Below are 288,358 nucleotides of genomic sequence, written 5' to 3'. Positions count from 1 at the left end.
ATGCAGCCACAGAAGAGGTTTCGGTCTTGCTGGAAACCTCTGAGGCCTCATCAATCTTCTTGCCAAATACCGTCTCCATGATGCAGGCATTGAACTGGAATACAAAATGGAAGATTAGTTTTTGTCTATGTGAGCAGAGATATTATTTAACACACGTGTGGTGTCCATCTCACCTGTTTGTTCATGAAGGCGTAGATTAGAGGATTGTATACGCAGGAGCTCTTTGAGAAGAAAGCTGGGATGGCTACCAGGCGGTAATCTTTGTTTGATTCATCAGCATTGGCGAACCACATAGCAGTTGCGGCATAGGGGGCATAGCAAAGCACAAAAGAGCCAACCATTACAATAACCATCCTGGACACTTCCTTCTCGGCCTTCTGGGTAGAGGCTGACTCAGCTTGCTGGGCTGCAACCTGTGGATAAATATTGAAACATTTCCAGCGTTTCATTTTATAGCTTTTGACATATCCATGTTTATTTTGATGAAGTACACACACACACACACACACACACACACATTTATATATATATATATATATATATATATACATTAAATGATTTAAAAATATCTGATTGGAAAAGTCATGGAAAATTCTGTTATTAATAAATGCCTAATAGCTCATGTGAAAGTCATTGTAATTTCTAATGCTTTGAAGAAATTAAATGAAATGAAATTTCCATGAAGAAAAAAATTTAACATTTTGTAAAAATTACATTTCTTTTTTTCTGCATTGCTTTAATGCTAGAACATAATTGAGCCTGATTTAAGCATGGCCAGAAGTTAAAATCAGAAGCAAATTAATTAATTAAATAATCATTAGATGCTTATTAATATATTAATCATACATAAACCACAAATATTCCCTGAATATATGCAATAAAAAAATAAATGTTCATAAAAATCTACACATTTATATCTATTTCTGTCTACAAGAGTTTATAAAAAGCAATGAGTTGGAACACTCACAGCACGCAGTGCTCCCAGGAGCTGCGAGTAAGAGAAGATGATGATGGTCATTGGCATGATGAAGCAGGTGACGATGAGGAAGTAAGTGTAGCTCTCTGAATTGAACTCCTCGCTTTTTGTGTACCAGTCAGGTCCGCAGGCGGTACCGAGACCCTCGGGAATGTATCTGTACATTCAAATGTAAATTAAAATCAATCCTTAAAATTATGAGTGTGTGTTTCCAAATATTTCACCAAGAAAATTTCTTTCACCTGCTCCATCCCCAGAATGGAGGAGTGGCACAGGCGGTACCGATGACCCACGTGAACACCACAGCACCGACGGCCTGGCTTTGTCCGAACTTGAAGCCTCCAAAGGGTTTGCAGATGACCACGTATCTCTCGAAAGCCAGAACAGCAAGGGACCATCCCGTCACAAGACCTGCGAGAACAAGACAAGCATCAGCACACCAATCTGAATGTATTGTCTATGCGGTTCAAACTCATAGACTCTGCCTCTTACCCGCAATAGCTCCCATTGCTGCTTCCAACGCGCATAACGTATAACCGAGGAAGTAATAACCTCTAAGAGCGCAGACGAATACTTGGCTTACAGAGAAAGTGTCGAAAATGAAGCCTGCTAGGGAGATGTTCACCAGGATGTAGTTAAGAGGCTGTCGAAGCTTCTTGTACTTCATTGTAACGAAGAGGACGACGGCGTTCAGAGGTGTGCCCACGAAAAATACGAAGCCCATGAAAGCTGCCTGCAGGTAGAAAGCCCACTTGGGGGCCAGGTGGTACTGTGGGCCCTCGAAGGGGCTGACTTTGGAAAGGTTCCCGAACTGAACGCCCCACGCGTCCATGGTTGCGCCGTTAGAGGCCTTGTTCTAGCACGGTGTCCTGGTGAAGTCAATGTGCAGCCTGACTGAACGAATGCGGACAGGATAGCCTTTTATAAAATCCTCAAAGTCTTGCCTGGTGTGAAAAGTTGGGGATGACAAGGAAGATCATCCTCCGGGTGATCTTCCGGACATGTTGCCGGGATTATCCGCCCTGTCCATGCGAATTACACTCAACACTCTCCGGAATCTCTAAGCACATGATTAGGCAACACGTCTTGTTCTATATATGTTTTAGGTTGAATTACAGCACAAACAACAGCAGTATCGTGTATTCAACATTTATAAGAAAATTCTAAACGACAATTCATACTCAGCAATATTATCTTGAGCTTTCAATAAACTTGGACTGAACTGAGTTGGATAATGACAGTGTTGTCTTCTGTAGAGCTGCTTTAGCCTAAGCGTAATTGAATTTGCTTCATAATTGATGAACTTTGCAACGTCCACACTGTTATTTAACTGAACTGAATCAACATTGAACTTGCTTGAGCTGAATAATGACACTAATGTCTTCTGTAGAGCTGCTTTATAGCTGAATTAAACTTGTTAAACTGAATCAGCAGTGAACTGACTTGAACATTATTGTCTTCCGTAGAGCTGCTTTATAGTTGATTTGAGTTTGTATTTGTTTGTCAACTTTGCATTGACACTGTTATTGAATTCAATTGAATCAAAACTGAACTTAATTGAGCTGAATAATGTTGTTTTCTTTAGAGCTGCTTTAAAGCTGAAATAGAATTTGGTTCATAATTGATGAATTTTGCAAAATATGCACTGTTGTTTCCCTGTTTATTATACTTTTAAGCTGCTTTGTAACAATCTAAATTGTATAACTATATAACTAAATGCCCAATATCCCAATATTCCCAATATCTTTAGAGGTTTCAGGTTTGTAATGAATCAAAGGAATCATTTGTTGACCACATGTATTCATTACTTCAATGAGCTTTTTGTTTCTGCCTTAAATTAAGACATTGTCTAAATTAATACATTGTTAGCTAACTGCGTGATTTGTATATGTACATTTCTGAAATGCATAACTTGGACACAGTCGCCTCTGATAACAGATCACTCTAAATTATAAAGTAGACATGGATTTTCTGTAAAGCTGTTTTGAAACGATATGTATTGTGAAAAGCGCTATACAAATAAGTGTGAATTGAATTAAATTGAATTGAAATTCTCTTGGTACAGTATAAAACACTGTACTATATGCCTCAACTAACTTTGAGGTTGCTTTGTTATGGTCTTTTGAGAAATGTGAAGATTATACGCATTGTATATATTTCCTGCATAATTTTAAGACACTTTACTTAAATGGGTTTTAAGCATTTTCTCTGTACTAAAAACACTGTCCTAAATCACTTGATCCTGATAGATTGATTTGGGTGCACTAAATCACATTAAAGGTAATATATCAGATAACTTAAAGTATTTGACCTAGTTTTTTTTTAGGCCAAACAAGCTTATTAGCTTGGCTTCTATTTCATGAGCAGCAGCATAAGCAGGCGAAAGGCAAACCAGACTCTTAAGGTCCCCAAGCACAAGGATGAGCCGTAATCTGGAAACCAGATTTACCTAAACCAATCCCTAAAAATCCCCACAAACCGCACTGATGTCACAGAGGGATTACATCCAAACTGGCAGTTTATCTTGTTAGCTGAGACTTAGATTGTGGGTAAATTTTGATAATCTGGGGAGAGATAAAGAGTGTTAAACTGTAAATCCGGCCTCTTTTTATACACCTCACTTCAATTCCTTCATTTCTCCTTTGAGACTCTTCTCTTCCCCTCTTTGTCATTTCTTTTCTCAGGTAAGTATTGTCTTATAGGTTGGGAGCGTTTTACAATGTGAATTTTGTCAATTATCCATTATAGCTAATGAAATGTAGCATGTAACCTGAGAAATTAGAAACCTGAAGTATGCCTATTTTAGATTTGTTAGTTTAAATTGAGTTCTTTACTTGCACAGATGAAATTAAAATCTAAAATTTGCAGTTACTTCTTTAATGTTTAATTGATTATTTACAGGTCTTTATTTTTTAACTGTCTGGAAGAAATATGTTTTCTGTTTATATATGTAGATGTACAATCTTTAATATTTATATATTCGGTTCATACAAACATAACAGTATCAATAACATGCATGTTTGACAATTATATTCAGTTTATATTGTATTGTGCTACTTTTTATATCTTCTAAAATTCAAAATAAGACTGCTTGTAGTCACTTAAATATTAAATGATCCAATTCAAGAAAGTCAGATGCCATCCAGTGACCCGGGGTTGTATTGTAACCAAGCTATGTATCTGAGTTGCATGGGTATGATACGACCTGGGTTACAGGAAGGTGATGGACATCATTACAGAGATGAACTATGTAATGTACCTTTATCAATAGCATATCAATAAATGATTACGGAATCTAATGCATATGTTTACATTCATTGGATGTGTGTGAATAAAGTGGAAGATGTATTTGTTAAAAACTGAAATATAAATTAATGTGTATTTGAAGTGATCTTTATGGAATTGTGCTGTTCAGAAGATCTTTTCATTTTATTCTGCTACTCCAATTTGTGAGAGATAGATGTGCATGAGAGAAAAAGAGAAATATAGAGAAGAAAGAGACATGGTAGGACTGAAAGGCTTGTCTGGAAAGCAAATATGATCAGATACTTATGATTATTATTTTTTGTCAAATTACACATGTATGATGTCAAAAATGTAAATGTTAAATGATACATCTCTGTGATAAATTTAGTAAAAGTTAATTGTATTATTTTTGTAAATGCTAAACTTTTCCATTATCTCATAGAGAGAACCCTATTAAAACTTTAAAGAACAGAACAAAATGGGCAAAAAAAGAAAATCATTGATTACTCCTCACACAGTAAAAAAGTATAATTATTATAATTATATATTATATTATTTAAGCAAATGGTCATTCGCCCAAAACAGCGTCATTTGTGCCTAATATTTTCATTAATTTAACATACCATTCAGAGATTACAACTCACTTTGAAGAGATCAGGTTCAAAGTACCACCCAGGGCTGTTGAGGTCCACCATAATGGGATGTGCCCCTCAACTCCCCAATATTCATATTTTTGTTCAGCAAATAGGCTAGACATTTTACAAGGACTGATTCTTAAACTATGTGCAACTTGTACAGCACAAAAGTAGCCAAACGGTAAGGTAAATAAAGGCAGTCTTAATAATGTACAAAACTATCAAACTATTGTTTAACAAATAACATATTTAATTAATAAAGTGTAAATTACTATATACTATAGATAATTACAACAGTGAAACACACAAATGAGGGACTTTTATGAGTTGTTTCTTTTTGGTGAATCAACATCCTGTGCGAACAGTGTCAACTCAACTACTGAACTGAAAGTAATTCATTTGGTCATCATGTCTGACTTGAAATGAACCAAGAGCTAATGTGTTATACAGCGGTTGGACAATGAAACTGAAACACCTGGTTTTAGACCACAATAATTAATTAGGGCCTCCTTTTGCCGCCAACCAGCATCAATACATCTTGGGAATGAAAGATGCAAGTCCTTCACAGTGGCCAGAGGGATTTTGAGCCATTCCTCTTCCAGAACAGTGGCTGTCACTATGTGATGCTGCTGGAGGAAAACGTTTTCTGACTTGCTCCTCTAAAATACCCCAAAGTAGCTTAAAAATATTTAGATCTGGCGCAGGCCATGGGAGATGTTCAACTTCACTTTCATATTATTCAAACCATCCTTTCACAAGTCTTGCTGTGTGTATTGGTGCTTTATCATGCTGATATACGGCCCCTCCTTCAGGGTACAATGTTTGAACCATTAGGTGCACATGATCCTCCAGAATGGTTCAGTAGACTTTGGCAGTGATGCGTCTATAAAGCAAGGTAGGGAATGTTATGATGCAGGCCAAACCATCAATGATCCACCCTGTAGTTCACTCTGGGCATGCAACAATCTGGGTGTTAAGCCTCTTTGGGACTTATCCACCCCGTAACTCCAATGGTGCCCAGAGAACAAAACATGTTTCACATTGCCCACAGCCCAAGATTTGCACAGTTAGCACCAATGAAACGACATTTGGCTTTGGCACAAGTGACCAAAGGTTTGGATAGCAGCCCAACCATGAATATTGACAGTGGAGCTCCCGACGAACAGTATTGGTGGAAACAGGAGAGTCGAGGTGCGCATTTAATTCTGCAGTGAGTTGGGCAGCGGTGGTTTTGTGTTTTTTTAATGCAATCCAGGTTAGTATACCTGGACATCCTTTTTAGGCAGCTTCCTCTTTCTTCGACAGTAGGCCTACTTCTGTTAGATATGTTTCTTCCTACGTGGTAGTATGTCGACATTACCCTGGATACCATAGCCCTCGATACACCACAAAGACTTGCTGTCCTGGTCACAGATGAGCCAGCAAGACATGCACAAACAATTGGTCCACTTTTGAACTCTTATGTCTCCCATTAGGCTATGTTGTGTGGATTGCAGTAGCCTATTTTATGTACAGCTGTGCTATTGCTCTGCTAATTCAACCAGCACAGTCTGCTCTTACTATTGGAATGTAAAATCAGTGAAGATTGGCCACCAGGCCACGTATAAATTGGCGTGCAAACTTCAACATTATAATGGCCAGAGTTTCAGTTTCATTGTCCAACCTTTTTGTCTTAAGACTTAACTTATTCGACATAAATCAGATAAGTCACTGACTGCTTTTCATATAAAGTGCTGTAAAGGTGTTGTGGTAATCATTGGTATTTTACTGAATAAATAAAAATATAAACCTTACCTTTTTATATTTAATGCAATATATACTAATTAAACATGTTTTCTGAAATAATAAATTCTGGTTTGTTAGTTCTGCTCTGTTGGAATCAGAAACGATCCCACAATTTAACCATAATCGATTCCTGACGAATCCCATTTGGAACATTTATTGCTCCGTCACTGTTTCATGAGAATGTATGTCACACTCACAGTGGGTGTGTCTACAATGAAATTATCGCCGTAGAATGAATACCTACTAATATGCTAAATTCACAAACATTAAAACACATTCAAATCTGTGGTATTCTTCGTCATAAGTGGATATATTTCTAAAATCTGTCCGAGGAGCGCGTTGTTATTATAAAATCGCTCTGGTCTGGACTAATTAATAGTTCCTGTGCCTCGGTTTCTACACGGACTTGTTTGACAGGAGCGCCCTGTGTCTGCTTGAGATGGCGGCCAGATCGGAGAACGCGAGGGCCGAATAAACAGTAAACCTGCGCGTCTACTACCTTCCGAGAAGCGCAAGCCGTGTCATTTATCCCATATCTACATCCTCTAGAAACAGAAGAGCGCCATGGAAGGCGGGAAACCCACCCTGCCGCTGGTTTACCAGGCCGTGCAGGCGCTGTATCACGACCCGGACCCTGCCGGCAAGGAGCGCGCCTCGGTCTGGCTGGGAGAGCTGCAGAGATCGGTGCGTTCATTAGCGGGCCTACTGCGCCACAGCACCATCACTCACTAATTAACATTTACAATATGCTATCCATTACAAACCGTGTCCATTTAGACCGAAATTAAGCTTTCTAAAACGTCAACATTTGCTATGTTTGGAAGTGGAGGTGGTCACATGTGTTTGGGCTCTTGTGGGGGTTTATTTGTATCCATTGCTAAATCCATCTAGCTTGTCTGTGGTTGGATGGTCGAGTTATGGGTGGATTTAGGCAGCAAGTTTAGCGGAAATTCATATTTTAAACATAAATACTTGCGGAAATCGAATTTATCACATAGACTGCCCTGTTAGAAAGCTGGTAGTTGCGTTTTGAAACATGGTAGCGAGTTTATAGCTGTGCATTAACTTAGCTGGTTGACCATGTTCTAGAAACCAGATTGACCACCTCATTAACAGGAATGAAAATTTTCATTAAAATTAAAAATTTCTTTCTTTTTTTGCTGGTCCAAGATGCTTTACCATCTTGTGCCAGCTAAATACCAGCTACCATGTTCTAAAACACGGTTTACTGGCAAGGTAGGTTGAATTCAAAATGAATTGGCTATCTATTCTAGAGCATTTCTGTGCATCATAAGACATAGGCTGGTTTACATATTAATGTTATAACATCAATACTACGATTGTAAGTCCGGTATATATGCATTTATGCCATCTCTATTCAGCATTAAACACCACTAGTTTTCCGTTTCACCCTTTCTGCTTTGGGTTACTGGTTCTCAGCAAACTGTAATATAGATGATATGGATGGTGTTAAAATTACAAACCACAAACCAGTGGGTGAGATTTTGCAAGACATGTGTTGCTTTTTTGCAGAAGAAAATTGTACAAGACTAAATTACCTCATAATTCTGTAAGAATCAACTTCTCCTGCAATATGTGGCACAATATTATGATGTCAGTATGAATTGCATGGCTTCACCTTGACACTTAGAGGGATAGTTCATCCATAAAAAATTGTCATTATTACTCGCCCTCATGTCATTCCAAACCCGTAAGACTTTATCTTCTGGAACACAAATGAAGATCTTATTGATGAAATGTGAGTGATTTCTGTCCCTCCATTGACAGCTACAGTTCATAAAGAGATCGCAAAACTAATTCATATGAATTGAGCTGTTTAGTCAATTTTATTTCAAGAGACTTGATCGTCTTATATGATATACAGATTTAATTCACATATAAACATTGGTAAGCGAACAATCAGACCCTCAACCGAACCTGCTTGATTCACAAGATCAAACCTCATTGGTTCTTGCGGAAGCTCAAATGTGCTGAGAAACACACAATAATGAACCTCATTGATTCTCGCACGACAAGCGAACATGCTTGAGCTTCCGTTTACCACAAGTTGGTGAATGTTTATATGTGAATAAAAGCCTAAATTAAATCTGTTCATTATATAAAGCGATCATTCTCTTCAGAAAATTGATTAAACTGATCAATTCATAAGGATTAGTTTTATGATCTCTTTATGAACATTTTGAAGCGTCAAAGCGTCAATTTACCATTTACCATTACCATTTACAAAGCTCTCAGATTTCATCAAAAAGATCATTTGTGTTCCGAAGATGTACGAAAGTCTTACGGGTTTGTGACGACATGAGGGTGAGTAATTAATGACAGAATTTTAATTTTTGGGTAAACTATCACTAAGTTTATTGTCCTGCTCCTCACACATGCTGATCTACCAAGACAGTCTCTTCCGGTTGGTTACACATAATGAATTCCTGGTTCCTGATGTTTCGATTTATTTGCATTAGTAATGTGTATCTTGTTGTGACACATCTGATGTTTAAGTTTCGCTTTTACTTGTTTATGCAAAATACAACTGGTCTGACTTGATACTCAGTGGTCATAGTACTAACAAGAGAGTGGGCTGGCTGATATAATGCTGATCATATATGTAAAATGAGTTATTACAGGTTATTCAAGGCTATTGATGTAAAGTAATCATTTCTAGCACTATTTAGTCATTAAAAATCCTAAAACAGAAATTATGCATTGATCGTCTCATAATGGACAAATCATCAATGTTATTGGCACCTCCTCACTGAAGTTGTTTTTCTGTGCTGAACCTTTCAGATGTACGCGTGGGAGATCTCAGATCAGCTCCTGCAGCTGAAGCAGGACGTGGAATCGTGTTACTTCGCAGCCCAGACGATGAAGATGAAGATCCAGACGGCGTTCTACGAGCTTCCCCCAGAGACCCACACTGCACTGAGAGATTCACTCCTGACTCACATCCAGAACCTCAAAGACCTGTCTCCCATCATCGTCACACAGGTAATGTCCCAGCGTCTGTCGGTCCAGGGGTCGTGTCTGCTAAACATACTTGATTTGTGTCCTGTGATTGCTGAATCAAAATGCAAGTCCTTATGACCTTAAACATCTGCTGTTAATGATTGTATATTGAACATGCAGTGTGAGGTGTTGATGGGGACCGTCGATCACGACCACATTGCAGTGTTACATATTGAGAGCTGTTAAGAAAGTGACGCTGATGCTCTAATGTCATTCTCTCTCCCAGCTTGCATTGGCAATCGCAGATCTGGCTCTTCAGATGGCCTCGTGGAAAGGCTGTGTTCACACCCTCATAGAAAAGTAAGAATCTTCTACAGACCTCTACAGAGTCAGAATTAGGTTTGCTTGGCTGTAAAATTAACTTAATAGCATTGATTGTAATCACCTGATGCACAAATAATCCAAATGGTCTTAGTTAATATGAGCTCCATAAAGGTGTAATAAGAATTGTTTAAAATAGTTGTTCATTGTCACACCTTGAAATTTTATCATCTACCCAATGCTTGATTTTACTCCTTCCAGGTACAGTAATGATGTGTCCTCTATGCCTTTCCTGATTGAGATACTCACGGTTTTGCCGGAGGAGGTGCATAGCCGCTCTCTGAGGATCGGAGCTAATCGACGGACAGAGATCATTGAAGATCTGGCCTACTACTCTACCACAGTGGTCACTCTTCTGGTGCAGACATTATTCTATCTACAAAGCAGTTTCTATCATTTATTGTCCTCTTCCCAACCTAAACAAGATGCCTTACCTGTCTGTACATAGCCAAATGGTAATGGTGCTGATGCAAGTGATGTGAATCACCATCATATTATGTCATCATCCCTCCAGTATGGCTGTTAGCAAATTGCAGGACTCAACTATTTACTTTTTTAAATTTGCAGTAATACAATTGGAGGGAATACAAACATTTCTTCTTTAGGCCCTTCATATGTTGCTTTTACTTTATTTTCCTTTAATAATGCCTACCCATTGTTCTGTGCTATCATTTCCTCCATGCAAATCATTTTAACGATTTAGATGTTGCATAAGCATTTAAATCAGGGGTGTCCCAACTTGGTCCTGCAGAGTTTAGATATAACTTGCCTCAAAACACCTGCCTGGAAGTTTCCAATATGCCTATCGAGACCTTGATTTTCTAGTTCAGGTGTGTTAAATTAGGGTTGGAGCTAAACTCTGCTGGACAGTGGCCCTCCAGGAGCAGGATTGGACACTCCTGATTTAAATGCATGGTTTTTGATTCTAAACTAAGCTTGGCTAATATTGTTGCATTTCCATGATCAGGTGTCATGTGCGGAGAAGTCCGGACATAATGAGAAGATGCTTATCAAGATATTCCGATGTTTGGGGAGTTGGTTTAATTTAGGAGTGCTGGACAACAACTTCATGGCCAACAATCAACTGCTGATGATTCTCTTCCAAGTGCTGGTGAGATCCGCAAATGGAATCTGATATTCAGTTTCTTTCTCCCTTTCTCTTATATTTAAAAAACTTTTTTCCCCCTCTTTATTGCAGCAGAGGGATGAGACGTCTACAAACCTGCACGAGGCGGCGTCAGACTGTGTGTGTTCAGCGCTGTACGCAATTGAGAACGTGGCCATAAACATGCCCCTGGCCATGCAGCTCTTCCAGGGAGTCCTCACCCTAGAAACGGCCTACCACATGGCCGTAGCCCGAGAGGACCTCGACAAGTATGTATGGCATTGTTTATGATCCATGTATGCAGATCATGCAGACCTCTAATACAATGGCTCTGTTCCCATACCCAGTGAGCTGCATGCTGCTTACATAGATGTCTTATGAGGCAGCGTTTTGAGTCACATGGTATCATAAGTGACTATTTGAACGGTGTTCATGAATAGCTAAAACAAATGACGCAAAGCCTACTGGAGACTCAACTCACAATTGATTTCAATAGAGTTGATGTTAGCATGTTACTAAATGGAGGACTCTACTTAATTGATTTGAGTATAGTTTGACATTAACATGTTGCTATGCTAAAAACTTGGAAATAAACTGGAGAGTGGACTCACAATTGATTTCAATACAGTTTGATGTTAGCATGTTAAGCTAAAAGCTCCAATTGTGCAATACTTAAGATGCGAGCCTCGAATCAGTCGATTCCAATAGCTTTTGCTAGTTGCTATGCTAAAATTTCAAATCGTGTCTTAAATTAATCTGGAAACTTAACTAACAGTTAATTTAAGTAGAGCTTGGTGTTAGCTTGGCTTTAAGCTAAAAGCTTAAATTGCGCAGTGCACTAAACGGAGGACTCTGCTGAATTGATTTTAATATAGTTTGACATTAACATGTTGCAATGCTAAAAGTTCAGATTCGCACAATACTTGATTTATATATATATATATATATATATATATATATATAAGTTTGACGTTAGCAGGTTGATATGCTAAAATCTCAAATTGCTAAATTCCTTAAATGGGAAACTCAACTCAGTTGATTTCAAAAGTTTGATGTTAGCATTTTGCTATGCTAAAAGTTCAAATTGCACAATACTTGAAACCAAAGACCTGACTTGGAATTTGATTTCAGTAGTTTTATGTTAGCATGTTACTATGCTAAAAGCTCAAACTACGCAATACTCTAAACATGAAAATACATAGCACACAAAAATTGTGTGAATTAGTATGAAAAAGTAAAACTTTTTTTAATCAATATTATTTGGTATTAAGGAAATATATTAATAAAAAACATTTAAAGATTGATTTTTTTTCCATTTAAACAATGCATTAATAGCTTTCCTTCTCATTGAAAGAAACCTCACTAAGCCTTATAATTTTGTCAAAATAATGTAATATTAAAAGCAGCGTATTCATGCTCCTGAAGTAGGAAGCTCACTTTTGGTATGGTTTTGGATCTTGTTTGCATTTTTCTACCACAGGGTGCTAAATTACTGCCGAATCTTTACTGAATTGTGCGAGACGTTTTTGGAGATGACAGTAAGGACTCCTGGCCAGGGCATGGGAGATCTACGCACGTTAGAGATGCTGCTTATTTGTGCTGGACATCCCCAGTATGAGGTGAGTGTGAAGGCTGACAAGTATTCAATCGTCTGCACCCATAATGACAGGTGAGCATGTATATGTGTCCTTCAACAGGTGGTTGAGATCTCGTTCAACTTCTGGTACCGTCTGGGAGAGCATCTTTACAAAATGAACGATCCAGCGCTGCACAGAGTGTTCAGGCCGTTCATACAGAGGCTACTTCACAGTCTCGCCCGCCACTGCCAACTTGACCCAGATCATGTGAGCATTCTTCTCTTTCCACATGTCTCGCTTGCTTCTTCACAGGAAAGATGCAAATCATTAATTAGCCAGGTTTCCATCCAAAAAAAGGTTTAGTGCATCTAAATGTTTACCTATATAGCTGATAGAAATGCTAATTATCGGTAATTTTTTGCAAATGTTGACAATCTTTTTCCGTTTAACTTTAGCACATAAATTCTAGATCGATACTTCAAATGTTGTGAAAAATTAATTTGGAAACACTTTTTGCTGAGAAAAAGGGCTTTAACGCAAATAAATGTGGTTTCACTTGCCTATACATTACAGCATCCACGTTTGTGCCGTTGCTCCCCCTAAAGAACCGTTTCTCTGTAGTTCAAAGGCGCATTAAAACTTTGGCTAACCTGTGTGTGTGTGTGTGTGTGTGTGTGTGTGTGTGTGTGTGTGTGTGTGTGTGTGTGTGTGTGTGTGTGTATGTGTATATATATATATATATATATATATATATAATATGTGTTTACAAATTCAGAATAGGCAGTTGTTGTTTCCATTTTAAAAAATAAGACCAATAATAAGCATTATTTTCAATCTACAGTTAATCAGAAAAATGATACAAAACTGCACCTGTTTTTGAATAGTCTTTATAACGAAGTACAGAAAAAACACAACACTTGTTAATAAAAATAATTGTATGTATACATATACAATTTAATAATGTATAATACATTTTTTCAAATGGATGAGGGAAATATACGCCTTGAAAATCTCTGCTGCTCATCAAAAATAAAAATCTGTCAGATTCTGGCCTGCACGATTAGGGGAATGTCATATTGCGATTATTGTGGTCAATATTGTGATTGCTATATATAACACAAATGGTTTCATGAGTCAACTTGCTTGGTCCTCAAGGAAAAGGCACACACAGATTAGTGATAATGCTGAAATGTGTATTTCTCAACACAAACTACCAGCAACAACTAAATGCACAGTGTTAACAAAATTAAATAATGACATCTTTGCATTACTGCAAGCTTGTTATTGTCTGAATAGTACAATAGCATAAAAAAAACAATAAATAAGAACATTTGTATGCTTATGGAAATAAGATACTTTGAACATTCTGTCCAGACAAACAGGGACATTTAAGCAGGATGTGACATATGCTTTGTATAAACTCAGTCTGTGGATCATTTTTGGTGTAAGTGATTTGTGATTGTCTAAACGTTTGGTAACTAAACAGAATTTTGTTAAGTTTAGTGACATGTTACAATGTTTACATGGTACAATGACTGGTAGGCTACGGTTTTTATTATTGCTTGACGCGAATTTCACGATTTCAATTCAAATCTTGTGATTTGATTCCGATTCAATATCGATTCATTTGGATAAATATTAGGTACAATAGAGAATATTTTTCCTCAAGAAAAAAAAAACTCAACTAATGTTGTATACATAAAGAGCCCTGTCAGCTGTTATTATTATTATTATTATTATGAAAGGTTAAAAATAACAACACAAATGAAATATGTGGTTTTAGTAGGCTGTAATAACATTGTTACAATATTATAATGATATAAGTAAAAATATAATACATTTTTAATAATGTGTGCACACATATTTAGCAAAATACTCCTCTCTATATATAATTTCTCTAGCCAACCAACATGCTATCAAGTGGCTTTCCTGAGGTAATTATAACGGTGTGTGACATTGTTCTCCAGCTGTTTTATTGACCTCTTTCCGCGGTTGAAAAACACTGATTGATCGATCGATATTATGTATGAGACATAAACATTTCGGTAAGTTGTAGCTACTGTATCTTTCAACACACCTATTGTTCATTTGTGTTTATTGACTAGTAAAGAGTAAGAGATGTTCGGTTCACGACCACGATCTGTCACGTCACATTTACAAGCGCCAAACGCTATTGTTTCAATTTTGTTATAAAATTGACAGAATTTGAGAGCTGAGAATTTGTTTCCTATCAAAAATAAACTTCTTCGGTCTAGTCTGTCAGTGTCCTCTTTGCTTCGCGATTTTTGTTTCTCTGCGTGAGAAAATGGATTTGTGGCGTGTGATTGCGTGAGTCTAACACTGAATGAGTGAGAGTTAGCAGCTCTGCTCAGTGTCGGTTATCTTATAGCCAAAAAATCGCGATATAACAGGTAGATTTTTTTTTTTTTGCTCTACATCATCTTCACCTGTGTTCTCTGCGCTGCACACCGGAAAAAGGTCACGACGTGACCATACGCGCCACACGTGCCCCTGCCTAAACTGTAATTGACTGGTCATCTTTTTATTAGACATATAGAAAATGGGCAAACGGCTCTCAAAGAGAATGGGTTGTCATGTCCACACATGCATTTATTTATTTAATAAAATCGCAGCAATTTGCATCATATAATCACATAGGCTTGACATCGCGATTGCGATATTAATCGTGCAGCATTATGTCAAACGAATGAAGGCTGTTTGAGTTTCCAAAGCTGACAAAAAGAAAAGTTAAATATATTTTTTTAGCTTTAGAATAAAACTTTTTTTAGGGATGACGTCATTACGTGCACCATATTATCGGTAAAAGGCCTATTAGATGGAAACAAGCTGGAGACAATGGTTTCGCAATCTTTTTTTAACGCATATTCCAGTGGATGGAAACTTGGCTGTTGATGGCTCCTATCATGTGCTATAAAAATGAATGAGGTTCACGATTTCCAGCTATTTTTTACTTCATTTCTTATTTTGTGTTTCCTGTACAGGAGGGAGTCCCAGAGGACACAGATGATTTTGGGGAGTTCAGGATGAGAGTGTCTGATCTTGTGAAAGATGTGATTTTCCTAGTCGGCTCCATGGAGTGTTTCTCACAGGTAGAATTTATAGTTTCAAGAATAGAAACATGAAGTGAAAATGATTTGAGGGAAAGAACCCAAAGTGATTGCATAATTTAGCATGGTTTCCTGAGAAACAAGAGGGAATATTTAATCAAAGTTACCTATTCTTTTTATAAACACTTTGTGTCCTCTCGTCAGCTGTATTCGACTCTGAGGGAGGGAAACCCCCCATGGGAAGTAACTGAGGCCGTTCTGTTTATCATGGCTTCCATAGCTAAGAGTGTCGATCCGTAAGTATCACTTTCAGTCATGACTCAGCAGCATCATTTTCCTGCGCCTGGTGTAGTCCTTAAAGCACAAGCGTTGAGTAATATATTGGCAGATTATATATATTTCAAAATCTTATTTTCCTTTGTTTTAAAGCTAAAATGGTACTAAGTGAAGCGACACGATAAAATAAATTCTTGTCATTTGTAGGGCTAGGAATTGAATTGATACAGATTTGCTGATTAATTTAGATCCTGATTCACAAGCTCTTTATTTGATAAGATAAGAAGATAAATAACTTGTCTGAGTTATTCTTCTAAAGAATCAGCTCCGTCTTTTGTTTCAGTAATCAGGCTACACTGGTTGTGCTGTTTTTTTTTTTTTTTTTTTGATAAATTTTTAAAGAACAGTTCCTTATGAGTCATTTGTTCATGAGTCATTTGTTCCTTAAGATTCACAAAATTTTCTTATGAGCCGGTTCTATTAAGTTAAATGTTTGTTTTTACGTGCATCCCTTGAAGACAACTCACTAGAATTTGCGTTAATTTGCAGGATCGTTCAAATGAAGATTGCAATTAATCATTAAATCTGTTTTCTTAGCCAGCCCTAGTCATATGTCCAAAACACTTTTTCAAACTGGTTATTCTGTAGAACATGAAGCTTAATGCTAGTGTTTGTAATGCCAAAATGTCTCCCTCTGCTCGTTCCTAGTGAAAACAATCCCACCCTAACGGAGGTGCTGGAGCAGATAGTATTGCTTCCCGAGACCGTCCATCTTGCTGTCCGCTACACCAGCATTGAGCTGGTTGGAGAAATGAGCGAAGTGATCGACCGGAACCCTTGCATGTTAGGTGACTGTCACAAAAGAGTCCAGTTGATCTTCATCTGCAGGATGTTTTGTTTTTCTCTGTGTGTTCATGATGTATGTATTGGGTTGGCAGATCCTGTTTTGAACTTCCTGATGAAGGGTTTGCGGGAGAAGCCGTTGGCCTCTGTGGCAGCTAAAGCCATTCACAACATCTGCTCGGTGTGTCGAGACCACATGGCGCAGCACTTCCAGGGCCTGCTGGACATCGCCCGCTCTCTCGACTCCTTTGCCCTGTCGACGGATGCTGCCGTTGGCCTGCTGAAAGGTGAGGTGCCCTTTTACACTTCAAAGATATTAATTGTAGTTTTTTTTTGTGTTATTCCTTGATTGTTAGCTGGTGTTCCACACGGTTCACTTTTAAGTAGCGTTCTACGCTTTCCTGTTGGTCTTAGTCATGCCCTTGTTGTATGGCTGGTTTTGTTTAAGTGGTGTGATTGGTTTACTTCAGGTACGGCGCTGGTGTTGGCCCGACTCCCCCTGGAGAAGATTGCGGAGTGTCTGAGCGATTTGTGTGCAGTTCAGGTCATGGCACTGAAGAAGGTTAGATGCTCGTGACACTGGTCTGTATGTCTACTGTCTTTTTAACTCAATCAAGTAATGTGTTGTCTTTGTGTCCAGCTTCTGGCTCAGGACTCCAGCAGTGGGAAGTCATCAGACCCCACCGTGTGGCTGGACAGACTGGCTGTTATCTTCAGGTTAGACCCAACCTTTCCACCAATGCGCTTTATGCCAGAGCTCACTGTTTGTAAAATGTTTTATTGGATTGTGACTACTTCTAGGCCTCTGAGAAAACCGTTGTTTCCTACTAACACTCTTGAAAATGATTTTAAGGTTTCTAGTGGTTTAATCTATTAATTAGCTGTACATGGATTTGTTTCTGTTATTGACTGATGATTTGTTTGTTTGATTGATTGGTTTTTCGTTTTTGTTTATTTATTAGTTTACTTTTACTATTAATTTTAATATTTAAACCTGGATTTTGCCATGAAAAATTAAGCCATAGAAGCTGTCATGGTGTTAAAAACAAACAAAAATAATCCTTGTATCATGGCTTTGAGACTTCAGAAAATGATAAAAATCGAGTGTAGAATTTGCTGCAGATAATTGGTTAATATAAAGTGTAGATGTCAAAGGATATTAAATGGTACGGCATCTGAATTCGACACAATATTTTCTTGATCTTAATTTGCACAATTTATCCGTGCATCGATGTTATTGTGAAGAAAAGTCTTTCATTAGCATTAATGAATAAAAATCCATTGTTTCCCTGTAAAAGTTATTTTTCAATAAGTTAAATGTGTTGTGAAAGCAGTTTTTTAAATTTTTTATTATTATTTTTCTCCATTAGACACACAAACCCCATAGTAGAGAATGGACAAACACACCCCTGCCAGAAAGTCATTCAAGAGGTACCCTTACATGTGCGTTAACTGACACATTATTTAAGTCTGTTTTTAAAGTAGTTTCTTTCTGATCCTCATCTCTGTTCTTTGTTGTAGATCTGGCCAGTGTTGTCAGAGACGTTGAATGCCCATCAGGGTGATAACCGGATAGTGGAGCGCTGCTGCCGCTGCTTGAGATTTGCAGTGCGTTGCGTTGGCAAAGGCTCTGCTTCTCTATTACAGCCACTCGTTACTCAGGTGTGTTTGTGCCCTAAAAATAAATGTTCTTTGATCTGTATCTGTGTTTTTGGAATATAGAGCTGGTGTAGGTCTTAAAGATGTTTTTTTTGTGTGTTTTAGATGGTGAGCGTGTACCAGGTGTACCCTCACTCCTGTTTTCTGTACCTGGGCAGTATTCTAGTGGACGAGTATGGCATGGAGGAAGGATGTAGACAAGGCCTTTTGGATATGCTACAGGTAACGCATACAAACATACTCCAGTCTAACAACCTATAAGCCAGGGACAAACCAAGCAAAAGTGATGAAAGCGAGCAAAGAAGTCATGACGGCACAGACAGAATGCTGTTCTTATTTTACGTCTTGTGCTGCGATGATGATTAAATCAGTGTTACACTCTTGCAGGCTCTCTGTATGCCGACTTTCCAGCTGTTAGAACAGCCTAATGGACTGCGCAATCACCCGGACACAGTGGATGATCTTTTTAGACTCGCCACAAGGTACCAGTTTTGTGTTTTTGTACTTCTGCGGAAGTGTTAGGAAAAACAAGCTACTTGAAATGATAAAACAAGCTCAAAATAAGTGACTTGTCACACCAAAATAATGTACTTTAAGATATGCACCCATTTTCTCTCATTATTTCAGGTTTGTCCAGCGCAGTCCGGTCACGCTACTGAGCAGCAATATTATCATCCACATCATCCAGTGTGCCATCGCTGCCACCACCCTGGACCATCGAGATGCCAACTGCAGCGTTATGAAGTTCATCAGAGACCTTATTCACACAGGGGTCTCCAATGACGTAAGTGGCACTGTTGAACCAATCGAAAGACCTTGTATATTACGTTGTCGTTCCTGTTCATCCATTGCACATAACTGATTTTCCTCTCTTTCAGCATGAGGATGACTTTGAGGTGCGAAAGCGTCTGATTGGCCAGGCGATGGAGCAGCATGGGCAGCAGCTAGTGACTCAGCTGATCAACACCTGCTGTTTCTGCCTGCCGCCTTACACTCTGCCTGATGTGGCGGAGGTACTCTGGGAGATCATGCTCTTTGATCGGCCGGTATGTTTTCAACCTCTTTGAACACGCACCGCTTTTTGAACGTTGCTCAAATACAGATTCATATTTACATTTAATTTGGCAGCTTCGTTTATGTAAAGCGACTTGCATTGCATTAAAGCAGACAGGAGGTCTTGTATTTAAATTTTAAAGTTTTTTTCAAAATTATTATTTATTATTTTTTACATTTTATTTAAATTTTGTTATTTAGTCTAATTTTAATTGTATCAGTGCTTTTCTCATCACCTTGAATAAAATTTGTGGCTGAATTGCATCTTATTTTAATTCCTTAATTTCCTTTTCCTTTAATTTTATTATTATTTTATGTTGTGATAACCACAAGATGTTTTTCTACTTTTTTAAAGACTTTTTAAATGTTTATTTGTGTCTAGACGTTTTGTCGCTGGCTGGAAACCGCACTGAAGGGTCTTCCAAAAGAAACAGCAGGAGGCGCTGTATCAGTCACACACAAGCAGCTCACAGACTTCCATAAGCAGGTCACAAGGTGAGTTTGTCTGTGCCTGCCGTCACCTGAGCCTTCGTTAACAGCACTGGCATTAGAATAATTTCATTACACTCCCGAAAGAAATTGGCCTGTTCCCTAATTAAAAAGTGCTTTTGTCCACAATGCAAAGTAGTCTAGTGCTCATCAGTGTTGATTACAGGCAGCATTTGTCTTTTGAGGTATTGCAAGCTGGTGCACATTCAGTTTTCCTTGCGATTAGCTCGGCACGGCAAGCCTAAACAAGTACCCATAACCAGTCGTCCAGGAGGGTGAAGTATCTCATACTTCAGCAAGTCTTGACCTGAGAAACAAGGAGCCTCCCAGCGTGGTGTCATGTACAGATGCCAAATACATATTCTGACAGCACAGAATGAGTCACAGCCTTTCTTGGAAACTCCAAACCACGCCAGACTGATGCAGTGCCGTTGCATTGCTCGCCCATCCTGTCGGCGCGTGTTTGTACTGTGATTTAGTAATAATAGGCCAACTTATTGTTCAGTAGTTTGTTAAATTGATGCTAATTTGTTCTCTCTACCCCAGTGCAGAGGAATGTAAACAGGTTTGTTGGGCTATAAGAGAGTTTACAAGGCTGTACCGATAGCTGTCTTTTACCTGCTGATGCTGCAAGACCAGGTGAGAGAATCATATTAAAACAAAAATGTGTCTCTTGTGCAACAGGAAAATATTTTTCAGGAAATGATGGATAAATCTGTCTCCTTGTGTAACAGGGATTTTTTTTTCAGGAAATAAAATATATTTACTTATCTAAATAATAATTAAATCAATTAATTTAAATGAGATGTAATGAATTTTTTGCTCTTTTATTTTAAAACAAGAAAAATCTAACTTAGAAATATCTCATTCTTACGTTTGTAATTTTTTTAAAACTACATTTTAAATGAACATATACTCAAGCCTGGATTTCTCCTCTCAAATCCAATCTATATTTTTTTTCACACAATCAGACAAAAAAATATATTTTACATCACAAAGACTGGAAAAGTCTTGTAAATGATAAAGATATTATAAAATTCTCTTTTCCTCTGCAGGTCAGATTTTTTTGTTTTGCTAACATTTGGAGGAAGTGGCAAAGGGAGCCATGATGACCACTGTTGATAAACTAAAGGGAACTCTTGCATGAAGGATTTGTGGGACTTGGCACCATGGGAGAGCCAACCAATTGGATTGGAGCTTTGGAGTGGCAGGGTTTCAGGAAAAGCAAATTGCCTTGTGGGTGTCTCAAGACCGCAGCCCCATCCCTCCCTTTTACCCCTCCAAGTACACCGATGCCAGCTACAGCGAGAGAGGGGTTTCGGAAGGGACATCGTCGTCTTGAGAGGGGGTGGGCCATCGAATGGACATTGAAACGTATACACCCATTTCAACGTCTGCATCAGTCGGATTTTTGGGGATCCATCAAAAAACAAAAACAAAAAAAAAACAAATAAGGATGTGCCTGGTTGCAAATCATAATGCATCGTTAAAAAAAAAGACTTGTACGTTTTTAAAAACAAAATGGAGATTTATTTTCATGGACGTGTGTTTAGAGATCAAGACATGGCTTTGCTGCCAGTGCCATACAAATGATTACCAAACTAAAGATTGTCACAGCAGCAGCCTGCGCCTGTGGGACATTTGCAAAGGGGAGAATCTTGGGAGAGTTGGTGTCACCCTTGATCTTTTTAAAGTTGGCTGGGATTTTATCCGTACAGGTTATGCTGTAAATTATGGAGGGGACTGACTGGCAGGTGTTTTTTTTTTTTTGTTCTTTCACTATGTTGGCATATCTCAAGAGACTCTGAGATCATCTTAGGAGCATGACCGGCTGATTGGGCGAAATAAAATCCAACATTGTGAGGAACAAACTAATCTTTGTCTCGAGTATCTTTTCCGATGCACTTGTGTGTTTGAGAACTGATTTACACTTTTTCTGCAGCTCTAGGAACCTGTTTGACCAGGTTTCATTTTAAGAAAGTTACATGGGTCCTTTAGGTCTTGTTTTCGGAGTCACAGAGTAAATTGAACCCTCTTCTATTGTTTAGGCCCTACAATCATGCGTCTCTCACAATTGCACGTGTTAACCATCAGGTCACTCCTCCCGCGTCCCATTTGCTGAATGAGCGTATGTAGTCAAGTACGTAGTCATATCCGTTCAAGTCCGACAGGTTCATGTTACTGGCACGGACCTTATAGGATGATGTCAGGAGATGTTATCCGCCTGCTCGTAATGTTTGCAAGGAACTTGCATAAAATGAGTCTTAAATCTATGAGTTACAGCTTATTTAAGGTTTTAAGGTTGTACTAACGTCGAGTAGACGCTGAAATGTTCATTGGGTGAATCATACAGTGGTAACCTTATCATGCCAGCAACCATTTAAAATACTGCAATGGTATTTATTGAAATCTAACATTTTAAAAGACAAGTTAACCAAGACATACAAAAAAACATGGGGGAAAAAATGTCAAGAGGTCTGGTCACCTATATATATATATTCTAGTGTTCAAAGGTGCCGAAAGGACCTCCAATTTTGAGCAAGCAATGAACGATTGTGAAGGTAATGGAAACATGGGTTCCTCTTTTAGTTAATGGATGTTCTGAGGCCAGGTGGGGTGTGTGTTTTGAGACTGCAACAGTCTATGGAGCTCTTTGAACTGCTCCACCGTCTGGTCTTTCAAGTCGGGGTTGGAGATCTGCAACCGAATGCTGTCTGTAGACCACGAAAGCTCGCCTGAAAACATCTCGGTAAGGATTCTTGCAACAACTGGAACCACCTAGGAAAAAAATGACAGCGTAAACCTTCAATAAGAGCAGATGCTTTTTTTGGTGAAAATTACATTTATTCATTTAGCTGACGCTTTTATCCAAAGCGACTTACAATTGCTATATTTCAGATGTCGCACGCCTCTGGAGCAACTAGGGGTTAAGTGTCTTGCTCAGGGACACATTGGTGTCTAACAGTGGATTCGAACCCGGGTCTCTCACACCAAAGGCATGTGTCTTATCCACTGCGCCATCACCACCCCAAAATTGATATAGCAATCTATGCTAGGTTTGACAGTTAAATTATAGTCATAGTTGTGCTTCTTGTTGATTGGCTAATAGACACTATATAATAACAGCTATGACAATGTTGATAGTCTTAAATACACTAAAATAACAGCTATGATGTGAAACATCTGTGCTATATTGTGAAAACAATGCTCCAGTCCTGGATGCTGATAGGGTAAAATGCAATATGTATAAACACCTATGATGTGAAACATCTGTTCACCTAGTTAGAGCTATGCTATATTATAAATACAATGCCGTACGTCATTGCTAACAACTCAATTTGGCAATACAGCACGAACACCTTGTATACCTTCCTGCATAAAGAAATGACTAGCATCTTCACACTCCAAATGAAACCAACAAACATAGATTTCATCTTCATACCTGGACAATGATGAGCTTTTTCTCCTTGGGCTTTCTGTCTGGCCAGTCCTCACCGAAGCAGAAGTAGATCTCAAAGGGTGGTGGAGTTGGTGCCTCCCCTTTCTGATACAAAATGAGATCTGAGAAAAAATAACACTGAATTATCACAAATCAAATCAACGATTCAAATCAATGATTTCTGGTGGTCAAATGCATTTTTGGTCCCTCTTGTGAAGTTCATGCATGAGTTTGGAAGTGATTTTTACATATACTGCATTAAGTTCTCTTTTTCACTTCCCACCAAAGACAGGAAACTTCTTTAGCACAAGTGCAACAAAATAAAGAGCAAAGGGTGTTGAATTTGCAGTTTATGTATTTTGTCAATCTTGTGCTGCCAAAGAGAATGAATGTGTTTTGTCGCCTCAGTGTTACATGCATCAAGGTTTATAGTGTCAATATTCTAAATTAATAATTTATTCTGATCAATATTACTTCCACTATGATTCTTCCAAACTCTGAAACTTGAAGCTCAAATAAAATCCAGAGGTTGCCAATTGTAACATGGGGTTGGAATTAATATATGCTCAATTGTTTGTTATTGCTGTAAAGCAGTCACAATAAATATAACATCATGATAACTGAAATCCAAAACTGGTTCCTCGTACCCTGAAGGAAGTTGTTCAGACTGAAGACCCTTATCTTCATCTCTCTTTCCATTGGATTGGGCGGCCCCTGCTCAGGCACACCTGGCCCAGACCAGAACACTTTACACTGGCACAACCTGATGGCATAGATATCTTGTCCCCTGATCTCCAAAATCAGCCCTCGGTCCATCACATCCAGCAGATGATCGGTGTAGAACCTCTGCTTTTCGTTCGGGATCTCAGCGGTTCCTGGAAACAGCACCTGCTGAAGCGTGACTGGACCGAACAGCTCCACCTGCTCTGGTGTGGGTGCCAGGTTACCGTAGTAAAGTCTACAACCCTGAGGGTTACTGACAGTCAAAGAACCAGCTGTCCGACCCCTATATTGGAACTTGATATCCAGATCAGTTACTAGAAGAGAAAAAGAGAATGACCATTTTATCATCATTCACTTCTTGGTTTTCTCTTGGAATACAAAAAGACGTTTAGAAGAATGTTGATGCTGCTCTTTTCCATACAATAAAAATGAATTGCAATAAAGAGCAAATAAAATACAAAGGGAATTGTAAAAGTGGTCCGTCTTACTTCCAAGTCTTTTGGAGCCATATGTAAGGTTTGTGTGAGAAACAAATAAAAAATATTAAAGGTATAGCGGAGGATCTTTCGGAATCTTAGAGAAGACCCGCCCTCTCCAATTTTTTAAAAAATGCACATGCGCAACACTCTATTTGCTCCCGAGATGGAACGCCTATTAAACGTGTTGAGTGACCGAGGACTCAAGACATGATATGCAATGGAGAAGTAGCTTGTTGCATTTGTGTATTAAATACTATGGTGAACACATTGTAATTATCGAAAATGAACAAAAAAGGTTTTCACACATAATATCACACATAATACACCTGAAAGTGCGCATGCGCAGAAGGGACGAGCACGTACGACGGCCTTACGTAAACATATCACCAGAATGATTGACACTTAGGTGGACCAATAGTATAGGCTACCCACCCGGAAAAAGAAAATCCTCCGCTATACCTTTAATATTAAAAAATATTTAAATGAATCACTGATCATTTTCTTAACAGCTCACAAATTTAACAAACCTTTTTGTATCTAGCGTATCAAGAAGTGTTAGGCCAGGTCTGACATCAATGCTTTCAGATGTCAATGATGCTAAACATCGTAACAAATCATGATGTGCCAAAATTGAAAATGCACATAATTAAATAGCAATGACTTTTTTGTAATTGTGGTCACCATTAACTTACATTGTATGGAAAAGAGCAGCATGAACATCCAGCCTAACATTCTCCTTTTGTGGTCTTTTAGAACGACTTGATGGTATATGATGACAGACCTTTCATTTTTGGATGAAGTATTTCTTAAAAAAAAGATTCTCAATCTAACAAATTAAATTTTGATAATACAGCCAAGGTGTGCACCGTATGTTGTGCCTCTATGCACGCTCTTGCAAAGTCATTTAACATCAGCATTACTCGAAATAAGAGGGTGGGACTAGACTTTTTCTGAGATTTAGGTATGTCTTCATCATAAATTGCAACATTAATCCAGAATAACAAGGCATTAGAGGCTTACAGGGCAACATGTGTGGACTGCTCAGCAGCTCTGAGATGCAGGGATGAACCTGGTTCTCCGCTTGAGATGGCACCTCTTGCATCGGGGTGTCCACTATGGTTGGAGGGCCAACAGAATGAGAGACTACATCCTGAAGAACAGGAGGCGGAATGACTCCAGACCCCATTTCCATACCATTCGAGAGTCCTCCGCCATGAATGGGATATGATCCCTGCTCAATTTTGATTGCACTGTGATTGGAAAATTCAGGAGGTCCTGTGCCGGGCTGGGCAAGATGAGTGGTCATAGGAGCACCTCCGTTGGGGTTATTATGGATAATTTCTCCTAATAGGTTCATTTGAGGGTTATGGTGGGCAGTATTATAGCCATCGCCAATAGAAGATGTGAACGGAACGTCAACTCTAGTAGGGTATGCCGAGTAGCTGGAAGGGTCTATCGGAAAAAATAATATTTTTTAGTTTTAGATTTATATCGCAATTTTTTTCCGAATGACATCTACATTGAAGAAATCTTACCAATGGAGAGTTTGACAAAGTTTTGCAGCTGAAATGAAAAAAAAAAAATTTGTTCAATTACAATATGAAGAAAATAGCAAAAATCATGTTGATTTTACAATTTATTTATTCCAACAGTTATTCATCCACGCTCCATGCTCTTCAGCACTTACCTCCTCTTCCTCTTCCTCTCCAGCATCTAAAAACAAACAAAAGAAGAGATGATTTATTGGCTCATCCATTTTTTTATCCCTCACTGACTAGGCATGTGTTCCGGGTCTTTACCTCCATTGACTGACTGGTCGCACACCTCATAGATCTTATAAGGCTGGACAGGGGTGTCCTTAGTGCCATCATAGTGGAGTCCGAACTCTCGGCTTTTGTTAAGTGCACAGCGGAGGTTAGCCTTCCATTTTGCTGGATCTGGCTCATCTACTCCTTCCTGGTACTTGCCTGTTTCCAGAGCCCAAGCCTGCAGAGCAAAATGAGTGAATGAAGGCATGCTTATGGGAAATGTCTAGACATGTCTTGTCCCTTTCTTTTTATTAAATAGACAATGGCCTGGTTTCACAGACAGAGCTTAGATTAGGCCTTGGTTAAATTAGGATATTTAAGTAGCTTTTATAAATGTGCCTTAAAAATACATTACTGGTATGCATCTTGAAACAAAACACTGGCACTGACATAATTTTAAGATAGGTCAGTGCAAGCTGCTTTCAGTTAAAGGGATAGTTCACCCAAAAATGAAAATTCTGTCAGTATTTACTCCCCCTCATGTTGTTCCAACCCCGTAAGACCTTCGTTCATCTTCGGAACACGAATTAAGATATTTTTGATGAAATCTGAGAGCTGGATCACTCCTCCATAGGCTTCAAAAGGATTGAAACTCGCCGGCCTCGAAAAGTTATTAAAGACATCGTTAAAATAGTCCAAGTGACTACAGTGGCTCAATCTTAAATTTATCAAACGACGTGAATACTTTTTGTCCGCAAAAACAAACAAAAATAATGACTTTATTTCAACTATTCATTTTCTTCTCTGTTGGCCTCTAGTCAGTTAACTTAGTATGATTGCGTAGAGCTACGTCATACATAGGCTCACTATTGGCCGACGCTGGTCATGTGGGTGATGCGTGTGACGTACAACAACAGAAGCTCTACGCTTTTACACTAGTGAACTGAAATGAGGCCCACAGAGAAGGAAATGAATAGTTGAAATAAAGTCGTTATTTTAGTTTTTTTGCGCACAAAAAGTATTCTCGTCGTTTGATAAACTTAAGATTGAGCCACTGTAGTCACTTGGACTATTTTAACGATGTCTGTAATAACTTTTTGGGGCCTGCAAGTTCAATCCCTCAAGAAGCCTATGGAGGAGGTTGGAGGAGTGACCCAGCTCTCAGATTTCATAAAACATATCTTAATTCGTGTTCCGAAGATGAACGAAGGTCTTACGGGGTTGGAACAACATGAGGGTGAGTAAATACTGACAGAATTTTCATTTTTGGGTGAACAACCCTTTAAAACAGCTCAAACATGTATTTTAGTCTGGGACTAGGCTTAAAAATTGTCTGTAAAACCAGGCAAATGGGTCTTAAGTTAAGTTACAGTCCATTATGAGTGTAATGAGGGGTGGGGCATTCCTATTCTAGCATTTGATTGGGCAAAATCTGCATTGTGCAGGATGAGTCAACAATATTTTGGTCTGTTTCCAGAAAGACTAAATTTGTTGATTTTAAAGTATATCCCTGCTAATTGTGGAGTTTGTGCATACACAATGCATAAAGACGCAACAAAACTGTCAAAAAAACAACTCTAATTTTGCTTTCACAGGTTCTTTAACCTCAAGGTTCTAAACTTTTCATGACTTCCTCTTAAAATCTTGCTGCAGTTGAGTCAAGTGGAATTGAAACTCAATTTTTAGTTCTCAAAAAGGTTGGTTGCAAAAGTACTGAAAAATCTTTGAACTAGAACTCGTAAATACAGACATTTAATGGTTCAATGTTTCAATTTTCAAAAGCATGTAAGGACAGCGGTTCACTTTTCAATCATTTTCTGTTATTGCGAGTAATAAATTCTGAAAAGTTAAACTAGTAGGCTTTCAGTATATTGAAACTCTAAAGCAGCCCAAAATTTCCCCCTAGTTCTAACTTTAGAACAGATTAAGGGTTGTGACAAAGAATGTTACATCAGCATCCAGATGACAATCTTGGCCAATTGTTGAATTGAAGCTCATATTATGGGTAAATGTACTATTGCAACATCCACAGAAAGGGTTATAAACAGCATGGGTGATGCCAAAACCATATGATTCACCTTAAATATAGTGTTCTCCTCTTCCAGGGTAGGCATATGACGGGTGGCGTGTCTCCATGGGATCCGGAACAGTCTGCGCTCTTGATTGAGCCAGTGCAGCCCTGGATATTTCCCACTGTTAATCTGGTGGAGTGAGAAATGTTTACTTTACTAATGTAGAACTTGCTCAGGATGTCAAGATTTCAAATGATATTCCTTCTATTATTCCCTCCATTTTAGATGCTGATATCTGGAAGTACTGGATGGGTGAAAGCAAGATGGCAGCCAGGCACTGATACCTTTCCAATCGGTTTGATGCATTGGTGATGAGGTAAAGATTATATCAAGTGTTTGAAACAGGGGTATGGTACATCCCCAGTGTGGTTTTATGAATCTCTTTGTTGGTTTGGAAATATGGTTAAAACACTGACCAATTTTTTCATTTACTAAACTCACAAATTTGAAAGCATACAGTGACCAGAGACTTTTAAGTAAAAAAACAACAACAACAAAAATCTCCATTTTGGTGGGGTTTAGCAAAAAACTGAATTTGTTTTTAAGCAAAAATGTAAAAAAAAAAATCTCTTAACGCAGCGAATTCAGAGTGTTATGAACTCTGTGTGGGTGTTATGAATCTCAATTGCGTGGATTCCTATTGACTTTTCTGGATTTCACAATTCTGCAATGCACACCTTTAAAACAAATTATAGGTGTCAAAGTAGTCTATCCAACTTTTGCACTATATTCTGTTTCTGATGTCATCTGAGGAAAAGACAAATTTAAGTTGTTATCCACTGAAAAGAACATACCCTCTGCTGTAGAACTCATATCATTTGTGTGTCATGACTGGTCATCTGACGTGAGAATAAAATTTGCAAATGGCATAATAAGAGTAATTAGGACTACTTTCATGGTGCTTTTTGTTCATGTACAGCGCTTTACCTGGTCATCGTTCGCTTTAATTGTATTAAAAGAGAATCTGCTTTTTATGTTCCACATGAGAAAGTCATTCAGGTTTGGAATGACATGAGGGTAAGTAAATGATGCCAGGATTATAATTTTTGGGGGAACGATCTCTTTAAAATCCATCATCAAAAAGGTTACAATGTGATTAATAGATCACAATTCACCTGTGCCAGCAGCCATGGCTTCAGACGAATCCTCCGTGGTTGACCACTCATGGTGCTGGAAAACGAGGGGTCGGAAGTGGTGGTAATGTGAACACTTATTTTGGTCAGCAATTATAGCACTGGGGCAAAAAAAAGAAGGAAAAAAAAGGACTAGTTACATTGTTGACTGATGATTTAGTCTGGAAGTTGGCAACTATCAGAGAAGAACATAATTAAAAGTTGAATCTGCAAAGTTGGCACAACCAAAGAGATGCTGACAAATGGATAAGCTGAAAAAACATCTTATACAACAACAAAAAAATTAGGGCAATTTTAGGGCAATAAGTCGAATAAATCTTTAGCACAAAAGCAGCACAATGACAAATGTGAAAAGACGCGAGCCTTCAGGCCCCTGCCAAGTCCTCAAATCGCTGCTATAAAAGCAGGTGCTCGTGGGAAAACAGAAAGCATGTGGGATATGGGTATTTAGTTTTTTAAAAGCTCAGTAGCGGGGAGGTCATGTTACCTCTGTAAATAAACGTCAAACATGACTGAGCACAATAACAGCCAAGATCGAACACCACCATTGGCACAGTCCGCTTTTTTTTTAAAGTTGGGGGAGGGGGGGGTGCATGGGGGGTCAAGGCCAAGGCCAAGGTGCTGATGTAATAGCTGTGTATCTGACTTATGCAGAAATGAAAAAGAGGCAGTAAAACTTTTAAGGCAATTTCTTATTAAACACACTAACAGTCATGAGACTTCTTGTGAGCTTTTTCAATGAGTGTTATGGTGTCTTGATATTGCACTCCCACAAAGGAAGTTATAAATACTACTAAATTCATTTATTATGAATTGATGAGGAACAATTGTTAACCAAATGCTAAGAGTAATTTTGATTTGGTGTAGGATAGAGAAGTAGATGAAGTTCCTAAATAAAGAAAATCTGTTCAGTGTTTTCCAGTTAAGTTCCTTTAACTCTCTATTGCACGGTTATCTCTATAGGTAACAAACCCAGTTCTCTACTTTTCGAGCATATAATAGGGTTAATAATGAAGGTCCCCCAAAAAGCTATTTTTTATTTATTTTTCATCCATAAAAAAATTAAGGAACTATATATAGTCAAATAAATTATTTTTATGTTATGAGATATTGCTAAAAGCAACGTGTGTCGAGTTAAATTAAAAGTTAAATTAATAGAGACAATGCTATTAAGATACGGTCAGCAGTTAAAGCACTTTTGTTTAGAATTCACCCACTTTCTTTTCAGATATTTAAATTAAAAATAAATGTAACTTATTATTTAATTTATTTTCATTGTCATGTCATTTCCTTCCTAAAATAATAAATATTTCCTTTTTAATTTATTTATTTTAAATTAAATAAATAAAAATATAGCATATTTTCTGTTTTTAGATTTTAGTAATGAGGTCAAATGCATGCAAATAAAACTTTAAATAGCTTTGGTTTCAAAGTACAAGCAAAAGATAAGGGTTAGATATTGACTGATATTATGCTTTTCAAATGAGTAACATGCAAACATACACACAAACGATACACATCGCCAATTACTCGAGAAACCACAATGTGGCCAAAAACGCCAATTTAATTCCCACCTGTCCAAATATAACATGCGCCCAGAACTTCTTAAACCACATTTTATACGACAAACCCCACCCAGAATCAACGATCTGTAAATTTAGCAAATGTTGAACAAACCTAAAATCACTTAGCCTACCTGCAGTGAAAAGTATCCAAACTTTGAATCGGACTCAGTTCAGCGATTACCTGGCGGGCTCATATAAATCAGGTGAGGTTCAGATCCGCGTCGGTTCGTCCTCTCGGCTCCAGCAGATCAAGTGTCCGTGGACTGACTGATCCCTGCTCTCCAGGAGGACTCTCTCCTATCCATGTTGGGTTTTTTTTACAAGCATGAGACGACAGAAACGTATTTGCAGAAGTAGAACAGGTACCACCCTTCCGGATGACAGGGGCCAATGTAAACGGAAGTGGTGCGTGTTTCATTTTCCATACATGCCCTGTGACCCTGTGTTGTAGTGTTTATCATTTCACAACAAGAAAATGCCATAGGTCATATCATTAGGCAAAATAAGAGAGGTAAAAACTAGTTGTATTACACTGCTGAGTGCTGTTTTGAAGTCGGTATCCCATTAGTGCAGAATTTATGAACTAAACATTCACTAAATATGCCAAATGACAAAAATACAAAAATGCTCATTTAATAAGACTGTTCGTAGGTTATATTAAGTGTTGTTTAGACTTTAAACTGCAATGCGTTTATTTGTTCACTAGGTGGGTTCTGTGACTGTGTTGGTATTTGAGACGTCATGTGACCAAAGGGAACGAAAGGGAGTGACAGAGGGTTGTTATTGTTTTATTTAGGCTATTCCTTTCTTTATTTATTATTTTAATTTTTTTGCTTGAACTATTTATTTCATATATTATAGTGTATATTATTTTTTTGTATTTGTTGTAGTCTACCTTTGTTCAATTTGTACATTACTACTATATATATATATATATATATATATATATATATATATATATATATATATAACACATTTTGGAATTATAGGCCTAATATTAACTTTTCAGTGCATATATTGGGTGTTTATAAAATACACCCTTTTAGGATGGGGTCCTTGGCATCTAAAATATTAAAAAATATTACAGTACATATTACAAAAATCTTATTCATGTAGTGATGGCTTAGATATGTATATTGTTAAAGGAACTATAAGTTGCATTAGTGGACCATTAAAATATATAATTAATTTGTCTTTTAAAACAGGTTTCTTTCCAGATAAAAGGAAGGTGGCAAAATTTATTCCACTTTTTAAATCTGGTGATTGGCATAGTCTCACAAATTATAGGCCTATATCTTTGCTTTCTCAATTTTCAAAAGATTTTTGTTAAAAAATTTGATTATTTTCTTGAAAAACATTCTTTGATACATGATAATCAGTTTGGGTTTCGAAGCACCCGCTCAACAGCTATGGCTTTGATGAAAATCACAGAAGACATCACTACAGAATTGGAGACTAAAAATCACACAGTTGGTGTTTTTAATGACCTTAAAAAGGACTTCGACACTCTTGATCATGTATATTGATATCTAAATTGCAGACATATGGAATTAGAGGTGTAGCATTAAACTGGATTATTAGTTTTTTTTAAAAATGGACAACAATATGTAGAGTATATAGGCCATGAATCTAAGTTGGAAATAATACAGTGAGGAGTCCCTCAAGGCTCTGTGCTGGGGCCTAAATTATTTACATTATATATTAATGATCTCTGTGATGAATCAAAGATTTTAAGTTTTGTTCTTTTTGCGGACGATACTAATTTTTTTGTATCGGGGAAGAACATAAAAATATTAATGAATACTATTGAACAAGAATTGGTCCTACTTCAGAAATGGTTTAATAAAAATAAACCGTCTTTAAATTTAAGTAAAACAAAATTTATGTTGTTTACAAATCAAAAATGCCCTGAAAATGTTTGTTTGACTTTAAATGGAATAACTATTGAGAGAGTGTCAGAATTTAGGTTTTTAGGAGTACTCATTGATGAAATATTTAAATGGAAGTCACACATAGCTTATGTAAAAAATTAAATTTGTAAAAACATTCCCATTTTGAGTAAAGGAAAGTTTATGTTAAATTATAAGGCAATGAGAATCCTATATTGTTCCTTTATTTTGCCATATATGATGTATTCTTTGGAGATATGGGGTAATTCTTATTTTACTAATTTAATGCACTTATTTATTTTGCAAAAAAGGGCCATAATAAGAATTAATGGAGTTGCTCCAAGAGAACATACTACAGGACTGTTTCTGGAATAAGGTCTACTTAAATTGAAGGATTTGGTTGCTTTACAAACTTTATTAGTTGTTCATAAAGCAAAACACTGCCTGTTACCGCATGGACTGCAAACACTTTTACTGTAAATACTGAGACAAGTAGGAGAAATAATGAACAACATTTAAACAACCTTTTGCTGGAAATACACTCAAACAAATGTGTGTTTCAGTTTCTGGTGTGAAAAGATGGAATTTTCTAGAAAATGATCTAAAATGTTGTTCAAACACTCTACAATTTAAATACAAGGATAAACAGAGGATAGCCTACTTAATTTATATAAAGATGAATGTGAAAATTGATAAAATTATAACAACAATGATGGTCTCGTTGTTGTTTTTGTTGCTAGAGTTGTCATCATTGCATGATTGTTGTTTTTGTTTGTTTAGTGTTGTCTAAGCAGAATTAATAAAAAATAAACAAAATTTTAAAAAAAGAGAGAAAAATGTGGTGAGGCCATCTAATTTGTAATTTTTTTTATTATAAGAATGGGGTAGGAGTTTATAAGATTTTTTTTCTTCATCCTACTCCTGTTCTTCTTGTCATGGAATGTACCTTTGTTGTGTTTGTTGGACTTGATAAATTGCTTTTGTGGCATTTCGTGTTGCATTACCATGAAAAGAGAATAAATAAATGAAATGAAATGAAAAAACACCTGCATTAGACTAGCATAGACTACCATGTGAGCTTGGTATACTTTTTTTGTTTTGTTTTTATTAAGACTAAACGGCATTTTAATTCGTTTTTTATTATTAATAATGTGCTTGCAGTTTTATGAGTTCGTGTTAATGAAAAGACTGCATTGAAAAATTTGGTTTAAAATTAATTCCAAGAGTATTTAAACGAAATAAGGAGAAATAAAAGAAAAAAGTTAATAAGTGATTCATACCGAGTTTGCGCAATGACGTTGTGCGTGACCTGCGTTTCCAGGGGAACGTGACTTGTTAGGACTCTGGTGTGCAGGTGGAAGTATTCAGTCGCTTTGTTATATTAAATAAATATTTACATATTTTTTTCTAACAATTTTCTTTTGATCTTAAAACGATCGTAGACTAAGGCGTTTGTTTTTTAATCCGGTACATTGTCATTTTAAACTTTACTAGTATTGTTGTTGTGATAGAAATCAGGTCAAATTCGTTGATGTGGACCAGGTTTAAAACTGAAAAGCTTTTTTTTTGTACATTTAATGTTGTTGTATGAATGCTGAAAAGTTTTTTTTTTTAAAATTCGCCTTTTTATTTGGTTTTCATTGTTTTGAGAATAACTGAAATAACAAGCACACACAGGTTTGCTAGCAACTTCAAAAGTTTGGATCTCCAAATGATGGTCCACAGTCAAGAGGTTCAGAACCTTCTGGGACCTCTTTCACTACTCTGCCACATCAATGGTGACAGGACGACAGGTTAGTACTTTCTTCACAAACTTTCACTAGTTAATTCATTCTTGAAGTTTTGACATCAATATTACAGTATTGCTGATTTACAATGTCATCTTCAGACAGGTCTAAGGTCAGATCAGAGTATTCAGCTTATAAGAAGGATAAAAGCATTCCTACCTCTTTGACACAGTTGTGCAAACAGCTGGAGGAGATAATCATCCAGAAGTCACAACATTACTCCATCTGCCATGAAGACAGAGAGTCTCTGGTCAGTCTCAAACAGATATTCAAATATTCATCATCTGAAGTATTTTGCACCGTACAGTAGGCCCTATTGCAGATGAATTTTTTATCAGATTGGATTCTCCTAATCCACCAAAAGCATCATATGCCAATTTTTGACAATTAAATAGAGAATTAGAGGGACTTTTCATAATGTGTAGGTCAAAATTATACATTTGTGCATTTGATTTTCTCTTTATGTTTATTGCTGTTCTTTATTAGATGTATGATATGTTATATTTTTATGATTGTAATTATATTATTTCTCATGCATATAAAATATATAGAGAAAATAAAGAAAATAAAAGATGTTGAGTTGTACAGTTAGAGTTTATGCTGTCAATCTCAAACTTAAAATACCCCCAGAAGTATAAATTATTTTTGAAATAAGGTTACGTGATATATCCCTTTTGCTTTTGACCTTCAGACTGCAGTGTTGACCTCTGAGCTGGGTCTGATCTGGCAGAACCTGAAAACCCCGTCTGTGGACACCACCCTGTCCCAGGAAGAGAAAGTGCAGCTGAACTGCCAGATCTTCAGTGAAGTGCTGCACATCTGTGAGCAGCTGTTTCTTCACTACCTGCAGGTGACGAAAACTCTACAGAGGCGAGGTGTCTTCAGTGACTGTGCTAATCGTACAAGGGTGGCAGCTCAGCTCGCTATGGACTGTACCAGACTGTGAGAGCTACTCTTATAATCTAAATTACAGAGACTTTAGCAGGCGTTGATGCCATAAAATAGCGCATTTGATGACATATAGTGTGGCATTGCTTATTCACTGTAGATTGTGACTGTTTCTATTTACAGCTTGAATGTTCGCTCCATAAGATGCAGGATTGTCACAGGAATCAAGGCTGCACGGAGAGCCAGAACAAGTGTTGTTACACAGAACAAGACACTACAAACATGGTCTGATAGCATGGAGAGGTCCATGACGGGCAAGCCACAGGAAAAAGCTGTGGAGGATGACCTCAAGGAGGTTCGTTTGTGTGCATGCGTGTTGTAAAGAAAGATGGTATGGTCAAATTAATACGTTTCTATGTGTCCAGATTCAGGAGAAAATCGGGGAGCTGGATCTGCAACATGTGTATGATCTCCTGCCCTGCCAAATGAAGCCAAGCTTCTATAAGACAGACACACGGTGTACGGCAAGATACACAGATACGTTTAGGGATAGTTTACTCACCCTCATGTTGTTCCAAACCTGCAATTTTGTTTTGGTCGATTGACAGATAGATAGATAGATAGATAGATAGATAGATAGATAGATAGATAGATAGATAGATAGATAGATAGATAGATAGATAGATAGATAGATAGATAGATAGATAGATAGATAGATACATAAAGGACACTGTAATTTGTGCATGTGTCCAGGTTCCACAGCTCGCGTGGCCAGTATACCGACACAAGAGGAGGACCAGAGTCCCAGTCAAAACTGGTTGTTCCGAATGAAGGTGACCAGTATTTTACAAGCAATTGCACTGCACAAATTCCATAGTACAACTTTTCAAACTTTCAACTTTTTCCTCCCTCTCAGGGATGTCATTCCATGCCTGACCTACAGAGGGAGACACTGCTAGAGGAGCTGGAGATAAAGCTGCCCAAACGGCCTCCATCTCCATTGGTCCTACTGTCCACAGATCCTCCCTCCAGCTTGGAGAAACGCATCAGTCCTGGGGAGGATCTGAGGAGGTTGGGCTGTTACGAAATAACCATACAACATATAAATCACAGGGTCTATGTGCATAAGTAATCGGAACTGAAACTGCATTTGTGTATATGTTTTTTTTTTTTTTTTTTTTAGATTATTAAAAGAAAGCGATTACAAGGATGACAGTATTTGTGAGACAGATCTGTGCCCACTTATAGAAGCCATGATCTGTTATAATTCTAGCAGACTCCAAGGGCTCAAACAAAGACTACAGGTACAGAAATAAACTCACCGCGGCCATAATCGTGTGCAGTATACCTGAGCCATCTGCAAATGTGATTTACACTTGTTTCATGGACATTTCTTCCTAGAAAATGATGGAGGAAGAAGAGGAAACAAAGAAGCACAAAGTTCTTGTGGAGAAACCTTCACACACACAAGGAGACTTGGCCATAGTGGCGGTTTCACCTCACACCATTGTGCGCACAGCTGCAGCCAGAGCGTCCGATAGGGTTTTCCCAGAGACCATCAAACTGTACCCACCAGTCTATAATGACCTCAATAAAGAGGTGCTACTCATATCACAGCAGTGTTATTTTAGTATTTTATATATACTGTACATATCCCTCCTACATTGTAGCTACGACCTCTAATTTGGCATATATAGGACTTACCTGTATAATCATTCTAAACCTCTAGATCGATTCAGCATCGGTTACTCAGATGGATCGGAACTTGGTTGGAGAAAATATAGAAATAAGCAAAGTCTATGACGAGTTATCCAAAAGTATTTCAACAAAGTATTTCAACTTTGATGAGGTAAGCTGAGTTAGAGTTTGTGGACTCAAATGTAGATATTTTGTTGGTGAAATCACAACATCCTCATATCATGAAGTTGATAATATTAAAAGCAGCTTTCTATATTTAAAGGACCCCAGGATTGAGCCTGCTCTGACAAATGCCACATGCTGCCCAAAAAGAGTAATGGATGACAAACTAATCAACTCATCACTCAGGAAGCCCAGCCCATACAGCATATCCCACAGGTGTTCTCTTCTTCCTTATTATTTGTGGTTTTGTGGTTATTTGGTACCCCGAAATGATATAAAATCTATTTAACGGCATAAATGTAGAGAGAGAATAAAGAGGTCTGAGAACAGAAAGAGGCCTGTGGATGCGACTGCACGAGCGTACAGAGCTTGGTTTCAGTGGTGGAGGTGTCAACTATCAGTGGATGATTATCTTAACTACATTTCCAACCAGGTAAGTTTATAATAGCAGTGTGTTTATAAACGATGCAGGATCAATTGTGGATTTGAACAGTGCTTGTGTTATTTTGAAGGACTCTGATTATCTGTCAGTGCTGTTTCACCTGTATGACAGTGATGATGATGATGATGAAGAGGCAGAGAGACACAAGCTGGCTCAGCTGCAGAGAGACAAGAGGAGAAGGTCTTGTATTAACAGCTGCCATTCATTTCTAGTTCTTTACTCTGAGAATGACACATGATGACTTGCGGTTGTCTCGTCCATGAGACAACACTTCTAATACTGAGAATGTGACTGTCATCAAATGGTTAATCACAAATGTTTTGCCTGTCCCATTTATTTTATTCCTATAATTAAATCAAAGTTAGCCTGTAGATTTAGCTTCTAATTCTTATCTGACCGTCATCTCTTCCAGAAGGAAGCAGGAAAGGATCAGTTCACTTTGGAGACGGAAACAGGAATTTGTTCCTGGATTCTGGAACATCAACACCATAAAGATGGGAGGACTGGGGAGGGAACCAGAACTGGATGGCATGTTATTGTTTTCTAAAAAAAAAATATTGGTACATTTAAGAACATGCATTATTTAGTGTCCAAAAAGGAATGAGTGACGAAATACAGGTGCTGGTCATATAATTAGAATATCATCAAAAAGTAGTTTTATTTCAGTAATTCCATTCAAAAAGTGAAATTTTGATATTATATTCATTCATTACACACAGACTGATACATATCAAATGTTTATTTAATTTAATTGTGATGATTAAAACTGACAACTAATGAAAATCGCAAATTCAGTATCTCTGAAAATTAGAATATTACTTAAAGGGAAAATGTGTAGTTTTTTAGGTATTTTATTATCTAAAATCAATATTTTTATTCATAAATATGTCCTCAATGGTGTACAAATACCTATGCCAATTATCTGACTTATCTTCGTAAACGAAGAATTTGTTATCTTAATATACATGTGATGGGTAGGTCCACGGAGGTGTCCATGTCGTGCATTGCACTGTTATTATTCATACTGTAACATCCGTTTGTTCGTTGTGTCAAGTTGCAGTTTGTTTGAAATAACAAACCTGTTCCCCCGAAGGAAAACTCGACGAAGTGCTATTAGAAAACATCCTGTCATAGCTTTTTGGTACATAACAGCTACCGTAGATGCAACACGCATTTGAAAAAGCGAGGCGCTGGAGAGCACAATTCGTTTGAATGCAAAATACAATTTCACTGCTAGATGGGAGAAATTCCTACACAATGTCCCTTTAAGACCAATACAAAAAAAGGATTTTTAGAAATGTTGGCCAACTGAAAAGTATGAACATGAAAAGTATGAGCATGTACAGCACTCATTAGTTGGGGCTCCTTTTGCCTGAATTACTGCAGCAATGTGGCGTGGCATGGAGTCGATCAGTCTGGCACTGCTCAGGTGTTATGAGAGCCCAGGTTGCTCTGATAGTGGCCTTCAGCTCTTCTGCATTGTTGGGTCTGGCGTATCGCATCTTCCTCTTCACAATACCCCATAGTTTTTCTATAGGGTTAAGGTCAGGCGAGTGGGATACCATGGTCCTTAAACCAGGTACTGGTAGCTCTGGCACTGTGTGCAGGTGCCAAGTCCTGTTGGAAAATTAAATCTGCATCTCCATAAAGTTGGTCAGCAGCAGGAAGCATGAAGTGCTCTAAAACTTCCTGGTAGACGGCTGCGTTGACCTTGGACCTCAGAAAACACAGTGGACCAACACCAGCAGATGACATGGCACCCCAAACCATCACTGACTGTGGAAACTTTACACTGGACTTCAAGCAACATGGATTCTGTGCCTCTCCTCTCTTCCTCCAGACTCTGGGACCTTGATTTCCAAAGGAAATGCAAAATTTACTTTCATCAGAGAACATAACTTTGGAACACTCAGCAGCAGTCCAGTCCTTTTTGTCTTTAGCCCAGGCGAGACGTTTCTGACGCTGTGTCTTGTTCAAGAGTGGCTTGAAACAAGGAATGCGCCAGCTGAAACCCATGTCTTGCATACGTCTGTGTGTGGTGGTTCTTGAAGCACTGACTCCAGCTGCAGTCCACTCTTTGTGAATCTCCCCCACATTTTTGAATGGGTTTTGTTTCACAATCCTCTCCAGGGTGCGGTTATCCCTATTGCTCGTACACTTTTTTACCACATCTTTTCCTTCCCTTCGCCTCTCTATTAATGTGCTTGGACACAGAGCTCTGTGAACAGCCAGCCTCTTTAGCAATAACCTTTTGTGTCTTGCGTCCTTGTGCAAGATGTCAATGGTCGTCTTTTGGACAGCTGTCAAGTCAGCAGTCTTCCCCATGATTGTGTAGCCTACGAAACTAGACTGAGAGACCATATAAAAGCCTTTGCAGGTGTTTTTGAGTTAATTAGCTGATTCGAGTGTGGCACCAGGTGTCTTCAATATTGAACCTTTTCACAATATTCTAATTTTCTGAGATACTGGATTTTTTCATAGTTGTCAGTTATAATCATCAAAATTAAAAGGAATGAACCCTTGAAATAAATCAGTCTGTGAGTAATAAATGAATATAATATCCAAATTTCACTTTTTGAATGGAATTCAAGAAATAAATCAACTTTTTGATGATATTCTAATTATATGACCAGCACCTGTATACCTGTGTTTCAGAGAGACATCCAGAAGAGGAAATACAAGATGCAGTGAGTTCATGTTCTCTATCACCTATCATCACCTCCATCTCTATCATCCTTCGTCTATCACGTCATGTTAGTGTTTTTTTAGGACAGATTTCTGTATAGCAGAAATAAATTTGAAACACACAGTTGTAGCTCAAATAATCACTTTTTTGAATGACAGACAGACCGACAGACAAGCTGATAGATAGATAGATAGATAGATAGATAGATAGATAGATAGATAGATAGATAGATAGATAGATAGATAGATAGATAGATAGATAGATAGATAGATAGACAAGCAGTGAGATAGACAGGCTGATACTTAGACAAACAGAGAGAGAGAGAAACAGAGAGATAGACAGACTGATAGATAAACAAACAGAGAGATAGACAAACAGAGAGATAGAGAAACAGAGAGATAGACAGACTGATATATAAACAAACAGAGAGATAGACAAACAGAGAGATAGAGAAACAGAGAGATAGACAGGCTGATAGATAAACAAACAGAGAGATAGAGAAACAGAGATAGACAGGCTGATAGATAGATAGATCGATAGATAGACTGGCAGACAGAGAAGTAGATAGATAGATAGATAGATAGATAGATAGATAGATAGATAGATAGATAGATAGATAGATAGACAGACAGATAGGCTGATAGATAGACAGATAGATAGATAGATAGATAGATAGATAGATAGATAGATAGATAGATAGATAGATAGATAGATAGATAGATAGATAGATAGATAGGGAAAGACAGACAAGCTGATAGATAGATAGACAGACAGACAGATTGATAGATTGATTGATTGAATGATCGATTGAATGATTGATGTTCTTCAGTCTGTGGGAGGAGAGGAAGGTGAAGGTCCAGCTGCTGGTCTGCTGGATGAAGAACAGATGCAGGTCAGGTTGGAAAGGGTCTGGAACGCCCTGCGTCTGCCAGAAGGACAGCGACTAGACATGGCCATCAAATACAGCTCCCATGAGTACAGGAACCATCTGCAGGAGGTAGAGATCATGAGAATAAACTCGCCCGGCTTTCCATCATGATCATCAAGGTTTTTATGCTGACACATGGATTTATTTGTGCTATCAGGCAATTGCTGCATGGGAGGAGGCTGCTCGTTTGATACAGAAGAGGGAGCTCTTGCTCTGCAGGTTGGAGGACTTTGAGAGGGAGGCATCAGACCCCAACAGATTTTTCCAGCGAGGTACATCACATCAGATGCACAGAATAATGAATTTTGACCCTTGAAATTTGCTTTTGGGATGGCGTATTGCCTGCATGGCTTTATATTTCGAGAAATTATTATAAAAGAATGAATCTAATACAGATTCATTGTGAATACACAGGTTATCATGGTTCATCTATCGCTAGAATGGAGGAGGCAAGTCAAAGGGAGAATCTCAACTCTCAGATTTCAGTTGTAGACCAAGAACTGTCCAAGACTATGGGCCACATCACAACCCGTTTCAATGACAGCATCAGCTATGAGGTGAGTGCATCAAGGCACGTAATTGGTTATCTGCACCAGAAGCTGCTCGTCCTGTTGTTCATCCTTGTCACTGATTTGGTTCTCACAGGGTCGGCCGTACAGGGAGAAGATGCGCTGGGACCGAACTGAGATGCTGTACTGGCTGCAGCAGGAGAGAAGGGTCCATACACTGGAGATGTTTGTAGAAGGTCGGACGACTCTGCCTGTAAGGCTTCCTCCTCTAAACCAATGCCAGAAGCTTCACTCAGGCAGCCATCAAACTCTCCACGAACAACCTCCACCAGACTGCCAGAGAAATGGCAGATTTTAGCAACACTGTGAATTAAAAAAAAAAAAACACTCATGTAAGCCAAATACTAGCAAATAAAGCAAGATCTGTTAATTTGTATAGAGCTGTTTTTACTTTATTGCTTTATTTAGTATATTCTTGTTAGTTGCTGAAGAAATTTCAGACTCTGAAAATAAGTGTGCTTAAGAGTTTCCCATTAAAAATTTTATTATTTATTTTATATATTATATGTATTACACACCAGTGTTATTTTAGTATCTCTGAGATACTGTTATTGTTTTTATTAATATTTTGAATTAGTTTTCATTTTTATATTTTTTATTTTAATGTATTAGTAATTTTGTTTGTGTTTTTGTCTTTTTTTATTAGTTGTTTAATATGTTGTTTAATATGTTTAATAGGAAATATGCTGCCCAAAAATTTTATCTTGCAACTCATACATCAGAATAGTAACAGATATCATGTGCTATTTTACTATTTAAAATGCAAAAATCACTTTTTTACGTAACTAAACATTTCTGTTTATAAAGTTTCTAATTTCATGATTGGGGGTGATATTTACTTTTTGTAGGGTATGTTGTTTCACTTATTACCAGTAGTTGGCAGTGCGCTCTTTCCCTTTTGTTTGCGTTGATCCTGTCAACAGAGAAGAAGAGGAGGATTCACCGCTCTCTGATTGGCTGTGTGCGCATCACGTCATCTGTTCTGTTTCTAAACGTTTCCTGTCGAATTTTCCATTTGGGATTCATACATCTCTGTTTTCAAAATATTTCTGAACGAAATGACAGCGAATAATAGCCATTCGCCGGGTATGTAATTTTATTTGTATGATTAATATGTAAAATTCCCTCTTAATAGAGCAGAGTTAACGTTATTTATTTTACAGTCTTAGCTGATCATAACAACACCAATGGTCCAATGAACAGCCTCTTAAAAAAGTAAACATATCTCTATATTATCATGTAGAGATAATGTAACAAACATTATTACTTTGATAAAAGTAAATTACATTTTGCGCTTCAATAATTAGGTCTTAACTGGCAAAAACAGCATTTTATGGTTGATATGACTATGAGGCACTTTAGTTAGAGAGGTTTGTTATTGATATAATGCAAAACACCTGTAACGTTACATACAGTATTGCAGCTTATAAAAGAACAGTTGAATCATTTTAATTGATTTCCATAGAAAGATATTGTTTGTAAACAGCACTACAGAGTTATAATGAAAGAATTTGACGTTTTAAAAGTCAACAGTGTTTATAAGCAGTCTATTGCTCTCAATGACATCCATCAGCCACTTTTCCCTGAACCTCGTTTGTCCCGGAATATGTTTGAACCTGTTGGTTTCAACGAGGAAGTGAACGTCCACAGGCAGTGTATCTGGTTTGAATTTGGAGATTTCTATGATGAAATACACGCTTGCTGTGGCTGTGGGGATCGGGGTACTTCGAGTCGGGATGCTCCATTTGGCTCCGTACTGGTATTGCTTTTTAAACTCCAGCTCTGTTTCCTGCAGAAACGTCAGACTGTAGAGCCAGCCGGGCTGCTGAATCTCCCATGTGTCCATGTATTGCCTGATCTGCTGCTCTCCGATCTCGATTGAAAAGTCTTTGCATGAGATCCAGTCGATATTTTTGATTTTATTCTCACATTGTACGATATTTGCGCTGTCCATCTCCATAGCTGTCAGTGTTTCTGTCATGTTGACGTCAGTTTCCATGGTGATGACAGACAGGGGACGGGTGTTCCATTAACTCCGCGACGTAATGATTTTCATTGTTCACCGTTTGTTGTTGTTGTTGTTGTTGTTGTGCTTTTCAAACCTATATGGTTTCTGTAGAAAAAAAAAGGTAACACTTTATTTTAAGGTGACGTAGTTACACTTTACTACATGCACTTACAATAGTAATAACAGTAAATTACCAGCAGGGTTTGAAATTAACTTTTTCACTCACCGGCCAAATTAACTAATACATTTTTAAGTTACCAGCCATTCAGAACTTCTACTAGCCAAACATAAATAAATAAACCAGATTAGCTACGTCACAGCTTGTGTCTGTGTGTGTGTATACACACACACATAATATATAACCCTAAACCAAAAACCAAACTCTATAGTATGTACATAGTTAATTAATATTACTCAGTACTTATTTGAGTAAGTACAATGTAACTACGTCACCTTACAATAAAGTGTAACTGAAAAGAAAACATGAATAATGAAATGGATACTCTTTTCATGTAGTTACAATAAGTGGAGTTTTCAAACTTCAAAAAGGACACAAAAGTGGTCCATATTATACATGCACTATATTTAAAGTTTTCAAGTCAAACCATAGTTTGTGTTTTTTTAGCTAATTTCTATGCAGTTGCAAGGATGTTCTGTGTGGTTTCTTACTTTTTATGATATTAGAAATTATTAACTTAATAATAACAAATGACAATCTTTCACTTTACAGGTCGCCTTTAAAATGACGAAAGCTGCTACTCTTATAAGTAAGCACAGAGTAAGCACAGATGTGAAATGGCTAAAGCTTTGATTGAGCTCTGCATGGCTCAGTAGCTTTGATGCCAAATCCACACAAGTGTGTTTTCTCAAGGAATATCCCAGAATTCCCTCGAGTAACCTCGCCGCATGTCGCGCATCAGAAGCACACTGGACACCGTTACCAAGGCCGTGAGCGGAACGGTGAACACCGACCTCTTCTCCAAGATCATTCGGCTCAAACCCGGTGCCACCCTGGCCAAAACTATAGAAGTTAAAGTGGAAAGTGCCGAGGCAGAGGCTGGTGCTGTCATGACTGTGGCGGCACCTGATCCGCCCAGGGAGATTGAAGTAAAAAAAGACATGGAACCTCCTAAAGAAGCCCCAAAATCTAGTAATCTGTCGAACAGCACAGGAAACACATCCAGCGGGGTTGCAAAACAAACACTGCAACGTTTCCAGCCCGCTGCGTTCACAACCAACATGGATGAAACATACAGTCACCTGGCTGAACATGTCAATGCCTACTTTGGAAGCGACACACGAGATGACAAACGATCACAACTGGATACAGGAGACACAACACCTTCGACATCTCAGATCCAACCTAGCGCTCTTCCCAAAGTTAGCAAGGATCGTATTCTTATGGCAGCACCTGTGTCCCATAGATCCACACCAGAAAAGCCCCCTGGTCCATCTGCCATTGACAAGGATGGCTCCATTCCAAATCCACAAGCCCCTTCTGCTCCAGCTCAGGACGAGGGCGTTTCAGCCGTCCCCATATCGCCAAGGAAAGGCATCAGTCATTACCTGTCCTACCCTAGGCCAAGCGTCCAGGCTTTTGTAGGTAACTACATCACTCCTCTCGTTCCAAAGTTTAGAACGGACTCAAAGGGTGGCACGGCAGAGAAGGACAAACCCTCTGGAATCGAAGTGGCCGTGTCTCAGGATGCAAAGAGTGCAGAAAGCAAGGAGAAGAAAGAGGCAGAGGAGAAAGCAAAGAAACTGATGTCTCAGAGGGAGAAGGTAGAATAATATCCCTGTAAATATAATAGAATAGACTTAACTGAGTTCTTTTTTTTTAGCGAAAGCTTAGAGTTTCAAAAAACTTGTACATTTATTTCAGTCTGGTCAGCGGAATAGTATTGGGGTAGAATCTATCAATCAAATATAAAATATTGGATAAATTAAGCTTGTTTTTAGAACCACACACAATTTTAGTAATATATGTTTAAAATACATATATTACCCAAATTGTTAGTGTATTTATATATACACATATACATACATATAATTCATGTATGTACAACAGCAGCTGAATGAATCTGTGTGCAATTCATTCTTATATAAATTGTCACATTTGATTGCATGCTGTTTTAGTAAGAATGGATTTTTTTGATTTACACGCAAATTGCCTATGCAAAATATATCAATTTTCCCATTGATTATAATGTTTAAAGATCAAAAGTGACTGTTCTGTGTGTTGTATGTAGATTATAGCACGTGTTAGTGTGGATAACCGAACCAGAGCACTGGTCAAGAGTCTTCAGCGAGTCACTGATGTGAAGATCACCATCAGCCGGGTGGAGGAACTGAGCTTCCACCTGCTGGAGTTTCCTGAGACCAGAGGAGTGGCAGTCTCTGTAAGTGTGTCCAAAACATGTCTGTGAGGAGGACTACTTTATTTTTCTACATTGTAAACTCAATCAATTTCCTCCTTTCTCTCGCTTTGTTCAGGAGAAGATCATCACTTGTCTGTTGCGTTTGAGGCAGGCACGAGATGTCAAGCTGCAGGCTGCAGTGAGACAGGCTCTGGCCCTGGTGGGCTACAATGACCCGGTGAAAGGCAGAGGGATACGTGTTCTCTCCATTGACGGAGGAGGCACCAGGTGACAGACAGATGATAGTTGGGGGAAAAAAAAATGATTAACCTAAAGTTAACAGATTGTGAAAGGACTTTTAAGATAAAAGTAGGTCAGCCCAAATGTACCTAAAAGTAGGTCATCCAAAAATAGAACTGACACAATTTTGCAATCCCTTTAGATGTTGTCTGTCATCCTAGGCTAATTTTCATGTTTTAAATTTGTCACAATTTTACCTAGAATAAAAAAATAAAATAAACAATATAAATAAAACTAAAATAAACAAAGTGACAGCAGTGGGTCATGATAAGTAAAACAAATTCAATAATTATAGATCTATAGACATAAATTAATAATAGTAACACTTTACAATAATTGTTAACATTAGTTAAATACATTAGTTAACATGAACTTACAATTCTGCGTTCATGAATTAACATGAACTGTGTAACAATTCATGTAAAGCGCTTTGAGCACCCGAAAAGCGCTGTATAAATGTAACAAATTATTATTATATTATTATTATTAATAATTCTACAGCATTTGTTAATCTTAGCTAATGTTAATCTCAAAAATTATGAATACATTTTAAAGATCATAAGTTGTTTCTTTTAACATTATTCAACACACTGTGAACTAACCGGAATATTAACATTCTTAAACATAAAGGTTAATAAATGCTGTAAAAATATTTTTACTCATTGTTAGTTCATTTTAGTTAATACTTTAACTAATGTTAACAAAAGAGACCTTATTCTAAAGTGTTACCGATATAATTATCAATTAAAGACCTTATGAAATATTTAAATTGAATAATTAAGTAGTGATAAAACTTAAAAATATAAATAAATTGTGACCAGTTATAGGATTTGAACTATAACTGAACATATTTGCATACATTTCCCTCTAAATGTTAATCCTAAAGTGTAAAAAAAAAGTATTGTGCATGATTTTATCCATCAACTACTCTTAAACTTTTGATTTGCTTCGGTGAATCGATCCTTTAGTTTCATGTTATAAGATTTATGAACATTTTTATACTGTATGTACAGTGACGTGTGCAGGCCTGTAATTTGATGTCATTGTTTTGTAGGGGTTTGGTTGCATTACAGGCTTTGTACAGGCTGGAGAGTTTGACAGGGAAGCCCATCTATCAGCTCTTTGACTACATATGTGGAGTTAGTACAGGTATATTATTAAAATTACTTGCAAAATGTCTACAAGGTATAGGAGTGAATAATCTTCTTCTATGTCTTCAAAATCTTCTATGATTTTTCTTAGGGGCAATTCTGGCTTTTATGCTGGGTGTGTTCCAGATCCCTCTGGATGAGTGTGAGGAACTCTATCGGAAGTTGGGATCTGATGTCTTTAAACAAAACCTGATTGTGGGCACAGTGAAAATGGGCTGGAGTCACGCGTACTATGACAGCCAGATTTGGGAGGAGATCCTCAAGTAAGACAATGAAGTGAACAAGCCTATTTTATTTTATTTTATTTTATTTAGTCCAACAATATTTTGAAGCTGAGATAGAAATAAAAAAATAATAGAGGTAAAGACGAGACACATAAAGTAAAAGCAAAAATAAATAGCAATAAATAAAATCCTTAAATTCATTCTATCTCATTTGCTGTTTACATTTAATGTATTATTTTAGTTTTGCCTTTTATTCACCACAGAGAGAGAATGGGGAATGGACTAATGATAGAGACTTCCAAGAACCCTAAATGCCCAAAGGTGGGTTTCAAAATATATATTTGTAACAGAAATTCAATTCTCATCTTTTCACTGTTTGGATAAATCAATCAATGCTTCCACTAGGTGTCGGCAGTGAGCACTTTAGTGAACAGAGGCCTGCCGCTGAAGGCGTATGTCTTCAGGAATTATAACTTCCTGCCTGGGGTTCGCTCACACTACCTGGGTGGCTGTCAGCATAAAATGTGGCAGGCCATTCGAGCCTCCTCCGCTGCTCCAGGCTACTTCCAGGAATGTGTACTAGGAAATGACCTCCACCAGGTAAACCACACAAAGTCTGGTCTGCATCATCTACTACATTCTATCTGCTCTTGCTATCAACTTATCCTTATATTATGTTCATGAGTTCTCTGACTGTTGACGTTATCCTCGGTCAGACATCTTGCACTATTGAAAATCATTACAAACCCTTTTAGGTTGTTGTCATGAAGAAGAAGGAAAAGCAAACTCTGCACATAAGGTTCATAGACTCAGACTATTTCCTGTGCTGTCTCATCAGTGAGACTGCATTGAGACTCATTAGTTTGCTTGAGTGCCGTCACTTAGGGCACTTCAGTTCGGCTGCCTTAAAGTGGCTCTCAGATTGTTGTTTGAAAAGATCCCTGTCAGAGGGTTTATTTAGACTCCTCCGATCTCTGATCCACTTCTCTCTGAATCATTACACAAAGGAAGATACCTATAACAATAAAGATAGAGTTTTAAAAATCGTTCTAAACTGAAAAGTCCACAACTAAAACGATAACGACACAGAGGAACGATACGGTTGGAATCACTTTTGGAAAGATTTTTTTTCCAGCTGATGAAAGATAAAAACATTTACATCCTATCAGAATCAGCCCTGCTTTAAAGAACTTTAGCCTTTAAAGCGGCAGGCGACAAAACTGCAGCATGCTTATCATAAACATAACTATATTGCGTGTTTGTGTGGACACTAATATAGTTACCGTTATAGTTATCTTTAAAGTTATTGTTCTTGATGTAAATGTGATTGTGGCTGTGTATTTACAATATGCATCAAGATACACACTGTAATACAGAAGAGATACACAAGCAAGATTTGTTCAGGAAAGTTTATTATTTTTAATAGTTCATGATCTGAATATGTTTCTGCACTACACTGGCGTAGCTGTCAGGTCTTTTTGCCTGTCTGCTTGTCTTCATCCAGCTCAAACTGGCACGGTGCCACGGCTGCCACACTGAACACACCCTCACAGCCTGGGTTTCATCAGCCTAAATGTCTCTCCGCTAAGCGGCAGACATTAATGTTGAATCGTAGCCCTCAGCGGTGCCTGTTGCGCCATCAGGAAGGCGTCATTCTGTCCGTCTGCCTATTGACACCCACCAAGTTCACATACTGCTTTTCACAATGTCCCTGTGTTCCCAAATAGGCAAGTAAAGCAATTGGTCACAGAGCTCAATGAATGCCCAGATTCATTCACAGTCTGATGAGATCTGTGGTCAATAGGAAGATGAGCCTGTTAGTATATAGAAATGGTGGTATAAAACGGCATTTTTTTAATCTGTTCATTTATTCAAAGTACATTTAAAATGAGTTTTAATTTAATTTTAAAATTTGTTGGGGCATAAACTAAAAAAATGTCCTGATATGTCACATGAGTAAATTACATGATTTTTTTACATGAAAAAAAATATCTATTTAGTTATTCAAAATACAGTTCATTTCTGATATTTATATATATTTTTATATATTGATATTATTAATTCAACAAATTTAGATATTGTTGATGGGCATTAAGTAAAAATTATGTCACATAGGTATTTTTTTCTGTTGATTAATATATTTACATTTTTAATCTATTAATTTATTTTAAAAATACACTAAAAATACAGTTCATTTCTGAATTGATATTCATTTGAATAATTTTTAGGTTAAGTGAAAAATGGAAGAAAAAAAAGCATTATTAAAAAGAATTAAATTCAAATCATTTGGCATAGTCTTTTGTCATTTTATTCATATAATCTATTTTTTCATTAATTTTATATAAAGATTATAGTATTTTAACAAAGTTTTCTTAACTTCTTATTAATATATATATATAAAAAAATGTTTTCACCAAATCAAAGTCATGTTGTCCAACCAGAAATGATAAAATCTTTTATTTGCCCATTATTTACACTCCATTGACCCACGTGTTGTTTTCATGCGTCCATCAGAAATAATCCTCATTTTGTGGTCAAATGTTCTTTGGGGAACAATAGATGAGAAATTTTGAGTGACGTTGTCCTCAGGTAAGGCCTAATTTACTGTTGAACAAGATGAGCATGAACTATTTTTAGATCTTCGTCTAATAGTCTGTGTAGATGAATCCAATTTTTTGGCCTGAGGGCCAACCAAACCCACTTAATGCACATTCATTAGGTCAATCTTCCCATGATTCCTCATTCAAAGCCGCTGTGATGTGTTTTGATGTATGCTTTTGCAGTGTGGGATGAATGTGTTCTTATTAAAATGCAAATGTAGTAGAGGCTCTTGGCTCTAAACCCTGTTGCCAACAGAGCACTCGATGCCCGGACTCCGAATGCCACCAGTGGAAAAGCTTCTCTCTCTCTCTCTCTCTCTCTCTCTCTCTCTCTCTCTCTCTCTCTCTCTCTCTCTCTCTCTCTCTCTCTCTCTCTCTCTCTCTCTCTCTCTCTCTCTCTCTCTCTCTCTCTCTCTCTCTCTCTCTCTCTCTCTCTCTCTCGCTCTCTCTCTCTCTCTCTCGCTCTCTCTCTCTCTCGCTCTGAATAGCACTTCAGTTTCTTCTCAACATGCCAGGCCTGTTCTCTGTTATGCAAACTCTTCTCAAGGTCTTTCATCCATCAAACAAGAAGCCAGTCCTCGTCTGTTTGTTTGTTTTTCTTTTTTATTTGATTGATCAATTGATCAATTCATTCATTAAAGGAAAAAGTTCACCCAAAAATGACAATTCTGCCATAATTTACTCACCCTCATTGAGGAAATAGGATTTTATTTCTCATGTGGAACACAAAATGAGAAGTTTTATTTTTCATGTTTTAACATTTATTTTATTTTAAGTAAGAAAAAAGTTTATGGTTATAGTTTTGTTAACTATAATAACCCTGTAACAAACTGGATGGTGACCATCAGCTGTCAATCTGATGGAAAGGACCATAAAAGTAGTCCATATGACCCATGCATTATATTCCAAGTCTTCTAAAACAATATGATAGCTTTCTGAGAGTAATAGAGTGAAACTTAAGCTTGACAGCCATTGTGTGTTTTCAATGTGTGGAAAAGAGCAGCTTAGACATTTTGCTAAGCATCTTATTTTGTGTTCCACATACGAAAGAAAGGCATACAGGCTTTAAATGCCTTGAGGGTAAGTAAATAATGACATTTTTCATTTTTTGGTGAAATATCCCATTTATTAGCTTTTGATTGATTGATTTGTTGATGTATACTTTGTTAGCTTTGGATTCGGAAAGCGGAGTGTAGTTCACTGATATGCATCAGTATCCGTGTCACTAAAATGTTGGGCATACTAGAAAAATAAAGGTTGTTTTCTCTGATGTGCTCCTTAAAGGAGACATTGAAACAGAGAAGGATGATGCCAAGTAAATGGATTTCAAATGCCTCAGGTAAAATGAACACATCTACCCACGTCTTCTACAGAGGAAAGATCTTTCATCCATTATACTCAACAGTGATGATTCCCTTAATCATATCAGCTGGAAATGCAAATTCACCTCTTTTATGCCGTACATCTAGTGTTTCAAAGAATAACCTAGATTTCCACAAAGAAGCCTTGCTTTTGGACAAGAATAGATGCAGTTATTATGCAGAACCTCACGATTTCTTTTAAATAGTATATTTTAGGTTCTCCAATTTTAGTTGAGATAGAGCACACAAGAATCTATTCTTGCTTTCGAGAATGTCTGATATGATAAAATGTGGTTAATGTTTTTGATTTTATCCAGGACGGTGGTCTCTTGATCAACAACCCTACTGCTCTGGCCATCCATGAGAGCAAGTGTTTGTGGCCCAACACCCCTGTGCAGTGTGTGGTGTCTCTGGGAACAGGCCGATACGAAACCATCGCCAAGACCAGCTCAAGCACTTACACCAGCCTAAAGACCAAACTCACCAACGTCATCAGCAGCGCCACAGACACTGAAGGTGAGACGATAGGGTCACATGATCCGGGATACATTTGTCTGCAGTCAGTGCGTTGTTCTGTGCTGTGTGTAGCACCTAGGGCTCTGCATATTCCTCTGAAGGATCCCAAAGTTATAAATTAGCAGCTCTCAGTCCGATTTTAACAGTTTATACAACTATACAACAGTGTAATGAAAACTGTATTATGACTTTATTTAAGACATGTATTATGCCCTTTTACAAAGTCTTAATTTTGTTTTGGGGGTCTACTAGAATAGGTTTTCATGCTCGAATGTTCAAAAAACATCTTATTTTTCCACATATTTGACATTATTGCAGCACCTCTCTTCCCAGTCTGTCTGTAACACTCTGTTCAGTTATTTTCTCTATGAAGCCTCTTCTTTCCGAAAAGCACAATGTGGTCTGATCAGTCGACCATTTTGAGTGTGTTTCATAAATGTCACGTCCCTTACCATAACCGTGAGTTACTAACTCTCATTAACATTAACACATTACTAACGCAACTCAACTCAACCAGCCCTCGCCCGTTTTTTTTCCGTATGCCTTGACTTATTTAAATGAGGGATATTGTGATGAGTATGTTCCCGGAAGAAAACTCAAGACTACAATCAAGCCGTTTCAGGGAGTTCAGAAACAGTGCGCACTGATATAGAGGATAACTCCCTTTGAAGTGGACTTTATGCTTTGTATCTTTGCAGACCTTTTCATGCTCAAACAGCAACATTACACACTAAAGAAAGTTGAAAATGTCAAAAAGCATAATATGTTCTCTTTAAATGATGAAACATTGCAATTGTTACAGTTGTTTGTCACTCACTATATAAACTACTAATGTATTTAAACCTTCTTTTTGTATTGTAGAGGTCCACACAATGCTGGATGCCCTCCTTCCCCCGAACACCTACTTTCGTTTGAACCCTTACATGAGTGAGGATGTCCCGTTGGATGAGAACAGGCAGGACAGGCTGGACTTCTTGCTGGCTGAGGGTCGCATCTACCTGGAGCGTAACGAGAATAAGTTAAGGAAAGTGGCTAGTGTTCTCACTCAAGAAAAGGGCGTCGTTCAAAAGCTAGCAGAATGGGCACAACTTAAAGCTGACATGTACGATGGATTTCCCTTCCGCTCCAAACTCTGAAACTCTAAACCAAACTTGCACAACCACTGACCTTTTCTGTTGTCTCTCTAATGTATAACAATGAAAACTGTACATTGCAATGGAATTAAGTGTTTTATTGCCATATAATTTAAAATCAGGATTCAGGACTGTTGTCTCATATCGAGCACATATGAAGACTGAATAGGTTCATTATAGTTCTGATTTTACGCCTCTGTTGTGGGTCTTGTTTGAAACAAAGAGCCTCGCAGGCATGTTACCAGCAACACTGACTAGCTATTACTTGCATGTGCTGCTTGTTGTTTGTTGGGATGTACTAATGTCAATTTGATCCATTAATTTACAATAGGATAAAACTGTTAAGTGTCTCCTCAAGAAAATCCTTAGTTGTTTATCCTGCACAACAGTGCAGGTAGAGTTGACTGAACTAACAGTACTGTAGTTAGCATGAGGCGAGCTGCTGATGCACAGACCCAAGTGTGTTCAAATAAATTTCAGCTAAACTTTATCATTTTTTTATTCAAAGTGAAATGTTCGTAATTATCAACCTTTATGTCAGACCGCAAGAGGAACCAACAGCACTGTCTGATGTTTTAAAGAGTTTGCACAGAATGTTTTGAAAGCACTCAATGCAATTGTATTATTGCTGAATATGGCTCTTAATCTTACATTGGTTTTTGTGGAAATACTAATGAAGTGATGCTTGATTTAGTGTTTGAATGCCTTGGCTGCTTTCGGGTATACATCTTTATTTGCTTCTTTGTGCACTTGGCAGGAAAACATTTTACATAATTTATTGGTTTTGTTCAGATTGAGTGTATAATATGTAAAATATCATTAATCCTTGAATGTGTTAAGTAAAATTATGACAGTGTTGTAGATTCAATTTTAACAGCTTGATTCTGAAATACAATTTTTCCTAATAACACCTTTAAAACTATTAATCCGTCGTGGTTATGAAGAGAAATAAAGGTTTTTAAACCTCAATTTATTTCAGTTTCAGTTTTTCCTTCTCAGATATGAGATGTTATCTTATTATTTTAGATAACTATTTTTTGTTCCTCTTAATATTGATAAAGAGTGCTGATCATTGGGAATCTAACATTTACTTGAGGTGAAAGCTAGGTAAATATGAACCACAATCATTTTATTCCATTTGTAATTAATCTGGCAGTATTTAATTGATTTTTCCAATTGCAAAATTGATTTATGTTTGTCTGTTGTTCCACACTGTTGGCACATTAGCTGGTATTTTAGCAGCCTGTCAAGCCTGAAGTCAAACATATAGATGTTCTATATATTTCAAATTGTATAGCCCAATGAGAAATATTAACATTTATAGACTGACGAGCCTCTGAAAATTAGCCACCTTTATACAATAAAGGTCAGTGAGGTTGGTTATCTCCTCATAAGACCTCAGTTATGTAGACTAACCTGAAGTGAGGAATGTGTCTTATTCATGGAAATGTTCAATGATGTGTCAAATCCCACAGGTGAGTGTGAGGAGAGACTATATTTGATGGAAATATGCTCAAATCCGCAGTTCAGTGCTACTGGGAGCTGCCGTGTACACGTGAGACAGCGGACTGCACTGAAATTCCTTCTTTATTTAACAGTTTCTAATCTATATTGTTTCAAGTCCAGTTTTGTTACGTTACGCAATCACTGCAGTTTTTGTCGTAATCCATAAGCACAGAGATGCTAGAGCTGAGAAGGTCACTGGTTGTTACTTCCATCGATCAAGGAGCTTTAGAGCAGATAGGACCATGTCTGATTCAACTCTTGCATCACCTCCTCCCAGAATCCCCTTAGCCAGGCAATGGAAGACCAGACTAGAGCATTCTGACACCTCAAGTGTAAACTAGATGTCCCTAAAATTATTCCAGTGATATACTCCAGTGCAATATTATTATTTTCTGTTGATCTAAGAGGTGGAGCTTAACTTAATTAGGTTTAAGGATAAGGTTAGGGTTTGGGTGTTTTCCGATTAGGGCGAGAGAGCTGGATGTCAAGCTTCACTCGTTGGCTATACAGTGATCAGCCTCTCAAAAATTCCCTTGCTGGAAAAAGAACAGACGGTATAAGCAACTACCGGTTGGTTCTGGTACAATTGTTTCTAGATGATATATGTTTTCAAAGCCATCTGCAAACCAATGTAGGAAGTGGGACGTATAAACAAAGCCAGTCTGCATTACCTCAGAGAGACGTGAAATACGATTGTATTGAGAGTGCACTTTAGGTAGCCTATCAGACGTTCTCGTTTAAAATTTTGGTTAGAATTTAGTTTCCATGTCTTATATTTTCAATCCCTCTACATGCTAGTCTATTTTGGTTATTCTTTAGTTCAGTAAACATACTACTTCCATAATTTTTTACACTTATGTCACCATTTGTCATCTGTTGTGTCTTGTAGCGCTTAATTCCTTGTTCCCTGCATTACAAATGTGCCAGGACTCTTGAGAACAATAACGGTCCCGTGTACAGTAAGTAGATAGGCCTACATCTATTCACGTTTTAAGACGTGGCTGCCTGCATGGGTTTCAGACTGTTCGACTAACATGCTCATTTTCACTTGCATTGCCAAACCACTGAGCTATCATAAATCAGATGTCCTGCACTGAGGGGGGAAAAAACATCACAAAGCAACTTTATCCATCTGCACAAAGCACAAGGTTAAATATGGCTTTGACAAAGTAGGCTAATGTAGATAAATGTGTGTGGACTGATAATTGTAGATTTGAGGTTGTTTGTACCTTAATGACATGGAGAAAAGAAAAAAAAACAGTTTAAAACACCCACACGCACATAAATGGTTTGGTGTTTGTGTGTGTAGATTTGAGTTGAATTGGTTGTTTTCCATGATTGTAGGCTACTTTTAATGACATGGGGGAAAAAACGGTGTTAAAACACACACAAACCCCAAACGTATGTTTGTGTGCGTGCGTGTGTGTTTTAACAATGTTTTTTATGGATACATTTGTTTGTTAAGCCTTTACTGTACTACATTTCGATCAATTCAGTCAGTCATTAATAAAAGTAGCAATGCGTTTCTTTCAAAAACAAACAAACTTTTGAATCATTCTTTTTACGTTAAGAATTTACAGAGCTTGCTCTCCCTGTATCACAGAGTTTAGTAGTAGGCTAGTGGTGTGTGTGTATCTGTGTGTTATCCGCTGATTAGTCTCTCGTGTCGCTGCAGCTGCGCCTGCACTGAGCGTGCGCGTGACGGCGCTGCGCGTTTGACAGCAGCAGGAGCGCTCGAGGAGAAAGAGAAGCTGCGGCGCGCGCCCACTACACACCAAACCTACATCAATCCCATGAAACCGGACGGGTCGAGGATTCATTGCTGAAGTCGGTGAGTTTTACGTTTCATTGTCTTGAATGCAGCGTTATTCTCTCAGAGTTTCTGTCGAGACGCTTTTCGTAAGGAGAATGCGCAGTAGGTGCAGTATTTGAGTCGATGAGGAGCATCCAGTCGTTCTTCTCCCATGGCAACCGATGATGATGCGGATTTTCACGGCAATATGGCAGGGCTCACAAAGAAACGTTTCTTTGAAATACCACGAAACTTGTCCGTTTAATCCGAACGGCGTTTAAAGATTTTATTGTGTGTCGTGTTGTAGGCTATTGACACGATAAACGGCCCATAATGAAAGTCTATGTTTCATTGAAATCTTGCCCGGCCACCAGCAGGTGTTCCCATCATTCTCAGGCTTCACCCTCAATATTTGTTCATAATTGCGCATTTCTAAAATGTAAATATTTGAATTGGATATTTATTCCTTTTCATTTACGAACTAGATGGACCTGCTGACTGTCATTTCATGAAGACAAAAAAAAAAAAAACGTTTACAGCCATAGGAAACTGCACAAAAGACAACGGGAACAAGGCTCTTCCTTTCGTTATTGCATCTTCCTTTCATGTCTTTGTTTCTTAAAAAAAAGAAAAAAAGAAATCCAGACTTTTAAAACGTTTATGTAGACACTTTCAATTAATAGGGTGCAAATGGGCCTAAACCCTATAAAAATGTAGGCCTACATCGTTTTTATTTTTATTTTACACAATTATTTTTATTTTAGCAAATTGTAAAAGGCTATACTTAACCGAAATGTTTTCAAACGAAATATTATTTAAGCTGTTTATTTATATTCATGGGTTTTCTAACTTTTGCAACCCTGTTACCAAAATCTGGGACCTGGGACTATTTTATATTAAATAAATTAATCTAAAATGAAATAAATCTAAATGTAATAGGAAAACATTAATAAAAAATAAATAAATAAACTATGGCTGCAACATTTAGCTAAAATTAAACTATTATCCACCTAGTTTGGTACCAAATGTTGGTCGCTGTTTCCCATAAATTAAATCAAAATTATTGTCTGATCATTATGCTGTAAAAATACTGAATATTTAATATATTTTAATATATTTAAGCATGAAGAAAGATTAAAATATTGAAAACCTACAAATGGACAATGCAAAAAGGCTACACTTGTTCATTTCTGTCAAGTGAGGAAACACAGGCATTGGTCGGTGTTTTTATTGGGCCTCAGGTGAAAATTAATGCAGCATTATGCTAAACGTGCCATAATGTAGTGTGTTGTGTTTATGAGGTTACAGGCTGTTGCATGTCAAAAGTGATTTAATTAGGATTGGTGATAAGATTTAGAGTTATTTTTAAATTACTCTTTATGACATTGACTATATTTGACGTTCACACTTCGAAAACCTCTTCATTGTGTGTGCTATAAGTCACTGAAGTGCTATTTCTTTTTGACGTTCAGCTTCATAGGTGACCTGCAGGCAGTCTAACATCGATAAACTGAATGATGATTAATGAATGAGAAAATATGGGACATTTGCTTTCATGTCCCTGGCAATGGGATATTCATGTGCATAACAGCTGTTACTTTGTGTGCTGCAAAGCCACAAGTCTCTTAGTGAGATGGGAATTAGTTTCCCATTTAGCTTTTCATAGCAATTTTTAATTAGCATTTGTATAGGGCTGTAACGACAGAAATGAGTCTGTGCGAGAACGAATGCCTGGGTAATGCAGTTGAAAGAGATATCAGAGCTGAAGACAGGAGCAGGAAGCCATTTGTGGAGCAGGACAGGTTCTTTATGTTTAAGGGTGTAAATATTTTTATTTTATTTTTTATTATTTTTAAATTGAATTTGATTTATGATTCTATACTAGCTCTGAAATTGTTAATTTGGCATGACTTGATTGTTTTGGTGCAATTTATTATTATTTACATTCTTTGTCATTGCTCCATGAAATGCTCTGGAAGTAGATAGGATATCTGAATTTGGTGGATTTTTACAGATAGTTTAAGAATGTGTTTTGAATAAAAAAATGAACTTTCATATTCTAATGCCCATTAATTTGTCCGGTCGATGCATGTTTAGATCTAAATCATGCTCAGTCCATGAAATTATATTCTGCAGAGAGTCCAGGTGGAACCACATCAAACATTTTTTTTTTGGATGGGAATAAATAGCAGTGCTAATGAAGCACAACAGACACCAGGTATGTGCCACCAAGCCAGCTGTGCTTCCTCATGGACCTTTACCTTCTCATGCACTCTCATCTTTGCCTTACCATCTGGAATGAAATGACTGGATAATAATGCAAAGAGAGGATTACAGGGAGGGAAATAAATAGCTTTTGCTGTGGTTTTGGAGTGTTTGTTTGTGACTCAGTAAGTTCAGACTGGATATTTACATGCACATTGCACCAGCTGCCATTGGCATGGCAGGCTAGACATTTGCATGCTCATAATTGCTCTGCAAATATGCCACATGTACCTTGTGTCCTGATTTTAATGCATCGTAGATTCTGAGCCTGATTTAAACGCTGTGAACTTGTGTAATTCTATCTTGCATACTAAGTGTGGTAGATTAGTGAACAATCGTCTTTGTGACATGGGATTGTCAGCAGAAATATAACAGGTGTTTTGCTATAGGTTTCAGTTGCTTCTATTTCCTTTCAAATCAGTCTAGCATTGGGATTACAGATTTATTTAGAATGGCCACAACATCTCTGTTCACATGCCTGTCTATATTTGTTATCTTTAAAAAAAACATAAACTGACTTTGAACTATTACTTTCTTGTGTTTGATAAACGATTAGTGGAGATTAAGGTCAAACATGTCAGAAGATGGACAGCATGTTCGTCATCATGTGATTGTGCCTCTCTCTTTCAGCTGGTGATTTGTGTTTATAAGATGTGGTTACATTAGCGAAATTCTGGTGAAATTTTGCGGTTTAATAGTGTAGCAATGTATAAAGCACAGCTCAAAGAGGTCAAGCTTTCTGTTGGACCAAGCGGCAAATTTATGAGAAGAACTTGAATCTGTTGCGCAAAGAGTTGGAAAATCTTTTACCTTCCCGTGTAGGATTTACAGGTGTTGGATATACTTTGAAACAATTTTCATAAATAAAATTCGTAAATAATTACAAATAAATGACAAGTAGGCCTAACATATTTAATTATACATGACATTTTTAAGCAAAGACTGAAATAGTATTTTCTTGTAAAATGAACTATAATTTTTGTTTTATTTAGGCTACTACTTCGGAAAAACACTGTTAACAGTGTATTTGATTGAAAAATTAAGAAGAAAATGAGTAGGCTAGATACACAACTTATTGATGGGACCCCATCAGAGCATGAATAATATTTCCTAAATATGTTCTCTATAAGGAATAATTATTGAATTCTGATGGGTTGTGACTGATTTTGCTCCTTCAGAATCGTTGGTCTAACTAAATAAATGCTGTGATCAGCAATATTACATGACAGACTGCGTAGTGACACGTTTCTCTTAGTAGAAGTGATTTATTCCATGTGCTGTATGATGAATGTGTGCCATTTTAGTCAATGCAGAAGCTGAATGCTTCTGATTGAATTACATTATAAAGCAAAAGCATTTTAATTTGGATGGTGAAAACCACAAGTAATATGTAGCATGCGTTTGCCTCATATATATGGAGTACTTCTATGTTGTGCTGATTAAAATATAAGCTCTTTCAGCTCCATCTGTCTGAATACGTCTCTTATGAAGTATGAGCTGAGATAAATGCACTGCAAAAAATGCATTGGATAAATGTTTAAATTTGACCTATATTTATGTAATGTGAGACTATACTATTTTTGATAACACTTTATTTTACAGTGTCCTTGTTACACGTTACATGTAGTTTAATTACTACACTGAAAAAATATTTTCATTCATCCAATTAAAAAATTTTAGGGTAATGGTTCACATCTATATTTTATTACTTGATCCAATGAAAAATAAATAACTTACCCTAACCAATATTTTCTATGTCTATGAAAACTATTTTATATAACTTGGTACAAAGTAAATTTTTCATGTTGAAGAAAGTCAATTAATTTAAATTCCTTTTTTTGATCTAAACAAAAATATATAGATTTAATCAAAACAAAACTTCTCATTTAAGAAATATGTATTAGAAATTATTTATTTTCTCCAATCAAACATATATAGATTTTAATTAAACAATTATGTATCATTTTTAAAAATAAAGGTTAACAGAAATTATTAATTTTAAACAAACAAAAAGATATGGATTTAATAAAACACGTTTCCCATCAAGGAACATTGCTTAATATTTGATCTGATCCAAAATCTAATAAATAAAAAAAGACAAATTATTACATTGCATAAAGATTTATTAACTTATTTCCACACATTCACAATTTCAGTGCTCAAGTGTCATATTTTAGCTTCAAGGGCTGGCAAACATTGACCTTAGAAAACAACAGCCTTATCAGCTTTAACCGAGAACAATGCAGTGAATTAGGGAAATGCAAGAATTTCTCAGTTTCACCACTACCAGAAATGCAGCTGTGATAAGTATTTCACTATCTCTGCTACAAATGATATCCAACTGTAAAAAAAAACAACACATCGTGTCAGACATTGGAATGGAAGTACAGAGTTGTTGCTATACACCGCTATAATACTGAATTTCTGGATATATTCAAATGTCAGTTTCAATGTCTTGGGATATTCCAGATTGAAGGCATAAAGAAGGCTCAGGGGAATGGCAACAGCATTTGCGACAGGGCAAGCCGCTCAGAACCTCTTGTCCCTCTAGATTAGAATGATGCCAATGTTTGTAGGTACACCTTTTGCATCTCTGATGACAAAGATTGACATGGCTTCTTGCTGAAGAAATTGTTCAGCCTCTTTCTTTTCTGATACCTGGAAAAAATTTAGGAAGAAAAAAAAAGAGAAAGAAAGAATAAGGAATCGATACAGGTTGGGTTTCCCCCCAGAATAAAGGTTAACAACAGAGCCCAAACTATTAGAAGACATTCAGATGCTATTTTTTATTTGGATAACAAAAAAATAACTCAAACCAAATTGAATGCAAACACAAATGCACAAAATTGTATAATTAGCATCTACTTCTAACTAATTATAAAATTAGGTATGTTTTTACTCCAATTCATTTTTGAAATATAAATATAACAAACTTACCAGCGCAAGGGACTCTGGTTTTAGTGGAAAGGTATTGTATCTCTATTTGAACTTTGCTTACAGACGGTTTTCAGACATATAACTTATTTGAACATAGTTTGATGGCTAATTTTGAAGTTGACCGCCTTAGCTAGAATTTTCGCATCGCTAAATTAATCTAGTCTTACCAGGAAATCCTTGATGAGGTCCTTCATTGCTTCTCCCATGTAGAAAATAAGACATTTTAGTGCAATCTCCCTCTTTACAGCAATGTCAGTATCCTGCATCAAGTAAATATAGTAAAAATATAAAATGAAACTGGTTAAGTCGATCCATGCATTTACTGTGAGTCTGTCAAAGTTTGCTCTAAGTGATGTTGCTGACGGCTTATTCTTATTCTAATTTACTATGGGTAAATTGTCCGCCATTAGACGTGTCTCCAAGCGCCATTACAAGGCCATAGGGCCATAACGTTACTTTTTTTAAAATCTCAGCTTAACCTAGTGTTTTGACACTTAAGTACAAGTCATCTACATTAACAGACAAAGTTAAAATATTAAGCATTTATTTTCATTATCAACTGAATTCGGAAGTATGTTACTAACCTTGAAAAACGTATTAATGAATGACTGTTGCGTCATGGCTTTAACGTTACTGCCCCCCTGTGTCCTCTGGCTAGTACTATTTTTTTTGAAAACCAACCGACATCGCCCGAATTTAAAATATAAAAAAAGTTTGCCAATGGAGCAATATTAGACATAAATAAATGTATTTCGTCAGTCATAACTGCGTTTGCCATACATTAAGCCAGTCCCTTAACATGTAGCTTATTCACTTAACGTTAAGTTAGTTGATCAGGTTACGTTAACGGTTTTAACATTATTTTTATGGCTGACTCGAGATAACGTTCGGTTCAATGCTTATGCCTGGTTCAGATTACACGATTTTAGCCCGATTTTGGCACGATCCGTTTGACGTAGGGTGTCGTGGGGATTCGTAAACGACAACGGGCGTCTGGACGCAAGATTCGATCGTATCATCTCGTATAGTGTGTCATAGTGGGCGACAACCTACGTCGCGTCTGCGATGCTTTACGACATCACGACAAAAAGACTAGTATGTTAATTTTTTTAACGGTCGTCAACGACGGGTTCCGTCACATGTATGAGGTTGACCAATAGGAGCACAGAAGCTTTTCCGTACACAGCTTTCAAAAATGGCGAAACGAAAGAGAGACGATGGTGCTACTAGGTGGAGTAATGACATGGAGGAAAGGTTCGTGGAGCTGTGACAACAGTACTCCTGCCTATATGATGTGTCATCGAGGGAGTGCGCGTGTGATTATGTATGTTTGTGTATGAGTGAGTGAGTGCGTGCGTGTGTGTGTGTGAGTGAGTGAGTGAGTGTGTGCCTGATTGAGTCTCTGTGTGTGTGTGTGTGTGTGTGTGTGTGTGTGTGTGTGTGTGTGTGTGTGTGTGTGTGTGTGTGTAATCTGTTATCGTTGTGGCAAGCTAGCGACATTATTACTTGTACTACTGGCTAAAAGTAAAAATAAGAAAACAATATTTTACCTCAAGTTCTCTTTGGAGGATTGACAGCCCATACTGTCCTCTTCGAGCAATCCAAGAACGTTTCCATTGTCGGGTTTTCTTTTTTTTTTTAACGTTTTTCTGAACACAGGACAGCCGCACCGCTTCATCCATTGCTTGTTTCGCCTTCTCGATGACATCACGCGCGTCATTAAAGACGGCACGTGATGACTGGTCAGGAAGCAACGTGTAGTCTGACATGTTTCTTGTCCACGACACGACAAGATTTTAGGAGTCAAAATCGCGTAGTCTGACACAGTGACTATCGTAACAGACAAAAAAATCGTGTAATCTGAACCAGGCGACGCTCACGTTAATTAAAGTTACCAAAAGGCACGGATTTTCTTTTAACCTATGTTCCCTTTTGAAATCGGTCAGGCATTAATTAACGTCGACATATTGTGTAAACTCAGCTAGCTAACACCAAGTTAACATTTTCAAACGAAGTTACATAGGCCTATTATCTAACGTTACCAGATAACGTCAGTGCGCCATGTCTGGCATAAAATTAACAGGCTACTAAATACAACAGCACATTTAAATGGTTGTTTGTTTCACTTACCAGAGTTTTTCTGCGATGTAACTTGATTCTCAGAGTCTGGTCTGGTGCAGAAATGTGATCCACGGAGCGACCGCCGAATTGAAGAGCGGTTTGGTGACTGTCACTGCTTGGTCGAGATTTGTGTTTAATGCGCATGCGCTGGCCAGTGTGTAACCTTGAAATTGTACATTCGTCGAAACAAATTTTTCTTATTTAAGATCTTAATGAAAAATATTTATATTTAACAATGTTTTGAACTAATAAAATATAACTTAAAAAATAAAACAAATAATAGTAAACTGAATTGAAAGAAAAATTATTAATTGAACGAAGTACTGCTTGAAAACCTATATAATTAAACTGTAACAAGGACACCTTAAAATAAAGTGTAACCCTATTTTTTATTTTTATAATCAGATTTATTTATTTTATAATCAATTTTTACATCTTTTCTTCAGTTTTTTTTTTGAGCGGCTGTTTACACAACACTGTTTTCAACTAAAAACTGAAAATGCAAACGTTTGAAAACGGATGTCAAATTGGAAATTTGAAAAACGTGGATTTGTGAAAACGGTGACGTCATGACTCATGCATATTGCGTGTTCAATGTTTAGTGTTTCTTTACAAAGTGACATCGCCAACTACTGGCCTGGCTGAAGAATACAACATTTGTAGTCGTTTTTGCAGACCCGTGGGGACGGGGATTGCTTTGACAATGGTGTCGTCTGTACATGAAAAATGGAATACTTGTCTGTTTTTAGTACATTGTTGTTGTGTAAACATACCCTTAATTCAATTGTCCTCTTTCAATCCATTGACTTTTACACTAACCACAAATACAAGCTCTTGCAGAGGAGGAAATGTGCTCCGTTTGAGGTTTGCTATAGAGTTCAAATCTAGGACTGTTTATAGGAAAGGAATGTTATCTTTTATGTGTAACCATTATGGAAGCTGATATGAAGGACACAGTGAGTTCAGCCTAAGTACATTATGGGGTAAAAAGGCAAATCTGCTTATAAATGCTAGGAATTTATGAATTGCTAAAAAATTGCTAACAGATGAATTGGACAACAATGTCCCTAGCAAGTAACAATTGTCTCACTTATATCATGAGGACTGACGTGCTCTCTGCCCCATAATGCAGTGCTTTCTCAGTCCAGTGATTGGATGAGTCATTATTCTCTGCCTGGCTATGTAGTGAAGCGCTGATAATGTCATCTGCTAATTCAGTGACTGAAAGCAGAAGCTGGTCATTTTTCAGGATGAGGTTGGTTAGCGCCCTGTCCTCTCGTGCACCAAGAGAGTGTCTCTTTACATAACAGAGTTATTGGAAAAAACGAATGAATTGTGGATCATTTCCTGAGATGGTTTTCAGGTCCATTTATGATGAAGTACATTTTATATACTGGTGTTTCAGTGAATGTGCACACGCTCTCACCCCTGCTAAAGAAGAAAATAATCATTTATGATATACCTGATCTCTTATTTTCCCACGGGTCTCAGTGTCTGTGCCTGTCTTTAATTAAATTATGCCTCAGTAAATTTTTCACAACAGTTCAAGATGTAATTCTTTGGTTTTACAGTATAATCATTAGGAGTGGGTTTCTAGAATATACCTAGCTATACAATAGTATGTTGATATCTGGGTCAGCACATGGTACTATTATGATTTTTTTTTATTTTTGTGTGTGTGTGTCTGTGTGTGTGTGTGTGTGTGTGTGTGTGTGTGTGTGTGTGTGTGTGTGTGTGTGTGTGTGTGTGTGTGTGTGTGTGTGTGTGTGTGTGTGTGTGTGTGTGTGTGTGTGTATAAATGAAATCTGTAAATGTAACTATAAAATGTAAATATATTGAAATATATTTTTCCCCCAACCATAGTTGTAATATGTGACCCTGGATCACAAAACCAGTCTTAAGTAGCATGGGTATATTTGTGGGAATAGCCAACAATACATTGTATGGGTCAAAATTATCAATTTTTCTTTTATGCCAAAAATCATTAGGATATTAAGTAAAGATATTATGTTCCATGAAGATATTTTGTAAATTTCCTACCGTAAATGTATAAAACATTTATTTTTCTGAATGAATGCAGCACAATCGCGAACATAAATGGACAACTTTAAAGGCGATTTTCTCAATGTTTAAATTTTTTTGCACCCTCAGATTCCATATTTTCAAATCGTTGTATCTCTGCCAAATATTGTTCTATCCTAACAAACCATACATCAATGGAAAGCTTATTTATTCAGCTTCCATGCCATGCATACAGCTCAATTTAAAAAAAATGACCCATATGACTGCTTTTGTCATCCAGGGTCACATATTATGAACCTCAGTATATGTATTTATATATTTATAAATATTTATGTATTTCACTGAAAGCCACAACTGGAATAAATTACATTTTGAAATACATTAAATTAACCATTGATATAAATTGTAACTAGGCCTATATAATGTAAATATTAAGAAGTTGTTGTTGTCAAATCAACTTCAGTAAGAAGTAGCAAACCTTTTCACTTTTCAGACCCTGGTTCTCTGTGTTTCAGCGTCAACAGATCAGTGTCATCTCAAGAACGTGCGTTTAGTTGCAAAACGTCTAACGTCCGACCAACCTAACCACGGAGAAATGTGAAATATTTAAATTGGCATGGAATCATTGTGCTTTAACCCTGCTGATTTATGGGTATTTGAGAGCTGTGGTCTGTGGTCTGCTTGCTGCTTTGGAGAGATTTGTGTTGATTTTATGACTTGGTGTAAATAACTCGGAGGTCATGGCGCCCACAAGCCCTGTGAAATTTCGCTCCTGTGGGACAGGTTTCTGTTCTTGTCCTCCTGGCCTCCTTCTTGAACCCTGTATCCTCCCTTGTACCAAAAAAACACACTCCAAACACTCCTGTATGCTTTGATGGGGGTTTAATGTTGATCTAATGTGAGTCACAAGCATGTTTTTGCCTTTAAAAGTTTTCCAAAAAGCCTTGGCAGCTGGTTTCTGTCTATAGCATGTCTGTGAATCACAATGGAGCCCTAAAATAATCCAACTTCCTGCTTTGAAGACCTCAAACTCCCCAGCGCACCGAGACTCACTCCAGACAGACTTCTGCAGACTTTAATGATGTTTAGAGCTTCATATCTGAGTCCCTTGTCATCTGTGAAAAGTCATTCACACGAGTTATATCATATGAAGGAGTAGATTATTTTCTGCCAGTTATGTAAGTGCATTGATATTTGGAGTTCTGGAAATATGGATAGATTAAATTTAACATATTAAGCTGTCTTTGGTGTTTTCTTCAGTGGTGCAAGGTTTATGACGTGAACGGGTGAAAGTAGGATTTGTATTTTCTAAAAACATACCTTTAAAAATATATTCTATTGTGTCTCCCAGTTTTGCCCCACTTTTATTGGAGAAAACCAAACCACCAACAATGACTAAGAAAGAACATTCTAGTAGTAGGCATCATGTGTCTGGTATTGTCAGATACTGACTTGTTTTTAGAGGATTCAGTTTTCGAGAGGAATAGATTCTTAATTATTTCTAATCATGTCTACCATTATGCAGATTTGACTGTAAAAATTAAGATATTTGTTTATAACTTGTACAACTTTACTTCCTTAAATCACTCTTAGCAGACTTTATCTTCATGTCTGTCCTCATTCACATTCACACTGAAACTGATACATTGTTCCCCTCTCTCTGTCTCTCTTTTCCTCTTTAACTTTATTTTTAATTAGTTAGGAGTTAATTGAGCCTGACTGATGGGACTGTGAGTGTACATTGTTAAATAATGATAAACAGAAACGCTGCTTTTAAAAACAAAGTTTCTATACTGAAACTATACTGAACGGCTTTTTACTTTGTGTCCCCAAATTAATTGCAGTTTATTGTCTATAAATAACGGCAGTTCCTTGTGTACATTGTGTTTTATGAGCTCCCTGTTACTTCCACTGAATCCAGATTGACAGGGTCTGGCGGTTGTTCAGTCTGACTGAAGAACAGAATGAACGTTTGAATAGAGCGGTGAAAGACTGAGGCTTGAATTGACTGAACCCACCGCTGTGCGGGCGATCAATGCAGTACAGTTATATTGAATAACAGTGTCAATCCTGACATATGATTTATGAGGTATAAATATCGAAAAACACGTGCATGTGGGCCCTCCTACGTACAGTATGACAAAAATGTTCACTTGACTTCAGACTGTAACATTTCTTTGGCTTTTATGTTTTTGGTCTGACAGTATTAGGGCTCAATGTGTTTGTGAGGAACATTTGAAGCATACAAATCTTTATGAATCCTTCTAAAATGTTGTGTTTATTAACTTGAAGGGACATGGTGGTGGAAAAAAAATGAGATGGGAGGAAATGTAACGAGTCAATGCTTTTGAGTTCTCCCACAAATGTTTTGTATTCCCCCAAGAAACTTTGCATTCAAAGTGTTTTGCGTTCCCCAAGAAACTTTGGGTTCGCTTGCAAACCGTTTGAGTTTCTCCGGGGAACACGAATGTTTTTGCAGGAGAACGCAAAAGCATTGAAATATTTTTGTTATTATGTCCAAGACTTTTTATTTTGTACAGATTAACTTGGTACTTGATAGGGTTTGATTTAGAGCATGTAACATTCCGTGGTTGTGTTATAGGCAGTAGATCGGATCGGATCGGATCGGATCAGGATTAGAAAAATGCTCAGATTTGAGCATCACAAATCAATACAGCAAAATGGCAAAGTGCAGGACACTGTTGCTTGGTTTAATAAAAATGTTAATGTCAGCCAACAAACAAATAGCTATTTAATCATTGTTTTAGCCTACTGTTAGTGCAATCTTTTTAAAATGTTCCAAGTATTTAATACAGTAATGTAATATCGGTTATCATTTAAGTCATAACTGCAAATCTTGATCGATATTAAAAAGTTGACTTCAGGTTTGGCTCCATTCTGGTTTAAATTTACACTTTTCATGAACCATTACATTCCCAACAGATCAGAACAAGTCTGGCCTTTCCCCCTCATTAAATATTCTGTTTCATTTAGATACACTTAACATTAAAGTAGTTTGTCTGTAGCTGTTTGTCTGTTCATAAATGTTTATAGCTTATACATAAACAAGCTTATGTTTATTGTTTCATAGCTTGAAAGGGAATTGAAAAGCTGTTTTGAAAGTTTTGTCAAGCTGATGCGTATCATTGTATATTTGTAAATATACCCATGTATATTTTCCATCAATTAATGTTTTTAATTGATGTTATTAAGGTAAAGGGAGAGAGAGTGATAAAAAAAAGGCACAATGAGACCTCTGTCCATGTTGGTGACTCTGCATGATAATAGGGTAGTTCGACAACGCCAGTGGCATAAACATTTAATAATTGATCACAGTTTAGAGTTTAGACTACTCATTTTGTCTGGCAGCTACATAATCTGTTTAATTCATTAGTCAGGTACAGAATATGCTAGAACTGACAACTAGTTCTAGGCAACTCTGAAGTTCCTGAATTGAGTCTTTGGCTTGGTCTTGCTCTCAGTTTGAATAGCACTTCACTTCCTACTTCACATGCCAAGCCTGTAATCTGTTATGCATACGACCTTCAAGGGCTCTAGAGCATCAGAGCAGAAGTCAACAATCTACTGTTTGTTTATTCACTTTTTTTTTAACAAAGTAAGACTAGTTCTTGTCTTTCGTTGGAATACTGTGAAGCATTAGCTTGATGTAATTTCTGTCCCTAGAGAGGGTAAGTGCTAAAGAATTACTTTTGTTTCCATTTGCATTCACTTTTAGGCTTTTGTTACATTTAATTTTCACATTATTTTTATGGAAGTCTGTTTTTGCCTCAGAGTTAAAATAAAATAAAAAAATAATATATATATATATATATATATAGAATTTTGAAAATGTAAGAAATACTTTTTAGTCACAATTGTTGATAGTATTATGAGAAATTAAGTAGAATTTGTGAGAAATTATGTACACAGTTATGAGAAATAAAGTCACAATTGACATAATGTTGCAGTTGCGGTAAATAAAGTCACAAAACAAACTTTCCTTGTTTCCCTAAATATGGAGACATGAAAAGTTTTATTTAGTGTTTTTTTTCTTTATCATACACCGACGTGTTGTTTTCAGAATGCATTTCAAGTTTTTCCTTTAACTATTTAAAAAGATTAAGATAATCAAATAGAAGGAAAATTGTATCTTTATCTGGCTTATGCATCTGTGTGTCCATGAAATCAATGTGAAGGCATGTCAGAGCAGCTCCACAATGCGCTGCACTGCACTTGATTTATAACACTGTCCACATGACAAACGTGAATTTAAATGCAGTTCACTCATGGTTTAATAAAACCACTTTGTATAATAGGAATCAAGAATAATGTTGCATGTGCGCTCTGTTGTGTCTTTGCTGCCAGAGGCATTAGATTCACAGACGTGTACATGGAAATGACATTTCTGCCTGCTCAAGCCTGACTGGATACAAATACGGCCAAATAGGGCTCTAATATGCTGCTCTGTTGTGGACAATCGCTTTTGTCATTTGGTCAGGTAGAGGCCAGATATAGCTGACTGTTTCAAATTGTTTTTTTTTATATGCAAACCTGTGTGGAGGTGTTTATTTTAATAGCGCTTATGCTGTGACCTTAATGTCTGCTTAGCACATAGTGTAACTCATTTTTCTAGGAAACATTGTCATTTTATCTATTCAATTATCTGGCAGGTAGCAGTGTGAAAGTGTGATCCTGCAATAATGGGGTCAATAATGGAATCATATTATTCAGGACCTCCACACTCTAACAGTGTGGAATCAAGGTATGTTCATTAAATCTCTTCACTGCAGGACTGAGCTAAAACATTACAAATGCAATTACATTTTCAGAATTAGGGGACTTAGAGTTATTTCATGATGGATAGGAATGTATAAGATCTGTTTTGCGCCTCGTCAGTTTGATATCAGGTGGGAATATGGTGAATTGGATTTCCGAAACTACAACTGTATGTGTTTTCATTTGGAAAGTGTAGGCATATTTAGTTTTTTTTTCTTCTGAAATAGGCTACATCGTTGGGATGTTTCTTGTTGAATGTTAAAATGGCATTAAGATGAGATTTTCGCAATGTTTTTTTATGTATTTGAATGTATGTAAATCTATACAGGTCCTTCTCAAAAAATTAGCATATTGTGATAAAGTTCATTATTTTCCATAATGTAATGATAAAAATTAAACTTTCATATATTTTAGATTCATTGCACACCAACTGAAATATTTCAGGTCTTTTATTGTTTTAATACTGATGATTTTGGCATACAGCTCATGAAAACCCAAAATTCCTGTCTCAAAAAATTAGCATATCATGAAAAGGGTCTCTAAACAAGCTATTAACCTAATCATCTGAATCAACTAATTAACTCTAAACACCTGCAAAAGATTCCTGAGGCTTTTAAAAACTCCCAGCCTGTTTCATTACTCAAAACCGCAATCATGGGTAAGACTGCCGACCTGACTGCTGTCCAGAAGGCCATCATTGACACCCTCAAGCAAGAGGGTAAGACACATAAAGAAATTTCTGAACAAATAGGCTGTTCCCAGAGTGCTGTATCAAGGCACCTCAGTGGGAAGTCTGTGGGAAGGAAAAAGTGTGGCAAAAAACGCTGCACAACAAGAAGAGGTGACCGGACCCTGAGGAAGATTGTGGAGAAGGACCGATTCCAGACCTTGGGGGACCTGCGGAAGCAGTGGACTGAGTCTGGAGTAGAAACATCCAGAGCCACCGTGCACAGGCGTGTGCAGGAAATGGGCTACAGGTGCCGCATTCCCCAGGTCAAGCCACTTTTGAACCAGAAACAGCGGCAGAAGCGCCTGACCTAGGCTACAGAGAAGCAGCACTGGACTGTTGCTCAGTTTTGCATGTCATTCGGAAATCAAGGTGCAAGAGTCTGGAGGAAGACTGGGGAGAAGGAAATGCCAAAATGCCTGAAGTCCAGTGTCAAGTACCCACAGTCAGTGATGGTCTGGGGTGCCATGTCAGCTGCTGGTGTTGGTCCACTGTGTTTTATCAAGGGCAGGGTCAATGCAGCTAGCCTACAGGAGATTTTGGAGCACTTCATGCTTCCATCTGCTGAAAAGCTTTATGGAGATGAAGATTTCATTTTTCAGCACGACCTGGCACCTGCTCACAGTGCCAAAACCACTGGTAAAGGGTTTACTGACCATGGTATTACTGTGCTCAATTGGCCTGCCAACTCTCCTGACCTGAACCCCATAGAGAATCTGTGGGATAGTGTGAAGAGAAAGTTGAGAGACGCAAGACCCAACACTCTGGATGAGCTTAAGGCCGCTATCGAAGCATCCTGGGCCTCCATAACACCTCAGCAGTGCCACAGGCTGATTGCCTCCATGCCACGCCGCATTGAAGCAGTCATTTCTGCAAAAGGATTCCCGACCAAGTATTGACTATTGAGTGCATAACTGAACTTAATTATTTGAAGGTTGACTTTTTTTTTGTATTAAAAACACTTCTTTTATTGGTCGGATGAAATATGCTAATTTTTTGAGACAGGAATTTTGGGTTTTCATGAGCTGTATGCCAAAATCATCAGTATTAAAACAATAAAAGACCTGAAATATTTCAGTTGGTGTGCAATGAATCTAAAATATATGAAAGTTTAATTTTTATCATTACATTGTGGAAAATAATGAACTTTATCACAATATGCAAATTTTTTGCGAAGGACCTGTATATGTAAACAGTAGTAAAACATAATTTATTTATATTATATTATATTATATTATTTTATTGTATTATGTTATCACATACTGAAAGTGACATATAACCGTAATGATTCCTGTCTGTGTTTCCCTTGTCTTGTGTGAACTTTAGTTATTTCTTGTTCTGTGTCATGTTTTGTAGTCCTTGTAGTTTTTCTAGTTTATTAGTATTCCCAGTAGTTTCTGATTAACCACGCCCTCTTGTTATCTTGTTTAACTTGTTAGTCTCTGTATTTAAACCCTGTGTCTTGTTACAGTGTTTGTGGGTTCATGATGTTGTTAGATGTTGGTTTTGTCGTTCTCTATGGCTGAGTTTTTGAGTCTGTCTAGTCTTTTGTTAATTTAATAAAAGTACTACTGCTGCATTTGAATCCTGCTTCCTTCTACTATATGTTCCAACCTGCCACGTGACAGATGAACCCACCACTAACGTGGATCCAGCAGCAATGACCTCCAGGAATCCAGTAGCACGGATTATGTGTCTCCGTCAGGGAGACTGGCCCATTGAGGAGTATGGACAGGATTTTATCGATCTGGCAAATGTTACTCCTATTGACCCTCCGTGCCTCATTATATTTTTTAGAGGGGGACTATCAGAGCCACTTGGGTCAACCATGCCACTGCACCCTCCTCACTGCACTTTAGGATTTTATATTGGCTTGGCCCTGCAACTGAGTGACGTCACGTCACGTCTGCCGATCCAGAGACTGTTCACGTCACGTCTGCCGATCCACAGACTTTTCACGTCACGTCTGCCGATCCAGAGACTGTTCACGTCACGTCTGCCGATCCACAGACTTTTCACGTCACGGCTGCCGATCCAGAGACTGTTCACGTCACGTCTGCCGATCCAGAGACTGTTCACGTCACGTCTGCCGATCCAGAGACTGTTCACGTCACTTCTGCCGATCCAGAGACTGTTCACGTCACTTCTGCCGACCCAGAGACTGTTCACGTCACTTCTGCCGACCCAGAGACTGTTCACGTCACTTCTGCCGATCAAGAGACTGTTCACGTCACTTCTGCCGATCCAGAGACTGTTCACGTCACTTCTGCCGATCCAGAGACTGTTCACGTCACGTCTGCCGATCCAGAGACTGTTCACGTCACGTCTGCCGATCCAGAGACTGTTCACGTCACGTCTGCCGATCCAGAGACTGTTCACGTCACTTCTGCCGATCCAGAGACTGTTCACGTCACTTCTGCCGATCCAGAGACTGTTCACGTCACTTCTGCCGATCCAGAGACTGTTCACGTCACTTCTGCCGATCCAGAGACTGTTCACGTCACTTCTGCCGATCAAGAGACTGTTCACGTCACTTCTGCCGATCCAGAGACTGTTCACGTCACTTCTGCCGATCCAGAGACTGTTCACGTCACGTCTGCCGATCCAGAAACCGTTCACGTCACGTCTGCCGATCCAGAGCATGTTCACGTCACGTCTGCCGATCCAGAGACTGTTCACGTCACTTCTGCCGATCCAGAGACTGTTCACGTCAATTCTACTGATCCAGAGACTGTTCACGTTACTTCCGCCAAGCCAGTGTCTTCGGACAAGATGGCCGTCGCCCAGCCAGTGTCTCCGGACAATATGGCTCCCGCTGAGCCGGAGTCTGTTCCTAAGCCGGTTTCTGTTCCTGAGCCAGTGTCTGTTCCTGCCCATGATCCCATGGATGCCCCCAAGGAACATTTTTTTTGGGGGGGGGCAATAAGGCCCTGCCGTGGTCGGCCGAAGGTTTCGTCTCCTCCCAGGCCTCCTGAACCGTCTGCTCCAACCTGGCCGCCTGAAGGGTCGTCTCCGCCCTGGCCGCCTGAAGGGTCGTCTACGCCCTGGCCGTCTGAAGGGTCTTCACCGCCATGGCCGCCCGACCGGTCTTCACCGCCGTGGCCGCCCGACCGTTCTTCACCGCCGTGGCCGCCCGAAGGGTCTTCTCCGCCGTGGCCGCCCGAAGGGTCTTCTCCGCCGTGGCCGCCCAAAGGGTCTTCTCCGCCATGGGCGCCAGAGGGAAAGTCTCCACCCTGGTCGCCCCCGATAGACTGACGTCTCCGCCCTGGTCGCCCGATGGGTCGCCTGCTCCGCCCTGGTCGCCTGCACTGCCTGCTCCATCCTGGTCGCCTGCACAGCCTGCTCCGCCCTGGTCGCCTGCACAGCCTGCTCCATCCTGGTCGCCTGCACAGCCTGCTCCGCCCTGGTCGCCTGCACAGCCTGCTCCATCCTGGTCGCCTGCACAGCCTGCTCCGCCCTGGTTGCCTGCACAGCCTGCTCCGCCCTGGTCGCCTGCAAAGCCTGCTCCGTCCTGGTAGCCTGCTCCGCCATGGCCTCTCGTCCTGTCGCAGTCTCCAGGCAGTCTGGCCCTCCATCCCACCCCGGGATCCGCCTCCGACCCACCACCCTCCTGGACTATTGTTTTCTGAGGAGTGTCTGGAATCCACTCCTTAAGTGGGGGGCTATGTAATGATTCCTGTCTGTGTTTCCCTTGTCTTGTGGGAACTTAAGTTATTTCCTGTTCTGTCATGTTTTGTAGTCCTTGTAGTTTTTCTAGTTTATTAGTATCCCCATGTGTTTCTGATTAACCACGCCCTCTTGTTATCTTGTTTAGCTTGTTAGTCTCTGTATTTAAACCCTGTGTCTTGTTACAGTGTTTGTGGGTTCATGATGTTGTTAGATGTTGGTTGTGTCGTTCTCTATGTCTGAGTGTTTAAGTCTGTCTAGTCTTTAGTTTATTTAATAAAAGTACTACTGCTGTATTTGGATCCTGCTTCCTTCTACTGTATGTTCCAACCTGCCACGTGACAGAAATATTTAACTTTAGGGGTTATTTTAATTTTATGATTTTTTTTGTGTTATTCTATTAATGTATCATTTTATGTATAATGTTTAAATAAAAGCTTTAGTAGTTATTTTTAATTATTTATATTATTTTATTATATTGTGTTTTATATTCTGAAAATGACAGTGTTCAAATATAAACTTTGGTGGTGATTTATTTATTTTATTTATAAGTGACCAGAATGTCACTTTGGATGCTCAGTGAATAGGGATATTTACATTTACATTTATTCATTTAGCTGACGCTTTTATCCAAAGCGACTTACAATTGCTATATTTCAGAGGTCGCATGCCTCTGGAGCAATTAGGGGTTAAGTGTCTTGCTCAGGGACACATTGGTGTCACACAGTGGATTCGAACCCGGGTCTCTCACACCAAAGGCATGTGTCTTATCCACTGCGCCATCACCACGCCCACAGGGCTAGAGTGTCCGGTGTGATTCACAAGCCTCAGGGAGTTACTATGAGGAGATTTCTCAATCAGCTGAGTTACTGGCTTAAGGGGAAATCTGTTCCCTCTAGTGTGCCTAATAATAGCCATCAAACGAGCCGTTCCTGACCCTCTCCTCTCTCATCCATCAGATGTATAGCTCCTCACAGAGTAAAATACAGCCCCATAGTTCCCCATCCCTCCCGCTCTCTTTTTTCATTACCACCAGCATGTCGTGTTTTCTTTTAAAGAGTACGTACTAAGAATACGTTTCTCATTAGCTTTCTCTCGGCCGACTCTCCCTCTGTGTCTGCTTCTTTGCTTTGGTTTGTTCTTTCCGTGCTCGCTCATTGTATGTTGCACAAGATTAATTTCTCTCCGGAGTGCCGGCTTAATGTCTGGTGGGTCGGGGTCGCTGTGGTTGCCCCGCCGTCGCTGGGCCCTCGTTGCTGCGGTGGGTTTCCATGGAGATGATGTTGTGTGATCGTCGTGGCTTGTAAGGGAGCTTGAAAAAGAGACTGAGTTATGTTCTGAGATCAGAGCTGATTCCTGCCATCATTGTTCATTGCATGTTTTATAAAGGGTTATCTAGATTACAGAACAAATAAAGATCAGCGTGGTAATGAGCACTTTGTGTGGAAAATATTGCTAATGCATGCTGACCTTATCAGAGAGGGCTGAATGCCGTTTTATTGACTGTTTCACTGAGAACTATGGCCTTTATATAAACAGGCAGATCAATAAAATGGAAGGCACATAAGTCATCAGCGGGTAAAATGAATTGAGAGAGCTTTCATACACCATTCACCCGAATAAGCGGTTAAAACAGAAGACATCTGGCTTGAAAAAGTGCTAAAATAATTTTAATGTTGTGGCCGAAAATGTATAAATAGCCATTGCGAAATCTCTATACTATTTTCTGTAAATAAATATAAAAATAAATTAAATAGAAATAAAAAATAATTAATATAATTATTTTGTGTGTGTATATATATATATATATATATATATATATATATATATATATATATATATATATATATAGCCTATCTTTATAGCCTATAAAAAGTTGCACCACTGCTTTTGTTGCATATACAGGTAGATGATTCCAATAGATTTTACGACTGTGAGTGGAACCCTACTGCCGTCCCATCTCTCTCTTGGCATGTGGCCTTTGCTCAAACCACATCATTAACATAAAAATCAAATAAAACTGTCTTATTGCACTGTGTGGATCCCCCCTCTCCAGGGGGCATCATGCCAACAGTTCTAGTTCACTTCCTCCATCTCTCTTTTGTTTCTCTTTCTCCCTCATAATACCAATGCAATGCTTTCTATTTCAGATAAACTTTCTGTTCATCAAAAAATCATGATTTTTTTTGTTCTGTTTTAAACATTGATAATAATAATAATAATAGTAATAATAATAATAATAAATGTTTCCTGAGCAGCAAATCAGTATAGAATGATTTCTGAAGGATCATGTGACACTGAAGACTGTGGTGCTGAAAATTCAGCTTTGCCATCACAAAAATATATATATATATTTTTTTTACTGTATTTTGGTATTACAAAGTGGTAATATATTCTCTCTCTCTCTCTCTCTCTCTCTCTCTCTCTCTCTCTCTCTCTCTCTCTCTCTCTCTCTCTCTCTCATTCATATATATATATATATATATATATATAAAAAAAAATTCATCCAAAATACAGTAAAAACAGTAATATGTTAGTATTATATAAATATATATTTTAATTTTATGTAAAATATAAAATGTATTATAAAAATAGACAATGCAAATATATGGCCCTACACAAGATCAAGTGGATTATGAACTTAAAAAGCTAAAAAAGAAAATCGGATCTTTTGTTTCTTTTCTAGTCCTGTTGGGAGTCTGGTGGGAATTGTGTCCGTGTATTGTCCGCTAGTGTGGATAACTGTGTCCTCAGAGCTGAAGTGGAAATGACAGAGTTCAGTGGCGACTTGTCTCTGTGCTGAAAGCCCAGCTGGTGTGTGCTAAATCTGCTGTGTGAAAAGGCCTCTCCATGCCCTTTTGTGCAGCTCTCTAGCTCTCGGTCTATTCGGCGTGTGTGTGTGTGTGTGTGTGTGTGGGACCCCAGTCTGACTGATGTTAACACTCAGACTGGGTAAATTAAAGCTGAGAGCTGGGGAAAGTAATCAGAGCTTTTCTCTTTGTTCATATTTATTGTAGACTGTATCTACATCCTCACTCATATAGGCTACTCTAAAAGCCACAGTATGCCAACATGGACCCTTCATTGTTGGATAAGATAGCTTACTTTTAGGTTACTGCGATATAACTGTTAATGGTAGAAAAAATACACAACAACACAGAGAGGTACTAGTACTATCTGGTATTTGTCACTTCAGTTTACATTTTTTAAATCTTTTCAGGGCCATTGATTTTAAAAAATACATTAATTCAGTTTAAAATAAAAACTTTTTTCTATATTGTATGCAGTTATCAAATTAAATTAACTTTATTTAATTGCCTACACAGACACGGACACACTTGTGACTGCATATCAGTTGATTTGAGTTGCTACGTTGCTTGGCAACCACTATCAGCCTACAGTTAGTCTAATGAACTATATTCCTTGCTGGCAGAATTGTTTATTATGATTAGCCTATTATTGTAATGGTTTATTATAAGTATTTTTTTAAATCTTATACTGTGGTTGCTTTTCGTCATCACTGCGTTTTATTCTTATTGATGATAAGATGTTATCTGTAGGCATTGAGAAGTATGGGTTGCGAATGTGAATCATGTTGACTTAATGTAAACCGCTGCTCTGAACCTTTAAAATGACCATTATATGTCATTATGTCAACATTGAAGACCGTTTCATGTGCTCAGAGGGCTGTAAAATCATGTCTAGCTATATTAGGATGAATGTCTTGGTTGCCATTGAGCTCTGGATTTGTAATTTGGCTTTTATGGTAGATAATAAAGTCTAAATGTGTTTATCTTATCCCAGTATTGAGATTGGTTTCCTGTTAGTTCAGAAAAGCTGATCTGAAATCAGTGCTGAATCTTTCCCCACAGGCTCCTAAGTCAGTGATCGAGACTTTTGTTGGTTAAGTGTTGAAGCTCTGCACAGCTTTTGTATTTGACAGTCATTTCTCACCATTAGGGGTTAATTGGGATCTTCAGAACATCTGCGATTCTGTTCCTTTTAAAGGAAACATTCAAGCAAACACTTGAAAGAACAAACAGACCTGCCAAATGAGCCTGACATGTTTTGAGACCTCTTTGAATGTACATATATCACTTTTCCTGCACTATATATCTTTTTCTCCATATCTTTCTGTCTCTGCTTCTCTTTTTTCACCCTCTCCATCCTTCAGTCCCTACGGATGCTTTCGGTTTGCTCCAGGAAATGATTTAACCCCCTTTGTACGGTGACAAAGGGGTGTGTTAATCTCACCGAGTTATGAGGCAAGCACATGGGGGTGGATGCCAGGGAGAGTCGAGCAGTCGTGTGTGTGTGTGTGTGTGTGAGGCAGATGTCAGAGCGTTCACCGGCCACACACATGCTACACGAGCCACAGAGAATGGTTAGAGAGATAGGCACTTGATACACACCGTAATCAGGAAAGGACTGCTGTGGACTCGCTACAGTATCAAGGTCTGGCTGTTAAAAAATTGTTTTGTGTTGTTGTTTTTTACCCAGAATAACACTTTTTTAGTTTGTTGTTTGGTTTGTTCTCAGTGATTTGATTGTGTGTTTTTATAGTTTTCATTAGGGTATTTTCTCTCACCCTGTGGGTCAAAGTTATACCTTCAGGGTGAACTATTTCCTTTCACCTCTTTGACTCAGGTTCTGTGACTATAGTCATCAGAACAAACAGCATTTGTCCATTGCACGGTACACACCTGGTATCACCTTTCCTGTGAAAACCAGTCAGATTTGTCTGTGTGTGCTGCTGATTTGTTTATTCTGAAGTCATTGCAAACAAGGTGTTATGGCAACATATATGTTTATGATGGGAGGCACCTGTCTGTGGTATGTTTAATATAGTATAGATAGATAGATAGATAGATAGATAGATAGATAGATAGATAGATAGATAGATAGATAGATAGATAGATAGATATTTAACAATCAGTATACAAAATATTTAAATGTGTGGATGAATGGATGTATAAATGTTTAAACAAGTGGATGAATTTATGAAAAAATGGATGGATAAAGGGTTGAATTAATGGATGGATGGATGGATGGATGGCTGGATGGAAGAAAAAAGAAATGGATGGATAAATGGCTGAATGGATGGATGAATTCTGGAAAAATATAAATGGATGGATTAAAAAAATAAACAGATGGATCAATTGGATATTTATGGATGGGTAGATGGATAAATTAATGAATAGATGTATGGATGAAAAAAGGAATGCATGATTGATAAATGATTGGATGGATAAATGGATTGATGGATAACTGAATGATGGGAATTTGGGAAGTGGATAAATAGAAGGGTGGATAAAAAGAAATGGATGTTTGAATAAAGAATTAGATGTATGGATGAAAAAAAATGGATGGATGGATGAAAAAGAAAAGATGATATATATATATATATATATAGATTGATAGATAGATCAAGGTTTTGATAATCCAGATAATGATGATACATTTTTATATCTGTCTCTCAACATTAGATAGATATTGTATTCTCTCAGAAACTCTTTCATCTCTCTCACTCTCTCTCTCTCTCTCTCTCTCTCTCTCTCTGTCTATCGTGCCGGCATGCAGCCCGTCTCCATGACAACACCTCAGGTCAGCTCTAAGAGGTGGGAGGTAGTTGGTGTGAATTTTTGTCGTCGTTTTATTTATCTCTCTCTCTCTCTCTTTGTCTCTCTCTCTCAGTCTCTTTCTGATCTCTGTGAGACAGCAGCTGTGTGTGACAGCTTCACTAGAGGCTGGAGGTTTCCTCAGTTTGCTTTAAATTGGAGAAAACAATGCAGTAAAGCGACGCAGTTCTCCCTCACAGCGTCTTTGTGGCCCATCTCCCATCAAAAGATGGAGGGGGGAAGCTGTGTCAGTGGCCGTGTTTCTGGTAATGTGGAATGAATGCGTGCGTCTCGAGGGAGAACTCTAATGTATGCACGACTATGAACCAGCACGTGTGATGTAGAGGTGCCAAGGGGGGTGTCGATGAAAGCAGGTCTCTCTGTCAGTCTTTCTGCTGATCTACAGCATGGCTTTGTGTTTGCACAGGAGCAATAATGTTTAGAAATCCCAGTGGGGCATGAAATAACACATTTTGTGTGTGTTTTTTTTATTCACTTTTTGGTGCATCTGTGATCCAGCAAGTCTTTTGTCCTTTAGTCACAATGTCCCTCAGTCGTTTGACACGTTCCTCAGTCATTTGCTTTGTCATATCAGAGTTCTTCTTCTTTCTTTTTTTTACAGTGTCCACACCATTCTGAGCTGTTGTCGTCTGGTTGGAACGAGTGGATCCACTCTTTCATATAGTCTAAACGGGTAAGATGTGGCTCACGGGATTCTTTTTTCATTTAATTTCATGCTATTTAATTTTTCACTGACTTTTTGATGTACTCTTTGTAATTCAGTGGCTGTTTCCAGACAAAGAGGCAGAGTAGAGACATGAAAAGAAAAAAGATGAAAAAGAATGATTAAGAACTGATAAGTTTGGATTCGTGACATGTATCCCTACTCTCTTCACCAACTAAAAACTGTTACTAAAAGCAAAAGAAATGAGCATATTTTGACCGCTTACACACGCTGCTGTGTGCTGACAGATTTTTACCATGTTGAAAGCTGTGAAATGTGTCTGATCGCTCTCATACTCTGTTGTTTGTTGTTTCAAATATAAAAGGACCCAAAAGTATCATATAAAAGTGAACTTTTGAGTTCATACTGTATGATAACTTGAACCACTGTAACTGAATCATTAGGTTATTTGAACTAAGGAACAAATCATTCTTGAACAAATCATTCTGACGGGCATTTGAGCTGGATCAGTTGATTGAAAACATCTGAAAATAACTATTTGTTTATGAATCAGGCATCACTTCTTGCCAAGCTAGCATGGATGCCAACTTTCGATCTGTTCCTCCGTTTTAACACAGTCATGATTTACTTTTAATAATAGTTTTGGTGTTTATGGGTCATTTTGTCAGTGCCAGTTCGTTGTAATCTGCATTCCACAGAAGAAAGTAAGTCAAATGGATTCGGTTTGGGACATTTTTTTTGTGTGTGAACTATTTTCAACTTTCATTTTTAGGGATCTAAAAACCAAAATAATAAATAAATTCAGATGCAAGGTAGTAGCTAAAAGTGTGAAGTACACAAAAACACATAGTACACATTGTAGGGAAAAAAACTTGAAAGTGCTGATCTATTAATGTGCTGAAGCTGCATATGCTGCTCTGTCATCCAAAGTGTTCGATTTGGCCTCTGAGGGCACAAACCTGCCTGTCAGCAGTGTTAGGCAACAATGTGAGACACTTCCGCCAAAAAAGCCATTGGATCAGTTAAGCCTTATATAATCTAATCTGTTTTAATTCAGTGAAACATGATGAATATGTAGAATAAATAATGACAATCTGTAGATCAGATATGAGCACATCTTTACCTCAGTGTAAATTGCAAACTTTTACATGCCATATTTTGATTGCGTTCTGTTGAAATTATCCAGAATCCTTCATATTCTTGCCATGACTAATGTATTAAAAACACACACTGCTTGACTTCTTGCTAGGAATGCAGTTGATAGTGGTTCAGAGGAGTTGCATGCGATTGGTTAAATACATGGAGCATTTTACATGCATTTTACTATGATTAAAACTGTCTTTTTTCTTGAAATGAATGAACTTGAACGTGATCTTTCCCTAATGATGATCCCTGCTGTGCGTAGACATTACTTGGAGCGTCTAGCCCCGTTAGAGCGGATATACAGACGCGTTCTCTAGAGCTCAGCTGTGTTTTGTAGAAAAGAGCAGATAGAAATAGACATGTGCATGAGCATGATGCTGCTGGGCAGTTGTTTTTATGTCGTATAATGCTGTCAACATTTTTTGTTTGTTTGTTTGTGTGGACTGAGACACATTTTATGATATTTGCTTGGTGATTCTTCAATCTGACTTAAAAATATTAGTTGACCCAAAAATGAACATTCTGTCATTTACGCACCCTCAAGTCATGTGAAACTTGAATGACTTACAGTACTTTCTTCATTGGAACACAAAAAAAGGGTTGTGCATGAATAAATAAATGAAGAGATGCAATAAACGAAGAGGTGTCTTATCGATCAAAAGTTCAGTATGGAGTACCACAAGGCTCAGTACTAGGAAAGTTTCTGTTTCTGTTAGATATTATTAGGAAACATTGCATTAGTTTTCACTGTTATACTGATGATACTCAGCGCTATATTTCTTCACGCCATGACGAAACTTACCAATTCACAAAATTAACAGAATAGCTGATATAAAAAACTGGTTGACTAGTAATTTACTACTACTAAATTCTGAAAAAACAGAGATTCTAATTATTGGACAAAAAACTTCCTCACCTAATAACCGCCCATAATAGCATTACAACGAAGACTTGACAGAACAGCCATCAAGTGTTAGACAGTATTCTGTCTAACACTTGATGGCTGTTCTGTCAAGTCTTCGTTGTAATGCTATTATGGGCGGTTGCCCTGCACGCTTAATAAACAAATTACAGCTGGTCCAAAACGCAGCAGCTAGAGTTCTTACCAGAACCAGGAAGTATGACCATATCAGCCCAGTTCTGTCAACACTGCATTGGCTCCCTATTAAACATTGTAGGCTATACATTTTAAAATATTGCTGATTACTTACAAAGCACTAAATGCTCCCCAGTACTTAAGCAAGCTCTTAACGCATTTGTGGCGAGCAGGACGAGGCCGAGGGCTGTGGGAGTATGGCACGAGGCCGGTGGCGTGATTACTAATGAGCGCCACCTGCGCGACGCACCGGTCTCATATCGGGAGCGGAAGCATAAAATGAGGAGCGACGACAGTGAACTTGTGTTGTGTTTGTTTAGTTATATGTGACAGCAGTCTTCCGTGAGGGGCTGCTGTCTTTTACTTTCATTTTGTATTTGTTTTTGTTTTTTACATTAAAGCTTGTTGAATGTAAAAAAAAGAAAAAAAAAAGGAAAAGATAGCAGCCCCTCACGGAAGACTGCTGTCACATATGACAAAACAAATACAACACAAGTCAGGGCCCGGCCTCTCTCTACCTCCACTGTCGACAGTTGGAACTGTCTTCCTAACGTTGTCCAGGAAGCAGACACAGTCTGTCAGTTCAAATCTAGACTAAAAACACATCTCTTTGACCTAGCATACACATAACACAATCAACTTCTATGATTCAATGTTAGGCTGCATACCGTAAAACTTCAAATAATAGTTTTACGGTAGATTAAGTCAGCCGGAACCGGGAACACTTCCCATAAATCCTGATGTACTTGTTACATCATAAGAAGGATGGCGTCTACGCTAATATTAGTCTCTCTGTTTATCCCGAGGTTTACAGCACTCCGCCGGATCCAGGCCGTATCCGGATCTGATGAAGGACCTGCGCCCAGACATGACGACAACGCAGTCCTGAAGTGTCAACTAGTCTCTCCCCTGTGAAGGCCTCCTTCCCTTCCCTTTACCTATGTACAGATAAAACGTTGTCGGGATAATTTCGGTTCACGTGGCTACACGGAAGCAATAAATAATTCTGTATTATACATTTTAAGGCCCGACAAGTAGTTTGTTGAGGGTTGGTTTGTAAAGAAGGACTATACACCTGCGCAAATATATATTCAAACGGGTTTGCGTTTTTGAGGTTTGTGCAGGGATAACCTTTTTTTTTTCAAAAAAATGTTAAGGCCTGCACCTTGGCACCTATTTTAGGGTTTGCATTCTTGAGCCAACGGTGGCTTGTTAGCGGCCCCTAAGTTAATAACTAATGATCTTTGCAGCGGAAGTGAATAAATCAATCAAAACTAACTTTAGCTGGACAATAACTTTATTCTAGAGCTGCTGTAAAGCCAAAACAATCTGTACTGTTACTGTAATTTTCTATTTCCTATTACAATCTATATTGTTAAAAGCACTATATAAATGAAGGTGACTTGACTTGACTTGACTTAAGCATCATCAAAAGAGTCAATTTGACTAGTGCAGAATATTCCATGTATTATATATATATATATATATATATATATATATATATATATATATATATATATATATATGTGTATGTGTATGTGTATGTGTGTGTGAACTATCCCTTTAGATTTACATATTTGAACTCTGGCTTTATGACTACAGCTAAATGTATTGCCTGACAATTCTGTTCCTGCTCCACAAAAGGATTAGATGACATGACAAGTATTACATCATAGCACATTTTGAACTGTGTAATGGCAGTGATATCGGCACATACTGTAAAAGCTCCTGTTCACCCACATACAGCATGTGGACAGATGACCACAGTTTATCTGAGCGTTGAACAGATGGAACAGAGAGAGCAGTGTGCCAACCCATCCTTTCCTCCTGTATTCTCTAAAATAAACTGTGAAAAGAGATACCATAGAACATAGCGTAGAAATAGAATAGTGAATGAATGAATGAAATAAAGGATGAATTTTAATTATAAATGTATTATTCAGAAATAAAGTATGATATAATATAAACAACAACAGAATTGGTACTATATTGGTAACATATTTTTTAAATTCATACTTAAAACAAATGAATTAATAACAACTTGTTCTCTGTCCTTTCCTCCTGTATTCTGAAGTTTATGCACTTAGACATTTATGCATTATTTATCTGTACAATTGTAATTCACTCATTCATTCATTCATTCATTCATTCATTCATAATAAATGTTTGCATAATATTTAAATTAAGGTATGATCAGGTGTGCACATAACTTTTTTGGTCTGGTTCTCAAGGGAGCACCTGGAGATGATGTTTGTTACTCAGACTTTTACATGGCACACTTATCCTACAAGCTGCCTAAATGGAAAATAACACTATTTGATCACTGTAGAAATTAGATATAGGTTAATCTTTGTTAACGCTGTATTTTTTTAATTGTATTAAATTATACAGACAACAGCAGAAATATTAGGCTGCTGTCACTTTGCTGTCACTTTGGTCCGCACGAATGCACGGACCAAATATACTGACCGTTTTCTTTCTCAACTTTTCACTTATGGAAAGTGAATTCTTATGAAAACTTAGTGAAAATTTGCAGAGACGGGTATTTTGACATATTTGTTGTGTGTATGTGTCCTTTCAAGTTCAAGTAAATGCGATTCGTTGCACCCCTAATTATGAACACACTTATCATCATGATTGCTATCTTACCAGAGATGTAGAAAAATCCTACTCCAGTAAGTAAACATGTCCCTGTCCTCAAAAATGTTGGTGCTCAAAAGCACTTCTCTCCGCGTTTTCTGCTGCGCATTGTTTATTTTTACCACGCATGTTACCAGTTATGTGCAACCCTGGGTATGATGTATTTTAAACAAAGATAGAAAATATACTATTTTGGTAACTTATTTTTAAAGAATTTTCATTTTATAAAACTAAATTTTAAATATGAACCACCATAGCAACAATAATTCACATTCAGACCATGCTGGAACTATAGAAATGCTTCTTTCACTACTTTAACCTCTGTCATCTGTCTAGATTCATCATGTCTGGTCATTGAGATACCCCTCACACTCATTGTGTTTTTCCAGAATACAAATAAGTCTGGTTTACAGTATTGTGGCCTCTCTTAGAAGATAGTTGCTCGACCAACTATCTCAGACATGTCTATCAGACACACTATCTGAGACATTTGAGAGCTTCTTTACAATCAGTGTTGAATAAAACATAACGTCCCCCTGTTACACATGCGCTCAGGGAAAAGCACTGCAGAAATGAAGTCAGTAGACTGAAGTTATGACTCACAGCGTTCAGAAACCATTGAGTCATTTCTGGACATTCCCGGCTGCTTTTTAAATAATTAATGCTTTGTAGTAGTTTCTGAAGGATTGACAAAGAAGTACTCTGTCTTCAGTATATTTTAGTCTGACATTCTTTTTAACATTATAGAGAGTTTATTTTTTATTTTTTATTTTATTTTGCAACCGAGGCGGGTAATTTAACCCTAGTTAGGTAATTTTAGACGTTGTGTGCTCCACATTATCCTGAGCTTTGTGATAACAATGCAAGTGATTTGTGTTTACCTGTTGGAGAAACTTGAAAAACAGGCCCTCACAGGAAGCATTTATTACTCTGGAGTCTAGACTATATTTCCCACATAAAATCCTGTGATTTTGATTGAAGTGGCCCTTGGTCTAACAGATGTGGTTTTGTAAATGTATTGTGAATCCTAATTCAAAATCTGTGATCAGCTATTTAAATTATTTTACTCATACAATTATGAGTGAAGTGTACTGTCAGTTCTGTTTCAAAATGTGAGATCTGCTCACATTTTATGCAACATTTTTATTTATTTTACTCTGTAACACATCACAAGTATGAGTTAAAAGCAATGTGAAACCCATGCACCTTTACATCTGAGATCTACGTAGATTTTCCCAAGTTTTTCCATTGTTATTTTAGAGTGTGTTTTTTTTATCTGAAGTGAATAGTTCTGCTCAGAGTGGTTCGGGTTTCACTGTATTTTCAGCCTAACTGAACTATAAACAGCATAAAGCAACAATGCAGTTCGTGACTTGCCAGACAGGAGCTTGCTGACAATCAGCAACTTCCCAAAGCTCTGGAGAGAAAGAAAGCTCTATCGTTCTGCTGACACTGCAAGAACAAGTGACCCTTTAGCTGTGGATAAACTCACACCACCACTGTTAAATGAAGTTAGCTCATTTATTTAGATAGTAACGCTATGCTAAACCCTGGCAGTGAACTACTAAAACAATGCTGCGCTGTGGTTTAGCATTGTATTGCTTCCGAAAACGTCATTAGTTGGTTTTTGAACATAGCAACAAGGTAATAGCAGACAAACTGCCTACGGAGCAGTTCAATAAGAACAGTTAAACGTTTGTGAGCTTATAGCCTACTGTGTGACTGACGGCTAATTTTGACTTTTAAAAGACACATTTGTTTGTTGTGTCATACAGTGTTAACATCTGAAATGAAATGCATGCTGTGAAACCAGCTCCGTTTGTTCAGACAGATAATTAAATCAATTTTCTTGACTCATTGATTGTTTTGCAAAATGAGTCAAAGCAATGTTTTCCATAAACTGTTTGAGTAAACAGGGATTTGATTGGCCCAGAGGTACTTCATGAATTAAAATACAAAACAAAACAGCATTATTATCTAGAGAACACGCATGAGCAGGTAAACTAAAGTTAGCCCTTTAAAAACGGCAACAGCTTTTAGCATAAAGCTGCTGTATCATCTGTTTTTCCACTGTTTTATCTAATTCCCTTCAGACTTTGGTGTGAAAAGAGACATTTAATCATGTCCCCTCTCGTTTGGCCCGAAGGCATCCTGTGCTAAAGTAAAGAGCGGTTCATTCTTTTCAGTCTCCAATGACAGAGGAGAGCTGTTGAGAGGGCTTCTCTCAGTAGTGTCCTCTCCTTGGATTTACATTAAAAAGATGGATGGTTTTGGCTGCGTTTTGTGTGTCTTATAATAGGCATGTGTGTGTAATAAGTGTGTTGCCATGGACACGGAGTGATCGTTAAATTAGCAGCCCGGTTCGGTCTCTTGACTCAGGTCTTCTTCAGAATGAAGGAGCTGTTGAGAAGAACTTGTACTATCAGAGGAATAAGTTTCCCATGTACTCTTTCTGAGAGTGCATTCTCCGGATGGCTGTGAACTATTAAAAGAGAGAGCTTACAAATACAGTACTTAACCTTGCCAATTAAATTGCTTTTAAAAGGGTGACTTGAAAAAAAATTATACAATTTTGTTTTTCCTGAGATCAACTTATTATGATAGTTGAGGTTTCTGTTTTGAGTTCTGAAAAGTTTTAAAGGGGTACTTCACCACTGGCAAAATGGGCTTTCAAAAAACTTGGCTGCCTATGCAGTAGAAAGTCAAAAACATTTAGGAAATTTTGTGCTACCAGACTAGAGAAAACAAACAAAAAAGGCTGTAGGAAAACGTCAACATCCATAATGCACTGGGCATGTTGCCGTCCAAGCCAACCCCCTCCAGTTTGCTATGGATACGCTTGACCAGAGTTAAATACTGCCTTGGTTTAGTAGGAAATACTTCTTAAGAAACTTTTAGTCATAATAGTGTCGACGTGTTTTGTTTCCGGGTGCAAGAATTCATAAAGTAAATGTTTAGCAGTGAATTACTTTCGGCTTCCATTGAAGCATCCAGCGTGTTGTAGGCAGAGGCTAAAGGATGCAAAGAATCGTAAATATAGAGAGAACACTGCAATGGAAAATCTGAAAAACCTCTTTGTTTTGTAGTTAACATTTCAAAGTGGATGACTACGAACACCGTGTTTTAGACCACACCGAGGGGGAAAACTGAAATAAACTGCGGTTCTGTCAGTTCAGTATAAAGCAAAACACTGTCGTATACAGGTAAGAAAGCTTTTGCCATAGTCTTCCATGTTTACCATAACGCTGTTTAAAGAGTAGACAAAGTACAATACAATGTACAGTGATAAACCTACCCTTACAATAACTGTTTTGTTATTTAACCCTCTGTTAATCCGACTGTCTGTGGGGATACAAAAATGCGGAAGTTTAATTTGTAGTTTTCACGGAAACAAACTACACGACTTTCGTTGACCAATAAACGTGAATTTCTCGGTCCAGGTAACAAGTAAACATTGTTCATTTACATACTACCGACATTGTACCAAAACAAAGAGGGTTGAAAATCAGCAAAGTTATACTTTTAATTTGCGACCCAACCACCCAACACATTACTTAAATTATGTATAAGTAAACAGGGATTGTTAATTTGATAAACTGAATAGACTCAAGTTACTATTATAAGAGCTAACATTATTATATTATATAGTATTTTCTCTTTTTTTCATTTTTTTGTGCTTTGCTTTGTTGTTTTGTTGTTTTGTTTTGCTTTGATGAACCATTGACTTTGAGTGTTTATGTCAGTCCATCCAGTTTTTATATTTCTAAAGTCAAAGAAATAATTAATCAGACAACTTTTGATGTTGTCTTCTAAATTGCATCTTTAGGCTTTTTGGAGGTCATAAAATAATATTATTGTTAAAAATATATACATGTGAGGGGGTTTATGGTATTTGTGTGGATTGGGCTATAAGATTTCCTATTACAGTATGTCTGCAATGTTGAATAAGTTTCACTTTTCATGAAGTCTCACTAATCATATTGGTCTCAGTTTATTTTGTGTCTCATTCTCATGGTAATAGTCAGGCCTTCTCAGTACACACAGTCTGAAAGACCCTCCCCAACACGAGATGGACATTCTGTCGATGGTTCTCACACTTCTGTGGCCTTGTACACGGGAGAGATGAAAGTTTCATTAAAGGGACTCATGTAATTACAGTATTCTGACTTCAAACTAGACATTTCAAAAGAAAAAGCAAACATTATTTACTATGGTATGGTAACGGAACAAAGGTTTGTTTAAAAGGTAGTTTAAATAGCTAGAAACAAACTCAAATACGAAAAAGACAGTTTGACAACAATGACTTCTGATCTCCCTCCTTGTGAAATAGAATAACCACTTGTCTAACACAAACAACAAGTGAGCCAAACCAACAAAAGGCAGCAGTAGGATGTGGTCAAAACAAACCCATATGAATTGAAGTCCTTTTGACTGTACGGTATGGTCTCTGTTCACTTTTTTACAGTAGAAGGCCATTCATATGTAAATTATGTCATTCATTTGCATATATTCTTCTTAATTTATGCTGGGATTATGCTGAGATGAATAATAAAATAGACTGGTTTTGGAGAAGCCTGTGGCAAAATTTATCAGTCTGAAAGTGAATTTGCATAATGACTCATAGATAATAACTCAAGTTATGTGAATGGCTCTAAATATAAAATATTTAGACATTTATAGAAAATTGCTGATAAAAAGATCTTTTGATCTGGCTTTTTAGGGCATATGATACATATTCCCTTTAGTTTGTTTATCTTGTTTGCTCATCCAGGGTGGTCTTCGTCCAATAAAGAAGCCATTAGCCAAGTTGATCCAGAAAAGGGGCCTCAGAAGCCCCACTGCCCTAGATTGAGATCCATCAATTAGGACAGAAGGACAGATGCCTGTGCCTTTAGTCCTTCATCCAGCCAATCAGAGAGTGATTAGATCAGATTACATGTGCTGTATCTCTCCTCCATCTCTATTGATTCTGTTATGATATGAATGAGTCAGCACAGTATCTAAATCAGTTTTCTTTCTGTTCTGTGAGACCCAATGTTACCAAAGCATCCCTCTGAGCTATTTTAAAGTCTACTTAAGCCAACGGGCCAGGGCTACAAGCCACCGTTTAAAATAATTAAAAATGATTAATATGTTGCCGTCTATCTCGTGAAATTTCTCATGCTCCAGTCTACCCCCAATCACCCCCCCCCCCCCCCCCCCCCACACACACACACACACAATCACACACCACCACCACCTTAAAAAAATCTGAGAGCTATTATGAAAATATATGTAAAAATGAAGAGATGTGAGTGAATTTTTCATTAGTTTGTCTTGATTCAGTTTATTTTACCAGATTGTTAATAGCCTGAATTCGGGAACAACATCTGTTGGTTAATTCATTCATACATAAATCATGAATTGCCAGAGAAAAAGTGTTGAACATTTAATGATTAGAAACAATGTTGTTTGTGCTATGTGTGACCACAGGAGTCATATGACAAAGATATTGACTCTAGGGTGCTCGACTACGCCACCTGGGGCCTTTCACTCCAAGATGTACCTTAGCTAGACCTCCAACACCTTGATTTAGACAAGAGGGCACTCACACACAGATACTTAAGTAATGACAGAGACGTAGTATTTCAATATAAAGGTACAAAAATATTTGTTAACAAATAATTCAGTAAAAAACAGTCGAGGGTTTGTTTCTCATAATAGTGTGAGACGATACAGATTAGGCCCCCTAGGCCAGCCAGAGGGAGGTAGTGGCTGCCGCCAGATATATCAAAACACAAACAATAATGGCTTCAATAGGTCGTCTGTTTGGAAGAGGTTACCTGTCCTGGAAAAGGAGTGAGACCGACACAGCACCCGTACTGCTGGTTATGTTGCCTATTCCACAAACACACACCCGCACACACACACACACTCATAGGCACAGATACTATAAAAACAAAGTGATCACTGCAAATCGTGAGGTGCACATTACTACAAATACTGTGTGCGATGCGTGAAGAGGAGGACTCAAATCCGGTGACCTACTCCACAAAACAGCTTCAACACTCTGGTTGGATCGGGAAGAGGAAAAGCTAGATGTTAGCATTACCACAGCAAAATAATGGGGCAGCCAATATCACACCTATGGCTGACATACGACAAAATAGAAGAGGGAAAATAAAATAACAAAAATCAACCAAGCTCGCCTATGTTTAGGCCAGATCAGACAGGAAAAACAAAATAACAAAAATGAAAACAAAATAAGGCAAAAGCTACAGTTACATTAAATTTACAGAAGGCAAAGCAGCAGTGACAATCTTTCTGCAGAGAGAAACAACCACAATTAAAATCCATTACATACAATAAATATAACCTAAACCAGTATCAATCAATGATACGTGATACAGGTACAATAACCAACATTTCCTTTTACCTCTAAGGATACAACTTTCCACATAAACGGAAATGGGGCTCCACAGTTACCTCCCCCGCATGCAAACTTACATGAAAATCACACACAAGCATCGTTTACATACAAAATAGCCCATCATGCATTCAGGTTATTGGTTAGTCACATCCCAAGGGCTTACAATGAAACATGGTCATATTATAATAGATCAATTTAAAACAAACATACATATACCAACACATTACCTAAAGAACATTATTACTGTGAGCCATACAGCCAATGTTACCTCAACTCGCATTCCAATAGGCAATGACAGAGCGCGCGTACATAGTGTTTTCCAGCCAAGACCTTCGGTAGATCAACAATATGCTACCCGGAAGAGTCTGGTACATCGTCACACATCTTTCATAGGCGACAGCACAGCAAACACAGTGTAAAGAGGACGTACGCAGCGAGGGATTACTCAGTTTTCCACCTGATGTGCCGGTTTTATACCAAGTGCTATTGAGACTAATGAATAACTAGCCGCTTACAAATATGCAAATTTGTAATTCAGAAAGACTATACACGACTGCACATCTCTACCATATGACAACACAGACATGAATCTAGACTTTGTCTCTATGGCCCTGTTTACAGTTGGTATTAAGATGCATTTTGGTCGATCAGATCACAAGTGGACGACGCTTAATACAGGTGTAAACGGGGTCTGCAATGTTGAATAACTTCACCCTTTCACTTTTCATGAAGTCTCACTAATCATATTGGTCTGAATTGAGCTTGTCCACTTTCGACCGCTTCCAGAAGTAGTCGAAAAGGATAGGACTGCTTTCATAGTATAAACGCTCATGTGGTCGAATGCATTCGAACAACCAGAAAACATTATGGGTAGCGCACTAGCCAGACGGGATTTAAACTTTGTCGGCTGAAGAATCAAGTTGGTTTTGTAGACGAAAAACGTACCAAGCACAATGTTTTCTCACTATACTTGATTTCTAACATGCACTGACTGTGTTCAGTGTGCTCTACTATTTGTGATCCGATCAACCAAACGGTATAATACTCTCATTTTAAAAGGCACAGATGACATTGCTTACTAGTTTTTTTTTCACCCATTCTTATGTTTGAGAATAGCTAAAGGTCAAGCTGATTGCATGGCAACAGGAAATGTGATTGACAGTTTCCATTTACGACATTGTCATTGTCACTCTCTCCACTGCAATTGACCGGTTCAGGTTTTTCCAAAGGTCGCTTGAGCACATACTGTCACCATAGCAGCCATCAGACATGCTGTGTACATTGTCTGAAATACTGAAAATGTGCTAAATCTAGGGAGTCTTGCCTCTTTCTTCAGCCAAAAAAAGTGCTAAAGGTCTTTGAGTTTCTTTATTCACTTCTGTCATTAATTTTTTTGACTGTATTCAGTGAGCACTGGTTGCATTTTTAAATACTTTCATATCCAAACTTTTTTGTTTTGTTTTGTGTCAAGACCCACCACACTTTATAACAATAAATAACAATAGATTTGTTATTAAAATTAGATTTCTCATATGGCATCTTAAAGAGTTTTTGTAGGCCTTTTAGATCATGAATTACTAATAAAGTTAATATTTTTAATTTTCCTATCCATAAATTTTTTCTAATGTCACCAGCCTAAATGAGACTGTTAAATCAGGGTCTCCTAAAGACTTGTCTTAACCTGAAGAGCATTACATTTTTAAACTATATTTTAATCCGTGTCCAAGCAACTGGCCACTATTGTAGATTTATCACCACAAGTGTATCTAGGTAACCAGTCCTGAATCACAGAGAAATGTGATATAGATATATTCCGGATTGTGGCATAAGTGATGCTCACGGTGCTTGTGGATATCCAGAAGAACCTGTCTCTGTCTTGAATGTCTGAAACCTTCACCTTGAGATATATTTTTTGATCTTCAGAATCATGCTCTCTCTCTCTCTCTCTCTCTCTCTCTCTCTCTCTCTCTCTCTCTCTCTCTCTCCCTCTCTCTCTCTCTCTCTCTCTCTCTCTCTCTTGCTGTATGACTCCGTCAAGGTTTCTGAGCTCATGAATTATGCAAAGCAGAGCCCATTTCCCTGACACAGCCTGCTACACAGCAGAATCACTCAGATAGCACTCTCTCTACCTACCGGCAGGATCAACCAATGCTACTGTAGTTCACTTCTCTGACACATTATACTCCTCCTTCCTCACTGAAAACTTTTTACTTGGGTTTATATCGCAAAAACATTGCAGTCAGTCATCCACCATAATCATGATGTGTTTTACATGTGTGTACACATGTTTATGCCACATAAAAGGTTGGGAAACACATCATTGATGTTATAGCTTGTAAGTGTCTCAAACAGCTTTGTTTTGTTTATATTGTAAATGTAAATTTTTATTTTCCTATCCACACATTTATTTTATTTTTGGTTCTGTTTTCTAAAGAGCATTGTACTTTTAACCATCTGAAAGAATGTGCTTCATAAAATTCTATTCAGTGCATGAAGAGAGCATAACGATAAAACAAAAGGATTTCTGGAGCAGGAAAGGTATTTGTCCTTTTTTTGGGTGGGGGGTGGGGTTGGGGTCTCTTTACCCTCCTCTGAGGAACCAGACAGCAGGCTGTGTAATTTTGTGCTTCAGCCATGTGTATTGACATCCATATGCCAGTGCTGAGGGTGTGCTGCCATCACAGCGTCCCAGTCTCTTCTAGCTGAGTGCCCTCACATGTCTCTGTGTATGTCAGGATGATCTGAGCCCACGCGAGCTGTCCAGAAAGCACGGAATCCCTAATAAAGATCTTGCCATCTGTTTGTGCTTTTAGTAGCATAAAAGGTCATTGTTTTTACATCTATTTTCTCTTTCAGAGTCGCTGGCTAGTCTTGGATGCCCCTGTACTGTATGTTTGAATGGTCACATTGAGTGCAAATTACAAGGCCCAGTTGCTTTGACCTGGAGGGGAAGGATTTTCATGTAACGCACCCTGCCATGGATAGGAAGAGGAGTTGCATGCTCTGTGAAGGAGCTGTTATGCTGCTGCTGCTGCTGGGTCACATGACCACTGGATTAGAAGTGCCTCTTGATCGTGAGTATTGCACAGCGACCAAAATTGAATCTAATGTGATGTAATAATGACAGCAGTGCACAAAAAAGCTGCCTAACCTATTTTAAAATGAGTTCACTAAGTCAAGATGTGTGATTGACATAAAGATCTTCTGTCATTTTTAGACAAAATTAGAAAAAAAAAATCAAATTCACCATTAAAAGATCCTACAAGTTTCATAGCTTAAAACTTCCTCCTCATTATAAACAAAGTATAGCTCCAAAAATAGCTTGTTTGAATATTTGTGATGTCACATGGATTTTCATTTGCATATGACTGCCTCCAGAGCAAGACATTGATGAATAGTTATACATCATGAAATTATAGACCACGCCCACTTGCATTCAGTTGCTTAACAGCTGACATTTGCCTACACTGTATGTGAGCATCGCATCGCGTCACGTCAAAAACAGATCAAACCCATTATAATCACTGACGCTGTCAACACAGGATACAGTATACATATGTGCATTCAGTTTCTGAAATACTCCATGCACTTGAAACTGTCGACAACAGGACAAATGGAAGAGTGAAAGAACGTTCGCTAAACATGTCCAGTTTAAATAGCTCTTTTGCTTCTCTGTACAGACTTCAGAAGGATCGCAACATCAGAAACAAGTGGATGGTTTATTTTAATTGCGTCCCAGATCGTATGTTTGTTCAGAGCATTTTGTTTTATAAACGAGGTACAGTGTAATGTTGGAGAGTTCGCAAATAAACTTTTTTTAACAGATGAAGCGGTTAGCTTTGTTGGATCTGACAACCGCTGCATAACAAAATGCGATTTCATAAAGCTTTGTCTGTTAATGACGATTTTCTATGCATAATATTTTCAAAACACTTACACACGTGCAATCATAACAGTGGCCGTTTACTGACAAGCCCTTAAGGAGCTGACCATTAAAAACGGATCATTTCAGACAGAGGGTCAAAAAAAAAATGTGTGAACCTCAAGGAACATATTAAAATAATAATAAATAAATCCATGTCATGACCCCTTTAAAGATTTTCAATCCAAATTCATTTAAACATACAAAAAAAGTTAAATCCTCGCAGTGTTTCTCTTTTCTCAGCTGCTGCTCTCTAGAGATGCGCTTCACGTTTACATACTGACAGTGTGTTAAATCAGCATCACTACTGTGTAAGCAGAATATACAAGGACTTTTAGAGTGCATTGGTCACTCTTTCTCCCTCCATCTTTCTATTTCTATCACTCTGTTGCTGTGATATCAACTACATGAATGCATAAGATACACTACCGTTCAAAAGTTTGGGGGTCAGAATGATTTTTTTTAGCTTTTTTTCAGCAAAGATCCATTAAATTGACATGTATAATGTTACAAAATATTGCATAGGTAAAGAGTGAAGCATCTTTTTAATGATAAAGTAGTTTATCGTTACAGATTTCAACTCCATCACATTGTTCAGTACAGAACGTTTCTTATTTTACAATTCTTGGAGTCTTTAATACATGAACCACTCTTGTCAGGGTGTTAAAGCCAATGAATCATCGACAAACAATCAGCATCCATCCAACTGCATTAGGAGAATGAAACGGCATGGAAGTTGCATGATGGGTAATGAGTGCCCAACACACCTCCGGAAGTTTCCCTGAGGGAACATAATTTTGTTTGATCTTATCTTCTCTCTTCTTCTCTTACACTAATTTGAACTCTTTTACTCTCTGCTTATGTATTTCCTGATTCATTTGGACAAAAAAGCTAAAGTTCTGGAGGGATGTAAGTCTGGGCACTTTTGCTGTGAAATTTGTTGTGAATTAGGTCTACTGTAAATGTCTTTTGCTTTCTTCCGCTTGAAGTGTTTATGATTTTGATATGCATAGTATACTAACTTGTATTTTGTATTAAACATTAAGTGATCCAACTATAAAGCTATATGTAAATTATAGCTATGATCTGCCATGCCAACAAGAACTTTCATGAGAGTTTGTGTTGCATGCTGCATGCTCTTTGGTTGTTTGTCTCTCTGGGTTCTGTTACATTGATGAACTAAAGCTGGCCACATTTATATTTTTAGATGTTTTCTTGCAGAATCAGTTTCTGCATAGGTGGTGCATCTGTGCGGGTTTGTGTCAAGGTGTGTGTGTGTGTTTCTGTGTGTGGGAAATAGAGATGCTTGTCTTCACACTGGTTTCTGTGCTTCAGTGCCTCAGCCTCCCACAATAACTCATCAGTCCCCCAAGGATTACATCATCGACCCTCGCGAGAACATCATTATCCACTGCGAAGCGAAAGGAAAGCCTCATCCCAGGTGGGTGTCACTTTGAATCACCATGGTTACCGTTACTGCAGATTCCGCTGCTGTGGACTGATGCTTAACACCTACTAAACTCTTCTTTAAACATTATGCAGGTCTTTGAATGGTGGATATTTTGTCATCATTTAGTTATTTGTTATTTTATTTATTTTAAGGAAGTATTAGGCTGAAAGTCCAAGCTGCTCTTTTCCATACAACCAAATGCGGATAATGATTTACACTGCCAAACACCTTAAAGGATACAAAAGCATCATACAATTATCTTTCAGTGACTTTTGTGTGCTAAAATGAAAGTCTTTTGAAGTCATACAGTAGTTTAATGCGAAGAACAGACTGAAATATAACTGGTTATTTGCAATTATCTGTGAATAACAGCTTAAATTTTGGACTCTTTCTCACACAAAGCTATCTTATAGCTTTAGGAAACTTGAAATATTGCACAAAGGTCATATTGACCTCTTTTATAATGCTTTATTTATCCTTTTTTCCTTGAGCTTGACAATGTAAATCACTAACAAGTTTTTTTGTATTGAAAAAGGCAGCTTGGACATTCTGCTAAATATCTCCTTTATGTTTCACGTAAAAAAGAAAATAATAATAAAGATCTGAATGATGTGTGACAGTGTAAACTTTTTGATTTTTTTTTTTTTTCATTTTTGGGTGAACTGTTCCTTTATGCAAACAACTTGATTAACTTGACAAGTGAGGAACGATTAATGTTGTTATAAATAAAAATATTGATTGTAAAGTCACTGTGCATGTTTTCCTAATGGATTTTCTGTTTTCACTCTAGCTTTTCATGGACACGTAACGGCACTCATTTCGATGTGGAAAAGGATTCGAAGGTTATTATGAAGCCCAGCTCCGGCACTCTGGTCATTGACATCAGCGGAGAGAAGACCGAGGCATACGAGGGCGTGTATCAGTGCATCGCCCGCAACGAGCACGGCTCTGCCTTGTCCAATAACATCGTCATCCGTCAGTCAAGTAAGACAGGCACAGATAAAATTGACACAGGAATGTTTTTTTTATATTTTTTTATTCGTCTCCTGTCAGCTTTTTTTTTAATTGAGGCTCCAATTCTGTTTCATAGGGTCCCCCTTGTGGTCAAAAGAGAAAAATGAACCAATCATTGTACAGAGGGGAATGTCTTTAGTACTGCAGTGCAGACCCCCAGCTGGCCTGCCTCCTCCAATCATCTTCTGGATGGATAACAGTAAGACAGTATCACTTATATTCACATGCTGTTATGACAATAACACAACACACCACACACGGCTGTCTAGCACATCCTAGTGTAAGCAGCCACTGAAATGTCATTTGGTTATGTTTTCATACACTTTACATGGCAACCAAAGTATGTAAATTCGCTGCTCTGTTTCGGAGCTTTAGCTCATTGTTATTTCATGGTCCTTCTTTTATTGGCAAATGGTGTTTAAAATGACTTGCTTCTATCTGCTCTCGTACTACTTGATATGGGTGGCAAAAGGCCAAAAATCAAATACAAACAACATGTGTCTACTCCGTTTTGTCAGATTTCCAAAGACTTCCCCAAAACAGTCGTGTGTCGCAGGCTTTAAATGGAGACCTATATTTCTCCAATGTGCTCATGGAAGACTCCAGAAACGACTACATCTGCTATGCCCGCTTCCCGCACACTCAGACTATCCAACAGAAACAGCCTATCACAGTCAACGTGCTGGACAGTAAGTGTTTTTTGTCCCTGATTTCTCTTCCAAACATTGTAAATCAGGTTTTGTAATAGAAGCAACACTGCCTTTTTATGTTGAATTAAGCTTGCACAATATATACAGAATCAGATTTTACATGCTGTATATACAAAATCACAATTCTTTTGTTATTATTAGGGCTGTAAGTCTATGAAAATATTTAATTAATTATATAATGTGCCAATTCATTTGTCAAATTAGTCGCTTCTACTGCCCTAAGAAAGTGAAGTAAAGTGAAGATAATTCCTTGATTTTTTATTTTATTTTTAGAATTTTATTTTTAAATACCTCCTCAGCTTTTTCCAAACCCGTAAATGTCAAAACATTGCATGCTCATTATTTTCTGTTGTATTCCAGTTGAAGCTATGAATGACACTGTGTTGGCAGCTTTTTTGAATGGCTCAGATATTTGGGGTGGTGAGTGCTAGCAGAACTTCTCCAAGTGAACCCAGCCTTCAACCCTCCCATCACTTGTGTTTCTGCCTAACCAGGAATAGCTCATTACCTAATATATCACTTATAACCAGAAATATAACCCACCTCTGTAGAATCCCAACCCTGACCTCAAACAACCTAATCTCTATGAAGGTCTCACTCTGTACCGCACTTGGCATTAATATTCATTTCATTTCATCTTTTTTAATGAAAACTCAGATTTAGTCAGATTTAACTGACAAAAGGACTGAAGCCAACACTACAGGAGTTGACTATCATGGGAATGACTGGAAATTTGAAACAATTAATTTTTGCATTGTATATTGCAACAAACATTTCCAAGATGACTGTATATGAATGGTAATCAGTCCTTTTTCTTTGTTTTTAATTGTCTAATTAACATTTAGGCAGTGTCTGCAGTATCTTCTACTGGTCAGTTGTTCACTAAACTTTCTCCTTTCTTTTAATCGAACTGAATAAATGTATCAGTGTTGCATAGCACATTCTATACAACACTATATAAAGTTCTGTAAAAAATCTCACGAAAACATTGTTCACCTATTATATTTTCATTTAGATCCTTCCATTCTCTTTTAAAGGCCATGCATGTCCATCCAAAAGAAGCAATGGAAGGATAAAATTCTTGTCATTCCAATATGAGGTTCACTTGATCAAAGACATCAGGGCGATTAAGTCACAAGGCTTTCAGGGAACTTATGGAGTATCAAAATAAGTGTATTTTCAAACTTTTTCATTATATAGCATCAAATTTGATCAGCAATATGCTATTTGTACACCTCCAGTTTTATCTGGCTTGTTCATGTGTAGAATATTTTCCCCTCACATAAGTCCTGGGTAATAACCGGCTGGTTACAAGACTTGTCTTTCTGATTGTGACCAATCCCTGTTATAGACACTCCATCTGGGGAGCGAGCGCCCACTTTCATGCACCCACCAGGAGCGCACAGTACCACCATGGTCCTGAAAGGAGACACGCTGGAGCTGGAATGCCTCGCTGATGGCCTGTAAGTAACAGGAAGTGGATAAATGGGTATATCTTGGGTCGAAGAGTATCTAATGTTTTGCTTCCATGTCCATTTGTTCTTCTAATCGAGGTCAGATTGTATTAAAGGTTTTGCTTATTTGACTAACAGTTCAAAAGGTTTTGTTGTGTTTTTCAGTCCAACACCAGAAATCACCTGGACTAAGGTGGTCGGGGAGCTGCCAAGAAGCCGTTTTTCATTTTACAGTTTCCAGAAAACTCTGAAGATAACTGAGGTGACAGAAGCGGATGGGGGAGATTATCGCTGTTTAGCCAAGAATCGCCTGGGGAGCAACCATCACACCATCACTGTAGTGGTCAGAGGTCTGTCCCAGGACGTCTTTTCATCTGTCACATCTCAAAAATCCTGTTTAGTCACATCATTCACTGACCCCTGGACACCATCCTGAACCATTCATGGACTTGAGCTGATTTAAAAGACCCTTTGTGTTTCCTGTGGTTCAGAAAATAACCCCTGGTTTGCCAAATATCCAAAAATATTGGTTACTATTTGTTTTGTAACATAGCATTGACTAATTGTAATCTGTGGCACAGGAAAATAACATTCTAAATTTAAATTTAAATTTTTTGTCTATTTGACTTTGAACTCTCTCCCTCCATCGCCACAGCGGCTCCTTTTTGGATCAGTGCCCCTCAGAACCTCATCCTGGCCCCGAAAGAAAACGGAATGCTCACCTGCCGGGTGGGTGGCAACCCTCAACCCAAGGTCACATGGTCTGTCAACGGAATTCCCATTGAAAGTATGTCACCCACGCACATAACCACTTTCTGTGAGCTTTTGTCAAAAATGTTTAGCTTTTTCAGTATCTATATCAGTATACTATTTTCAACGTGTAACAAAATTTATATTGAAATGTAAAAAGTTCTGATTTATTCTAGTTAAACAGTTTGTTCGTACAGTACTGTACATGTAAATAAACTCATCCAACCGAACCTGCGCATTATAGGGTCAAGTTCATCGGTTGCACATTCTTTTTTTAGCATAATATTTTGTTAATGCTGCTTTTCACCCCTATCGCTTTCATACGTTTTTAATAACATTTTTGATTTGTATTATATCTGTTAAAGTTGGATGCTTTCACCCTAATTCTTTCTGTTGTTTTTGTACCAATGGAAAATATTGCTCTGATTAAATAATAAATGAAATCATCTAATATACAGACATAAAGGTATTTCTCCCTTCAGATGTAGTAAGCTACTTTTTGTTAGTAGCTTGCAGCATAGCTTTTTTGAAAAGAATGTCTTGATTATAGTTTTACTATGATTATAAATTATAATGTTATTTCTTGATAGACTCACATAACGACCCCAGTCGGAAAATCAAAGATGAAGAAATCATCCTCAGTGATGTTCAGACAGGCTCAAGTGCTGTTTACCAGTGCAACGCCTCCAATGAGTACGGTTACCTGCTGACCAATGCCTTTGTCAGTGTCCTGGGTTAGTTCTATGCATTTCTATTCTATTCTATTCTATTCTATTCTATTCTATTCTATTCTATTCTATTCTATTCTATTCTATATTTTTCAAATGTTTTGTTAAATATATTCTATTATGTTTCAGCTGAACCTCCAAGGGTGCTGACTCCTCCAAATCATGTGTACTCAGTCATCACTAACAGAAGGGCTCTATTAGACTGTGCTTCGTTTGGCTCGCCCCTCCCAAAGATCACATGGTGAGTTTTTTTTATTGTTATTTAGCATTCATTTTCATTCTTTTTAGGGTTGTCTTTAATGTCCAGAAAAGTGTTTACTGTGATGTCAATGCTGCATGCTGATTATGTGTCTGTGATCCCCAGGTTTAAAGACAGTCAGACCGTACTGGATGGCGATTCGTACATCATTCATAAAAACGGTACCTTAGAGATCAGTGTGGCTCAGTCACTAAACAGTGGCAAATACACCTGCATGGCCTCAAACAATCTTGGAAACAGAGAGAATCACGTTTACCTGGAAGTGAAAGGCGAGTGAAAGCTAAATTGAATTTGTCCAGCTTAAATCAGCGTATTTGTAATATGTTGAATGAAGGAAATAATAATAGACTAGACTAAAGGAAGTAGTAAGATGGGACATGTTGTTTCTCTATTTCCACAGAGCCTACACAGATCCTCAAACAGCCTGGGTATAAAGTGGTCCAAAGAAACAGCATGGCTGTGTTTGAGTGTAAGGTCAAACATGACCCCACTCTCTTTCCCTCCATGATATGGCTCAAAGACAACGAAGAGCTTCCTGACGATACTCGGTATGACCTGCAGTTATGATGCTGGAAACATTCCTCTGAGATTTTGGCCCATATTGACATGATAATATAATGTAATGTACCTATAATGTAAAGCATAATTTAGTCTGAGAAAAGTGAAAACCTTAAAAGTCCTGAAAGGTGTGTTTAAATGCTTTGAAAGGTGGCATGTATATGCTAGTTTTTGACTAACAGGTGTGTATGTGTGTAGATTTGAGGTGGGCTCTGATAGTCTGACTATACATGATGTGACAGAGGAGGATGAGGGCACCTACACCTGCATCAGAAACACCACCTTGGACCAAGATTCAGCCAGAGCCACACTCACAGTTGTCGGTACGCTCAGTTTATACATCACTTTTAAAAACTGTACAATATACAATTTGGCTTCCTTTTGTTAATACAGATTATATGAGTGCTGTTGAAGAGTTGAAATTGTATTTTGTTTGTATAATTAACTTTTGACTTCCTCAAAACTGCTTTCCTTGTCAGAGGCCACACCAACACCATCTATAGTACTGGGTAAAGCTAACTTCTTTAAGTTCCCAAACAGGTCCCAAACCCATTTTACACATTTGTATTTTTTTTTTTTTGGGTTTGTTTGGTTATCCCTCTTCATCTCCCTAATATGTGCTTATGAATGTGTTTTGTGGATTTTGCCCATTAATAAATAAACTGTTAAAGACAATTTTGATTTTTTTGATGTTTACAAATGAGGCAGCTCACTAAACTTAAAATAAAGACCTGCATGGTTTCAGCTTTACCTACAAACTCTCATGGCAATTCATGACTATTTTACATTTTCACAAATTAGTGCTGAATTTGTATAAATTCCCTCTGTGTCCCACTGAGGGTTTGGTTTAGGGGTGGACCTTCATGCTTAGATATATTTCGTACGATTCAAATCTTACAAATTTATATGAATTTTCCAAAATGTAAAATTAGTTTTGTTTTCTAATGAGATCTGTTTGGCTGTGCCTTGTAATCATGTCTTTAACAGGATGTGAGATTTCAGACTGTGGCATTTTTTTAAGTTTTGTGGTCACTTTTTGTTATTTTATTTTGGCTTGTGTTGCATGTTTCTAATGTCTGGTGAACGTCAGCTGGATCGAGTTTTGTGTCTCATAATATCTGTTTTTTCAGAGAAACCAGACCCGCCCATAGACCTGGAGCTGACGGACCAACGAGAGCGCAGTGTTCGGCTTACATGGACCCCTGGCGATGAACACAATAGCCCTATTAAATGTGAGTTAAAAACTGAACTTTGTTTGATTCCTTGTGTCAAATCAAATAGGGATGCACATATTATATCAACAGCTTCTGATCCATATTTCCCTGGTTACCTCAGTATTCCTGATCCAATATGAAGATTCGCTCCACGAGCCTGGAGTTTGGCACAATATGACCAGCGTTTCTGGAACCAGTACCACAGCCCAACTGGATCTGTCCCCATATGTTTATTACTCTTTCAGGGTTCTGGCACTCAATGGCGTGAATCTGAGTGAACCCAGCGCGCCGTCCAGACAGTACCGGACCAACCCTGCACGTGAGTGACCTTATTAGGAAGTAGATTGCTTTAAGATATTTAAACTTCCTTATATTTGTATGGCTCAAAGTCTGATTATGATCCTCACAGAGCCTGACATGAATCCATCAGACGTTAAAGTCATTGGAACGTCACCCGACAGTATGACAATAACTTGGACGGTAAAACTCTTTTGATGTGATTTGATTCAATACAGTATCTACTAATTTATCTTTTTTAATATAGTTTCTAGTCTATAGTGACTTCTAAAAGTATTTGGACACTATTAAAGATGTAGTTGAATAGATGATGAAATGTCAAAGCGTTTGGTAAACCTGTTTTTTTTTTTTTTTTTATGTCTGGTGAGCAGGAGCTGACCGGGCTGGAGTCGAACGGTCCAGGACTAAAATACAAGGTTAGCTGGAGTATGAAAGATGCGGATCGTTGGACGTCATTCGATCTGGCCAATGTCTCACAATACATGGTGACAGGAACCCCCACTTTTGCACTCTATGAAGTCACCGTACAGGCGGTCAATGACTACGGGTCTGGCCCCAGACCAGAGGTGGTGCTTGGATACTCAGGAGAGGACTGTGAGTGAGCTGCAAAAAGCACTCAAATTTATTTCCATTCATATTGTTTTAATTGTTATGTAATATATTATTAAATAATATGTAATGACACATTATTTTGTATAACATTTCTATTTACAAAATGTAAATATATAATGTTCTGTCATGTCAACTCTCGGAGAGATTGGCATGGTAATGGTAATGCATATGGCAATGTTACTGTATTTGGTCTTGGCAGAATATATCTGCTACACTGCTGAAGAGCAAGTACCGAGACTTACTACTGTCAATACATTCACAGACATTTCTGTGAGCATGTAAGATGTGCTGCTGCTGCACATGTTAACGTAAATGAAATAACCCCCGAAGCAGATCTATATAGGTGTAGCTGGGGAAGGTGGAGGGTTTTTGAAAGTGAGCTGCAGACTCTTAATGGCAACACAACTGGTATTTGCAACAGCAACCAATAAGCTGCTCTATGTAGATGACGATGCGATCGCTGCCAAATAAGTTAAGGACCTATCAGCCTGCGCCATCTTGAGTTTCATGCCCAAACTTGGCATTTATTTTATATATTATATTATATCATATTATATTATTGTGCAATGCTATTATAATGTGGGCCAAAATCAATGACAGGATGACATGTATCCAGTCCCAGAATGCACTATGATAAAATCACTGAAAGTTTACATCAGAGATGGTGGACAGAGTCTGGAAAATGTTGATTACTGAGAAGTAGTTGCATTCCAAATTTTAATTTAAAAAAACGCATTCAATATTTTTATGAACAGCATGTCTTTTGTCATCTCAGCACCATCTGCGGCCCCAGAGAATGTACAAGTTTCAGTTCAGAATGGGACAGTTGCTGAAGTTCGCTGGGACGCTGTTCCTCTTTCAACAGTCCAAGGTCGACTGAAGGGGTATAAGGTACTTACTGAAAACTTGAAATACATTTACGTTAAATATTCTATATTGAGCTGCAAACAGTCTAATGTGTCATACATTTTGTAGGTGAGTTATTGGAAGATGAGAAGCTTACATAAGCAAGACTTTGAGCATGAAAGGCCACAGGTGCTCATCTTCAACGGGAACGAGACAGAGGGTCGCCTGTCCGGCCTTAATCCCTACAGCCAGTACGCCTTCAACATTAGAGCCTTCAATGGAAAAGGAGACGGACCCACCAGCTCCAATAAGCAATTTGAAACACCAGAGGGAGGTACAGTAGTATATACTTACTTTTACTTTTATACTATATGTACTCATTTGTCAAAATATGGAATATTATTGTAATTTAAATGAGTTTAAATTATATAAATTGTGTGGGGGGGGGGGTTTTAGTTCCCGGGCCTCCTAAACATTTAAAAGTCAGAAATCTGAACATGGACTCACTGATTGTGGAATGGGCACCACCTCTGGAAGATAACGGCCACCTGACTGGATACTTGCTCAAATACCAGTCTAGTAGGTCTAAACTCACAGCATATTGGATGGGAATCTGTTGCTGATTTATGAAAAGATACAGATTGCTTATGCTTTTCACCCTTTCTGTTTTAACTCTCTGCTTGTAGTCAATACGACTGATGAACTTGGGCCTCTCAAAGAGCTGCTTCTACTAGCAAACGAGACCAGCATCACTCTGGACAACCTCAAGTACAGCACGCGCTACAAGTTCTATCTGAATGCCATGACTGTCAAGGGCTCTGGCCCCACCATCACAGAAGAGGCTGTCACGATCATGGACGAAGGTGAGGGCTAGATTTGTGACTGATTTTACAATATAATATTTTTAGCATTTGATGCAAGGATCCAGATGCAGTATTTTATTCTCATCGGTGGCTTCGTATAAATTGCAAGCAGAATAAAACGTATACAAAGGTTTGTTTCAACTGAGGAATCCAGTCCTCAGATTCCTGAATCTGAGTGATCTAGTTGTCATTCCATGTTCCATGACGACAGTTTTAATACTTTCAGTGCGCCTTATTTATTCATTTGTTTGTTTGTTTGCAAGGCAATATTAGCCACTTATTTAAATCCTATTCACTTTAGTCTGTGATCATGTTTTTTATCAGTATTTTAAGCATACAGCTTTGCTAAATATATACTATTTGTATTAATTTTTTAGCCACTTTGGTAAGAAAAACAAACTTAATTCTTACTTCCAATATCTTATGTCAATATCTGTTTTGTTTGAAAAATATTTAGATTACCACTGGAAAAGACAAAATGCGGATTAAGTTTAATTTATTAAACTGATTGAACATTAATTAAAAACATTTTTAATACATATATTTTTTCCCCCTTTTTTTTCTATTTTGTTCTGTGAAACTAAAAGTTGCTTTAGATCTTTGCCTTAAATGTGTTATGGTGCTCTGGCCTGTTGAGTTCCATGATTAAAACTTCTTTGTTTTTGGGTTTGTTTGAATTGAATAAAAATGTACCTTTCAACAGCATCATATTTTGTGATTTACACATTTGGAAACATTCTATTTTTAAATGATTGGTCGTCAGGTGGCCACTACTTATATCCACTCTACTTTTGTCTTCTTTTGTCTCTGTCTCTCTGTTTTCTTTGAAGCGTTAATTCGGCATCCCGCAGTAAAGGCGGGTAAAGGTAACACCAGTATCAGGCTGATGAGAACGCATGCTGGTCAAGCATCAGCTATGAGACTAGAAAGCCACTGTAGCACTGAAAGGAGATAGATACATATGCATGAACTTCCTCAGGCCAAAAAGCTTTACACCTGACCTGGCCTGCTCCATATGTCATGGAGAGTCATGTTACCAAGAAATGCAAATTCCATCCCACTGCTTTCATTAGGGCTTAACTAGAACATCTGTTGTTAAAGGAATAGTTCACTCAAAAATAAATGCTGTTGCATTAATACTTGAACACCAGTTTTTTTTTTCTCTGTGGAACACAAAAGGATCATTTTTGATGAATCTTCATGAAGCTATTTTCCATATGACAACAGTTGTATAGAATTGTGACCAAGTCTCTTAAACTCAAAAAAAAAAAAAAAAGTGTTATTCACTCATCTTTCCACCCAGTGAACTGTTGTGACTGAATCAGTCAGTGAGTCCGGTGAACTCGAGAACCGGATCAGTGAATGAATCGTTCTTCTGAGTCACTTCTTTTCAATGATGATGAAGTTCACAAATTGAACTAAATTATTAGTTCATGAATTGAAATGATTCATAAATTGTACTGAATCATCTTATTGACTCGGATGTTAACAACTCACTGTATGGGATGATTATCAGTGAATACGGACTTAAATTTGGGTTCTTTCGTCACAGCAAATCTACAGTATCGTCTATCATCTACAGAAGACTAACTATTGCACACAAGTCATATGGTCTACTGTTATTGGCCTTTTTTGTCGGTTAACAGATTTTCGTAATAGAAAATCATTTTAAAATCAAAGGCTGAGGAAAAAATGCCAGAAGTTTCATTTTGGGCTGAAGTATCCCTTTAACTAGTTTAGACAAGGACTTGAGATGTTTTTCAGTATAGAGTAATGTTTGATTGTATGACAAACCCAAATCTGGCTGCCTTGATCTCAGGGTCCTCTCTCCAGCTCTCATTGCACCAGTAAACTGCACGTTCCTGCATGCTGTTAACTCAGATCTGCATTTCTCTTTCGCTGCCTTGTTTTCTCTCTCTCTAATGTTTTGTTTCATGTTGTGTGTTTCACTATTCTCTGTATTCTTCCAGGATCAGCCCCCCCTTCTCCACCACCAACCCCCTCTGTCACTCAATCTTTGCAGCCCCCGTTTCACAAGGGTACAAACACTCCTGTCCCGTCACCTTCTCTCGTTCCTCGATTGTTAATTCTTGTATGATACTGTGTTGAACAGGAAACTGTTGACAATATACTGTTTAATACCTCACAAGGTGTCGGATACAGTTTCACTCACGATCTATAATAAAAAGGAAAGTGATGACAGTCATCCCTTTAACTAGTGTAGATTCAAAAGTTTGGGGTCTGCAGTTTATTTATTTATTCTATCAAGGACATATTATATTAATCAAAAGTGGCATTTATTGAAACATTAAAATGGAAAGGTTATTTTAAATTGTAATCATATTTCACAACATTACTGTTTTACTGTATTTTTGACATCTTTCAAAAACAAAATAAAAAATCTCACCCACCCCAAACTTTTGAACGATTGTACGAGTAATTGAAAAAAATTATGTCTAGTAGCCCCAAAAAGAACACTTAAAATGTGAATTTTATTGTATTAGATATCAAATATCAAAACTAGTAAATTATGCTAAAGATTTGATCAGAACTACCTTCTATATTAAGTCCACACATTTTTTTGGGGCCGCAAGACATCGAAATATATAGGATTTTTCTGGCAACTTCTTCATAATCTCTAAATTCTTACATCAATTGTACTTTTCCTTGTTTGATCAGTGCCACCTGCTGCTCGGATGTTTGGGAGCGTGAACTCCTCAGTGGAGGAGGGCCATGCTGTAATAAGCTGGGAAAACTCTTTGCCGGATAGGAATGTTTATGTGGAATATGTTGTTGCTAACAGTAAGACTTTCCTCCTTAAAATTTCACTACTGCAGTGCGTATCTATATAGTCTCAGTATAATTCATAGTCAAAGTTCATAGATCGAGTTATTTTCTACTATTTATCGTCTAATATCAGAATAAACATAGTTTTGATCGATTTCTGTACTTTTAATAACTCAACATTTTATTATGCTTTAAAACAACATAAATACATAAAAATAAATAAATAAAGAAAACATTTTTTTTCTGTTTTTCTGATTATAATTACAAGTGACTTAGAGTAGTTGACCCAAAAATTCTGTCATCATTTACTCATCCTCAAGTTGTTCCAAGCCTGTCTGAATTTATGTCTTCTGCTGAACACAAAAGAAGATATTTTGGAGAATATCGGAAACCAAGCAGTTGATGGGCCCTATTGACTTCCATAACAATTTTTTCTATACTATGGAAGTCAATGGGGTCCATCCACTGTTTGGTTACTCATATTCTTCAAAATATCTTATTTTGTGTTCAGCAGAAGAAAAAAAATTCATACAGGTTTGGAACATCTTGAGGGTGAGTACATGATGACAATATGATTTTGAACAATTCCTTTAAAGAACAAATTCTACTGAAACATTCAAATAATTAAATATACTTTTTTTGTAGTAATTGGTTTTGCAATAATCTCTCCCCTGCCGTCGGTCCTTCTCTCCAGGTAATGAACCCTGGAAAACTGAGTTTGTAAATGGCACTCGGACATATCAGATTAGAGGACTAAAGCCGGGGATGCCTTATAGTGTTCGGTTGGTAGCCAAAGACCACTCAGACGCAACGGTCCACAGTACAGAGGTTCTGGTGATTACAGTTCCAGGTGAGGAGAGCATGTCTGTAGACCACCAGAATCCACCTCACCTGTCACTCACCCGTGAAGCCCCGCCCAGTCTCAGTTCCAGACATCACCTGTAGTTTTGGTTTGGAATATTAACAAATTACACATGCTTGGAGTCCAGGCAGGTTTATGGAAATGTAGATGCATGCCAGAATTGTCCATCTTTTCTTCCTTCCTTCTTTCTTTCTTATCTTCCTTTTTTTTTTACATCCTACAGAGGTCTTCAGAGGATTTTAAATGCACAATGCACTTCCTCAAATCCATGTTGGTCATTTCTTGTTAGCGTCATACAAATGAGACTTCTGCTTTTGCTGTGATTTAGATGTTCAACCCATGTTCATTTCTGTTTTACTGTTGATAACACTATTTTTTTTATTTTGGGGGGATGACATTTGACAGATAAATTAACCATAACATTTCAAATGAAATTAAACTGAGAATTGGTTCATTTTGTATCTGCTTCCTGTCTCTTTTGTTTGTGCATGTGCAGCCATGACCAGCAAGCAGGTTGACATTGCTACGCAGGGCTGGTTTATCGGGCTGATGTGTGCCATTGCTTTACTGATCCTGGTGCTCCTCATCGTTTGCTTCATAAAGAGGAACAAAGGAGGCAAATATCCGGGTAAGTGAATGTACAAAATTGATGCGAGATATTTAAGCACATCCATGTAGTACAAATACTGAATCTAAAACCTCTAAGACCACTAATATGCGACAAGATTCTACTGACAAATACGTGAACTTGTGGCTTTGACCACGTGAACTATTTTGAACGAAAATCCAAACTTTAATGCCATGGAACTTGTTGATTTTCCAATCACATAGTGAAAGAAAAAGAAGATGCCCATCAAGACCCCGAGATCCAGCCCATGAAAGAGGATGATGGGACATTTGGGGAGTATAGGTGAGGAGAACTACTACAGTTATTTATTTCACTACAGACAGAAATCATAAGAACTAAATGTTTAAATTGGACTGGTGTTTTTGTTGTGGTTTCACGACTCATTGAAAACAAACTTCTCTTGCTCAGGGATTCAGACTGTAATTTTTTCATTCCTGTGAGATGAATGTAAACATCTGTGCCCCTCCACAAACAGCTTGAGGAAAGCAGAAGCAACCCTTTTTATATATTATTACAATCCTTAACCAAAGCTATGTACTATGTGACTGTATACAATTATTTTACACATTTTTATTTAATTTCTTCATTTTACATTTTTATTTATTTAGCACATTTTAAATGTCAAATCAATTGCCTTCCTGATTTACATTAATGCTGGATTTATTTCTGTGATTTTGTTTTGTGTCATCAATACTATGTATGGTCATTGATGATATTTATTATTCTTTTTAATTTATTATTTTGTATTTGTGTGAATTTCTAGTAATATGTCTGGTCGTATTGTCATATTGCTGTTACAATGCAGTAGATATGATTGGAACTGACTGATGAATTGGTCTCAGCTTAAAGTAGCTAATTCAGGGCATAAATTCAAATATTTGAAATAAATATTATATATTAAATGTTAATGAATAAATATTAAATTATAAAATTATAGACAATGGACCCTTAAATCATTCAAATTCAATTTCAGCTTCTGAATATCCCAAATCAGAATTGCAATTGAAGTCATCTGTCATGTTCGTTTTTTGTCTTTGTATTAACATTCCATGTCCTGTTCATGAAGTCCATCATTTGTTGTGTGTATAATGTCACTGCATACGTTTGTCTTTATTGCAAAGTAATAACCTCATTGTCAAACATGCCAGTCTGTCTCATTTGTTCCTCTTGTGTGTTTTGATATTGGGGGGAGTTCAGGTCTTTAGAAAGGTAAGAGGGGCTTTGCAAATCTTGCATGCATAAATTCCCCCATTATTCATCTCTTAGTTACAGTAGATCATTAAATGAATAGCTGTAAATCTCATGGACAAGCTAAATCCAACCTTAACAAAAATATTAAGTCTGAAAAAATGTATTTGTACTTTTTGATTGCTTATTGTGATTTTACTTCATTTATATTATTATTTTACTGCATTTGTTCAGAAATCCTCAATGGTCATTTTCTGTTTTTTTTTTTTTTTAATTTTTTTAAGAGAAGTGGTTTATGCATTATGATGAATGTGCCCTAACTTACCCTTTCAAATGCACGTTATGACCAGTTATTACCATCTACTACCTCCCGGATGTAGGAGAGACGCATTTATGGACTGTCGTGAAAATACCTGCACTAAACAGCATGTTGGAAATGGACAATCTCCAATATCTAGTTTTAAATTGTGCTGTTTGTAATATCCTCCCCTCCCCCTTGTCTCTGCTCTTTACATCAGTGATACGGAGGATCACAAGCCCCTAAAGGGCAGCCGGACCCCATCCAATGGCACGGTCAAGAAGGACGACAGTGACGACAGCCTGGTAGATTACGGCGAGGGAGGAGACGGCCAGTTCAACGAGGACGGCTCATTCATCGGACAGTACAGTGGGAAGAAGGAAAAAGACACGGCGGAGGGCAACGAAAGTTCGGAAGCTCCTTCCCCGGTCAATGCCATGAACTCCTTTGTGTGACTACCTGGATACCCCTCGTGACCTTTGACCCATCCAACACCCCTTCCCCTTGTCACACCATCTTATGGAGAACTTTCTCTATTGCACTGTGACCCCCTGACATCACACAGAAAAACAAATAAAACAAACTCCCCTAATGTAAGACAGTGAGATATTATGCAAAATGCAAGCAGAGGGCCAGTCCTAGCTTCACTGCGATTGGTCAGAGTGAACATCACATGACTTAATAAGCATATTATCTTATTGCAAGTATACATATATATTAATATATGTGTATAGGAATATATAAATTGATATATATAAGAAACTATTTTATTAACATGGCCCTATTTATTGTCAGATGGCATTATATCACACCATCTTGTACCCTGGACACGCATGGAATCAGTTATTGACATCATGCCTTCTGCGAATTAGCATTAAGGTGTGGTCACATTTACTGTTGTTAACTGAATTTTCACAGGTGAAAACCAGTCATTTCACTAGGAATTTGGGAATTTTGCGTAAGGGAGAAAGATTTCGCCACATATTAACAATATTCAATGGACCTTTATGCATGTGAATTCCGCCAGAATTTCGCTAATGTGACCGCACCTTTAGCCAGCTTTGTGGAGACAGTGAACCTCGTCTGACTGTATTGATGCCACTTTTGCTTCACAGCTAATGCCTGTTACGTTCTGTCGTCAGTGTTAAAATCGGTATAATGCACATTTCAGGCACCAATGTCTTTGTGGGCATTGTTGTGAAGTATGTAATACGTGTAAAAGCTGTTCTTAGGCGTCTTTTTGGCAGACAGAAGTTTCGAATAAATGAAAAAATCACAGAAATTAAAAACTGGTTATCAGGGATGAGGTAGCATGTTTTTGACACACAAGCACGCAGACGTGGTTTTGTCCTTTTTCAGTTCTTTTGTGGTTTATTTTGCACCCTTATATTTATTCACGGCGAACCTCTTTCGATGTTTCATCCCTGACGAAAAGTCAGTGACCGACTTAAGAAGTTAAGGTTCACTTCACCCAGGATGGTTTTTGTGAAGGAAAGCCCCCCCAGTCAGCCATATAGCCACCCGTAGCCCCGTGTTGGGCGCCAGAATTCACACCGCCCTTGGTGTGGTTTTACAGTATGGGATGCAGTGAAGGCCCCTCAGCACGGTTCCGTAGTGCCTTGGTAGAAATCATTATTCTATAATCAAAAAACGAGTCCTTCTCATCGCTTTGAGTCCTTTTATATCAGTACTGCAAGTGATACCGAAGTCCAGGGCTGACTGAAGACCGCAAGACTTCAGGAAATGATGGCACATACTCAGCTGCCACAGAAATCACCTCAAATTGGGGTGAGGGGCATCTCATTCCCCTTATTGACAGCTAAAAATACTGCCACTTTTCTGTAATGAGTGAACTGCTGTTGATTGGTCAGATCTGACACATTGATGGCAACTCATAAAGGTGATGGAAACATCCGACTGTGGTATTTACAGTAGCCTGTCCTTAGAAAAATCTCAACATATGCGACACCAGTAGGTAGAAATATACACACTCACATGTAACTGTTTTTTAAACCATGTTATTGCATGTTATGAAGTATTACAAGCTGTCGAGTGGAGTGAAATCAGGGCTTCACTGAACACACGGTCGGCAGTGGTGCTGCCGTCAAATATGGCTGGAGTATGTGCGGTTTATGCAGACATGCATATGTACGTGTGTGTGATGGCTGTGTGTGTTTGAGGATGTCTGCGCACTGTATATATGGGGCGAGTCTCTGTTTTTTGGCAAGGCCCTAGATTTTCATGATTTAGCTTGTCATAACTTGCATCAAGTTTTTTAGTTTGTAATTGTCTGCTTTTTAATGTATAGATATGACATTTGCTTTGTAAATATCCAGCCAAAATGATTTTGGACTCATGAAAGAATGCAGGGGAAAGCTGCTGAGATATCCTATAGCCCATCACGCAAAATCCCAGGATGTTCTAGAGGGACTGTCCCAGCAATGTATGTACTGTAAGTCACTTTGGGTGAAAAAAGAAACCCAGTTGAAAAGTGACGACACCCCCATTTCCTAAAACCCTTGAGTGAGAAAAACAGGGATCAACCGATGATTGAGTATACGTACTGTAAGGTAGCACTGCATTAAACCGCACAGTGTTCCACCTGAATTCACACACACACATCAGCTCTTATTCTTTTAATGGCACTGTTGTTTTCTTTTCTATTTGGCCAGCTAGGTTCTGACATTTTTCTGTCTAGGAAAAATAAGAGAAGAAATGGACGCATCCCCAAAGAAGGAGGCCGGATTGCACTGCTGTGGGTGCAGAATCTTTTGATGTGTTTATGTCGGAGGGGGCAAGGACGGATGAAACGTAGTGTGTGAAATAATATTCTGATTAATGTTAAAGCTACATGAAATTAAAGCATGAAAGGCTGTGAAATGGTTTACTCTATATAATATAATCTCAAAACAAAAAAAAAATATTTTGTATATAAAAGAATTAAAATAAATGTTGGTTTCCGGATTTCACTACCATCTGTCTGTTTTTGATTTTATTCCTTGTACACAACAATTATCTTAATCAAAGCACATTTATTCACAGTTACAAAACTGTAACTTTTCAACAAAAAAAAAATTGCTAAAAGTTTTTTTGCATGCCGAAGTGATTTTTGAAGTCAAAGCTAAAGCCTTTTCTCATTTTGTATTTTTTTTTGTAAACATTCTTTACTAAAAAAAATTCTTTTGATTTAAATAATATTAAACTTTCTCATGGCTGTTTTATTATTAATTTATTCATTATATTTTATTCATAATATATATAAGTTTTTTTACTGTTAATATTGTGCATGAAAATGTGGATAATGCATTTTAGTATAAGCTAATTTGTGTATATATTTTTTATTTAAATGAAAATTGACCTCCAATGACCCAACTTAGCACCTGCCGCAGGTGGGGCAAGTTCAATTATGTTATTGACTGAGAAAAAATGTCATGTTTCTATGGCCTAACATTATAGCAGAAAAACCCACAATATATAATTAGGTACATTAGTAAATAGGACAACTTAAGCAAAAAGTATAGCTCAACTTACCCCACTGTCCCCTAAATTTTACATTGCACATTCAGGTTTTATGTGTCTGCCCTGGAGAGTAAAATAGCCTCAAGCCTTTTGGCCTCTTTATCCGATTGGATTGATTCTCTTTGATTTGAATTGTGTGTGTGTGTGTGTGTGTGTGTGTGTGTGTGTGTGTGTGTGTGTGTGTGTGTGTGTGTGTGTGTGTGTGTGTGTGTGTGTGTGTGTGTGTGTGTGTGTGTGTGTGGCATAACGTTCCTCCCTGCAGTGATGTTACTCCGTATAAACAACTAAAATCTATTTCTCTCCCTCCCCCTGAGTGTAAGAATTTAATCCAGTGGATTTGAACAGATGTGTGTGGATAAGCCTCTTAAATCACCAAATATCGTAGTCCATACATTCTGAATCATTCGCAAATGCCTTAAAAATACCTTGACCATCAGTTTGAGACCCACTGCAGCAGCACATGGACTCCGAGAGCATCAGTCCTGTCATGCGCAGTTTCCGCTCTCATCCAATAGCAGGCTTGCATCTGGCTTGCATGCGCGGGCCATGTGTCTGTGTGTCTCCCCGCTGGTCTGCGGGACGATGCGGTGGTTCTGATCCAGCTCTGTGGGTTTGACGAAGGATTTAACACATTCTTCCGGGTAAGTTTGCTGCTGATATAATTATATGTATAGGGTATTCTGGTGAAAATATGATCTGTCTGTGACCTTCAGGAGTTCTAGTCTGCATGCTAAAGTCTGGATGGAGGTGTTCCGCGCAGTTTGGGAATACCGCAATGCAGAAGAACAGGGTGGATGAGTCTGGTGGATGTCATCCGTTTAACATTAAAAATACATAAAACAAATAAACAAAATGCATAATAAAATAATAATAGCCTAAATATTAAAATTACATTACAAATGAAAACAAACCAAATTAATAAATACAGGATGTGGATTCATACAAATTATTGCAAAATTATTTATTTTTTAAAATACTGATATATTTTCGAATTGTTCTGCTGAAACAAGCTGTGATACGAGTTAATTACATATTGTATTTACTTGTGTAAAGTTTAAACGGGACAGAAGTTAGTCCTCGGTTTCCTGGTAACATTAAAGATAGATTGTAATGACAGTGTTATGTCGGAGGGCGGCGCCAAATAGTTATCATCCGTTATCATCCATGACGCAGTTATTAGATTTATTAGGGCTTGAATATACTTTAATAATACGTTGGCATTATCATTCATTCATAATTCACTGCATAATAGTTTTGCGAAAAATAGTGAGGGAAGGGGAAGTGACATCACGCATGATTTGTATTGCTCTGTTAAATTAGACTGTAAAGCATTCAATTGTGTTTAAAGATATTTTGGAATCAGGAAGCTGCTAGATTTTTTTACTGCCACTCCGTTAGAATGAGTTTACAAGCATGCACTGACCTAAATCCCAGTGTGCAGGACAAGAGCAGACAGCAGATCAGAGGATGCAATGAGATTAGAAGAGATTGGTGAAAATACCATGGATAGAAGTAGACAACATGTGCATAAATTGCAACCACAAGGACAGTCTTTTACGAGTATTTTATGGCCAAACATGCAGACAGACAAGTACATGCTCAAGGATGAAATTGCATGTGCGTGAGAGTTGCCGTTTCTTGAGATGCATAATGAATGGACACGTCTTGCAAGGCAGACAAAAAAATTCCTTTCTAACCTTCTGCAAGGGTTAATGTTTAAAAGTGCAGCAACATCAGATAAAGAGATGCTTGCATGCGTTATCAAGGAGATTGCATTATCATTCTTAGAACTCACTGCATTAGTCTACAATATGCATGTATAGCCTACTAGGTCTCAGACTTACCTTTGCTTCATGTGTTCATTTGCGCTTATGTGTAGGCTATGTGATATAGATGAGGGAGTTTGCTGATTCACAGTTATGTTGGTAGGCTGTGATAAATTGCTTATATTTCCATTTTGGACTCAATCTATGGCATCAGAGCAAGACAGCTACACAGAGCACTTCACCCTCCTCACACACTCTCTCTTTTTCTCCTTCTCTTTCTCAGGTCTGGGTTTTAACTGTTAGATCTACAAGATGGTGACCACAGCCATGTTTCTGTGTGTTCTCTCTTACTTCTTCTTAATGGCCGGTGAGGAACTGAGTGTGTGTTTGTGTGTGTTTACTTGGCTAAATTTTAGCAACAGAATTATCCCAATAATTTATCCAAAATGTATTTATAGGAATGTCTTCAAAAGTAGAAAATGACATTAAACCAGATATAATGTGTATTTTTATCTCTGAACATCTAAAAAAAAAAACGTTTTCACATAGAGTTTCGGTTAAGATTATTCCGTAGTCATGAGAATGAACTTTATGTAAAATCAACAAGTTTTTTATTTATTTTTTATGTAGGCCTACTCTTTAAATTTTGCCAATATGCAAAATGCAGTCAATAATCCCCATGAGGAAAACCGCTTAATAAACATACCAAATATGTATGTATATTGTGTGATTCACCTGAATTTGTACAAAATTAATTACATGTAAAAATTACATCTATAGTACGGATAGTCTCCATTGCTGTCCAAGTAAATGAAGTCGAATTAAAATCATGTTGATTTGTTTTCTTCCCACTCCAGCTGCAATTAAACCCAGGATATTTGAACCCAGAATTTTTGACAGTAAGTCTTTAACTTTCACTTACAAGTCCGGCAAACATTAGTATAAACATAGCATGAAGTGTTGATGTTTTTGCCACATTGTTGCTAGTTAGGTCTAGGTTAGCTTTTTGTAGATTGAGTGTAATGCTGGCTCATGTCATGTCCATCAGAGGAGGCCACAGGCTTTGGCCCTATATTTGAGGAGGAGCCTCTAGACACTGTGTACGCAGAGGATTCACCAGAGAACAAAATCTCCATGAATTGCAGAGTGCGGGCCAACCCACCGGCCATCATCAAGTAATGTTTTCTTTCCTGATCCCGAGTTTTGTTTGTCATGACCTCTGTCTGTATGGGAAAATCCCTATTGCAGAGATGTGTTTATCACTTGCAAGAAGAATCTTTGAGAAAAAGGTCATTAACGAAAGCCTGTATTTCACAGATGGTGGTTAAACAACTGGGAGATTAAACTAATGGAACAGCCTGATGAGCACTTTAGCCTGGTGGGAGGAAACCTGCTCATCACCAACCCAGAAAAGAGCAAGCATGCTGGGAAATATGTGTGTGTGGCCAATAACGTCTACGGCACCGTCATCAGCAAAGAGGCCTCCGTCAAATTTGGATGTATGTGACGGACAGGACTTGTTATGTTTGTAAAGGCTGTGAACTGTTACCAGATTTCTCTTTTGTCATATCCTCTCCTCAGTTCATTTTTTTTATTTTTCGGGCTGCAGACCTGAACCAGTTTCCTACAGATGAGAGAGAACCGGTGAATGTTAAAGAGGGACAGGGGGCCGTCCTGCTGTGTTCTCCTCCCTCTCGATATCCAAGTAAGACCTGATCCCTTCTTAGAAGTTCCCTAGTAGATTTATACAACCACCATGATACAGTAAAACAACAACAACAAAAAACATTTGTGAATCTATGCTAACATTTATGTTGCAAGGTTTTCACATAAATCACATAGTAAAAAAGAAGTGCTACAAAAAAAGATGATTAATGTCCACTTGCCTTCCAGCAACTCAAATCTTATTTCTATCAATTGTTTTGTTTGTCTCCCAGGTGAAGTGATGTTCCGCTGGATCTATAACGACTTCCCCAACTTCATCCTCCCAGACCAGAGGCGTTTCGTGTCTCAGACCACTGGGAATCTGTACATCGCTAAAGTTGAGGCATCAGACGTCGGGAATTATTCTTGTTTTGTTTCAAGTCCCACCATCGGCAAGAGTGTTTTCAGCATGCCGATTCCTCTGATTCCACAAATAGAGAGTGAGTGCTTTCTCATTACCCACAATACCAAGGTGTTACTCATAATTGCCTTACTGAGAGCACTGTTGTTTCTAAAGGTCAATTATGACCTAGCTTTTCATCTCTGCCCATTACACAGAGGAGGTGAAGCGATATCCTGCAGATATCCGTGTGAAATTTCCCAAGACTTATGCTTTGGTGGCACAGAACATCACTCTGGAGTGCTTTGCCCTTGGAAAGTGAGTCAACAAATGCAGATGCTGTTCATATAGTCTGAACGCTGATACCATGGTACTTTCATATTAAATTACAATGGGTCTGAAGGAATGCATCATAGTATTAACAGTATTTCAAAGAATATCATTATATAATCATGGTACATGTCCTAAAAACATGGTAATACCATAGTACTTTGTTACTTGCACAATAGCATTAGATTTGTTCTTCGCTCGTTTTAGGGTTGTTTCTAACCATATAAACTCAATCTTTATACCTTTCAGTCCTCTCCCACATATCCGCTGGAGGAAATTAGATGCTGATCTCCCGCCCAACTATGAGGTCAGCATGAATGGAGCTTTACTGCACCTGCTTAATGTTCAGTACGAGGATGAGGGCAGCTACGAGTGTGAGACGCTCAACGTTAAGGGAATGGACTGGTATCGACAGTGGCTCTATGTGGAGGGTAACACAAACTCAAAATTCAACAGACTCTGGTTTAGTTCTGTTTTATGTATTTGTTGGATAAACATGTCTTTTATTAACTACAGAAAGTATTATATTATATTATATTATATTATTGCCACATTGATGAATCACGATTAATTGCATCCAACAAAAGTTTTTATATATATACGTGTATGTGTATATATATATATATATGTGTGTGTGTGTGTGTGTGTGTGTGTGTGTGTGTGTGTGTGTTAGATGCAATTAATCGATTTTTAATCGATTTGACAAAATGAATATTATATTATTTATATTGTAAAGTGCTGTCAAAACGATTAATCGCATCTAACAAAAGTTTGTAAATACACACGTGTGTGTGTGTGTGTGTGTTTGTGTGTGTGTGTGTGAGTGTTTGTGTGTGTGTATATATATATATATACACATTACATATGTTAGATGCGATTAATTGTGATTAATCGATTTGACAGAACTAATTTTATATTATATTATATTACATTCTATTATTATTATAAAGTGCTGTCAAAAAAAATCACATCTAACAAAATGTTGTAAAGATATAACTATATATATGTGTGTGTGTGTGTGTGTGTGTGTGTGTGTGTGTGTGTGTGTGTGTGTGTGTGTGTGTGTGTGTGTGTGTGTGTGTGTGTGTGTGTGTGTGTGTGTGTGTGTGTGTGTGTGTGTATGTATGTGTATATATGTCATATATGTTAGATGCGATTAATTGTGATTAATCGATTTTTAATCGATTTGACAGAACTAATTATATTATATTATATTGTTTCCCCAGGTGCTCCAGAGTGGGCTGAGCACATCAATGACACAGAGAAAGATGTTGGTAGTGAGCTCACTCTCAGATGTGTTGCCGTGGGGAAGCCCCAGCCATGGATACGCTGGCTGAAGGATGGCTATTCGGTTAATACCCTGTTTTATTTGCTGTGGAAAACCCATATAAGAACTTTGAGTTTTTCACTATGTTTTATGTCAAGTAAGCCTGTGTTCTGCTACATTTTTTTCTGATCTCCAGTACGGCAAAGGGGAGCTGAAGTTCTCCAGCCTCACGTTTGAGGATTCAGGCATGTACCAGTGCATTGCTGAGAATGAATGGGGGACCATCTATGCCAGCGCAGAGCTTCGGGTCGTCTGTGAGCTTTTAAATACTTCTTTACTGTCATGCTTCTGAAGTAGTAGTTTACATTGAAAAATAGAAAGAGCTGCACTTTTCTGAAGGGTTATTTAAAAAAGGCACGTAACTATTTTTGAAGGTTGAGTGTCTCCAATGGTCTCTTCACAGCCTGTGCACCAACATTCATTTATAATCCAGTGAAAAAGGTTCTGCTAGGGGCTGAAAATGGACGTGTGGTCATAGAGTGCAAACCCCGTGCTGCTCCAAAACCCAAGTTCATCTGGAAACGAGGCTCAGAGTTACTGACCAACTCTTCAAGGTTAGTCAGTCCATGTTAAATACATGCATTGACTTACAGGTAAATCATAGTGTTATGGTGATGATAGAAGCTTAGCCACAGTTATGATCAGCATCATCTCTTTTCATCCTTATTTTTCAGGATGTTAATTTGGGATGATGGAAGTCTGGAGATTCTGAATGCAACAAAAAGTGATGAGGGCTCGTACACCTGTTACGCTGAGAATGACCGCGGCAAATCCAACAGCACAGGGACCCTAACTATTACCGGTCAGACAAAATTCAAATCTCCTCACCTACACTAATTTTTATTTTATTTTATAATGTCATTTCATTTCATTTTATTGTTTTATTGTATTATTTTGTTTCATTTCATTTTATTTTATTGTTTTATTTTATGAATTAAGGAAAAACTATGCCCACCTAAATGCAGTCTTGAGTGTAGTTATTTAATTTGATTTATATAATAATTAATGAATTAACGATAGAATTTTAACATAATTTTCTGAAATTAATTTCGATTATCTTATAAATATAATTATTATGGGCTGAATAGTGCATATAGATAGTTGATGCATTTTATTTACTCTTTTATCAACATAAAGATTTTAGGTTAAAATTTATGTAAATCTATTAGTATTTATCATTGGATTTTTTGACTGGTCACTTTTGTAAATATTCCTTTTATATGTTTTTCACTATTATCGATATTCCATATAGCCTCTCAATTAATATGAAGTGTATGCATTTGCATCTATTTAATTTTCTCAGAGGCCACCAAGATTACTGAGGCTCCATCAGACACTGAGGCAGTTGTTGGTGACAGTAGAGTTCTCCAGTGCTCCGCATCATATGACCCCAGCCTGGACATCACCTTCATCTGGACTGTCGATTCCTACGTCATCAACTTCTACACAGACTTTGAACACTACGAGCAGCTCATGGTGAGCAGAGGCAAGAATCCCAGGAGTTCTGTTGATGGGAAATACAGGAGGACATTCATTGTTTGTGTGTGTGTTTTTGCAGGGTCATGAGCACAGTGGAGACCTGCTGATCAAGAATATTCAGGTGAGGCATGCAGGACACTATACCTGCACAGCTCAGACTATAGTGGACAACGCCACCGCGGAAGCTGAAGTTTTCGTCAAAGGTTAGTGATTTCAACTGCATGTGTCCTAGCTTATAATATGTGCATATGATTAAAAACTTGAAGATAAATGTTAAAGAGGACCTATTGTTCTTTTCTACATTTTCAACTTTCTTTAGTGTATAATGTTGCTGTTTAAGCATGAAAAGTTCTGCAAAGTTACAAAGCACAAAGCCCATTCCGAAGGGAGTTACTCTCTATATAATGTGTGCACTGTTTCTGAACTCCCTGATACACCTCGATTTGTAGTTTTGAGGTTTCTTCCGGGAATGTCCGTGTCACAATATTCCTCATATAAATAATTCCTGCCCAAGGTTTGCACAATAAAAGGGGTGAGGCCTGGTTGAGTTGCGTTAGTAGTGTTTCATGTCATGTCCAAGAGATGTTGTTTTTTACAGCCCAAATCCAGTGTTAATATGGTAAGGGGCATGACATTTCTGAAACACCCTTGAAGCATTTGACCAATCACAACACACTGATCCAGTGGCCTCTTTAAAAACAATGAGGTGATGTTTTTCTGTTGAACAACTAATGGTTTGTATTATTGCATTATTATTTACATCAAATAGACCATCATGACATTGTCGCGAATATCGACCGTTTTCGCTTCAGGCTTGCCTGGTCCTCCGGGTGGCATCCGTGTGGAAGAGATTGGAGTCACGTCAGTAAAACTGCGATGGTGTCTGGGATCAGACCACGGCAGTCCCCTTATCCAGCATGTTGTGCAAACACGAGACTTTTACGCCCTGGATCCAGAGGACTGGAAAACTGCATCCACTAGTGAGTCCACTAGAGGGAGACAAAACGCTTATCTTAAACATTTCTGACTAATTTTCTAAGAAAACAGTAAAACAATACAGAAGTATTTTTGTAAGTATTTGCATTCTGTTTTAGAATATAGTTCATTCGATTTGACTTTTTCTGTCACATTTGAGAAGATCTTGTGAAGACCTTAATGTATTCTTAATGTGATCTTAGTGTGTTTTGCTCTTGTGATCATGTTCTAAACTTGATAAGAACAAAGAGTGAACAAATGTTGTTTTCCCAGCTCCTGTGTTTTTGGATGGATCTTCAGAGTCAGCAACCGTTGTTGAACTTTACCCCTGGATGCAATATGAATTCCGTGTTTATGCCATCAATGAATTTGGAGCTGGGGAAAACAGCCGTCCGTCCATTAAAATCAAGACATGGGATGCCAGTGAGTTTATTTAGAAAGAGTACAGCTTTCCATATTTAATAAAAAATTGATCTGCAATAATTTATTAAGTGTTTTAGTAAAATCAGTGTTTTAGTAAAATCAGAGTCTATGTGCATCTGTGATGTACATAGACTCACCCAGGCTTTCTCTTATCTCAGTACCTACAGTAGCTCCTTCTGACGTCATTGGTCAGGTGGGAATAACCGGAGAGTTAATCGTGACCTGGACTGTACGTATATGGACTGTACTTATATATGTTGATTAGTGTTCAGTGGCAAATTTCTGATGTGTCCCTCATGTCCTTGATTCCATTGCAGCCTGTGAAACCTCAGTTCTTCTTCGGTAAAAAATTTGGCTACGCTGTGGCGTTCAAGCCGCATGAGGATAAAGAGTGGAAATGGTCAATCATGGAGGATCCTGAGACGAGACGCTACGTCTACAAAGAGAGCATGACCCCAGACACAGAGATACAGGTCAAAGTGAGCACCTTCAACAGCAAAGGAGAAGGACCCCCAAGTCTTATAGCAGTGGTCTTCTCGCCACGCCTAGGTGAGAAGGTTTGATGGTATCCGACCGCCTCTTATTTGCTCATTAATTAGTTGAAGTATCCTTGCTTTAAAGGTGCAGTGTGTAGATTTTAGCGGCATCTAGCGGTCCGGTTGCGAATTGGTTGCAATTCGCAGCCGAGAACCCTTTCGCACCCTTTCGAATAAGCTATGGTGCCCAAAACAATACAAACATGTTGTTCGTCTGAGACAGCAGAGAGTTGCCAGTCAAGCAACGTGGTCTGTAGAGAAGTTTGTCCGTTTAGGGCTACTGTAGAAACATCGCGGCGCAAAATGGCAACTTAAAGTGTAGGGAGACCTGTGGTTCATGTAGATAGAAATGGCTCATTCTAAGTTAATAAAAACATAACGGTTTTTAAATAATTTTGTAAGGTCTTTATACACCACTCAAAACATAGTTATGTATATTATAATGCATTTCTGACAATAGATCCTCTTAAATTTTACACACTGCACCTTTAACACATGTCATATCTCCCTCAGCACCGACTGAAGCTCCATTAGACGTCTACGCCCGCCAGGTCACCTCTACAGAGGCTTTGGTCTGGTGGTTACCAGTCTACCAGGCACCGCCAAAGTGGGTTGACGGATACCAGGTGAGTCCTAAGTGGAATAATAGGAAAATAATCATGAAGTTTTGAACTTTTAAACCTCATGTCTCTTCATTTGGTGTCTAGATTCGTTACTGGAGAAAGTACGATGATAATGAGGCTGCTGCCTCGAGAGTCATTGTGCATAGAATGATTAACCAAACGCGCCTGGAGAACATGCGGCCTGACTCTCATTACCTTATAGAGGTAAGAGCGTTCAACGGAGCCGGGCTCGGACCGCCCAGCGAGCACTGTGAAATGTTCACCAGGAGACCCCGTAAGAGATTTGCACTTCGCATTACTTGCCCATGGGTTTATACAGGCCTTACATTTGAAACTAGAGCTTAAATGTAGTGATAATATTTGTGTATCGTCTTTCCAGCTCCAAGTCGCAATTTGAGAGTATACAAATATGTCAGCTTTACACGCAAATGGCTCTATCTGTATTGGGATCACATCTATAACTACTGGAATGAGTCCTATGTGGAGGGTTACAAGGTGAGTCGGTTATATTTATTCCTGGAACCTTATTTTAATGCCTTTATTTTAATGTATTTTATTTTATTTCATCCTTTATACTTTTTTTTTTTTTTTTTACTGGAACCTTATTTGAATGCCTTTATTTAAAAAAAGAAAATTGTATAGAACCTTATTTTAATACTCTTATTTTAATTTATCATTTTACATTTTATTATTTTATTTTTTTATTACCGGAACCTTATTTTAATGCTGTTATTTTAGTTTATCCTTTATATTTATTTTATTTTATTTTATTTTCACTGATTTTGTTGTGTGTATTGATACTTTAGAAATATTGTAACCATTTGTATCTTTCTTTCAGATTTTGTTCCGAAAGGAAGGGGAGCGTTATGGAAAGCTTTACACCACCGGCAGGCACTACATCGACTTTCCCATGCCAGAAACCGGTGATTATGTCATAGAGGTCCGAGCCCGCTGTGAGGGAGGTGATGGACCCATATCACAGATCAGAGTACAAGGTGAATACTTCCTTTTACTAATTAATTATTTCCTTTCAAAACCTCATCCATCATTTTCCGTATTTATACCTTTTCAGTATTTTCAGGCTGACACAGTTCCACAGATCTAACCGTTATACTTGTCTTTCTCATTATTGTTTTGTATTGTGTTCAGGTAAAGCAGCTCTGGGTGCTGAATCTCTCAGTGTTGCCTCTGTCTTGCTGTTGGCTCTGGGTTGGATGAATTTAGGCCTGTAGGCAAACAACAAGACAACAAAATCGACTTCTGAAAAACAATCCTAATGTAGTCCGAGTGCATTTCCTTACAGGGATGTTTTTCATGGTGAAGATAAAGTTTGTTTTGGAGTGCAAAATATATAAAAAAAAGTTTATATTTACCCTCTTGATTTGCCTTACAAAATCCCCACAATCAACTAATGAAATGGTCTTGTAAAATAAATATATAGTATCAGGATATGGTAATGTTTTTTATGACTTTCCATCAGTTATCCATAAGACATATTTATTACAGAACATGTTTTGTTGGTCATTTGTTTCAATGTCAGCAGATGTACTAAATTTGTCACTGTTTTTAAAGTGACTTTCTTAGTATCTTGCTACTATTTTGCTAAACATTTAGAGTAGCCTACACTGAAATTTTCATCTGTATATCAGTAAACATTGAAAACATTAAACAAATTGCTTTTCTTTTGTCAAGTTTTCATCTCATGAGTGATTGAAACTACCATATTTCATAACCCTGTTAAAATCATACCATTCAAGTTTCTATCTGAAAACAAAGAATGTTTGAATCATGCTGATATACTTACAATTTATTTATTTATTTGCCTAAACACCATAGTGGCATGTTTTTTTAAAATCAGAGGCACTTCTTTTGTTGTGAGAACTATTGTGTATACATGTCTGACAAATTAGGCCTATATGTCTTTCATTTAGCATGAAAGGTATTTAGTTTTAAACACTTCAAATGTCTCAAGTTTATTCATTCATTAAAACCCCAAACCAATTTCACTTTATGTTAAATTCCAAATTTCTATTTAAGGACTAGCCTAACTGAACCGAACAGTCTGATTCTTCACATAAACACACATCCTTGTGGTAGGCTACTATTTAGTCCTTATTTAGCTTGCTAACTTGTTAGCAATATAGTCTTAATTATGCACGTTTGGGAATGAATGTGTGTAATTTATTTTGTACAAAAACGTATTTAGTAGGCTATCTTAAGGTAATGTTAACAACAGACTTCAATTTATTTATAAATCCACAGGGCTCTCAAGTTTTAGCAAAAGTTTAGAGTGAGACCTGTTAGGGGAGGAGCCACCCACATATTTGCAGCAGCGGTCCCTCGACCTAACCAAATTCGCTTCAATTTTTGCTAGCAGTTCAATTTTGCCTATGTTCATAATTGACCAGCACAAATGGAAATTATAACAATTGGTAAATCTGATAAAAGACAAATTCATCCAAATAAAATAAAGTTATATTTAAAAAATAAAAATGTATTGAAAAATAAAAATAAATTTGACCCCAAACAAGCCAATTGAACATCAGTGCTCAATGTACATAAAAATGTGTCATAACTTGCCCTGAGCATGTATGTCAAGACCCAAACCGGTCACCTTTACAGGGGTCATCGGATGCCCATTTTCCACAAGTTGGTATGATTCTTTTGGGGTGTTCATGTAAAGTTTGTAACATACTTTGGTTAATATTTCTCAATGGTAGTGTAAAACAACACCCTTTTTACCTCCTCAAAAACAGCTCTGTTCACAGTGACCCGTTTCGGTGCATGTCTCTTTAAATTATAATGAGCAACAACTTTTTGGCTTTTTGAGGATTAAAAAAAAGTAAATGGATTTTTTTCATTGCATGGTGGTTGTGTCCACACACTGCAAAGACACATTTATATGCAAACACCATATAAAAGTGTATTTTGCATTCGATGGCCCCTTTAAAAGCAGTTTGAGAGTTTTTGAATGCATAGAAAATAATTTAGCACGAATTTGGCTATACTCCTCAACATCAGCTATCACTGTCTTTGATCACAGGCAAGAGATTTCGTCCAGGAATCGTAAAATCAAAATGCTAAAAAAAATTAAAATAAATGTATGCCGCAAACCGCATTCATTCATCAGATCTTGCTCGTTCAACTTCCACTCCGTGTGCGCGCGTGTTGTCTAGTAACGAACGTGCTTGCAGCGGGAACACATAATTTACCCGGAAACAACTAATTCTAATTTCTGATTGGCTGGTAGCTGGCATTAAACTCTGTATAACTCGGGACCATCGAGACAGATGCTATGAACTCGGCAGAGAACTTCCCTCCGTTTGCCTGCGCACTCATCCATGAATTGTATAGCGGGACAAGTTCCCTTACTCCTCAGCGTGAGAAATACAAGGTGTGGCGTGTGAGCGTGTGAACGGGTTGAAATGCGTGTGTCTCACGCCCACTGCGTGAGACTTGAGAGCCCTGAATCCATTAGCAGTCTAAATTAATTTAATAAACGTCCTCTACCGCCTTTTTGAGGACGCCTGAACACAGCGTGCGATTACCTTCTCGTCCTATGTACTGAAACTCGACAAACAATCACATCTTTTGAGTCCATAAAAGCAACTCAACATCGGAAACGAAATTAGTGAGTTTTTCTGTTTATCTCACATATATATTTTTTTATAACTAAAAAAAGTTTTATACCTGTTAAATGTTGAAACATTGCAATGTTTTCGTTTTATAACTTCAAATGTACCGCCATTTAACAAAAGGCTCACTGCCTTGATGTTCGGATGCATCCAGTAGATGTCAGCATAACATAACCAGTAGAACAATAGAGCCAGAACAATGAATCCTATTCCATGTATTACTGTATTCTATTCGTCTTTTTTATGCATTTAAATTGTACTATAATGTCTAGAATGATGAAACATTCTTACTAGCCCGTCCTATTGTGTAAATATGAATTGTACTACAAAATGGGCCATATTTGCCTATATTTGCGGAGATGATTGTAATAGTTTGTAAGTATAGAGTGCATCTATAGAGATAGATTAGTTTTTGTGTCCATATGAGCATGCGTGAACACTTCATCCATATAAAAATCTTGCTTCATAAACCACTAATTAAACTTCGTCATTAGGGCTCTTAATTAAGCAGAACTTGCAGTGACATACAGAGCACAGATTTACACAACTCCTCGAACACAACACGTGGCCTTATTGCCGTGGTGTGATGGATACTGTGTGTTTAGTTTAATCCTGTCTTATCATTCAGGGGTTTTGTTGTTTTGGTTGTGGAAGTCATTTTTGAATATAATGCCTAATGTATAGTGTTTGTACATTACCTGAGAATGCAAGTTGTGTAAGTTGTGTGGATGTTTAAATTGATTGTGTTAGCAGAGTGCATGTTGTGTATCTCTTTCATATCTCAGTTGTTTCTTCTAGACAGCATTGATATTACATTGAGACTTTTGATTGAGTTTCTTGCACTGAACAAAATTCAAAGTTAGAGAGATTCCCAGCACTGTAACTTACCTTTATACAAAAACACCATATTTGTATTTTTAACAGCACACTTCATGCCTCACCAATAAAGAGGAGTTATAGAGATGCCACAAACCAGGAAGACTCAAGAGTTGTGATTTAAACATGTCTGGCATTTCTCTTCCAGATAGTTCTGTGTCCACCTACAAATGCATTTTATGCAGATCTAGTGTGCATCTGTGCTCCATGCGTTTAATGTTTCATCAGCCACCGCAATGTCTGTTATTTAGGGACACCTTTGTGGCAGAAAGGCAGAATGAGCCCTGGTGGATGAGTCTGGCTCTACTTTTGCTTGGTTGGGAGCATTTAAAATAGGCCGTATTAGCTCTGACAGACGATCATAAATCACTTATGTGTGTGGCAGGGCCTGTGGTGCAGCGGCAAGCATTTTTCGAGAAGTGGGCCGCTGAATCTCAGGGTTCAGCGGGGTCTCGGTGAGGACATATATGACTTATACAACCCTCCTGGGCCGGTTTGATGCGGATTGTCATTCATAATACACACCAAAGCGTTACAGCGCTTGTCAAACCCCCTGTAGTTTTATTGGTTTGGCAGGGGGTGTCATATATGTACGTAATTGCTGGTTGTGTCGACGTTTTTATTGGATTGTTTGCACAGTAAAGAAGCGCTATGTGTTCCTCTGTGCCGCGACTTCAACATATCCCATGCTGATCAGCTTGTTCGTGACATCTTGTTTAGGATCATCTAACAGCATATCTCACCCCTAATGCAACGGACACGCAGATCTGAAAATGAAGCTTCGGAGAACCAAATGTGTTGTATAAACTAATTTGTCTCATGACTCTACAGAGGTGATCGATTGCGTTTTACGGCCCGCAATTGAAGCGCACCTCCTTTAGAGAAAATATTGAGTTTTTTTTGTGTGCTCAGGCTGATATTGCTCTTCAAATCCTTTCTCTGGCTTGTCAGCACTTTGCCTGTATTCGCCTGCTGCGAGACCCTTTACCTCCATTGGCTCTTCCTACCAAATCAGAATTTTCTACTCCTGTGCGAAGCTTGGCAAGGCGGATGGCAATCAACACCATCATCTCCCAGCGTAATTAAGGATTACCCAGAATTCTGAAATGAGTTCTGAACCACTGATTATATCCAGCCTAAAGCATCAACAGCCAAGCACAGATAACCGGCTGTACTTGATTGAGTTAATACTCTGTTAAGGCAAATCAAAATGCCATTTTGTTTTAATTTATTTCATTTTGATTTGCTAGTGATAGTTATGGACAAAGATAGCCTCAATTCATGTTTATGTTTTACCCTTTTCCCACAAATAGTGCTGTGGAAACCCAATTTGTCTGGGCCCCATTTCCATGAAGAAAGGTGGTTGTGGGACAGGAAAAACTGGTCTCCTAAACCTTCTACCCACAAAATGTCAACCGGTATTGTCTGAAGCATTTGGTAGATTCATCTGGAAAAATTTAATATAATAATAATTATTATTATTAGGAATTTATTCATTATAACAATGGTACACACATACAGTATAGTAATATATACTTTAAACATTTGAACATAATTATATTAAGTTTAATTATTATACTGGGCTAAACCATCTTTTTTCATTTACTGGGCTTAATATGAGCATCAACATCACCATTTCAGTGGAAAGGGTGAATATGAGAGACAAAGAGAAAGAGACAATGAAAGAGTGCAATATGTCATTGTTGAGAGTCACTGTCTTCTTATCTAGTAACCTCTCAACAACCCTCTCACACTCTCAATCTGTCTGATGCCTTGTGTGCATGTGTGTGTTCAGATGCATCTCTGAGGCCGGTCTAACACAGTGCAGGTCTGTTCATGTCATGCTGGGAACAGAATGATGTTCTCAAAAATCCAAACCTAGAATTCGTTTGGAGGATGGATACAAACAGGTACGACTGAAGACAGGGAATAGACTTAGGAGCATTAAAGTGAATCTGTCTGTTTTGTTTTCTGTGGTCAGATTTTGTTTCCAGAAGGCTCAGATATGTATTTATATGAGCAGCATGGCACAATAAATGCATTAAGGTATAAATAGAAATTATTTTAGTCCCTTTATACGTGCTTTCATGAAGATAAAAAAACATTTTGGGTGAACTATTCTTTGGAGAGGTTTGGATGAAATAATTTTTTTCCTCACCCTGTTGAAATTACTGAGCTTGAATTTGTCTAAAATGTCAAAACTGTGTGTTCGACGTGAGCGTTTCCTGTCAGAAAGTTCCTGCAGTCTTCTCTACAGCTGTATTTTACCTTATTAAAAGCCCCTCCATCACAGAGAAAGGGCGAGAAGGGGGTGTACTTCAAACTCAAGGCACAGGATTTGCCATCACTCGCCTACAGTGACAGGAAGCAAAATGACAGGCCTGACAATCTGAGAGCAGCTTGTGAGGGAGATAGATCGACTGTGGAGATGTCACTCGTGTTCATCACTGTGCACCAGCTGAATTGTGTGTTACAGTGATAGTCATGCCTTATGTAGTGCTTTGGAGTTATAAAGGGTTATAACAAGTTAAGCTATAGTGTATGCTGTTGGTTTCCATGCATTTCTCCCTCAAATAGTAAAACAAAAAACATTCAGGGTGGTCGCCACATGTGACATTTTATAACCTGAACTACCTTCCATGTCAGGTCAGATTATCTGATATTTTAAAAGATTTTGGAATAGTCATGAGGTTCTTCAGGGGTCGTAAATGTCAAAGTTCAGAAATGAAAATCATGGCTATTATATAAGAGGTGTATTCACATTGAGTGTTTTGTATTTTTGAATAATAAATGTATTGTAGATGAAAAAGAAATAAGTCAAAATTATTTTCTGTAACAGATGGGGTCAAATGAGTTTAACTTCCATGGACATGGAAATAAGCAAACCTAGAAAACCTAGAAATTCACTCTGTTTTCTATATGCAACTAATTGATCTTATTGTGATTTGATTCATCCATGCATGTTTTACTTCTTACCTTTTTTTATCAACTTGATCTTCCGATAAAAGACAGACTTTGATGACATATGCCTGACTTTTTCAAACATTTAACCCCGGTTTCACAGACAAGGCTTAATAGTCCCAGACTGAAATGCATGTTTGAGCTGTTTTAACTGAAAGAAATGTGCACTGACATAATTATCTTAAAATATGTCAGTGCCATTGTTTTGTCTCAAGCTGCACTCCAGTAATGATTTTCTCTTAGTAATGTTTATAATAACTACTTAAATGTCCTAATTGAACTAATCCTATAAGCCCTGTGAAACCAGTCCTTAGTCGGCTTAAATCCCGTCGATTTCTTACAATTTACGGCCAACTCAAATTCAGCCATCCTGCCTCCATACAATCAACAACCAATTCAATGCATCGCCCCCCCCCCCCCCCCCCCCCCCGACATTTTTTTATTTTTGAATAATCTGTTGGACTAGAATGTAAGTTACAATATGGAAGAAAAACTCGGTTACACTTTATTTTAAGGTGTCTTTGTTACTGTGTCATTTTTAAGTTCTGAGTAATAATTAACAACATGTACTTACTATAGAGTTAGAGTTTGGTTTAGGGTTCATTGAATGTAATTATGCATAATTTACTTGTATTACTATAGTAAGTACATACACTCACCTAAAGGATTATTAGGAACTCCTGTTCAATTTCTCATTAATGCAATTATCTAATCAACCAATCACATGACAGTTGCGTCAATGCATTTAGGGGCGTGGTCCTGGTCAAGACAATCTCCTGAACTCCAAACTGAATGTCAGAATGGGGAAAAAAAGGTGATTTAAGCAATTTTGTGCGTGCCATGGTTGTTGGTGCCAGACGGGCTGGTCGGAGTATTTCACAATCTGCTCAGTTACTGGGATTTTCACGCACAACCATTTCTAGGGTTTACAAAGAATGGTGTGAAAAGTGAAAAACATCCAGTATGCGGCAGTCCTGTGGGCGATAATGCCTTCTTGATGCTAGAGGTCAGAGGAGAATGGGCCGACTGATTCAAGCTGATAGAAGAGCAACTTTGACTGAAATAACCACTCGTTACAACCGAGGTATGCAGCATTTGTGAAACCGCAACACGCACAACATTGAGGCGGATGGGATACAACAGCAGAAGACCCCACCGGGTACCACTCATCTCCACTACAAATAGGAAAAAGAGGCTACAATTTGCAAGAGCTCACCAAAATTTGACAGTTAAAGACTGGAAAAATGTTGCCTGGTCTGATGAGTCTCGATTTCTGTTGAGAAATTCAGATGGTAGAGTCAGAATTTGGCGTAAACAGAATCAGAACATGGATCCATCCTGCCTTGTTACCACTGTGCAGGCTGGTGGTGGTGGTGTAATGGTGTGGGGGATGTTTTCTTGGCACACTTTAGGCCCCTTAGTACCAATTGGGCATCGTTTAAATGCCACGGCCTACCTGAGCATTGTTTCTGACCATGTCCATCCCTTTATGGCCACCATGTACCCATCCTCTGATGGCTACTTCCAGCAGGATAATGCACCATGTCACAAAGCTCGAATCATTTCAAATTGGTTTCTTGAACATGACAATGAGTTCACTGTACTAAAATGACCCCCACAGTCACCAGATCTCAACCCAATAGAGCATCTATGGGATGTGGTGGAACGGGAGCTTCGTGCCCTGAATGTGCATCCCACAAATCTCCATCAACTGCAAGATGCTATCCTATCAATATGGGCCAACATTTCTAAAGAATGCTTTCAGCACCTTGTTGAGTCAATGCCACGTAGAATTAAGGCAGTTCTGAAGGTGAAAGGGGGTCAAACACAGTATTAGTATGGTGTTCCTAATAATACTTTAGGTAAGTGTATAACATGTGTAACAAGGACAAATAAAAGCTCTAATGCTTGTTCAATTAAATTGCAAGTTTAATCATCACTGTATTTATTTAGTCTTTGTTTAGCTATGAATTGCTTTCACATGTGTATCACTTAATGTGAGAAGACCTTGTCTGTCTTACCAAAACACACACGCAGAACACCTGTGAGGCATGTGTGTGAGTATCCATTGTTGTGAATTGAGTGGATAATGGATATTCTGTGGGAAATCACCAAACTCATCACCTAATTGAGATTAATGCATTTTTAATGGCCAAGCAGCCATTATTGAACCTGAACTACAGTGGAAGACATTAAAATGTACTCACATAGTGGACTGCACTAATAAGCAGTGCTGTGGTGAGACCCACCTTCACCGTTCTGCAATCCCATCAGCCCCTTCTAACGATACTAGGTGCGTCATCTCACTGGTATACTTTGTTTGGAGACAAGACACCTAAATGCAGTATAGGTATGAGTAAATCTGCTTTTACAGTCATTGAGATCCAGACTTGTTTTGAATCTTATCAGTTTCCATTTCAACCACACGCGCACACACACACACACACACACACACACACACACACACACACACACACACACACACACACACACACACACACACACACACACACACACACACACACACACACACACTAGTGCCTAATTAATCATCTGGGAAGATACTCCCCCGCCTGATTCTGCAGGAATTCCTCATACATGGATGTATAATTAGCTCTAGTCTCGACTTTGCTGTCTGTCTCTTAAAAGCAGACGCTCTGACGGCGAAGACTGGCTGGGGTTCGATTAGGAGAATGTGATGTGACTCTGAAGCACGTAAATTAAATTAAAACAGTATTGTTTGTCCATTCTGTTACTAATGGTTAAGAGCTTTTACGCCAGTTGCTCGCTCCGTCTGGAGTCGCTTGAATTAGGTTATGTGGTAGATTAGACGATTAAAGCCTTACGATTAGCAGTTTTTGCAATTAGGACTTTGTTCTAAATCAACCAGACCTTTTCAGATTGAAGATAAATTAGCATTTTAGGCATCACAGGCTCTTGTCACAGAGGTTTTTGAAAATTAAGGAATATATACTGTTATTTATGCTGCCTTGTAAATTTCTTCATTTTGGTGCATGCGTTCTTTGCAGATTAGGAGATCCCAGAATGCATTGTGAATTAGATTGTTGAACATTTTCATCCATGGTGTAGGATGTGGGAGATTTCTTTCATAAATCCATTGACTACTATAAATCCACTTATATTCCATTGAAATTTGGAGTGAAATAGTATTTCACTTAATATGAGCTGTAGCCTATATGTTTATGCTTATTAAAACTTTGCTTAGTTAGCTTAGCAACATACTAAGGCAGATTTGCATGTTTCCTACACAGATGTAATCCCAAAATGCATTATAAAAGATGCTCATTGAAATGTTTTCATCGAAGGTGAAGATGTGAGAAATTTAATTCATAAAAATAATTGTTTTACCTGATGTTTTTGTGAGCAGTGTGGATCTATGCTTAAGTATTGTGTTGTTAGCTTAGCAACATGTTAATAACAAATTGTATTGGAGTCAGTTGAGTCTGCTGCTCATATGTGAAATGCTAATTGTATGTGTAGCGAGTTTCCTCCATTTTAAGTGCTAATTAGATTTCTAACGTTTAACATTCTAACAAATTATAGAACATATTAGCACATATTAAACAAAACTGAAGATCCCAATTTACGTGCTTATGCACTGTTCTATGCCATTTTGTAGTATTAAAAGTTTGAGTAGTGTGCGTTCATGCAAAAAAACGGAAATTATACCTAGTGTATAGGAGCCTATATGTGCATAGTGTATAATTGTGGACTCAACTTTTCTAAACAAAACACTACCATTGAGTGAAATGTAAATCTATAAATCTATAAATAATACAATAAGCAATGACAGTATTTATGTTTTTTCGATGAACTATCCGATAATGATCCTAACAAAAGTGCTCAAGTCTGCAGTTGCTATGGTTACCTTTGCACTTGAAGTGTCTATTTACCTGCAGATGAAAATGAGCCCTGACTAACTTTTGTGGTTACTGAAATGTTAGAAAACCAAGCTGAACAATAAATAGATGCTTCTACATGTACTTTTAAGATCCAGCCTTTTGTTTTGACTTTCTCTGGGGACTTCAGGCCTTAACTCAGGGATTGAACCACTGATATTTTGCAGTATCAGTTGAACTGAGTTATTCAGAGGGCATATTGTCGCCCCCCCAGAAATCTCATTCTCTTCCTTTCTCCCTATCTCTTTCTTGCTCTTTCTTTTTAGTGAGCATGACAGTGCTGGAGGTAACAATCTCCTCACCATTTCTCCTCGTCTCCCCAGCAGAGAGAAAAAAATGCTCCCTGAAACACTCTCTTGTCTGGCAACAAAGTGTGTATTTTTCACTGACAGCTCCAGAGGAGTCTCCAGAGATAATGCAAAGCTTTATGAAGGATGTCCTCGGTTCAAACAGAACACAAAAATAGCAGGAAATCAACCCCTGTGGAAAGATGGTACCTTGGGGACAAGATATGGAGGATGAATGTTGTTCAGGATTAGCTAATAAAACACTGTGAGTTTTTCTAGCTCACGTCTGTCATTATAGGTTCTTCTGTGCGTTATACACATCCTCACGTACTCACGGGTTACTACAGAAAGGACTTGCCCTCTACACCATTATGCCCTGTTAATGAGCGTTAAAATGTCGTTTTCCCAGTGGACCTGCCAGCAATTAATAAAATATTCTCACATTTTTCACTACGAAGAGGAAGAAAACTCCCAAATCTCCCTGCATCTGAGGCAGGATGCATTTTAGAAACACCTGCTCTGCTTGTGGGAAGAACAACGATGTCCTTGAAAGCACAGTAATCTAATCTGCTCCTTAATAACTCATGTTTTTTGCAATCTGTAACATTTATTTTTAGCTACAGGCTGCAGAAAGCATTAAATATTCGTCTCAAGTATTCATGGTTGCATAGGTGATTTTTCCAGCTCAGAATCGTCAGTAGAATAGAGAGGAATACGTAAGTGCATGCTGGGATATGTGGATTCTGCTAAGGGCAATGCTATGTTCGGAAAGGAATATTAGTGAAGTGCTACTGTGTACTATTCAGTATAGACTAGGGCTGCATGATTTTGGGGATAAATTTATTGCGATTTACAAGGTTTTTTCTTTCTTTTTTCCAACTCCAGGTTGCTGCACTTGTTAGTAAGGCTGCACAATGTGTCAATCTAATCTAATCTAATCTAATCTAATCTAATCTAATCTAATCTGATATAATATGATATCATATAGGCAAATTACTATAATAATACTATTTATAGGAAATAACATTATTATTATTGTATAATTTCACTGTAAAATGGAAAAGTTAATATATAATAATAATGATTTTATTTTACTGTACATCTTAATTTCTTTATTCTTCATTCATTTATCAGCCCTATAGGCCTATATATAATGGCTTAATATTTGTCATTCTAATCAAACACTGGAAATGGAAGGTCAAGTCAAACGCATTGCACTTTTCTAATTCTGTAGGATTAATGCACCTCGCACGCCAAATATAGTAGCTTATCCATCATTCCATGCTGAAAATTAGCATTTTGTGCCCTGGAAACGTACTGCAAAAATAGCACAAGTACTATACTTCTATACTGGCTATGCAAATTCTGCTGTACCAAATATAGCCAATAAATGAGCGTTGGGTTTTTAAAAGCTACATTGACTGAAATGGCCACAGCGGAAGAAAACACAACATTCCACCAATGTTTCTGCAATAAAGGAGCAATGGAGACAGCAGAATCAAATAATTAAAGCACATTTTATAATTATAGGAAAACAATACAGAAGTCATTTGAGAGAAAATTATTTGTTCCCTTTTCACTGGAAGATAACGGATGCCAACTTCAGTCTATGCTGACCCTTCATCCAAGAGCTTGAAATGGAAAATGGTGGAGTAGATCATTAACCTTAATGAGATGAGTTAATTGAGCTTAATCACTCAGTGAAAATGAGAGCGAGAGCGAGGATGTGAGCAGAGCACTTTCCATTAAACACGGGCCGTGACTCTATACAGTGCAAACGCTACACCATATAGATGTCCGGGTTTATTTGATATATAAATCAGGTTAAAATGTATCTGGCTGCATCAGCTGGACAATTATCACCCCTCTAAACGTCCAAAATAATGTTTGTTATATCTCTATATCTCTGCCATAACTATTTTTATGACGATATAAACTTGCAGTATTATTTTAGATGGTGGCTAGCAAATATGTTTTATAATCTCAACACACTTAAGAGATTATGTGTAAAGTTCTTCTATTTCAAGAGTCATTCAGTCAAGTGTTAATAACTGAAATGATAACAAATAGTTTTTATTAATATAGATATATATTCCCTCAGCTGCTCCACACGTCTGGGTCGTTTTGCTAGATATGCTTATGGTGTTTGCTTCTATGGCTTTGGCAGGGAGTTGTGAGAAGGACCAGTGTTAGCACTTAGCTTTACACAAGTCTTAAACTCACAAGTTTTGAAAGCATTGTTAATTTCTGTTGGATGTAAATAGTACAACTGCACCTTGTCTTAATATTTTTTTTGCTTATTACCGCTTTACTATAGGACACACCAGGTGCTGGTGACCTCATGGTTTTTGAGAGCATTGTGTAGAGGTCACAAGGTCCATGTCAGGCTAATTATGTCAGACAATGATGCATTACAGTGTCCGCACTTTAATATAATGCCTATCTGTGAGTCGTTGGAGATATATGGGACTGTTCGTAATAGAGTGTGTGTATAATGTAATTGATTTTATTCATAAGGTTCAGCTTTGGATGTGGTAGGAGCCTGTTAATAAAAAGCTTTATTGCATGTAAATACTTGTTTTATAGCTATCGGGTCTTGTTTTTAAAAAAATAAATAAAATAAAAATATATATATATATAAAGCAGGTAACAGATGCCTAAGTACCATTCCTTATATCCCATCATTCAAGCCTCATACCTCTATGAATATAGGCAGATTTTGTGTGTGGATTATCCAATGACCTCTGGCCCAAGAGTAACCCTGTTGGGATTTAGGGGTGAAGCTGAATCTGTCCCAGAGAGGACGATCAACATCTGGTCTGTCCCATCCATGGCATTCCGAAGCCCTGACCATGACAAGGTCAAAATACCATTTTAAGGTGAATCATCAGTTTTTCCTCAGTAACTTATTCTCATTAGAATTGCTCACATTTATCCACCTTTAATCAGCGTAAACACTCCACTTTCTTGGTGAAATTGTGTTTGCTTTGTATGAAATGATATTGCTGAGTGCCTCAGTGTGTTTAATGATACCAGATGTCTCTGGCTTAGGCAACATAACACTCCATTACAGTAAATTTCTCTAGAGGAATGAAAGGTCATATTGGCTTCCATAATTTCAGTGCATTTTATGTTTTATTTGATGTCTGTTTCTGCTATAAACCAAATCTAAATAGTCATAATAAGTTTGTCTGCATCACAAAAACAGCTTCAATGTTTAAGTCAGTCTCCTAACATGCATCTGTACTATAGTATACCAGATAAGAATTGGTACATCCCCAATCACAGCAGGCTATGTTGAACATGGAATGTCAGAGGTGCCAGTATGGTTCACTATACCCCAGCATGGCTTTAGTTTAATATTACCCACAAGCCCTTGTATTTTGGAAGAGGTGGAGTTTGTAAGATGCTATTGAAGCAACAACAAAAAAAAATCCTCAAAAAAAAAAAAAAGGTTTTGCTTGTACAGTGACTTGCCTTAAATGCAGTATGTTTTAACTTAGTGTGCCCCTATTATGCTTTTTTAAAGGCTCCTAGTTTTGTATTGGAGTCTCCTACAACAGGTTTACATTTCAAACACTTTAATTTTCTCATAATATACATTGCATCACCACATTTGTCAATGATTCTCAAATGACTCTATGGATGAATCAGTCTCTCTAAATCCCTTTCCGCGAGCTTACACTGCTCTGATTGGCCAGATGGCCCAGTCTGTTGTGATTGGTCTACCGTTTACAGCGCATGTTCAATTATATTCATTTCAAATGTATGAATTGGTATTGGAATTGGTAATTCTAGTTATTGTTATCAATGCTAATTATGCTAATTATCTGATTACGTTAGCAGCACTGCCGTTTCCTTCCCATTTTATGTTACTGTAGGACTTTAGGCTCAGTGTGGCATGTGAATGGATTTCCCATCTGTCTATCCTTAACCTTAGCCTAATTGTTAATGTTTTTGTGGTTAAAGCTGTACTTCATTCAGGAGATACACCATTAGTTGCAAGTTTGTTGTCTGTTCTCAGGGTTCAATCCAGACAGCTTTTTAGTGAAGACTAGCAGTCAGACTAATCATCTTGGAGAAGCTGTATTGAGAAGCAATGGCTTTTGGTTCCAAGATCAATTGTTACTGATTCTTGGGTTCACTTTGTGCACATCCAGCCTCATTATTGTGAGTTTGTTGTGTATCTCGTTTTCAGTTAAAGACAAAGTAATTATAGTGAAAGAGAAAAGCATCTGTGTTTAGTCTCAATAACTGTCTTTTCCATTCTTTGTGAAAAATAAGACACCAGGGCCATTTTGAGGTAGAGAAGAGATGGTATTTGTGTTACCAGGTCAATTCTGCCTTCTGGTTCATTACTGAGTCTTCCTGTGTAAATGTGAGCACTACACCTGCAATTACCTCTAAAGGACAAATACTCAAAAGCCATTACTGTATAGCAGGAATCATGATTGCCTACCTTTGAGAATACACAGGCAGATATTTTTTATCTGAAGACAAGGATTCTGAACGCTTTGTTCACAGTGTCCGTTGACTGTCCATCCGTCCGTCTTTTTTGTGCCTCAGAAATATGTCAGATCAGATTTCAAGTGTTTTTTCCACTTATTTATGTGCAAAGTCTCTGGTTCAACTGAGTTTGTTCACAAATCTGACATAGCTTCTTTTCATCTTCATCTTCTATTCTCATGAATGCTCCAAGTAGATGTAGAGTGGCTGTTAAACATTGGAGGTTTTCCATCATATATATGGAACAACGCTTCCCAGCCAATGACGAGTTTTTCAAAACAGAACCGGTTATCCTTATTGTAAACCCATTATGTACTTTGTTCTTTTTGGTAATCTGTATTTTTAGCAATTGATTTATCGGAGAGATCCACTGCTTTTCCAGCAGATAATCAGTGGACAATGCTTGTTGGGAAATAACCCCAAATTACAGAGAGACCAGCAGTCTTCACAATCAAACAAAGCACAGGCGGCGGTCCAAAGACACTTGCTCATCTTCAAAGAATTGCCCGATGCAAATGCTTTATGTGAATCGTTTGATTTTGACTAACTTTGTTGACCACATCAAAGTCATGATTCTGGGTGACCTTTTTTTTTTTTTTTTTTATCTGTGTTTTTTTGTGTGCGCTCGGTGGGTGGATACATGTGTCCGTGTGTATTTGTGGGTTTCAGAGAAATCCAATTTTAGATAATGGAGACAGTAATTGAAATTTATTCTGCCACTGCAATTCGGACCTTTGTAATTTATCAAGCCTTTTGTAATGGATGCTGCTATGCTGTTAGCAAATGTGTCAAGTTAAAATTGCACCGGAAAAAAGTAACAATATTAAACATGCTTAGGCCCTTATACCCTCCTGCCTGCTTTTATTTGATGTGTGGTGCAATTATCGTCTTTAATGAGAAACAGAATAAAGCAGGGCTCTGTCATTTGCCATAATCACAATCTTGCTTATTACAGCAGCTATATCTGTTTGACATCACTGGAGACCCTTATTCCTGGGAGTCTAATATTTTAATTAGGAGACTCTGAGATGGTGTTTTCCTTCCATCTCTTAGTAATATTGGGGCTCTGTGAGTAGTTATAAAAGTTGATCATCTGACCAACAGCAGGACTATAGTGAAAGCGACCTTCGATAACAGACACCCAGACACACACATGCACACAAATGGAGGCATTATCACCAAAGCTGAAAATTAAATTTAAAAGCCCAGTGCCTTTTGGAAATCAGGACTATTTTATCATGTACGACAGCTTTTGCTGTGTTGAAGCGGTCAGCTGAGACAAACTACTCAAGCAGACAAGAAGCAATGCCAAAACCAGGCCACAAATTAAGGGATAAAGTAATTTACATTCAGATTTCAGTGTTTTAAATTGTCCATATTTTTTTTTAATGTGGACATTTTTTTAAATGTTATTTCCCCAATTTCATTTCTTTTTTTAAATCTGAAATTAAAAAATGAAGAAATTAAATAAAAATCATTTTCAAAATTTAAAATATAAGAATATGAGAGAAAACAGGAAAAAACAGGAATATATATATATACACTATCGAATACATATAATTTAATTTAATTTATTTATTGATTTATTATGGATTCGTTTTTTTATTGTTTAGTATATATTTATGCATATAGTTACTTACAATTATCATGCTTAATCTTTATATCTGCAAAAAAAACAAAAAAAAAAACAAAAAAAACATGTTCAACAGTATATATGTAAGATTTTCTTGGTGACACATGGCCAGACTGTGATTATGTCACTCACATGTTGGTTGTGGTAATTGATAAATGAGGGCTGTGTTTGTTACTGACATCTGGCTTGCTTGGCCTTTCTCCCCTTGCTAGCTCAACCTTCACGGCCCTGAAATAGCCAATTACCGCAGCTGCTATTGGACGTAACAGGCCAATGAGCAAATGGCTGTCCTGGGACCTAATCGAGAGGGTGGGCTGCAGGTGCTCAAAATCCCATGTACAGTTCGGGCCGAAGCACCTGATCCCACAATTCTTTGTTCCATTACATATGTCATTCCCAGATCAGTGAGGTATTCACTTCCTGGTTGATGGGCTCACTGACCGCCTCTGACCCTGGGACTTATGGTCTGTGTCTCCATGTTATAAATCAGGTTTTAATTAGACACAAAGAATAGGAAGGCTTCTAATGCTCTCATAAGGCAGTAGACTGAGTCAAATGAGCCTATGGTGAGAGTAATTGATGAAATGGAGTTACTGCATTGGTACTGTCATTTAGTATTATCTTTCTGAAAATATGTCGGTGAAAACTTAATAGCATAATTTCAAGAAGTAGGACACTTGGCCTGTTGGCGCCATCATTTTGAACACTAGTTTTACATTGTAGAATCTAAAACTTGTTTGCTTTAATTGTTCTTGTAATTACTACTATTATTATTCATAATAATCATTGTTCTTGAGATAATATTAATTAGTATCTCTTGTTCTTTTGTTCTGCAAGTTATTATCCATTCAATTTTGATGATGATGGTGATGATGATGATGATGATTTTGAAAGGATATTAACTTATAGAACAAACAATTGTTTGCAAACAATTGCAATTGTATAATTGCAAACAATTGCAATTGTATAATAGCAAACAATTGTATGTATCTTATGTTGATAAGTCTTGTTTGTTTTACGTTGTTTTACATTTGACAAAGATATTAATTCTCTCTTTTAATAAAAAAAAATAGGTGCCTATAGATATTTAGGCGATTTAAGAAGGATAACTAGTTTAAATCCTCTGAAGGTATTTGAGGGTAAAGGACGACGTTATGGCAAAATACCACTAAGCCGCCTTCTGCATTTACTTTATCAGTTGCCGAATGGTTTTCAGTATGCTGTGCATGAGTGGGCACAGTTCTTTAGATCAAATGTCTGTTGAACTAGAGTTCTGTGATATGTGTCTCCACTGAGCCGTGTGATAACACGAAGTCTACCTGCTCTTACAGTGACAGCTTTTGTGAGGTTTCATGCCTTATTGTCCTCCAGGGTGATTGCTTGCCATCTGTAACTCTTCTGAAGGTCTTTAGAGTAAGAGCCTTGAATACAATGAGTGAATAGGTGGTTAAACATGAACTCGATAGGTCATAAGTGATTCAGTGGCATGCCAGTAGTGGGAAAAATGTTATTTAAGCTATTAAGGAAGATTTTCTCACACATTCTATGTGTTATCGGGGTCATGTCTGCTTGGAAGTGCTACAAAGAGCATCAGAGGGCTTCTTCCTGTCTAATTAGGTCGCTTTTGGAATCGATAAGCTGCCAAATGAACTAGACAAAAGAATAGATATACACAAGACTGAAGGATCGTTCACACCAAGGACCATAACTAAAGATAACTTGAACGATTATTATATTAGCGTCCACACCATTGTGAAATGGTCCACTCCTGAAAGTGATTGCAGTGATATTTTTCGGTGCCATCATTGTTATAGCTTGGTGTGGACTCTAGTATTCTTTCAAATTTCGATCGATTTTGAAAATTATATTTTTATTGTTATCATTATAGTGATCGACCTTGGTGTGAAGGGGCCTTAATATGAGTATGAAGAGACTGTCAGACCATTTGGGGTCATTTCACAACTAAATTATATATAAATATTTTAATTCTCCTGCTCTGAAGCCAATACCGTGTAAAACCCGGATGATTCATGGCTGTTGATGGGATTCAAAGCGCTGAATCCCTATGTGATTAAAATATCCCTGTAAGAATACATGCATGCATGTATGTATGTATGTATATATGTATGTGTGTAAGTATGTATGTATGTATGTGTGTATTGATGTATGTATGCGTGTAGGGATGTACAGTATGTATGTGTGCAAGGATGTATGCGTGCGTATGTGTGTGTGTGTGTTTGTGTGATGGTGAACTATTTTTTCTGTGAATGTGATGTATTAAATGGAAAGTATAACAAGAGCAGATGCACAGCACACTCACTGTTAAGGGGATTGTTGCTGATGGCACGTGCACAATGACATCTGTCTCAACGACGATAAAACGAGGAGCAATCACTACCTCAGAGATAAAACAACTGTCACTTACATCCTTTATTCTGCTGTCTCTGGATCAGTCAACCTCTATACGTGCTTTTCGAAGGATAAAAGCTATTCCTTTCATCAAGCGCTCCGTCCATCCATGGCATGTGAAGATGTGGCCATATAAGCATATGTCATCTGTCAGGCCTGTTTTAAATAAACGCATTCATGCTTTACGCAACGACAGCACTCGCAGGAACGCGAGGAGCACCGTTGCAGCTCCAAAACTCATTTCTGAGATAAATCTCACCTCTCCACCTCTCTGTCACCAACTCCGTCATACAGCAGGGTTGCTATGACAACCACAACAAGGCTGGGGGAACAATTTTGAAGAGGGAGAGAGAAAGAAAAATCATAACAGCCTGGACTCCATCAAGTGGATTTCAATGCATGCATCTTTGCTAGGCCCTTCTCAAATATTGATTTTCAACTTTGGAGATGGGTTTGCTAGGAAGGCCATTGCTTGAGGAATTCTGTTTATTTTACAAGGTTCTTAGCAAAACTGCACATTTGTTGAGGTTGAGGGCTTTTGGACTGGTAATAAAGATGTTTTCTTTTATGGTGCGTTTCCAATAAAATGTTTACTGCCGCACTTTACCCATCATAGTATTTGCGAATCTCAGTTGTAATTTGGATGGTTATTGGAGAAGACATGGTTGATTCTCAAAAATCTGTTGAGTTGTAATATTTGATATCCGAAGAAGGTCGTAATTTTTAATGTTAAGTGATTCCCGAAAAGCATTAGCATCTTTCCGTAGCTTTAAAATATTAAGCTCTCCTTTTTCAAGTCCTGTAATTTTACTGTTTTTAAATGATGTTTTTTTTTTTACTCAGATTTTGAGTCTGGGGCTTTATGTGGTTATCTTTAAATGAGGAATAATTCCCCAGGGCCACATTCGCTTTCCCCTTCGGCTCTTTCCTTTTGCTGCCATTGTTTGCAGCACAAAAACATTTCAATAGGTTCTTTCTCTGCAGAAGTGTCTAGTTTTATTGAATGATTTTGTGTGCGTTCCCTATGGTTAAGTGTGTGCGTGTGTGTGTGTGTGTGTGTGTGTGTGTGTGTGTGTGTGTGTGTGTGTGTGTGTGTGTGTGTGTGTGTGTGTGTGTGTGTGTGTGTGTGTGTCTGTGTGTGTGTCTGTGTGTGTGTGTGTGTGTGTGTGTGTGTGTGTGTGTGTGTGTTCATTCAGTGAGGCTGTGGATGGGCCTGTAAGCTGATAGTGTCCCACGCATACTATTCGCATATTGAAGAAGGGCGTGAGCTCAAACCTCAGGTCAAGCTTCATTCAAAGTCACAGCCGTATGGCTAGTTCTTTATACTGCTTTCTTTCTTTCTTTTTTTCTTATATTGAATATATATTTTATTTTCATATTTTTAACCATGCGCTTTTTGTGCAATAGGCAGCGAAACATTTTCTTGGCACCTTTTGGGACCCTTTGTACCAATTAAGCATTGTTTAAACACCACAGCCTACCCGAGTATTGTTGTCCATTCCTTTACGACCACAGTGTTCCCATCTTCTGATGGCTACTTCCAGCAGGATGACCCACCATGTCTCAAACTGGTTCCTTGAACATGACAATGAGTTCACTAAACTCAAACGGCCTCCTCAGTCACCAAATCTCAATCTCATAGAGCACCTTTGGGATGTGGTGGAACTGGAGTTTCGCATCATGGATGTGCAGATGACAAATCTGCAGCAACTGCGTGATGCACTCATGTCAATATGGACCAAAATCTCTGAGGAATGTTCCAGCACCTTGTTAAATCCATTCTATGAAGAATTAAGGCAGTGCTGAAGGTAAAAGGGGGTCCAGCCTGGTACTAGCATCTATATATTTATTTATTCATATTAAAATGTATTTATTTATTTATTTTAGAGATATATAATCAATGGCTATTTTATGTTGTTCTATTCTAATATTTTTGAACATGGAGATTTTAATTCTGAACAATCTAGTGCTAATGGGATGCACTTCAACATATTTTATTTGATTAATGAGGTAAAAAAAAAAGTGTAAAACTAATGGTTGCATGAAGGGTCAAAACTAGCTTTGTATTGAACATACAAGGAGAAGTGTTAACCATAACCATGTTACATGCTCCTCAACAATTACTGTGGCCCATGATGGCAGTAAAATTGGATCACAAATGTGTCAGATAGGTCATTGTATCATTTAGATGCTACTTCGCCCAGGGGAACAAGGCCAGTAAAAGTTTTATTGGGCTGTTTACTGCAGCAATGGGCCGTCTGATAGTATAGAGCTGTGTGTTTGGATTTGTTTAGATTGGATGTATAGATCTGTTTTAGCCAGATCCACAGGATCTGAAGCCCTCGTTCCATCCGGACTGTTAGGTATTGATTGGTCCCCTGCTAGCTAGCTGGTCCCAGAGAAAGAGTTTCAAATGAATTTAGTGAGCACTACAGCTTCTGCCCAGACCTGAGCTTTTAAAATCCACCACATCCAGCTTAATGCACCTCCTACTGTTTTACTTTCTCTCAGGAGAGATGCCACACGCCACTTCAAGCCCCTGCTGACTGTGCATATTGTCGCCTTCTGCTTACCTTCAACATAAAGGCCTCTTTTGTATGTAAATCCTCGGTGTGATAAAGTTTAGCTTTTAGGGGGCAAGCTTATGTGTTTGAGCTTATACGGCTGAGTTGTGGATAAAAGAGTGTCCAGGGAGGAAGGAAGAGACAATGGAAGTGTCGTCTTATCGCAGGAACAGAAGCGCACCACCCAGCCAGTGAGGAGGAAGAGGAGATCACGACCAGCTGGAACCAAACGGAAGTACATGTGAATATCTGAATATCTCCTTTAAACCCAGAGAGGGGTTTGCTGGAGTGTGACAAATCTGACCCCAAGCCTCAAGCTCTCTCTGTTGGGTAGGCTTAGTTTAGATTGTTTTGGCTTTTAACCACACCTCAGATAAATATCACTGCGCTGGACACAAAGATGGAAGAACAGTTGAGGGGAAGATTAGGAAAGAGAGAGAAACACTGTCCTGTTTGTTTATTTGAGTTGTAGCTTCAGCCCATCATTTGATCTATCATGCACAACTCAGTAATCAAGTTATAAGCTATGGCATTATTGGGGAACAGCTGGTGTAGACATATGTTTGCTTAGCTATCTATATGAAGATATACCATAGACTTGTAATTTTTGTATTTAATAAAGCCATAGACTAACTCTAAATGTAATATTAATTTCACAATATAAATGATTAATTTGCATTTATTACATATATTTCTCCCCAAAATATAAAGAAATGAGAATGACAAACAAAATTGAGTAAAACATCTTGTAAAGATACAGTAATAACATTTAACTGAGAAAATATTTGTAGTTGTCTTTTAAAATAATGGCACAGCTGCAAAAATAATCTTAATAGTTGTCACAGTCTACTGAAGGACGAGAATACGCAAGTAGAATATACAATATTTATTTGACACGTAAGACAAGCTCCAAGACAACAGGAGACAAGATCCAATCAGAGGTACTCCACACACAAGATATACTTTTACTGGAACAGTCCTTGGTATCAATCGGTCACTAGATGATTCGTGACGTTCCCAGATCAAGGAAGTACAGGTGAATGGAGCTGGGAGATTCAAGGGTGATCTCCACGTTGAAGCTGTTCCGGAGACACAGATAGGAGGTTAGCATGAGACTGACAATGATTTGCGAGAAGGGTGTTCTAGACTCAGACCTTGAGGGTTAGGAACCAGAGAGTCATGGGTACCGTATAGACGAGAGTGTAAAGTGACAGGGCCTTATAAGCAGTGAGCGACAGAGGTGAGTGATGATGACATGCAGGTGGAACTGATCAGAACTCCAGAGATGATGAGCGAGACCAGGTGCACTGAGTTGAGTTAGGTTGAGATGTGTCGTTGCTGATAGGACCCGTGACAATAGTAGGTTAAAAAAGGCCTTATATTCTTTATTAAAATTGTAATAATTTGATAATAATATTCTAATATGTATTATTATTATTAAACAGTATTACAATATATAAATATTTAAATACTTTTAATATATAATATTAAATCATATTAAATAAAACATAGTGTTATTAAATACTACTATTACAATATAATAGGTGATAATATAATATACAATTAAATGTAATAATAATTATAATTATTGTTGCATATTATATTATATTATATTATATTATATTATATTATATTATATTATATTATATTATATTATATTATATTATGTTATAGCATATTATATTATTGCCTATAGCCTATTATATTATAGATATTTTTTACTTTTTGGGTAAAATATGACCAGAACATGTTTTTCGTGAGATTGATTAACAATCGCTCTGTGTAGGAAGTGTGAAGCAGCTCATTTAAGACAATAAATGTGGGGCAAACGTGAAGCAACAGCAGACAGCTGCCCATGAGCAACCTGACACCAAGCGGACGTTCAACTAATCAGGAGAGGGAGACAGAGATGAGTTTAAAGAGGCGGCTAGAAAGAAAAGGATGGATTCAGACACAGGACGGCATTAGTTTACGGTAGCCCTGCTGTTGGAATGAAACCGAATAGCAATCTCAGCTATGGCGAGCAGTTTATTTCAGTTCTTAATGGCAGGCATCTCACGTTTGGCACAGATGCTGTTTGGCTGTAAAGGGGCCCTCCAGTGCTGTTTCCAATCCGACCACCTGAGAGTGGAAGCCGGAGGGGGCACCAGGGAAGCCCCATAATGATTTTATGAGGAGTGGTCTATTGAGTTAAAGCATCAGAGATGGAATTGGGCTCCAGCAGCGTGTATCTGTTTATGTTGGTGGGTTATCGTGCCCTAGGGCCACTACTGGGACGGTCCGTGAGAGCAGGTTATGTCTGAATGTGTGTGGGAATGGGACGGTCTGTGAAGGTCATTCTGACCACAGCGTGAAGTGAGACTCAGCTGTGTGATGCAGATTAGTTTCAATCTGTCTGTCCGACATGTATCATGACATATAACTGGACCTGGGGGTCCTTTTGCACCTATGGGTGGGTTGGGGTTCGTAGGACACATCTGAAATCAGTTTTATTTTTTTGCTCCAACTGTTGCTGGATTGCAATACTCTGGTTGGCCTCGCTGTTTAAAACTTTTAAACCACTATTCAGAAAGTACAAGTATTTGTATTTGTTTTTGTATAAACTGAATTAATTACATTTTTAGCAGACTGGCACGATTCAGGATCTCTTTTTTTATTGTGAGGTAGAAAATTGACTTTACCTAATCTAATCAGTAAACTTTAGCAAGTGCAAGCTATAACTAAACTATAACTCCCTGAATTTAAATCAGAGACCAGATAAACATAATAAACTGTATAAAAAATAAATAAAAAATGTATATATAATTTAAATGTTTTCTTTATTTACAATGTGATTATGTAAAAATTTACAAATTGAACTCTAGATAATATGCATTGGGACTAAAAGTCTGAGACCACTGCAATACAAATATTTGGCTGGACTAGTTTTAAATTACAGTAGATCTTGAATCGTTGTGGTAGTCTGAGACTTTTGCACCCTATTGTATTAATATTTAATAAGTTTATATTGCATATTGTTGTAACAGATAGTCTTGAGTTCTGTGATTTTTATTTTATTCGTCCAAAACTCTTGCTGCCTAAAGTATTCATGCATTTTCAACATCATCGCTCTTTGAAGCATCTCTATTTGAAGTGTTTTCACGTTTCTTCCCCTCAACCTGGGCTCTAACAACAGCTATACTGGTGTTTTTGCTCCAATTAATGATTCATAGGTTTAAATAATAGATGTTTTTTGGGCATTGAGATACACGGCACATTAGCTTTCAGTCATGCTGATATCTCCATTCAAACACCACCTGCTCAAGGCGCATCATTTTACTCTGTGTTTTCCTGTATATGTGCCGTGTGAACAGTCATCTAAAGGTGTTCACATACGTCAACACTTGAGGGTATCAAATAGCCCTTAAATAATATATATCAATTACGTAGTGCAGTATTGTCTTCATAATGATCCCTAATAATTGTGACATGACTAATGGCTCAAGACCATAAGTAACTTTATTTATTTATCATTTTAACACATGGGACTTTTATGAACAACTTGTATCATGCTCGAAGGAATCAGAGGCCCATATGGTGATGTCTGCTGGATTTTGTATCTCTGAACTGATGACTCGTCTTAACTGTGTGAATGACACTGAAAGGTGTTTCACATCTCCCCCTGTCCTTGCTTGTAAAAGAACAGAAGTGCAGTTCTCAAGGTGCCTGAACGGTATACATGAAAGATCACGCACCCCTGCTGTCTTAAGCGCAGATAAAATGAGAGTAGAGGTATGAATGCTAATCTTAACCAATTGACGGGCATTGCTTTAGCTGTATTTGCTAACTCAGACATACTCTTAAGCAGTTTTAGGGCTCTCAAACACCCAATAGATACGTGCGGTCACCTTTTTGTAGCATCTCTAGGCACTTTTATCCCTGAGGATGTCACATTTTGGGGTCATCTTCAGTGACCCGTGGTGTCACCAGCTGATGTTATCTGCTACAGTGCCTTCTGATCCCTGCAGATGACCTTTCCCTCCTTGGTGAATATGGATTAGAACTTTGAATTAGAGTGGAAAAGGATAGAATAGAATGGAAGGGCATTGAATGAAATGGAATGGGATTAAATGGAAAAGAAACCCTTTGATGGTTAATGGTTCTGTTTAGTATTGATTCATTACCAGTAGTAGGTGATGTTTTGTGATTGAATAAACATGGTTTGTTTTATAGCCTTTACCTTTCGAACAATAGTATAGTGTATTTTTTGTTGTTGTTATTATTATTATTAGTAGTTGTTGTGATTATTATTATTTTTTTCTTAATGTCTTGATCAACCATCTCCGATTATAGGCTGTTTAGAGATAGATTTGAACTCTTTCCTCTTCAGGATTTTCAAAAGAAGTTGCCAGTCAGCCATTGCCAGCATTTTTTAACAGAACGTACATTGCCCCTGAATATTTTGATCCATGAATATTTGAACATGCAATATATCAAAAGAACAGAGCTGCTGCTTAAAAAAAAAACTTTTATTCTAACTTCATGCATTCATTTTTTATCAACACTTGAATTTGGGTAAGTTTCATTAAAAAGTAACATTTTGAACAATAAGCAGAGAAAATCGTTTTTTATTTTATATATATTTTTAAAGACTACAACGTGCATAAGCAATGCTTTTATCGCTTATTTCTACTTCTTTTTTTGCCTGTTTTGATCCAGAGATTCTGTTCTCTTTCAGAAGATGTGTAATAGCCGGATAGCCAGAAAATTATGTCAATGACGGGGGAAGTGTTGTCTCATAAATGATGAAAAATTCTGTGATTAACATGAGTTAACATGAAAGGAGGGAAATTAAGTTATTAAGCACCTTCCAGAATTCAGTATCTCCAGGCATGCATTGTGGAGGATTGTTGAGGGATGTATTTGAAAGAGAGAAGCTCATGTTGGAGCAAAGTTGGCTCAGATTTTTTCCAAACCCACTGAGTGAAATTAACGCTCTGCAAATCGGATTATTGCTTCCCAAGAGAGCAGTCTCGCAGCCAGTGGACAACTGCCTCTATGGTATACTGTTATCACTGCATGTCTCTCTCTCTTTTACTCTCTCTGCGAATCTGGAAACTAATTGGAGGACAATCAATAGGTCTGTGTCTCTTCCCGTTTCTTTTGCATATTTACCATTGTCTTTCAACATAAATCTAATTTATCAACTACTGACACGTGTGGGTAAATACAGCAGGACCATAATCACCATAGAGCATGAGTTGCAGATGTCCCCCTGCAATATTCAGAATAGTGGACATCCAATGAGGGTTTTTCAGTAGTGGATTTTTTGCCCCCGTCCAGGATATGTTGCTTCATATATACAGTGGTCAACCGATACTATAGTTTAAAATGTCAGTGTTGATATCGAGAGCAGGGTGGCTGATGGCCAAAATAATGTCAATCATTATGGAATTGATGACAGAACGACCCAACCAGTTTGTCTAGCGCCATTTCAATTCTTATGACAAACTATTCTGTGGGATATACGATTTTCAGATCCAATTTGAGCAAATCCTGATACTTTTTTTAAATGGATGGTTGTTTTGCTTCCTTTCGTTTTGCTTTGTTTTCCAACGTGATTCATGAACACATTGAAAGTTCATCACAACTACCACTAGGGAGGCAAATTGCAGCCTAAGGTTGCAGGCAGATAAAAGGTGATCAAATTGGGTACACAAAGCGATAGCCATAGAAGCCAAGAAGATAGCCAAGAAGATATTCAATGATTAATATACACTAATGAGTGGTGATGTTTTGGACCAATGATATTTCACAGTCGGCATGGCTGACCCACACAGCAGACATAAAAACCAAGTCACCAATTGCAGCTGGTTAAGATTCTGATTTACATAAAAGACATACTTTTTCTGTTTTTGCAATATTGCATCATGTCTGGATTGGACACAGTGTTCATAAAAACCACGTCACCAATTGCAGCTGGTTAAAATTCTTATTTACATAAAATACATACTTTTTTCTGTTATTGCAATATGTCTGGATTGGACACAGTGTTCACAAAATGGTTGAAATCCCTTTAGACAACAATAATGTACACTTGACTGAAAATATTGAAAACAGAAAGTATTTATTCTCCATTCACAAGTCAGATCCCTATTCTTGAAATACTGCATACTCCCCAATGACTGTGAAAAAAACAACATCAATCAATCAATAAATAAATTAGGGTTACCTGAATGTGAGATGCATTTGTAGTTTAGTTGGTAGTCATTACTACCTTATTTAATACCTTAAGTTAACACAGTCACAGCACCTTCTACGCATCATCTTTTAATGAATATCCAACAGATACTCATTATTATTCATGAGCTAGGGTAGGTGTAGTCATGTGCACTGAGCTTTAGAGAGAGAGAGAGAGAGAGAGAGAGAGAGAGAGAGAAAGAGAGATGGACGAGTGAGAAAAGGGGGGTGTGTCTCTATGAAGAGGGGTTTAGAACAGCGTGTGTGGATGACTGCTATTCAGCTAGTGTGGATGAGAGAGACACAAGGAGATCGAGGGGGTACAATGCATGCACACACACAGTCATTCACAAGGAATTCTGCTAAATCAGGCAGCCTGGTCAATGCGTGTTTTTTACACAAAGAAGAACGGGTGAAAGGTACCCACTGATGAAAGACGTTACTCAACATTTGAGGGAAATCCCCAGGGTGCCTGTTTGCGTGCACTACTGCCAGAGATCTGTTGGGGGACCCGCGACGGCGAGATGGGCTGTAACCTGTGCACGCTGCAGAAGAGAGAGGAGCACTACAAGCTGCTGTACGAGATTGCCCAGGTAAGTCGACTTGTTTAACTTACTCTGGAATATCCTAAAACCCTTGTGAAGTTGAGTTATAAGATCAGATGGGATTTCCATGGGTTAAAACACAAGTTTTCACCTTCTCTAGACATTTCTTCACAATCTTTTCTCTGCAACTCATTCAGATTCAGAATGGATCCTTCACAGTATTTATTTAGACTAATTTATCCAAAGCAACTTGAGAATAACACATGTAGGACCAGTTGTTTCAAGGGACAGGACACTACAAGTACTCCTAAAAGTATTGGATGGGGAAACATGTTATGGTTTAAAGATTTATTATTGGACTTTTTGCCCTAATTGGATAACAACAATCAGGGAGTGGATAGAACGTGAAGTGGAAGAGATTGAGAGGGGCGGGAATGGAAAGGACCACAAGTTGGGATTCAAACGCTGGTTGCCCAAAGCTACATGTTGGAAGGCTTGCCCACGAGTCTTCAACCTCTGTGTCTTCTAAGACATTTAGTTTGATTCTAGTAGTTGTCCCATTTTATGGATCTACACAGTCTTGTGGTAAGAGGAGGTCTTTAGGAGAACTCTTTGTTGTGTGTGATGAATCCCCAACTGCATTGGGGACTTACCGCGAAGCATTTGTCAGGGATCAAAGCAAGTTTTGCAGCACACACCCTTTACAACTGTGCTAGTGTACTTGTTAATTTGGGTACAACTGTTGTACAAGATACTCACAGGTAGGAGGATGAGAATTCGGGATTGCACACCCTGGACAACTTGTCTATACGGTATGTAGCTGCAAGTGAGAGCTGCAAGAAGGAAGCAAGCCTGGACAAGGTGCGATTTCCAGAATTGGATAAAGACCATTTCAAATAGTTGCAGAAGGAACATTGATCATGATATATCATGTTTATGTAGCTTATAATATCACTATATTTCCAAACCTTTAGTTGGCACCCATTGGCCCTCTGCAACAGATTGCACAATAGCACAATGTTCAATGCTACAATAGAAAAACCTTTTGCTTTTTTGGTCATCACTAATGTTCAAGGTTGATGCTAGTCTGAGACTGGCTCAACCCCTGGCTCCGCTCCGTTCCTCTCTGAGTTGAGAATTACCCATGTTCCAGTGCTGCACAGGAGGTCAGAGTCCCTGCTCCTTACCGAGCATCAAGCGTGCAAAATAATATTTTCATGATACTCTTATCGCCTGCTCATTAAGCTGTTGTACAAAATGTCTGTTGGTCCCTAATTAGATATTAAAACGTGCCTTTTGTCTGTGTGGATGCCAATCTGGGAGATTATCCCTGTCCGTGGCTGAACTGAGGTAAAAGAAGATTGATCTCTGCTGGTTCAAAACAGTAGGCTTGTGTTTAGAGTGCCTTGCATAGACAGCTTCTTGCTGTCAGCAGTGCAGTACTGTCTATGATTGTGAATTTTGTACACTCGCTTGCTCTTTTGTGGCACTATAGAGTGAAGAGGGGCTGGCATAATTTTTCCAGTGGCGTGCTGCCGCTTTGACAATCTAGACATTTGACACCCTAGACATTCTGTGTATGTGTCTGGCGGGTTACGGTTTGCTTTTTTTCTTGACATGAGATGACTTTTTATATGTCACATGTTGGTCCCTTTGGTGTTTTAGCAGCCGAATGCAACTCTTGATAGAAGAAATATTGCAATGTCTCCAGGAAGGATGATGGTACTAAGGAAGGTTGAAAGGAAAAGGAAATCTGGATCTACTCTCCCTGGAGTAAATTCCCAAGCTGAAACAAAAGTGTGTCAAGGAAGTGTTGCCTCAGATGTTTCCTTTTCTGGTATTCAGCAATTTAAATTTTTGAGCTTTTTATGTTCGCAAGAAGAAATCAAAGATGTTGCACCATGTTAATCTTGAAGTCACAACAACAAGCGGACATGAATAAACACAAACACACGCCTACACTGCAATTTCACGCCCCTTGACAATTTTGACACTATTCTTGGCAGCACAGCCTCTTTAGCCCCGGTGGTCTGTGAGATTTATGATTTTAGTATGAGTGTTCGCCCCTCAACGGGCTCACCATGAAATGTAGTCTTCTTTCTTTGTTAGCCACATTACAATGACATCCCGTACTCTCTCTTCCTCACTCTTTCTTACTCTCAGTTTTAGAGGACTTAGCTGTGTGTTTGTGTTCCATCAGCAAGATCAGGTTTTGGATTATAAGGTTTTGGATTGTAAGACTGGGAAAATCTCTGTGATTGGCTGCTGTTTATCCATCATGATGTAAAATGTGATGTCATTTAAAGTCTTATTATAGATGGCATGCTTTGTGGGAGACGTAAACACTAAATTATATCAGGTAACCCTTCAAAATGAAAGCTTTTGAGGGAAAAAAAGTCTTATTCTCTCCAGTGCTGTAAAAAACAAGCCTGGAAATACCCATGAGACAGTTGGGTATAGGTTACATTATGGTGGATGTTTATTCCACCATAGAGTTGCTGGGAAAAGGTATTCGAACCCTTGATTTTACATGTATTTCTGCATTAAATGGCTTTAAAATTAGTCTTTCATGTCCTTATTGAACAAACTGTAAACATTAACAGTAAAGGATGGAAAGAAATTATGTGAATCCTTGGATTTAACGGTAAAAGACTGTTACAGTAAAAAACTGTTAATTGGTTAACAGAAAGTTTCAGTACTATATACGGTGAATAACTGTGATAGATCTAACCGTACATTTAATGTAATTTTACTGTCTAATACCATTTAACTTAACATTTCTGGAAGTGAAAAAGAACAAGTCGTAAAATTTACAGTGAAAAAAACGTAAATTGATATTCCCACAATTCCCTGCGTGACACTTCACATTTATGTATTTTTGTTGAAATAACTATGTTTCTTAGTTTTTCTTAGTTTTTTCTAATCAGTTATGTACATTAGTTAAGTCTGTAAAATCTAATATGTTGCTACCGTATTTTTTTGGGTAAATTACTGGCAACCACAGCTGCCAGTTTATTACCGTAAATTGAACAGAATTTATTTTACAGTGCAGCAGTAAAAAAATTTTTTAAATAAATGAATATATTTTAAACTATTTTATTATATAACACTATAAATGGTCTTACTCAATGTAATGAGTTTTCAGAGTTTCAGCATTTTCTTCATCAGCATTTAAATCCAAAATAGTCAAAAAAGTGCAATAAAATTAATGTTGTTAACCAATGGTAACTTTGATTTTAATTAAATGATGTTGTTCTCATGCTAAGAATTGATCTACTGCTGGGCTAAATTTGCAAGGTGCAAATTAAAACTGGATGTTAATGTATTTATTTCCTCAGTAATCTCTAATCTTGCTGAAATGCTGAGGCTCATGGGTGCAGTGCATTTTACGGCCATGGTCAGGAGCCCGTATGGGGACAGATGCTCTGTGTAATTTCCAGTCAGCATGGGAGGAGACTGAAATGGGAGAGATTTCACCTCCCACTCACTCACTCACTCACACATTCGTTTTTAGCATCTATAGATCTAACAGATTCAGAGATATAATGAAAAAAAGAAAATATTTACAAGAAGAAATCACATCCTCAGCTTTAATTTGCATGGGCAAAATTGAGAATTATTTGTAATTCACCTTGTTCTAAAAGATCTGTTCCAAACTCTCAATTAAATTAAAATTAGATTTTTAATTTACATGAAAAAGCTGGCACTAGTTTACCTCTGCACCCCCTGTCCATCGAGGGTCAGATGAAGTGTCGGTCCCGAGAGCGCTAACAGCCATATGGATCTGTGCGAGTGAATTGGGCAGTCAGTGTATCACAGCCTTCAAGTTTAATGGGTCTCCAGATGGAGGACAATCTTTAGAGAGACTTGCCAAAAGGAACTGGCTTTTGTGAAGAGTGTTAGATTGAGTTTCGAGTGTGTATGTGTGTAAGGATGCTTTACACTCCTGCCTGAACCCAGGTCTCTCTTATTGGCATCGTCACTGTTGGGCCATGTCCTCTGTCTTTCTCTCAGAACACTCTCATCCATCTTCCTGTCCTGGAGCCTTTCTCTGAATGATGCTCCTTGCTGATGAAACGCGATGGGTGTGGAGCGAAAGAAGGCAAAGACAGAGAAACATGTAGTTTTGATTGATCTTGTGAGCGTGTTGGATGATAAGCCTGTCAGATAGTACAGGCCCTGGGGTGATCATATCACCAGACCCTGCCAACTCCAGCCCAGGCGAACCGTGTGTGTGTGTGTGTGTGTGTGTGTGTGTGTGTGTGTGTGTGCATATCATGGAAATCCCATTTAAAACCCATATCATTCTTTTTGGCTCTAGCATGCATGGAATGATTGCATAATTATTGCTAAAAATAGACTTTACACTCTTAGTGATCCTGGTGATTTCTGCCTGAAAATAACAGATGCTGAGTTCATATTTTCATCCTGATCTGGAAAGAGAGTGGATGACCTCATCTAAACCTCTGTCCCATGTAATTTACACAGCCACTGATCTTCCTTACCAGATCCACCGTATTACCTTCTGCTGTGTGTATGTTTTCATGTTTACTGCATACCTTTTTTACACTTCATGTGATTATATACAAGGTAATCTCAAATTTCAAAAGCATACATGAACAGATGTTTGATAGTTCATTATAGAGATGCACTATATATCGGCCACCATATCGGCATCGGACGATATATGTTATTTTTTATCGTTATCGGCACGATAAGTAAATTTGGCCGATATATTAAAGCCGATAAAAAAAAGTATTATTTCCTTCAGCTTAGACACTTAAGATTCCTACTGTTCACCATGATGGTTTTTAATTGCTTGAAATATGATTGAAATGATTTTAAAAAGGAAATTACAGTGCAACATGTGTAGCGCAAGTCTGTCATATACTGTAGGCTAGCTAATTGTGTGCTTGGGACTTTTAATGGTGAAACTTTTGTTTTTGTAATCAGGCTTTCAAAAATTATATAAAAATTTAGATTTATCAGCCAATATATCGGTTATTGGCTTTCAAATATAAAGAATTATCGGCTATCGACATCGGCCAAAATTTTCATAAGGTGAAATGAATGCATCCCTGGTTAATTACATATTTGTTGAATAAACTTAATGAAATTAGTCACTTTTGTTAGAGATCCATCACATTCCGGTACTATATTAGTTATTGGCAAAAATTAATATATATATATATATATATATATATATATATATATATATATATATATATATATTCATTATAATGTTATGATGCCTAAATTCACTTGTAGTTTTAGTGCTACATTATTAATTTACTCAATAGATAGCATAGAATGTTAATATTGTCTATTTATCGGTTATCAACTAACTAAAAAATATCGGCTTATTGGTATCAGCCACATTGTAATATATTTGTGGAAGGTTGCACTCATTTCTAAGTATTTTTATAAGTTATATAGCATTGACTGTAAAAAGAAGTCCCAACAGAGTCATTGTTATTGCTGTTACTGTCTCTACCTCTCTGTGGATTGAGTTTCATGAGATTTTACACTTTTGTCTGTTCTGCTTCTTTTATGACTGTCTCAAGTGAAATTATGAGGTGACCTTTTCTTTTTTGTGTTATTTCATTTTAAAAAGTGCAGGCTTGACCTTTACATACTTATAGCAAACCCACAGGACCAGACAGACTCTCTGATTGAAGTCTTTATCTGGCCCTCTTTCTGCTCTCAGTTTTTCCCATATACAGTATATATATATATATACACCACCTGTGGCCGCACTTGCTATGCTAAAATCTACCTTGCATCAGCCATTCTGAAAGATATTTATTGCATAGGGTTTAACTCACAACTCCCCTTTTGGTTGGATTTAGGAGCATTTTATTATTTGCGTTTACTGTAGCATCGTTTTTCCCTTTCAGAACAGACTGACTCATTTGCTAACTGATGATGATGCATAACGAAATATGTGAACATCATATTCCTTTGTCCCAAACTTGTCGTTTTATATCCTTAAACTGATCATGGCCTCTCTTTCAATCTTAAGACAATCATAGTCTAATTTCAGCAGAAGAGATAATAAAAAGTTCTTTGTCTGGAACCGCAGAGGAGATGACCTGCTTGTCAGCCCTAGACACACTGGTGTGTAATTAGTGCTGGGCTTCAGAGCTGATTGGTAATTATAAGAAGTTATGGAGTTTTGTCTTTACTTCATCATGTATTCCTTTGAGTCGGCCCACTTGCCAAGTCAAAAGGGGCTGATTACACCTCCGTCACACATGGGTGCTACACGAATGAAACACAGGGCATTAAATCTACATGCATCGCTGTTCACTTGACTTAATAACTAGAACTAGTGTGATGGATCTAGCATTTAAAAAAACAAAAACTTTTTAACACAATTCTCTTTTTTTCCACACTGTACATTATAATGTTGTGATGCTTTAATTCACTTGTATATTTTAGTTTTTAGTGCCATATTATCAAGCTATTTAGACAAGGTAGATAACTATTGATTTCCTATGTATAAAAATCAACCAAAAATGTTTTTCCATGCTTAATATTATGTTTCAATCTTAAATACATCTAGCTATTAAAATGGGTTTCAAATGGCAATACACATTGACTTTAAAATAGGTTGTTTTGAGTTGATTTGTTCTACATTGATTGGGTCTACATAGCAGTTTTATAGTACACTGGAGGATTGTGGATTGATCCATTTGTAATTAACATACAATTAGCAGGTACATAAGTCTAAATGACAATTCTTAATATCCCATCTGGCCGAGGACCCAAGGAGAAAATACCATGTTTGTTGTGCAGCTGCCAGTGTATCGTGGAGAATAACAGTTCAAGAGCTCTTCAGTCAAACTCAGTTAATTTATGGGTTATCTGTGGTGTATCTGTAATATTAAAACAATCTGTGAGCACTGCAGCTCAGCCCGGTATCACAGTTACTTGGTGAGGATCAAATAGGCTAATGAAGCATCTGTGTGTGCAAGGTTAAAGCACAGAAATAGATCTCAGGGGCGTTTTGTTTCTGTACGGCACGTGAAATGAGGGATGATACCCCTCCCCCAACCCACTTTCTGTCTTTTCTTTTGTTCTTCCAAAGGTGAGACTTTTTCTGTGAGAAAACAGAGCAGAAGGCTGAAGAATTATGGGATACTGAAATTGCAATGTTTGCCAGATTCAACTTCACACTGTTAGTACACTTGAATGGACTGTTATATGGAGATGAAGAATGGAAAAAGACCTTGTGTCATTACAGACATGCTGTCTTACATCTGGCAGTAAAATACAGGATTGGACACATTTCACCTTTCATCAGTCACACACACACACACACACACACACACACACACACACACACACACACACACACACACACACACACACACACACACACACACACACACACACACACACACACACACACACACACACACACACACACACACACACACACACATATATATACAGGGAGGTCACTGCTCCTGTCTGTTCCTCTTGGCTGGCCCCGGGCCCCCTGTGTGAGTAACAGTCTGTCAGTGTGAGACACAAACTGGCCCGGGTTATTTCCTCTGAGTCTGACACAAGCACACCATGACATTCTTTATTCAACAATAATGATAAGCTGATATCAGTCAAACATTCCTTATGAGTGCAAGTGTTAAACTTGTGGTCAGGGGTTTCTTTAACTACAAACTTGTATGTCTGAGAGGTTGAGATTTCACCCTTTTCCACGGTAAAACTTGAAATTTAACTGTTAACACTTTACAATAAGGTTTCATTTGTTTACATTAGTTAACATGAACTAACCTCGAACAATAGCCTACTTCTACAGCATTTACTAACCTAAATTATAGTAATCTCAATGTTTGATTACATTTCCATGTTATCAGAGACGATGCAAAATTTGTGGTGGAAATGACATTGAAGTGGAAATGTTCAAGACCATCAGATAGGCTACATATCAAAAATGACAATTGTAAACCAGTAAGAGTGTGAAAAATGTGTCTGTTATTTTCTAAAAGTCCCACTCAATCATTAATATCTGTGTTCGGTTGTAATGTATTGGACTGGTATGCAATTGTGTAAATTGTGTAGATCTCAGTTTGGTAGATCTCATATGTCCTTGATTCCCCTGCTTTAGTCACTCGGGTCTTTTTGGTCAATGAGTCCAAACTTGCACGTCTTGGACAGGTTCTGTATGTTCATTCAATACTGTGACACTATCAAACTTGAGTTGGGTTTCTAGTGTGCTTGAAAAAAGTCATTAGCAGCTCTCGGAGGTCTCTTGCGCCGTCCGTTTGCGTATTAAGTATCAAGCAGCCCATCTGTGGGGCAAACCATGGTGTCTCCGCTCAGTAACCAGATCTGCTCTCTGTAACATCAGTAGGGTTCAAGTCTTACAGCAGATCCTTTCTTGGAAATTTGCATTTTTATGTCCTATTGTGTGCTTTCATATGCAGCATTGGTTCTATTAAAGCATATAGAAGAGATCGGGTCTAGTTGTCACATGCAGGCTATATATTAAGGATTTTAGGGTTATAAGCTTATTGAATTATTATTAATAATTTCTTTGAACTCCATAAATGTTTAAAAAGCGATGTATTTGTTATTATATTATATTATATTATATTATATTAGTACATATACATTGATAAATACTGAATAGAGTCAAACATTTATTTATTTCAAATAAACTTTTTTGCTGTATTTAGTTAGAATAAATCTAATAAATTGACAAAATAAATCTATATTAGAAATAATTAGAGGAGTCAAATGTGTGACTATTCAATATAATATAATATAATATAATAATTGAATAAGTCTACATTGATAGATAATGAATGGAATCAAATGTGTCACCCTTATCCTTAGAAAAATATTGAATCTTTTTATTTGCTCATTCCATATTCCGATTAGCCAATTACGCCCAATTCATACTCCAAGTCATCCGTTGAGCAACTGTGAAAGCAGGATCTGACTGACTGTCGACAGGCTGAATAGAGCTAAATTGCACTGCAAAACATCTCAGTGTGTTGTGCATTATGTGGCTGTGTGCGTCAGAGACCGTCTTCAAGCAAGCGTGCGTGTTTGGATGTCCATTCACACACATCTGATGTGCTCTTGAAGACTGTTCAGGTGTGAAGGCGTGCTTTATTTTTTCCCATTCCTCCCTTGAGAGCCAAATCCAACTCCACATTTGAGAAACAATGCTAATTGGCATGAACCTCCAGGAATTACACACATAGTAAGGAAGAGAAAACAAATCTCATGGCTGGTAGCTCATTAAAAGTTTGACATATTTTGATTTAAATAAACTACCCACACAATGTACCTGGTTTTACTCAGAAGCTGCAGGTTTTCACATTAAAATATCTGGTTATTAGATTCATCTTTTTATATTCGGTTTCAGATTTGATGGGGAGCAGATGTCGGTTTTGGCCGTGTGGTGGCGGCCGCCATGTGCCACACCTGTAGTGGTGCATTAACTACACGCAGAGCATGAAGACCAGTGCCAACCCACGCGCAACTGCCAGACGCATTCATCAGGCTTTGGATCCACAAACGTGGGATGCAGGACAAAAGATTCACACATAATCATGTGTTTGGAGGGACTTTGATTAGTATGTTTTCGTTAAGAGATGGCACGGAAGTGTGCAACAACAATTGTTGTGCTTTTATAGGCGAAAAGTACAGCGACAGAAGCCTTTCTGTCATATTGATGTGCGTGGCCACACTCAGGTTATTTAGTATATTAACTTAAGAATTCAGAAATTAACTTTATGCATTGCTGAATACTTGCTGTGGTAAAGGCTCTGACCTCCTCTTGAACTCCCATACATCAGATTAGAAAGCAGTATCCCTCCCTTATTTAATTTAGAAATATTCCATGGAACATAGTAAGGGTGTGCGTTTGCGTGTGGGTTTATCTATTCAAATGGCTATTGTTTGTTGTGTTCCTGCCTGTAATGATGGCAGATGTAAGGTTAATCTGTGTCTAATGTGTGTAGGAGGAAGTAACAGACAATAAGCCTCTGGCACTGGACGCACCACATCTATTAGAGTTAGTCTGAGAGGGAGACACATGAAGTTCAATGTGGAAGACTAGGCACTATTTAGACGGTTTGTCTCTACTAGAACACTAGTATTAGGGAAAAATCGGGTCTATTGGAGAAGTCAAATAGATTTTTTAAGGCGCGTCAAAAGACCACCACAGACACAGTACATTTCACATGGGATAATCTCACAGTATAACAAGTAGCCGACTGATTGCAGTGTATTCTTCCTTTTGATTCTAAACTGAACTCAAAAGGCACTGAGATTTGGGTAAGAGCGCACTAAATTGGGGAAATTGAAAGATGAAACAATGCTAATGACCTGGGTTTATGGTGGAGTAGTGAGTTTGATGTGTAATTAAACTCGAGGTTCTGTGGGGTGCGGACTTGATCGACTCTATTCCTAGAGCTTCCAAACAAATGTTTTTTTGGGGATGCGGACTAATGGGGCAGTGAACCCGAGGTTACACCGTGAGTCAGGACGGGAGGAGCTCTAAGACTGACTAACGGTGTAACTTCGGGTTCACTGCCCCATTAGTCCGCACCCCCAAAAAAAACATTTGTTAGTTTACATTAGTAAAACATTAGTTTTACTCTGAGGTGTTTATTCGGTGCGCCTAAGAATTTTTAGGCGCACCGAATAAACACCTCAGAGTAAAACTATATCCAAAATAAGATACACCTGTGTTTTGCCAGATGAGAAGTTTATTCTATGTATCATCTTTTTACTTTAAATCATTTTACTCTTTTTTTTCACTTTTTTAATTTCCCTTGCTTTTATTTTGTTCATTTTCTATGCAAAGCTCTTTGAATTGCCATAGTGTTATTTTTTTAAATTTCTTTCTATGTAAAGCATTTTGAATAAATGTTCTATCCTTGCTTTTATTTTGTTATTATTTTTATTCCTTTCTATGTAAAGCATTTTGAATAAATGTTCTATCCTTGCTTTTATTTTGTTATTATTTTTATTCCTTTCTATGTAAAGCACTTTGAATTGCCATAGTGTATGAAATATGCTATATAAATAAACTTGCCTTGCCTTACTACAGTTTTCACTCAGAGGACATTATCCAACTTGTTCCCCGTGTTAGGAGCTGAGAAAAAAGTTTTAATTTTAAAAGCCTTCATCTTCGGTCTACTCCTTTCTTTTTCTTTTTTTCAAAGTAGTTCAATAAAAATAATTTTATCACACCTTTTAAAGATTTTTATTTATTTATTTATGTTCTTAATTTTTTTATGTATGAAAAATGTATATTTTATTTATTATTTTTATTTTTATTTTATTATTGGTAGTTGTATTAGTATTAACATCCAAATTCTAAAGCCGCAGTAACACTAGACTTTGAGCGCACACAATTTCTACGGACACTGCAACGGTCACATTCTGCAGAGTATTTTTTTTAAAACACGCTTCAACATATCAAACAATCAATGTTGATTCAACATCAAAAATGTAAACATGCAATCTACTCCACTTTACAGCAACACTGCAATCCTGCAGATTTAAAGTTTGCGTTCTTTTAATTCAGCTAAAAGGTCACACTGTGGCGTAATAATCTTCTGTTGGTCACACATCACACATCTTCACATGATAAAAATGTGCAGGTCAGAGTTCACCAAACTTGAACTTTAAAACGCAGTGAAATGCAAAACTTATTCGCTTGAACTGTTTCCTGTCTCCTGCATTCGTAATATGCGTATGCATGGAAGTTAATGGAATGAAAAGTATAGTGTGATCATCCTTGAAGGCAACCCCAGAATGCATTGCATTGTGATGAAAATCAAGATTGTTGATGAAGCTAGAGGAAGGTCAAACATTTATTTCAATACTGAAATGAACTAAAAATAGTTTTTTTAGTAATTACAAACTTATTATTTTATCCAGCAACAAGCTGACATGAAACTATTGAAATTAAATGTTTGTTCATTTGTTTGACATATCGAGTTGCCTAGCCCTAGAGCGTTCCATATCTGTCACTTATGAGGTCCCATGCCTTTGTTAGAATGCTGCCTATGTAGTGAAGTAGCTCATAGGCTTTGGAACAGAGCTGGTATCTCTCAAGAGCAGAGTCCTTCATTAAAGTCATTAGTAAGGCATGGTGGGACACTCCTGCCAGCGAAATCAGATAAAATAATGAAGCATACCCACTGAAACCACAAATCACCATCAGATCTGTCTCTATTGCTCTCTCTCAGCCTGACTGCAGTACCCATAACTCTCCTTGGCTCGCTTGACTGATTCCTCAAACATTTTAAGGCCAAGACACCAGGTTCATTGCCTTCCAGGAACAATCAAAATTTCAGCATTAGGTCAAGTGAGAGTCCGCATGTAAAAAAAAAAAAAAGGCAAGTTTAGCCCTGAACCTTAGGTCACTCTTTCTTGTATTGTTGTATTGCATAGCCTTGTGCTATTTTCGTGGTGGTTATGATTAATGTTGGCTTGTTCCACAGCATTTTCGCCCTGACATTTATTGGTGAACCTTGAAGTGAACTCGACTGCACAGCAAAACTAATAGCTAAATTCAGGCCGTGGTCCAGTTTTTTTTGTTTTAATGAGGATCAGTGATATTGAAGGCTGGTATTTAAAGCTAAAGTGTGTATTTTTTCAGTGTTAAAATACTTTTTCCTATCAAAACATTTGCTGTATTTGGAACCACATACTTTCGTACTACTCATACTATTTCTGCCATAGAAATATGGTAAAAAGAGTAGCATGATAAAGTATATGGTTCTAAATTCAACAATTGCTTACATTTTTTTGAACATCCTGACCAGCTCAATATAGAAACATCGGCTCCACTAATGGCATAAGTTTAGGGCGAGACTATCTGTTTTTCTGACCAATGGCATATCGGGAGAGTGTTTGGGAAACCAATTTCTAGTGCCAAAGAAACCCTAATTAAATATATAAGTGACCATAGGAGAGCAACAAGCCCGGACATGTTGTGACACTTTTGTTTAAGGCCTGGAAATTGTGCAGGCAACATGTGGACAAAGAGACACAACCCTGTCAAAAATCTGTTCTCAATCTGAGAACATTTCATTTATTCACAGTCCTGTTGACAAATAATGGAAAAACAATTCCCTACATCTAGATTTAGTACACATGATGTAGTCCATGACAGCATGCAGTATGGTCGTGCTTATGGAGAGTGCTTGCATCAGGTTATTGTATTGATGTACTGGGGCTAAATAAACATTTTGTTGACACAGTTTGTCATAACCCATGTCATCCATGGCTGGGTCCTGCTGAAGGACTCATTAGTTACACATACACTCAGCTCTCTGTGATATATGTGCCTGTTATTCCAAATACATGATCTATTTTTGTACCTGAAAATAGAGAAAAATGAGATGCATTTATTTAGCTTGGAGGATCAACCCAAGGTTGGTGCTAACGGAGAATTTAATTATGTTACGAAAGGTAGACATTTCCCTGCAGGGTGAACTCTGTCAGCGTTGTGTTGTGTAGTCAAACTCCCACTGCCTGATTCCCACAGAACAAGTCAGTGGCATATTGCTGCCGAAAACCTCTTTGAGGAGTAATTCTTTGTCCCTAAAGAGGAATTTTAATTTAACACAAAAGCACATGCATAAGCAATGGCAGCAGATACGGTTGAATCTCTATGGTGATACTGTGTAATCACAGATACTGATGTGGGAATACTGTGCATATGTGATGTATGTTGAAAAATGACAAAGTGGGGGAGGGGCTGTGCTTGCAGGTGCCTACGGCGTTCTAGAAGTTGCATCTTATTTATATAGTATAATTAGGTTTAGAATAATTAACAGTTACATTTGTAGTGGTGTTAGGTTGTAATAGCATCACCAAAGGAATTGCAAAAATAGTTGTTTTCAAACAGGTTTCCCTAAAAGCTTCATGAATTTTTTTAATCAACAGTTGAATGTGGGTAGGTTTCATTAAAAAAAGAAACAGAAGATGCGTAATAGCGCCCCTACCATATGACTGTGAAAACATGGATTGCCAGAATATTTCGCCAAAAAAATAAAATAAAAAAATTCCATCAATGGCAGGGAAAGAGTTTAGGTTTGTCAAATCAATCATTTTCACACCAAGTTCATAATGGTGAATAATGTGGGTATATGGCATAGCCGTAGAGTCTGATTTTAATGAATTACCCCGAGTTATTATCATGACTGATATGCTCAATTTGCTTGTTTGTTTACAATCTATTTAGTATGCTTGGATTATACTTGTAATGAGAGAAAACATTTTTGCTGCCACACATCAACAGTAATTTGCACCAAATTTCACTTATACAGAAAGTCTTTGCACTTTTTTCTCTCTTTTTCTCTACTGATCTCTCACTCAGTCATGCATTTCATCAGGGTACTAATTGCCTCTCATTAATTTCTTGCCACAATGATTAATCAGTGCAGAGACGACATGGAAAATAGCATATGCAAATAGTTAATAGTCTCTTTTTGAATATCTGAATAGTTAACGACATGGAGAGTTAGTTATCGGTCTCTGAGTAAATCTAAGGAAGAAAATGAATTAGAATAATAACAGACTGTGAAGGAGTTTATGTGGTTTCTTTTCCACAGTTAAAGCGAGATGATGGTTGTCGATGGGCATTTTATAGACTCCTGCAGCTCTGTAGAGAAAGAGAGAGTCTGAGCTCTAAAGCAATATGCTAAATTCAGATTTTTGATAGAAATGATAAGTTATAATAATGAGAAAGTCTTCTTTTTCAATTAGACTTCCCTGTGGCATTGTCATTGAGCACCTGCAGTGAATAGATGGGTGACTGGGTGTTTCGCCTTGTGCTCAATACGAAGATAAGATGCTTTTGGGGTTGTGAATGGGAGCGTGAGTCAGATATTGTGTTTTTGCTCTCACATAATACCCTGAAGAATCTTTTCTGATTGCTTGACACTTCCCAGGTGGGATTTCACTATGTTATGCTCTCATACTTTTATTCCTTTTGGATTCCCAGTGTTAAGAAACTCATGGTGTGACTCCCTTACAAATGTGCCATATAAAAGACTGTAGTCAAGCGTTTTTCATTGGGCTTTTATTGTTATTTATATCCTTTGTTACTTAATTCAGTTTTCCAAACCACCGTTGACACATTTTGGGTTGACGTAATGCAGTTTGTGTGTGCATGTGCCTGTAGCTGTTGCATTTTCCACTGTTTGGTTGTATGGCCAAGAGGTTCTCATCCAATTCTTATCTCACATGCCACCTGTGTTAAACACACACACAAACACACACACACACACACACACACACACACACACACACACACACACACACACACACACACACACACACACACACACACACACACACACACACACACACACACACACACACACACACACATGCAGTCTTATCACTTCTTTGTGCTTATCTCACCTGTGCAAAATCATTCAGTTGGGAGAAAATAAACAAGCCTCTAGATATGTGTCACCTGACAAGAACTGACCCAAATATGACAGCTCTGACAATAAACACACACATTTTACCCTCCGCCACTGATGTTAGCTGTGATTCTGTCCTCTTCAGCATTCAGATGTACTACATGGTCCTCTTGAGGCAGAGCTGGTATTATAAGTCTGAAATCAATATGACGGGTCTGAAGTGAGTGCAGTACATTCCAGCTCCAGACCTTGTTATCAAACCCAGTTGGCACCTGACCTTTTCAGATTCATGTATTGAGGAGGAATGTGGAGGTGGGTTGGTGAAGCTTTGTTGGTGTGCGACGGCCACGTTTCATTGACGTTAATGACCTTTAAATTCAAATCGCTGTGGATCAACGTTCACCAACATGAACTTCAGAGTTTCTTCACCTGCTGATCTTATTAGACAAGATATTGAAATCAATTGGCTGTTTCTACTCTGGTGGCAATTCATTGACCATGCCTGATTTTATACCACTTTCTTTGGAAGTAACAACTGTTCTGTGAATAAAAGGAGTAGCCAGCCTTGAAAAGCAACCATGGCATGCTTATTTTTGGTTTAATTTATGCTTAAAGTCCAGTAATTTGAGTGACTTCATTTTGTATCTTAAGAGTGATATCTCAGTGGTATTGGTATTGGTATCTCATTTGGTGTATTATTTTGCTGGTGTAATGTTTTGGTTTCCTTTCTTCACCAGACCCTTTGGTTGTGCCTAAATACATTTAACTTTAACCAGACACAAGTATCATTATCAGAGTTGAGGATCACATCTGTTGAGTTTGCACTGTTGGGCTGTTCCCTAGTTTCCGCTGGATTAATTGGCCCATCTGGTGAGATCCACCCTGCTCTTCATTCTTCCTGTAAGGAACAGTGCAGGATGCAAGTGTGACTTGATGAATGTCTGAGAGCAAAGGTTCCTGTCATGTAGTGTTGAATGTTGAGGTCACTCAACAGCAGTTGTACCTGACAGCCTGAGGTGCCAAATGCTATGCGCTCCCCTAAAACAAAAGAAGAGATGAAAAAGGTCTAAAGGCCACTCTTTGTTGTTTGCACACATGAGCAATGAGAAATGAGGATAAGGAAAGGAAGCCCTGTGTTCTGCCTCACAGGAACCACATAGCTTAAGGAAAACTGTTCAGTATAAAATAAATCATGTGCACTTGCACTGTGGACAATGTGACCTATTTTTTTTTTTTATTAGCTGATGAGCCCAAAATAAGTTGACCCATAAGTTCAAATCTTACTGCATTGCAAAATACCAAAGCTGTTTGGGGACCAAATAAAGGTTTGATATCCCTGTTTATTCACTAAGTGTAAATAAATTTGAGATATCTTTTATCTGGTTGATCTCTTCTCTTCCTGGTCTCGTTCTGACACACTGACTAATTTCTAACTTTTGTGGTTTGTGGACCAGTAAAGTAAGTTTACACGTGGAAGACTAATCACAAAAATATTTTTCAGCAGCGGCATGTAGGGTGATGACGTGTCATTTATATCGCAGACCTACAGCATAAAGGTAAAGGGGTTTGTGCGTTCCCTTGGGTATGGTTCTGTCCTTAATAAATGGTTGAAAGGCTGAGTATTTTTTAGCTTATAACAAGCTCATTTAATTGGTCTGGCAGTGAACCTGCTGATGCGGGTGAGTGAATTCTGATGGGGTGGCTTTGACAGGTGTCAGGTGCAACGTGTCAGATGTCACTATGATTACGCAGACTGTTTGGTCACTTATGAAATCCATATATCAGAGGTACATACACAAGCTCATTTAAGAATCTGGAGCTCTCTTGAAAAAAAACATTAATTTATGAAGAAAAAACTAATATAATTATTTTTTAAAAAAGGTTTGGAATAGTGAATAAATCTATTGCGATTTGGGGTTTTCTCTTCTCTTTAGGTGAATGGACGTGAATTTTCCAAGTCTGGACATGAGGGAACGGTGGAGGCCATGCGAAAGGAACCCATTGTGGTGCAGGTGCTGAGGCGGGGACCCTCCGGCCAGAACCAGAACAGCCTACAGGAAGTGTGTGTGGTGGACGTGTGTACTCAGACGGACATCACCTTTGAGCACATCATGGCTCTGGCTAAGATGAGACCCACTACTCCACCTGTGCCAGACATCTGCCCATTCCTGCTGTCGGACAGGTACAGTATGCTGCCAACACTGTTAATTACATTTAGATTCAGACCTAATCCTCTTCCTGTAAAGTTAATTGTACTGTTTGTAGTATGTCATTACTACAAGAAATGATATTATGAATTTATAATATCAATTCATAATTTATGAATATATATATATATATATATTTTTTTTTTTAGTTATTTTGAGTTATTTTTTATAGAAAAAATGGACAAATGCTACCTCAATGAGTGATGCTTTCTTAACCAGATGACTATGCATACTAACATCAGCACATGCTATTATCAAATATTTCTTCATCACCAGGCAACAGCCATAACCCCCTTCCCCGCCATCGAAATATCCCCCACTGCTGTCATAAAAGTCGCGCCAGGGCCTATGTGTAATTATTGTAGTGGCTTCCCTTATCCATTTCCTGTAATGAGTAGTATACAGGGTGATTAAAACCTAATGGAGTGCTAAAATATCAAACATGCTGGCACAGAGGTTTCTCTTGGTGTTTAATGCCCTTTTACAGCTTTTCAACTGCATGAGTTTGTCCAATAAGACTTGTGTCTGGGGATGATAGAGCACATCTGATTATTTGGCTCCTTATGTGCATGTGCTTTTGGTTTATTTATGCTTCTAATCTGTTTGTCTGGCTACAACTCAGCAAAATCAAAGATTCAGCTCATTTGTGTGTGTATGTGCTTTGCACAGATTGCTTAGGATCTTGGAACAGTGTATTTGCAATTGTACCCCAGCATGATGTGTTAACAGATTAATGAGTATTGTTTGTAATTACATGCTTCCCCTGACTACAAACAAATTCTGTTATCTTCTTAGAAGTGTAACGGGTCGGTCTGTAGGTCTGCAAATAAAATTGCGGAAATAAAGCTTAGCCTAGTGCACAAAGGTAATTTCTCTTGTTCTCTCTTTCTCTAGTTGTCATTCCATTCAGACTATGGAGCATGAATATTATGATTGTCCAGAATATGTGGCCAGCACTCAGGCAGAGGTGGACAGGGCAGTTGAATTCGAGTGTGAGGTAAGTGAAAGAAAAATGTTTTTTTTTTTAAATAGTGATTTACTGTACACCTGGTGTTAACATTCATTTACACCTGACTTTACAAATGCAACGAATTCTGATGGCATAAATAAATACATCACTTAATTATACAATAATGCATGTTGATACACTGCACACACACACACACAGAAAAAAAATAGTTTTACATTTTGACAAATATTCATATTCAATATTGAAAATTTTCAATACAATTATTCATTTTATCCAAAAATGAGGTACTATTATTTTATCATTAACACTTAACACTATGTATTGTTCAAGTTAGTTCATGTTAACATAATGTAGTTAATGATCTAATGTTAACAAATGAAGCTATATTGTAGTGTTACCTTTTTATCTATGAAAGAATCTGAATTAAAAGAGTTATATGATCAAATTATGTATTGGGATCATTTAATTGTGAAACTTTAAAAATATTTTCAAAAAGGCAGGTTCCTTCACTATTAATGAGTTAAAGTAGCATTTTACAGCTGGAGAGCTTTCAAACAATGCCATTTTTCCTTTGGCTAATAAACAGGGGCATTCGACTCCACTGAGGTGTAATTAGTTTTATTTTAGTGACATTAATGTTCTTTCCTACTGGGTCGCTTGCTCATTTTGGAAAACAAATGCATGTGTGTTAATGAATCATTAATATTATTATGATTGTTTGAAGTTACAAAAACAGCTTGTCACCAGATGTTTCTTCAAATATGTGAGATTTTGGGATGTATCTATTATGAACATTTTTTCTGATGGCGAAATTGTGACAATTTCCTTCTTGGAAAATCAAATTGCACAGTGCTGAAGTTGCTATGTGAAGTATGCATAAGCAGTGATAAATGTCTGGATGAACCCCTTCCATGCAAGATAACTTAAATACTTACTGTCAATCACAAGCGAATTTTTCATATCAGGCCAAGACGAAACTAACCACTTTAGCTCCCTGAATACGGAACATATCCTAACTTAATACTATGATCTGTTAAATTATCGCTATGATTTTCCAGTTTTGTCGCTTGCCGCACTAGGTTAAGGGAAAATGTGTGGATTATTTTGCTCGGCACGTCGGTTGATCCTCTATGATGAGCATGTGGTCTGAACAATAGACTTGCAGAAAATATGAAGTATCACTGAGCTTATGGAACAGATCAATATGAAGCCGTATTAAAGCTTCTGGTGATGAATTGCATCCATTGTGCGGACTGACAGTAACCCAGATTCAGCTGAAATATGAGAAATATGAGTTAGCCTTTTTATATCACACCACAGACGTTGCCGTGAGCATGTTGGTATCACATTTTTAGAAATGATTTGCCAAATAAGAACACTTGACAGTTCGGTGTATATGGTTGTGGAATAAAAGGGAAAATCCTAGATGGAGTGGTAAATCTGGTTAATGTGGAGGGTGGAGTTTTTGATGTATGATGCTAGTGCTCGGTCAGGAGCGTCGACCGATAAATGAGCCGTTTTGCTTGACTGAACTGAGACCGGTGTCAGTTGAGCTGTGGCTCGCAGCTCTCCTTTGACAGGTGAATGTCTCTCGAATACAGCGCTGTCACTTGCACCAGGCTTCAGTCTTGACATATAACCCCCTCGGCCTGCTTGATTATATCATATTTCATGGTGGCCTTTTGTAGGACACGTTTGTAGCTAAAGGAACTGGTCATTGTTTCATTTTAATGCAAGGCCAAACATTTAAGATTACTTAACTACTCTAGAATAATGCTATTCGTGCTGGAGTTTAGAAGCTATATGTGGCTTTTATCTTTTAAGTAATGAACTAAAGAGAAATATATTGAGCTGAGCTATTTTCTAGTTGCTTTCATAAAAAATCTGCCTGAAAAATCACCAAAAGTTAATAGTCTGAGCTTTGTTGTTGTTTAACGTGCATTTTGAAGACCAAATGTTCCCGCAAGGATAGTGAAACCTGAGATCACCTACATCATGGTCCCCACGAGGGAAATGGATTAATAAACATAATAAATTATGCTAATTTAAAAATGTAAAAATAGAAAAAGGTTTCTGTGATGAGTTTATGGGATAGAAAATACAGTTTATACTGTATAAAAATCATTATGTCTTTGGAGAGTCCCCACAAAGATAACAAAACCTAACGTTTGTGTGTGTGTGTGTGTGTGTGTGTGTGTGTGTGTGTGTGTGTGTGTGTGTGTGTGTGTGTGTGTGTGTGTGTGTGTGTGTGTGTGTGTGTGTGTGTTTGTGTGTGTGTGTGTGTGTGTGTGTGTGTGTGTGTGTGTGTGTGTGTGTGTGTGTGTGTGTGTGTGTGTGTGTGTGTCTGTGTGTGTGTGTGTGTGTGTGTGTGTGTGTGTGTGTGTGTGTGTGTGTGTGTGTGTGTGTGTGTGTGTGTGTGTGTGTGTGTGTGTGTGTGTTTGTAACAGGAGGTTGAGCTCTGTCGAATGAACAGCCAGGAAAAACTGGGCCTGACTCTCTGTTATCGAACTGATGATGAAGAAGATACAGCCATTTTTGTTGGTCAGGTGGGTATTTTATTATTTATTTTACACATTTACTTTTAAAGTTTGTTGCTGAAAAAAATCATACAAATCGGGGGTTAAATTTACTTAGATGTTTCCAAAATGTTTAGTGTCTGGGTTGTAAAACTGGACATAGATGGACAATATAATAGGTAATGTTGTTGAAGTTCATCATTTTCTGAAGGTTAATCACCTCCTTTTACAGACCAAGTGTTCAAAAGAAAAAAATGTGACTTTAAAGTTTCAGACTCAAATTTTTTTGCAGCAGTTCAATTTAACAGACAAAGATCTACTGAAAATGAACCTAATGCTGCTTTTAGAACAAATGTTATTATGTTAATTTGGTGATCTGTGTTGAAGTCACCTGTTAGATGTGACACTTAGCATCAAATTTGATGCAGGCAATCAAATTAATCGGACCAAACCCTTTTTAACATCAATTAAAATTTTGTGAAAAGTAATTAAAAGATAAAAGCTGAGTTTGATCGATTCTCATTGTTCCACATCACTGTATTACTTCACTGAAATTAAAAGTGTTTAATATGGAGAATTTTCCTATTTTCCAAAGTTCAAATGGCAGACGAAAGTCTACCAGGACTGAGTCAAGCATGAAGAGATCAAGTCAAGTTTGGAAAATTATTCTGCATACAGACAGTTCTTTTTTCAGTGTTTTAATTGCTGATTTTAATTAGTAAGAAATGGCACCCCTCCTGTCTCCTGTGGAGTGTAAATGGCACTTTATTCACTCTCACCACCTTGACACACCTAAAGCAAAACAAAGGCTGAAAACAGGGACTGCATTTCAACAGGGAGAATTCTACTTGTTGTACAGATATTGCCTGTTCTTACACCATTTCTCGCTCAGAGATATGTAAATGTGGAGCAGCTGACATCAAACAGGAGGGAACTGCTTCTCTTTTTCGTATCATCTCCAGAAAATGTATTATAAACAACCTACAGAAATGTTCTATTAATACATGTCTGTGGAAGTAAGTTATGCTAATATTAGTCATTAAAAATGCATTTATGCGTATAATGTACAGCAATGATGTTTTCAGCCTCGTTCTTATGTAAATTCTTATAATGCATAAAGAATATGGTTGTTTTAATCAGCAATCTTGTAAAAATGCTAAATATAAAAATATGTATTATTTTGAGGGGAAAAAGAAAAATATTCCACATCCTTTATAGTCTGTGCAGTATTCACTTCCAATCCTTATATATTATATGGGGGCATTATGTTTCCTTCTTTTGTTAATAGTCTGAAAGGAATAGATTTTTCTCATTATAGAACAGATATGCAAATTAATTTGTTACAATAATGAATTCTTTCTGTGACAAGTCATGGAATTATTGCTGGTGTGGTGAGATGAATTATGACAATTTCCATATTGATGCCATGTTTTTTGTACTGTTGATAGGTTGAACTCAACAGCATAGCTGCAAGGGATGGACGCATCAGAGAGGGAGACAGAATTTTACAGGTGGGATACATTTAATCTTGTTACACACCTATACACAAGCAAGTTCACGCTTACAACCATCCTATGAATCCAGATGATGTTTTTGATTATTTATGTGGTGGGTCCAAAAGGCTAGAAACACATTGAATTGGATTTTTCATTGGATTTTTCTTTACCTACTTATATAACAAGTATATATGTGTGTGTGTGTGTGTGTGTGTGTGTGTGTGTGTGTGTGTGTGTGTGTGTGTGTGTGTGTGTGTGTGTGTGTGTGTGTGTGTGTGTGTGTGTGTGTGTGTACAAATCTTGAACAAACAAAGTCAGCCACTGGATCATCATGATACATTTCTCTTAAATGGCAGTTTTAACTGGATCTGCTTTTGCAGAATGTAGACCAAGCTGGTGTGACATTCAGCAGAGACAGTAGGGTTAAAGGTTTGGAGAATTTATGAGCAAAAGAAGATAAAGAAAGAACGAGATACAAAGGACGAAAGGCATCTGTGGATGTAACATTGAGGGAGATGAATACAGTGGTTCGGTGCACGTCTGTCTCACTCTCTCCACCCCTATTATCTTCTTTTGACAGTGCCATTACTCTATAGAAGAAAAGATGAACGGCACCTGTCAGAGGCTGCTTAATTGTGTGTCTGGGCGTGTACCGCCACAACGCTTTTTATAAATGCTGTGGCTCCTGCAGCCCAGTCGACAGTCTTAGTAATCGATTCAAAGTCTCTCCCCCAGTAAATGCATAATTGACTGAAGGTTGTTATCTCATGAGGGGGGGCTAGTTTTGGTGTGTATGAGGAAATGCAATTTTGCTCCACTTCTGTCACTGATGAAGTGTGCTTCCGGTGTGAAAATCCTGACACTCTATCATTATCTTTGTGTGTATGTAATTGTCTCTCTGTGCCCATGTTTCTTCCAGATAAATGGTCATGACGTACAGAACAGGGAAGAGGCTGTTGCTCTGCTTTCAAATGAAAATTCCAGATCCATAGTGTTACTCGTCACCAGACCTGAAGGACAGGTGAGACTAGTGGACATAGTTGCTAATCTTAACCCACATTAAAACCACAGTTTTATTTGTGTGGCTTTATTTATTTATTCATTTTTAGCCAATCACCTGAGCCATTAATACCATGTTCTCTAAAACCATGTGAAATTATATCAGTAAAATTTTGATTGGCTGCTGGTTAAACCCTTCAATAGTGACTATTGAGTATACCCAGTGATGTCAAAGGCAGAAAACTGTGAAAAATAGTCAAAAGTAACTGAAGTATAATGAGATATCTCTGATTTATATGTCGCTTGCAAAAATATGTATTCCACCAGATCACACACCTATTTTTGAATGGTTGTAAAAGGAGAAAGATGCGTTTTGCAGCCAAATAGTGTAGCTATGGCATCTACTAACTGACACTAACTGAGTCATTTTAACCAGCCAAATGGTTAGTCCAGAACTGGTTAACCCCTGTTGGGCTTGTCTCTCTTAGATGGATGGAAGCTGGCTCGATGAGGACCATCATGATTTTCTCGAGGAGCTGAAGATGGAGATTTTAGAAGAACAGAAAAAGGAAGCAAAGTGGGTAAGTGTGACCGTACTTGCCAAAGGTTCCTTAGCACCAAGTCTTTATGTTCTGACAGGCATTAAGGGGTTGTATCTGTTCATGTTTTGCAGTCAAAAAGACATGAGGAAGCCTCCGTAAGTACAGATACAGCAACATGTTCCTCTTCCATTCTGGAGAAGGACAGTGGTGTGAAATGCAGCTTTGAGGAGAGTTCTGAATATGAATTGCTCTCTCATCCCCAAACACAGACTCAAAAACAACTTCGAGACAGGTGGGAAGCAAGCTCGCATTTGGTTCCTATGGACACCGTTAGTTTAACCAGGCAGGAGAAGGGTCAGGAGGGCAGGCTGAGTGAGAATGGGATGGAATGTGACCATTTCCAGCAACTTCTGGAGCTGAAGTGCCAGATCCGTAATGGTGGAGAATGCGGGTTGGTCTACAGGCGAAGTAGTACCATCGAGTGCAGTCTGACGGATCAGGGTGGAAGTGGAGTGGCACGGGAGCTGCACATGCTCAACGAAGAGCTGCGCAGCATTGAACTTGAGTGCCAGAGCATCATGCAAGCCCACCAGTTGCGCCGGAGCAAGCACGACTCACCCCGAACGGATAAGGAAAGTCGACTGCGCCGTGGCAAACTTGCAGATATTAACGAGTATCCTGAGAGACTTCAAAGTGAGAAGCTCATAGATAAAGACAGCTCTAGTGCCTATAATACAGCCGAAAGTTCCCGCTCAACTCCACTGGGAACAGAAGGATCACCCGACCACTCGCTACAGCGTCGAGTTCACCTGACCAATCAGAGGAACCTGCGGAGTACCCAACACCTGCAGAGTCCCTACAATAATCCCATCTTGTCTTTACCCAGCCAAAGTAGCCCTTCTTACAGTCGTGGCCATACTTACACCAGCTCCACACCACCCTTACAGACCCCCATCACCAGTCCCGGCTCACAAGGACCCAGCCAGGCCTTCTCCAGCAGCTTGGAACAAAGCCCCAGCAACCCCTCGGAGTCAGACCCAGCGCTGCCTGCTGATGACGAGCGCTGTGAGAAAGAAAGAAACCGTAATAGGGTTGCAACAGCTCGGCACTACCATTCGCCCTATCACAGCACCACCACAACAACCCAGCCTTCCGGCACACGCCATTACCAGAGTTACCTTCAGCTCCTACAACAACATTCCTCTTCCTCTCTGGAATACTCCCAGAGCCAGCTTAGCCTCCTCAGCCTCCGTGGACGGCCTGGACCCTCACAACCTGGCCGAATTGAATGGAAAGTTAAAGTGCGTGCAGACGGAACCAGGTATGTGGCACGTCGGCCCGCACGAGACCGTATCCTACGTGAACGAGCCTTACGGATCCGGGAGGAGCGCAGCGGTGGGATGACTACAGATGACGACACAGTCAGCGAGCTGAAGATGGGGCGGTACTGGAGTAAAGAAGAGCGCAAGCAGCAGCTAGCGCGGGCAAGAGAACAGCGACGCAGGAGGGAGTTCATGCAGAGGAGCCGGCTTGAGTGCCTCAGGGAGACCATGGGGACGGCAAGTGGGGAAGTCAGCATTCTGGAGCTCAGCCATAAGAAGATGCTGAAGAAACGAAACAAGAAGATCCTTGACAATTGGATGACCATTCAAGAGCTCATGAGCCATGGAGCACGAGCACCTGAGGGCACCAAAGTTCACAACGCCTTCCTTTCAGTCACCACAGTTTAGTGAAGAGCGTGACCACAGGCGGTCTTGACCTTATGTACTTGCCTCATTCCAAGTCGCCATTTTATAAAGGTGAAGATGCAGATATTTTTCATGTTTTGTGAAAACTCATTTCAACTGAACTCAAGACTTCAAGAAATGTGAATGTTCAAAAACTCTTTTGATACACTGACACGTTGACACTACCGTTACAGACCTCGCTGTGTTTTCATAATAGAATGTATAAAAATGGTTTTAATAGGATTTTACACACTACATTGTCATTTGATGTAGTGTTTTCATGCATTTGTATTTTATAAATGGCAAGTTTTCATGCGAGATAAAATACAGTACTTGAATTTCGGCTTTTTCTGCCATTACATCTTTTAAATCTGAAATGTAAATATCTGTAACTGTTTTTAACAAGATCTTCATGGGTAAAGGTGTACTTTGCCGCTTAATGGGTTTACAAGAGTTGTTTGACATACCACAAGATGTTACCATTTTTATGGTATTGTATACAGTACTTACAATTTTTGTACTGCTCTGTATGAACATTATTTATATTTTTGAGTCTAATAAGTTATTTTATTCCATCTTTATAATGCCAAATGACCCAGTCTGTATCTCAGTCAAGCGCTAAACATGGAGTTCCTACCACTCTCATTGTGCCTTGTATAGAGGCTCATTTTTCTACCACAGTTTGTGAAGAGACACCCTTAATAATCTTGCTGTCATGTTTTTAGTCGTTTTTTTTAATGTGTAAGACATCTTTGTAGCCGGGTCTACGTGTTCTAGGTGTGCTACATGGGGTAACAAAGGATAATAAATTATTGTTATATAATTTAGATTTTCTTGTTATCCTTTCTTCTCAAATAATGGTTTCCAGATTTTCTAGTTTTGTTCAGCATACAAAGATATTTGTAACTTTCGGCTTTGATTGATTACTTTTCTTGATTGACGGCTTGACCTATTTAAGCTCGAGATCAAGAAGCGCATTTCTGAGATAAACTGTGATTATATCATTAGAGTCAGACAAAATTGGCATTTGTCCGGTTTGCATCTCACCCAAATACCATCTGTCATTGTTAAACTGACATCCTGTCAGACAGTAGCATTAAAACCAGATCTGTTTGATTATAAATATATGTAATTCTTTGCATGAATATATAAATGGTTATCTTGCCATCAGCCCTTCGAACACTGCACTGCAAAAAAAGATCATGTTCTTACTATTTTTGCTGTTAAAAATATCTAAACAAAAGCAAAAATTGAATAAGATAATATGAAGTTTACCTATACACAATTAGCAAATTCTTCAGTCTTATTTTTGGCAAATGTTACATTTATGTTTAAATTACTGTATTTTCCAGTTGTGGCAAATATACTCTCTGAAAACAAGTCCTATGCAATTTTGCTCCTCAAGGATATGTATTGTTTTAAGGATATTTAGACCAGACAAATTTTTACTTATTTTGTAGTTTGACGACAAATGCTCTAAAAACCAATAATCTAAATGAATACATTAAGGAGCAATTGATATTAAATTGGTAATATGTGTAGATTATTTTTACGCAGATTGTTCTGAATGGATGAAAGCTGCCTGAGGCTGTAATAGGATGGTTTGTGTGTTAGGGAGGTTAGAGTTTTTTTGAAGTCTAATGTTTTTCATCTTTGGTATGAATGTGTGCTGCATGTAAAGACCTGTCTGTCTCAGTTTCAAAGTGATAACACTACCATAAATTTAATGAACGGTTGCCAAAAAACGTAGCTGTATTGAGTCACTAGAACTGATAACACTGAGGCCCTTTTGAACACATCCTAATTGGGGTCAGTCTCCTTAATTTGAGTAAAAATTTACAATATTCTAATGTATCCATAACCACCTGTTTGATGCAATTGATAAAAGGCTCTTTTGTGTTACTGATAAATCAGGGGAGCCAACAAAAATCATGCCATAGGAGCTCTTGAATATGTCAGCATGAGGTGTGTGGATCCATCTTCTCATCATGAATCATCTCCATTTTTAGTTGTTTAATTAGATTCTTCCCATGTTGTTCCCATCTTGATGTTTCAAAACTTCCGCCTATAAGCTGAACTCTAACGTTTATGACGTTTTCCTAATTACCAGCAACAGAAATTGCACTCATCTTGCGTTATGGCCCTGATGTGGAAAGATATTCTCTCAGACTGAATATGGCGAAAGAATGCTGTATTATGTATGTGTGCCAGCCATTTACCTCGTTATGGTTCTCTTTCACATTTATTTATTCATAAATGCTCATTATGACCGACAGAGCGGAGACTTGTGAAACGAGATATCAAAGCAAGAGCCCTTTTTCTCCTCGCTCTCTCTCTCTACTATACTACAAAGAATAATGGAGAGCACTGCTGTCAGTTTCTGTGATGTTCACACTTCACGTAGCAGAAGAGCTTTATCTATACTTTAAAATAATAGTGCACCAAAAACTGAAAAATTATGTCATCATTTATACTTGCATACCCTCAGGGGAACAGGGGTGTGTATATCATGCGGACAACAGAGAATATTGGCAAATATTAAATATTGAACTGAATGCTGTAGCTGACCAATCAGTTTCAAGTATTTCAGGGAGCCATGTAATAAATATATACTTTTATGTAGATATTGTGTGGAAAAACTGAAACAACCACTGAAAGAAAAAGAAAAAACAGCATACAGTTTGGGAACAATATGACTGGAAGAAAATAATGACAGCCAGAACATGAATTGTTGAGTCTAGACAGACTGCATACATGGTGTAACTTACCTGACACAACTTCTCTCCTGATATTGTCTAATGACTATTCTTTTCTGGGGTGTAGTGTCACTTTCCTCTTAAGTTTTTGGTGGACATGAGCTGAACTCAGCAGTATTTGATAGTTCCCCCCCCCCCCCCCCCCCCCCTGCAACGTAACTTTTGCATGCTTTTTGAAGCTCTGGCTCTCAGAGCTCTCTAAGCCCGTTGGGAAAGCAGAGACATGAGAGAGCATGACAGAAATAATGTGGTGAATCCAAAAAACGAGGGCAGATGAACAGACAAAAGAACAGAGAGTTGACGGGGTGGGAGGAGAACAGTAGCGTGTCTTTTCTATATGGCCATCTGACTTTGGTGATGATGGACACAAAGGCTATGAAACTGCCCTGTGAACATTTATTTTCTGGCATTTCTTAACAAGCTGTCAAACACAGAAAACCTGAGTTTGTAAGAAATAAAAGGTGAAAAGCTGATAGACAAATTCAGGTCAAAGCAGAAAACCTACTACATAATGTTGTACTGCAATCATGTTACATGATTTAATTTGGACAGCAACTGTTTTCTTGTGCATCTCACAGTGAGTCTTCTGTTCTGAATCTACCATATTTGAGTCCTGCAACAGACGAAAACAGTGTCTGGGATAATTGAAGGCTTACACTGTGAGACATCAGTGCCCATGTTGAGATTCATTGAACAACGGATGTTAATCCCACAGTAAGCATCAGTTTGTGCATGGAGATGGAGTCAACCTGAAACTAAGACAGTGCTCTTCCTGAACACGGCAGCGACTCTAATCCTCCACGCGGCATTATGGATTCAGGAAAACACTGAGAACAAAAGGATTAATTTTCTGTAGGCAAGAAGGGATAATTTGTATAGACAAGGCCAGCTTTAGATTTTGGCAGGTTTGGTGACTTTGTGACACACATAAAGGGTCCTAAAATGTAGGCAGCAGAGAAATGACCTGAAGAAATGACCGTTGTCAATGAGAGTTGGGGATTTTAGCAACATGAAGGACATTAACTGCATGTCCAGTGACACAGTTGAGGAAAGTTTAATTTTATGCCAGTTGTAATGCAGTGGCATTCATTTATAACTTTGCATGTAGTGCAAGGCCCATTGAAAATCCATTCAGCCTCGATGCTCAGATCTCAGCAGGTGCAATCAACCCCCTCCCAGCCCCTCACTTCTCATTGGTTTGTTAAGGTGCAGTTTTTAGCACAGCAAATTTTGGCAGTCAAAAACGTGAGCACACAGGAGGAGAAGCACAGTAATAATTAGCTGAGCTCACAACATGCCAGCAACACACACACACACACACACACACAAAAATACACACAAAAATACACTTATCAGTCTCATTTTGTCTTCTTTTTATTCTCTTCGTGAGAATGCAACATTCAACGTATTCTTACCTCCATTTCAAGCAATTATACAGAGTGGAAATCTGGAGTAACACACTGATATTAATGGGAATTATTCTGATTTTGGTATTGTGGATCAATGCCGCTGCATTATTATTGTTCTTTTGTTTAGAATAGGTCACGTTTTGCAGAAATTTGGCAGTTGGATGGATGTTGGTTCAGAAAGGAAACAGTAATGTTTTATGACATAAGATAATTTCTCCCTTCCTTTACTTTCTTTCCTTTAAAAAGCTGTTCAGTTCAGCTGTATTGATCCAGCACAGGTGAGAGGTTTTCTTGGCACGCCTCATAGATCCTCGTATTGTTGTCTGACACTTTTGTAGCTTGCCAGAACTTAAAAATGCTCGTCAAAGATTTGCTCAAAACGCCGGAGAGAGCAAAGGATGGCAACACAGAGAACATGTTTCTTTCTGTTGGTTATGTATCCTATAATACAGAAATTCTTGGTTTCAATTGAATTAAATGAGCCTTAATGGACTTATAAAAACACACATCCAGGTATTTTGTTACTGTAAATGAATGCATTTGGGTAGCTGATGTCCTGTGGTGTGACATGCTGTTCTCCATCTAATCACTTTTTTGACAGCTGACTTGTTCCCTCGCTGCCTTATCAGGCAATGACTTTGTAGGCTGCGTTTGCATAAGAAAGCCGCCTCATGAAACTGATTTCAGACAGATTTCTGAGGTAGCATAACATTCTAATGATCTACAACAAAATAGCGTGAGCTTTGGTGATAATAAGCTAATATTTAATGACAACAAAATTAATTTCTCGCTAAAAATTAAATCAAAAGTGGAAAACGTTGATACATTTACATACAAACTGACCACCGAGCGGAAGCTTTCAGATGCCATCTTTATTTTTTAGCTCACCTGTCATAGAATGGAAAGCACAGGATTGTGGGATATCAAAGCTACCTTCAAAAATCGATCATATAAAGGCATCTCAAGAGACAGGAAGTGAAACTTACATTGGATTCGGACGTGCCTTAAAACTTTCCTACCTTTGAATGCATCCTTGGAAGGCAGCATTTTGAAGCTTTCGGATGCAACCATTAAAAAAAGTATATAAAAATATGTATACTTTCTTTTATGCATTTATATTAAACATAACATTTTTATATTGAATTTAAATAGAGGGCTGATTTATTCTATTTTTTCCTTTTAAAATAATTGCACTCTCTATTGCGGTGCACATCGTTCAGCTTCGCTCCCCAATATTCTGAGTACTGGATCTAATAAGCATGAAATGGCATGTGCCAATCAGCCATATGGAGTTTCCTTTCTTCAAAGTGTTTTTGGTGCAGTCAGTGAGACTCATTTTATAAACATAAAATGGCTGGTCTTCCACTTTTTTCTCTCTCTGTGAAAAACTTTATGGAGGTGTGAGGTCTGACTGCCCACTCCTGTTCTGACTGAGAGGTGCAGATTGCGCCCCTCTCATAGAAATCCTTTTGAAATCCCTTTGAAGCCATGAAAAAATGAAGAGCGAATGAAAATAAATTAAGAGATCCACTCAAGAAGATTGAACTGGCTGATTCAGACTTTACAGGAAACAGAAGTGTGATCGCCAGACTTTTATTGCTGACAGGAGACTGATGTTTGATATTTCACATTGTGGCAGGTTATTGGCTTATTTTATCCCATTGTTTGATATGCAATCAACATTTTAGCACCGAAAATATTAACCCTTATGCTCGTTTCTTCTGAACTATAAGGAATTTAATTGAAATATGGCACTTTTTTCCTACAATAAATGCAATGTTAAATCACTCCAAAAGTGCATTAACAGCGGGATGCATAATGCAAGAGTCAGACATGCACTTCTGTAATCAATAAAAGATTCATTTGAGGAAAGGATGTGCGTGTATAAGTAAACGCTCTATGTGCCGACTAATCAGATTATCTGACAGAAAGATGAACTGTCCTACATGGAGATATTGATTCAGCTAATTAAACTCAATGAAAGTTCTGTTTGTGATTGGATTCATAACCTAAAGTCAGTCGATGCAAGCAGGTCTGCAAATGAGACTTGTTGCATTGGATCCAATGTATTGAACATACTTTGGCGCCACATTACTTCGGCTCCAGACTGTTGTGCTATAAGTGGACAGTTCTTGAGTAACCTGTTTTGTTAGGAGTGAAGATGAGATCAGTGCATATATGTCTTGGAAAAGCTTTTAATTTAATTAATCAAATAAAGGCTCCAAGATGGAAGCAAATGGGCAGTCGAGAGGGTCCCATGTCACGTACTAAAACTTAAACAGGATTTATTGAATTAACAATTCCTTTTAAATTCCAATTAAATCGAATGAATCACAAACATATAGAATTTTGAATAAACTTTAAGGAAGTACAATTAGAGTTCTATTTCAAGTAGAATAAAAAACAAAACAAACATATGACTGTTTTAACCCTTTAATGTATGAATGTTTCGCCAATCATTATTACATATTTGGGTCTTTAGTGACCCAGAACTATATTTTAAACAGATGGAACTCTGTGTACCTTTTGCGATAATAATAAACTCTCCTGAAATAAGAGTTACAATTACAGAAGAATAAAATAAAGCATAATTTGTTACCTTTTGGAGCTTGGAAGGTTTCACTTTTGAGCAGAAATTTTATATCATCACTGTCCTCGTCAAAACTCATTTCTCATATTCAAGATCTCAAACATATTCTCAAAAGTATAATTTTCAACATCTTCAAAATCAATATTGTGACTGCTGACAGCTTCTTTGCCAGATCCACCATCAAGTAACTGTGACACTATTATTTGATTGCGTTCAGTACTTTCTCTGAAATAAATCGCTGAGCCATTTTAAGTTTTGCTGATGATTCCTCCTATTCTTTTGTTTTCCGCCTGCGGTAACTATGAGTGAAACGTCACTTCATCATTGTGTATCAGACATTGCCACCTTGTGGAATAAAGATGAACAGCACGTATTCAGTCATCAAAGATTCATCTATTGTTGATCAGAAAAAGTATACTTACACTGTTACACAATTCGGGTCATTAGTGTGTAGCTATGTCATTTTTTGAAAAATGAATGGGAAAACATGCGTTTTTTAATATTTAATTTACTTGTTATATTGTTTATAAAATTGATTGAGGAAGAAGGTTAATGTCTAATTTAAAAAATTAATGAGGAGGAGGGTAGTGAATGATGTCCTGGAAAACTAAAGATCCGAGGGATACATTTAAGGGTTACATGTATTGTCTATTTATTTTTTAATGTTATCACGCTATGATAAATGTTACACACACATGAGGTATTTTCCGATGATATGAATACAAATAAATGTTTGACATTTCTTCTACAAAATTTAGTAATTAATCTATAGCCTATGTATTTCTTTATATTTACTAAATTACCTTTTATTTTATGGGCCATAATGGAAGAACACTTCATTTCCCAGAATGCTCTAATCATAGCCATAGTTCATGTAATAGCTACACATGTGGTACTTTACCTTGTTGGTTATGATTGCAAAAATGGCTGCAAAAAGAGAAGTTGGTTCTGAGAAAAGGCCAAGCTTCATTTGATTCACGAAAAAAGCAAAACTCAGTGTAAAGAGAAGGATTTAGGTCACACTAAGACTCATGTGACTCATTTTTGCACCTATAGTGACCACGTAATCCATCATGGGACTATAAATGGATAAAAAAAATAATTTGAGGGGCGGCAGATCTTTCATCATACACAGGTAAGTTCTCATGGTTGTTTTAGTGGATCAATCCCCTACCATTTGACAATCTTTGCAGGTATTTTTCCACAATTACACATATCTTTTATAAACTGTTCATCTCTTTATCTAGCTTATAGAGTGACAGTGATTCTATGTGCCATATAGGTTGTTCCTTATCAAATGAGAATCTGATAATGCTAGTCATGCTAGTAAATGAGCCTCATAATTGATACCTGCATTTTGTTCCAGCAAGACTTTGGTTCATTACTGGCTTTAGGCAAATGATGACTCTATTCCATTGCTCATTTTATTATTAGATAATGCATTAAAAGCATGTAAGCAGAGATTGTTTAACGTCATAATCATTTTTATGTTTCATGACCTCAGGCTGTCAGAAATAAAATGTGCCTTTTAAAATGGTTGAACTAATGGTTGAGGCATAGACTGTTATTGTATTCAACATTTTTACTTCCTATTAGAGTAAATTAGAAGAGGTTTTTTTTCTCTCACTTTAAATGCCTACATGCAACAACAGCCTGCAGTGCACTGCAATAATGATGATGTGCCGTTCATTAGAGTAAATGTCTTTTGAGAACAGCTGTTCACTCAAAACAATTCCAGGCCTGGGGATGTATGGAAGGTCCTTGAATTCTTCCACACTTTTTATCCATTTGTGTAAGTCTCGTTTCAGCTGTTTTTAAATGCAAAATGTAATTGTGTATCTGCATAGATCTAATCTCCAGGCTTTCTTTGACCTCAATACACTGAGTGTCTCTTTCTAAGAACCAGTGAGCTTGCTGCGAGTATTGCTCATGACTCGAAAGGGAGTAATTATTCTGAAAAAAAGTGCTGTGGAAAGCAAAACTGGGCAAATATAGCAAGACCTAGATACAGAGATTGAGAACTAGCGTATGTGTGCGTTTGCATAAATATTGGGAAGAGACTTGAATGGGTCTTGTGAACCATATGTTCCTTATTTTGAATGTGATGATATTCCACCAAAACAGAATTATTCTTTGACTCCAGTGAGCTAGACCTGAGTGGACTTTTTACCTCTAATTTTCTAATGATTTCTCTTTGAATTTAATGATTCAGCCTGTTCTCTTGTTCAGGTTTTTTTGTTGTTTGGAGATATCCTGAAACTTTTATTTTACAGTAAAAAAGTAAAAGTACTTATGCATGCACAGCATTAGAAACGTCAATCTTTATGAACAATTTATACTATTATATTATAAATAATTGTATAGTTATTGTCACAGGTCCTATCAGCAACGACACATCTCAACCTAACTCAACTCAGCGCACCTGGTCTCGCTCATCATCTCCGGAGTTCTGATCAGTTCCACCTGCATGTCATAATCACTCACCTCTGTCGCTCACTGCTTATAAGGCCCTGTCACTTTACACTCTCGTCTATACGATACCCATTACTCTCTGGTTCCTAACCCTCATGGTCTGAGTCTAGAACAGCCTTCTCGCAAATTATTGTCAGTCTCATGCTAACCTCCTATCTGTGTCTCCGGAACAGCTTCAACGTGGAGATCGCCCTTGAATCTCCCAGCTCCATTCACCTGTACTTCCTTGATCTGGGAACGTCACGAATCATCTGGTGACTGATTGATACCAAGGACTGTTCCAGTAAAAGTATATCTTGTGTGCGGAGTACCTCTGATTGGATCTTGTCTCCTGTTGTCTTGGAGCTTGCCTTACGTGTCAAATAAATATTGTATATTCTACTTCCGTATTCTCGTCCTTCAGTAGACTGTGACAGAAGACCGGACCGTCACAATGCAAGCTCCAGCGGCACACGAGTTTCCGGCATTGGGAATAGAGGTCGAGCTGATTGCTTCTGCACCTCAGCCTCCCATCAACGACGCAGCTGCATTACCCACGCAGCCGCCATCATTTCAAGAAACTCTGTCTGAACTCAGTCATACTCTACAAAATCTCAGACTCGCCCCAGTCAGTCCCATGGCCAGACCCTCCACTTATTCAGGCGAAGGTGAATGCAGTGGCTTTCTTTTACTATGTCGCCTGTATATGGAGATCAATGCTAATCAGTTTGTTTCAGAAAATGCAAAGATATCCTTCATTTTTTCCGTACTCACTGGACGCGCGCTGAACTGGGCACAGGCACTATGGAATTCCAATGCACCTGCACTGCAATCATTAAGTAGCTTTGTTGAACATTTTCAAACTGTTTCAAACTGGAACGAGATTGCTTTGATATCCGCCTATCGACAAGGATTAAATCCTGACATCTGTCTTCAACTTGCCATCTATGAAGATTCCATAGGGATCGAGAAGCTGATCCAGCAATCCATTCTCATTGTGCAACAGCGCGCTGCATGTCTCAGTTTGATCACAGCATCCTCTCCACGATTCATTTCCTCCAGGAACTCAAGCTAGACCACAGCACCTATATCACAACCCCCGCGTCCATAGACTCTACAACGCCTGAACCGATGGAGATTGACTCAGGACATCTAACTGCCGCAGAACGTAATCGCCTGCACCAGAACCTCTGTATCTAATGTGGAGCTTCGGGTCATTATCGCCTAGACTGTCCTGTCCGTCCCAGACATTCGGCGGTGAGTACTGTTGATTTACCCTTCCCAGTCTCTAGTTTGAAACTAACCCCTGTAATCTTGAGTTATCACCAACACTCTATTTCAGCAAAGGCCTTGATTGACTCAGGCGCAGCAGGGAATTTCATTTCCGCATCGTTACTCAACCGACTCCAAGCCCGCCGTTGTACTATAACCCATCCGTTGAGCATTCATTCCATTCTGGGCAAACCACTCGGCAGAGGAAACATCCGTCATATCAGTTCTGTCATAGACCTATCCATGGGTTGTATGCATCATGAGGAATGTTCGTTTCTATTGCTAGAGGGCTCCACAGCAGATATCGTCCTAGGACGTCCATGGCTCGCCTTGCATTTGCCTGACATCTGCTGGACTACGGGTGAGGTACGTCAATGGAGCAATCATTGCAAAGAACACTGTATTCTGTCTATTGTGAAGACTATTCCACAGGCCACGGCACCCATGTTCTTGGGGTCCACCTCCATAGAAAGTCCAACCACGGATTCCGTCACCACCATTCCACCAGAATACCAAGCTTTCCAGGACGTGTTCAGCAAACGTTTAGCCACCACATTACCACCTCATCGGCCATGGGATTGCGTGATTGAACTACTGCCTGGGGCCACTCTACCGCGTGGAAAGATCTATCCCTTATCCATACCGGAACGGAAAGCGATGGAGGAGTATGTGGAGGAAGCCTCACGTCAGGGGTATATCAGGCCTTCTACTTCTCCAGCCGCTTCTAGCTTCTTTTTCGTCAGTAAGAAGGATGGTGGCCTACGTCCCTGCATTGACTTTCGTGCTCTGAATGCATCCACAGTCAAATACCGATACCCCCTACCGTTGGTACCTGCGGCACTCGAACAACTCCGCAAAGATCTGCAAAGATCTTCGCGAAACTCGATCTCAGGAGCGCTTACAATCTAGTGCGAGTACGCGAGGGTGATGAGTGGAAGACTGGTTTCATCACCCCTGCAGGCCACTATGAATACCGGGTCATACCTTTCGGCCTGTCAAACTCACCGTCGGTGTTCCAGGGGTTCATGAATGAGATCTTCCGGTACTTCCTCAACCGCTTTGTAATCATTTACATCGACGACATCCTCATCTACTCCACCAGCCTGGATAAACATGTACGGCAGGTACAGCAAGTCCTAAAACGCCTGCGTGAGTATCAACTATACCTCAAACTAGAGAAATGTGAGTTTCTGTTATGTGGGTGGCGGATGAACCCAGGCGCAGACAGGATGCAGTGACACAACGTTTAATAATAGACAAAAACAGGGAAAACAAAACCCACGAGGGGGCAAAACGGGACTGGAACAGGAATGACTAAACTAGACTAAGACTTGACAAACTAGACTATAAACTAACAACAGAAACAGGTACAATAATACACTAGACAAAACTCTCACAAGGTACGCACAGTTAAGTTAACATGCAGATAGGAATCACAGTATCAAACAACGTCAAAGAATGAACCAACACAGGACGGCAAACACAAGGGGATTATATAGGGAACACTAATGACGAGGACAGGTGAAACTGACTAGACAATAATGACAAGACGAGGGTAACAAGGGGGCGGAGTTACATAACAAGACAACACAAGCACATGGCCCAAATAACAGACCATGCGCTTGTACACAAAACATGATTCTGTCATGATCCTGCCTCACGACCAGGGAAAATCAAGAACACTAAGGCAGAATCATGACAGAACCCCCACCTTAATCTTGACAAGGTTGGCAAGGTAGTCTGCTAGAGTCTCGGCAGCAACAAAGAAAGGCAACCTCTGACGAGCAGACACCGCTTGCAGGACTGCTTCTGCAGCTTGATCGGCCGCAGCTCTCACAGAGGCAAATTCAGTAACCGGGCAACCAGCTGCTGATTCAGGAACAGCGCTTGCAGTAGCAGATTCAGGACAAGCGTTCACAGATGCCGCCTCAGGAACAGCGGTCACAGCTGCAGACTCAGGAACAGCGCTTAGCGTTGCAGCTTCCGGAACAGCACTCTCAGCCACAGACTCTGGAACAATGCTTATAGTTGCAGCCGCAGGAACAGCGGTCGTGGCTGCAGACACTGGAACAGCGCTAACTGTTGCAGCCTCAGGAACAGCGGTCGCGGCTGCAGATTCAGGAACAGCGCTTAATGCAGCAGACCATTCTGAGCTCTCAGTTTCAGCAGCGGGCTCTGGAACTCCGCTTGCAGTAGCGGGCTCTGGAGCAGCGCTTGCAGTAGCGGGCTCTGGAACAGCGCCTGACGAAGGATGGGAGGCTCCCCTCTTCCTCCTCTTTCTCCCAGGTCGGGAAGCAATGGTTACAGCAGGACTCGTGATCGGCTGGACGGGCTCAGCGGAGGACAAAACAGGAACTGGGAAGACCACTTCTGGTAGGGGGAGCTCAGATGACGATGACTCCGAGGGAGAATCCCAAGAAACCCGTCTCCCTCGTTTACCACGGAGGTCAGCGGGTGTGGAAGACGCCTCTGGAGTCGTGGGGGAACCAGCCTGGTCCCCAAGCGTCGCGACGCCTATCATTCAACCCTCGGGAATGATAGGTTGGTGGGCAGAAGGTGAAGACCTCGATGATGCCGCCTCGGACTCCTCCCGGGAGAAGTGGTCATACAGACGAGAGAAGTTCGACAAGATCCACTCACCCCTCGGGTGAGTATGGAAGGGTGACACAACGTTTAATAATAGACACAAACAGGGAAAACAAAATCCAAGAGGGGACAAAACGGGACTGGAACAGGAATGACAAAACTAGACTAAGACTTGACAAACTAGACTATAAACTAACAACAGAAACAGGTACAGTAATACACTAGACAAAACTCTCACAAGGTACTCACAGGTAAGTTAACACGCAGATAGGAATCACAGTATCAAACAACGTCAAACAATGAACCGACCCAGGACAGCAAACACAAGGGGATTATATAGGGAACACTAATGATGAGGACAGGTGAAACTGACTAGACAATAATGACAAGACGAGGGTAACAAGGGGGGATTATATAGGGAACACTAATGATGAGGACATGCGCTTGCACACCAAACATGATTCTGTCATGATCCTGCCTCACGACCAGGGAAAATCAAGAACACTAAGGCAGAATCATGACAGTTCCATCAGGAAACAATTCATTTCCTAGGATACTTGATTCGTCCTGAGGGCATCTCCATGGACCAACACAAGGTGGAGGCCGTCCGCAACTGGCCTAGACCTCAGACCCTCAAGGAACTGCAACGTTTCCTTGGCTTTGCCAATTTTTATCGTCGTTTCATCCAGGACTACAGCAAGGTCTTTGCTCCCGTAACGTCGATGGTACGGAAGGGGATCAAGCGGTTAACCTGGTCTACTGAAGCTACTGCCGCCTTCGAGAAGTTGAAGAGTGCATTCTGTTCCGCGCCCATGCTCTGCCACCCGGATCCGGACAGACCATTTGTGGTCGAAGTCGACGCCTCCACCAATGGGGTGGGAGCCGTGTTGTCCCAACGACAGGTAACCCCTTCTCGGCTCCGGCCATGTGCGTTCTTCTCACGGAAGTGATGGAAAATGTCCCCGGCAGAGCAAAATTACGATGTAGGCAATCGTGAACTTCTGACCATAAAAATGGCACTCGAGGAGTGGAAACACTGGCTAGAGGGAGCCAATCATCCATTTCAAGTGATCATGGATCATCGCAATTTGGAATATCAGAGAGGCGCCAAGAGGTTGAATCCGCGTCAGGCCCGGTGGGCCCTGTTCTTGAATTGCTTAAACTCCTCCATAACCTACCGCCCCGGGGCAAAGAATTTCAAGGCCGACGCTCTATCCCGTTTGCATCAACCTGAGAATTCTGCAGAAAATAACGAAACCATTCTCCCGCGACCCTCATTGTTAGCCCCATCCAATGGACCCTCGACGAACTGTTAGTGGATGCCATCCGGTCCGAACCAGCTCCGCCGGGAGGTCCTGAGGGTAAAATCTACGTTCCAGCCAACCTTCGCATTCCCCTCATGGAATCGGTACACACGTCTCCAGGCTCTGGACACCCAGGCCATCATCTGACCCTGCTCAGACAGCGCTACTGGTGGCCCAGTATGGCTCCAGATACCTCTCGGTATGTACAGGGATGCACCGCCTGCGCCATGACCAAAGTACCCCAACGACTACCAGAGGGAAAGTTGACGCCCCTACCTATCCCAAACAGACCCTGGTCTCGCATAGCAGTTGATTTTATCACTGATCTGCCTCCCTCAGACACAAAGACCTGTATACTCGTAGTCGTGGACAGGTTCTCTAAGTCCTGCAAGTTACTGGCACTCTCTGGACTTCCCACCGCATTCAAGGCTGCCGAGTTACTGTTCTCAGGGATATTCCCTCACTTCGGGACTCGGGAAGACATCATGTCAGATCGGGGACTTTTATTCCCCCAGCAAATTATTGTCAGTCTCATGCTAACCTCCTATTTGTGTCTCCGGAACAGCTTCAACGTGGAGATCGCCCTTGAATCTCCCAGCTCCATTCACCTGTACTTCCTTGATCTGGGAACGTCACGAATCATCTGGTGACCGATTGATACCGAGGACTGATACAGTAAATGTATATCTTGTGTGCGGAGTACCTCTGATTGGATCTTGTGTCTCCTGTTGTCTTGGAGCTTGCCTTACGTGTCAAATACATATTGTATATTCTACTTCCGTATTCTCGTCCTTCAGTAGACTGTGACAGTTATATTTCACGATTCTTTCTATTCTACAGTTATATTTTCTATAGTAGTTGTTGTTATCATTCTATTATGGTTCATTTTTATCTGAGCTTTTCTATTAAAATGAGATGATTCAGTAATGATTTCTGGCTTTGGTGAATGAATGAATCAGTGACTCACTTATGAAGACAATGGCTGAATTCAAAATGGTACACTTTTACTATTTCTGTCATATAAAGACATGGCATAAATAGAAGGCCAATTCTATTCGGAATTCTGCCATTTGTTTCATTCCTGGTTGAGTCTGTGCATTTGAGGACCTAACTGTTTTGGTATGGCTTAATATCACCCATTAATGTTTCAGAATCGCTCCTTACAAACGATTCGCTGCTAAATTCTATTGAGTCACGTAACTCTTCCAGTAACTTGCAGTGTTGAACAGCAGACATTATTTTTCCTCTTTCCATTGTCTAGTGTTATCTGCCATGGTCTTAGAACTGGAGATGGAAGGGTCTATAAATGGATTCTGGGAAGCAATCTACACTGGTTTGTACTGCAGGCAGAGCTTGTTTACAGAAAGTAATGTATGATAATGTTCTTGGCCAGATTCTCTAGTGGTATCTGAGATGATGGGGGCATCAATACCAAACATCAATCATCTTGAACTTACAAAGAAATGATTGCTACTAGTCAGCTGCGTAAGAAATGTAATATTATGCAAATGTACCCAATGCTGAAGGCCCAGCTTTACCTCAGCTTGAGTGTCTCTTTCGTCAAAACAACTTCATGCACTATCATGATTGATTAATCTTGCTCTGTGTCTCGATATCCTCTAGACGATGCATAGAATCTCCCGAGTGTCAGGACTGTCTAGTGTTCAGCATCTGTCAGGATCTGTATTCTCCTGGCTGTACCGGCACATCCGGTGAAGGACAAATTAATTAGCTGCTGCAAATGCTAACAGATGGCTTTGAAGGACACTTGCTCTACCTCAGGTGAAAGCACTTCCACAAATTCACGTAGATTTCCCTTATCGTGCATCTCGTCCGCCCCTTAAGACTCTGCCATGTGTCCACCTTGCAGAAGCCTGTGAAGTGTGTACTCCAAAAAAAACGTCTGTTGCCGTTTCACAATTAAATTTTTCAAACAAAACCCCTGATTTGCAGTAATATTAACCCGGTGAGGAGGATAAAAAAGATTAATTCAACGTCATTACAAAGCACATGATTTCAACTGGTTGGAACAGAAACCAGTACGATCCGGTGCGGCCCGCTTTTACTTCCAACCGCAATTACAAATAATCAGTCCAATCAGTATGCTAATCTCTCGTGTTCAAACCGGCGATTCATCAAAGTCGCTAATTCACCGGCTGTCTTGGGTCTTTTATTTTGCCCTCTTTTCTGCAAATGTGATAACCGGTTAACATTATCAGTGCCTTATCAGGCCCAGGCCAGAACAATGGTACCAGTCCAAGTCTGAAAGAACTGAAAAGGTGGCGGAGAAGACAGCCTTTGTGATTTTTGTCACTACGTGGCTGATAAAGAGTGTCTGTGAGGAGAATGAATTGAGAGGCCTATCAATTATGGCTCAATTGTTTCCTATTCATGTATAATTTAATGAATGGGGAGACTGCATAGTAGCGCGTAGTACGGAAACAAAGGCCTTCACAGGCCTTTCAGAATTCGTATCTCGGCACAAACGAACACAGAAAGCCCCTCAAAGTCTCATGTTATTGTTTGTGTGCTTGAGTCAATCGCATTGAGGAAAAAAAGATCTAAATACAAAGCTAAGCTAGCGCTAACCGCTAACTCAAGTGTTTTGAATGACAATTTATTATTCTTCGTGCGTACCTTTTTTTTGTTTTTTATGATTCAGGTTGTGGTTTTATCTGTTTTTAATCTGTCTTGTCTAAAATTTGATGAAGCTGTAATTGCCAGTGCCAAATTATGAGTTTATCAGCATAAACACAAAGGAGGCGTAATTATTCTCATGCAGTGATTAAGAGTTAGATTTCCCTCAAGGTACAACGAATTATCTCACACACGTTCACACACATTGCGACAATGAACGTAAACGGTAAGCCATCAAATGAATGATTGCTTGTGTCTAATTGGAGATGTTCATTTTGAGACAACATCAGAGGCGATGTGGAGGAGGGCTTTACTGACACGGGTCTTCGCACAAATCAAAGGTTCAGATAAAGAAATGGACCATTTAGAAGTCATCCACAAGTGACAGATATTCCTCGACGTTAGGGTAATGTGGTGACTCCTGCATTTATTTGCAATGCAAACGTGACAGTTTAATTACCTTTGCCTAACGTGAAGATGGAAAGGGTCTGAGTCTCTGAGAGCATGTGTACATTTACCAGTGCTTTTTTTTTTTTTTTTTTTTTAATGATCCTATGAATCACACAAATCCTCACCGTTTTGGCAAGCACAGCACTTTCGTAACGCTTACATGGATCCACAGCTGAAATCAGATATGATTAGACTGTGTTCATAACACCATTCGCTTTACAGAGTTTAAATTATGTTGCTTTTACCAAAGTGTATTCAAGGTTTATAATGGTTTGAAAACCATTTGGTAGTTTGATGTTTGGGAAAGTGATAGCAGGGTCCTGCGGTGTGATATGCTTCACTCTCAGAAAAATGATACAACAGCTGTCACTTTGGCAACACCCAACAATAAGGTACTAATATGCACCATTTAGGTACTAATATGCATTTTAGGTAATTATATATCGGTACTAATATGCATTCTTTAGGGCTAAATAAGGTACAAAAATGTACTTCTGAAAGGGTACTGCCCCATGGACAGCTTGTGTACCATTTGTCTGAGAGTATTATACTCAATGTAAATCATGTACCAAAAAATATCCTTTTTAATTTACTTTAACTTAACAAGGACATGAACATTAAATTTGTATCCACTCCTTACCCATTTACATGTTTAGTTTGAATTAAATATTTGACTTCTAATCTTGATTAGGATTTTCCTCCCTTTTCTTCTTCCATTCTCCCAGCCCCAACATGCAGTCAGTCACGAACTAAGTCACAAAAAGCGAAAGTTATATAACCTGTCAGACCTAGTGTCTCTCAGCTCTAACTCGGATCAAAGTGTATCTGTCTCCCTGAAGATGTCCTTGGTATTTTCTTCTGCTCAGGTACCAGCCACAGCACCCATGACTATAGTATTCTGAAGGAATGGTCCTCTTTTTTTTTCTAGCAAAAAATAATTTCCAATAGTGTAACATGGTGGGTTTGTTGCAGACTGTAATCACACACTTCATTGACATCCTCCTAAAAAATGCTTTGAACTCTCTTTTGGGCAAGGACAGCTGACTGACATGTTTTGCCACTTTGAAGCCGACAGGTTGAGTTTCGCTTTCATTTCCTGAATGAGATTTCCTTGCCGTCTCACAGACATCTGCATCCAGCTCATTGGCTTTCTTTATCAGGAAAAAGAGTTCAGACTGAATCGATACGGCACACAATGAAGTGGACTCCAGCGTAAATTGGCTCACTTGGGAGACAGAAGGCGTCTCTTGATCCAGATACAGTAAGAGAGAAGATCTTTATTCAGGTCACCATAAGCACATACATTAATTCAGTAGCAGGGTGATGAATACTGACATTCTTGAGACATCTTGCAGGAAACTGCTTAATCGTATTTCTTGTATTTTTCGTCGTTTTCCACTGTAAGAAATGCAGGTTGATTTGTCTTGTCTTTTATTTCATCTTGTTTCCTGTTGATTGCTGGTCATTTCTTCCACTGATTGGTGATTGTCCACTCTCATTTAGTCTTTTTTATTATTATTCATTTTAAAGGCTTTCTGCTAGTTAATACGATTTTTTTTGGAAGAAGTAAATGTTCAGTGGTCAACTTATAATGATTTTTCACTGAAAAATGTAAATACTGATATCTATCAAATGATAAAAACTATTTATCAACTATGCCGACTATTTATGACTCTAGATACCAATTCCACTCCAAATTTATATGGATGGATGGACGGACGGACGGATGCATAGATAGATGGACAGATGTTTCAGTTCCTTCTCGATTTTTAAATTACTTCATTAATGCTTCCGAAGTTATTCAGCCAAAAACTCTCCTCTAAAAGGTTTGCTGGTCTTCGAACCTTGTCAGGCTGGTCTGTTGGTGAGTTTTAAAGGGGGTTTGTACTGTACCGATCTGGGCTGTGTTTCCCGAAAGATAGACCTTTTGGGAAACCCATTCAAATTAATTTATTGTCATTGTTGTCTAAATAATAATATTAATGACACAAGTGTAATGAGTTCACATCCCTTATTTATTTATATTTTTCTAGTTCTGCCTGTTTGCTTCCAATAAATGCTTGAGAACCAAATGCATTTACATTAACAGTTTGGCAAATCAGAAATTTGATATTTTAAATCAGTGATTCTCAACCGAGGGGCCACAGCAAACTTTCAAAAGGGCCTCAAACCTCAATTTGACCTAGACTGATTTAAAATAAGATGAAACAATCATTAAAATTACAAAAAAAGAAAGTTGAATTCACCCCTTCAACAACTGATGTAGGCTAACTTTAAAAGTGTGATTTCTTTAGAAATATAGACTTGAATGTGTATGTGTGTGTATATATATATATATATATATGTTAATAATTAATAAAAACTCCATGGACATTTTTATAAAGAATATATATATACCTGTATATATATATATTACAAGATAAGCTCTAAAATATTTTAGGAAGAAATTGATCACTGATAAACATTCAGCTCCTAAAACAACTGGAATTATGAAATTTTATTATTTTAACAACAATAATATTCCTCTTTTTATTTACAGAAACTAAGTGTGGTAATACGTTTTGAAACCAAGGGCTTACTGGTCTTTCAAATATTGTCGTCAAAAAGGTTGAAGACCACTGATTAGAATTAAATTAGTACTGCATTATCTGTTTAGCCAAAAAAAAAAAAAAAAATTGTTTAGCGCATAGAAAATTTTGTAATAAATTCATAGCATAATGGTGATATCAGTCATGAAATGTGTTTCCAAGCTTAACTGTGTGACTGTGCCTTCCAATCTGAATACAAATGCATAAGCAAGTGAGAAAAGCAACCTGCTCATTTATTTCTCTTTCTCTGAACCTGTTTCCCAGACACCGCTTGCCCATTGATTAGATGCCGTATTGGCTGGGTTTGCACTTGCAGACTCGGACCCCTCCGAGCGGCCACACAATGGAGATGGTTCACGTGCCAGGTAATTGGCGTCTGTGGGGGACAGGTGCTCCCACAAAGCAGCGGGGCTCTCTGCCGAGTCTCCTTTCACATGGCTGTAATTACCTAATTGAAAAACTCACTGGGGGGAAATAGGAGCGAGAGATAAGGTCTCTTTCACCAAACCACAGGCTGCTTTTCTGTTGAGCAGAAAAAAAACATCTATTTGTTGCCACTTGAGGTAAATATTGTCCAAGGGAGAAACTATGGAAAGGAAAGCAAAGATAGAGGATCCATTGTAAAGGAGGGGCTGATTCAGACAGGCAGTGTTTGATGGAGGACACACAGATGAGACAATAGACCAACATATTTTTTGTTTTAGCCACTATATCCCTGTCCCTGAACTGAAGAGATTAAGAGTGAACATGGATATGAAAATAGTATAATGCCACAAATATGAAAGGAGAAACCTATAAATGGAGTTTTATAAATAAAAAAAGGTTGTTTAGACTTATTCAATACATGAACTGAGTTGACACATTTGTAATAACTCAATATATTAATGTAACAATTTGTAAACATGGAAATCATGTTAGTTTATTTCACTATCACAATTAAACTAAACTTCGAATGTTTTAAATTATTTTACTCCTTGTTTTTGAGCCTTTTTTGCGCGCTCTCATATATATGTATTTGTATGTATGTATGTAACACTTTACAATAAGGTCCTGTTAAAGTTGGTAAGTGCAGTAACTAACATTAACTATCAATGGGCAACACAATTATACATTATTTTTAATCTTTGTTAACCTTAGTTAATAAATACAGCTGTTCATTGTTAGTTCAAGTTAGCTCAGGTCTATTAAACAATATTAAAAGATACAACTAAAAAATATGTATTAGTAAATGTTGAAATTAACATCAAAATTAATCATTTTTTATTAAAAAATGGGTAAGTATAAAAATTAATAAATGAAGAAGTAAAAATCTAAATGAATGAATACTGATATTTAAACTTTATTTTTCAGCGAGGCCTGTAAATATTGTTTATTTTCATGCAAGAGGTGAATTGATGAAACTTGATGCAGATTAATCCCCACTATTTTTCTCCTTTAAATGAAGACCACCGACCGACTCTCATTATTGCTGTATCAAGTCTAGCCTTTGACCTGAACATCCTTGTACATCAGTTCTTGTGCCTCAGGTGGTCAAGAAATGGTTTATTTGCTGCTACATTCATCCATGAGATGTAACTGTCTCATTGTGTCCTGTTAGTCTTTGAAGTCACCTCGACCTTCAAGCACATGGTCTTTATGCAGGACTACTTCTGTATTAGAAATGAATCAGGTCTTCCTGTGTCATTAACATCTACTGCTTTAAGGTTTGCCAAGTAATGATATTTGAATCCATGATCCCATTATAGATTTTCCTGGGGTATTTTCTCCTTTCTTATACTCCAAGAATGTATCTTGAGGTGAGTTTTTAAATTCTATCAAATGTTCACTTGAAAAAGTCTGTACATCCGTATATCTAATGTATCAGTTGTTATAAGGTTATTGTTAGGAAGTTGTTCAGTATTTACTGCTGTGTGATGTTATCACAGAACAAAGCCACTGTTATCCTTCCAAGACACTATCCGTGTTTGTAAAAACCTGAATCAATGCTGCACCCTGGTGGAGGAAAGTTGGATTTAAAGAATAAATCCAATACATTTACCATTTTGATAGTATATTATACTCCACATGAAATAATTGGAGAATAAACTGGCAAATATATTTATTTCTAATCACTGAAAGTTTAGGAAGCAGGTGCCCTTCATTAAAAAAATCCTACACTTTTTTTTTCATGAATATGCTTTCACTCAGAAATACATAAAAGCAAAATCTTATGAACTGTCCACTTCAGCATATATTTTAAATCCTTAAAATAATTCTTCAGTGGAGAATGATATTGATAGTCAAAAAGCCTAAATCTGATTAATGACATATGTTTTTATTTCATATGAACATTATGTAAAATGAATATTTACATTTTCAAGTATTTTCCAATGAATGCCATTACATCTTTCAGTACATTCAATAACACTCTTAAAGGAACAGTACATCCAAAAGCACTAAAAAACAATCATTAAAGTAACGAGTTATGGTCTATAAAGTCTTTAGAAGTCATACGGAGTGAGTAACATCAATTCGCCTCTTTTGTTCCTGGGAAAGGAAGTTTGTAATGACATTTAGGTGAATAGATTATGTCAATCTCCCTTTTTTGTTGACCGTCCCTTTAACCAGGATAAAAAAAGTGAAATGGCAATTTGAAAGGTATAGGTTTAAATACACATTTCATCATTCAGCACGTCCTACATCAGCTTCAAGGTTTCGAACTGAACGTTCACCACTAACATTGCACAGATACGACTGGAAAGCCAGTGACGTTCTTATCCAGTCTCCCAGAATACATTTCTGTCGTTATTCAGTTACAGAGACAGTAACACATCTCAGCCACCAGGTAGAGTCTTTCTCTGGATCCTCTTTACAGACTTTCCAAGTCCTCTGGTAAAGAAATGACTAACTTTCCCACAGTATGTGTGTGTGGTTCCATGCAGCGCCACTTCCAGCGGCAACAAGAAGGATTTTACGAGATCTTCTCCAAATGTGTACTGCCAGAAAAAGTAAAGAGTGATTCATTAGCTTTGTAAAGATGCATTGGCTGGAATTCAACAAAAGGTTTAAAAACTTTCATTCATCCGTTAGTGTTAAACTCCTCTAAAATAATACAGTAACTCACATGTTTGAAAGCATCATACACAGCCTTGAAAGCAGGCTGTTTGTCACTGTGAAACACTCCTCTGTTGCCGTGCAAAATGACAACACCAGCTTCTTCAGCCGGAATGCAGTTGCTGCCGTAGATACAATGGTCAGGACGATAGTTCCAGTGGCAGGGGAAGGTAAATACCATCTCTGGGTGAACACACATCTGTTACAGAGACTTGAAAGGTAATAAAGATACAAGAAATAGAAGAAATCCAGATAGGCTTACCTGGATTGTAATGGAAGATGATATTAATCAGGTCTTGATCACCCCAGGTAATGTTAAGCTTGTATTTCTGCAATAAAGGCATGAGAAGCTCGTCCCAGTGCAGACCAACAGAGGTCATGTCATTCTGTAGAGTAAAAGAGTAAAAAAGAAATAAAGAGACATTTGGCGTCCTCTTCTGGACTGAAATGGAATTACAACATATATATACACACAGGCATAACTAAACTAAAGGGATAGTTTACCCAAAACTGAACATTCTGTCACCATTTACTCACCCTCATGTTGTTCCAGACCTGTTTGAATTTCTTACTTCTGCTGATTTTAAAGAAGGTTGGTAACCAGAGAGTTGACGGTAGCCATTGACTTCCATAGTATTTTTTTTTTCCTACTATGGAAGTCTTGATAAGAACTGATTAGAACTTGAACTGTTTGATTAACAGGATTCTTTAAAATATCTTATTTTGTGTTCAACAAAAGAAAGAAACTCATACGGGTTTCGAACAAGTTGAGTAAGTAATGACATAATTTTCATTTTTGGGTGAACTATACCTTTAAGGCCCGGTTTCAAAGAGAGGGCTTAGATTAAGCCAGGATTAGACCTTAGTTTAATTAGGACATTCAAGTAGCTTTAATAAACATGCCTTAGAAGAAATCATTACTGGTGTGCATCCTGAGACAAAACAATGGCACTGACATATTTTAAGAGATGTCAGTGCAAGTTGCAAAAAACTTTGAAAAAAAAATGTTCTTTTGATGACCTTTCTATTCATTGTCCTGACAAGAATGTATCATGTTTTTTTTACTAAAATATTAAGCAGTACAACTGTTTTCAACACAGATAATAAAATGAAATGTTTCTTGAGCACCAAATCATCATATTAGATTGATTTCTGAATGATCATGTGATGTGACACTGAAGACGGGAGTAGTGATGCTGAAAATTTTGCTGAATAGCTTTGCCATCACATGAATAAATTACATTTTAAAATATATTCAAATAGAAACTGTTACTAAACTGTAATAATTTTTCACAATATTCCTGTTTTTACAACAACAACAAAAATAAAAAAATCAAATAAACTTTTTTCAAAAATATTTTTAAATAGCTTACCGGCCTTTGCTTACCAGATTTGTTGCCAGGAGTTTTAATATAGTAATATAGAATGTCACATGACATTTATAGCTCACATGATTGGTTTGCCTTTGAAGCAAAGATGGCGGCATCCAGGTCATGAAGTTCTGCATGTGTTCCTGCTATTGAGATGAATAGGAATAGCTGACTTTAGGATCCGGCCCTGTTATCTCACCTTGAAATGTGTCCTTCGCATCCGGGTCAAATTCATCAGCATGACCCCAGAGTTGATGCCAGTTCTTCCATAATACGGATGCCGGGAGAAGCGACTGTACCAGGCAATCCGTGGCTCCTCGTGCTCTGGTGCCATAGCTACTAACTGAGTGGAGTTAAAGAGCGCCAGCATGTCCCAGATCAGCTCTACAGGCTGCAGGAAGAGGACATCGGTGTCCACATAGAGTAAGGAGTCCACCTCCCTCAGAATCATCTGTAGAGAATAGAAAGAAATTGCAAATTGTTTATCTAACTGCAATGTTTTTGAGTTCAAAAATACATTTTCTGTACTCAGAAAAAAAGAGACCACCACTTCAGAAAAAATGAATGCATATTTTATGATTTTTTCTTATAGAAGGAAAGGAACACAGCATTGTTAGCATTGTTGTAAAACATGGATCAGCTAAATCTCAAATCTCCAGGAATCACCCGTTTAAAAAAAAACGCAGAACAGAGGAGAACCTGCTGGAAAAAAGAGAATGTGACAAAGCTCGTAATAAAACAAGCATCAACATTGGCTTAGCTTTTCAAAGATGGCGAGAACTGAGGGATTGGAAAATAATGTAGAAGTGATGCGGAGATGTCATTTTTTATTTTATTGAGATAAATTGATACATTTAGATAAATTGCCATATGTAAGGCCGTGTGTCCACCAAAGCATTTTTTCACGCACCTGGCGTAAAATTCTAATTGTTTTCAATGTGAGTGCCGCGTTTTTACAAACGACATGAGCGTAACGAGGCGCTGAGCGTGTACTTAACACTCAAGTGCTGAGCTCAAGCGCTGAGCGCCCGGGCGTTTTTTACTGGTCGCCGAGGGTTGAAAAATGTTCAACTTTGGGTAAAACGCTGCGCTCATCACTGTCACTTTTTACACAGCCATCCAATCACAGTGGAGGAGGGGCGGGACAAATACCACACCGACCAACTGTCACAACATTCTTTATGTACAACGACATCAACCAGCAGAGGTAACCGAACAAAATGGACGAAAAATGAATTTTTAGTATGAAACAAATTATCTGCGAAATCAGTTACTAGTAAACTGTGCTGCAGATATTCTGTATCATAGCAACGAATAGTCTCAACTGAAAAAACGCAGCACTGCCAAAATGCTCTCAAGTGCCCACAGCTAGGCGTTTTCAGCAGAGCGTCTAGCATTTTCAGCTGGCTAAAAACGCTTTGGTGGACACACAGCCTAACTCTCTAACAGAGTTCATTGTAAAGCATTATATATTGTGAAGGGTCATTACATTATGGTTGTTGTAGCACTGTGCTAAAATTTATTTTCACGTAAGTACTGCGTCTACAGTAATGTCTTCAGCTAGTCAGCTTGAGATCCTTTCCATCTAAACTGGTCTTTAAAGCCTAGTAGAGAATGTTTTATGAGCAGTAGGATAACCATATTCATCAGCACATTCATGCAGATCCAAAGCACAACCAAAACAACGTTTTTCCGCAAAATGCATGCAGTTTATTTTTTTAACAGCTAGAAGGTCAACAGTTACATAGTGTACATTTAAATGACAAAAAAAAAAAAATATATATATATCCTTTTGCTTAAAATATTTTAAACTAAACATGCTATTTCAATAACCAAGACTGCAGTAATTCTCACCGGTAAGAAGAGTCTCTGTGATGCACATGGCTTGAAAAGCTGACTCCACTCTTCATGGTTCTCATGGGGAAATGAAATGGGGTGTACAACATAGCTGAATTTCACTCGGATGAAAGCTGGCCAGGAATCCAGCTGTGCAAGAGGAAAATTGAGTAAATCTTTTATCTCAACAGTTTCTCAATGGTTCTCTAGTTTAGCAGATTAAAGTGCATAGAGTTTGCACTCTTGGGATATACAGGGGAAAAATGTTCCCCTAAAATGCCTCATATCCCCTTTAACACATGAGAGATGTGCCAGTTGTTGTGCAAGAATAGATGTGCAAGGATATATGTCAGAAATGATAATTGACTCATACTAACCGCTGCTTTTATGCTGGTGTGTAACTGCTCTTCTCCAAAGATGTGAAATCTCAAGTCTCGACTGCTGAGCATGGCTGTGGTCTTCAGCATGTTGACAGCTTCCCTGTGTCTCTCTCCACAAGCCACCACAGCCAGCTGCATCAACGTCTCTCGCTGTCCAGGTGAAGTCACCTTGTGTGCAACATCTCTGAAAATGGACAGTCAGTTTTAGCTTTATACTCAACCCTATAGATTGGCTGATAAAAGTATGGATGAATAAACTAACAAGATCACAACTTCTTTTCCAACAAATGGTCTGTGAAAAGTTGTTCTTATTTAGAAATGGTTGGAAATTTTTTTTTTAAAATTTGCTTGTATTTTCTAATAACATGCAATCATTTTCTAATTTCATTTTTTTTGCAATAAACATTAAATGAAATAGAAAAGAAAAAATGATAATGTGATAAAGACACTTTATAATAGTTTATTAAATGTTTTTAATAGGTCTCACGACAAAGAAAAAAACATGGATAGGCTGATAAAAGGAAGGATGAGTAAATAAACAAGAACATAACTTATTTTCTAACAAATGGTCAGAGAACAGAAATGCTCAACGTTTAGAAAATTACAGAAATTGAATGTTAAATGAGCTGTTTTTATTTCCTAACCATTTGCAATACATTTCTAATTCAGCTTTTTTGCAATAAACAAAATAAATCAAATAGACAAAATGTTTTCAAAAATGAAAAAAAGTGATAAAAAAGATACTTGATGTTTAAAACTAACTTTGTTTTAATAGTTTATTAAGCGTATTTAATTGGTCTTGCAAGAAAGAAAAAAAACATAGATAGGCTGATTAAGGGATGGAGTAAACAAGACCACAAAACGCTCAGAGAAAGGAGCTGCTTAATGGTGCTTAACTACGTTTTAAATGAGCTGTTTTTAATTCCTAATAATTTGCAATCATTTTCTAATTAAACATTTTGGCAATTAACATTAAATAAACAAATAAAATTAAACAGACAAAATGTTTTTTAAAAAAAGAAAATATAATATGATAAAAAAAATATATATTTTGTTTAAAACGAACTGTGTTATAATAGTTTATTTAACATATCTAATAGGCCTTACAACAAAAAACAAACAAACATGGGATTTATTGTGTTTTTTACAAGTACAATAATGTCCCATATTCGTGGACTGCCAATAATGCAACTGTATGTTACATAGCATTGATTCAATCTTTGTTATTTATTGGTTAAATGGAGGGTAGGCTACAGTATTCCGTCTGCTGTTTTTTTTTTTTTTTTTTTAAGAATTAGGTGAAACTAATTACACAACTTCATGACCCATTTGTCTTTAAGCTCAGCCTATCACCTGAAACACAGGTGTGCGTGATAGGGGCGTGATTTGCCTGTTCGTTATCTGTTGCATCAGCAATGCCCATTGCCCAACCACATCTCAATGCTCTCGACATGCCACCACTCTCTCTTGACAATGAATCAGTACAGGTAGGCGTCAACACCTTCCACCATAAAGAGTCTCTCAAGTCAGTGTGGAATTACACTGGCTGTTGTCATGTGCATCGTTTCCCTTTCATGTGGATTTAAGCAGTATTGAACGTTTCCTGTATTTCTGGCCTCGTATGTAAGAAAAGAATACAGATGAAACGGCATAAACTCAAACTGAATGTCACATTTAGATTTTTGGTATAGTATTTTCAGTGTAACTTTCCAAAGTTGAACTCTAACTTTATTTTGAGAAAAGGTAAACACACATTGAAATGTTATTTACGCGAATTCCGCCTGTTAAACATATATTATCTAAATAAAATGAACGAAACAAATCTGATTACCCGAGTCTGTGTGATCTGGTCGCAGTGGGTCCTTGTTTTGATTTTACGCCATTTAAGTTCTTTGCGACGGACGGTTCCAGCGGCGCCCTAACTTGCTTTAAAAAACTCTCTGCATCATGTTTACTGAACAAAAATAGTAACGATAGAAGAGCGATAACTATGCAAAGACTAAATGTACGAATGTATCCACGCATTCTACAGGGCACGGGCACTATTTTCACTTGAAAAGAGTACACTGAGTGTGTATTCGCCCCACTAATGACCACTATGTCCGTTTCGTGAACAAAACGAATCGTTCATTTGAGTCGGATCTTTTCCAAAAATCTGATTCATAGAACATACGATATTTAGGAGTAGTCAAATATCAGAATAAATCGTTCTGCAAATATGTGCAAAAACGTTGTAGGACAGTTTTAACAAAACTGATTTTTTTTAATATATAGCATTTTAAATAAATAGCACTTTGTTAAAAACATTCTAAACGTAAATTTAGATTCTAAATGAATAGTTATTAGCTAAATCATGGCTTTAACAGACTAAACTTGGATACATCAAATTATAATGAACAAACGTAGTAATAAAACTAATATACAGAAATATGTGCCTAAATATGACTAATAATGACGTAATTTCCTAAAGAACTATATCGGTTCTTTGAAATGAACTTCGAGAGAACCGATTCAGACAAAATGAGTCAGGCTTCCTATCATTAACGACCACCAATGTATGTGACCCCCACATACAAGTGAGAACGACCCCTACTACAACAAACCCTTCAAGACTGATTCCTCAATTTACTAGCAAAGTTACAAGCATTTTAGTTACGAACTTCTATTTTTATTTCAACTGTATTTGTTCCACTATTGTTGCTATTTTCTGTAGTTGAAGTTTACAGAATTATGTGACACTGATTTTAAATGATTATTAATAATAGCAATTGTTATAACACTTTTAATCTTACGGATATATATATATATATATATATATATATATATATATATATATATATATATATATATATATATATAAATTCTTAGTACTGTACCTACTAGTAAAATTAAAAGCATGACTTGTGTAATAATGGCTAGTAGCTAAATTTGTAGTAGTACATTTAAAATATTTACGATTACGTATAGAGGAATAAGTGTCAAACTTAACAATAGTACATGTAGACTATAATGTCACAACATCATGAATACTTAATATTCCCTAAGGGGAGCACAGAGGAACTGGATTTGTCTACCAGCAAAACAGGCTTTCTGTTCTGTATTTGTCAGATAAAAATACATTTTAATGGTCTATAAGCATTTCTCTATATAAGCATTTATAAAAAATAAGCATAAGCATGTCTTAGCAAACTGATCTGAATCAGATTATTCCATAATTCCACATGATTTACCATAAGGCAATGTCTATTGAGAAATGGATTGTCAAGTTGAGTTAAGACACTGCTATTAGCTGTCAAGAAACGATGATCTTCATTGTCTCTTGACTGAACCGGTGTGCCAAGTATTGCATCACTCCTCATGGTGTGGTAAAAACCACAACACTTTGAATATCACCCTCATGCATTTCATGTGCATTTCACAAAGAACTGCAAACATTTCACCACAAAAACAACCCAAAATGCCCTAGAAATAAATCTGTTTAGTTGACGCCAAGAGTCTAAATCTTAAATTTTATTAAGAGATTTGTCCTATACTGCAATATATTTATATAACACCATTCATCATAAAGTAGGGGATGAATTTAACATCTTACAAATTCATTTGTCTTTTTGTCAAAAAATGTTGTTTCTCATGGAATTAACAGAATTATATAAAGACAATCTAACACAAAACAGCGCTGGTAGAACTAGCCACACAAATGTGATGCAATCTGCCATGACAAGTGTCAAATAAAACGGCATGAACAAGAACAAATAAATTTTTCGTAAAACTGTACTGAAGTACCAGTAGGTGCAACAAACAATTGAAAAAAGGAAGTACTGTTTCGATCACAGTTATTCATAGAGGGCTTAATGCTCACCCCATAATGCATTGAAAGTATATTAAAGTTTCAATACGCAACTGCTGCAACTAATGTAAAAGCAAGTATGTTCACTACAACGTTCTAGTTGAATCAACATGTTTTAAGCCCCAGGGTTAATTCCCAGGACATAATGGGTGCTGTTGCAACTATTACAGACTGTGGTTTTAAAAAAAGGTTTACGAAACCATAGTGAAGAGAACATGAACAGGCGTCAATGTCCACATTCAAACAGACAACAACACTTATCTAAATTAATAATACCACCATGTTAATTAAACTGTCTAAATGTTATCAAATTCAAATTTGCTTACAAACTCTACAGTTTATCTCGAGCTGACCTACTAGGCATTGTAACAAATCAGGACAAGAATATCATGGTGAAATCCTATGTTCCAGATCCTATAACTGTGGTAGTAGTGAGAGATGGCTTATATTGCTGGGTTAAGTCTGTGTCTCGTTAAGTCTTGACATACGTAAGCACACTCCTGTGTCTGTTCGTTTAAAATGGATATATTAGGTGCAGGAGACTGGAAGTAATGTTCATACTCCACGAGTTCCTAGTGAGACTCTCCGTTGAGAGAGGAAACCTCCCCTCGCGGGGACGAGGATCTGGAGATCCCCTTCTCTGTGTTGTCTGAGTTGGATCCGCTCTGGCTGTGGGGGTCTCCAGATGTCGCGCTGGAGGACGAGCTGGAGGAGGGCTTAGTTTTCTCCTTAAAGTCTGTTATGATAACCGTCAGATCTCCCACTGTCACTTCCAGATGCTGTGCGCTGCTACGGTCCACATTTTTTAACCTGGGCCTGCAGGATAGAGAGCAATAAAGAACAAATCAGATTTGCTAGTCTTGACTTCACTTGAGCTGAATAATGACACTTTTGCCTTCTGTAGAGCTGCTTTATTAGATGAACTGAATGTTTACAATTGATGAACTTTGCAACATTGACACCAATATTGAACTGAATCAACATTCTGACACTACCGTCTTCTGTAGAGCTTATGAATTTTGCTAAATTAACACTTATTTACCCGTTTATTGTCGTGAAGCTGCTTTAAAACCATCTGTATTGAACAAAGCACAATGTAAAGCCCAGCGGCCTTGGTTTTCCAAGCATTTTCTCATCCATAGGCAATTAAAAAAGACTTAGGGAGGCAATGAACCAAACTAATGAGCTAAGAGATTAATCATGACATCAGACACATTGATTTGAAGACTTACTTGGCATACATAAACATATATTTGAACAAAGCTCTGTACTTAACATTTTTCATAAGGAACTAAATGACATAATTCAAATACATACTAACATTAAGTAAAAAACAGTACTTTTTTTAAAATGGAGTAAAAACAGTGATATGGTGAAATATTACAATTTTAAATATTACAAGCTGATTTTCACCATCCATCAGAAATCATTCTAATATGCTGATCTGGTGCTCAAGAAACATTTCTTTTTATTTGAAAAACCTCTGTCACTAAAGGGAGAAAAGTGTTCTATAATTCTCAGTACATTGTGGCAGGTAACATTTTATATTGAAACAGTTTCCAGATAGAGAACAACCATATACATTTTCCACAGTGTGAGGTAATTGCTACGTAAAATGCAAAATAAACAACTAGTTAATTTGTTTGGGGAGTAGGAACTACTTAGTAAATGTTCCACCTCATTTTCTTGTGGCTGTTCTTTTTCAGTGTCGGTGCTCTCTCATTCTTGTCCTTCTCGGTCTTCTCCTTTTTCTCTTTCTTAGGCTGTGTGGGTGAAGCAAACTGCTGTGTGACTTGCTGGGCTACCAGTTGGGGAACAGGACGAGGTTTCCTGTGAGGGGAAAAAAATAGGAAAGTGTGAGAGGCGAGAAAGTGAGATTTCTCAAATCGGGATGACAAGCTCACTAGAGCCAAATGAAAAGGACTATGTGGTGGAAAAAACAAGTTAAAACAAGCAAGTGTTGTAGCCAGTTTAGGAATCTTGCCTACACAGAGTAATCGAAGAAGAATGTGTTCTCAACAGTTGAAAAACAGACATAATTTCACTCATCGGTTTTCCTTTATACAGCAGGGAGACAAAAACCCTGGTAATTTAACCTCCTAATACAAGCTAATGTATCCCTAATATACTAGCTTTGGAACTAGATTGCAATAACACTAGATTGTGCTGAGAAAATTACATTTTAAATTATACAAATTAAAATCTACTTTGTCATGAATGATAGACTAAGAAAAACTAAACCACACTGAAGAGAGAAAAAAATATGAACAATTTAAAAACACCAGCTCTAGATTGAACCAATGGATGTAAATGACCACATGACCACTGCTAGAACAGCCCTTGTTCTCCTGAGGTCTGTTTGTAGCATACTGTCTTGTCTTATTTTAATGCATCAGTTGTTGCACCCCTAATTAACGACCTGACGGCTGTGGCAATTACAGATTATATCTGGACCTACGAGCTGAACTACCCATACTGATCTCAGATCAGAGATCGGGGTCAAGTCCCCTCAGTAGCGTGGTGTTTAGACTGTTGCTCTAATGTCAAAAACAACAGCTGTTACACCAAAAACAGACCATAACAGAGAAGTATAAAGGCCAGCATAGTTGCGGTCTGCTTTGCCAGCACACACACACAGTGATTTTAAAAACAGCTTCTCAGTATCTGTGCACTGGTGCAATGTTTACGCTTTCATCCATAACCCCGAGTGCTTTGGGAATTGCTAATTAAGTCACACATTGTGAAATTAGGACATCTACAGCTTTAAAGCGGAGCAGCCAAGAACTGGTCATTAGCATTGATCCTGAGCCCAAGGCAAGTGAAAGCGGCCATTATTAGTTGTTGTTACCTCGCTGCATGTCAAGACCTGGCTGCTTGCTGTGGACCCATCACACTCAGCACTGTTAGACATGCCATTCAGAACAAATCAATCGATCACTTTGTGATGCATTTCCTCCGTGCCAAACAAGAGTAAATCGGCCTTAACATTGCTGATCCTGCTTATTTCTGAATGTTTATTATGAGCGAGTGAGAGATTGTGAAATTACTCAGTCATTAGTCACTCTTCTTCTCACGCAAACATGTTGCAACTACGCTTTTATATAATACAAGCTATTTGGTGAATACTGGGTTTATTTTTGCAATAATGACTCACTGACTTTATATTATCCTGCATATTACATGGCTACTTTTTAAATAAATAAAATGGACATAATAAAATAACTTGGTCAAAGGCCCCATTTACACGTGGTATTAAAGGGTTAGTTCACCTAAAAATAATAATTATCCCATAATTTACTCACCCTCAAGCCATCCTAGGTGTATATGACTCTTCCACAATGGGAGTTATATTAAAAAAACCTGGCTCTTCTTAATTTTAAAATGGGAGTGAATAGTACCTTAGAATTTAAAGCGCATTCATCCATGATAAAAAGTAATACACATGACTCCAGAGTGTTAATAAAAGCCTTCTAAAGCGAAGCGGTGTGTTTTTGTAAGAAATATCCATATTCATAACTTTATAAAACCAGGGTGCACCTAACTTTTTTTGGTCTGGTTCTCAAGAAAGCACCTGATTATGCTGCTTGGAACTCAGACTTTACCTGGCACACTTATCCTACAAGCTGTCGTCACCGCTTTCCTCCTGAATGCTCTCCTACCTTGTTGGAGAGAAAGGAAGTTAGTGAGATGTTTTTTTATTCGATTAACATTGATGACACAGACAACAGCAGGCTGCTGTCACTTTAATACCGAATGTATGGACCAAATATTCAGGACACATCCGGTTTCTTTCTCAACTGTTTACTTACGACATAACCGAGAGAATACTTGTCGAGACGGGTATTTTGACAATCTTGTGTGTATGTGTCCATTTAAGAGCAAGTAAACACGAAAGAGGAATCAATTCGGCGTTAGAGCACTGGCTGAAACGCACCTTTGGCTCTCTTTCTGTGCGAACATTTGGGTTTTTGCGGCTGTGATAACAGCACGCGAATCCTGATTTGCACCTCTTCTTCTGCATTTAAAATTCTTTGTGTAAATTGGCAAGACAAAACACGTTCAATCATCACTCTATGATGGTTAAACTTAGCAGTTAATCCACGCATTACATGCGTGCCAAACCGTGGGGCCTGGACCATACGCATCAACTGTGATTCATTGCAACACTAATAATTAATTATCACACTTATCATCATGATTGCCATCTTACCAGAGATGGAGAAAAATCCTACAACAGTAAGTAAACGTGTCCCTTTCCCCAAAAATGTTGGTACTCAAAAGCGTTTCCCTCCACATTTTCTGGTGTGCATAGTTTATTTTTACTACGCATTTGCGCACCAGTCATGTGCACCCCTGTTTATAAACTATAATCACTGGCTTCCGGTAACGGCCTAATTCCATTTCCGCAAGTCTAGTTCCGGCGGAAGTGTGACACATGATGCATTTAAGACCGCCGAAGTGCAGAGGATAGAGCAAGACAAAACACCGGTCACGAATTAGAAGTCTAAAGCAAGAATCTTTATAAGAGAAATGTTAAAAGATTTTGATATAAGAAAAGATGTGATTGAGTTTGTTGCCCAGCCCTATTAGTTTGAACCGCGAGAGCCGTCGACTCTCACCTACGCTTACGCTACTCCTACGTCATATGTCGAATCAGAGGTCACTCTTCTGCCGGAACTCGACTTGCGTATGGCTGTTTCCAGAAGCCAGTGATTATAGTTTATAGTTGATTGACATTTCAGCACTTCAGCGCGTACTTGCACATTCGTGTTAAGTGCATTTTTGAGAAACGTTTGTAACCCCGCACAGAAATCCATCTTATTGCTATGAGATCCATCAGGAAAAGCCACTTGTCATTACGCTGCATGGTCATGCAGGGCTTTCCTTTTTTGTGTGCAGAGCCCTGGAACAGTGGCCAAATCAGTCAGCAGGACACCAGGATTGTTCCTGACTGACCGTGGGGCTGCAGGCTGTGCAATGCCGAGTACGTCCTGGTTCAGTCGGATTCGAAAATAAATGCCGTCAGGTCAGACTCGGGTCTAATTTTATCAGGTCTGACTCGGGTTGGGTTTTTCGTTGAAAAAAAATTTATGCATGTCGGTTTCGGGTAAGAAGTGATTTGGGTCAGGTACAGAAATCCAGCACATCCCATAGACTTTCAATGGATTTAAGGTCTGGACTCAGAGGTGCCAATTCATGTGTAAAAACTTTTCTTCATGCTCCCTCCCAACCAATCTTTCACAATCTGAGCCTGATGAATCTTGAATATGGAATATGGCCATGTGTCTTCCTACATGGTTGTTTAAAGGAGCATTTCACCCGTGGGAACATTCATCTTTATTGAAAGTGGGTCATATATGTAGTCGAAATATAATAAAATTTTCGAATTTGGTGCCGTCTTGACCGAGTAAAGACAGAAAGAAACTTTAGGGCGCATTTGTACTGAAAACCACAACTCCCACAATGCACCACATTGCACAGCTCCGCAAGCCACTCCCACTAATCCAGAACAACGCTGAGGTGGTATCTGCCTATCATATTCAGAGAAAGCACTCTACCGTCTACAAGGCTGGGTGCCGCCAGAGTTTGAAATTCATTTCACAGAAAAAAAAAAAATCTAGTTTGTTGCCGAAATCATTATTGAATTACTCCTCGTTTCTATTTATGTTGAATGTTCAGTCCTAACATTGTAATGCAATTTGGATTTGCAAAATAAGAATAAAAATATGTAGGCATGACCATTATTTTGTTATCTATTATCATGTAAGGTAACAGTAGGTTAGTAACGTTAGTTCCACTGATGGAATGTTGGTAATCCAAATTTATCTAACATACACGTGGAATAAAACGCTAATAAGGAAAACAACGTAAATGTGAACCATTTATTTCAATAATGATATAAACAAAAATAATTGTTAACAATAAAAGTTAAACAATACAATAGTAACAACAATAATTCCTCCTGAGCTTTCTCAACTTATTGGTGCCCGCAGTACTGGCAATCTGGAGCTGGATATTTCAGTCGGATTGCCGACACAAGCGGGTAGAACGACAGGACCAGTCCGCCTCAACTCGAGCCAGAGTCGGTCTACCGGCTCGTGTCGGCAATCCGACACTTCGCTATACTGCGGCTCGTAAAGATAGCCACGAACATCGGATTTGAGCAGAAGACTTCAAAATCTTCTTCCATATGTTTATTTCCTTCCATCATTGTCGTAACTTCCCATCTGGCTCCACAGCGTTGTTAGCTTAGCTTCCAAACAAGATGGCGGATATTGCTATTAGTTTCGGCAGGTGAAGTCCCACCCACTGATCTGTAATAGGTCTGTAGCTTGAGTGGGCCCCTCCCCCTGAATAAATGATGAGCTAGTGTTTGTAGTCTTAACCCTTATACAAAGAAATGGGACTTCCTGCTTTTTATGATGCAAAATGACAATTTTTACATCATAAAAAGCAGGAAGTGGAACACTTAAATCCTTTTTTCTCCCATCTCAGGGGAGAATAAGGGAATAAATCATGACCATTCAAAAATATGACTGGGTTTCTAAAGATACAAAGCTTAAAGGGTCCAATTTTGGGTGAACTAACCCTTTAATGCAAATGGGTGAAGTGTCCCTTTAAGAAACGAAAAGCTACACACTCCAATTAGGGTTAGAATAACTGTTGCCAAACACATAACATGCTAGAAACACAATCACTGCAATAATCATCCAATCATAGACTCTTAAAGTCCCTGTAAAGTCAAAATGAAGTATGTGTTCTGAGTAGGAATGGCGAAAACTAAACATTTTCTTGACCGACCACAGAGCCTCATTAGCCGGTTGAAACCGGTTAACCGATTAGTTTGAAATATGCTACGCTATTTGAAATAACAGCCATTTCGAGCCGTGCCTGCAATTTCGCATCTCTCTCTGCCTCCCGCTCACACACACACTGCCCCGGGGCCGCCCTTCCACTCAAGTCACTTTTTTATAATCCCCTACAGCGCGAAACATTAATCCCGCAAAGTAGGCGGCGCCGAGGAGCTTGTAATCGGAGGACAAATGGCTCCTTAGTTGCGATATGGTTTGGGTACAAGGTGATCGCGTTGAAAATAAAGGCGTTAGTCTAGCGTTAGAAGCTCATTTGAAACATTGCCGCGGCTCAATTTAAAAAAATGACAGCTCCGAAGAGACGCCGCTTTAGTTTGAGGTAACGTTAGTGCTAACAATAATAAAGAAAGATAATGATCATCACCTTATCTGTAACCACTGAAATGTAGATGTAATGTATTTCCAAATCTAAGTCCATCTTATGCGGAATGTTGCCTAATAGACTGCAACACGATAAAACCAATGGATAAAACGGGCACCTTCAGAATGCTTAAAAGACGCACCGGGCAAGGCAGGTCTAATAATGTACAGAACAAGTCGCGTTTTCAGGTGATACATCACAGATGTAGGCCTACTGTATTTAAGCACTGTATCACTCAAGTTGCAACTTACATCTGTGTCATTCTTTTTGATGAAATGGTCCCACACTACTTTACTTTTCTTTGCACGCTTCATCCTGTGGTCTGCCCTGGCTCTAACCTCGAGTGTTTTAGCCTGTAGCCTTTACTTTTCGCAAACTTTGAGCGCGCGAACCCAAACCCTGTGACCTTGCGCCAAATGTTTTTATTGGTTTATTAAAGTACAAACAGGCGAGTTATGAAAAACTGAGGGTGAGGTATTTGTTCACTTCACACATAAATATATTGGAATGAGATGGCTAACTGTAGTAGCGATTAGTCCACTGTCTATAATAGCCTAATTTAGAGATCACTTTTTTTTTAACCGACTACCGACAACTTTGATCGGTTAACGTTGATACGGTCAACCATCGGTCAAACGGTCATCGGTTAGCATCCCTAGTTCTGAGTCTGTCACACCACAGAAAAATGTGTTATTAGCCACCCAACCAAATTTGAATGATACAAAAAAGCCAGCAAGTACATAAAATAAGCTATCAAAATCTTGAAAAAATGATCATTATTCTCTGCTCTCAAACGCTGGGGGCGTGTCCGCTGGTTGCGCTGAAACCACGCCCACTCGCGGGAAAGCTGCCGACGGTGATATTAGGTTATACTGCTTTCGAGACGGGGAGATGAAGGCCGAGGCAGGAGATAGTCGGTTCGGGGAAATTCACCAGTAACAGCGGATTATCAGTGAATCCCAGTTGTCTCCGACGAAAGTTTCTAAAACTATCCCGTGTAAAATGATCACTACAGAGGCGGGTGTTGGTTTTGATCCTCAGCTCTCCATCAAGGTGGCTCTTCACAAAATGAATCCACCTCTTCTTGATGTGATCGTTTTTAGGAAATTTAAATAAAGACACCGTCTGTTTTGTACATGATCGCATCCAGGTAGTAGCCTACGCATTTCTGTGTCGAAGGCATAGCTAGCTAGCAAACTGTAGGCTGTAGTAACTAATAGTACTGACAGTAACTCACGATTGAGCAGCACTGTTAAAGCATTTTAGAAAAATAGGCAGAAGATGATGCATGTGGTAGGGATTTTTTTAATGATAGTAAAAGCATAGTCCATTAAAGGCGTTAAGACTGCTCCTCTAAACAATTCCCAATCTAGCTTAGTCTGTAGGCCTAACTGTTGATTATTAACTGGGGTGATATTAAATCATGAATATCAAAACTGACATGTCGAGACAAAATCTCGACTCGGACTTGCTTCCTCAAAGACTCGGTCTCGACCCTTCAAAGACTAGGTCTTGACTGTATTTGAAAACCAACGGACTCGGTCTCGACTCAGACTCGACCCTTCAAAGACTCAAGCTTGACTCGGACTCGGCATAGGCGGTCTCATCCCCATCACTAAGCAATGGTGAAAAACTGCTAAACGGTCTAACTCCACAATTCAGTACTTCAAAGTTCACAGTCTTTGTAATATGTTTTAGCAATACATTTCTAACATTTATAATGCGTTTAGAGTTTTTTTTAGAATTGCCTTTACAGGGACTTTAAGCATTTGGCTATTAAAATCCAAACAGCGACTTTTATTTTTGGCTGAGCGTATATCCAATATTTAAAAATGTTTTTTTTTTTAAATGCTAACTGATATGGTACCTATATATTATCGTGTATTCTTGGCAAAAGGTCACTGAAGGCTTAGGCTCTCACATATAACTTGGCATACATTTAAAACAGTTTCATTATTAAATAAATAAATATTCATTTTAATTTTCTTATAATCATGTCAATGTCAGCTATTAGGTAAGCACAGTAACCAAATGTGTCAACAAAGATGTTTTTTCCTACAAAAGTGCACAAACAAAAATTTTTTTCCCACATTACTGTGTTAATTCAGAAGGACACAAGGGTTGTGTTCTCTCCTCTGAGCCAAGAGTCTCTCAGATGTGTTCATATCTGCATGTTTGTATTATGGTGTAATGACTGTACTGGGGAGGCTTGTGTACTCATGGGCTTGAGCGATGGGAGGGGACACTATGATTAATGCGCTACACTGTGTGAACATGCAGTCTCCATACTGCTCCTTCCTTCGCTCCACTGCCAAGCCCCGTTTGACAGATGGCCCTATGCCTCCCACTGTCCCACCTCTCCACACTCTGTTTTCGGCTGTTCTTTCCAAGCATTTGCGTTTTGTTTTAGCTGCTTTTCAAAATCCTACACTGCAGTTCCACATTGCTTCTCCCTCGCTTTGGTATCCAGCTTTCTCTCCTTTCATCTCATAACTGTCAGAATCAAAATGAGGTCAACTCGTTTGAGACTGTATGGGCATGTGCTTTTGCAAAACATACGCAAAATTTATATGACGCAAAATAATAAATGATAACAGGCTATTGTAATTATTGAATAATGTGGATGTTTTATGTGGCTTTTGGTTTATTTGGCACTGGCATGCTGGGAATGCTTTCTCAGACTGCATTAGTTTCGCCTTTTTGGGCAAAGCGACGAGAACTCGCAGTGCAGCACTCTGGGTTTCTGCACACATGCAATTAGAGAGGATTTCACATGCTGCTCAACTCCTTCAAATGGCACTGTAGCATCTGACTAATATAATGCCTCCTGTCCTATATACATATAGAAATAAATATTTCAAAATATACTGCAAAATATGAGGGTTAGATTAATGCTTTCCTCAGTAATTATTCGCATTGGAAATTCTGTTTGTGACCACCTCACCGACACTGACATGAAGGATGATTGGTCAGTCCAGTTCTCTAAGCGATACCCCATAGAGCACACAGGTTATGTCAACAAATTATAATCGACTGCCTTAAACTTGTTGTGACAGCACAAATGTACATTCATGTCAAGTCAAAAGAGCTCCAATGTGTAACAACAGAATACAGCTTTCTTTTGCTCAATCTGTTATCGCGAGAGGTTGAGGAAAAAGAAAAAAAAAGCATTTGGTCTAGGGGGGACATTCTCTCTATTTGTGGTAATTGAATGGTATAATACTGCAGAGTAAATGCTTTTGCTAGGGGGCAAAGAGTGTCGGTACACTGAAATTAGAGGTTTGCCGGCAGGTTCTGTGGGTCAATGGCTTGAAATGCTCAACAAGAAGCATTTGAACTCAGAACTCTGCAGGTTCATCAATTAACTGTCAGTCTGTCAGCACAAGGTAACAAATAGGTAAACAAACCACTCTTCGAACAAGAGCAAATATAGCCAGTGTCGAAGCAACATTAAAAAAAAAAAATCACTCAGAGGCTTGTATTGCATGATTTTAAAGAGCTAATTCACCTTAAAATAAAACATCTGTCATAATGTTTTCACCCTCAGGTTATTCTAAACCTGTATGACTTTCTTACAATGTGTGGAAAACAAAAGACATTTTGAATGTTTCACCTGTTTTTGTCCTTTTATAATGAAAGTTAATGGGATCCAAAACAGCACAGAACCCCACTGACTTTCATTGATTAGACGGAAAAAAGGACCTATACATTTTTCATAGTATCTTGCAGAAAAACATGTTTTCTGATCCAAATGAAATATCTGATAAGATGGCCAACAAACATGCTCTAAATTAACCCTTGTATCATTCATCACACATCAGTCAGGCTCAGCTAAATCGTGGCCTTATAAAACATTAATCTGCTATCCGCTGCACACAACCGCAATTTATACAAACACCCTGTTGTCATTCACATTTAACGGTTGCTTAGAAAGATAATGAAGCAAAAAGCAGCACTCAGAATCAATGCATGTTCTTTGCGTTTACGTATACAATTGCTTTCCAAATGCAGCATAACAGCAGATTTATCGGAGAAAAGTGAACACACGGTGTGTCAAGAAGCTCTCCATTCTTCGTAAATGAATGGCCTGCGAGTATCACACAATCAAGAGGACATCATCATTAAAACCCATCATTTGTGGCCATCTCCGAGGCATTATAACAGGGCAGATGTGCAATCATGGGTTTATTTATGGGTATGAGTGTCTGTGTGTGTGTGCGCATCCTGATGTGATGATGCCTCCTCTTATGACAGCATTCTTGATTAAGCCGTTGAATGCAAATGAGTTCAGGCCGTCTGGACGCCAGCTGCTGCGGTGGCCTGGACGAGTGACAGCACCCCACCCCCACATAAAAATCCTCAGCCCTCCCACACGCACTTTTGCAGTGAAAATGAACATTTGTTGGCTTCAAATAATTGCTGTAATACTTTAATTTTAGCAGTGGTAATGGGATCTGAAACTTGAAAGATAATTAAAGCTGTATAAACAATCTCCCTAAAGAAAGATTATCATTATCTGGTGCTGTTGTTGAGAGCTGAGGTCTGTCATCATCATCATCTGCTTTTAGTGTGCGTTTATGTTCTGAAAGGCAGATGAGGAATGCTTTACTTCCTGACCTGATCTCATCTTAATGACATAAGGGAAATAACTGACTGTCGACTCAGTCGCTAGCTGTTCCAAAACAGGATTTTTATGACGGACGAGATGAAGGTGAGAAAATACGAGGCCATTAAATGTCTTCTTTGATGAGGTCATTAGCGCTCTCTCCTGGATCTCTGCCACAGGATAGATGCTATCTGTGAGGCCGATAAAAGCAGAGCATCGGCTCATACCGACTGTAGATTCTCAGGAAAAAAAACACGTAGGCCTATTGCGTACGGTTGGACCCCTCATCCTCTGCAACTAATTCAAATCTCTGATTTTATTTTTCTTTGTACTCTTATTTTCCTACATATAGCGTGGCTGTAATGTCGTCCTAAGGTGCCATCACATTTAGGGCTGTAACAACACTTTGACGTAATCGATTGCAAATAATTAGTTGATATGCGTGGAAATGCCTGGATTCCTCACACTGTTTATGTTCCCAAATGATGCCGGCTCCCGGGCATGCAGAGTCAGCCGTTATTAAAAAAATAGAGCCCGATCTAAAGTGTGGAGATGTTGTAGAGATTTCAAACCAAGGCAGCACAAAAAAAAACTTCCAGCACTCTCTTACCTCAAAACGTCAAGGTGGCAGCATGAGTATTTGGACTAGGGCTGCAACAACTAATCGATAAAATCGATTATAATCGATTATGAAAATCGTTGTCAACGAATGTCATTATCGATTAGTTGGTCTGCTTACGTCACGGGGAGCGTTTACTGGTACGCACACACACGCAAGGTCTCTCTCCCTCAGGCGCTCTGCCGAGCGCGCGCGCTACACGGTTTGGAGCAGTCTCTTCTGTCTCGCATGCGCGCTCTTGCTTGCGCGCTCTAGATTTCGGGAGTTTGAACTAATTCGCGGGCATCAGGGAGCCGCAATCAATATGCGGGAGACTCCCGGGACTTCCGGGATCTTGGGATGTCTGTATTTTGTCTCGAGCATCAGGTTGAGCAATCAGTTCGCTCGCAACGTAAGTGATGGATTAAAATAGCGCTACCGCAGAAATAGGTTAAATTAAAACGGTCTTTACAAAGCGAAGCACTAAATATAAAGGCAGTTAATAACAGCAGCAGTAAAATATTGTTTTTTAGTCACTGTACTCAGTGGTTTTCAGCGAATGCTTGTGCACTAATGCATAATTTCTCCTGTCCTTTACTCAAGCCTGTTAGCTTGCTGGGTAACGTTACCTCCATTCCGTTCTCTTTTTATAGCATTTGTCTACTAAGTTTTAATTGTTTTTCAAACGCGATCTACTGCGGCTCTACGTTCACACAATTGTTTTCAGTCTTTCTATATTTATTTAATCAATTTATCCTTATATTATTCTTTTATATATTATATATAATATATATTATATTCTTTATCCTTATATTCCTTATATATAATTAATTTTAAATAAAAATTAAATGAATTATATATTTTAGATGTTTTAGTTTGTTTTTAGTTCAGATATTCACATCTGAACAACATGTCTGTGTAAATTTGTTTTAACAAAAATTGTATTAAAACATAATATGTTGGATATCATTTTTTTAACAATAATCATGTTTGTCAACTTGCCATCAGCAATTATCATTAAAAACAATGCAAATATTGATATTAGTAAAACTCAATGTGTGGCTTTTGCACTTTTTAAAGTACACTTTTACACATAAATACCCTGATTTACGGTTTTATTTAGTTATAATAAAAAAAAAATCTAATTTAATTTCTATCCGATTAATCGATTAATCGAAAAAATAATCGTCCGATTAATCGATTGTCAAAATAATCGTTAGTTGCAGCCCTAATTTGGACTATTACAGTAAAATTTTACACAGCACTAGAATACGGTTGTCAGTCTCCTATTTTGTGCTTAATACAGCATTCTACGTTTTACGAGCTGCCGTGGCTTACAAAGCAACATACAGAGTTGTTGTTGGTTATTTAAACTCGTGCCTCATTTAAACTCGTGCCTCAGTTTGACTCATTTAATTAAGCGCTGTCGATCGTGGTAAAACTGCACGGTTTTATGGACAACGCCAATGTTTGACACTGTTGCTTTGGATAGTTAGAATGCGGTTGTGACTTCAGCTGTTTAATCATTCAGCTGTTTAATCATACATCTGAATAAACAAATTCAAGCAGCTACTTTAATCTCCTGAATGAACAAAACATTTTAGGAATCACACTTGTAAGCAGTTGCTGCTGTAAATCCCCCAAAGTGACTGTGAACACAGCCATAGTAAACACCAGTAATTAAATTAACTAAAAGATTAATCTACTATTCAGAAAAAAAATCAATAGATTAACCAGGAGTGAAAAAAAGAACCGTTAGATTATTCAATTAATCGGTAGATTAATCGATTGAAAAATATTGTTTGTTCTAGCCACATTAGCAAATTGTCAGTGACATTGTCAAAGCTGAAAGCAACAATGAGCAGCACCAATGCATTTTCGGTGACATTTCATGGGCATTGTCTATCGGCAATATAGTAGACACATATAAAGCATAGCTCACACATTAGTCACTTTCAAAGCAGGCAGCTTTCTGTTGGTCAACGCGGCAAATTCACATTACCAACTTGAACCAGTTGTGAATTCTCTTAACAAAAGTAAATTAGACCACATATTTAGAAACGGTATTTCCCCAGCATTAATTCTTTGAAAGTGAATTGCTTGTCCTGCTGAATTTGTTCCTCTTCATTAAAAATGCTCTATTACACATAATGCAATAGGCGGTATCTTTTCATCCTTCCAAATCACTAACATGCTATCAACTGGTCTTTACCAAACACATCATTACATCAAGATGTTCGGAAACATTGAAAGATACAAGTATTCATCTTATTTACGACATGAGTCGATGCTAACTGTAGGATTGGTGCATCGCAAAGTTGTTTGAACTGCCAAAAGAAAAACTTTATATGTTGTGTCATGACTTGCTAATGTAAGTTACTTGTCTAGAATTACAAATGAACTGCAATACACCCAAATTACTTCTGAAATAGCCTAAATTGATAACGATTTTAAATTGATGTTTTACCAACAGAGCTGTTTAGTAATGCGACACTGATTGCTCACATTGGTTCCTGAGGTTATTAACATTGTATTAACTGTGTAATTAGTAATACACACGGCTAATGGCTGAGTCTCAAAACATAGTGAGCTGGCTATCAGGACTGCAATTCTGGCTATCGAACAAAGTACAAATATTATGTCCAGTTAGGCAGCTCACTAGGTTTGAGATTCAATTGTTAGCAATCAGATATCGTGTGGCACTCACCGCGTTGACGTTCCCTTCCTGACATCGCACATCATGCATTTGAACGCTTCGGCGCTGTTCTTGAATGTACACACGCTGCAGTCCCAGTAGCCGTCGTCAGAGGAGGGCTTCGCTTGCCGTTTCGGCCTTCAAAAAGCAAGACAAACAGAAAGAACATCACATCTCGGACTGTAGAAAGCTCCGTAACACATATGTGAGTTTATCCATGCAAAAAGTCAATCGGAGCCCTGCGCAAGCGACGCTTTCTTTAATGAAATGACACTTTAGGTTGATAAAACAGCCAGTCCGCCATGGTGGCCACTCTGTTGCGTCTTTCTCATTCACGCGCGCTGCCTAATGGTCTGTTTCGAGTCCTGAGATGGCCTCGAGTGTCTTGAAGCCACGGCTGTGGGAGTTTCTTTCTGTTTGTTTTTACCTCGTCGGACTCCTCTTGTCTCCCATGCTGCAGAAACTTTGTGCGAAGCGTGCAGGCACAGCCGCCTCTCGCGCTCTGTCCTCTCTCTCTTGCGCGCGGCTCTCCCAGCTGTCGTAGAAAAACTCCAGCGCAGCGGTGGTCACGTGACTGTGCTCGACCAATCCTGTGTCGATTTATTTTCTCAAATGTAGGGTCGTGGGTTTTACTTCACCCCTTTTAAATTAAAGTAATTCTTTCACTTCCCACAAACAAGGTACAGAACAGTGCCTAAACTCGAAAAAGTCAAGTGTTTTTCTGTTTCAGCAAATGGTCGGTGAAAACTTTTTAAATTAGCCATTTTGTTTTTCTATTGTTTTCCAATAATGTTACCAAAATATGGGTCTAAATGCAGCTTAAATTTGATTTAAAACCTTGATTTGTGTTTTGCTATTTTCTAACAACAAACATCAAAAGGAAATAGACTGTTTATAAAATAAATAAAATCTAAACAAACAAAGAATACAAAAACATTAAGATGGTTGCAATTTCATTCCTAAATTAGGCTAAAGGACTAGCAAGTTTGCAGCCAAATATTTTCCCATTTTTCCATCCCCAAAAGAATATTAGCATATTTTTTTCCCCCTAACAATAACTTTGATAACTGGGTTGATTGGTTGAACTTGAAAATGACAAATGTACTTAGTTTTTACTAAAATGAACAATGTCAGTTCAATCGTTTATTTAAATTATGATTTGTTGTATGATTTTAATCTTTAGACGCATTCAATTCCACTTTTTTCTAGATTCATGAAATGTGTGGAAATTTCACAAACTTACATCTGCTAATGATATGAAGTAATATCATGCAATTAATGTTAAAGTATACTGCTATTTTTGATGTTAGATGTCTTTCTTACTGAGAATGCAGACACTTAACTAAACCTTGATAATAATATGAAATACTACTGTCAAACAACTGGTTATCAAGACCAGTGTGTCTGAATTATATCAGTGGGTGAATAAAATGCATTCAAAAGCTTTCAAATGACAGCTGAGAGCAGACAGAAAGTTATTTTAAAACGGTTTATTTTCCATGCTTCCTGGAACAAAAATAATAATGTATATGTGAAATGCACAAAACTGAACTATATTTACAAGATAAAAAAAACAATACTATATACCAAATATTTAGGTGTAATTATCTGAATGAGGAGCATAAAATCACAACATCTCCGATCAAGATAAGCAGAAGTTTTCTCTGCCTTTCATGACAACATATAGTTTGACAAAATTAGAATTTTTAGATCAATATGTGACCTAAAAGCAGTTGAGAAGAGGCAGTCTGTTCTGAGCACATAAAAGTATGAATCAGTCACTGAGCTCCTCCTCATCACTGAAGTAGGTGCTCTTTTTGATCCTGGGCTTGTGGGTGTCGTCTGATGTAGATGCTTGAGACGCATCCTCTGTGACCTGCTTCTTTCTCTTCTCCTCCTCCTCAACGTGTGCTTGCTGATGATGACAGGCAAAAAGTTATATTTCTTTTTGGGCCTGTTTTTACTGGGAATATTTATGTATGATGACTGAACCGTAGTGCATATAATATTCACTGACCTGGAAAGCAATTGCCTGACTTAAACTGTCCAATGCTGGATCCTCTCCTTCTTCCTCACTGTCCTCTGGTTCTCTAAAAGGACAAAAACAACATTTATTTTCAATGAATTACATATAAAAGATTAATTGCATTAAATACATACTAGGTACTAGTTTAAATGATTAATTCTATTAGGAAGCACTTACACCTCCTCAGGCTGTTGAACCTTTTTCTTCTTTTTCTTTTCTTTTTTAGGTGGAGGTTCTCTCTCTCCAAGTAAATTTTTGGGACAGGCGTAACTCAAGTGTCCTTCTTCCTAGCAGAGACAAATGACATGACAAAACAGTGTAAGAATCTCAAAAACTTTTCTCCATCCATAAAGTTTAAATTGTACAAGACTTCACAAAACACGTATTAGTAAATATGTGATTTTGTAAATTTAGGAAGTTCTATCCTATCGATCTATGATAAATACAACCCAACCCAACACGTTAGCATTATCAATGGATCAGAAAACTTACCCCACATTCATAACACTTGGATTTGTCTGTGTAGTTTCTCTTTCTGATGAATTCTGTCGCTCTCCCATTGTCAATGGCGATGCTGGCTTTCACCGTTCTCCCAAACAACTGAAAGAGCAATCAAGCACTTTGCTCCATGTGAGATTTTTTAATCAGACACTTACTAAGTCTTAATGTTATGTTAAAATAGCATACCTGTTTATTGTTTAGCGAGCGGGCACAATTATGAGCAGTCTCTCTGTCTAGGAACAGCACAAACGCCACTCCCTTACTCATCCGGGTCTGCTTATCTTTGACAACAGTCACCCTTCAGAAAATGACATTGTGGCTATGATCAAGATATACTTTGATAGAATGATATGAGTATAACAATCTATTCATTGCAGACCAAAGGGAACTTACTTGACAACCTTGCCATATTTCGAGCATAGCTGTGGGGAAATAGCAGAAAATAAGTAAACAATATTTATAAATTAAATGCAAAAAATTTGTAGTAAAATAATGTAATATAGGGTGAGTAGATATCCCTTATTATAAGAAACTCAATCATATATTTAATCAAATATTTAGAGAGTCATTTGCTCAACTAATACTAGTGATAGTGAGCTTTGCATCCGAGTGCAGGAAATGACTGGTCTTGTTGAAAAACATGAAGCAGGATTTCTTCTTTAGACGGAGCACTGATAAGAACCCCAAGAACATTATAATGGATTTTCCACAACATGATATGTTAAAGAAGCTTTGAGAACTCAATGAGGGAACAACATTTTGTATGTTCCTATTCCTTAGATTGTTATGCAAATTGAACAGGTATTCCACAAATGACTCAACTTTCCCTATGACATGAGACAGCTATGTCCCTATATGATATAGATGCTTTATTCTAATTTCATATGAAATATAATTATGTATATTAGTTTTATTTTTCACTCTCAAAGGTCTTACCCCACTCTCCCCTATATAATTAATGGGTACAACTATTGTCAACATAACTGTAACATGCAACAGGATAACGTTAACTTACCTTGTGCAAATCGTTGTTTGTCAAGGAGAATGGGATATTCGAGACATAAACAGTGCTTTTGCTGGGCGCTAAACCACCACTCATCTTTATCTCTGATATCTGAAAAGGAACAAACAACATTTATCACAACATTCATTCACATAAAGCAAAATATGGTACTAAAAGAGCTTACGGGCAATTTCATAAAACACATTTCAGACTTACTTAACCACGAGATTCTTACTTAAACCATGTTTTCGATCATGAAAATAACCGCGTTTGTCATATCTAACTTGTCTAAAATGTAGATGTTTAACCAGCGTGTAAATCCGATTCAAAATATCAGCAGCTCAATCTGACCCGGAAGTTAAAAAGGACGCTGGTGTCACAACATAACAGTCTCTCTCAGAAAAGTAATTCACAAAATGTATTGCTACAAATATAAATCAACAGGACTCATTAAAAGACAATAAAATCAATATATAGTGAACAATAGCATCAATTTTTAATTTAGCAGTTACTTTATTAAGATTGTCAGTCATTATTTTGAAAAATATTTGGTTGGACCCGGAAACGTGTTTTTGATTGTGGCTGTGGAGTTTTGTTTGTCAACGAGCTGTGTGTTTCGCCACGTTTTGTCTCGAAATCATTATTTCATAAAAGTTTTTTGCCTATGAAAGATTTTAAAAAAATGGTAAATTGACTGGAGATATGTCAAGCAAAGCACGTGAACGGTATGTAAACGCTTGTTTTGGGGTTATGCATGTGTTCTCAGTATGTACTGGTGAAAAACGGTATTGCAGAGTCTGATTTAAATGAGTTTATTATAAATAAGAGTTCGTTTGCTGAAGATACGTGCATGTGGATAAAAACACAAATGAATATAATTTGGAGTTGATTCCTCGTTGACTGAATTGTAGCACCAACAAACAGGTCAACGCAGCAGAGCTAAGATTCAGGTTCGGGTGAGCGCGTGCTTTCTGTGATACAAACACACTGTGCTTATTAGATCGATAAGTAAAAATGCTCAATGTTGAAAGCAGATGATAATAAAATAAAGTATTATACGGTATTGTTTCAATTAAATCATAAAAGGTTAGTTTTAGGTCTAGTTACTTGGTCAATACAGCATTTCAGCCCGATTAGCTTGTCAGTGCGCATCTACATGATATCGTTATTTTTTGTTGCATAGCAACGTTCTCTTAAGTCAGGAACTGTATATTTTAGCGGAATAATGAGACTAAATTTGCTTACATTTAACCAGTAACAATATGTGTTCAAAATCAAATGGCAACTGTTTTGCAAAAACAATAATGAACGCGAGGCCCTGCTGCAATGTAAAATACATTCATGAAAAAAGGGGTTGTGGGTCGTGCGTAACAACAACGCCATCTAGCCTTTAATATTTTTAAACAGTTCATATTGTGTTAGAAGTACTAAAAATTTGTATTTTCTATAATACAAACCCTGCATGTTACGTGAATAAGTCAGTGTGAATGAATAGCTTGGCATGTTTTTGTTTCTATTTTCTGTTAGGCAAAACTCTATATTTATCAAGGCAAGTGAACCTATTAAGCCCACCAAAATCTAAGTCTAGGGTTTTTTCATAGATATTGACATAGTTTATAAGGAAAATAATTTGTTAAAATGCAAGATTTTTCTCTCATTTAAAAATGTATTAATTAGTTGATGTACAATAGAATAGAATAAAATTAATTAGAATATAAAATTAAGATAAAGTCAGAAGTCTGTCATGCGCTTAATTGGTACTTTGGCACCATTTAAGCCTGCATGTGTTCCAAATAATAATTTAATTATAATTTTTTACATTTATATAGCGCTTTTTCTGGGACCTCAAAGCGCTTTACATAGAAGGGGGAATCTCCTCAACCACCACCAATGTGTAGCATCCACCTGGATGATGCGACGGCAGCCATATTGCGCCAGAACGCCCACCAAACACCAGCTTATTGGTGGAGAGGAGACAGTGATAAAGCCAATTAGTATATGGGGATGATTAGGAGGCCATGATGGACAGAGGCGGAGGGGCAAATTTGGCCAGGATGCCGGGGTTACACCCCCTGGGATTTTTTATGACCACAGAGATTCAGGACCTTGGTTTATCGTCTCATCCGAAGGACGGGTAGCCCACATAAGCCCACATCATCATTGATTCACAAAATATAAAAATTGAGTGATTTTAAAGAAGTAAAAAAGGGCCCACTGGGTGACCCCTCCATGGCTAGAGTCCGGAGCCCCAACTTTCCTTGTGTCCCGAGTTTTGCTTGGTTAAAGCTGGACAGGAAGTGACAGTATCTCGGAGCCGGACAGTGCCGGGGGCTCAGGACTGTGGGGAATGTAGGGTCCCTCTGGGACCTCTCCATGCCCGGAATCTCAAGCCTTAACTCGGCTTGGCTCCCGAATTATGCCCGGTTATACATAAAGGACTTTATGATTGTGTGTAATTTGTCGGCCTATCTAAATATAGTTGTAAATTAAGGTAGTAAGTAAGGTAAAGTTAAAAGGTTAGTAAGGTAAAAGCACAAAAATAAATGTTATCATTAAACTTTCAGAAAATGTATCAAAGTTTGCAATTAGAGGGATTCCTCATTGAAACACATAAGGTGGGCTTAAAGGTACAATATGCAGGATTTTCGCCACCAGGGGTCTCTAACCTCTTACAATAACAAAGGCGTATATTGATGACGTATATTCCACATTAAGCTGAATTATGGATCTTGTCGTCAAGCTGATGGATCTTTTATGGATGAGTGAATACATTGATGTTTTTAACATGACTGTGGACTTTGCTGTGGTGTGAAGCAGGGCGCGATTGCTAGACGTATACCAGCGCCACACACAACGTGAGTTCCGCGGATATAAAATAATAAGGACATTTCATTCTACAGAACTACACACAAGTGCTGAATTAATACTCACACAGGTCAGTTTATTAGACAAATTAAACTTGAGGTAACGCAGCGCTGTTTCACTTGCTCTAATAGTTACACTATCACACTAAACGGCATTTGAGTGTGTTGAATTTTGTTAGTTAAGTTGTGTGTTGGCTGTATGAGACTAATTACGTTAAGCTAGATCAACATTAGAATAACAAACAGATCATATTCTAACATTTCATAATGATGAACTAAATAACATTGATAGTTTTATGTACATTTGCTCACCTGTCTAATAAAGTACATGCAACACTCGCGTCTCTGTCAAGTCGAAGTTAGTCGCGGACGTGGAGCTCTCGGCATCATCTCGGCTCAAAGTCTACTTGCCATGGTCCATAATGTTTGAACAAAACAACAACAGCGTGAGCGTCCTGCTAGGCATAACGGGCATAACCCAGTTGTCAACATCTGTCGCCATGGTTACTATGGCAGTACGAGCGGAAACCGAGGCTAACACGGATATGACGGCATTGACTGGCGACCCCTCACCCCTGCTCACACGTCCCGTTTCCTTGGTTAAAATCGCAATTTTCTCACGATTTACAAATAGTTTGAAACATTTGGGATATTGTAAGTAATCAACTACACAAAATATATAACATTGGCCTAGTGGTTTTTGGATATTTTACTGCAAAAATCCTACATATTGTACCTTTAAATGGTTCCACAGTGAGTAATGGTGAAAAAAGGCAATGTTTTCCTTTTAAAATGTAAGATATTACAATTACATGCGTGGAGCTTAAATATACTGTGGACTAAGTATCATAGTAATGTTCATTGTGCCCACATTAAGAAATATTAAGTTTTTTTCTTCATTCATATTTAGCTTGGCTATAGTTTGCATGCGTTTTGTGGCACTGTACCATTTAAGCCCATCTTAAAATAAAGTTAATTTATGAAAATAATCTTCTCTACAAAACAATTTATGATGTATTTATTTGTAAATTTATGTAAAATGAATCACAAAACATTTATTGTTTGCAGTTCAAATGCTTAATTCTTTGGGAGTCTAGCCTTTCTGTAAGGCTAATGGTTTGACTTAGAGATTAGCTTTGAACGCAAGCTAATAAAACTCATCTTTCCATTTAAAGGAAAATGATATAAGTACTATTTGTTCATATACAAAAAGCAATACATTTATCTCATATTTGACATATCAATGTAGTTACCAAAGAAATGGCTGAAAATTGCAGAAATGTGTTGATTTCTAAAGGGTCCCCTTAACACCAAAGTTTTGGGGTGACTTTGTGTGAGGTCCCCTGAGACAGCACGCACATGGATGGGGCTAACTTAACATTGCCAAATGTGATTGGTATGCAATAAAAAATGCCAGTGAAGTAACAAATCACTAGATTGGTTAAAATAATGAACGACATAAAATATTATTTTCTCTTTTTTAAATTTGACTTCAGAGTTGAAAGTGGGTACCCTAATACTTAATGGTTACATTCACATTTATTCATTTAGCAGACACTTTAATCCAAAGCGACTTACAAATGAGAACAATAGAAGCAGTTAAACTAACAATAGGACAACAATATGCAAATGCAATGACCCTTCCCCGTTTAATCTAACGTAGTATGTGTACTTTTTTTAAAACTTTTATTTTTAAATAAAGATAATAGATCTAGAATAGAAGATAAAGTGTTAGTATTAATGGATCAAGTGTTGCCGAAAAAGATCTTCAGCCGTTTCTTGAAAATGGCCACGGACTCAGCAGCTCTGGTTGAGTTGGGCAGGTCATTCCACCAGCATGGAACAGACCAGAAAAATGGTTATTATTGGCTATAAATATTATCTGCCCTAGGTATGGGTACATTCATATTTCTGTCTCATTTGTTACTAGGTAAACGTCATACAACTGAAGACATCGATTTTCCATTCAGAAACTAAAAGTAAGTTATTTAGAGGAATATGTTTTTTAAAATTTGATTAAAATATAATAAAAATATTATTTAATATTATTATATTAATAAATGTAAAATATTTTAGTCAATATTATGCAGTCTTTGAAGTTATGTATTGGTTTTCTGGTTGTCATAAAAAGCCTGTTCTTTTGTTTTTCTAAATGTAATAGTTTAAAATAATTTAACTTTGATGTAATAACATTTTTAGATAACTCATGTGTAAGTTCCATATTGTTACATTGATTTAAATAATGTTAATATTTCATCTGTGTCTGTTTTTATGTACCTCAGTGGCTTATAGGAGAGATCGAAATATTAGAGATATTTACGAGGACCGGTTTCCTCCAGACAGAGCGGTAAATTCATATTTGTCATAATTGTTTTGGCCATGATCAGACATTTGGTTTATGCTGTGAAAGAAACAGCCTTGCTTGAGCTCTTTTGACGTTCCAGGGTCCATTTCCAAGAGGAGCTCAAGGAGATAGGAGACCTCCCTTTGGGCGGCCGGACGAGGACTACGGCCGTGGTGGTTTTGAATACGATGGGTCTCGGTTTTACCCAAACGGTGCCCCTCGCAACTACCATGGAGATGATCAGAGAGGTTACCATGGAGACAGCCATCACTCATTTTCTAATGATCAAAGGGGTGGGCCACCTGGTCGAAGGGTAAGCATCAAAGATCAGGTATGGATTCATTTTTAATTTATATTTTTACTTTAATTTATATTTTACTCTTTAACACTAAGTTAGTGTTAGTGTCTTTTGTGTTGTTTGTATTATAGGTATATTAATATTAGTAATATTAATATTATTGCTATTTGATTGTCCTGAGATTACTCTTTGTAATGTTATCAGTCAGTTCAATAAAAAGAAAAAGATATGTAAAATTAAAAGATCAGATATGGAAAACACTCAACACATTTTACAATTGTGTGTCTTGCATTTTCATCATATCATTGTGTTTTGCATTCCAGCAGGAAGACTTCCCGTACTACAGAGGGCCAAGAGAGGAACCTCATGGTGGTCGCCCAATGGACTTTAGGTATTTCACGAGTACCGCTTGCCACAAAGGAAAATATGTATTATATGATGGGCTTATTTTGAAAAACGAAGCCTTTTATTTCATTTTACTCTTTGGAAATTGAGGAAATACTCTCTCTTGCCATATATTCAGATTAGAGTTTGCGAAAGTTAACCTCCAAATGTAGTTTGAGTGACCTTAAAAAACATTTTGAATCCTGTTAACACTCTTATTTAGTGCTGACCACTTGTGGATCTTAATACGGAGTGTAAACGGGGTCAAGGGTAGGGGTGTTCATTAAAACTAATTTCATTTCCCCAGCAGATGGCAGACATGTTCCTCTTGGAAACAAGCTGTGTTCCCTCCAGCTTTTATGCCTTGTTTTTATACTTTGTTTCTTGGCTTCCCTTCTTCTCTCACTCAAAGTGAAGCTTCTTAATACAGAGCATAAATCAAACTTTGAGTTGGCCTACATTCTCTGTTTGTTAGTTTTTTTTTTCGTTCAGCTCCCTTGGAAATACCCACAGACAGTCACCCAGCATCCCAGTGGTTTTCCGTATGTCTTAATCCTGACTCTTTCCAGTAATTAATCACAACTGTTCACAGCAGGGATGGAGGGCAGCCAAATGAACCTCGTGTTGGTCCACCCCTTCTAAAAAAAGAGCGTCAGCAAAACCATGATATCACCATTTAAAAGTTTTCTTAATTGTTCAAATTTATGTCAGAGTCTGTACAAGAATGCAGTATTTTTATTAATAGTAGAAACAGAATACACTTGCATAAGGTTTAAATTTCATCATAGACATTAGACAAATGAGGAAACTGGCTAAACTTTGAGCATGCTGACAATGATAAAATAATATATTTACGCGCACACACACACACACACACATGCACATATATAAATATATAATGTGTAAATATATATATATATATATATATATATATATATATATATATATATATATATATATATATATATATATATATATATATGTGTATGTATATTTATTCTATAAATAAATATACATGCAATTAAATATTTCCTTCATTTTAAACATGCAGGGCAAACACACATATTTAATTTTGTGTATATTTAATTATTTATAAAAAATAAAATAAGAAAAATTTAAATAATACCAAAAATAATATTTGGACAAAACCCAGTCTTACCACTTGGTGGCGCTTTTGTGTTCAGTCAGTAAAGCATGCTTGTCTTAACCTCTCTTCATTTTAAAATCAGACATTTATAAAGATTCCGTTTTAAATAAATGTTCTTTATATGGCCATATAAAGCATTTTCCTGCTAATTCGTATAATTGTGGATGTCAGACATGCTTTAAAGTACGGTACTTGTTTTGACCTTTTCAGTGCTTTAATCTATTGTGATGGCTTGCGATTGGAAGTGAGAGGTTAACCTTTTTTTGGCTTGGGGTAATATCCTGGCTTCATATTGGCAGTAAAGACAGACATGTGGTAATTTGCTCTGTTAGTCCAGGGCAGACAGGGTCACCTGCACTTCAAACAGATGTGAGGGTCATTAAAGTTTTGCGAGGTCACTGTGTGCGGACACATTGTCGTGTGTGTTTGTGAGAGAGGAACCTGGCTGGGGTTCAGGCCAGGGTCACTCGGACCAGGTGCCTGTGATTCTTTTACGTCCCGCTCTCCTGCACGGCAGGCCATATAAGTGGCACGTAATCGGCCTGCGCGACCGGAGGGCCTTAGCAGGGAAACCGAGTCGAGGGGGAGCAGGGTAAACTGAAGGCGGTTTTACTGCCGCTAGAACAGATGTGTGTTAATGAATGTCTTGGTTGCGGGTGAACTCGGCAGAGATGCGGTGCTGCTCTGTTAGGCAGCGCTGCAACTTTTTACAAGCCTCATTTTGCCCTCCTCTTTGTGCAGTTTATATTGAGTTGCAATTTACAAGCAGGATGTGAAGCCTCTGGCATGGTCTTACACATATAGGTAAAGTCTTAAATGAGGCAGAGCCCAGTGTGGAGACTAGTTTAAGAGAAACTCCTCTGTATCAGGACCAGGGGTGTCCTACATATCTAATAGGTTTCAAATAAGTCTTTATGGACATTACTAAATCATAATTAACCCTGATTTTCTGAATATTCAGTGACCCTTAGAAGTAAATATCTTGTGTTCCGTAGAGGATAGGAAGTCATAAGTGTTAGATTTGACGTTCTACAGGTCAAAAGCAGAATGCATAAAGAATATAAAGTATTTATTGAGACATCTGAAATGACCATCCCAGTCACACCAGTTCATCTCAGTACACTGAGTGTCTGACCCTACAGGGCATGGTTCATATAAACAAGATTAAATGACTGTCCCCACTTTAACCTCCTCCTTAAACTGTCAGAGCACAGTAGGCAACTACTTAAACCACACATACTTTGATTTAAAAAAAATAATAATATATAAATAAATATATGTATGTATTTTAAGTTAAATTTTCTTAATTGTCTGTTTTGGTTTAGTATCTAATTAACTGTTTAATGAGAATGTCATATGCTAATATTTCTTATTCATAATGTGAATGCAAATATTTGTCTTTTACCTTTCCCTGTTCAGACCAAGTAATCGGGCTGGTCCACCCCCAAACGCTCGAGTCCAGGGTTCTTATCCTCAGCCCAGGTCTCTGCCTGCAATAGCCCCCGATGCAGGAGACGACAATCTCATGCAGGCCATATTGAACCTGGACCGGGGGTTTGTATTCAGACATGTTATGTAAAATGCACCATATTGTTCTATTAGGAAACGCATACTTAAAACTTGAATGTGTTCGTGCTCTGTCACAGGGAGGAGCGGGACAGCTTGAGACGAAAGGCACCCTTCCCGCCAGTACGTGAACGGTCTCCAGCCCGGCGGGACGTCCCCCCTTCCCCTCACAGTCGGTCAGGGTCCAGCATAAGCAGCCGCAGCTACTCACCAGAGCGGGGCAAAGCGCACCCTATCTTGCCCCAGCAGGGGAAAAGTATGAAACTTCTCCAGTCAAATACTTGATTAGTCACTTCTTACAAGTTACATACACACAAGTTTGGTGTTGGTGAGATTTTTTTGAAAGAAGTCTCTTATTTGTTCATAAATACAGCAAAAATGGTAAAATTGTAAAATATTACTACAATTTCATAGAACTATTTCTATATTTTACTATTTTTAAATGTAATTTTTAACTGTGGTGGGAAAGCTGCATTTTCAGCAGCTGTTTCTCCAGACTTCAGTGCCACAAGATCCGTCATAAATCATTTAAATTAAATTGATTAATGCCAGTGGTGTTCAAATAGCATGTATAGACAGTATTCCAAGCCTTTCGCCATTTCATTGTAAAAATCTCATTGGTGGGTCTCCCACACACACAGACTGTAGATGATACAAAGGGTCAGTGCACAGCTTGCAGTGTAGTATTTGAACTGTCATGGACTTTTTGAGACGTGGGAAAGCATGTTGATTAATTTAAAGGCTTTCTTGACTAATTTGCACACAAGCGCATTTTAATATGCCAAGCAGAGTGAAAAGACTTTGCCTGGTTGCTTTATTCCTCATATAAACTAGATAAACGTCCTAAATGCTTCTCAGACAGGGTTGATTTGAGTAGTTGTGTTTGAAAGAAGACATGCTTGGACATGACTGTACCCAAGTGTCCACTGCAGACCTCTGATCATAGATGATGTCACTCAAGCTGTCCCAATAAAGACTCCCATCTGTGTTTGTTTCCCTGTTTTCTGTTACTATAATGAGAACCTCAGTAATAAGCTCCAGAGAGACGCTTTGAACAGCCAATATTGGATGCACATGTTTTGGTTGACATACTCAAAAAGAGAGCCTCTAGATTATGCTGTTCTAAAAAGATGGAGCAGGACATTTGCATGACACTGTATGATCTAACCTCTATTACTGATGAAAGAAATGCATAAAAAACACCTGAATTGTTGGTCACTAAAAATTACAGTGCTGGTACTTTTTATATTTTTTATTTAACGATGTACAAAAATGTTTTCCTCTGTTTCAGGATATGAGGAGCCGATTGGGCTAGGCAGAGCACCGGGTGAGTTAAACAGTGTCCTTAAGAATGTAGCAGATGATCCAGTCATATTTATTATGCATCAAAAGTCTCACCTGAATTTGAGCCTGCAGATTGCAGCACAATTATATCACCTGTTAGTCACAAAGTTTTAAATATGTTGCTTAATTTAAAGCTATCAATAAGAGTGTAGGACTCTCACCTCCTTTTAAAGGGGTCAAACATGGGGGAATTAAATTGTAAAATTTGCTCAATTCTCGTGCAAATAGGGTGTGAACGCAGAAGACTTTAGGCAGTTTTTTTTAGAAAATGGTCATCTAAAACTAAATTATGTTTTAGCATAATAATTGTATCATACTGGGGAGGTTTATTGTCTGATAATGACTGGAAGACTGTACATTTTTCCACATATTGCATGGTACTTGCCAAATAAATAAATTAATACAAGAGGCATGCAAGCAAAGCTACATTACTGTTGAAAGGGTTGGGGTTGGTTTTTGAAAGAAGTCTCTTTGTGAAGAGTAAATCAGTAGTTATGTGGAATATTATTACAATTTAAATGACTTTTCTATTTGAAAATATTTGAAAATGTAATTAATTCCTGTGATGGCAAAGCTGAATTTTTAGCAGTCACTTCTCCTGCCTTCAGGGTCACATGATCCTTCAGAAATCAATGATGCTAAAAAAAAAAAATTCTTATTATCAGTGTTGAAAACAGTTGTGGTGCTTATTATTTTTGTGGAAACTCCGAGACACTTTATTTTCAGGATTCTTTTGACAAAAAGTTCAAAAGCAAATATGCATTTATTAATTTTTTTAAAAATCTTTTGAAACATTATAAACATCTTTACTTTTGACCAATTAAATGTATCCTTGCTGAATAAATTAATTTCTCTCGAAAATAAATAATTCATACTCCTTTTGAATCATGATAAAGAAAGCTTATGGCTCACACACAAGGAGATTTTGTTTCGCTTTGCTTTATAAGTTAAAGGTCAGCCTGCAGTCACAGTAACTTGAGAGAAAGCGTTGCTAATCGCACCATCGTAGAGCCTCGTTTTGTTGGTCTGCTTTCCCCTCACTTCCTTTTGCTGGGGATCGTAAAAAGTCCACAGGCGTGTGTTCGAGTGTCTGATTGCTAAACCTTCCCTTCTTTTCTAGCTTCTATCCGTTCCCTTTTTACTTTTCTTTGCCAGATGTTTGTTAGCATGCCATGTTCATCGCAAGGAGGTTTAGATTTGAATCTTAAATCTGTTTAAATCTAAACATAACTTCTGGTCATAGACTCCTCTCCGCTCCAAATCAATTTGGCGAGCACTCCATCTCTTTCCGAACGAATCCGTAGGTGTTGAGCCCACAGCTCACACTGAGAGGGTCACGGGGTGACACTGCAGGCACCTGGCTGTGGTTTGCCTGCAGGGAAGAGCCCTGATCAGCAGTGAGGGAACCACCTGGTTCTACATGCCAGCTGGATATTCGGAAAGCGAGCAGGATCCGTTCCAGCATGCGAAAACGTTTACTGCACCAAATGAGTCAAGCAAGGCCATTTTCCGTGGCTTTCTGGGGGATGTTGATCCAAGTCCAAACTATAGCTGCATTGTTGGCTTGCGTCCTACAACAGATGCTTTGTTTCTTACGTTCTGATCCCAGTCTTTCATCTTCTACAGACAAGGAAAGGCCCCCCGTCCCCTCCGTGAGTGCATCAAGAGACGGTTCGCCCCATAGCTCCGTATCAGTCACTAAGGTAAGTTGCGCGCACACACAGCTCCCAAACAGATGTGCTTACCAGAACACTCCCTTTCATCCACTAAAATAATAATAAGTGTGACATGCCAGCTATTTCAGCTGATGGCAAAAAAAAAAAATTTCCACCAGTGACTGGAGATTTCTTCCTTCATTTTAAAAAGCTGTTTGCTTGTGCTTTCTCTCTCTCTCTCTCTCTCTCTCTCTCTCTCTCTCTCTCTCTCTCTCTCTCTCTCTCTCTCTCTCTCTCTCTCTCTCGCTCTCGAAAAGGCGCATGAAAGGCAAGTGGTCCCTGTTGTGTTTATTCAGACTGTAAGCATGGTTCTGACACAAAACACGGCAGGTCGCTGAAGGAGAGTTTGTAGATATCATGGGGCCACCCAGACCGCAGCAAGGCTAAAAAAAAGAGGGTGAAATCCATTAGCTCAACTCTCGCCTTTATCACAAGATCTTATCGGAGGCTCAGAGCACTCTGGACATACTCTAGGGAGCTCTGAGAGCCTAAAATTCTTTTTCCCTTTTTTTGTGTGTTTAGGTCAGCTAAATCGGAGAACAATCATGCAAAATATTTTTGCTATTTTTTCACAAAAATATTTAAATCTGTGATTTATGGAGTTTTATGTGTAATGCAAGTTGAGTTCTTTTACTGCTTTCCTTAATAAGCTTAACTTTTTCCAAACTTTTTTTTTTTGTTTAATTACAGATAGTTGTGTGTACATTGTATCTGTTGCAACTCTAATTTATCATCTGTCACCCAAATTGTGGACAAAATGCTTTGCTATCATCCGAAAAAAGAACTTTGGACCACTGAGCAACAGTCCAGTGCTGCTTCTCTGTAGCCCAGGTCAGGCCCTTCTGCCGCTGTTTCTGGTTCAAAAGTGGCTTGACCTGGGGAATGCGGCACCTGTAGCCCATTTCCTGCACACGCCTGTGCTCGGTGGCTCTGGATGTTTCTACTCCAGACTCAGTCCACTGTTTCCGCAGGTTCCCCAAGGTCTGGAATCGGTCCTTCTCCACAATCTTCCTCAGGGTCCGGTCACCTCTTCTCGTTGTGCAGCGTTTTTTGCCACACTTTTTCCTTCCCACAGACTTCCCACTGAGGTGCCTTGATACTGGGAACCGCCTATTTGTTCAGAAATTTCTTTCTGTGTCTTACCCTCTTGCTTGAGGGTGTCAATGATGGCCTTCTGGACAGCAGTCAGGTCGGCAGTCTTACCCATTATTGCGGTTTTGAGTAATGAAACAGGCTGGGAGTTTTTAAAAGCCTCAGGAATCTTTTGCAGGTGTTTAGAGTTAATTAGTTGATTCAGATGATTAGGTTAATAGGTCGTTTAGAGACCCTTTTCATGATATGCAAATTTTTTGAGATGGGAATTTTGGGTTTTCATGAGCTGTATGTCAAAATCATCAGTATTAAAACAATGAAAGACCTGAAATATTTCAGTTGGTGTGCAATGAATCTAAAATATATGAAAGTTTAATTTTTATCATTACATTATGGAAAATAATGAACTTTATCACAATATGCTAATTTTTTGAGAAGGACCTGTGTGTGTGGGTGTGTGTATATATATATATATATATATATATACATATATATATATATATATATATATATATATATATACATATATATATATATATATACATAAGCAACTGAAGCGGGAGGTTGCACCTAAACATGGGTGAATACATCTGAACATCTCCAATAAATTTATCCAGAATAATTTTGTGATATGTGAACCAAAGCAACATGAAATGCCTTACTAAAGAACCTGTGTGTGTGTGTGTTTCTTTTGTTTGATCACTTAGTTTCACCTCTGAACCATGTGCAGATGAAAGTTGTTTCTAGTTAGTGGACGTCTCAGTCTTTGAGCCTTTGATCTTCGTCCATAGCTCTGTTCATGGGGCATAAGCCATAACCTTGTGCCTTAGATGAAAAGAATTTGCCAGTGTAAACTGGGCCTGATAGGCGGTCTCTTAAGTTCAACAAACACACTTGTTTTGGGGATTCATTGTTTGAAGAACAAAGAACAGATGAAGTGCATGTATTTCGCTATGGTGGGCTCATATTTGTTTGTAATGCCTTTTGGAGTTATTTTCTAAAATTTATATTCCTCCCCAATTAGAACAAATTATTGTTATTGGTTTAAGTTTGGTTAATTGGTATAATACGATGCATTTTCTGAGACAAAAAGTATCTTCAGGTCCAAGATGTAAATCTCAATAGAGCCAACTTTTTTCCATTCTATCACACAGTGATGTTCTGCTTTGCCTGTTTTACTGTCTGGGGAAAAAGCATCTTTCTTTCCTACTTTCCTGAATGTTGATTTGATGGATGGTTGATTTCTGGATTATTCTAGCTTTAACAATGCCTGGTTCTGTGAACTGCAGGAGGAAATGCCATTGGTGGAAGGGCCCACAGATGAGGTTCAGGCCACTGTGGATGAAGCTTCATCCGTCATGGACGACTTTCAGGAGCGACGAGCTCAAGCTATTGCTGCCAAGGCTCGGGAAATTGAGAAGGTTTGAGAAACGCTCCAGCTGCTTTTAAACTTTTGAGAGTATCTAAAATAGTTGGGAAGAGTGTGTTGTCATTTTTTGTTTTAATGCCTCCTGTTTAGATTCATTACTAATAGGACTGAGTTAAAGAAAAAGCTAAGCTATTTACATTTGTAGGTGAATTTATGCTTTAATGCATTGAGAGATTAATTACATACAAGTTAAAGATTTTATTATGTTCAGCAGCATTATCATTCAACATCATTTAAAATACATTACGTTTGCATGCATTTTCTTTTCTCCCCTCCTTCTTGGTCACTGCATCTACTAAGGAGATACAAGGGTAAAACACACACACTGTCTCAATTTCAAAATGATCATAATAAAGTTCCTGTTCTTTACTGGCCCTAATAAATGAGAGATGGGATCCCCCAGGAGCGGTGAGCCAGCCCTCCTATTGAGCTCCAGCCTAGGTGCTGACGCTGCTAGATTTTAACTGTCTGCTTTTGACCCAACCTTGAGCTTTATTGGGTTATTTACATACAGAAAACACATCTGATTTAGTATGCATGGCCAAGTTTTCCTCTTAATTCACAGGAGGCCCTTTGAATCTGTCTGTTTTTGTGTTTGAATAGCTCTTTGTATTCTCAAACGATCACTTAAGTATATTTTTCTGTATGAATGACTGACATATCTACATTTCTGAAATTTGTTCAGGATTTTATATATTTTTTTGTACTTCAATTGATGTTGAAGTGTGTTTTGATTTGCCCTGAACACACATACTTTTGTGACAGTGTGTGGATGTCTTTCAGGCCAAAGCCTGTTATTTCACAAAGTGTGTATGTTTCTGTTTAAGTGTCCACCAGATGTTTAGCCTCTCCTTCAATCTGGTCTAGCCATCTCTACACTCTTTACTTTACCTTTTCTTAACAAACATTTAGCTGGCATGCTTTATACAACATGCTTTTTATATACTCTTTGGACAATATACATATAAATGTCTGTGGGACACAAAAGGAGAATTTTTTTTTTTTTAATGTGCCAGTCAATCTTTTCCATCCAATACTATTGAGCAGGGTCTAAAGATTTCAAGCTTAAAATGCATCATACAAGTGGGTCTGTATGACTTATGTTCTAGATCCCATGCCTTCTGAAACCGTACTATGGCTTTGTGTGAAAAACAAGACATTTTCAAATCGGCCCAGCTCTTCTTGACTCGATCACAATAGTTTATGCGACAAGACAGATCTCTGATTCGATAACAAATAGTTCTAAGTGTAAACTGTTAAGTTCAGAAGCTTATCTGAATTAACCATTCATGAATGAGACTGATCTGGTTCTTGGGTTCCACTAGAATGGTTTGAGTTCTAGAGACAGAGCCTGTTCTCGGCCAGATGAAATGAAGCCTTTTGGGAACCGGCCGTGTATTTTCATAAACTTGAGAAACGAACGGTGACGTAAAGCTGCTGTCACTGTGTGTTGTTTACCTGACTATAACCAGACTAAAACAGTGTGCGTCCCGGTGTTTGTGCAGGCAGTGCGGCACAGTGCAGAAACTGAAACCGTTGATTGAAACTGAAACCGTTCATTTAATCGCTCTCTCGCATGCTGGGTCTCTCTCGCTTATTCAGTTCTACATATTTAGATGTAAAGAGCAAAGTAGTGCAACGTTATTATATTGATCAATGAGATTGCCATATACTGCTAAAATTGGCACCAAAGAAATAGCCATATAGTTTTGGAACAACATGAGAGTGAGTAAATGATGAAAGAAGTTTCATTTATGGAAAAACTATTCCTTAGGTTTTTTTTATTCTTTATTGTAATCAGTATTATTGCCTTTTTATTTACTAGTTATATTTCTTCATGAAAGTGAGCGTGTTCTTAAAACAAGTTCAAGTCATGCTCAAAGAGCAATCTAGTTGGCTCTTGAATGTTTTGTTATGACCAGCAAGAGGTTTATTTTACAAATGAGCCCGTGTGAATTCGAACAAGACTGAATTCCTTGCTGCTAAAGAACTGTAAGTAGGGCATCTTTGTTGTGATAGTTCTGCAGTCCACAGTGAGGCTTAATCTGGGTCTGAAGCTAAGCTTTTGAGGTCCATAAGGGATGTTTGATTCCTTCGTTCTTTAATCGCGTTTGATGTGTCTGATCTGAAAATGTCAGATCAAATAAAATAATAGACACAGTTACCTCTAAAGACCATCCCATTACATGTTTTTTGCTAGACTTATGTTTTCTATGCTCCTGTTGTGAACACAGAACACAGACATTAGAGTATACCTCTCCTTATCAATTTGAATATGCATCTTTTTGCAAACATTATTCGGGGTTGTAAATTAGTGCTTTGTGGTTTTTAGTGCATGTCTGCTAGCTTTGAGGGTATCTCTATTCTAATGTATGTACAATAAATTTGATGACAGAAACGATTCCATTGGAGAATGTCATTGCATTTAACTGATGTTAGCTGCAGCCTCCATATATTTAGTTCATAATGCTGGGCGTACAGCTGAATATATTGAAATACCATGCACCAAAATGTTTAATTTTTTATAAAATAAAACCAACTTTGGTCTTAGTAAACTACAAGTGAACTTTCAGTGAACCACTCTGAAAGTTATTAGTGTATAGATACTTTCCCACTTTTCCCTCCTTGTCTCTCCCACCCTTCCTGAATAATTCTCTGCTATCTTTACCCGGAATCAGGAATCAGCCTCCCACTGTACAAAAATGACACATGAAAGGCTGAACAAGAACACACACACACACTCGCGAGGTCCCGTTCAGCCTTCCTTTTTGATTGGGTAACAGAGGTGGGGTTCACAGGAAGTGTATGGAAGTAGAGCATGCTCTAGGAAATCGCTTCCCAGCATTCTTGCCATTGTTATGAATTATTTAATTCGTAGTGTGGTTATAGTGGCTTTGTATGTTCAAGGTTATAAAACAACTCCTAATAGGACACAGCAATAGGTGTTCAGATATTTTCCCCTGAAATTAGATTCATGAATCACAACTGATGCTGTTAAAATGTTTATTTTAATTGTTCTAAAGCAGCAGAAGTAGCATTCACTTTAATAAATAGTGGGCTTTCGAAACTTTCTGTTAACCTCGGCCAACATCCTTCCTTACTGAGTTTAGTGGTGGTTTATTCTGAGCCTAGAAGTCTTTTATACTGTACTCAGATGGCATTGTGAATTGCATTCTTGGCCACACATGTAGTTTTAGGTCTTTTCTTTAAAAAAAAGTTATTCATGGTAAGCTTGTATACTGACTTTATCTTGTTTCCATTTGCCGGTCCAGGACCTGTTACTCATATTTGGTTACAGATTTAAACAAACTCTTAACCCCGAAGTATTAGCACAATTTGTTCTGCAGGCATAAATGGCACCTCAAATCGTGTGGTTTGTGGAGACACTACTTGTGCCATTATTGGTCCAAACAATCCGGCTAATATAAAACCCATAGATTGTAAGGACTCGAAAATCATAGAGGCTAAAGGTGTCGTCATATTTACCTTTCCTTGCTGAAATTCTGCAGGTGAAATCCTGTCATTTTAATATGAGTTTACACGATCACAAATTTTATGTAAGGGTAAAACATTTCCCCACATGGATTTCTTGTTCAAGTTTTTCACACAAATTCACCACATTGACCAACAGAATGCTGCTTGGTTTGGTTTGACTTCTATGTGAGCTGTGCTTCTTGCATTGTAGGCTATAAGGTTTATTGGCTGAGCATGACTCTGTAACTGCAGTCTCTCTTAACGCGCAGCCTCGGGTTACAGAGAACTTCCTTTCTACATCATTTATCCATTCTATTCTGGAATGTTCTAATTGACTATTAGAGTCTTTTCATTGAACCTATTTGACTTAATGACTATTAGAGGCAGTTCTCACACAAGAACTTCGTGGGCTTTGTGTGTGGGCCTCTGTGATTCCTGGAACCAGGTGATCTCATTTTACTAGTACCTGACTCAGCCATGGGAAAGAGCCAATGTGAAAGCTAATGAGGAGCTCACTGCTAAAATTATTAGTCAGCACAATTAGTTGGTTAGGCACACCTCTTTCCAGACCTAGAGCTTGTGGGGGCAGGTAGTGGGAATCTCTGAGGATATGAATTGTCTTTTTTTTTATAAATTTTTTATTATAATTATTATGCCCAATTTTTTATTTCCTGTTATATTTGAAGTACTTCCAGATGTTGTTGTCTGGTTATGTAATGTTGGGGCCATGTCAAAAGCAATGTTGAGACCTTTTTAAACAGTTTCAGTTTCTTTTAGTTCAGTTGGGTGCATTGTGTTGCTCTGTACCATCGTAAATTCATGGCAATCTGATTTTATATCGGTCTCCTGATGTAAATTGTAGAGTAAATTTTAAGATATGATCTTCAGCTATAAGTTACATGTCCTAAGGGCTGTGTGTAAAAGAAGGTAATTGCAGAGGTTATGCAGACTCCCCTGGGTCTGAAGCATTGCTTTGATGTCCAGAAGTGTTTGATTATCCAACCACAGTAAACATAACTGAGCTCTGAGAGTTTTGGTTTGGGGCTTTGTACTATCGTCTGGATGGCAGATCAGAAAGACGGAACGTTCTCCCACATACACAACAAAACCACGCTCTATCCTCGTGCCTTCTGTGAAAAGAAAAAAGTTCGATTAAAAGTTGGATGTTTCTTGAGACCATGCTCTGATTGTCCACACAATGCATTTGCCAAGTAAAATACAAGCACGATACCTGGGCCACCAGGTGAAAAAAAAACGTATTCTTGAGCTCTATCTATGATTAATTTTTATTTTCAAGAAATTGTCTGATCATATCAAGGCATGTGTTTCCGTGTTGGTTAGAAAGCCAAATGGAAATAAAATCACACATACCGTACATTTAAATATTTAACAATAACCTTTTCTTTTAAGTTCCTTATCATTTTTTGAGTTGTAGTTTTTGGAAGTGGCTAGACATGAACTTATACTATAATGTTGTGATTTAGGATTGCCCATTGACATTTGAATGTACACGTTACTCATTTTAAAGCAGATGGATACAATTTTCTTATATCATGCTGTTGGACATTTTTGCTGCATTATAATTTCAAACATTGGGCTGTGTGTTGTATAGGTCTATCGCCAGGACTGTGAAACGTTTGGCATGGTGGTGAAGATGCTTGTGTCCAAGGAACCCACCCTAGAGAAGCACCTGCAGAACCCACTAAAAGAGAACCTGGTTGAGATCCGTGAGCGATGTCTTGCGGACTTGCAACACTTCATTGCTGAACTTGATGAGGTGGTACGACAGCCTGAACCTGCTGTCTAAGGTGGCCCCATTTTACTTGACCAGCAGTTTTGTTGTTTATCTCTGAACCTACACAAGAGTCCTTCATTGTTTTTATGACTTATGTAAAGGCTATTGTACATTGTGTAATCAGTGTCCCCCTAAAATAAATCTTCCCGGGGCAAGGAAAATCTCTTTATATTTTTCATTTGGGCAGTCCCATTTATCCATTGATGATAGATTGTATAATCTCTTTGTAAACTTTCAACATTAAGGAGTAATAAAAAAGAAAATAGTTTGCCAACACAAGGAAATGAATGCCAGAAGAGGGCTTTGTTCCTTATTTATTGCAGAAGCGAAGAAGGTTTCTTAACCCATTGAGGAGATTTACAAGATAATGTTTGTCCTGATCAAGTATGTATAAATTGAAACGGTTCTAAGTTGTTGCTGATTAAATCACTTAAATTCTTTCAGAGCAATGACAAATGTTGATGAATGAATTATGGTAATTAATCTTTATGGGTTCAGTTAATTGCTGCTATCTGTAGTACGATTAAGCTGTGCAGCTGAAAATAAAGCATTTTCATTTTATTTCAAAATCAAATTTCCCAGCCACTATATTATGAAGCCCAACGCAAGTATTTGTGTAGTTATTCTTTGTATAGTATTAAAGAACTTGTCTTGACATTACTATAATGCATGTTTTTCCTTTTGATTTAATACACTCTTTTTGTGATCTCATGTTTGCAATTAAATAAAGTTGTGTTTAGTAATTAAATATATTTTGTAGTTCTCTCAGGCAGCCAGTGAATAAATGAAAAAAAAAATCAAGTTGCAAGGGAATGTATTAAATCTCTCTTGAATTATTTTATTGACATCTTAATGTTAAAAAGGGATAGTATGGTTACCGGTGGTGAAATGTACATAGTAGAGGGAAGATTACCCCAACACTGTTTAAGCGCATAAGCAAATTGTGGACAGAGAAATGTTTAAGGGTGCAGTTATTACACCAGCAGAGTAATGTAACGAGACCATCAAACTTGAATAGTGCATGTTTTGCATTTGCAAATCCCTGGTCAAAAAAATCGCAGACCTCAATTTTGTTCATTAATAATCATAAAATAAAATAATATTCTGAGGCCAGGAATTGTATTAATCATTTAACATATTTGGATATAAAAATATCAGTATTCCAATCTTAATTTAACAAATATACATTGCTTGCACTATTAAATAATTATTCAGTTAGTCTACATGCTACCCAGTAATTTTGCTTTTGGGAATAATGCTTTTGCTATACAATGTACAAGGAAATATTACATGTTGCTTTCATTGTTCATATACCAGCAACACAACTGACACTCTACAACTGTAAAGACAACTTAAAACTCAAGTGAAAAAGTTTTGTTGTCCAGCTTCTTTAGGATCAGTCATGTTTATGTTCCAGGGCAACATAGGCATGCTTTCAGTCTCAAGTCTAAGAAATTATGCAGTTTTTGCCCTTGTGACCTTTCTTTTTCAGTTTGGGCCGTGATCCGAAAGGAGGTGTTAAAGCGGTCACGCGAGTTGGATAGTCCTCTGTATAATAATGAAAGCTTTGGGATCGGGGCTTAGGAATTGGCTGGCCAAGAAAGAACCCCTCCTCCTCAGACTCTGAAGATGAAGACGAGCATGTCGAACACCAGTCGTCGTCATCATCATCATCGCAAAAGTCTTGGAAGTGGTCTTTTCTGACCATGTCCTGCTGCGCAAAGTCTGATGGGGTTTGATGATAAGGGTGCTGACTGTGTGCTGCCTGATTTAGAAGAATACCATTCCTGGGTTCTGGTATGCTTGAGCCAATTACCTGAGGTACAACATGCAATTTACCCCGGTTTTTGGAAGGCAGGTGCAAGGCATTTTCTGAACGTGTTTTCCGGCCCTGTCTGCGTTTGTGATGATGTCTGTTAGCAGGACGTCTCTGTGTCTCCTCCTCCATGTGATATGTCCGTCTGTGGGTCCTCTCGCTCATTGGTGGTTGCCTTAAGCCTAGTCCACCATAATATCCTTTATCCATAACATCATCAGAGAACTTCACTTGCTGAGGTCTGGATTGGGTCTGAGATTGAGACTTGGTCCTTCTCAGCACTGGAAGTTGCAGTGGAGAGGGCAGTTCCTCTCCAAAATAAGGTGGAATTCTGTCCTCTTCTTCCCGGTCTTCTCTCCCTCCTAGTTCCAGTGTCTCATCACGGTCCAGCTCAGAGTTTAAACTCCTCAATGAATTAGCACTTCTGTGCAGCATTGAGGAGTTAAGTGTGCCCATGTTACTAATGTTATCACACTCTTCCATCTCGCTCATTTCTCTCTCCTGATCTTTCATGTTTTGGAGGGAGTAGATGGTCTGTCTGTCTTCTCTCTCTCCATCCACTGAAGCTCCTGCGAAATTAAAGATATGAGTAATTGATTAATTTAAGAATGGACAAGAAATGTATGAAGTGCATAGAGACTGTTTGAAGATGTGCCTACCTGTTATATTTGAGAGAGCTAGAGAATCCATAGAATTTCCAATGTTGTGTTCTGCCTTCCGGAGTTCACTTGTAATGCACTCCAGTGAGTCTTCATACCATTGCCTAGGCTCAGACCAGAATCCAGGCACTGCTCTCTGATCCATCTCCAGCTCTTGAATCTTTCTAGCACTAGCTGGCCCAGGGTGACTTCCATAGGCAGAGTCTCCAAGTCCATCCTGAGACTGGGCCCAATACATATCGGTGTGGTGCTTCTTACTTGACAAATTGTGGCTGCTGATCTTCATCTCTGGTTTGGTCCTGTTGGTCTCAGATTCTTTCATCATCCATGGCTCGGCTGGTCTGGTGTCCTCCATGTGGATGACACCACGGTCTCCAAATTTCAGGAGCAGCTGAGTCATATAGTCCTCATGCTCAGCCCAATCTTCCACACTGTCCTCAGGTGCTTCCTGTTCATCCCGGTCTCTCCAGTAGTTGTCGTCTGCCAAGTTGATTCTCTCCAACTGATTACACATAGTCTCAGTGTTGTGACCACAGAAACTGGAGGTCCTACAGTCTGTTGCCGAATAGAGTTTTGTCTGCTGGCACTGCTCTGTAGGGCGACTACTCTTGCCCATTCGTATGCTACGCCTAGATTCCCGTGATCTGGCGGACTGAAAGGCTGAATCCGAAGAGTCAGAAGCATGGACATCCTCACCTAGGCTACAGTCCTTAGAGCAGTAAATCCGGCCCTCTTTTGGAAGGAAGGGACAGCCCAGCAGGGAGGTTTTGCATTGGGCACAACAGAAGCATTTGTCGGTAGCATGCCAGTGTACACCCTCATATGTCATTTGAGCATGGTCGACACCTGCATAAAAGTAAATTTATAGAAGTGAGAAATGCTGTACTTTTTCAACCAGATATACATACAACAGAGGTGTCCAATCCTGCACCTGGAGGGCCATCTTCCTGCAGAGGTTGGCTCCAACTCTAATTAAACAAACTTAAACCAGCTAATCAAGGTCTTCAGAATTACTCAATACTTTCTACCACAGGGGTTCCCTAACGTTTCCAGTCCAGGACCCACCTATTCAAGTATAATCCATCTCAAAACCCACCGGAGGGGTAAAAGACTTATGGTACATTATCAAAAATTATAATAACCATTAAAATAGCAGCCTAATGTCTATGTTGAAATAATGAGAAGAATAACTGACTGGTTTCAGTCTGCTGCCTCAACTGATTTACACCGACATTAAAAAAATGTGGTGCACCAGAATATGACAGAAATCAAGTATTTAAGAAACAGAACATTTCTATACTAAAATTTACATTTTCATTTCTTCATTTACAGACATTGATTAAACCATCAAGCTTTTATTTTGCCTGAAAACTACAGGGAGCCCTTAAACTGTCATGTAACTTTGCAGCACTGGTCTTTCACACCTCAGACCTCAAAAGGACTCAAGAAATGGGCCTTTCGTGACATTTGAATTTCCATGTGTAATGCAGTCTCATGCAGAACACGACACAATTTAGCCAAGTGGCTTTGCGCAACCCACCTTTTCCCACTCTGCCCCCCACAAATGGGGGGGTAACCAATAGTTTGAAAACCCCTGTTCTGGCAGGTATGTTGGACTGGATTGGAGCTAAACTCTGCAGGAAGGTGCAGGAATGGACATTCCTGCCATACAAGTTCAGTTCTTACAGAGGTAACTCACCAATATTCTCCCCACAGGCCTCGCAGTACTCTGCATACAGTGACTCAAAGCATCCACAACAGAAAGGTCGACCATCCTTCATGATGTATCTCTGTCCTCCTAAAATAGTCTCGCACTCAAAGCAAGAGAAATGTTTCATGTGCCAGTGACGTCCCTCAGCTTCAGTACACTCATCAGCAAAGATTATCTGTGAAGAGAGAAAATTTAGAAATTCTTCTTGGCCAATTCTTTCTTTGTTGTATTGGCTCTTTAGAAAAGGATTTATATCCTCACCTCATCACAAGCTGAACACCGTGGCTTCAGAAGCTCTGCATGATGTCTACCACAATAGATTTTGCCATTGTGGTAGAAATAGATGAGGTCTACCATGAGTTCATGACAGGTGGAGCAAGTAAAGCATGCTGGGTGCCAGCACAGGCTGGGGCCTGCTCGTGAAGCAAACACTGCCATCTCTCCACCCTTGATGTTCTCTTTGCACTGCAATTCAAAGTAAGATTTTATGAGAATCAAGGGCTAGCATATGGCTGCTTTAGTCATACAAAGTCATCGTACATTGTATTGAATCTTACTCTTCATATTTCTTTCTTATTAAATTTTAATTAAAATGGACCCCCATATCTGTTGAAATCGACTTATAAAAAGACTCATGATCATGCATTTGGCCATGCTAGGTTGGTTTTTAGAAGTACTTTTGCCAAAGTATTCATTTCACAGCTGCTTCCAATTATTATTACATGGCCGTTGGCCTTGGAAACAGGGGTGTTGAGTGTCCCGCAAATTTTTTCAGAAACGGAAACAAGAGACCCGAGATTAGCACTGCTCTGCAATGTCGTGTGTGGCAATTTGTGGTGAAGAGATACATCTGTTTTTCTGAGGTATTATGATGCTAGACTTTTTTTGGTTTGTGTTTATAGTCTTCTCAACAGGAAACAACCCTCTGCACTGGCTCTCATGTGCTAACTCCAGCCCCTGAAGGAGATGGTATTCGGCCAAAGACTGTGTGTTGTAATACTCAACATGACATCATGACTTTGCGTAAACATACACGCCACTTTCAAGTCAAGTGGCGTGTTATCTATACGCATTTTTAGCTATCCGCGTGTATGTCCACGCCGAAACGAACCGTCATTTTCCGCGTGTATGTCTACGCCATTAAATGTCCGAGTGATTCCGCGTGTATGTGTACGCCGTTAAATGTCCGAGCGAAACGAGGCAAAATGTATATCTACATCTGGGGAGCAATATTTTTTTCCCTATGATGGTAGGGGAAGACTCATAAATGGTATTAACCCCAGTGACGGGTAGGTTTAAGGACGGGGTTGGGGTAGGTCATATATTTATATATACAGTGATGTAACGTTAAGTCAACGGCGTTGATAAACACGCTGAAAAGTGATTATGCGTGTTGATAGCACCCCAAAAATGGAAATACGAATTGGCGTGTCATACATACGCCATTTCATGAGATCAGTCTGTAATACTTAATCTTTTCCATGAATTTTCTCTATGCTTTGGTTGTCTTTAGGCCATAATTGGACCATATGCATGATTCCAAGTTGTCTGCTTTGCCATGACAAGTCAACATTTCTTCCAATGGAATGTAGCATGAAGCAGAAACTTCATTTTCATAACTGAATTAATGGTCACAGAAACAACTAGAGATCTTTCAAGTGTGGCAGTTAATCAAATGAACTTTAGAAGTTTGAATGTGGCCTCTTTTGTGCACTACCTTTAACTTGGATATTTGCATATTTGACTAGGATTTCTACAGATTGTGGGAAAAAGAGCTGGAACATTTATACATACATGCTCACAAATGTGCTGCAGGGCTCTGGGAAGCAGTTTTGGGGTTCCCCTCCCGAGTGCCTCTTTTTTCCTCTGAATGCTGAACATGTGGAGTTCTCGTCTCTCCTCATCACTGAGGGACTGGCAGTATCGGATCTGTGTTGAAGCAAAGGTATAAAAATGTTTTTGTTTATTTGCCTAAATGAAGAACAGATGAATAGCTGCAGTAAGTTTCATCAAAGGCTTGACGCCAAAGTTGTTTAAATTTTCCCACTTTTCTGGGGCTAAGTTGAAAAGTACACAAATCAAAGAGTTTACAACAGACTTGTGGAACTCATACAAAATGACAAAAGACAAACAATTTGCTCTGTTTGGCCCTGCAGGGGGTTAAACAATGATGCCACACGTGAAGAACTTTTTAGGTCTGAAACCCACAGTCATGCCAGGAATTTGCTAAAGTAAACAGTTCCAGGTCTTACAGCAAGCACCATAAAACATTTTATTGCTGCTAGTGTAAAGGAGAAAGATGTCCCTCTGTGATACATACCACTGAAACATCTTTATATGCAAACTCGAAAGGGATTTGTATGAACATTTATCTGCAAGATCATAAAGTCCTCTAGTAAAAACCGTTGTGTATTCTAGCAGCATAAATGTCTTCTGTCACTTTCATTGTTCTCTTTTTTTCCACATACCTCATTGTCATGTGGTGGCAGCTGATAGAGTAGTTGTCTGATCCTGTGTTTTTCTCCAGGACTGTTGACATATGGCACCTTCTCCTCTGGCAGGCAAGAAAAGTAGATCTGAACCTGATGGGGAAAGAAGGCACATGGAGAGTGAGAGGATTAGGGTTTGCTTTCAACAGCTGAAAGCTGAAATGAGACACCAGCCTCAATTGGTGCTACATCATTCAACCTGTCATACAGGCTTCTCCCGATTGTCTTCCCCAACAAGGGGGAAGTGGGTATATCATTGACTGGGACAAAGCGTTTAAACAGTGGTGTCTGTCAGTGGCGACCCTGAAGAATATTTATGGGGCAGTACGCCATTAAAGACACAAAGATAGATGTCTGCTGGAATGTTCCTTGTGTTTAAGTGTTACTATCTAGATGAAGGCAGATCTGTATTTCTGTAACAGTGGGGTTGGGTCTATATGGGATATGAGTGGGATTTGATATGGAGAGCTGTCATACAAATTGCCCTAAATTCTCTATAAACCTCGGGAACGTTTTTGCCTTCAAGTTACGTTTTTTTTTTTTTTTTTTAAAGCTCATTGCAGTGCCTTCCACAGAACTGGGGGAAGAGCTTTCATGAAGATGTCAGGCCTCCCACTTTATGTTTTGAAAAACGAGGAGAAGGTGGGTGTTAGAAAAACACATTCAACTTCACTGCAGACCTTCTTTCACTCTAGTCCTACCTCCACCCTCGTTGGTCCTGCGTGTGTTTGTGTATTTCCTTGTGTCAGGAAAGTGCCAGCTAGCCCCTCGGCACAGGCTCAGCTCTGTTTGCTTACTCCATACAGCAGGGCAAGAAAGTAGGTTATCTAAATGGCTGTTTTGTTGGGACTGATGCTTGAACCACACAAGTATAATATGGGTAGTTTAAGCCAACACACTGAGGAGCATACCTTTGACAGTGGTAATATGTTTGTAATGGAAAGACTTTACAATAGTTCTTTACAAAAGTTCTATATGGTAACTTGATCTAATTAAATAGATAACTTGGAATTACAATGACTAAAATGTTATTAGGTATATTTTTGAAAACAATACTTTTAATGCCAGACCATGGCAGTTGTTTGTTAAGCATTTGACCATAAAATACTTCATTTTGTTATTAAGAGACGCCTTTCTTGGGAAATTAAATGCCTGCAACAGTTTGTGCACCGCAGGAAAGATTCAAAGCAATTACAACATATTCTTGTTCCTCAACATGGCATTTCTTTTCTAAGAAAAATGCTTGACTTTTCAACATGTAAATATTTCTCTTCCTAATTTTCCTAGTACTCACATTAGTTTTCTGTATTTTTTTACTAGTTGTTCTGCCCAAAAATTTTCAGCTACTTTCAGCTGGCTCTGTGCTGCCCATCAAAACGCTGTCAGACAGATATACTGTAGGTCGCATGTGTGCTCAATATCAAGGTTGAGTGTCCAGTTTCCACTTAGTAAGCTTGCCAGACTTTGCACATGTCAAAGAATAGATTCATTAAGAGCTGTGGCTCCCTGCAAGGTCATGTGTAGCTTTGTCTCAGGATAGATGAAACACTGAGGATGCATGCACTGGCTAAGCCTCACATAAAAGTCAGAAAGGCAGAGACTGTTTCTTCCGGATTTTTTGGATGTCTGTAGATCATTAGAATTATAAACAATGTGATATGCTTTTTACTTGTAGTTATGGCTGCCTACCCTCAACTTTGATGAGAAATCTACACAAATAAGGAGACATGAGGCTCAAGGTTTACCTGCTCGGGTCGTAGTCCAGGAGGAACCCATGTATACTCCTCCAAAGCACATCCAGAGTCGTCATCAGAGGTTGAACTCCTCTGAAACCCAAGTGCCACTTTGGCTCCCCTTGAGTTCATGTCCGGAGCCCTAGTAATGGGCCAAATCCTTGATGTAGTTTCAAGACTCATCAGATGGGGGCACTGTTCAGATAATAAAAAGAGGTATTAGTTTTTAAATATTAAATTGGGTTATACCCAAAGTTTCCAGCTGCATCTGTTTCATGAAATATGCATTATCCTTTGTGGAAGAATGTTCTCAGAACATCTTAAAATGGATATGGTAAGCGACTTCCAGTGCTGCTACCCATCATGGGGTTTACTTTATCTATCTGGGCCTTCAGAGTTGCCAGATATTTAAAACTATGGGGAAGTTGTGCTTTGAAATGTCAGAGTATTGCCTTTCAGGCCAAGCCTTAAGCTTGCAGATAAGATGTCAATGTGTACATGAAGCAGGATTAAACACTCGTGGCTCTTTCTCCAGGCCTTCTTTATCTTGATGCTTAAGCACTTCAGAGTACTTTCTGTCAGATAAAATGCCTTTGGTCCCTAGGTGTTGAAAAGAACACTCCTACTTCAAATGTTTTGAATTGCAAATGAGTCCAATATAGTGTGTGAACGCCCTTGTTTGGGTTGAGGTTGGAGTTTGATGATCCCCCTCTCAGTTTGCCCCAAGTCACAGGGAAAGTCCTATGTACTCTTAGCCCATTATGTGGTAGATTACGGATGTTTTATCTTAGGTCTTCATTGTCCAGTATAAGTTTAGATGGTTTCTGGTCTTGGTCATGTTGTAAGATACCTGTTATTCTGCGTATTTATATGCTACGAAGCAAAGATAATAGATTTGCAATATGAAGATGCATCGATCGGGGTATCTTACAGATAACACTTTCCCGGTTCTCTTAATGTAAAATGTAATTTTGATTGCCTCAATCACAATCCAGCTCCCCTTCTATGACCCCAGTCAAATGCAAATTAACTTCTCACAATAGTGCCCATGCAGTAGCCTCTCACCACAATTATCACACCTGAATGGGAAAGAACGGTCAGATACGGATCATTCGAACTAAGCAACGAGTAAAAGAGTAGACTAGGTTTTTATGATTGTATATTTGTGTTTGTGTGTGATTAAATTTATATACATCAAACCCTTGGAACTTTCTCTGCCAGCTTTCTTAACAAAAGTCTTGCAGTGTAGGAAATGCCTGCTGTGGCTTCCAGGGCCAACATACACAAGCACTCACGTTACACCTTGTCACTCTCTGGCACCAACACAATGTGTGTCTTTGTCGCAAAAACAGAACGTTCTACCCTGCTCTGTTTTCAAAGAAACATGCATAGGAGGAAAATACATTTGAAGAGAGGTCCTTTTTAAAACGTCACAACGGTAGAGAAATATAAACACACTCCAGATTTACGCCACTTATCTGACGGGTACCTCAGACAGGGGAGTGAGCGCTGACCGGGTTTTACCATGTCAAATATGAAATACTTATAAAAAAAAACAAAGACTGGTGTTAGGATTAACTGAGGTTTGGATTACAACAATTCCACCTGAGGCTAAGATTCAACAAACCTGGCTTCACATTGCCTCTGTTGTCAGGTCTGGGATATAACATTTTCTGTAATGCAAATGTCCAGTAAGCTAAGTGAGTCTGACATTCTACATGCATCGATTTCGCTAAGCATTGATGCATGCAGTGTAGAGACCACAGATAGAACTGAATGAAACCTCTAGTACTTGCTAAATTAATTAATCACATTAATCTGACTACAGTTGAACTCTGTGTAAAGTGAAAGCAGCAAAAAACAAGGATGTGTAACATGTATTTAATCATAGTGCAATAAAAATTTAATGTATTTAAATATTCAAGTAAGCTTTGTTTCATGTATTCTTGGCCACCAAGCTTAATACTAATGTGGCTCAATTATACCTGCATGTAATCTTACTTACCGAATGGAAAATATCCCCCAATACTAAGTTTTATGCATGATCAATTAAATTTTTTTTTTACTGATTTTTAATCTTTTACATTTGGACATTTTGTTAAATCCTTTCCCTTAAGTTCAGCAAATTTAAAAGAAAATGGAACTTAATGAGCATCTGCAGTATTAAAAAGGCTTCCTAGTAACTCCACGTTGATGATAATGTAAAAAAAAAAAAAGAAAGAAAAATCATCCCAAATTTCCCTGAATTTTACAGTTCCGACTAGCTACCTATGAATTATTTAATTTCAGAGATGTCCACCCAAATGAATCTTAACATCAGGTGTAAATGGGGCCTGATATATTCCAAGTGCACTTGTCATCCTCTTTCACATCCCATTTTTTGATACATTTTTTTTATTCTCAGCTCCCTTATGCCAAAACTGCATATGATCATAACATGTTATTTTAACTGCTGGTTTCTGTCTGACATCAAATACTTATCACCCAATCAGTCTGATTGCGTGACTGTCTGCACTGCAAAGTCTAGAGTTCCATATTTACAGTGTGAGACTAGTTTAGACTTAATCACGTTTCGAGAAGCATCTTACCTGTGCGTAATGCATCCTGCAGGAAAAGCCTCCAATTAGTGCAAGTTGCAGAGGAACAGTCTAACAAGCATGTCTACAACGATATCGGGTAAATTCCCCTGAAGATTTACAGTTTGGATAGAATTCAGTTGTGTCCTGAACACGTTGAAATGAATGTATCGATGTGTGTGCCAAGTAGCATGTCTCCTTGTAGTCAAAGCCAACCCCGGGACAGCCCCCTTCACATTTAAGCCCTCCTCCTATACTTTAAACTGAAATCCACCCCCATCCCCAAACAACCTTCATCCACATTCCTGCTGTAAGAGAGCTGTCCACATCCCAAAACAAACTCTTTTCAATCCACAGAGCCATTTGTTTTGTCCCTAAACATTCAAAGTCAAGTACATCCAGGATGATTTCATTCTGCATTGAATGTTGCATCAAGTGCTTGTTGTTTTCCACCAATGGCCAAGAGTTCCTGTTATTTTAGCTACATTTGGCATGTCAAGGAAGAATGGAGTGTGCTCAGGAAATATGTTAACCTCACAGAATCAGAGATTGGAATGGCATAATGAATTATATAACATTACTGTACTTCTCAGTATCTGCATTTCTAAAAAGTAAGCATTTGTTACAATAATGTATGCATTTGTGTCCAAAATTGAGGCGTTCACCAATCACATCGTTCACACCTGAATGGCTATCTTTCTTCTGTAGAACACAAAAGAAGATATTTTGAAGAATATTTTTGTCCTTACAGTGAAAGTAACAGGGTCCAACACAACATTAGACCCCATTTACTTACAAAAAACATTTTTCAAATTATAACTTTTTTGTGTGTTCTGAAGAAGAAAGTAAGTCATAAAGGTTTGGAATGACATAAGGATGAGTAAATGATCAAATAATTTCAATTTTAGTGTGACCAGTTCTGACCAATTTAGTATTTTGTAAGTAATAAATATTGTTCCCACTTTATATTAAGTGGCTTTAAGTACTTTGTACTTGCACTGAAAAATAAGTACAGTGTACTTATTGTGTTGATGTTGTATTGTAAAACACTTGTGCTGCTATTGAGGTGTGATACGGGTAAGGTTAGGGTCAGGTTTGTTGGTATGGGTTGGTTTAAGGTTGGGTTAAGATGTAAGGAAAGGGTCAACAGTGTAATTATAAACGTAGTTACATAAATTAATTACAGCTATAATTACATGCAGGTATTTCAAAATATAAATACAATGTAAAAACATGTATGTACACAATAAGTCCATTGTATCAAATTATTAATTTCAATGGTAGTACATAGTACTTAAACCCACTTAATATAAAGTGGGACTTTTGTGTTTGATTCACTAAAAAGAACTGACTCAGGGTCATTCCTTAGGGAATCAGACTACACTGGTTGCTCTGTATTTAGTTAATTCACTAAAAATAATCAATTCAAAATAATTTGTTCTCATATTAGACATAAGCGGTAAATGCTTGTGAGTCACTTCTCACAAATTCTAAGGCATTTCCATAAGCTCAATATCCCCCTCCTCTTCATTCCTTCAGACTGAGTTCAGTGTGTTGACAGTGACTATGGCCATCTCTCACCTCCACACTTCAGTTGAATACAATGACCTTATTGTGTTGATTCCTTTCCAATTCTGGAATCTCACAAAGGAAAAACCACTGAGAAGCCATCTTCTCTCAGTAAGCTTTAAGAATAATGTCTAACAAGTATAATCAATAAGTTTTAGGGTTGTATTTATTCTCACAATGCTAACATCTAACCATTTTAAGGATTGCAGCATATTGCCCCAATATGCCACTGTGGATAAGCATCTTGTGATAAATGTGCTGTTTTTGCTTACAAAACACAAAAGCTGGACCCTCTTCACATGCATCTCTGTTTGGTCATAGCTACTTCATCACGATCCAGTTGAAATGCCACATTAAGCCTGTGTGAAATTGCTAGACTGAACAATTGCCAAATCGTCCCAGTTAAATTTCAAGTCACCGTGAAGAACTTGAGTTTGAGCGTCTTCCAAATCTGAGAGGTCGTTTTAGACAGCAAGATAAGACAGCAATGAGAGAACAAACAAACCAAGATGGATTCCTCTTTGGTTTTTGGCAGAAACTATGAAGAACCACTTACCTATCAAGATAACCTTTGTTATAAACCCTTTTCCCTGCTTAAGATGTTTATCAGGAACACCATTGAAATGGCAGAAAATGTCATGGCGATTCTTAGCAAAAGTGAAATATAAAACCCGGTGAAGAACTGGGTAATAAGAACCTTGTTTATCTAAAGAAATGACACATTACTGAGACTGTTTGTCCAGATGTAGACAGAAATAAACCACAATTAGCAGACAATGAATGTTCCCATCATTTCCTGGAGCAGGTTCTTCAATGTGTTTGTATGTGAACGGTGGGAGAGCACAACCCTTCCTGCTTCAGTTGCAGTCTATTACCCGAAAACCCTGCACAGTTACCTCTGTGCTATCTTAAAGGAAAGGGAAGCTACTTGCGAAACACCTAATGTTCACATCCTCCTCTTCCTATTGTAAAATGGCCCGACCATCCCCTGGCAAGCCATTATAAGCGATAACGCATATTTCACCTCATTGCCACACCAATTGACAAGTGTTTAAGAATGGATGCTGCCCTGCTACATTCACATGTCAGTGCTACCTAACTAATGATGCTTTTTTCAGTAACCCCTGACCCCTGCACACACCCTGCTCCCTCTGCTCATCTCTCCAAGTCTTTAGATTCGCTCTTTCCTTCCCATGTTAATGACAAGGCATCAAACTAATGGAACATGGCACAATTGCTCACACACAGCTGCTCCAATTATTGCAAAACCAACATTTGTAAGCAAATAAGGTCATGTTTGTATAAAAATAAAGTGTTGAATGACAAGCTAGGGTTTTTGGATTAAACAATAATCTCTTTTCTCTGCATTCAGGCTTTGATCAATCATTTTTGATAACCTGTTTTTTGTTTTTGTTTTGTTTGTTTTTTATCGCTGCCTCTGTAGGATGGTGATTGCACTATTGATTTGATAATGACTGAATCAGAGTGTCTCACGGCGTATGTGTTTTAATTCACACTGTCAGGACAACACATGAGAGTGTTTCTGATGTAGGACAGTTTACACCCGACAACTGTAGTCAGTCTTTCGAATGCCACTTCTTTAGATCAGTCATTTTAATTTGAGTAACACTGAAGATTACGGAGGAGGAAGCAATGATGCATTGAATGCTCTTTCAGGGCAAAGCTGCGAATTGACTCAGACTCGCTCTGACATATTGTCCCTGTCTGAGCATTTTTGCCATGTAATTGCATTATGGCGAACAGAAATGTAGTCAGTTGTGTAAAATTATGATTTTAAGATCAAGCGGATGCCTCTGCCAAATGATTAATTTAGCAATGGGATGAACACCTACTAACATCTGTTTTTAAACATTTAGGCTGAACGTCACACACTGTCATTACTATTCATTATGCAAGTCGCCCCTAACATGGTTTGTGCACTGAATCGCTGACAGAAAGTAAAGGAGAAAAGATGTGAGCAACAAATAAGAAAGTTTGACTTCAGCCAAAAATATACATTTTTATACTAATAGTTTTTTCAACGATTATTATTTTAGTTTGCATACCCTTTTGGTAGCACTTTACTTAAAGTCCTTATGTACAATGCATTATAAAAGTATTCATAATGTATGTTATAATGCATTGCCTATATCTTTTTCATAAAGTTAAAATGCATTATAATATTTGCTGTTTCTGAAATTGTTTTTGTCATCTGTTTTAATGCATTATAGGTGTGTTCAATGATCAGATAAGAATTATAATATATTATAACTGTGGTTATAATTATTCGTGAGGCCATACAAAGCATTATAAGGTGCATTACAAGACATAATTACTGCCTTAAAAATACTTTTTTTAAAGCAGTATACGTAAAGGCTTTAAGTAAAGCGTTACCAGTTTTTTTTTTACCAAGATTTTCCATAATTTCAATATTATTTTAAAAAGATTGATAGTAAGAAAATGTGGAACGTTTTTATGCCTTCCAATGGTACCTCGTATCAGTTCAACTATGGCATAGGTATTTAAAACCACATTCAGGTCATTTCTGCACTCCGTCTCTGTGCACGTTGAAACTAGAGGGATGAGACTCCAAAACTAGGTATAAATGTACTTCCTCGACAAACTTGTGTGCTATTTAGGTGGTCTAAAACATTGCAAAAACCTGGCAGTAAGACAGGTTAAAATCATTTACAAAAGAATCAGCAAAACTGTTCTCAGATAATCAGTAAAATAGTCACAAAACTTAATCCAAAGCATCTCCATTTCAAACGTTCATTGATATCTCCAATGACTGTCCACCATTTTCTACACAGTGCAGATCAACAAGCATTTACTTTCCCTCCAATCACAAAGCCCTAATTCACACCCATTATCAGCCCATTCACATTTAGCACACTGAACTAACTCCTGAAGTCTGAATTTGAATTGACTTGATTCACACCTTTAAACAGCTTTACAGACATTGAAGTCAGATTAAAGTGATACAAGTCTCACCATTGCTGCCAGTCAAAGCCCCACATCCATCAGCAATGCTTTAGCAAGTGCTTTTCTCACTGCTTTGTTAATTTTCTGAGTCACGGAAGAGTAAAAAGACACAAGCTGGTGTGAGATATAGGGCCATAAAAGTAAACGGCAAACTTATGTGTGCCAAAACTTTATAGCACGGCAATGAATATTTGCAAGACACCTTCACGGGGTTGTGAAGCCTAATAAAAGGCGAAAGTCGTGTTCCTGAATAGATTGCAAGGGAAAAGAAGGTCCGTTAAGAAATGCATTAGCTGGCATTACAGACACGCTGTAATGTGTAGAGACACATTGTGCGAAAAAGAGCTTCTTTTTTTTAAAGGACTTCACACAAGCTTATTTAAAACCTTTAGAAATCAGCCACCATTTCAATCAATTAACAAGTACATAAAGGTCTCAGAAAAAACAACAACATTGCCTTCTAATGCTAATCCCATGGGGATTTATAGCGTATTGTTACATAAGCCAGTATTGATAGTTCTCATGCCGTAGTACAGTAAAAACAACATTATTCAAGACGATTGCCACACAAATTATATGTATTGCACTAGACTGAAAAGAACGAGTCCCCTGGGCTAAAAAGATAGATTGTGTCCTCTTGTGGATGAATGAATATGTCCATTCAGTTTGGAAATCCTGACCTGAACCTGTGTTGACTGTAAAATACTGTAATTAAGACTTTAAAATACTGTAATTGCATTTAGGTGTGACTGCATTATAAAAGTATACAGTATAATGTGGAGAAGATTATAGTAATGATGATATATGCAGAGCGTGTCTGGCTTCTCATCTACAGGGATCCAGCTGCGTGTGTGCATGCATTTAGTTCATAATGGACCTCGTTTTATAACTGGCCTCTGCGCCCTATCCTGCCTGCCTAATTTGATATTGTTAACTGATACATTCCACTTTAAAAAAGGAGAGGTCACGCTAACCTCTCCAGACACAGGTGGGCTTACCTGCAGAAGATATACACATTAGTTCAACAATGACATAAAAGGCATGCACAAAACCAGCTATTTTGTTTTTGTTGTTTGCTACAATAATACCCAGGTCTCATTTAACACACAAAAAACAGTTTGCTTTGAAGTTATATAAGAAATTATATTTTTTCCATTTAGATAGTTTAGCTTATTTTTAAGATTATAAAGATTTTTTGCCTCGTGACATTATGTGGATATAAGAAAAGATAAAAAAGTTATTGCCATAAATTTTTAAGTACAATCAACTTGGATGTTTGTCATTTCAACCTAAATTACATTAAACTGACTTAAAAATGTGTTGAATCTTGAATAACTCATTAACTTATTTCAACGAGTTAAAGCAATGTAAAAACGTCATAACTTATTGATCATATAATTTTTTACAGTGTAAGGTTCACACAGGGAGATTGAGGGGAATGTGATCGAGAAGTGACACGTGAAAGAAATATAAGACAGAATCAAATCGACTGCATAGATAAGGCGCACATGCAATGCCCACCAGGGCTTGTGTCTGACAGCCAGCAATTTTTAATTTGTACATGTATAATATGTTGTACATATGTGCATTCATTACTACTAATGAGAAGACATTTTAAAAGTCCTGTAATCACAAAATCCTGTATAATTAGAGGTGGTCTGAAAAATGTCTTGAGGGCCTCATGTAGAGAGCTGAAGACCACCCAGCCCAAACACTACCCTCCTCAAACTCGACTGGGCTTCCACTGAGCGCAACGGCCCCTTACCTCTACATCTCCTAATTACAATCATTTGCCTCATACCAAACCAACACAGAACATCTGCTCCTAATGCTGCTGACTGTGATTATTAAAGAGAATTTACTCCCAGGTCGACACACAGAGGAAGCGCAACAGACAGGAATCACAAGGAGAGGTATAAGTCCGTGCGATTTGTTTTTATTAGTGAGGATACACTGCAACATGTTGAAGCAATGAGCCTGATATGTTTTGCTAGTTCATTAGTCTGTTTTTCCTGGCTCAGGATCCTGGCATGCCGTTTAACCAGGTGCTGATGAAGAGATCATTGACTTAATGTGGTTGACGAACCTCACAGTCTTACGTCAGTTTACACTTATGTGGCTGTAACAAAAACAGCGAAGCACATCTAGCTAATGTTTGGAGATTTGCAGGCTCTGCCTCTAAGTAAACAGCTTTTGTTAATGAGTTTTAATGAAACTTCAGTCACTCAATCTTTTGGCTAGTCACCTATAATACAAAATAATATTACTTCACGAATCGCAACGATTAGCTGTAGTCTTGTTTTACAGTTATAATAACAGCCATATTTTTAATAGAATGGTACGACCTCACAATTAAAGGAGCCAATGTTTGTTTTACGCTTGAATGTGTTAGTTTGACAAACCTGAAAAATGCTCATTTTTGCAAGTTTTGTGCTGAAGAAGTGCATTTTATGAAATGATTATTATCAGATTGTAATGTCTGATTTGAAATGTGTTATTAAACACATACAGTTTTAAAGATGTTGGTCTTTACTCAAATAGATAAGAGCTGTACTTGCATAAATTGGAAGTAGGGACATTTCCAAGATGACTGCTGAGTGAACTGACTTTGAATTCAGTCAAGCTGTGACTATAATTTTTAAACAAATGCATAGCTTTTGCTGTAGACTTTGACTGTGTAGCATTTTATTTTATTTATTATTATGCCATTTTTCACCTAGAATGGCTTAAAGTTGGCTTCAAAATTTTAATCAAAATGTCATAACTGGATGTTGGTGAACTGACAGACTTTTGACACATGGAGGACTTCTCCAATCATTTTGTCGACTTAAAACCTGCCTTTTTCTTACAATGTACTCCAAGCTTACATTTCGATCCGCCTCCATCTAATTTCACAGCGTGATGCCATATAGAAGAATGGTTCCCCAAAGAACCTTTCAATGAACAGTTCTTAAAATTATATTTTGTCTAGTATGAATGAACAACATTTTGAAAGAAGAACCCGTTTCCAACTATAAAGAGACTTTTGTGGAATGAAAAGATTTGATAAATGTTAAAGGTTATTCATGGAACCATAGATGCCAGTTAAGGACCTTTATTTTAAGAGTGTATGGAGGAAAAGATATGTCACTACTTCAGTTCATGACATTAAATCTCAAATGGCATTTGTGGCCCAAAAATCCTAAATTGAACCAAGCGTATCCATTATGTTCATCTGCTGAAGTTAGCAAGCCTATTTTTGGCACATAGTGTTAATAAGAGATAGTAAGCGATATGGGGACGTAGCGGAGGCCACCTACACACCACTTTGAGAGTGCGAAACACAGACCTTAGTCATTCTGATGATAAATTGTGCAACTGTGAATGTTATCTTGCATCATCCCCATTTGGAAGGTAATTACTCCTCTCTCAGCAGGGAAATGCAAGCCAGAAAACCGAAGAGGGGAGAATGCAACAGTAATGACACTAGACCCCCAGGGCAGGTTGATTGTTTTGGCTTAAAACACACATACGCTGTTATACAATCCAGTCTGTTTCACATAATCCATCAACTGGTAGTAACATGACAAGCCTGGTGCTAATCAACCTACTTTTTGACAAACAAGACTGTACTTTACTTTCACTGCAAGGCTATTTATACCTGTTAGAATAGGGGTGGTTTGGGGTGGTGGTGATGATATGTAATTCAACACTATAGGATGATATAGTAATCCTCACATAATGCCTGTCTGTGTCAGGGGCCCCTCTGACAAAATAATGCTATTCTGTTCCTTAAACCTAGGCTGAAGCTTTACTTCCTCCATAGCCTAATCTTTTTTGTAGGCATGTAGTTATTGTAAAGAGATACGCCACATCTTTGGTGCTGCAAAGACACTGATATCATAATTTGTTCTACTTTGGCTTGTATATTGTCATCTTATTTATGATATGTTGTGAGATCTGTTTAAATTAATCTGCAGAGAGAGAGAGAGAGAAATACATTTCAGCTCATTAGGCATTGAAGATATGGGTCATGGGAGTGCGATGCATAATGATCTTCATCAATTCTCTCTGAGGAGCAACAAGTGTTATTGAAAGGTAAAGCCCTCTGTCTCCAAACAGATGTCAGTGGCCCTTTGGGGTATTCTGGGTTTCTCAGCGAAGTAAACTGCACACATGCGCACACATATATAAGTTACAGTATGAATTTCAGCAGCTTCATGGCATGAAAACCATGAAGCAGAAAGGATGAGACTCCAAAACAAGCCTTTGCATGTTGCATTTCACAGCTGAATGCGTTTAGATAATTAATTTTGTCCTGACGTTTTTCTTTTCATAGAAAAGCAAACGGTCTGGTTTCCGGGATTCATTCATAGCACACAGGATGATTCTTTACAACTTGTTACTTATGCTAGCTATTAAACCCCTTCACCTTTACTAGCCAAACAAGCTCACAATAAAATCTCTGTTTGGTTGCAGTGTGCTGGAAAGCCCCAAGCATTCATTAGTAAACCACAGAAAATTTATGAGCATGTCTTCCATCCCACGCTATGAGGAACAAAACATTACAGTATCTCAACGTTGAAATGTCTATCTTTTGTTTTTGATCTTCAAATACTTATAGGTGTGTCGGTGCATATTAAGTAAGTTGTTCAAACACTTTTTGTTTCTCTACACCTTTTGACCAAATTCCTTGATTTTTCCAATTAGTACTCAAAATTGCTTCCACTTATTAGATAATGGTTTTAATTATTTGTTTTTAAATTCAAAACGCTATGCAATATGAAATGATAGGATGGAAAGTAATGGCAAATGTTGCAGTCAAATTTGAATTCATGTCACCCATGTTTGCACCATCGCTGAATGTATCGGAGCACATAGCCATGGCTCTGATAGAATATTGCACCTATTTTATTTTACTATCCAAGAGACATCAAATGTGAAATAAGATGCAGGTCCCAGGCACTCAAAAAATGGATAAGGAGGAGAAGGAGAAGGTAAAAAAGCCTTTATTTAAATATGGCTTATTTCATAATAAAAAAGCCAACATGTTTCGACCCACAAATGGTCTTCTTCAGGGCAAAGTAACATACGACATCAAATGTGCATGAGAGAGAAGGAAAGGTAAAAAAAGAAGTTTACTTGTACTTACAAAGGCATATCCTGATTGAATCAGCATTGGCTTTTTAAGGCCTGGAAATGTGACCATTCACATGAGAGTAATCAGAGGAGGAATTAAGCGGGAAATCCAATTGCGCACACACCACAAAATCTGCATTTGAAATATCACACCTGCTCTTGTAGTTGTGATGTAAATGTGTATTAAATCACAATGCAAATCAGTTATCATGCCGGCAGAAGTATTGATCTATGCTACTTCTTAATCCAAACAACTGTAATTCAGGCAACATGCCGCCTTTCAGCTGCCAGGATCATCTCCTCAGTAGTTGAGATGCCCTTATCTCCATGCTGTCAGAAGCGTCCGGCTGCTGAACGTCTGCCGTACATGTTTACCTTGTCTCATCCTCACACTCTGATTATAAGGCAGCTGCCGGCAGCCGTCTGTCTGACTGAACCAAATCATTACCTGCCTTTAATCTCCTGCTCTGATACGGCTTGTCGTGGGTAATTACTGCGGTGCCAAATCAACTTGCTCTCACTTGCATTTACAAAAAACTAAACAAGAAGGAAGAAAAATAATCAAATAAATTACACTGATCCCTTAGCTTTGCAAAAGATTGACTCGTTCTTACCTCATACTATAGCTCAATTTTTGTCTCTTCCGTCGTGTATTCTTTCAAGTTGGATTGTGGTGATATGACGTTTTAATATAGACCCACTGTTCCCCAACACGTGGATGTGATACATGAAGAACCCGTGAATATGATGTGGTTTCATGAGTTAGCCAAGGCCAGACATTTGTGTTTCATTTTCAGGCAATGAATATATAGAAACAACTCAAGCATCTCCCACAGTGAGCCAGACAAGTGCGTTGACCTACAAGATCAGTCATGGCGGGTAATTTCCATTTTCTCAGTTTTTATGCGCTCAGCCTCACATGTGATCAACTTTCCGTAGCTTTCAATAGGGTTTGTGCTGTTTGCTACACTACTGTTCAATAGTTTGGGGTTTGTGACGTTTTTTTATTAATTTGTTTAAAGATGTCTTTTAAGGCTACATTTATTTGATCAAAAATACAATAAAAACTAATCTTGTGAAATATTATTGCAATTTAAAATAACTGTTTTAATATATTTTAAAATCTGAGAAGCCATTACTTATCCTTCAGAAATCATAAATATGCTGATTTGCTGCTCAAGAAACATCAATGCTGAAAACAGTTGTGATGCTGTTTTCAGGATTCTTTGATGAATGGAAAGAATAGAGTTGAATTAGAGTAGACTTTTACATTGTAACAAAATAATTATTTCAATTTTGATTGATTAAAAGTTGAAAAAAAAATTAAAAAAAGAAAGAAAAAGAAAAACCTTTACTGACCCCAAACTTTTGATCGGTAGTAGCCTATATATAATAGAAAACAATTAGCCTATGTCAGAGTCATGACTTGGCAATGAGCACCATGTCCTCCTACTTTTTGAGCTGTGGTGCTCCAAGTTTAAATTTGGCTTGCGTGATTTGCTGATCATTTCCCACTCTCTTTGTTTACTGTCGATATGATTAAACTGGCACCAAAGACCAAAATGGCATAATTAAGTATAAATCAAACAGCTACTATCATTGACTTGCATTGCTTTAGACTATTTGGCTTCACTGCGATGTTGTTCTCGTTGCTATCTGAGGAAATATCTGTTGTCTAAAGTTGCTAGTTTAAATACCAGCTGGCCTGTATCAGGACCTGACTGTTTGACTCTTTCAGCTCAACTAAAGAGAAGCTTGTCCCTGTCCCCCTCTCCATGCTTGGCAGCATGCACAGGCCGGGCAACAGAAGAGATAGAAAGCTGCCAAATGTGTTTGAGGTGTGGGGTGATTTGCATAGGTGAGCACACGTCAGGGCCTCCCAGCATAAACAGGGCACTGTGACCCTCCTCTGCTCACCACTAGTAAATCAACACAGATTCATATACAAGCACTCCTCAGAGCATATCCTGTGGGCTGGGATATGGGGTTAGAATCGTTCCTTCTGTCGTTAGTATAGCTACACTCACACACACAGACTTGTTCTCACACAAATATCCCTCTATTTCACATACTAGACAAATTTATTTATCATATAAGATCCAAACACGGCTCTAGCTTAACTAACCCAAACCCTAAAAGTTTAAATAATGCTGCTTTTGTTCTGTTTATTTCCAAAACATGCAATTTTACAAATATTTACCAAGATTTTTCTATCTTTAACCACATAGAAATTCACATATCCACTCACTGTCTAAATTGTTTATGGCTTTTTCTTAATACAATCCTGATTTCTTGTACTGGTTTTGACAACACTTCAAACACATCTGAGAGATATTTAGACCAACCCGAGGACACACTACATCACTCTCTAGTATGTCAGCTGAATCAGAGCTTCACATGTGGTCGTAATGGTTCATCAATTAACCGAGTCTTTACATAACAAACTCAGATCCCTGTTCGGTGCCACATTTGGAAATCTGCCACTTCCACTCAAGTCACCTGAGAAGCCCCAGGGGTCTAGTTAACTGGTTTGTCATTCACTCCCAGATGGAGTCTCTTTTAAAATACCAGGCATTGCTTTAAAAAGACCGAATTTGGGCATTATACTTACTGTTATGTGAGTTATACTAACTGTTATGACAGTTTTTGTTTTGTTTTGTTTTTTACGTGTGACAAAAATGTAGGCTACTTTCATAATTCATTTTCGTTGATGCAATGCTGTCATTCTGCCTATATCACTCCATGCAGCATGAGGGGGATTAGCCTAAATTAGTTTTTATTTTCGGGTTAAAAATTACTACAGGATAAAATATATCTGGGGTACATTATGATTTATGAAATAGATATGAAATGTGCAACGGTTTTTGAGCAACGGTTTCTACGACATCGTCACTCAGGCCAAATCTGCACGAGCAGAGCAACCGCTAGGGGACACCAGCACCCAATCTAGGCCTACAGCAAACTCGCTCACGTTCAAAAAATAAGTTAAAGACGGTTAATTATGGGGGTTAATAGTATATTTTATGAAAATAATGCTCTTAGAAAACGTGTAGTAAAACTATGTGCGTCATTCAGGCAAATTCCCGCTCAAACAAATCTTTCAACAGAGAACCGTGAAGGTAAAGTCTCTTTTGCCTTATATGGAAATGGTCCCCAACTAGTATGTAACAACTAAAAGCATTCTTTTCTTTTTACTATGGAAAAGGTGAGTCTCTGGGTCATGGATTCGTGAGCTACATGTCAGGAGACAAACGGCACTCTGATTGACAGGAAAGAGAGACACTTTAATGCCGGCAGTGACCGGAGTGACAAGGAACAGCTGAGTGTGTAACACACATCTGGAGACCCGCAGGGCTTCACACATCCATGCTGTAACCATCCGGGCGTCTTTACGCACTTGTTGGTAGGTAAAGTGATGTGTTACCACAGTTTAAGTTGTGTTACACGCATCCGTGTACTGAGTTCCTTCTCACATAATTGCAATTAACGTTGACGTTACATCCAGAATTATTTAATTGTGTTCATTCAGTCAGACATGCGTTTTTTAAAACATCCATGGGTCAGTGGCTAATTGGTTCCCTTTAACGTTAATTATTGTGTTAGACTATTGTGTTAGGCTATTAGGCTATTAAATAGGCTACATTTTTACATAATGCATACAAAAATGTTTTCAATTTCTGATTTCTGAATGAAAATGTCTTGGCGGTTTACTGTCCGGAGACTTGGAAAGTATGTTGGCATGTTTTTTTGCCTATTATTATTATTTATTTATTTTTTAAAGTGAAGCAACTTTGGTTTGCCAGACAATATTAATACTTTAAAAACAAAGTCAGGTCAGTGTAAACCAACATGCAGAAAGTCTATTTGTATTAGTGTGGGGAAAATAAACATAAAACAGAGCGGCCACTAGATCCCCATAATTGTGTGTAAATGTCAAATTGTTATTTTAAATATATAATTTAGTTATAAACGCTTTTTAAAAACCAACATGAATAAAACGATTACATTTTTGAAGAACCAAACTTAAATATTTATCATTTTCATCATATCTTTTTATTTTTCACTGACCCACACACGCACACAAAGTTCGTATGGCTATTAGTTCACGCCTTAGTTCCCATTTATTCCCTTGCATACGCATCTGAAAAAAGATTGTTTCTGATTTGTCCGTGTTTTTGCACGTTATAATACTAGAAATCGATATTTACGACCCCGTAACATTTAAAACAAAACAAATCAACCTATTTTAATAGCATACGGAATGCACAAGCATACTTACGGGGACGAAATGTGCTGATTTATTCCGTTGCTGTTAGAAAATATTCACAACTGGTGTCATTTGCTCGAGTCCAGATGACAGAAAGTAAACAGCGGTCTTTGTAGAGGACGTGGAGCTGTTCAGTATCCAAATAGCGCAAACCAACGGGTCAGCATAGTGGAGACGCAGAAAGCGAGTTTGAATCCCAGCTGCGATGAGTAAACATGCAGTATGCAGTCAGTTAAAGAGCCAGTGTGTTCAGTGCGCTGAAATGACATGAGCGATACTCTGCGCTGATTGGCTGAGACGCGCGGCACCAACCAATCCCTCCACACACTCACATTCTTGCTTCTCCTCTCTCACTTACCGTGGGGTCCAAAATAAATTAAAAATCATCGGACGAATGAATGCGCAAAAGCGCACATTGATTGGTGCGATAGAGGAGAAATCCGTAGGCCTATATTAACCCGTTCACATCTAATTATGTTCTAGGGACACTAAAATATGCTTTATTTGTTCTATAAATAGGCTACAGCCATAAATGATCATAAATAAATCTTTTTGACAATATTTTAATAGTTGTTTCTAAAGTCCATTTATACAATACACTTTAGTTTTTAACAGTATCAACACCTAGATCATTTTAGGTATTTTAAGAAAAATGACAAGAGCTGGAATTAAACATTGATTTCGCTTTAAACATTTCTATAGGTTCACTTTGCTTTAACAATTGTGCAATCATACAGTTCTTGATGTTTTGTATTGTTATTCCATATTTATTTATTGAGAAAGCAACATTTTGTCTGTTGCATTTCCCCCCAAAATGACAATAGTCCACAAACAAAAAGCATCCATAGCTCTCAAATATCATATGTACTTGTGTATATTTAAATGTCAACACGCACCGCACCAGATTTCAATGACAAGAAATGCGTGAACCAATAACACTTCATGCCATTGGCACCAGACCTGATGCGACAAGTCATGAAGCACCATATTTCAGGGTAAAAAACACCACAGTTCTTTGGCACTGTGAATGTCTGAGAAAAATAGGGAGGCAGGGAGAGAGATTAACTGCACTCTTGAGGCTCCCCAAAGTGAAGTGGCTCGCTCAAGGGCACTTACCCTCCACCCTATACCGTGTTTGACTGAAGATTTAAAATAAGTGACAGATCTTTGATTCATATCAATCAAATAGTTATTGCACATCAATAATTCTTGACTCAAAGTGCAATTAGTTCAATGCATTAACTGGAATGTTGACAGGTTAATGCAACCCAACTAAGTTTCTTCAGCTAACAGTCTCGTCTGTCCTGTCCATCAGTACCTTGTTACTGTGTGTGTTTGCGTTGAGACGTTCACTTTACAGCTTTAGAGTACAGAAACATCACTTTTCTGACACCTTGACAGAACCGGCTCCGCAACTCTTGACAGCAGACGGCCTGGGCCCCTGACCTAATTCACAGGTCTGCCCCCAACACACATACACAATGACAGCAGAAACCCCTTTCTACCATACATTTTAATCTCAGAGGCTTATCTCCCCTATTCATCTTGACTCTGCACACTGACACACATACTGTGCACACCTCCCATAATTGGAAACGTAGAGTCAGCTTGAAGATCGTTTTCTCTCCATATCTCTTTTTCCTTTCTCCACCTGCTCTTCATAGACAAGGACCCCTCACAGGGTTTTAGGCCTTTATGCATCCCACAGACAACTGAAACACTAATCCTATTTACAGTGGGGCATAAAAGGTAAGACTATACACATGCTGGGAGCGAATGGAAGTGCAGATTAACTTGGCAGAGCACACATCTGACTAAGAGTGAGGGGTCAGTTCATCCCCAACTGCCATTTTGTGCTTCACGAACGCAGATGTTTGTGGCTCAGTGCCATATAAGATTGTCCACGATAAAGAAAAGTCTAGTTTAAAACATATGCCAATATGTTCTCTTTTAGTTCATGTTGATTTCCTATGATTTCAAAAAACTTTTATTTTTATTTAAAAAAAAAGATTTAATAACTCTACATTGCTTCTAATTTAACAATTATTGAAAAATGGTACAAAAAATATATAAAAAAATCTACACTTTGAATAGACGTGTCTTTATACATGTTCAAAAGGATGGTTACCCCCAAAATTGAAGAATGTTGATAACCAGCTAACCATTTTTTAATCAGTTGACGGTAGCCACTGACTTCTATGGTATAGGATGAAAAAATACTATGGAAGTCAATGGCTGCTTTCAACTGTCTGGTTACTGACATTCTTCAAAATACTGTATCTTCTTTTGTGTTTAACAGAAGAAAGAAACTCATTCAGGGTGGAACAACATGAGAGTATGACAAAATTTTCATTTTTGGGTGAACTATTCCTTTAAGTAGTGTACTATATAAATAATATGGAACATTTTATGAAGATAAATAGTTTTTTGTTGCAAGTGTCATGAATTATTCATTCATAAAGTAGCACCACATGACATTTACATCCTGAACATCCTAATCTTGCTTTTTTATGAAAAGGTCAAATTATCTGATATTTCTAGAGTCTTATTGCCCTTAACCATCTATTATATTATTACATGTCTGTTATATTATATTATTTCTTGTTTTGTTTCGTCCCCCCCCCCCCCCCCTGCATGTTAATAGCATCACGTGACTTCGATTTGGCAGACAAAAGTTTAATAAGTTGTGAAGCAGTTTTGCTAAAATATATATTTTTATGAACAAAACATAACATTTCATGCTCAATTACTTAGAGGTTTTTCTTCATGATGATATGAAGACAATTATATCACCCTGAAATTTTTGATGAATTAGAATACATTTAAATCATAATATCAAAAAATGCTGCATATAGACAATGTATATGCAAATTAATTGGATTTTTAATGTAATATGAATAGACTAATAGAGAAGACAAAAAAATTTAGCATCATTGACCCTTAGTAGTAGAACACTGTCAAACCCAACATCAGGACGGATCAAATCACATGGTATTTTGTTTTCTAAATGCTGCAGGGCAGGAGTTGCTTTCTGAACTGACATGTCATCGATTTCTGTGTCCTTGTTGCTTCAAAAGGTGGTTTAAGATGGCTTCAAAGCCAGTGAAACCACACATATGTGCCACACTTAATCAATCTAATGAAGAATCTGAACCCTGCAAGTGATCTAATTACATTAAGGGTGTTAGAATTTCAAAAACGGATCTACTCAAATTGCCATGACATATCATGTAGCACGTGAGTTATACGTTGTATGCATGATGATTTGGGGGAAATCACTCCTTCACGCTGTTGCCGAATCGATAGTCTGAGGTTTGGGTTGTGACCCAGTAATCCATTTTGTTGTTGGTGAGAGGGTCAGTAGGTTTATAGACTTTTCAGATGACTCAAGTCTCTGTAAAACTAAACCCAATGGATTCTTTTCATTTCTTCCCTGCATATTCAGCCCCTGGTAAGAATGCATGGCAAGAAGTCATTAATGTTTCATTAAGGGGGTGGGAGGGGGTGTTAACTCATAAGTCAGACCAGCACCAGTTATGCACCCTGCTTTCTGTGTACCCCACACACTTAAACTCTGCCCTTTGACCAAAACAAAGAGCCTGTTGATGTGCAGAGAGGGTCTCTTATTACTCTGGGTAAAACACATTGCTCTAAACGCAGTCTGAGTCAGCTGAAATGTCCTAGTTTCTATTCCTAACAAATTTTTAGTGTGATGTTCACATTTGTGTAATTATTTCTCTCCTGTGGCTGTGAAATATCAGATCAACTACATTTTTACATATTCTGACACTTTTCTGAGTGTTTGCATTACCTTGTTAGGGTGTTCTGGGTGGTTGCTAGACATTGGATTATTTTTTTCATTTTACCATCCACCATGTGAAAATCTGTTGTTTCCGGTACAGGATTAGTTGTGTGCCAAATATGTTTAGGGGTCTTGAAAAACACACACACATACATGGACTCGACTGCTCCTGCCATTTGTTATTTTTGTCAGACCTGTGATGGAAAGTCTTTGTATTCTTGTTCCTCCTTAATCCCTTTAAGAGTCTTGATGCTTCAGTTCATTCCTACTGAGTTCACTTCCAATCTAACCTTAATTAGACTCTTGGTGCAGGATCCAGACTTACTTTCAAAACAGGTCAACCACACTTAAATACTTCACCGCCTAGTCTACCCATCACATAAAGTCTATCTGGTCCCTTCTATGCCCTATTAGAGAGGCTTTACTTTGCGTTTTTCTCTGGACATAATTGACAGAACGGAAGTTTGCTGCACATACTGAAGTCAGCTGCTCTTTTGAGGTCCGGATGCAGATGATTTCAGGGGACTTAATGTCAAGGACTAAGAACCAAGCCAAGGCTTTGCAAACTTTCCTCAATTAGGTCAGATTATCTTTGTCGTAATTGGACAGTCTGTTTTTACATAACGCACTTTTATAACAAGAGCAGTTTGCTGCTTTATTTTCTTTTTTGTTTAAAGTTTCACCGTCAAATATTAAGACAAAGATAAAAACATACAATGCGTTCAGAAAGACCACCAGTGTAAAATGCTTCCTATTAAGCAGCACAACCGTTTAATAAGAAATATTTATTGAACACCAAATCAGCATATTACGATTTCATAAATATTTCATATATTTTTCATTTTACCTCTAAAATATGGTTTGAGAAAACTGCATGTTTAAACAAATAGTGTCATTATAATGATCTATAGAGTTGCACAAGTCAGTTTGCAGGACCAGGCTTGAAAGTTGTGTGTTTTTCTCTGTTTTCTCTGGTTTCAGTTGAGTACAACTGAACTGCTGTGGAGTTTTCCATATAATGAGTGCAAATTGAGTTTTCATTTCCAGTGAACTCAGAGGCCAAGTGCTGCTGGAGATGTTTGTTTCAGAGTTGTGGGGCTCTAACACTTGGTCACACATTGTTTCCAGTCTTTCATTAGTGAGGGCTGATGAAATATTTGGCATTTCGACAAGTGCGGTTTTACACCTGATTTGTGTTCTTTGCTGTCACTGGCTCTGCTTCACTTCTTTACAGTTCATCATCCTGTTGACTAAAACCATAGTGCCAACTCTGGCTGTTAATGCCAGATCTCTCATTAACATCATTATCTCTCTTGACACTCTTTAAACCAATATTAACCCAAAGGATTTCAGTTCAGTACTTATGAAACCGCCTAAACAAACAAAACCCAGGGTGAGACTATCACTGATACTTGGAAAACTAACCGGAACTGTGCAAGATCATTGATTGGAATGTAAAACAAATTGTGGGTGGTTGTGGACCAAGCAAATATCTAAATTGTTTCCTGCTTGGCCTTGGGTGGCAAAATAGCATGGTTTGATAGGATGGGGGGTATAGGGCAGTGTCTCATCTTTTGGGTTGATGTTTACCGAGGAAAACTGACGAAAACAGTGAAAAAGACACCACACCACCTCAAGGTCTGTCTCAAATTCAAAAATCGCGAAGTTTTTCTGACAGTTGTTTTATTTTAAAATCTCTAAACTTTGAGTTTAAAACCTTTGTTTTGCCGCAGTAAATTCTTCATATTTCTGTGAAAAGCTTCTAATCTGCAGCATGTGTAGGTTTATCTTGATTTTCTCGTTTTGGACGCAGAGCCCAAAGGCTTCTTGGAGTGAAGGTTGTTTTCCCATCTTGGCAGGGAGGAAGTGAAGGGCGTCAGAGAGCTCCAGGTTGTCCTGTGGAATGTCACAGTCGTATAAGAGAGCCAAGGGCAAAGCAGAGGCCAACGAGTCAGGGGATAGGAAGGAGGGAATGGGGGAATGCAAATGCGGAGAGGGAAATGTAGGAGAGAAACTGAGATGTTGAACACCAAGCAAACTCTCTCAGCCTTTATGAGGGCTAGGGACTTCAAACAGCCTAAAACTTTTTTTTTAATGCTATGAAGATAACTTTTTTGAGACTTTAAGCAACCTTGTTAGTTTGTTTTGTGCTTTTGTTTTTGTGATGCTCTAACAACTAAGCATTTAAAGAGCTCAGCCAACTATTTTTATGGTATTTGACTGTTGAGATTATTAAACACTACAAAATCCCAGTAACCCAGACCTCATTAATCATTTTTTCTTGTTCTCAAATGCTTGAACATTAGTGCTTCAAATTTTTGATTAGTTTTACTATACTGGTGAATTTAGAAGAAAAAAACAAACAAACAAACAAAAACGTGACTGTCTTCAGACCATGTAAAGCACACTTCAATTATATGAAGCCTCTGCAAGTACTCAGAGCTAAAATGAACTAAAGGCAGTAACCAAAATCCAAAGCAGGTTTTGGGAGGATCGCACCCCGCTCCCCTGACAAACGGCTTCTCTCATGTTTCTGAGATAAGCCGGCCTGTGAGACTGTGAGCGCCTCTAATAGGCTGTCTGCACCAGGCTGAGGTGAAGATCAGGAGGAAGTCTAGCTCTCCCCATTCAGTCTCTCTGGGTTTGAGTTTCTGCCCCTCTCCTGACCCAGCGGTCACAGGACACTCTTAAGGGAGGGCTTTGCTTTTGGTGTGAAACTTGCAGCCGTGAAACCCTGAACCTCTGTCCCCCTCCTGTACCTGTGACCACCCGCATCCAGAGGATCTAGAATAGAAAAAGTTCATTGACGTTCACATGGTCTTTCTTTCTTTCTTTCTTTCTTTCTTTCTTTCTTTCTTTCTTTCTTTCTTTCTTTCTTTCTTTCTTTCTTTCTTTCTTTCTTTCTTTCTTTCTTTCTCATTTAGTTAGTTACAACGTTTATTTCCTCACCCCATTGTTTGGACCATTTTGATAGGTTAAAAAGATAATTGTTTAATTAGTGTGTTTGGAGTTTGTTTGTTTCTTTGGTCTCTCTGGAGTAAGTTCATCTCTCTAGGAGTCATGGCTCATTTGAGGTCAATTGCATTTGCAGCGCCATATGATATGTTGCACTTTTTTGGTAATTAACCAATTAACCAATTAACCAATTCTTGTTTTTCGGCTTACAAATACATTTTACATTACGGAACATTATTGTTGTAACTACCTTTTTTTCCAGTTTGTACATTCTGCAGAAGATCTTTTTAGTTAGAAGGTGATGTATGGGTGAATAAATGATGATAAATTTAATTTTGTGGTGAACTGTCCGTTTAAGGATGTGTGACGACACAACAGAGTCCACATTCATGCACACATGTCTGAGCCTGACGTTAAACCCTGTGTTTTATAGTTCAGCCGGTTAAAATGGATGCATTACAAGGCTTAATCATAGATCCTACTGTAAGAAAGAATGAACCCAATAATTAAAGCATGGAGCAATGGACGCAAATTTCAATGTAATCAGGGTTATACAAATAGTTCAACTTCGGATGACAGTTAAAATAAAACAGACTCTCAAAACATAATGATCCTATCAGCTGATTTTTTTTAATCATTTCTAACTATGTCTGAAATTAAAATTTCATCCATTGGTTGGTTTTCTAGGGTACTCTCAGCTTTGGAGTGTCCAGGCTGGCAAGACAGATAGTTGTGTCCCTGTAGTTAAAAGACAGTTTCTGAAGAGACATCTGTTGAGCATGTGCCAGACGGCCTCTGTCCTCACCTCTAGGAGAGGCTTTGAGAAATGGCTGTTCAGGGAAAACGGAAAACACTCTACATGGGGCCTTTCTGAGACCCGCCCTTTCTCCATGTCCTTAAAGCAGATCCAGCCACAGAGGTTTCTGTCTTTCTCACTCTGTTTTGGTCTATCCCTCATTGTAACTGTGTGATAACCATTTCTTAATCTTTTTCACTCACTATGTCTGGCTTTCTGTGGAATTCTGGCACTTTATCTTTTTTCTTCTTTTTCTTTTCCCAAACATCTATCATTCTTTCTTTGTTTTTACTTCTTACTCACCACATTTCTCCAGATTCAAGCTGATCTCATTTCTCTTTGCCTTTTCTTAAATTAAAACTTTGTGAGCTTGTTGGATAAAGCACTATCTCTGATATCCGAAGATGGCAATATCTGAAATCCTTGTTATTATCATGCTATAACAACAATTTCTGAAAATAATAAATAGTAGTGGAGGATTTCCACAAAAATAGTAAGTAGCAAAAACAGTTTTCAACAATGATTAATAATAAATGTTTCTTGAGCACTTAATCAGCATATTAGAATGATTTCTGAAGGATCATGTGACTCTGCAGACTGGAGTAATGGCTGCTGAAAATTCAGCTTTGCCATGAATAAATTCTATTTTAAAATATATCCAAATAGAAAACAGTTATTTTAAATTGTAGAGAAGAAACCAAAATCCGGTCTTATCTATGAGACATCAGTCATTGTTTTCTTAAAGCTGCAGTCCGTTACTTTTGGCGCTATAGTGGTTAATTAACAGAACTGCATGCGTCTTGCGGAAGAACATTGTAGCCGGAGCTACTTCTCTCTGTTTACTTCTCTCTGTCTATGACGAGTCACGCAGGTACTGGGCTACTCTGCAGTGGTACGACCCGAACCAGTCTAAAAGAGTCCAGATATAAACACTTATTATAGGTGTACTATAGTGATTCAGGATAAGACCAAAACACGGTTTGGAAAATGGATTCATGATAGTCACTTATTAAATACATTTTGTAAACCTTTTTTGAAAAGACTGCTGCTTTAAATACATTCAGGCCAAATCCAGCAAGTAAATTCAGAATGAAAACTTTCACTGTCACTTTTATACAACCTCTCTCCTTTTCTCTTTGTTCTCGTCTTCTGTCTGGCCCTCTTTCCAAGATTTCTCCATCCATTTTCACTTTTCAGCTTATTCTCCATCTTCCATTCCAAAAGCGTACACAATTCTCTGTAGAAGTTGATCTTTATCTGCGTTCATTAATCTGTTCAGACGTGCACTTATCCTTATCTGTCTTTCTGTGTCATCTCCCTCTCTGATTTTCTCCCTGCCACACACGCAAACAAGAACTGACACTGAACAAACCTGTAGGAGCTTAAGTGCATGCTCAGCACTGTGACTGTTGGCTGAAGTGTAGCCAGGCCAGCAGTGTTGGGGAAAGATACTTTTAAAAGAGTTACAATTAGGGATGGCCCGATACCATTTTTTTTCAAACCGATACGAGTACGAGTATTTACATTTGTGTACTTGCCGATATCGAATACCGATACCGATATTTCTACCGCAAAAGTAACTATAGGCTCCCAGAAAAGAAGACAGAAGACTATTTTAGAACACAGGTTAGAAGACTGTTTTTATTTTCTTCTCTGCTTGTTTTAACAAGTCTAAAAATAAATAATAATGAGTAAAATAATAAATGTATTAACACACAAACCACTGTTAATTTAACATAAAAGCAAGCAGTTAACGCGTGCATGGTCTGACATGACTGAATGCGCCCAAAGTGCGCTCCCTTAATAGTCTAATTCCTAAAAAGCTGACAGTTCATCGCGATCTCACACATCTGTTATTATCAATGAAGCTGACTGCACAATGAATCTTTCATAATATCCACACTTTGTTTGTTATAATTAGAGGATTTGCCAGCATACAGAATTCAGCACTGAACAAAAAAGTTTTGAGCAGTGAGGGGAGTCTATCTTAAATGCTTCTGATTAGCCATTGCGTTCAAGAAATCAACACACATGTCTGTGATTGGCTACATCGCTCAACGCTGCAAACATGTTATGAATAGAAACTCTGGCCTGTAAATCGTTTCTATTTTGTTTTAGTTGTTCTTCTTGCTTTTCTGCAACAGATGAATGAAAATCTATTAGTTTTAATATGTTGTATTCATAGATATTTCTAGTTTGCGGGAGTCCCGCGAATCGTTTTATTCTCCCGGAACCCGCACACATAGAGTGAGTGCATTACCGCCCGCGCCCGCGCTCGCGCTCGGCCATCAGATCTAGTGCCGCGCCGCACTCTTTTGCGTTGGGAGTGCACGTCCCTATGCCTCAGTTCACCTCGACAAAGCACTCGCGGCGGCCAGTTTCGTTTCGCAAAATGTACGTGGTATCGGGGCGTGGTATCGGCGAATTTTTATGAGTACGGGTACGAGTATATGAGGACAGTATCGACCCGATCCCCGATGCCAGTATCGGTATCGGGCCATCCCTAGTTACAATAGACTTAGACTTCCTTTATTAATCCCAGAGGGGAAATTAAGGTGTTACAGCAGCGACAGAAATCGAGACAACATGCATAACAAAAATAGACAATACAAACAATCAAGAATTTCAATAATCTGAATATCTATTAATTACAAATAGATGTGGTTTACCATAGAACGACCTACTTAACCAGGGGCGTCATGCCCATTCAAAGTGAGGGGGCACGTGCTCTAGAATCTTTGCCGTGTATGTTCAAGCAACTCACTCGTCTCGCACGTTTAGCTGGCAATGTTTTACAGATGGTCTTGAAGTGGTAAGTGGGCAAAGCAACAAATCGGCATTGAATTAGTTATCGGATGATATTAAAAGGTAATGGGATTATTTGTGGTTGACCTGGAAATTTTTACTTGATCAAAAAGTTATGGATTTGATATTAGCTGCGAAATTCAGAGCATTAACTTAAGTTGTGTCAGTGTAACATTATCGATAGCTAGCCTAGTCTAACCGTAAACTAGTTGGCTAATGTTACTGGCTGCCATACAAAGCCAATAAGCCATAGTAACGTTATCTGATCGGTTTTGAAACATCTGTTCTGTTTTGTCTTGTGTCAAAGTCTCCAGCTGGTTAAATTGTTTTCAGTTTCATTGAAACGAGGGTGTTAAATTTGTTGTAGGCTAACTGCAAAATCCAACCTAACGTCATCAAGGCATCGACTTGATGTTTCTCCCATAGATTGTTATTCACGGTTCTTCACGGATCAGGCAGCTAATTCAAATGCAGTGAAAAAAGATAGGCTACCCGTTCGAAAGCTACAGCATAGTTGTTATACAGATCGCTATGACCGTGATGTAAGCTAAGAGTGCACGAAAGTGTAGCAGTCAGCCTCTCTCTCATGTGCTCATATAACTTCCGTTGTTATTATTATCAGGTCACTTTACTTGCTAGTGATTCTCAAGTTGCAACTTACAAATGAGGTACTACTTGCCATAATACAACAGTAATGCAGTAATACAAAATATATTATTATCATCAGTAAAAGAGTATGGCAGTAAGATGATAGATTCAATGCCTCAATATTATTCAAATATTATGCCAGTAAGATAATATATATATAGCCTATATAAACTTACATAAACTTACAAAATAGATACTTTAACTTAGTCCTCAGATAGTGGAGGGTTGTTGCTAGCTCCGTTAAGGTATTTCTGTCCCTCCCAAACTGCATTGAAATGGTATGTTTAGCAGCCAGAATTAAAAAAAATTTCAGGGGGAGAAACGCCCTGACCCCTCCTAACATGATTCATATCACCCATCAGAAAACAATTGCAACGTCTCAGATTGTGACCCCCCCCCCCCCCTGAATTTTGGCTTGCATGACGCCCCTGTACTTAACATAACAAATTCAAAAACACCTCCAATTCCCTTACCCACATATACACACTTAATACTCAAAAACAATGCCATTCAACCCCTAGTCCAAGAAAAAAAACATTCAGTATATTATTTAAAACAAGTTATTACGGTAATATGCACTAAAATATAAAAATAGTAAATATACTAAATAACTTCCATTTGTGCATCTACATAAGTACATATAAATACGCAAACCATACAAACCTGTATACATCCCTATGCATACGTACATTCCTAAATATACCCATACACATATATACTGTACCCCTTTACTTGCACGCAAATACACACATATACACTTCTATCCATATAAATGCATATACATATACCCTCACTATTCTGCATATACTTCAAATCAGGGTGTGGTTGTACAGCCATGCAACAATATTGCTTTACTTAGTTACTTTTTATGGCAAGTAATGCATTACGTTGGTTTTGCGTTATGTTTCCATTCAAAGTTCTGTTTTTGGCTAATGTAAAGGCCCTTTACATCACACCAAAAGTGCAAATGCAAAAGAAAATGCAAATTGACACCCCTATAGTAAATAGCGCAGCTCAACTAAACATATCAGCTGTGCTGCCATTCTCGATTGCAGAAGATAGGACGCTGGAGAAGAAAGTTCAACACTTAAGAAATAAAAACAACAACAAATAATGAAACACAATTCTGATGTTTATTAATGTATTTTTTTGTTTATGATCATCAAAGGGGCAAAGACAATGGTTAATAAAGTGAGATTCAATTCATAAAGTATATTTGTATTTTTTAACATTGAATTATTTCAGGTTTTCTTAATATTCTGAGCTTTCACTTCACTGCTTTTATTAATTTTGAGATATGCTGAATCTGTTTTGTGCAAGTGAGACGTGCTCATTAGGGTAAGGCTTATAACCTTTTGACTATTTTTCAAATAAAACATTTCCTGTATCATAAATCGATGGACTATTGAATAAAAACAATGAAAAACACACTATTTCCTCTAAGTTAAAAAAAAGTCACCCCAGATAAGAAATTGGAACGACCATATAACAAACGTTACCATATAACCATAAAAAAATTCCCAGGT

At 38.1% G+C, this 288,358-nt stretch overlaps 13 protein-coding genes and 2 long non-coding RNA genes across 50 annotated transcripts in view; 7 read left to right on the top strand and 8 right to left on the bottom strand.

Moving 5' to 3' along the window:
* opn1sw1 (opsin 1 (cone pigments), short-wave-sensitive 1) overlaps positions 1–4,120 on the bottom strand; it is a 4,448-nt gene extending 328 nt beyond the window's left edge. The window contains exons 1-5 of the mRNA XM_077234565.1: positions 1,469–4,120; positions 1,219–1,387; positions 968–1,133; positions 174–413; positions 1–94 (exon numbers count right to left, since the gene is read on the bottom strand). The exon at positions 1–94 is cut by the window's left edge and continues 328 nt beyond it. Coding sequence (XP_077090680.1) covers positions 1–94; positions 174–413; positions 968–1,133; positions 1,219–1,387; positions 1,469–1,808 — 1,009 coding nt within the window. The 5' untranslated portion in view covers positions 1,809–4,120. The remainder of the gene's footprint in view (positions 95–173; positions 414–967; positions 1,134–1,218; positions 1,388–1,468) is intronic.
* Positions 4,121–6,811: 2,691 nt separating this feature from the next.
* On the top strand, positions 6,812–21,929 carry tnpo3 (transportin 3). Of its 2 annotated transcripts, none has more exons than XM_077234556.1 (23): positions 6,812–7,326; positions 9,445–9,645; positions 9,890–9,963; positions 10,186–10,342; positions 10,952–11,095; positions 11,183–11,358; positions 12,570–12,708; positions 12,787–12,933; positions 15,669–15,776; positions 15,939–16,030; positions 16,719–16,858; positions 16,949–17,140; positions 17,324–17,415; positions 17,494–17,570; positions 18,224–18,284; positions 18,375–18,515; positions 18,618–18,734; positions 18,900–18,994; positions 19,140–19,296; positions 19,391–19,558; positions 19,948–20,060; positions 20,601–20,693; positions 21,110–21,929. In XM_077234556.1, exons 1-22 carry the CDS (start codon positions 7,207–7,209, stop codon positions 20,659–20,661), a joined length of 2,772 nt encoding a protein of 923 aa, XP_077090671.1. In that variant the 5' UTR covers positions 6,812–7,206; the 3' UTR covers positions 20,662–20,693; positions 21,110–21,929. The 2 variants fall into 2 exon arrangements, with proteins under 2 accessions (XP_077090671.1, XP_077090670.1); XM_077234555.1 differs by having other exon boundaries at positions 6,832–7,326; positions 18,224–18,296.
* A 504-nt stretch (positions 21,930–22,433) lies between these two features.
* On the bottom strand, positions 22,434–31,906 carry irf5 (interferon regulatory factor 5). Of its 2 annotated transcripts, none has more exons than XM_077234564.1 (10): positions 31,395–31,906; positions 29,631–29,749; positions 28,522–28,644; positions 26,495–26,681; positions 26,383–26,408; positions 26,231–26,258; positions 25,716–26,147; positions 24,141–24,530; positions 23,497–23,615; positions 22,434–22,832 (listed from the first exon to the last, which is right to left on the bottom strand). In XM_077234564.1, the coding sequence occupies exons 2-10, from the start codon at positions 29,679–29,681 to the stop codon at positions 22,644–22,646; spliced, it is 1,545 nt and encodes a 514-aa protein (XP_077090679.1). In that variant the 5' UTR covers positions 29,682–29,749; positions 31,395–31,906; the 3' UTR covers positions 22,434–22,643. The 2 variants fall into 2 exon arrangements, with proteins under 2 accessions (XP_077090679.1, XP_077090678.1); XM_077234563.1 differs by having other exon boundaries at positions 31,345–31,693.
* Positions 31,907–34,413: 2,507 nt separating this feature from the next.
* ccdc87 (coiled-coil domain containing 87) lies at positions 34,414–42,638 on the top strand. The gene is made up of 19 exons (XM_077234554.1): positions 34,414–34,895; positions 34,991–35,139; positions 35,581–35,831; positions 35,961–36,132; positions 36,203–36,296; positions 36,531–36,610; positions 36,694–36,848; positions 36,961–37,081; positions 37,179–37,376; positions 37,507–37,626; positions 37,738–37,853; positions 37,941–38,070; positions 38,150–38,259; positions 38,492–38,607; positions 40,735–40,766; positions 41,595–41,762; positions 41,851–41,965; positions 42,108–42,250; positions 42,339–42,638. The coding sequence occupies exons 1-19, from the start codon at positions 34,814–34,816 to the stop codon at positions 42,558–42,560; spliced, it is 2,574 nt and encodes an 857-aa protein (XP_077090669.1). The 5' UTR covers positions 34,414–34,813; the 3' UTR covers positions 42,561–42,638.
* A 553-nt stretch (positions 42,639–43,191) lies between these two features.
* Positions 43,192–54,881, top strand: pnpla8 (patatin-like phospholipase domain containing 8). Its single transcript, XM_077234553.1, has 10 exons — positions 43,192–43,348; positions 45,001–46,052; positions 46,520–46,669; positions 46,764–46,915; positions 47,982–48,076; positions 48,170–48,341; positions 48,566–48,623; positions 48,708–48,902; positions 52,581–52,779; positions 53,641–54,881. The coding sequence occupies exons 2-10, from the start codon at positions 45,177–45,179 to the stop codon at positions 53,913–53,915; spliced, it is 2,172 nt and encodes a 723-aa protein (XP_077090668.1). The 5' UTR covers positions 43,192–43,348; positions 45,001–45,176; the 3' UTR covers positions 53,916–54,881.
* Positions 54,882–57,097: 2,216 nt separating this feature from the next.
* Positions 57,098–116,728, top strand: nrcama (neuronal cell adhesion molecule a). Of its 28 annotated transcripts, none has more exons than XM_077234503.1 (33): positions 57,127–57,249; positions 81,965–82,036; positions 96,172–96,389; positions 98,129–98,146; positions 98,573–98,678; positions 99,478–99,671; positions 99,778–99,900; positions 100,220–100,390; positions 100,772–100,831; positions 101,763–101,874; positions 102,031–102,215; positions 102,521–102,652; positions 103,206–103,349; positions 103,473–103,584; positions 103,708–103,871; positions 104,003–104,150; positions 104,359–104,483; positions 104,640–104,669; positions 105,291–105,392; positions 105,496–105,693; positions 105,784–105,854; positions 106,043–106,265; positions 107,059–107,174; positions 107,259–107,463; positions 107,586–107,708; positions 107,816–107,992; positions 108,823–108,858; positions 109,963–110,031; positions 110,672–110,794; positions 111,474–111,629; positions 112,138–112,269; positions 112,473–112,551; positions 113,976–116,728. In XM_077234503.1, the coding sequence occupies exons 3-33, from the start codon at positions 96,293–96,295 to the stop codon at positions 114,208–114,210; spliced, it is 3,966 nt and encodes a 1,321-aa protein (XP_077090618.1). In that variant the 5' UTR covers positions 57,127–57,249; positions 81,965–82,036; positions 96,172–96,292; the 3' UTR covers positions 114,211–116,728. The 28 variants fall into 28 exon arrangements, with proteins under 28 accessions (XP_077090623.1, XP_077090628.1, XP_077090637.1 ...); XM_077234516.1 differs by lacking the exon at positions 113,976–116,728 and adding an exon at positions 112,678–113,426; XM_077234504.1 differs by lacking the exon at positions 57,127–57,249 and adding an exon at positions 79,982–80,179.
* On the bottom strand, positions 61,578–64,598 carry LOC143741546 (uncharacterized). Its single transcript, XR_013205125.1, has 3 exons — positions 64,543–64,598; positions 62,580–62,672; positions 61,578–62,133 (listed from the first exon to the last, which is right to left on the bottom strand). It is a non-coding gene; the product is annotated as an uncharacterized LOC143741546 (long non-coding RNA).
* LOC143741545 (uncharacterized) lies at positions 92,532–93,826 on the bottom strand. Its single transcript, XR_013205124.1, has 2 exons — positions 93,322–93,826; positions 92,532–93,209 (listed from the first exon to the last, which is right to left on the bottom strand). It is a non-coding gene; the product is annotated as an uncharacterized LOC143741545 (long non-coding RNA).
* An 859-nt stretch (positions 116,729–117,587) lies between the features above and the next one.
* Positions 117,588–128,468, top strand: cntn1b (contactin 1b). 2 transcript variants are annotated; one of them, XM_077234498.1, is made up of 24 exons: positions 117,588–117,915; positions 119,324–119,407; positions 119,898–119,939; positions 120,089–120,215; positions 120,358–120,539; positions 120,650–120,745; positions 120,978–121,184; positions 121,303–121,402; positions 121,664–121,845; positions 122,641–122,765; positions 122,878–122,995; positions 123,145–123,295; positions 123,416–123,543; positions 124,045–124,217; positions 124,300–124,423; positions 125,033–125,200; positions 125,469–125,618; positions 125,777–125,847; positions 125,936–126,167; positions 126,668–126,780; positions 126,862–127,051; positions 127,157–127,272; positions 127,616–127,772; positions 127,927–128,468. In XM_077234498.1, the coding sequence occupies exons 2-24, from the start codon at positions 119,353–119,355 to the stop codon at positions 128,007–128,009; spliced, it is 3,090 nt and encodes a 1,029-aa protein (XP_077090613.1). In that variant the 5' UTR covers positions 117,588–117,915; positions 119,324–119,352; the 3' UTR covers positions 128,010–128,468. The 2 variants fall into 2 exon arrangements, with proteins under 2 accessions (XP_077090613.1, XP_077090614.1); XM_077234499.1 differs by lacking the exons at positions 125,033–125,200; positions 125,469–125,618; positions 125,777–125,847; ... (4 more) ...; positions 127,616–127,772; positions 127,927–128,468 and having other exon boundaries at positions 117,781–117,915; positions 124,300–124,428.
* A 1,859-nt stretch (positions 128,469–130,327) lies between these two features.
* Positions 130,328–183,043, top strand: pdzrn4 (PDZ domain containing ring finger 4). 3 transcript variants are annotated; one of them, XM_077234501.1, is made up of 9 exons: positions 156,084–156,380; positions 173,698–173,945; positions 174,865–174,967; positions 177,388–177,486; positions 178,905–178,967; positions 179,872–179,973; positions 180,440–180,532; positions 180,625–180,648; positions 180,763–183,043. In XM_077234501.1, exons 1-9 carry the CDS (start codon positions 156,312–156,314, stop codon positions 182,221–182,223), a joined length of 2,262 nt encoding a protein of 753 aa, XP_077090616.1. In that variant the 5' UTR covers positions 156,084–156,311; the 3' UTR covers positions 182,224–183,043. The 3 variants fall into 3 exon arrangements, with proteins under 3 accessions (XP_077090617.1, XP_077090615.1, XP_077090616.1); XM_077234502.1 differs by lacking the exon at positions 156,084–156,380 and adding an exon at positions 130,328–130,408 and having other exon boundaries at positions 180,625–183,043; XM_077234500.1 differs by having other exon boundaries at positions 156,064–156,380; positions 180,625–183,043.
* Positions 183,044–204,556: 21,513 nt separating this feature from the next.
* On the bottom strand, positions 204,557–211,061 carry gxylt1b (glucoside xylosyltransferase 1b). 2 transcript variants are annotated; one of them, XM_077234538.1, is made up of 8 exons: positions 210,774–211,061; positions 208,940–209,126; positions 208,581–208,712; positions 206,926–207,177; positions 205,619–205,742; positions 205,367–205,539; positions 205,152–205,238; positions 204,557–204,789 (listed from the first exon to the last, which is right to left on the bottom strand). In XM_077234538.1, exons 1-8 carry the CDS (start codon positions 210,965–210,967, stop codon positions 204,751–204,753), a joined length of 1,188 nt encoding a protein of 395 aa, XP_077090653.1. In that variant the 5' UTR covers positions 210,968–211,061; the 3' UTR covers positions 204,557–204,750. The 2 variants fall into 2 exon arrangements, with proteins under 2 accessions (XP_077090653.1, XP_077090652.1); XM_077234537.1 differs by having other exon boundaries at positions 204,557–205,238.
* A 1,376-nt stretch (positions 211,062–212,437) lies between these two features.
* yaf2 (YY1 associated factor 2) lies at positions 212,438–228,480 on the bottom strand. The gene is made up of 4 exons (XM_077234550.1): positions 228,349–228,480; positions 227,934–228,059; positions 214,467–214,619; positions 212,438–213,605 (listed from the first exon to the last, which is right to left on the bottom strand). The coding sequence occupies exons 1-4, from the start codon at positions 228,372–228,374 to the stop codon at positions 213,362–213,364; spliced, it is 549 nt and encodes a 182-aa protein (XP_077090665.1). The 5' UTR covers positions 228,375–228,480; the 3' UTR covers positions 212,438–213,361.
* A 916-nt stretch (positions 228,481–229,396) lies between these two features.
* On the bottom strand, positions 229,397–231,795 carry zcrb1 (zinc finger CCHC-type and RNA binding motif 1). Its single transcript, XM_077234549.1, has 8 exons — positions 231,668–231,795; positions 231,464–231,562; positions 230,842–230,870; positions 230,635–230,746; positions 230,440–230,547; positions 230,125–230,234; positions 229,939–230,011; positions 229,397–229,836 (listed from the first exon to the last, which is right to left on the bottom strand). The coding sequence occupies exons 2-8, from the start codon at positions 231,545–231,547 to the stop codon at positions 229,696–229,698; spliced, it is 657 nt and encodes a 218-aa protein (XP_077090664.1). The 5' UTR covers positions 231,548–231,562; positions 231,668–231,795; the 3' UTR covers positions 229,397–229,695.
* Positions 231,796–231,829: 34 nt separating this feature from the next.
* pphln1 (periphilin 1) lies at positions 231,830–251,651 on the top strand. 2 transcript variants are annotated; one of them, XM_077234540.1, is made up of 11 exons: positions 231,830–232,176; positions 236,246–236,294; positions 236,598–236,662; positions 236,760–236,972; positions 237,281–237,348; positions 239,908–240,042; positions 240,135–240,310; positions 241,346–241,381; positions 243,025–243,101; positions 245,495–245,626; positions 250,721–251,651. In XM_077234540.1, coding segments are annotated over exons 2-11 (1,098 nt in total). In that variant the 5' UTR covers positions 231,830–232,176; positions 236,246–236,293; the 3' UTR covers positions 250,916–251,651. The 2 variants fall into 2 exon arrangements, with proteins under 2 accessions (XP_077090655.1, XP_077090654.1); XM_077234539.1 differs by having other exon boundaries at positions 231,858–232,176; positions 236,760–236,990.
* A 65-nt stretch (positions 251,652–251,716) lies between these two features.
* On the bottom strand, positions 251,717–276,106 carry prickle1b (prickle homolog 1b). Of its 2 annotated transcripts, none has more exons than XM_077234532.1 (8): positions 275,839–276,106; positions 259,324–259,506; positions 257,558–257,671; positions 256,884–257,018; positions 255,351–255,554; positions 255,078–255,264; positions 253,379–254,224; positions 251,717–253,288 (listed from the first exon to the last, which is right to left on the bottom strand). In XM_077234532.1, the coding sequence occupies exons 2-8, from the start codon at positions 259,492–259,494 to the stop codon at positions 252,351–252,353; spliced, it is 2,595 nt and encodes an 864-aa protein (XP_077090647.1). In that variant the 5' UTR covers positions 259,495–259,506; positions 275,839–276,106; the 3' UTR covers positions 251,717–252,350. The 2 variants fall into 2 exon arrangements, with proteins under 2 accessions (XP_077090647.1, XP_077090646.1); XM_077234531.1 differs by lacking the exon at positions 275,839–276,106 and adding an exon at positions 261,900–262,636.
* Positions 276,107–288,358: the final 12,252 nt, after the last annotated feature.

The sequence above is a fragment of the Siphateles boraxobius genome, unplaced genomic scaffold (assembly GCF_051911475.1).
Source record: "Siphateles boraxobius isolate OS27281-9 unplaced genomic scaffold, OSU_SipBor_1 19, whole genome shotgun sequence".
Lineage (NCBI taxonomy): Eukaryota > Metazoa > Chordata > Actinopteri > Cypriniformes > Leuciscidae > Siphateles > Siphateles boraxobius.
This window is presented reverse-complemented; position numbering and strand designations above follow the sequence as displayed.

What these genes read in the sequence shown, in the direction of transcription:
- tnpo3 (XM_077234555.1), top strand. Translation starts at nt 7,207, where the DNA reads ATGGAAGGCGGGAAACCCACCCTGCCGCTGGTTTACCAGGCCGTGCAG. An exon ending in CCACAGTGGTCACTCTTCTG is followed by an intron (nt 10,343 to 10,951) that starts GTGCAGACATTA and finishes TTCCATGATCAG; the next exon opens with GTGTCATGTGCGGAGAAGTC. An exon ending in ATAGCTAAGAGTGTCGATCC is followed by an intron (nt 16,031 to 16,718) that starts GTAAGTATCACT and finishes GCTCGTTCCTAG; the next exon opens with TGAAAACAATCCCACCCTAA.
- irf5 (XM_077234564.1), bottom strand. Translation starts at nt 29,681, where the DNA reads ATGAGTGGTCAACCACGGAGGATTCGTCTGAAGCCATGGCTGCTGGCA. An exon ending in CTTTGTCAAACTCTCCATTG is followed by an intron (nt 26,148 to 26,230) that starts GTAAGATTTCTT and finishes TTTTTCCGATAG; the next exon opens with ACCCTTCCAGCTACTCGGCA. An exon ending in TCTGAACAACTTCCTTCAGG is followed by an intron (nt 23,616 to 24,140) that starts GTACGAGGAACC and finishes ATTTTTTCTCAG; the next exon opens with ATCTCATTTTGTATCAGAAA.
- ccdc87 (XM_077234554.1), top strand. Translation starts at nt 34,814, where the DNA reads ATGATGGTCCACAGTCAAGAGGTTCAGAACCTTCTGGGACCTCTTTCA. An exon ending in GGCTCAAACAAAGACTACAG is followed by an intron (nt 37,082 to 37,178) that starts GTACAGAAATAA and finishes ATTTCTTCCTAG; the next exon opens with AAAATGATGGAGGAAGAAGA. An exon ending in AGTATTTCAACTTTGATGAG is followed by an intron (nt 37,627 to 37,737) that starts GTAAGCTGAGTT and finishes CTATATTTAAAG; the next exon opens with GACCCCAGGATTGAGCCTGC.
- pnpla8 (XM_077234553.1), top strand. Translation starts at nt 45,177, where the DNA reads ATGTCGCGCATCAGAAGCACACTGGACACCGTTACCAAGGCCGTGAGC. An exon ending in ATTGACGGAGGAGGCACCAG is followed by an intron (nt 46,916 to 47,981) that starts GTGACAGACAGA and finishes ATTGTTTTGTAG; the next exon opens with GGGTTTGGTTGCATTACAGG. An exon ending in ATTTGGGAGGAGATCCTCAA is followed by an intron (nt 48,342 to 48,565) that starts GTAAGACAATGA and finishes TATTCACCACAG; the next exon opens with AGAGAGAATGGGGAATGGAC.
- nrcama (XM_077234503.1), top strand. Translation starts at nt 96,293, where the DNA reads ATGGATAGGAAGAGGAGTTGCATGCTCTGTGAAGGAGCTGTTATGCTG. An exon ending in CATCGTCATCCGTCAGTCAA is followed by an intron (nt 99,672 to 99,777) that starts GTAAGACAGGCA and finishes TCTGTTTCATAG; the next exon opens with GGTCCCCCTTGTGGTCAAAA. An exon ending in ATTTGAAACACCAGAGGGAG is followed by an intron (nt 107,464 to 107,585) that starts GTACAGTAGTAT and finishes GGGGGGTTTTAG; the next exon opens with TTCCCGGGCCTCCTAAACAT.
- cntn1b (XM_077234498.1), top strand. Translation starts at nt 119,353, where the DNA reads ATGGTGACCACAGCCATGTTTCTGTGTGTTCTCTCTTACTTCTTCTTA. An exon ending in AGCTGAAGTTTTCGTCAAAG is followed by an intron (nt 124,424 to 125,032) that starts GTTAGTGATTTC and finishes TTTTCGCTTCAG; the next exon opens with GCTTGCCTGGTCCTCCGGGT. An exon ending in AATGTTCACCAGGAGACCCC is followed by an intron (nt 127,052 to 127,156) that starts GTAAGAGATTTG and finishes TCGTCTTTCCAG; the next exon opens with CTCCAAGTCGCAATTTGAGA.
- pdzrn4 (XM_077234500.1), top strand. Translation starts at nt 156,312, where the DNA reads ATGGGCTGTAACCTGTGCACGCTGCAGAAGAGAGAGGAGCACTACAAG. An exon ending in TCACCAGACCTGAAGGACAG is followed by an intron (nt 179,974 to 180,439) that starts GTGAGACTAGTG and finishes TGTCTCTCTTAG; the next exon opens with ATGGATGGAAGCTGGCTCGA. An exon ending in AGAAAAAGGAAGCAAAGTGG is followed by an intron (nt 180,533 to 180,624) that starts GTAAGTGTGACC and finishes CATGTTTTGCAG; the next exon opens with TCAAAAAGACATGAGGAAGC.
- gxylt1b (XM_077234537.1), bottom strand. Translation starts at nt 210,967, where the DNA reads ATGCGTGGATACATTCGTACATTTAGTCTTTGCATAGTTATCGCTCTT. An exon ending in ACACCAGCATAAAAGCAGCG is followed by an intron (nt 208,713 to 208,939) that starts GTTAGTATGAGT and finishes CCTCTTGCACAG; the next exon opens with CTGGATTCCTGGCCAGCTTT. An exon ending in TGTATGATGCTTTCAAACAT is followed by an intron (nt 205,239 to 205,366) that starts GTGAGTTACTGT and finishes TTTTTCTGGCAG; the next exon opens with TACACATTTGGAGAAGATCT.
- yaf2 (XM_077234550.1), bottom strand. Translation starts at nt 228,374, where the DNA reads ATGGGAGACAAGAGGAGTCCGACGAG. An exon ending in GACAAGAGGAGTCCGACGAG is followed by an intron (nt 228,060 to 228,348) that starts GTAAAAACAAAC and finishes TGCTTTTTGAAG; the next exon opens with GCCGAAACGGCAAGCGAAGC. An exon ending in AACAGCCACAAGAAAATGAG is followed by an intron (nt 213,606 to 214,466) that starts GTGGAACATTTA and finishes TCTATCCTGCAG; the next exon opens with GCCCAGGTTAAAAAATGTGG.
- zcrb1 (XM_077234549.1), bottom strand. Translation starts at nt 231,547, where the DNA reads ATGAGTGGTGGTTTAGCGCCCAGCAAAAGCACTGTTTATGTCTCGAAT. An exon ending in AAATATGGCAAGGTTGTCAA is followed by an intron (nt 230,747 to 230,841) that starts GTAAGTTCCCTT and finishes CATTTTCTGAAG; the next exon opens with GGTGACTGTTGTCAAAGATA. An exon ending in CCAAGTGTTATGAATGTGGG is followed by an intron (nt 230,235 to 230,439) that starts GTAAGTTTTCTG and finishes TGTCTCTGCTAG; the next exon opens with GAAGAAGGACACTTGAGTTA.
- pphln1 (XM_077234539.1), top strand. An exon ending in GGTTTCCTCCAGACAGAGCG is followed by an intron (nt 236,663 to 236,759) that starts GTAAATTCATAT and finishes TTGACGTTCCAG; the next exon opens with GGTCCATTTCCAAGAGGAGC. An exon ending in GGTCGCCCAATGGACTTTAG is followed by an intron (nt 237,349 to 239,907) that starts GTATTTCACGAG and finishes TTCCCTGTTCAG; the next exon opens with ACCAAGTAATCGGGCTGGTC.
- prickle1b (XM_077234531.1), bottom strand. An exon ending in TGCAGCACATTTGTGAGCAT is followed by an intron (nt 255,555 to 256,883) that starts GTATGTATAAAT and finishes TTTGAATTGCAG; the next exon opens with TGCAAAGAGAACATCAAGGG. An exon ending in AGCTCTCTCAAATATAACAG is followed by an intron (nt 253,289 to 253,378) that starts GTAGGCACATCT and finishes TTAATTTCGCAG; the next exon opens with GAGCTTCAGTGGATGGAGAG.